This window comes from Aegilops tauschii, chromosome 5 (genome assembly GCF_002575655.3).
Source record: "Aegilops tauschii subsp. strangulata cultivar AL8/78 chromosome 5, Aet v6.0, whole genome shotgun sequence".
NCBI classification, from domain to species: Eukaryota; Viridiplantae; Streptophyta; class Magnoliopsida; order Poales; family Poaceae; genus Aegilops; species Aegilops tauschii.
The window spans coordinates 450127356-450415713 of record NC_053039.3 but is presented as its reverse complement, the minus strand read 5'-3'; the positions used below and the strand labels follow the sequence as shown (position 1 = coordinate 450415713).

Genomic DNA, 288358 nt, shown 5'->3' with positions numbered 1-288358 from the left:
ACTCCAAGTCCACACCAAGCTCGCTGGAGACGTGAAGCTGGTCGAGGAGGCTGACGAGGCGGCTCTCGGGGCAGGCTGTGCCCGCGTCGGACGCAGGCTCGTCGGAGATGTGAGCTTCGCGAAGAAGATCAGCGAGGCAGCTCGCCGCGCAGGCATCGTCGACGCCTTGCAGCGCGTCAGGGCAAGCGCCATCGGGCGTAGCGGGCTGGCTATGCTCGCGGGGGAGGAAAAGGGTTCCCGTCTAGAACAGGTCTCCGGACGACGGTGCACCTGGCCCCATGATGGGCGCCAAATGTCGGGTGGGAGGTGCGACATATGCCAACGGGTGGCTTATCATTGTGGGAGCCAGTAAGACATCGTCGGTGCCTGGAAATGGGATAAGGCGAAGACATGCGCGCCGGCGGATCTTACCCAGGTTCGGGGCTCTCCGTGGAGATAACACCCCTAGTCCTGCTCTGCGGGGTCTCCGCATGATCACTAGATCAACAGAAGTAGCTACAAGTGCTCCTTGAGACGTTTGGCTAGAGGAAGAAGAAAGGCAAGGCTAGCTCTCCTCTTCTCTCTACGTGGTGTCTAAAACTATCTCAGAGATCAACCCTTTGCATGGGTGCCCTGGGGGGTTTATATAGGCCTACCCCCCAGGGATACAATGGTAATCCGGCTGGGCGCGGGTCCCAGCCGTCACTGTCTGTGTTCGCCGGCTTCTCCGCCGGCCGTTGGGGCCCGCCGACTGGTGGGTCCCGCCGGCTACCGGCCTCTCGGTCGACAGGCCGGCCCCACCGCTTGGGGGTCTTGTCGGTGGCTGGTTACTGTTGCCTCGCCCCTGATGACGAGGGCTTTGTCGAGGTAAGCGTGGCTACAGTGCCGCCTGGCGGGCTCTCACTGTAACCTTACCTCGTCTTGTCTCCTTAATGATGCACATACTTCGAGGGAGGGAGGTAGCCGGCTATTGGGAGCCGGCTACGCCCCAGGCCGACTAGGGGAGGCCTGGCCGCCTTCAAGCGTCTCTCTGGCTGAAGGGTCCCACCACCCGCGGGCCGTACTGGCGCCTGTCGTGGGTGGCGTCACGGTCAACATGGCAACAGTGCCGCGCCGGACGGGGGATGGCTGGCCCGTACGGCGCACTGTGGCCATGCACGCTCCGGGATTCGGGGGTGGCAGGCTACACTGTGGCCACGCCCCGTCTCATCACCGTTATGTGGGAGTAGCCCTGGTGGGTGCAGTCTTGGCCGGCTTCCGGGAGTCAGTCTTCTTGTGGCCGGCTTCTGGGAGTCGGTCTTCTTATGGCCGGCTTCTGGGAGTCGGCCAGCTTATGGTTATCTTCGGGAAGGTTTTTTTAGGTCGGGTCGCCTTCCGGTAGTCGGCCTGTGAGATAGCCGACCAGGGGAAGGAGGCCCTGTGTTTTGGATGCTTGAAGGCCCAATCGGCCTGATAATTTTTCAAAGAGCCAGGGGAAGTCGGTTAGGCTACCCGCGGCCATTTACTCCGACAGAGAGAGAGAGAGAGCGAAATCTCAAAACAAAAGGTGCTCTGCTAGAATCCCATTGTATGTATTCATATGGTTCCGGAACTCGAGTTAACCTTAGGCATATTTGTGAGAGACATAATTATACTTTGAGACATTAGTGGCTGTGGGTGGGCGGAATTAAAGGTGTGGACGTGTTCGACAGAGAGAGCATGTGTGGTTCTGTGTGAGAGACTTGTAGGACGGGGTAGAAAGACGAATTCTAACCTTGACGGAGGGAGATAAATACACGAAGTGCGCGTGTGTGATTCCGATGCTCACGGGGAAATGAGATATGTATGCGTGTGAGAGAGATTGCACAATTCATTCACGTATCACTATCTAGCGATCGTGGACGTGCATCGCTTGAACATAAATCAATATCTGCTTCGTATCATGGCCAAAGGTACAATATTGATTCAACGCTATAAAGATTGGACACTCACATATCACATTTTTCTATCTAAATAAACCTTTTCAATTGTGCATGCCAAAGTTACAGTGATGTTTCTTCAAACAACCAATGTAGCTATCATGTACATGCACCATTGTTACTCTTGCATTCAAATTCATTAGTCTTGGATGATTTCAGGTTCTATTATGAAGTAATATATGTAATATTCATATATGAATTCAACGGGTACGCAATTGATGAAATGGAGGCTATGTAATCATATGAGGTAACACTTTTAAGTAGCGGACTACAATATCCATTTCTTTTGTGGGACTACAATATACATTTCTTTTTGTGCGCCTCTACACTAACACGTCAATGCATTATGTTTAAAGTAAATAACCAATGGCACTAAATTATCTATTTACATGAGAAATACATAGGCTGAGCGTTTTATCCCTTTTTGTGAATGCGCCTCTACACCCGTACGATTGGCCGCGCCCGTGTGAACGTCCAAGTTATCGGCGCATCATCCCGAGTTATTGTCTTTTTTTGGGGTGGACTTCACACCAGTTATTAACTGCTGACGCGTGCCCCGTGTACACAGTCTCGCATGACCTTCCCGCTAGCACGGTCCAAAATTCGTTGAAACTGGATACGAACGATCCCGCGAGCGGCAAAATCTCCCGCCTCCTTCTAAAATTTTCGCCACCTAGTCTTTAGCATGCGAGATTCCCCTTTTGTCCTTGGTGCACGGAGAACAACAGTTACAATACCGCCCTCATCTACATAATAGGTCGGGGCTGCTTTGGTAACTTCCGGTTCCCCCCACCACACGGCACCCCCATTTCCTCTCCCCCTCCCGCAAAAACGACTAACTCCACAGCACTAGAGCATCTTACATTACGTCGTCCGTACTTCATTGGCATTTCTACCCCTCCCCTCTCAAAAGCCTAGATTGCTCATCCACCGGCGTACCAGAGCCCATTCACTGCCAGCGGCGTCCACCTCGCCGGATCTGCTTCTACGGCTGCATGTACCCCTCCCACCTTCACTAGAAACAAGTAGACTGCTCATCCACCACTGTACCACAGCCCATTCTGTGTCGGCCTTGTCCACGGCGCCGGATCTGCTTCGTCGGTACTCTCGTCAACCGCAGCGCATCTGCAGCGGCTCATTCGTACTCCCCACCGGAGACGCTTCGTCCACACCCCCCGGAGTCACCCCACTGACGGCCCCGTCGACGGCCTCTGATCCTCTTCGCCGACACCTTCCTCGACCCTATCGGAGCCGCTTCGCCGACACCATCGTCAACCCTACCGGAGTAGCTTCGCCTATACCATTCTCAACCCTACCGAGGCAGCTTTGCCAACTCACAAGTCCACGGCCTCAGATCCGCTTCGTCGCACCCTCATCCAACCTACCCGAGTAGCTTCTGACGCCCCGTCCATGGCCACAGATCCGTATCGTCGACACCATCCTTAACCCAACCACCGGAGCAGCTTCACTGACGCCCTCGTCCACGGCCACAGATCTGCTTCACCCACACCGTAGTCCACCCTACCGGAGCCGCTCCACAAACACCCTACTCGACGGTTCTAGATCTCCTGACCGGACCCCGACAGCCTGCGCAGTGTCATCACCCTTGACATTTCTAACATGATTCCCACCATCTGGCAAGATGCCAAGCACCCGCCACGGCCTAGGTACTTGTCACCTTTAAACCAGTCCAGCATCACCTGCCTGATGTACTTCAAATATACTAACAGGTCGCTGTTACCTGTTATGCAGCTGCAAAAACTACAAGGACGATGTTTGACTGAGGCATTGTTATGATCTTGTAAGTGTGTCTCTCTCACTTGTATTGTTGTGTGCCTGCCAGCGTGCTTTGCTAGGATTTTTGACCAGTAATCCCTTTGTGTAGACAATGATTTCTACTACTGGCTGCTAAATTAGATATGTAGATGTCATAAATGATACTACCTCATACCTCCGTTCCTAAATATAAGTCTTTCTAGAGATTCCACTATAGGCTACATACGGAGCAAAATGAGTGAATCTACACTCGAGAATGCATCTATATACATCTGTATGTGGTCCATACTGGAATCTCTACAAAGACATATATTTAAGAACAGAGGTAGTACATTACACAAAATCATAGGTGGCATGTAGGAATTCCAGTGCACTACATTAGGCTCCCTTAGAGTGCCTGCTAGTCCAGCACACAGAGTCATGGCTAGTTTATGCTACGCACACAATCCTTCATTGGTGGTTTAAATATGTGCAAGGGATATGCAATGTATTATCATGTAGAGATGTCTAAAATTAGCCGTGTCAACTTGCAGATAGGGTTACACGAAGAAAAAGTACAAGATGTATGTGGCAATTTCATGGAACATCGCGAAAAAGGAGAGGCAGCGGTGAGCCTATACAGTGTGCTATGGTAGGTCACTCCTCCATTGCAATCATCATGAAATGTTATTTGTATGTTAGTTCTATTGGCCAAGGTTCTTAGGGAAAGTTATTACGAGTTATCCTAAGAAAATAAGCACATGTGAATATAAGCTCCAGGTAATAAGCCAACCAGTTCTTTTCATTGCCTTCCTTTTCAGCTTATCTTTGGTATGATCGGTGAAAAGTCTAGATTGCATTATATTTTGTCATTTTGCTGCCCATATGAAAATTAATTTGACTTGCAAACATCACAAATTGAACCCAATGCAGTAATTAATATGATAGGAAAACAGACCATCACTATTTGTTAAAAATGCAAATACAAAGATACCATCTACTTGGCACAATCTACTTTGGTAAATGTCTTCCATAGAGATCTCATTGCCTAATTTAAACGAAGAATGCATGACCCACATTTAAATGAAGAACAATTATTTATTTAAATTCGATGGTCCAAGTGGCTGGTTATTATCATATAGCAGCACCACCTAAAAGCATCATATAGCAGCAGCTCATAGCAACTCATCATACAGTAGAAGCAGCAGTGTGCAATTCATCATATACCAGCAGCAGCTCATAGCAATTCATCATATAGCAGCAGCAGGAGCAGCTCATAGCAATCCATCATATAGCAGCAGCAGGAGCAGCTTATAGCAACTCATCATATAGCAGCAGGAGCAGCTTATAGAAACTCATCATATAGCAGCAGCAGCGGCTTATAGCAATTCATCATATAGCAGCAGTAGCTCATAGAAATTCATCATATAGCAGCAGCAGGAGCAGCTCATAGCAATGCATCATATAGCAGCAGCAGAAGCAGCTCATAGCAATTCATCGTATAGTGGATCAGAATGAAAATTTGGCAAACAATCAGAGGAGATCCTCACCTTGTTGGATGAGCTCATCCTTCAACAGCACCTCAAGGCCACAGCCTGGGAGGAGGGGAGGGGGAATAAGGTGCCTTCTGCCGTAGTGTGGCATCAGCTGTAGTTGTGCGGCGCCTGCCGGAGTAGTGTGTTGGATGAACCACAGTGGAGTAGCTGCTGGAGACCATGAGAATGAGGGGCGGCGCCAGAGGGAGGAGCCACCGGGGAGATTTGGCCCTACCCACCGGCCATGTAGCCAAGCTGGACAGAGCATCGTCGAGGACCAGGCAAGATGAGACCAGTGGCGACGGCTCGCTGGAGGAACCCTAGCGCTGCAGGTAGGGGATCGAGGTAGAGGGAAAGGGGAGAGGAGATGCAAGCGGGCAGGGCAATTGCATTTTGAGTGTAATATAGGAAGACAACGGAGTCATTTCACTATTCCCCTTCCCTTCAATTTTTAGTGAGCTTCTACCCGAAACACCCCCCCTCCAAAGAGAAATAATTTAAGCCCAAGCCCATAACTCAAAAATGACTTCTTTACATCTTTTATGGCTTATTTTGACAATAAGCTCTGAAAAGGCGGAATAGCACTGGCCCTTAACCTGCAATTCAATTGTGCGTGCAATGATGAATCACTCATGCCTGCTATAGTGTACATTTAGGCATCATCATACATGGCATAACCTAATACATGTGCATTCCGTTGTAGAATCTGGAATATGCAATGTTTATGTTAGTTCATACGTCGCACATGTTGTTTAAATGCCCCTTAAATCTGGTCAGTCAAGTGATGGTCTTTAAGCCTCTTTCTTTGCTTCTTTTCTTGATACTCCCTCCTTCCATCTATATAGGGCCTAATGTTTTTTCCAAGACCGCCTTTGACTATAGATAAGACTAATAATACATGAGATGTATAATGTGAAAATTATATCATTGGAAGATCCTTTCACGTACGAAATTGACGGTATGCTTTCTGTAACTTGCATGTCACATATTATTGCTATAACACTTGGTCAAAGTTAGCCTCGAAAAACAATTAGGCCCTATATAGATGGAAGGAGGGAGTATGTAAGATTTGCTCACACATCTGTTCAATTGTTGTTTGCATCAGCCAGCCATACCAGGACTGTTTTCTTTGATTACTTGTTGTTCTTGACCTAACATTCTAACAGAGCTTGTCAGCGATTTAAATACTAAGGACTGCTGTAGTGGGGGCTTGTCTAACTCATAGGTGACATCATGGTTTGGCTGTACACTAAAGTAGGCTCTCCAAGAGTACCTGGAGATCCAGTTCGAAGGTATACCTAGTTTTTACATAGTGCACACATAGTAAATGCTCATTTCATTGTGTGCAAGTGCAAGAGATGTGGCATGTTTCATTATGTGGTGTTGTTTTGTTATAATCTTATCCTTTTGTGTTGTTCATAGACTGGAAAGTATGCATATTTATCTTCCAAGGAGACAAGTAACTAGTTTGTGTCACCTTGCAGAGGGGGTGCAATGAAGATAAGATTGAGGATTTCCAAGTACAAGATATTAGGAAGGAGCCTTGCAAGAGAAGTAGGAGCAGCGCTGAGCCTGTTCAACCAGTTAAGGCAAGTCACAGTATCCAACTCAACAGTTCAATTCCTTGTTTGTTTCAGGCATAGTTAATTTGCTCTTTTCAATTGCTTTATTTGTCCTCAGTTAATGAGATGCCCAAACAATGATGCATGATGTTGGGTACTTGTATAACTATTAGTTGACATAATTAAAGGCCTTACCATTTAATTACTCTGGCGAAGTGTGCCTGAAGCTTTGAAGTCTATTAACCAACTATTACTGCATGAGGCTCACAATCTAGTTTATACTAGGCTAACGATTGAATAGCTTTGCTTGATGTAGGTTTGTATGAATCCCTCTGTTGTTCATTATGCTCCCCAAGACTTTAATTGAGCTACAGAATGGCCAACTGCTTGCTTACTTATACGCAACATGCTGTCTAAATTTGTAACTTGTCTGTGTTTTGGATTTGGCCCCAACATCATGCTCCTCTGGTGAGCCAAGAGAGATTTCTGTATGCAGGCTGCACAAACTACCATTTTTATAATTTTTAAAATATCACCTGCTTATGCTTCATGACGTGTAACATTATTGTTAGTCCTGTTTTGCCATGTACAAAAGTCTATCTTGCTCGCTTCACTGTTGTAACTATATTTTTTCCCTAGTCATGTGTAATTACAGAAACATTTTAGGATGAAGTGACATCAACACAAAGATCTACGAGCAGTGTGGCATGGCCGTTACCGAATGATTATGGATTGGAATTGGAATGTGCTGATGTTCTCGAGCATCAACTAGAGGTGGCAAGACAACGTGTACATGATACTCAATGTACAATCAACAAGTTGAGACTGGACATGCAGGTATTAGATGCAGGTGTCAAAAAATGAAGCAAGACACTGAGATAACCACGAAGGAATTGGAGATTTTTCAGACTGAAATTTGTGCAATCTGCATCCTGCCAATCCTATTTTCTGAAGAGATTATAGTTCAAATGGTAAGTTCTGTTGATGCGTGTCCATGATGTATGAGCTTTATTTGTCCAGTGTATGTAATTTGTTGTTTGTGTATGCTTTATTATCACTGGTGCCGAACTATAATGCCCAGTGGGTATATTCGGCTGTAATTTCTTTATTGTATAGTGTAGGATTATTCTACGTTTCTATGCCTTAGTCTTTTTATTGTATAGTGTATGTTTTTTAGAGGCGATAGTATAGAGTAGGATAATTCTTGAATATGCTATATCGTTGAAACAGGGGCCAACACGCCCAAACATTTCCTGGACGCCGTACAAACGATGAAACATGTGTAGTCAAAGCGGGCCTTAATTGGGCTGGTCAAAATAATATTAAGTGGACCCCAAATGATGTGGCCCACTGTAACAACGGCTCTTAGTAGGCCGTTAACAGGCCAAAAGCTCGATAGGGCCGTATAAATGGAAATGGCCCGCGGGCCTCTAGCAGGCCGAAATAGATGTCAATTTTGTCTCGGCCCTTTTATTTTACGGGCCGGTAAGAGGCCGAAAGTGTTATGGGGCAGAGGAGGCCCAATTTGCAAACTAGGCTTTTAACAGGCCGAAAGTCGCATTGGGCTGAAATGATGCCCTGCGGAACATGGGCCCCTAATGGACCTAAAGTCCAAGGCCCAACTGTTGTGCGGGCCGTTAACAGGCCGAGAGACAAAATGGGCTAGGAGTTGGCCCATTTACCGAATGGGCCGAGGACAGGCCTAAGAGAGAATTCCTTATTTGACACTACTTCAAAATGTGATCCCCTATTTGACCCTGAAAACTTTTTTCTCCCCTATTTGACACTTGTTTTAAATTTCTTTCCTTATTTGACATTGTCGTCCATCCCGTTACACTTTGCCGTCAAATTGTTTTTCTGTGGACCATAGTACCCCTCCGTTAGTCTGTATGCAACACTGGAAAAAACCTAACCCAATAATCCCGTCAAGTTCAGAGAAATCCCTCTCGTCCCTGTCCCTGAGCCCTATAGCGGCGGCAATAGCTATGTGAGGCCACGGGGTGGCTACGGAGGACGGGCAAGGCGCGAACGCGGAGTACCCGCCGGCGAGCTCATATGTGGGCTAGGGCCATGTCAGGGTTGCGGAGCGCCCTTTGGCAAGCTGAGCTGCGATCAAGGGCCATGGCACGGCTGTGGCTGCAGGGTTGGGTGCTGACCCATCTTCCATCGATGAGCTTGGTTGTTGGGGGCAGACCCATCTTCCATCGATGAGCTACGATCAAGGGCCATGGCGCGGCTGCGAGCATGAAGGAACTGGTGCGGGTGGTGTTGTTGTGCGTTAATCCGATGAGCGAGCACCGTCCATCGACTGCGCACGGACGCGGTGGGGGTGCAAAATGCCACGACGCGGCCCAAGGTCGCAGCCTTCGTGCAGAGTCGGGAGAGCTTCTTTGCCAGGCTCACCAGCCTCGGCGTCAAGATCGGCTCCTAGGGCGAGATCCGACAGCTCTTCTCCAGCGTCATTGCGTCAACGGCTGGTCACGGTCGAGTTGTACATGATCGGCTCCTAGGGCGAGGCGGGCATGTGTAACAGATAGAGAGGGGTCTCGAACGTGTCAGTGAGCTGGCATGCGTTTTACGTGCGTCCGGAATACCAAATCATACACAATGAAATGATACTCCGTTCAACATCTGAAATTTGCATGAGTGTCATGTCGGTCACCAATGTCACAGTAGCAATACTATCAAACTTACCTTCTCAATTCACTTGGCAGTGCAATTCAAAGACACATGTTTGAGGTTTCTGCTCATATTTTGTTTTTATTTCAATTAAAGTCTGGTGACTATGTTCATAAATTAAAGTCGTTCCGTGACCAAATGCATGGGTCTCACTTGGCCATTAACATTTGAACAGATATGTCACAGTACTGTTGATTTAGTCTTGTACATAATTTTAGTCACATAATGCACTAGGGCCATTTGCGTCTTTCCATATCCCTATTTAACATTGTTAGTGTACCGAACGAACTAGAGTGTCAAATAAGTAAACAAATTTAAACGGAGTGTCAAATAGGGAAGAAAAACTTTCTCGGGGCCAAATAGGGAATCACATTTTGAAGTAGTGTCAAATAAGGAATTCTCTCCAGGCCTAAAGTCACAGAGGGCTAGAATTGGCCCAACTGCAGAATGGGCCGAGAAAAGGACGAAAGACGTTCGACGATGGGCTGCTAAAAGGCCGAAAGAAGCTCGGGCCGCAATTAGGACCAAAGACGTAGCGGGCTGTTAACGGGCTAAAACTGACGATAGGCTGGAAATTGTCAAATCTATAATGGGCCTTTGATGGGCCAGTTCTGTGTAACTTGTATGGGCTGTGCTTGTAAATGGGCCTGACTCAAGTAGGCCGCTAATGGGCCGGCCCGCTTATTTTGACAGGCCCGGCCTTTTTACCTGAATGGGCCACTGTTGGGCCGGTCCACGTGTCGACATATCATAGGCGCATCTGGCCCATTGGATGAGTGACACCTATGCCAACGCGGAGCTGACACGTGGTTCCGTCGGCTAATGAGAATTTTACATGTGGAAAATCGGCATTGGTCGTGGCTGTTAGCGGGTTATCGTATCCAAAACCGGACCCGATAGCTTAACGGCGACCCATTACGATGGATGCCACGTGTCAGTCACCCTTGAAGAAATCACTTCCATGATGCGGCATTTATCATCATGGAAGTGAACACTTCTGTGATGATAATTTTGGTAATGTCATGGAGCACTTCTACGACAGCACAGGTATGACTATCTCGATTCTGTCATAAAATCGTCATGGATGTACATGCATGACAGTAAACGTGACCTACTGTGACAAACATGTATCATCACGAAAGTGTATTTTTTTGTAGTGATTTGGGGCAGTTCCGTTTCCAGTGACCATTTCCTTTGTAGTAGAAGCACTCAGTTTCAGGCTTGGGTCCAGCTTTGGGCTTCTTCACAGGAGCGGCAACTTGCTTGCCATTCTTCTTGAAGTTCCATTCCTTTCCCTTGCCCTTTTTCTTATAACTAGTGGTCTTGTTAACCATCAACACTTGATGCTCTGTCTTGATTTCTACCTTCGCCATTTCAGCATCGCAAAGAGCTCGGGAATCGTTTTCATCATCCCTTGCATATTATAGTTCATCATGAAGCCTTTATAGCTTGCTGGCAGTGACTGAAGAACTCTGTCAATAACACTCTCAACTGGAAGATCAATTCCCAGCTGAGTCAAGTGGTTATGATACCCAGACATTTTGAGTATGTGTTCATTGACAGAACTGTTCTCCTCCATATTACAACTAAAGAACTTGTTGGAGACTTCATACCCCTCAACCCGGGCATTTGCTTGCAATATTAACTTCCGCTCTTGGAACATCTCATATGCTCCGTGGCATTCAAAATGCTTTTGAAGTCCCGGTTCTAAGCCGTAGAGCATGGCACACTGAACTATCGAGTAGTCATCAGTTCGAGCTTGCCAGACATTCATAACATCTGCTTTAGCTCCTGCAGCAGGCCTGTCACCTAGCGGTGCATCAAGGACATAGTTACAGACCTAGTCCGTGTAGTTGCTACCATCATCTTTCAACTTAGCTTTCTCTAGGAACGCATTAAATTCAAGGGAACAGTAGCACGGGCCATTGATCTACAACATAGATATGCAAAAACTATTAAGACTAAGTTCATGATAAATTTTAGTTCAAATAATCAAATTACGAATAAACTCACACTTAAATCAACATCCCTCAAGTTGTCTATGTGATACGTGATCCAAATCAACTAACCCAAGTCCAATCATCACGTGAGATGGGGTAGTTTTCAATGGTGAACATATCTATGTTAATCATATCTACTATATGACTCACGTTCAACCTTTCGGTCTCCGGTGTTCCGAGACCATGTTTGTACATTCCAGGCTCGTCAAGTTTAACCCAAGTATTCTGCATGTGCAAAACTGGCTTACACCCGTTGTATGGGAACGTAGAGTCTATCACACCCGATCATCATGAGGTGCTTCGAAATGAAGAATTTGGCAACGGTGCATACTCAGGAGAACACTTTTATCTTGAAAAAGTAAAGGGGTCATCTTATAATGCTACCATCGTTCTAAGAGAAATAAGATGCATAAAGGATAAACATCACATGAAATCAAAATATGTGACATGAAATGTCCATCAGCATCTTGTGCTTTTGATCTCCATCTCCAAAGCATCGGCATGATCTCCATCGTCACCGGCGCGACACCTTGATCTCCATCGTAGCGTTGGGGTCATCTTGCCAACTATTGCTAACGCATAGCGATAAAGTAAAGCAATTACATGGCGCTTAAGTGATTGACACGCATGTCATACAATAATTAAATACAACCCTAAGGCTCCTGCCGGTTGTCGTACTCATCGACATGCAAGTCGTGAACTTATTACAAAACATGATCATCTCATACATCAACATATATCACATCATATCTTGACCATATCACATCACAACATGCCCTGCAAAAACAAGTTAGACGTCCTCTACTTTGTTGTTGCAAGTTTTATGTGGCTGCTCGGACAACTAGCAAGAACCGTTCTTACCTACGCAAAACCACAATGGTGATTATCTAGTTGCTATTTAACCTTCTGCAAGGACCGCCATAGTCAAATCCGATTCAACTAAAGTATGAGAAATAGACACCCGCCAGCGACCTTTATGCGACACAAGTTGCATGTCAGTCGGTCGAACCGGTCTCATGTGCGTGGACATGTAAGGTAGGTCCGGGCCGCTTCATCCCACAATACCGCCGAATCAAAATAAGACATTGGTGGGAAGCAATATGAATCTCACCACCCACAACTCCTTTGCGTTCTACTCATGCATATCATCTACACATAGACCTGGCTCATGATGCCACTGTTGGGGAACGTTGCATGGAAAACAAAAAAAATCTACGCACATGCAAGATCTATCCATGGAGATGCATAGCTACGAGAGGGGGAGAGCATCTACATACCCATGTAGATCGCTAAGCAGAAGCATTTATCAATGCGGTTGATGTAGTCGTACACCTTCACGATCCGTCCCGATCAAGTACCGAACGTACGACACCTCCGCGTTCAGCACACGTTCAGCTCGATGACGTCCTCGCCGTCTCGATCCAGCAAGAGAGGCAAAGTAGTAGATGAGTTCCGGCAGCACAATAGCGTGGTGACAGTGGTGGTGAAACTATCCGTAGGGCTTCGCCAAGCACAACGGACATGGACGGAGGAGGAACTAGAACTAGAGGGAGAGGGGGCGCCGCACAAGGGTTGGGGGTCGAGGTGTGTGCTGCCCCTCTCCCTCCTCACATATATATAGGTGGAGGGGGAGGGAGGCAGCCTAGGGAGCCCCCAAGGGGGTCGGCGGCCTGCCCTAGGCATCCCCTTTCCTTCCTAGGGGGGTGGGGTGGAGGAGATGGCAGGAGGGGGGCCCTGCCTTAGGCGCCCCCTGATAACCCACGAGTATAGGGGATCACAATAGTTTTCGAGGGCAGAGTATTCAACCCAAATTTATAGATTTGACACAAAGGGAGCCAAAGAATATTTGTAAGTATTAGCAGCTGAGTTGTCAATTCAACCACACCTGGAGATTAATTATCTGCAGCAAAGTGATTAGTAGCAAAGTAGTATGATAGTTTTGATAATAGTAGCAGCAGCGATAGTAACGGTAATAGTGATAGCAGTGATATTATAGCAAGTGCAATAGTGACAACAATAGTAGTAACTTAGCAGAAACAATATCAGAGGAATTCGTAGGCATTGGATTGGCGATTTGTTGGATCATATTCACCAAGTGGCAGTTATAACCTAGGGCGATACAGCACTAGCTCCTATTCATAAATGTAATGTAGGCATTTATTCCGTAAATAGTCATACGTGCTTATGGAAAGAACTTGCATGACATGTTTTGTCCTACCCTCCCATGGCAGCGGGGTCCTATTGGAAACTAAGGGATATTAAGGCCTCCTTTTAATAGAGAACCGGAACAAAGCATTAACACACGGTGAATACATGAACTCCTCAAACTACGGTCATCACTGAAAAGTGTCCCGACTATTTTCACTCTGGGATGCCGGACCGTAACACGTAGTAGGTGACTATAACTTGCAAGATCGGATCTAGAACATAGATATAATGGTGATAACATAAACGGTTCAGATCTGAAATCATGGCACCCGGGCCCAAAGTGACAAGCATTAAGCATGGCAAAGTCATAGCAACATAAATCTCAGAACATAATGGATACTAGGGATCAAGCCGTAACAAAACTAACTCGATTACATGATGAATCTCATCCAGCTCCTCATTGACCAGCGAGCCTACGAAGGAATTACTGACACCCGGTGGGGAGCATCATGGAATTGGCGATGGAGAAGGGTTGGTGATGACAAAGATCGAAGACCTCCCCCTCCCCGGAGCCCCAAACGGACTCCAGATCTGGCCTCCCGATGAAGAACAGGAGACGGCGGCGGCTCTGTCTCGTGGAACGCGATAATTCTTTCTCCTTGATTTTTTCTGGCAAAATAGGATTTTATAGCGTCGGTTTTAGGGTCTGCGGGGCCATCAGGCACCAGGTGGGGACAACCCACCTGGGCGCGCTTGGAGGGGGGCACCCTGGAGGGTTGTGCCCACCCAGGTGCCCCCCTCCGGTGGTTCTTGGCTCCAGAAATTCTCTTTTATTGTATAAAATATCCTCGCAAAGTTTCTTTCCATTCCGAGAACTTTTATTTCTGCACAAAAAACAACACCATGGTAGTTCTGTTGAAAACAGTGTCAGTCCGGGTTAGTTTCATTCAAATCATGCAAATTAGAGTCCAAAACAAGAGTAAAAGTGTTAGGAAAAGTAGATACATCGGAGACGTATCAACTCCGCCAAGCTTAAACCTTTGCTTGTCCTCAAGCAATTCACTTGATAAACTGAAAGTGAAAAAGAAAAACTTCTACGAACTCTTTTGCTCTTGTTTGCATAAATAAGCTTAAACAACACCGAGGTTTTCAGCCAGTATTATAAGTAACCATGTCGATAATAACTCTTAAAAAATATATTAACTCATATCGATGACATAATCAGCTAGCGAGCAATAATAAGATATCTCAAACAGAACCACATTATCAAAATAACCATGATATAATATGACAATAGTGGTATCTCGCTAGCCCTTTTTGAGACCGCAAAACATAAATGCAGAGCACCTCCAAAGTTCAAGCAGCGACTAAACATTGTAATTCATGGTAAAAAAGATCCAGTCATGATGCACCCAACATTAGCTACACACAATGCATAAGCATGACAGCAGTGCTCTCAGGTTCTGGCGCTTATTTTAGAAGGTGACGACACAACATAAAAGTAAATAGATGGTCCCTTCGCAGAGGGAAGCAGTGATTTGGAGAGGTGCTAGAGCTCAAGTTTTTAAAAAAGTGGTAAATGATATTTTGAGAAATGCACCCTTCTTGTTTTCTTCGCGACCATCAGTTATCAATATCTTCCATGCTAAACACATTAGTGGCGGTTCCCAAGCGATAAAGTAAATGTTATTACTCCGTAGGAGTTTTTGTTTGATTATTTGTAAGCTCAATTCTTTTTGCAGTTTGGGACTGGGCATCCCTATTACCGCCCCTTTCTCATGCAATGGCGAGTGAATAAACACTCAACCTGGGAATAACCTGCTTAGCATGGAAGATACCGACTACCTCCTGTCGCTCTATGAACACTCCAGGCACACAAAAATGATATTTATTTGAAGTTTTTAGAGGTAGCAGATGCAAATTTACTTAGGACGGCAGGGTAATACCGCATATAGGTAGGTATGGTGGACTCATCTGGAATTACTTGGGTTTCAGGTTTTGGATGTACAAGCAGAATTCCCACTTAGTACAGGCAAAGGCTAGCAAATAGGTTGGGAAGCGGCCAGCTAGAGAGCAACAACGGTCATGAACATGCATTATGCATAAGTAACATTGGACACTAGCATGAGTAGGATAGGAACACCATGAACATAAATATCATAGAGGCTATGTTGGTTTTGATTCAACTACATGCATGAACATGTGCCAAGTCAAGCCACTCGAACATTCAGAGGAGGATACCATATCATCATACTACATCATAATCATTTTAACGCAATGTTGACATCCTAGAAAATCATTATCCACTCCTAGCTACTTATGCATGGCATGAGAAACTATAATCTCTAGTTGTCATTGCAAACATGTTTAATCATAATGGGCTGGATCATGGATACTATATTAAACATATTTACCAAAACAGAACAAGTCGAGTTCATACCCGTTTCTCTCTGCCACGGCCAGTTCATCAAATATCATCATTATTGCCTTTCACTTGCACGACCGAACGATATGAAAATAATAATAGTGCAAGAGTGCCATGGACTAAGCTGGAATCTGCAAACATTTTATTCAATAGGAGAAGACAAGGTAAAATGGGCTCTTTGTTAGATCAACAATAATGCATATGAGAGCCACTCAACATTTTTATCATGGTCTTCTCCTCGATACGACTCAATAAAAAGAAAAGAAATTCAGAGAAACACACTGAAGTATTTTTTTAGTTTTTGGTTTTTTCTTGAACAAGCAAATAAAAGGGAAAAACAAAAACAAGAAAAACTATTTACACGGGAAAGCTCCCAACAAGCAAAAGAAGAACAAGGAAATCTTTTTGGGTTTTCTTTTTAGATACTACAGCTAACTACACTAGAAAGAAAATAAAAAAGGAGCAGGGAATATATTTTGATTTTCTCAAAGTTTTTCAAACACACAAGAAGAAAGCGAGAAATAAATTTAACATGGATAATACAATGAAAAAGTGTGAACACCGACCAATGAAATGTGTGAACATGAATGTAATTTTGGTGAGAGATACGTACTCCCCCAAGCTTAGGCTTTTGGCCTAACTTGGTAATCAGTCGGTAGCCTGCATAGTGATCGGGGGTGATAGCTCACGGAGGCTCTCGGTGCGGATGTCTCAGCCTGCCGTGCGGCCACATCCGCCGCGTTATGAGCTCGGGCCTCGCTCTCAAGAACAAAATATCTTCCCCCACTGTGAACATGAAAGAGAGCAGGCGCAGGCAAATATGTGTGCACAATGGAACTTTGATTAAACAACAATTTATAGGTGAAATTATGGGGATCACCTCTAAGGATCTTATGATGTTTCATAGCATCAAAGTCTAAATACTGCGTGGGTAAAATAGGATCATAGGGCAAAGGTGAAACACCCGGCTCTCTTGCTAAGGGTGTGGCATAAATTCCACCATAGAAATAATCACTATTATCGTTGTGTTGCAACCTGCGTGCAATAATCGCTCCAAGATTATAGCTTCTGTCACTGGTGAGAGCGGTGTGTATGAGGCTCAAATATGGAGCACAAAGTGTACTACATTCTTGTTTGCCTACAATACATTTTCCATTGAATAATGCAAAGTACTGAATTGCGGGAAAATGAATGCTCTTTATTCTACCCTGCGTCACTTCCCTAGTCTCGCCATAGCAAAGACTAGTCAAAAATGTCTGAAACTCAGATCTTGGTTGTTCGTCAAGCGATCCCCGGAATGGGATTTTGCAGTAGTGAGCAAATCTCTCTAAAGATATGGTAAATGGATTTTCATACAGTTTAAATGACACCCTAGACAAACGGGGATGGAATTTAAATTATTTGACAAATGATTCAGTGAGAGTGTGGTGTTGGTTGCAATTATCTAAAATGTAGGGACCGGGATCGGCATTGTGAACATATTGCTCAAATTCCTCCTTAATGCCCACACTCGCCATATAACCGTTGCATGGCCACAAGCATGTTTTGGTGGCGTCATCTCGTATGGAATTCTCACTTGGTTCAACATAAGACCGATGAACGGAGCTGTCACTAGAAGATGCCTCCGAGGATCTCCTCCTCGAAGAACTCCTTCCAAAGAGGTTCATCATATTCGCGTACAATTTTCTGAAAAAATTTGGGTCACAAAAATTTACCAACAAAACTTTACAAGATAGATAGCAACTAGTCATAGGTATGCATGGAGGCCATAGCAAGCATTCAAACTACTTAGAACTCTAATAATTCAACATGCAAGCTCATCTACAGCAGCGCCAAGAGTAGCTAATTATTCAAAATATAAACCACTAAAGCAAAAACTAATTGAACACACGGAGGAGTCACAAACCAAGCAACAATCCCCCGAAACAGTTTCAGAAACGGAGCTTCGAGCAAAGAGATCAAAACTCGCGGGTTTGGGAGCAAAACAAGAGAGAGAGAGAGAGAGAGAGCAATGGTGATTTTTTCTGGAGGTAGTTGGTGATGTGGGATGAAGAGATAAGTGATGGGGCCCACGTGGGGACCACAACCCACTAGGGCGCGCCTGGGGGTCCTGGCGCGCCCAGGTGGGTTGTGCCCACCTGGTGCACCTCCCTCTGATATTATTTGCACCAAAAATTCTTAAATATTCAGAAAGAAAAGCGTATTAAATTTTCAGAGCATTCCGACAACTTTTATTTTTGGGTCATTTTTTATTCCACAGGAAATTCAGAAAACAGACAAAACATGGCATTTTATTTTATTTAACTAATAAAAACAGAAAACAAAAGGTAGGGACAGAAGGTAGTGCTCACTAAATTCATCAACTTCATACTTCTAAAAAATGGTCCATTAATAAGGTTGATCAAGTCTTATTAACAACCACTTTTGATGAGCATGAAACCGAAGAACTTTCGTAAATCACTAAGTTACCTCAACGAGGATATGAATGTCTCCAACAATAAGCATCTCATATTTCTTTTTGAAAGTAGGTAGAGGTAGTTGAAAACTTCCAATAGTAATTGTCGGAGATTTTTCAATAACATTAATACCATTCACTTGGAATTGTTTCTTTGGAAAGTGCACCGTATGCTCATTACCATTGATATGAAAAGTGACCTTACTTTTACTGCAATCAATAACAGCCCCTGCAGTATTCAAGAAGGGTCTAACAAGGATAATCAACATGTTGTCGTCCTCGGGCATCTCAAGTATAACAAAGTGAGTCAAAATAGTAACATTAGCAACAACAACGGGCACATGCTCACAAATACCGATAGGTATGGCAGTTGATTTGTCAGCCATTTGCAAAGATACTTCAATAGGTGTGAGTTTATTCAAATCAAGTCTTTTATATAAAGATAAAGGCATAACACTAACACCAGCTCCCAAATCACATAGAGTAGTTTTCACATAATTTCTTTTGATGGAGCAAGGTATAGTGGGAATTCCCAGATCTCCAAGTTTTGTAGGTACTCCAACTTTAAAAGTATAAATAGCAAGCATGGTGGAGATTTCAGCTTCCGGTATTTTTCTCTTATTGGTGATGATGTCTTTCATGTACTTTGCATAAGGAGGCATTTTTAACATATCAGTCAAGCGAGTACGCAAAAAGACTGGCCTCAGCATTTCAGCAAAGCGGTCAAACTCTTCATCATCTTTCTTTTTAGTTGACTTAGGTGGAAAGGGCATAGGTTTTTGAACCCATGGTTCTCTTTCCTTACCGTGTTTTCTAGCAACAAAGTCTCTTTTATCATATCTTTTATTCTTGGGTTGTGGGTTATCAAGATCAACTGCAGGTTCTATCTCAACATCATTGTCTGGTTCTTTATTATTTGTTTGAGTGTCTTCATGAACCTCATCATTATCTTTTTCATTATCAGAAGGTGAGTGTTCACTACCAGATTGAGTTTTAGCATCAGAGATAGAAACTTCATTATCAAGAGATTTTTCTACTTCAGGTTCACCAGAGGCATGCAAAGTCCTATCATTTTTCTTCTTCTTTTTCTTTTTAGATGGACTATGTGCATCAGTCTTAACCCTTTGAGAGACTTGTTCAATTCTTTTTGGGTGTCCCTCAGGATAAAGTGGTTCCTGAGTCATTCTACCTCGTCTAGTCATTACTCTAACAGCATGATCATTAATATTATTATTCATTTCATCTATCAACTCTCTTTGAGATTTAGCAACTTGTTCTAACTGAGTTTGAACCATAGAAGCATTCTTGCCCACACCTCTAACATCATTTGAGATTCTAAATAACAAGTCACTCAAGCGAGCAATCATATCAAAATTGTATTTCGATTGTTTCATAACATTTGCTTTGAAGTGATCTTGTTTTCTAATGTAATTTTCAAACTCATAAAGGCATTGGCTAGGGTGCATATTTTGAGGATTATCATTATCATTGAATTTCATTAGAGAATATACCTCTACCACCTTAGGTGGTGGTGGTGTATCAAGCCCATGCATTTCTTCAATAGGAGGTAATTTTTTTACATCCTTAGCTTTAATACCTTTTTCTATCATTGATTTCTTTGCCTCTTGCATATCTTCAGGACTGAGATATAAGATACCCCTCTTCTTCGGAGTGGGTTTAAGCGGTGGTTCAGGAGGAGTCCAATCATCATAATTTTTCAATATGTTATTCAATAATTCTTCAGCTTGCCCAATAGTTCGTTCCCTGAAAACACAAGCAACATAACTATCTAGGAAATCCATAGAAGCATCAGTTAGTCCATTATAGAAGATATCAAGTATTTCATTTTTCTTAAGAGGATGATCAGGCAAAGCATTAATTGGAGAAGCCTCCCCCAATCTTGTGGGAGACTCTCTTCTTCAATTTGCACAAAGTTAAATATTTCCTATAAGGCAACTTGTTTCTTATGAGCAGGGAAATATTTTTCAGAGAAGTAATAAATCATATCCTGGGGACTACGCACACAACCAGGAGCAAGAGTATTGTACCAAGCTTTAGCATCACCCTTTAATGAGAACGGAGATAATTTGAGAATATAGTAATAGCGAATATTCTCATCATGAGCAAAAAGGGTGGCTATGTCATTCAACTTAGTAAGATGTGCCACAACAATTTCAGTTTCATAACCATGGAAAGGATCAGATTCAACCAAAGTAATTAACTCAGGGTCAACAAATCATTCATAATCCTTATCATCAATAAGGATACGTGAAGTAGCAAACTTAGGATCACATTTCATTTTAGCATTCAAAGATTTTTCCTTATACTTGCATAATAATCTCTCTAGATCATCTCTATCCTTACAAGCAAGAATATATCTAGTTACCTCACCCATAACATAACCTTCTGATACCTTTGGAAATTCATATCTAGGAGGGCTAGCTCTAATAGGTGTTTCAAGATTTTCAGTTTCAAGCTCATCATCAGTTTCAACAATATCATGATGTCTTACTCTAGCAATTTGTTCATCAAGAAATTCACCTAGTGGCACATTATCATCAAGCAAGGTACTAGCATCATCATAAGCATCATTCATAGCGGAAGTAACATCATCAATAACTTGCGACATGTCAGGATTAATAGCATGTAGTGGTGTTGCAAGTTTACTTATAACAGAAGGTGAATCCAATGCGGAGTTGGATGGCAGTTCTTTACCTCCCCTCGTTTTAGAGGGAAAAATCTTGGTCTTAGCATCCTTCAGATTCTTCATAGTGATAAATTGATAATAATCCCAAGTGACTCAACAAATATAGCTATGCTCCCCGGCAACAGCGCTAGAAAAAGGTATTGATAACCCACAACTATAGGGGATCGCAACAGTTTTCGAGGGTAGAGTATTCAACCCAAATTTATAGATTCGACACAAGGGGAGCCAAACAATATTTGTAAGTATTAGCAGCTGAGTTTTCAATTCAACCACACCTGGAGATTAATTATATGTAGCAAAGTGATCAGTAGCAAAGTAGTATGATAGTTTTGATAATAGTAGCAACAGCGATAGTGACGGTAACAGTGATAGCAGTGATATTATAGCAAGTGCAATGGTGACAGCAGGAGTAGTAACTTAGCAGAAACAATATAAGAGAATTCGTAGGCATTGGATCGGCGATTTGTTGGATGATATTCATCATGTGACAGTTATAACCTCGGGCGATACGACACTAGCTCCACTTCATAAATATAGTGTAGGCATGTATTTCGTAAATAGTCATACGTGCTTATGGAAAGAACTTGCATGACATCTTTTGTCCTACCCTCCCGTGGCAGCGGGGTCCTGTTGGAAACTAAGGGATATTAAGGCCTCCTTTTAATAGAGAACCGGAACAAAGCATTAACACACGGTGAATACATGAACTCCTCAAACTACGGTCATCACCGGGAAGTGTCCCGACTATTGTCACTCCAGGATTGCCGGATCATAACACGTACTAGGTGACTATAACTTGCAAGATCGGATCTAGAACATAGATATAATGGTGATAACATAAACGGTTCAGATCTGAAATCATGGCACTCGGGCCCAAAGTGACAAGCATTAATCATGGCAAAGTCATAGCAACATAAATCTCAGAACATAATGGATACTAGGGATCAAGCCCTAACAAAACTAACTCGATTACATGATGAATCTCATCCAACTCCTCACCGACCAGCGAGCCTACGAACGAATTACTCACTCCCGGTGGGGAGCATCATGGAATTGGCGATGGAGAAGGGTTGGCGATGACGAACATTGAAGATCCTCCTCTCCGGAGCCCCAAAACGGGAGCGGCGGCAGCTCAGTCTCGTGGAACGCGATAATTCTTTCTCCCTGATTTTTTTTCTGGAAAAATAGGATTTTATAGCATCGGTTTCAGGGTCTGCAGGACCACCAGGTGGGGACAACCCACCTGGGCACTCCTGGAGGGGGGACGCCCTGGTGGGTTGTGCCCACCCAGGTGCCCCCCTCCGGTGGTTCTTGGCTCCAAAAATTCTCTTTTATTGTATAAAAAATCCTCGCAAAGTTTCGTTCCATTCTGAAAACATTTATTTCTGCACAAAAAACAACACCATGGTAGTTCTGCTGAAAAGAGCGCTAGTCCGGGTTAGTTTCATTCAAATCATGCAAATTAGAGTCCAAAACAAGAGGAAAAGCGTTAGGAAAAGTAGATACGTCGGAGACGTATCACCCACCTTTCCTTCCCTAGAGGGCCACCGGCCAGGAGGTGGGTGCGCCATCCCCTTGTGGGCTAGTGTGCTCCCTCCCTTGGCCCGTTTGGCCCAATAACTCCCCGTAGGTCTCCTGAAACCCCTTCCGGTGATCCAATAAATACCTGATACTTTCTGAAACCTTTCCGGAGACCAAATAGTATCGTCCTATATATCAATCTTTACCTTCGGACCATTCCGGAGCTCCTCGCCATGTCCGTGATCTCATCCGGGACTCCGAACAACATTCGGTCACCAATTCACATAACTCATATAGTACTATATCGTCAATGAACGTTAAGCGTGCGGACCCTACGAGTTCGAGAATGATGTAGACAAGACCGAGACGCTTCTCCTGTCAATAACCAATAGCGGGACCTGGATGCCCATATTGGTTCCTACACATTCTACGAAGATCTTTATTGGTCGAACCTTTATGACAACATACGTATTTCCCTTTGTCTGTCGGTATGTTACTTGCCCGAGATTCGATCGTCGATATCTGCATACCTTGTTCAATCTCATTACCGGCAAGTCTCTTTACTTGTTCCGTAATACATTATATTGCAACTAACTCCTTAGTCACTTTGATTGCAAGCTTCTTGTGATGTTTTATTACCAAGAGGGCCCAGAGATACCTCTTCGTCACATGGAGTGACAAATCTCAATCTCGATCCATGCCAACTCAACAGACACCTTCGGAGATACCTCTAGAGCATATTTATGATCACCCGGTTACATTGTGACGTTTGATAGCACACAAGGTATTCCTCCGGTATCCGGGAGTTGCATGATCTCATGGTCGAAGGAATATGTATTTGATATTAAGAAAGCAGTAGCAATAAACTGAACGATCATATGCTAAGCTAACGGGTGGGTCTTGTCCATCGCATCATTCTCCTAATGATGTGATCCCGTTATCAAGTGACAACACATGTCTATGGTTAGGAAACCTTAACCATCTTTTGATCAACGAGCTACTCTAGTAGAGGCATACTAGGGACACGGTATTTGTTCATGTATCCACACATGTATTTAAGTTTTTGGTCAATACAATTCTAGCATGAATAATAAACCTTTGTCATGATTAAGGAAATATAATAATAATCACTTTATTATTGCCTCTAGTGCATCTTTCCAATAGACCTATGGGTCCATAGCTAGTAGTTAGATCGCTTCTTCTCTCTCTTTGATCTTGAATACAATGTTCCTCGATGTTCTTGGAGATCTATTCGATGTAATATTCTTTTGCGGTGTGTTTGTTGGGATCCGATGAATTATGGGTTTATGATCAGATTATTCATGAATATTAATTGAGTCTTCTCTGAATTCTTTTATGCATGATTTTTATTGCTTTGTATTTCTCTCCATCTATCAGTTTAGTTTGACCAACTAGATTGATTTATCTTGCAATGGGAGAGGTGCTTTGTCATGGGTTCAATCTTGTGGTGCTCAATCCCAGTGACAGAAGAGGACATGATACGTATTTGTATTGTTGCCACTAAGGAGAAAACGACGGGGTTGCTAGAAATGCACAACCTAGCTCTGGGTGTACCTGTCAATACTCGAGTTCACTGTGGACACATTTTGTATTTCCAGAGAGTTCTTTCACCATGTGTCAGTTAGATCTCTTCACTCTCCCCAAGCATCCCTTCTATGTAGAGGAGATACATAGGGGAGAGGTTACGCATAGCAGAACACACACGAGCCGTAAAGGCACACACCTATCGAGTTCCTCTGTGCCCAGCTGCTTCTCAAGTGACCCTATCCAGGCGAATGCATGCACGGCCATCCAGGGAGAGCAGACCTCCAAATCCGCGTCACTTGAAAACCTACACCTGGTAAGGGGTGATAGGATTTTTGAGGAGCGTCTCGGCGCGACTCCTGGTTCAAGTTCGACTACATCCTGGACACCCGTTTGCCCACTTCAACAAATTCCTCTATGGAGGACAGCCACCTTGTCTTCGCCATCGTCTGTCTAACCCCCTCTCTCTCTTGACATGTGTCATTGGTACATCTGCCTATGTGCTCGATGTTCCTATTCAGTCATATGCAATTTGCCATGTCACTAATCTTGAGGTAGTGCTAATCTGGATGAAAAAACTTGGTTTTTACCACTCTAATTCTCACCCACTTTACTTATGCCACTCTAAAAAGAACCGGAGGGAGTACATACTGTTAGAATATAATATAGGTTTAAAGATAGAGATAAGGAGTAGAGATCAAATATGTTTAACCATGTATAGCTTGTCTTGTACTTCAAGTCTCTACCCCTCATGTATTCTATATATACCTCATACGAGGGTCAGATCAATACAACAACAAAACACAAATATTGAACCACCCTATATTTTTCACATAGTATTAGAACGGTTAGTCTCACGACGCCGATCCTAGGATTCTCCACCACTTCCGAAGCGCGCCGCCCCCTGGGAGATTAATCTCCACCCCTTGGGGGCGCGGCACCCGATCAATCAAAGATTAGACTGGGCTCGCAGTTTAGATCCAATTTTCAAATTCCCTAGATTAGATCAATTTAGTTTCCAAAGTTTCTAAGATTGCTTTATTTTAGCCAACAAATCTGACGACCCTCAAATCTGGTGAGAAATTCTACATATCGGTGCAACTCGATCCACCACCAGGTACATCTTCCTCGGCTCGGTGACCGCCTCAGGCCGACACCTCCCCGGCGCGATCTACATCAACACCACGCGCCATCAGCAGGAGGCCACGCGTACGAGTGCGTCAACACCAGCCGGCGACATAAGTGCGATGTAATCTACATCGACCCGCGCCGCCGGGACTCTGTCTCCACCTACCGGCTTCATCAACCCAGCAAACAAGGACTCCCTCCTGCGGACGACGCAGTCACCGCGCTCGCGTCCTGCTGCATCGACCTGCAAGGATCGCGCACATGGGCGCATGGCAGGATCGAGGCGCTACACATCGAGTCCCCATCGGCTCAAGGACAGCCCAGCATGATGACTTCTCCAATGCCACGAGCCTGCAGCAGCATCAACTCCATGCACGCACGCGCATTCGTGCCTGGGTTGGCCATGTTAGACTGTATATACGTAGCCTCTGCAATATACTGTAACATTGTATCGTACCCCTTGGGATACCCTCTATATAATGAGATAGCCACACCTCAGTTTAGGGTGTCAAGCAGTTCCCAACATATTACGTTTTACATGGTATCAGTTTAGGTTAAGATGGCTTCCGCTGCCTCTACCGCCGCCGCCGCCGTCGTTGGGCCGACCTCTGTCGCCGCCCCCGCCGTCGCTGCGCCGGCCCTTGGGTCGCCGTTTCTGGCCTCGCGCCCCCTTGCGATGGCCCATGGCGCTCCTCCATCGCCTGTTCCTAGATCGGATCGGGCCTCCCTGGCGATCATGTCGCCCCGCCCAACGTCGCGGCGGGCGATCTGTACTCATGCGGCGCTCCTGCAACGGCTCATGGTGGGCCGCCGCCGCCGTCCTGGATGGCGCCGCCGTCAGGTGCGCCTCCTGTTCCGCCCCACTACGGCCTCCAGTCGTCCCATCCCTACGGCGCGCCGCCACACCAACCCTACCCGGCGCCACACCAACCCTACCCGGTGCCGTCGCCGTCGTCTCCTGGGGCTGCCGCTGCTATGCAGCCCTACTCGGTGCCCCCGACGCATCTCTACCCTGCGCCGCCTCAAGCCTACCTGGCTCCGTCGCCGCCGCCCCATGTGGCTGCGGCTGCCTTGCAGTATGGGGCGCCAGCTGCGGCGTCCTACGGCGCCCCGACGGCTGCTTCTGTCGGGCCCTATCCGTCCTACTCGGGACCGGCGGCACATTCGTCGATGGGCTTCTACGCACCGCCGCATGCTCACGGTGATCAGGCCGTAGTGCCGTCGCCGTTTTACTTCTCACACCTGCTACCAGTGAAACTCACGCCAGACAACTACTTGTCCTGGCGTGCCCAGGTGTTGCCTCTTCTGCGGAGTCGCTACCTGGAGGGCTACGTCGACGGGTCCATCCCGTGTCCGCCCCCTCAGCACCCGGCGTATCATGCATGGATGGCCCAGGATCAAGCCATCCTCTCCGCCATCCAGTCCTCGCTCGCTCCGAGCGTCTCGTCGCTGGTCATCTTCGCCGCTACGTCACGAGAGGCGTGGGCGGCTCTTCACACCAGCTTCGCCTCTCAGTCTCAGGCGCGTGCCCACTCTATCCGCACCGAGCTAGGTGAGACCAAGCTTGGTGACCTCAGCATTACGGACTACTTCAACAAGATGAGGGGCCTCGCCGACACACTGGCTTCGATTGGCCAGTCTCTGCAGGACGAGGAGTTCACCACCTTCGTGCTTAATGGGCTTGATGATGATTATGACAATCTCGTTGAGAACGTTCATGGCCGTGATGATCCACTTCCACCTCGCGAGCTTTACGCCCGACTCCTTGGCCGCGAACAGCGCATCAAGGCGCGTCGTGTCTCACCAGGTTTTGCCTCCGCCAATGCCGCGACTCGCGGCAAACCTCCGCGGTCATCATCCTCCGGTGGCAAGCCGGCACCGTCTTCACAGCCGGCCCCGCGTGGCAATGCGCCATCCATCACGGGGGGCAACCGGCCGGTTGCTTGCTGCTCCTCCTGCGGTGCCCCGCAGGCCTGCCAGCTGTGTGGCCTTGAGCGCCACATCGCCTCTCGCTGCCATCGTCGCTACAAGCAAGATTTCCTGGGCCTCGGCAACAATGGTAAAGGGAATGACAAGCAGGCCGTCGCCGCCGTGACGAGTCATGATCATGGTCGCACTCCGTCCTACTCCATTGATCCGACATGGTATATGGACACCGGAGCTACTAACCACCTCACCGGCGAGATGGGCAAGCTCTCTACTCAGGAGCCATATCGTGGTCATGATCAGGTGCACACCGCCAGTGGAGCAGGTATGCGCATCTCTCATGTTGGTCAGGCTTCTCTCCTTGCACACAGTTTTCGCAAACTACATCTTTCCAATGTCCTTCGTGTTCCCTCTGCTACGCGTAGTTTGTTGTCTATTCCTCAACTTACACGTGATAATAATGTCCTTGCTGAGTTTCACCCTTTTCGTTTCTTTATCAAGGATCGGGACACGAGGGCCGTTCTGCTTAGCGGTCGTCTTCGCCATGGCTTGTACGCACTTGATGCGTCACGCACGCCCTCCATGCAGTCTTCTCCTCAGGCGTTCAGTGGTGTCCGTGTGTCGCCCACTCACTGGCATGCGCGCCTTGGTCATCCTGCAGCTCCCATAGTTCGTCATGTGTTGCATCGTTATGAGCTACCAGTTGTGTCCAATAAAACTGCTGAAACTGTCGGTGATGCCTGTCAGCAGGGCAAGAGTCACCAACTTCCGTTTTCAGAGTCTAGTCGTGTTGTGAAACATCCTCTTGAGCTTGTGTTTTCTGATGTCTGGGGTCATGCCCAGACATCCGTTAGTGGTCACAATTATTATGTCATTTTTATTGATGCTTATAGTCGGTTTACCTGGTTATATCTTATTAAGCGCAAGTCTGATGTGTTCGATGTTTTTATTCAGTTTCAAGCACACGTTGAGCGTCTCCTTAAACAGAAAATCATCCATGTCCAATCCGACTGGGGTGGTGAATACCACAACCTCAACTCGTTTTTTAACAAACTTGGGATTTCGCATCGCGTGTCATGTCCTCATACACATCAGCAGAATGGAACTGCCGAACGTAAGCATCGTCACCTTGTTGAAACTGGCCTAACCTTACTAGCTCATGCATCCGTTCCGTTTCGGTTCTGGAGTGATGCTTTCTCCACAGCCTGTTTTCTTATTAATAGGCTTCCCTCACGACTTCTGAAAATGCAAACCCCGCTTGAACTCTTACTCAATGAAATCCCAGACTACACGTTCTTCAAAGTGTTTGGGTGTGCATGTTGGCCTCACCTTCGTCCATATAACAAGCGTAAGCTAGAGTTTCGGTCTAAGAAGTGTGTCTTTCTCGGGTATAGTTCCCTCCACAAAGGGTACAAGTGCCTACATGTTCCAACCAACCGCGTCTACATTTCTCGTGACGTTGTGTTTGATGAAAATGTGTTCCCCTTTCGTGCACTTCCGACTCACTCTACCACTCCTATGTCATTAGTGCCTGTGTCTATACCTTCGCCTGATCAATTTGTGGATGTTGCATATGCCCCTGCGTTACTTCCCAATCATGCTACAGGTATTGGACGCGGCGCCCGTCTCGAGCTTCTTGATGAACAGGTCGTGGATGTGACACGCGCTCCGGACGTGCATGCGCCATGCATGACGGGTGGCGCCCGTCAACCCGCTACCGCCTCACCTGTGGAGGCTGCCTCGCGGGTGCCCGGCTCGCCCGACACACATGCGCCCGTGCCTGGCTCGCAGGTCGTCGTCTCGACTGGGCCGGCGCTGGCCTCGCCCGACGCACGTGCACCCACCTCGCCTGGCTCGCCTGGGCCGGCTTTGGCCTCGCCCGGGTCGCGGGTCTCTGTCTTGCCTGGGTCGGTGCTGGGCTCGCCGGCCGCCGCCTCACCTGGACTAGTGATGGGCTCGCCGGCCGCCGGCTCGACTGGCCCGGCAGTGCTGTCACCTGCCCCGACCAGCCCTGCTTCGGTCTCCAGTTCGCCGACAGGCTCTGTCTCGGCCTCCTCCGAGTCGGACTCGCCTGGTCCCACGCCGGCCTCGTCGCCGCAGCCTGCGGTTGCTCTTCGTCCTCGAACACGGAGCCAGCACGGCATTTTTCGTCTGAAGGAGCGCATAGATGGTACGGTTGCATGGCTTGCTGCGTGCATGGCCCATACTACTGCCGATCCCACTGCAGAGCCTCGTCACTTTCAGGATGCACTGAGCATCCCTCACTGGCGTGCCGCCATGGAACAGGAAGTTCAGGCTCTTCACAAGAATGACACCTGGCATCTTGTTCCTCCAGTACCTGGTGTCAATGTCATTGACTCTAAGTGGGTATTTAAAGTCAAGAGACATGCTAATGGTTCCATCGAACGATACAAGGCACGACTGGTCGCCAAGGGTTTCAAACAGAGGTATGGTCTTGATTATGAAGACACATTCAGTCCAGTCATCAAGCCTACTACCATTCGATTATTGCTGTCCCTTGCTGTTACTCGTGGGTGGTTCCTTCGTCAGCTTGATGTGCAGAACGCTTTTCTCCATGGCATTCTAGAGGAGGAGGTTTATATGCGTCAGCCGCCTGGTTTCGTTGATCCGGCACGTCCTCACCATCTCTGTCGACTGGTTAAGGCGCTATATGGACTCAAGCACGCCCCTCGAGCATGGCATGCTCGCCTTGGATCTGTTCTTCGGGCTCTTGGGTTTACTCCCTCCACTGCTGATACGTCATTGTTTCTCCTACAGCGTCCCGAGGTTACGATGTATCTCTTGGTTTATGTTGATGACATCATTCTCATCAGTTCCTCTGACGCTGCTGCTGATCGCCTTGTGACTGCTCTCAGTGATAACTTTGCTGTCAAGGATTTAGGTGCACTACATTTCTTCCTTGGTCTGGAGGTTTCCCGCTCTTCTGCTGGGCTGACTCTTACTCAGAAAAAGTACTCCCTGGACTTGTTGCGGCATGCTGGAATGCTTCAGTGCAAACATGCTGTCACTCCGATGTCTGCCACTGATCGGTTGTCTGCCCTTGATGGAGACTCTCTCTCGTCTGATGATGCTACTGAGTATCGCAGTCTTGTTGGTGGTCTGCAATACCTTACTATTACCAGGCCTGATATCTCTTATGCAGTCAATCGTGTGTGTCAATTCCTGCATGCCCCCAGGACATCTCATTGGTCAGCTGTGAAGCGTATTTTGCGCTATGTCTGTCTTACTGCCTCCTATGGTTTGCTTCTTCAGCCTGCACCTCGTGTGAGCTCTCAGCTTTCTCTGATGCAGACTGGGCTGGTAGTCCTGATGACAGGCGATCCACGGGGGGATATGCGGTATTCCTTGGTTCCAACTTGATTGCCTGGAATGCTCGTAAGCAGGCCACAGTCTCTCGCAGTAGTACTGAAGCTGAGTACAAAGCTGTTGCTGATGCAACTGCTGAGATCATATGGGTACAGTCTCTATTGAGAGAGTTGCGTGTCTCTCCGGCTCAGCCTCCAGTTTTGTGGTGTGACAACATCGGTGCTACATATCTCTCTTCTAACCCGGTGTTTCATGCTCGGACAAAACACATTGAGGTTGACTATCATTTTGTTCGGGAACGCGTTGCACAGAAGCTACTCTGTATCAAGTTTATCTCATCCAAGGATCAACTTGCTGACATCTTCACGAAGCCTCTTCCACAACCACAGTTTGTAGGCTGTAGACGCAATCTTAACTTGCTTTGTACTTCAGGCCATAGTTAAGATTGAGGGAGGGTGTTAGACTGTATATACGTAGCCTCTGTAATATACTGTAACATTGTATCGTACCCCTTGGGGTACCCTCTATATAATGAGATAGCCACACCCCGGTTTAGGGTGTCGAGCAGTTCCCAACATATTACGTTTTACAGGCCATCCGCTACAGATTCAACATCCGATCCACACGACGAAGTGCATGCTGATGGAATCAACTGCCATACATGCATGTGGCGGGTCCATGAGCATGCTACGATCGAGCTCCAAGCAGATAGCATCGGCATCGAGCTTCATCGGGACCCGGCTCCACGCGTCTCCAGCTTCGTCGACCCGCAAGATCTCCAGCATATCACGGACGCGCCGTCAAGCAGCAGTCTACATCGAGTCGGCCTGCTGCAACTGCATCGACATCTACATCGATTCGACCTTCTACACCGACACACTACACCAAACGATCGACTCCTCCATCGACCCGAGCTGCATCATCAAGCTGTAAGACTACGTTAGGCTACAAACCAACATACTTCGTCGAGCACATCTACGAGAAGCGACCATGACATGCATCATCCACACGTCAGGAAGCGATGCAATTCTTCATCGACTTCTTCGGCACGACACGGCATCGACACTTGGTCGCCGCGAGGGACGCCTTCAAGCGATACATTATCGTCGACACGCCGCTGCGATGCCATCATCGACACTTCATCGCCAAGGTCTTCATCAATGCGGTCTTCATCACCATCATCGTCAACACAACGCCGCCACCTCGTCCACAAGATGGACACCTAGCGTCCTCTGACAGATTTTTCTGCAAGACGCGACTTCTACAACGGCAATGACCGCGTCATGACGACGGCATCGACCGCGTCATCCACGACGGCACGACTGCATCGACACGGCGTTACTACAGTGATGACCCTACACGGCCACACGGTTCTGACAAAACCAATGTGTGCTCGATGGGCTTCCTCCGGTCTTGGCAAAACCGGTGGACTCGTCGCCGGCGGCACCCTCTGACATCCGCAAGGTGCATCGCCCACGTCTACAGCTCCGTCATAGCACGTTTTGTTTGCGCCTCCGGCTTTCTGCGGCTTCATCATCCACGACGACCACTCCATCGACCATGACTACTACGACATCGGCTACACACGATCAGTGACCTCGACATCAACCACACGACTACGTCTACAACAACACATCGGCAACAACTCTAGTCAATAGTGTCTACGTCGTCACCAGCGTCCATGCCACTCCCGCTGTGATTGCGGGAGGGAATTGAGGAGGGACAGGAAGGCACCAGAAGGAGGCGCGGTCACCGCCCTATGTGCCGACCCATCAGAGACGTAGTTGATGATGACGCAACGAGACTTCAAACAGTCGCAATCATCCGCTTCACTCCCGCTACGACTGAGAGGAAATGTTAGAATATAATATGGGTTTAAAGATAGAGATAAGGAGTAGAGATCGAATAGGTTTAAACCATGTATAACTTGTCTTGTACTCCAAGTCTCTATCTCTCATGTATTCTATATATACTCCATCCGAGGGTCAGATCAGTTAAACGACCAAACACAAATATCGAACCATCTTATATTTTTCACACGTACGACTCAAACAGTAATCGAAACAGCAGGCACTGGGCACCCAGTTCGGCCAAAGGCCAGGGTCGTGTCCCCGGACAGGATTCTCTGTAGCACTTTTGTTAGTGTTCAACGTGTTTGGTCCGAGCGCGCCCACCCCATCATGGCTTCGCTCCTGACACAACACAGAAGGAGATATTTACAAGTTTTCCTACAAAATGGATACTTACGAGTAGCATGCAAAACGAGCGGGGGCAGTTCCGCCCACGCACGTACTACTGTGCATGCATGCACTGCAGTACGTATGCGTTGCGATAATGCGTTTTGGAACCTGTTCTCCACGCAGCTCTTTATTTTGTTAGACGGAAACTTGATTTTATACCCGTCAAAAAATTCTGAAGATACTTTACATATACATATAAATGTGTAGTCTTTTTGTAAAATTGGATATAAATGTGTAGTCTGTATGTATAAATGTTCAACATATGTTCTCATACATTTTTTGAGAGAGTACACCAAAGCCATATCATATTTTTATAGAAGAGCAGAGGCGGAGCCACTTGAGGACATGGATTTACATATGTACACATACACCCATTATTTTGCTAAAAAAATCTAACTTGACCTTATAATTATTTAGTAAAACATTAAGCTGCTGCGTACTTTGTACACCCAATTCGCGAATCCTACCTCTGCCAATGTAGAAGAGAGCAAACGCAGTTACAAGAACCCTGCTAACGAATGCGAGCATCCTTACGAGAACACCCACACCACCCGGACTAAGAGCATCTCCACTCGTTCGGCCCCCCAACACACCCGCCGGCGCTATTTTGGTCTTTCGGCCGGCGCTTTTCTGGCCCTGAGGGCGATCTAGTTCCCAGCTACGCTCCCAGGTGCCGCCCCCAAAACGTTATAAATTCAAACATGACATTTTCCATTACCAAAAAAAGCCACAAGTCCGGCGATCAGCGCCACAAGTCCGGCGATCAGTTCAGCGATCACCATGCCACAGTTCGGCGATCAATAACTCGAAAGTCCGGTGTTCAAAAGGAAGGACACGTAGGCACTGCATCAAACGGCAGCGTTGTCCTCCGGCGTCGGACTGGCGGAAGTCGGCGTGCGCAGGCTGGTCGGCGTCGGCGCGGCATCTGTGTTGGGCGTCGTGGAGGCATCATCGCCCGGGCTTGGCGGCGGCGTTGGGGTCCGCGTGGGAGTTGGCCCGGCCGTCAGCGGCATCTGGTTCAAGATGAGGCCACGCTCCGTCAGGTACCACGCCTTGACCTGCTCGTCCATCGTCGACATGTCCACCCCCAACAGGAATGCCAGGTCGGTGGTCCTCTTCTTCGCGGCGACGTTGGTCCGGAGCAGGTCGAGCATGACGGCGCTGTTCGTCTTCAACAGCGACCACCGCGCCTCGGATTTCTCTTCCCTCTGGGCGGCGTGGTTCTTGGCGTCGGCGATGCACTACTCGATGGACGCTTGCAGCCGCGCGGCAGCCGGCGCGGCATCCTTCGCCAACTTGGCTCGTTTGTTGCCGTCTTGGCGCCCATCAGCCGCGCCCGGCGTCGGCGCGTCCGGGTTGTACGTCTCCTTGGCCTTGGCGAGGGTGCGCCGGACGTTCGCCCATTTCTCGCACTTCTCGATCCGGGAGAACACGTGGAGGTACTTGAACTCTTGGTCGGTGCTACTGTCCTGGCGGTACATGGCGAACATCCGAACCATCTGCGCCGAGAAACAAGTGTCGGCGATGCACAAGGCGAAAAGGAACAAGAACCGGCATCTGTGCATACCTGAGCCTCGATGTTGGCGCCACTTTCTGGGCGAGCCGCGACCTCCTCGATGATTCCATGACACTTGTTGTAGGCCGTTTGGATGAGCGCCCAATGGTTCGCCATGCCCAATGGCGCTGCATGTGGATGCCGGCGAAGTAGGAGTCGACCAACTTGCGCTCATCGAACTCCGACTTGATCCGCTCCCAGTACGTGTCGGCGTTCTGGTTCGTGCTGATGTTTGGGTCGACGCAGACGGTCTTCCACGCTTCGGCGAGGCACTCGTCTTCTTTGGATGCCCACTTGACGCGCAGCTCGCTACTCCTGGCCGCCCGCTTCTTCTTCTTCCCTTTCCTCGCCGGAGCAGGCATCGGCTCCTCCTCCTCCTCCTCCTCCTCGCCGTCGAGCTCGTCGCCCATGTCGTCGGTGAGGTCCATGTATCGTCTTGCGCATGGAACCCGGGGGAAGCGGCGGCGGCATGATGTCGTCCATGTCGACTTCCTCGCGTCGGGGTTGCCGAGATGCGACGACGAGGCTTGCGAGAAGTGCAGTGCGCCACGGCGCAAAGGCGGCGTAAGCCGTCGGCGAGTAGGTGTACGGGGGATACTGGACATCGGTGAACGCGGGTGAGGGCGTGCGCTGGGCGGGGTGGCCATGCGGAAAGGTGATGTTGGGGTTGAACCCGTTGTGCACGTCGTCGTCGGCGTAGCAAGGCGAGGGCACGCACCCCCAGGGGTGTGGCGAGGGCGAGAAGCTGGCCGGCGACCCGACGCTCTGCTGGCTCCAAGCAGCTTGTGGGTCGTGGCCGCCGGGTGGATTCATCATCCCTGCGCGAGACGCCTCTGCTTCTTCCGCCGCACGAGACGCCTCTGCCTGCTCCACCGCCACCTTGTCTCGGGCCCTCTTGGCGTTAAGCCTGTTCCGCCGGTCGGTGGTAACAGCCTCCCGGTGCTGAACCTCCGCCTTCCAGTCGGTGTTCGACATGCCCGGTGGTTTTGCCGGCGGTGCCCTCGGCTTCCTCTGCTTCGGCTGGGTGGCATCGGCATCGGCAGCGGCGCGAGGGGTCGTATACTTCTTCGCGGCATGGCGGCCGACTAGAGGGGAGAGGGAGGAGAATGGCGGGAGAAGAGGGGCATAAGGGAGGAATGGAGGGAAACGGTGGGGGCAAAGCGGGGGGAACGGCGGGAAAAAGGGTCGTCTCTCGCTAACAGAGCGGACCCACGCGCATTTTCGCTTCGGCCGGCGACCCCTGGGGTCTTGGGTTCGGCTCGGGTTCTCCGGCAGTTATTTCGGCCCAAACCGGCCATAAACAAGGCCCTGGGGGTGCGACTGGGCCGATTTTTTGGCGCCGACGCTAAAAAAAAGCCCTGGGGGCATGTTGGGGGCGCGAGTGGAGATGCTCTAACTAGCTAAAACTACGGATATTCAATTTGATGACCGGGCTCATCTGCGCCCGTTGAACAGTAAATTAGAAAAAGCAACTCAAAAAATTCTGAATTTTTTAGGTGAAAGATGTTCTAGTGTGTGATGTTGCTGCCAAATTTTAGCTTGTTCGGGCATTTGAGCAGCTCATAGCAAAAAGGACTAAATCGGTCAAAACAGTGCATGAAAAGTAAACTTTCTTACAACCCCAAATTTTTTTACTGAGAGCTACTAAAATTTCCAAACATTACGAGATTTTACACGGACTTCACGCACATGAGCATCTAGCATCACAAGAAACTCCGAATATTTTGAATTTTGTACGCTTTTAAACAAATTTACTGTTCATCTCGGGTGCAGATGCACCCAAGAGCCAAAACACTGCGTCCTCTAAAACTACTCTTTCACAAAACGATGTAAACCACCAGCTCGAGCTTGTCTTCTTCTTTAGAAAAAACTTGATAGTCCAACTATATCTTTACCTAATAATAAAGCAAATTGGGTTTCTGGTTGTCCGTCATGGCATTTTTCAGAAAAGTCCTTCTATTACAGAGAATTCAACGCGCAGTCCTGTTTTAAGTTAAAACGAATCGTTTTTTTCATATTTTACACAAAAAAACCCCTGTTTTTTCTTGAAATCAACCCGCAGTCCGGATTTAAGTCACACCCGAACCGTTATTTTACATTTTTCGAAACCCCCCGATGTTTTAGGTAATTCATCCGCGGATCATATTTAAGTCAAACAAATGCTTTTTTAAATCATCCATATCTTTTAAACCTTAACTCCGATTTGAACATGTTATATATGAAATTTGATTTAAAAAATATGTAGAATATGAATATGAGATTATTTTTACCTGTTAAGTATTTTTAAATATTATTTTGGAATATATTTATGTCAAACAAATGATTTTCTAAATTATCTGTATCTTTTAAACCGTAACTTCGATTTTAACATATTATATATGAAATTTTATTAGAAAAATGTGTGGAATCTAAATATGATGTTAAGTTTACCTATTAAATATTTTTAAAATATTGCTTTGGAAGGAAACTTATAATTTATAGCGCAAGATCCGTTTTTATTTCGTACCGGCGGCGATCCGAATTGCAAATAAACACCCACTATAACCATATAGGGAAAAGAAAACATCGATAACTACACATACATACCTCTGAAAAATGTCGCAGGGGAAAATAACAGATTTCTCATCTCGAGAGTGAGAGAAAGCGAGAGAGAGAGAGCGAGCGAGAGAGAGAGAGGGAGAGAGAGGGAGAGAGAGTCGTCGTAGGATTAACCATATTCAAACATGTTTTTTTGTTTTGTGGCAACACAAATATGATGCCACATAAAAATAAAGGAGATGGACCTATTGTGGTCTTGAGTGATGGTTGTTGGGTTAAGAGTCGTGTGTTATGTTTTCTCTCCCGTTGCAACGCACGGACTTTTTTGCTAATATAAATAATAAAGCCAACCAACAGGTTCACAATGCCGAAAGTTTAAGACAAGCACCACCAACAATACGGGGCGCGCAACCACCAAAGCAACATAAGTTTAAGCACGCTCGCCAACAACCTACAACCTACAGAAGCGAAACCAACATCATCGATGACACGCCAGCTACGTCACAGGAACGTGCACTCTTTGGGACCGTTCGGTGTCCCTCCGCTCCGCACCTCCGCTCGCGGAGCAGACGGAGCTGCTGTTAGAAATTTCAGAGCGGGCGAAACGGTGCTTCCCAGCTCCGCGTATTTTGAGGAGCTGGTAGATTGCCGAACGGGCCCTTAGGGTAAGTAAACTTGCAGAGCAGCAGCTCCGGCCGTGGCGTCCAATCGGCCATATCCTTGGCAATCTGCACCAAAAGCTGACTAGGCGTCCTTTGCTAATCAAGCCTGTTGATTACCCTTCCATTCCGCTGCTTCCCCAAAGCCCAATCCCAATGACCGAGTCAAAGCCCTTTTTGTCCGATGATAAGAAATTCAGCCGCTGCAGGAGCCAGCATGGAACAAGAGTCCCCTGCCGTGTGTAGGGCACTAAACTACACATTGATCTGAATAGAGTCGAAGCACAAATGCCATACCCCCGCGCATACACGCATTACATCAGGATATGATCCACATTGTATTTGTCCTGCAGGCATGAGAAACACGGTGAGGGCAGCTCTTGCAGACCATGACGAGCTCGACGATCCGATTCCAGGCCGATATTGAACCGCGAGCCAAGCAAAAAAATTGCATTTTACGGGAACCCAACTTAACTAAATACAGCTCGCCTTGGGGGGTCGTTGTGGTCCATGACAGAGGGCCGAGTAAACACTGGACGCGGTCAGCCAGGAAACGTGTCTGGGGCCTCAAGATTCCGCTGCACTGAAGCAATAGCTTGACGCAAGTGGAAAAACTGGATAATGGCAGTGTTAGAGAGGTCCTCCTCTATATCGGACTCCCAACTCTCGTTGATCAGTGCTTGCTGCACCGTGCGCCTATTCTGAATTCGAGTAGCAACCTTTGCAATAATCAGGGGAGCGATGTCCGCGACAGAGGACCCAAAGATGCAGCGATGTCTCTAGAACAACGTCTATGCATCCCCAGCTCAATTTGTTTCAAGTTGTCGAAAACCTCTCCCGCAGCCTAGTCCATCATCATCGGGATACCCTGCAAAGGCCTATCAGTGTCCGCCCTTCTCAACCATTCCCAGTGAACACGCAGCGTCAGCGCCTGAAGGCGCAGGTTTTTGACCCCGAGGCCACCATAGCATGTCGGTCTACATATCATGATGTCCCAAGCCACCAAAAACTGACCGCCATGGCTCTTGTCCTTGCCAGCCCAGAAGAAAGGTCTCATCTACTTATTCATATCCTCAAACACCCAATTGGGTGCATCAACAACCATAAGATGATGGATGAGTTTGGATGATATAAAGAACAAATACGTATGTAAAAATGAGCATTCCTTTTATTATTTTTGGGCCAAGATTTTGTCTTTTCTGTAGGCTAAAATTATCTACTCACTGGTTCCTGATTTCGGTATCTGAATCTTCCTGAATTCAAGTAGAGAATACCCCATACTACTCCCTCCATCCGAAAAAGCTTGTCTGAAGTTTGTTCCTTAAATGAAAGCACTAACTTGATGCTAGACACATCCATTTGAGTGAAAAGCTTTTTCGGACGGAGGGAGTGTAATATAAGATCTTTTTTTAAGCTATATGAGACGGAGGGGTATTTTTTAAATGAAAAAAATATCTAACGTATCCGCCCAGAAAAATTACTACTAGAATTTTTTGAAACTTACCAGTAGCATTTTTTATCTTTTAAAGTACCGGACTTTCTGGAGGACTTTCTGGAGCCCTGTCTCTAAAACGCCGCTCTCGTGTGTGCTGCCCGATCCAAGGCCCGATTAGTTCCCGGCATGGATCCAACAGGACACGCTCGGGCAGCCTGGCAGTGTACATACTTACATGAGTGCGCTGTGATGTACTTGGCACTGTGCACTAGTGGAGCGTAGGAGTGCCCCTCCCTGTTTTGCTGCCCCTAGATAGGAAAACCAGCAAGTACCTGTGCCAGCACAGCACAGTGCACGGCTGCCTTGCATTGCCCTAGCTTTTCTTCTGCATGCTCCATGGGTGGGGTGCACCTACGTTCACTTTGCATAAGCGCGCGCTCGATCTGGAAATGCGCGCATTTGCATAAGCGACCGGTCGATTTGGAGCTCTAGGTGTCCAGTCCATCATCACGTCTCTCGCTGCCGGCCGGTGCAGCCTGGTTATAGATCTCCTGTGCGTGCCCACGTACGATAAAGTGGTCACTTGTGCCCACGTACGCTCCAGTGATGTGTGCGCATGCATGCAACCTGTACTGGGCACGTGGGTGTACTGGACTGAAAAATGTGGGGGTAATCTGGATTGAAAAACTGTTACCAGGACGGCGAGAGGGATGAGCAGTAAATTACTCATCTCGTCCTTGGTGATTAGCACAGGCTTTGCGAATCGTGATCGACCTTGGTGAGGAGAAAGGAGATTCTACCGTAGCAACCTCTCTCCGAGTAAATTACGCATCTCGTCCTTCAACTTGCTGGCGCGTAACACAATTAGCCCAAAACTTGTTTAATGCTTCAATACAGTTTTCGAATACACAGATACGTAACACATATGGTACCATATACGGTCAAGACGCTGGTGCCATGCGGTGCTGCCACGTACCCCCTCGCGTCCGGTGCACTTTTGGCAAAACAGTCCCTCCCTTTGTCCATAATCCCGTCGCACCCCAGGACAGCCGAGAGGGGAGAGCGTATACTGTGCCTCGGAGTTTTTGTGCCACCGGTGCACCGAACATCAAAAGCTTGTACTATTACTTTTAAAAAATCCTGAAAATTAATTGACTATAAAGAAATAGCATACATCGAACCTGTTACAAAATTTGAGTCCTAAATTCAACTCACAACCAGAGATTTGTTTTTTACAAAATCAGTTGTGGTAGTGCAAACGGGCCCAATTCATGGCCCGGTTTAAATTAACAACATTCATGTCATGAGTGTAAGTTGAATTTTTACCTAAAATTCTATGACATGATAGACATATATTGTGTTTATGTACTCATTTATTTTCAGAAATTTTGGAAAGCTTTTGCATGAGTTTTTGACATCGGTGTGAAGTGGTAGCACAGGAACCAATGTTGCACCAGATACGTCCTCGCTGGACGGCCCATACTCAGATCCCTAATTCATTCGAGGCTCTGCCATCCGAAACAGATCTCCTATTTATCTTCCTAGGGGATGACGACGTCGCATGGCGGTGCCACCTGATCATTGTTGTGGCGTCCACCGAAGAGGCTCCAGCATGTCTGGCAACGACATTGTCGTCGCCTACACTCAGCTTTAGCGATGGGCATACGATTGCCGGAGGGTGCCCCCCTCCCACGGTATGGAAGAAAGCCTCAACATCACTCCATTTGCTTGTTTGCTACTCAATTGCGAGCATTTTAACTGCGTTCATATGTTCTATAGTGAATCATGGTTAATTCGAGCTCTTTTGCGTAGATTTAATTGGAATCATAGGGTTTCAGTCGACTACGTTAAAGCTTTCCTTTTTCTTGTTTGACATATGAAGGCAGTGACTTCTCAAACCGTAGAGTTAGTGCATACATGACTTTTCTTTGGGAATGGTGCGAATAGGTCATATAATTGTGCATATAATTGGAGAGGGATGATGTGGTTGCCAACCCAAGTGCAAATCTACCTTTTGTTATGAGTCCAATTAAAAGCAATAAAGAGGTCATAGAGGATAGTGACTTATAGAGAGCATGAGCCTTGTTTGTGTTGAGAATAGCATAGACAATTTATATGCATGTGCAGAATTACCAAACAATAGTGCCATGGCAATTAGCTGATCAAGATAACAAGAAGAAGAAGGAGTAACTAGTGAGTCTGAGTCAGAGGACTCAAATTATGTTCTAGAAGATTGTTCATAATGAGTATGATCCGGAATATGGAGAGGAAAACTTGGTGCAGGAAGATTTGAATGTCGACGAAAAGAAAGGAAGAATGGAAGGGAAAGGGAAGCAGGTAGTAGAAGAACAAAATTCATATGATGAATTATGTGGTTTCTCTGATTGAGATGATGAGGATATGAATTATGTGGTTTCTCTGATTGAGGTGATGAATTATGAGGTTTCTCTGTATTGGTGCAGGAAGATTTGAATGTCGACGAAAAGAAAGGAAGAATGGAAGGGAAAGGAAAGCAGGTAGTAGAAGAACAAAATTCATATGATGAATTATGTGGTTTCTCTGATTGAGATGATGAGGATATGAAGTTCAATCTGCCACATTTCATTGACTCAGATCTGAAGGAGCCAAAGTTTCATGTTGGGAAGCCTTAGTTGAGTTGTGCAAGATGCCGTTAAGGAGTACAACTGCAAGAGAGATTGGGAATTACATTTCTAGAAAAAAGATAGGGCAAGGCTAGGAGCTAAGTGTTGTGATGGATGTCCTTGGTATCTTTATTCATCATATGATAAAGGACAAAGGCAACAATCGTAAAGACATTCAGGGATGAGCATACATGTTAAAGAAGTGGTCAGTGAGATCATTTACTACCAGATACATAGTTGAGAAGTATATGGAGAAGATTAGAGAAGATGAGAAAATATCATCAAAAAATTTAGGAGCACTTGTGAAGGAAGAACGGAACTTGATAATTGGAAGGCAAAAACTTTGGAGAGCAAGGAACCATGCATTCAATACTATTTATAGAGGTGAAATTGCATATGAACATAATCATTTGCAGACAATTAAGAAAAAAATATTTCAAATACTTCGCTTAACTTACAGGTTGTAGTTGGTCTTTGCGCCAATTGGTGCAATGAGTCATCTAGTAGTATGAAATGAGGAAAGAGATGATGGTAGTAATATAATATGTTACCATCCATAGAGCTTCCCAAAAGAATATGAGTCTACAAGCTAATAAGTGTAACCTTCTATGATACTACCTCTATGATACTTTTCACTATGAAGGTAGTAACATAGACAAGTGTCATATGCACGACACTAGTCTAAGTTACTCACGACTGTGACTAGCCATATTGATGGACGTAAAAAGCCGCCATACGCACTAGGTATTGGTCTTTGCTTTCGCGATGCATACGTAGGCCCGCACATACTTCTGTCGTCCTCACGCAACAACGCCGGCAGATCTGGGCCACCAGAGATCAGGAGGGTCATGCATGAATTTCGTTTTTCTAGCGGTTCATCGGTGAAGCATCCGCTACTCATTGCCACAACGAAATTTATGCCAACTTTATAGGTATATAGTTCAAGATTTTTTTTTGAAAGGAGGAATTCAAAAGCTTCACTTATTTCAACAGTTTTACTATTTCAAATAAATGATTACAATTTTTTTGCTCTTTAGAAAAAAGTGATTTCAGTTGAGTCAGTATTTTAAAATGAAACCAAAATTGATAAAATATGATACGTTTTCACTAATTAGAAAAGTAATGTCAACAATTTCACTATTTCCAAAAAGTGATTTCTACAATTTCACTATTTCAGAAAAGTGATTTCAATTATTTCACAATTTGAAATAGGTGATTTGAATTTTTCACTACTTGAAAAAACTTATTTCACTCAATTAAAAATACATATTTCACTCATTAAAAAAAACGATCCACCTCACTTTAACAAACATATTTCATTCATTTCAAAAAACTAATTTCGCTCATTCTGGAACACATATTTCACTCATTTCAAAAGACTGATTTCACTAATTTTAAAAAAAGTTTATTTCGTTCGTAAAAAATACAGATTTCCCTTATTTAAAAAAAATATCACTTATAAAATAGATTTCATTCAATTTAGAAAAGTAGTTTGAATCATTAAAAATTTATTACACCCGTTTCAAAAGAGTATTTTTCTCAATTAGAAAAATGATTTCACTTATTTCAAAATAATTGACTCATTTAAAAAAATAATTTCAATCATTTCAAAACATTTATTTCACTTAGCTCACTTCAAAACCTAATTTCACTCGTTGAAATAAGCAGCTTCAGTCAGCTTGACACACTAAAATAAGCAGCTTCACAAAATATTATATTTCAATTTAAGCTATATTTCACAAATATCAGCTTCACACATCATTTTGTTTCATATATGTATGAAAAATACCTGTTTAATATATTTGAAATAATCAATTTCACACGCTGAACTAAAATTGTGAAATTTAAACTAGTTTGAAATATATCTGAGAGCGGTCTTGTTCTAAAGATCTCATCTCTAGGAATTCAAATGAAAATTTTCACAAACAAAATGTTGGTTTAAAAGATATGAGCCATCTAAATCATCAAAAGGAAATAAAAGTGATGGATTTTGATAGGGAGAGAGGAGATATATTGTTATAGACATGCATGCGTCCTAGTGTGTACTAGAGTTAGAAAAAGTGAGAGATGGAGCCCATGCATGCATCCCTTTTTTTAAGGCCCAGCCATATATTAAGTAACACCCCGAATCACATTACAATCAGCGTGGAGGATAGCTCTTAGCATGGGGTGTATATGAGCAATCAACGCTTGATCTCCAAATTTCCTGGCATGTGCCGCCAACTGATGAGCTATCTCGTTCCTTTCTCTCCTCGCCACACTGATTGAAACATCTTGGAATGCACCCATCAACTCTCTCTCTCTCTCTCTCTCTCACATCAGCAATAATAGAGAAACGACGCTTACAGGTTCTTCACTTTTGGGTCCAGCAAAGCAGCAACAGAGGTACAATCAGTCTCGATACATAGGGGGGCAGCATAGAATTTGAGGGTCTGCCAAGCTGCAACGGACCAGAGGAGTCTGTCCCATCGTCCCCGTCCGCCTGCCCGGCTGCCTGAATTCGATTCGACAGGCCACCCAGAGCTTCCCTAGCTATGCTAGGTCTAGCTCGCAGTGCTCGCACCATGACGAACGTACGTAGCTACTGGCTACGTACGAGTATGTGCGTGGTGGAGTAAGTAATGTGGCGACGGCGCGGCGCTGCTGGCTGCTGCCGCCGCAGCAGGATGCAGTGAAGAACAAAGGGCCAGCTAATTAAGCTGAACTGGAGGCAGACAGGGGCAGCGAGCTGGCTGGCACCAGCCGGCCGGAACAAGTAAAAGGCGGAGGGGAAATGCATCCCGAAACAAACAAGCACGATGGCCGTCCCGTCGGTAGGTACTTGCTGCCAGGTACCCACGTTGCAGCGTCTGCACTTGGAGGGAGCGATCCTTCGAGTACTCGGTCAGTTAATTAATGCATAGGCCACGTGTACAGATAAACGGAGCCAGATCGAGAAAATAATACTCCTTCCGTCAAGGTGCAAGGCTGGTCATAGCGGGAGTAACTTATACTGGTGTCACCCATATGACACTAATCTAAATTACTATCTTCATAGTGCAAAGTAACATAGTAGTAGTATCATAGATGACTTCATATATGTTAATGTACCGCGCTTAAGTGTTTTGAGATTATTTGATTTTGACTTAGTGTTTTGGAATTGTTTGGTTTCATAAGATGACTTATACGCCCCCACTTCCAGTACATACACGCACACACACAATTAGCCAACGAGAAATTGGCTGTTTGGTAGACTGCAATCCAGCCAGACTGCATTATATATGCAAATGAGCCGGGCTGACCGGAGCGTGGTTGAGAACAAACGATGCAAAAAATGGCCTACGCATTTTGTTTGGTCATCTACATGGTGGTTAGTGGGATTTGGTGACATGCATGGTTCTTATTTGGTAGTGGTGCTTCGCAAAATTTTTAAATATTATTAATTTTTTATGAGATTTCAAAACTATTGTTCCAATTCAATAAATTTCAAATCTATGCCCTGGTTGTCCTTTGCAGGGCCGAAGATTGACTCTTCGTCCTCGCGTGGGCCGAAGAAGCCCTTTTCATCCTTATTTGGGCTGAACATCACTCTTCCCAACAAGGAGGAACGGGTCTTCATTCTAACGCACCAAGAGTGGACATCCACACACCGTTAGTGGTAGATTAACGAGTTGCTCGGCTCGATAAGCTTGTGCTCATTATGGCTCGGCTGGTTAAGTTTAACATTCTTGCAAAAAAAGGTTAACCTTAACAAGCAGGAAACCCTGGTCGGCTCTATTCGTTTGAGGCTCGTTAAGCTCATGAGTGCTCAAAAGCACTCGTTAATAGACTATGAAGTGTTACAGTCCACGAAAAAAGAGTGTAGTGTGGCTTTTACAAAGGAAGATGGTGACTACAGAAGAAGGTGCAGTAGTTTGTTTGCTCATATGGGCTAGATTGGGTCGATTAAATTGAATAGATAGGCCGTGGTGTTACGAAAGTGTTGTCACGTAAAATAAAAATATGTGGCGTGTTGTACGAACGAGCTACTCATGAAGCTCGTTAGCGCATTCATTAAGCTTAACGAGCTTGAATTACTGATGTGCTTTGTTTATTAAGAAGCAAGCTACGAGCTTAATAAGCCGAGCTATCGAGCGCTCATTAGGCTCACAAGCTACCAGCTTTTGTTCCAGCTCTACACACTGTCCTATACACCACAGCTCCTACCGGTCAAACCTTTGTCGTCACCACAGGATCGCATCGATGAGTAGAATCTACTCAGATGAAGAGCAACGTTGAATCGTCGATTTGTGCAAGATGAATTTCGCCTTTCAATGTACATTGACCACTGCAAGCCTACATCGCGCTCGGTGAGAAAATTTCGAATTAATTGCATACATGTACTCATCTGGATGCAATCAACATCCTAGATATTACCCCTAGTTATATTGTTATTATTGTCGGTGTTGACAACATCTGGTTCACGTCCGAGGATGGCAATGGTCATGGTGTGCGTGCCCGGTGACGAAACACGATAAGGCACTATGAGGTCGGCAACATCTAGATGTGTAGATGTGTGAGTGTAATTGGAATATTTCTCAAGGAGCGCGATGTAGGCTTGCGACAGTCGGTGTATACTAATCGGCGGAATTCATTCTCCACGATGTACATTTTAAGTTATTCTTCATCTGAATTGATTTTTGTCATCGATACAATCGAGTTGGCGCGAGGGTTCAGCAAGGAGAGCTCCAGGTCGAAGGGAATGTTATTTTGTGTCTGGTAATGTAGGTAGTAACCTTTTCGCTCATGTGGTGAAGGAAGACTGACTCTTCAACCATTGTTGGAAGGAAGAGCAATCTTTGACCCAAATAGGCCTCTTCGCCCACGTGAGGACGAACAATAGAGGACCATGATGGCGCATATTTGAAATTAATTAAATCAAAACTGTAGTTTCAAAATTTAATAAAAAGGTACTACTTTTTAAAATATTCCATCATGTGTTGTGAGAGGAGAATGTAGCCAGGCACAAAGAATGAGGGAATATTTTTCACCTCATGGTTCATGCGAGGCTGCATGAGTGGAAATGCCGATTTGGCCGTTGCTCCTCAACTAGATGGCGGTGCTTTAAAAACCATGCGATGCAGGAATCTGATGCAACCCAAACAAACAAACACCACGCGAAGCAAAAGATTCATTTCACATTCAGCCTACCTACCACCATACAGGCCGCCAAACAGCCCAAAAGGGCTCGAAAGTTGGAACATGAAGGTCAAACTAACTAACACAAATTCACCTGCAAATACCCCGTCAATCGAAAAGAAAGAAAATAACTCATTGCGTAAATTAAGCTAGACAAATATTTAAGGATTACTCCCTCCGTAAAAAATATAAGAGTGTTTATAGATCACTAAAGTAGTGATCTAAATGCTTTTATATTTTTTTTACAGAGAGAGTATTATTATTATGGCGTGCACAATACACACCACCGTTCCAGCCAGGTATACATCATCAAAGTAGACACAAAACACACTTCCGTACGCCAGCCATAAAATTGACTTACCCAAGTTGCAAATTCAGTCAACTTATGTTGTCGCGCCGATTATTAGCAAGCACAAACTGGAACCTGATCGTACTTACACACACGCATGGCCCAAGTTTCACACGCGATCGCGATGCGTGCATGTACCTGTGGTTCGATGATTAGAGACACAGTGGTATCTCCAGCCCACCAGGATTCAAGTCCTGGTGCTCGCATTATTTCTGAATTTTTTTCAGGATTTTCGACGATGCCTTTTAATGGGAGGAGACGTTCCCGTCGACGACAAAGCACCTACAGTGACTTCCCAAATCTTAAGATGATATGCCGGCTCAGTCTCTCGAAGGTGCTTATAGGGATAGGATGTGCGTGCGTGCGTTTATAAGGGTGAGTGTATGCATGTATGTATAAGCGCTTGCGTCTTTACGCATGCATGCGTGCCGTACGTGTGATAGTAATACTAATAAATTAACGCAAATGATAAGTGAAGTACAAAAAATTATTAAGTACTTCCTATTTTTCGGTTTATTAGGCCACACGTGTCCTATAGACAATTTGATGAACATTACACGAAAAAATATATTACAATAGTGATACCATTAATTAGAAATTTAAAATGTTCTATTTTACAATGGAATAGCTTTTGGGATATATAATTCATCCTCACATTGGTAAAACTCTAACGAGCTAGAGATACGCACCGGAGCTAAAGCGCGGTACAATGAGAGAGTAGGTGACTAGCGTAATTAATCAAGTGTCGATCGATCAGCGGGCGATCCCTGCGTGGAGTGTGGCCTTGTAGCCGACCTGCTCGATCTCCCACCGCAGCTTGGGCGCCGCCGGGTCGTCCTCCTCCACCGCCACGTACTCCTGCGACCCAAACGAATTAGCGTCAACTGTTACGTACTGAACAGTCGTGGAAACTTTTCAGCTCGACGCTAGCTAGCTCGCTAGGACGACTACTAATCAAAGAGTAGAAGCAGCTATCTAGCTCGCTGGGAAGAAGCTCGCTGATGCCGTTGTGCATACGGAAAACGAACGGACGCCCAGCTAGCTAGTCATGCATGCAGTAGATTAACAGTACGTACCTCGAGCTTGCGTACGAGGTCCCGGGCGTCGGGGGCGCTGACGAAGATGTGGCGGTGGGCGGGCCGGATGAAGCCGTCGTCCACCGCCTTGTCAATGAAGGCCAGCAGGAAGTCGTAGTACCCCTCCACGTTCAGCAGCCCCACCTGCACCCATCCATCCGCCATCAGCAAAGCCAACTTGTAACTAACTACAGCAGCTAAGGCCAGTTATTTGATGAGTAACTTAACTGGCTTGGTGTGGATGCCGAGCTGCGCCCAGGCGATGACCTCGAGCAGCTCGTCCAGGGTGCCGTAGCCGCCGGGCAGCGCGATGAAGGCGTCGGCGTTGCGCCCCATGGCCGCCTTCCGCTCGTGCATCCCCGACACCGCCACCACCTCCCCCACCGTCACCCCGGTGATCTGCAACATCAGTCCATTTTGCATGCATGCATGCAAGGATTACTTAACTAGAGCAGTACATGAGTAATACAAGCTCGTGGGATAGTGCAAACTATTGTAATTAGCATATATGCATCGTCGACCCATGTGGTTGTGGTTGGGTGTCGAGACGTCGATCGTACCTCCTTGCCCATGAGAGTGGTGGGTATGACGCTGCACATCAAAGAAAAGCAGAACGCGACCGTCGTGAGCAACTTAATTGGACATGGATACTGTTAATTAGGCCGGCCGGAGAAACTTCAGTGTCGACAGAAAGGTAGCTACAGTACTACTACTAGTAGATGAAGCGAAAGAGAGAAAAGAAACCAGGCGATCGACAATAATGCAAGTGTCGACTCACCCGATGACGTGGCCGCCGGCCTTGTGGACGGACTCGGAGACCTCCCCCATGAGCCCCAGGCTGCCACCGCCGTACACCAGATCCATCCCACGAGCAACCTGCCACCACACAAGCATGCCCGACATGCTTATAACTAACTAACTAACTAACTAAACATCATGCACAAAACGTGTGCAATTAACTTGAGGGATTACGTACCAGCTCCTTGCCCAGCTCGACGGCGGCGTCGCGGTAGCTGCTGCGCTTCCCGGAGCTGCTTCCGCAGAACACGCACACTCGCCGAAACCGAGGCCCCTCCACCTCCACGATGGCGCCCTCACCAACACCGCCCCTGCGGTTCTTGGCCGCCGCTGTCTCCTCCATCCCTCCGCCGCCGCCCTGCATGCCTCCTAGCTAGCTTGGTTGCCGACTGCCGTACGTACCGGGCGGTGCCTTGTGCTCTCGCGTGTGGACTGTGGACTGCTGGTGGCGGGTGTCGATGGGTATATATCATGGCATGGGAGCGCAAGGGAACGGGAGTTCGTGATGAATGGTAGTACATATATCACTTTCATTTTAAGTCTCATTTTGATAATTGGGATGTTGCAGTGCATGACGACGAGCGTCCAGGATAGGTCCATGGGTGGTATGCAAGGTCAACAACATTACGTGCGTTGCTTTTCAAGATGTATGCATTTTTTATGTTTCATAGCAACGCACGAGCATTATACTAGTACTTCTAAAATATAGTGTATATAGATTTCGCGAAACGTTATAATCATTGATCAAGCTTATAAAAAGCATAAGCACCAATGAAAATTAGTATCATTCCATTCATGGTGATATATATCGTATTGTATTTACTAGCAAACATGTTTCTGTGTTGCAATGGGAGAAAAATAAATACATCAGCAAATCCCTTAAAATCGCTCAGGATGTTGTACTTGAAACAACATCATAACTAGTGTTGTGCAAAAACATAAAGGTGGGACGATTTTTTATATGTACTAAAATTGTGTCCAATTTACTAGACAACAAAATAACTACCTAGTTGTAGGAAACATATATAATAGACATTTTTTAAATACCCCATATAAAGGAAAGTATTAATTAAGGGTGCATCATAAACATAATTTTAGAAATGGCGGACATGCAAGATAATATTGTATTTGGAATATGCATATTTTTCCAAGCAATTTCCGTATATAACATGTTAAAATTGGTGTTAGGGTTTGGAAGATCTGAATATTTCAAAAAGTACTTGAATCTGCCAAAAAAAAGAGAAATGTTAAATTGGGCAGATATTGCAACACCGTACAGCCCATCTGCTAAGATGTCGCTTGGGCGAGGAATCTCTATCTTACGCCAACCGGAATTCAAATAAAAAGGCAGAAAAGGGGGCGTGTTACACGTTGCCGGGTGATGTTTAGAAAAGATTTGCCGCCTTGGTAACCGTTGGATGGCGAGCTCAGTAGCCGTCTGATCATCTCCGCGTGAGTGTGCACCAGCCTTTGCAACAAGGCCCATGTTGCGCTCGGCACTTTACAACACAAGACTTGTTGCGCTCCCACCGTGCCATTTTTTCTTTGAAACAAGGCCTATGAGAAACTAGACCCATGTTATAGAAACTCCACTGGTGCCCCCTTTGCAACAATCACAATGTTGCGCTCAGCCCTTTGCAACAAGATGCTTCTTGTAGAAAACTAAATCCCCTTTATCGTTCCCCGACTCAATTTGCAACAGTGTCGTTATTGCAGAAACTCGTCTCTGACCTCTTGATGGACGCGACGGTGGTGCTGGAGGCCGGGACATGGAGGCGTAAAGGAGGATTCAAACATTGCTGGTGGCCGGCCTAGAGTATGTAGGTTACCGACATGGGGCTAGTAGGGGCGGCATGATTACCATCGGGCGTGAAGGAGGGTGGTCGAGGTCACGCTGAGGCAGAGGCCTCGATTCGTGGCGGCCTGGCAGGAAGGTGCTGAAGGCCGACGTGATTGTGGTGTACCGAATGCGTTGAAAAAGGGAGGAAGAAGAAAAGGATGAAGAATACAAGTGGCTCACATTTGTTGGGTACGACATAGTAAAGGAAGGGACCCATGAGGGACGCGTGGCACGCGTACAAGGTTGGTTGCGTGATGGGCGTGGCAAGCAACCTTTGCAACAAGCACTCTATTGCACTTCTTGCTTTGCAAGAGTTGCAAAGGTTGAAGATGGCAGCATTGCCGTTCGATCAAAATCGGATCTGACGGCCCCAAAGGCGGTTGACACGCACTGCTTCAGTCGTCGGGTGAACGGTAGCGTTTCTCAACAAAAAGGAGAACTGGGACTCGAACTCACACTAGTAGAAAAGGGGGCTTTTGTCCCGGTTGGTAAGGGCCTTTAGTCCCGGTTTTTGAACCGGGACTAAAGGGTCGTTACTAATGCCTCCCCCCTTTAGTCCCGGTTCTTACACGAACCGGGACTAAAGGAAATTTTATGATTTTTTTTTGAAACTTTTTTTTGCAAATTTTTTTATTTTTTATTTTTATTTTCAAATTTCTGAATTATTTTAACCTCTAATCTCTAATCACCACCCCTCATCACTGCTCAATTTATCCTCTAATCTCTAATCACCCCTCATCATTCCAAATCATCTAACTTCCCGGTCTGCACTTGTTGTTTTCCTGACAATATTAGATGTCAATTCTATTAACCCTCAGGAATTTAGCTTGAGCATGAAGTGACACATTTCACTGTTTGAGTTTGAAACTATTGTTTTAAAAAACAATAATTATTTAGTAACACTAATATTTCTGGAATAATTAGTTTGACCATTGTTTGACCACTGTTTGACCAGATTTGACCAAAATTCAAAAAACTGAAATAATTATTTAGTAACACTAATATTCTAGAATAATTAGTTTGACCATTGTTTGACCACAGTTTGACCACAATTTAAAATTTTTTGAATTTTTTTGCCTCTCCAGATCTTAAAAGCCCCGTATCTTTTTTTCTGTTAGGTTTTTGAGGATTTTGAATATATTAGTGTTAATTTTCCCAACAACTTTTCGAGTAGATGATTTTTCATATAAAAAACTTTTTCATCCGAGTTTGTATGCAAAAGTTATGCCCATTTTAAGAAATTCCAGAGAGATTTTGCAAATAAAGTCGAAATTCATATTTGTTAATTTTCCCAACAACTAGACCACATATCACATGGGAAACTTATTTTATTTTATTTTTTTGATATTTCCATCATTTTCTTTTGTTTTTTCTAAAACTGAAAAGGCGGTCCACGGGGGGGTAGTGTTTGATAGGCCCTTTAATAGCAAAAAGAATTTTCATAAAGAATGTTTTTGTTAGACATTTTAATAGCAAAAAGCATTATCATAAAGATTTTTTTGTTAGAAACTAAAATAACAAAATCTGTTTTTGAATAGAATCATAAAACACAGTAATAACAAAATCAAAGAATTCAAATTTGAAAACTAATGGCACTAACAGAAAGTTTATAATTTTTGTGACCTAAAAGCAAAAAGAATTAAAAAATAAAATAAATAAAAATAGCAACAGTAACTATTTTGTTGTAAGTAGAAACAAAATAAAATAAATAAAGCAACAAAGAAAAAAAAGTGCCATCTAGTGGGCCACCACGGCATGAATACGACTAGAAACCCAACCATGGGCCAGGATTCAGGCCCGCAGATGGCCCAGTAGGCCCACAGGCACACAGTGTACGGTTAGGCCCGAAAGCCTGCAATTGAGAGGAGCTCGAGAGGGTGGGCGCAGCAGCGCTTATAAACCACTCTTAAGCTCTCTCAACTAGCGAGGTGGGACTAAACTTTGGCCGCGACGCGGGCAGCACATTTCCTTTGGTCCCGGTTGGTGCCACAAACCGGGACTAAAGGATGTCCTTTAGTCCCGGTTGGTGCCACCAACCGGGACTAAAGGGCCCAGGTGAACCGGGACTAATGCCTTAACCGCACGAATCGGGACCAATGCTCACATTAGTCCCGGTTCGTGACTGAACCGGGACTAATGTGAATATTGCGCTGTGACGAAAGCCCTGTTTTGTACTAGTGTCAGGTTCCCCAAGTGGAAGAGCAAGGCTGTACCAGTCAGGCTCTAGTTTGCTTGTGAGGCATGCCATGATAGTTGTACATGAATCAAATGCGGCGGCAACGATTTCAAAGAAAAAAAGAATTGTTTGTTGCCACTTACCGGTGGCATTGGTGAGTAATTTGATGACGGATGGGTAGGTGCACTAATCCCTTTATTAGTATAGGTAGGTATAGAAAGATGTAGTTTTGTAAATTTTGATGAACATATGTTAAAAAAAATTGATGAACATCCCTTGTTTGGGGAGATTAATATCATTTTTTATGGAGAATTAATATCATTCGTTAACTAACCGTGTCCCGAAGACGTGTACTCGTTGATCTACGACCTGCCAGGCGTTCACGTACTACTAGTTGAACTTGCACCACGTCGAACGACAGCCAGTACTCCTAGGTCCTAGCCTACTGTAGTAAGCTAGTACAGAGGGTACGTACAAACGTACGCAGACACATGCCCACACAGGATGACGAACACACAGTTTGACAGAAAAATTCACGAACAGTTCCGACCATTCCGCGGCACACCGTACACGCACTGACGACGTACCGGTACCTAAAGAACCACCACGCACCGGTACGCACTTTTCCGATGGATACGTAGGCGTGCAGTGCAGGTACGTTCACCGTCCTCGCGCTACAGCGGCGAGCACAGCGGCCGGCCGGCGGAGATTAGGGGGCGTTTGGTTCAAAAGTCCTAGGACTTTTTCTAGTCTCACGGACTAATTAAAAAAGACTCTTCAGTAAAGCCTTTTTTAGTCCGTGAACCAAACACCCCTAGAAGGGTCATGCATGCATGCACGCACTACGCAGTTGGCCGTACGTACGTGTGCCGCGGTGTTGTGGATCGATCGAGTGGTCCGTGATCAGAGACAGAGTAAAATGGCAGGAATAGTTGTTCTCATTGACGACTGTAGCTACAATATATTTATTATTTAAAGAAGGATTGCCCCTCTGCATCCAAAAGATGCATGGGACCATATTATTAAAAAGGTTCCCGAGAAAAAACAGTGCTATCCGAGTACAACTCGCAAAAAGAGCAAAGATAAATAAAAACTAACAAAGTAAAATAGTCACAACCGGCTGGACAGTAGGACAAAGTGACTAAACACTTGGAAATGGACTAGGAGTACTCGGCGACGCAGCACACTGAAATCATGTCCGCTCCCATGCTCGCTTGGGATTCGTGCATCTTTTGACGAAATGATTTCTTATAAGTGAATACTTAACCGATGTGTACACTGAAACAGTTTGCACCTATCCATTGTCATTCAATATATGGCAGCGTGGTGGGTCCACAGTGTTAATTGGTCTGTAAAGTTCCCAAAACAAAGACTTCATGGACGACTTTTTGACATCGCATTGATTGTAGGATGTGGAACACTGTCAGATTTAACGTTGGTGTGTGAAAAAAATAGGTGATGCAGAAAGTGGTTGTGGTGGTTACACAAATAAATTTTTATGGTGCATTATGACTTTACATAATTTCCCAAGAATTAATATAGTTGAATTTTGATTTTCCTAGAAAGGCATAGTTTTGTGGAATTTGAACCATGACTTTTCAAGGAATTAAAATCTTATAACCATGAAATCCACCATTTACTTCTATTTTCTCGGGATGAGATTCTCAGTTTTTATAGAAGACACATAATTTCATAGAACTTGGTTCCACATTTCCTAAATCTTGGAAATGATTTAAATCCATTAAACATATTTTTCAAAATTTAAAATGATATTTAAAAACTTGGTAAAAACATACTTGTTAAAGAACTTATTAATTAGTCACTAGTCAGACAACATGAATATTACTAGATGTGTTGTAAACATGAGGCTCAATCAAATCTCCATGCATGTGGGGCCACTATTACATCTCATTCAAGCCGTCCACAATAACACATTTATTATGCTCAGAGATCATTAAGAGTGTGCAGAAAGATACAACTATATACTACTTCTCTAAAAAAGTAAATCGACCTAAACTAAAGAATACACGTGAACTAATATAACGACACCGATCCCTATGCTTCTTTAATGGTGAGATATAGTAGGGGTGCGTCGCCGAGTGCTCCTATGCATTTTCGCTAAACACTTATCCTATTATGCGACCGCCATTCAAAGCGATTGAAGATAGTCCGTGCTATCATCTCTTATGCTCCTTGGAGTCCATAGGAGTGAGTAACAACCACGTACAGATCATGCCGTAGCTCTGAAAATAACCTGCAAGAAGTTTAAAATATTTTGTCTGTTAAAAATCATATCTTTCCTGCAGTTCCATATAGCCCAAAGTAGTGTGCATATTACAATCCGAATACGTGTCGCAATAGCAGGTTGCACTCCAAGTAGCCACGTCCCAAACAATGCATCTATGCTAGCTGGAGGAGTAATGTTAACGGCCATATGAATGGTCCGCCAAAGTAACTTCGCGAGAGGGCAATATATGAATATGTGTTGTATTGTTTCATCTTGATCACAAAAACAACATCATGCACTACCTACTAATCGTCGCTCTAGTAAATTATCTTTAGTAAGAATCACCCGCTTGTGGACAAACCACATGAAAATTTTGATTCGCAAGGGGACCTTTACTTTACAAATATGTACCGATCCTGAGATTGGGCCAGAATTAATTAAATCCGAGTACATCGATTTAACCAAAAACACTCCATTGCCCGTTAACTTCCAGTGAAAAAAGTCTGGTTGGTCTGAGAGTTGAACATCCATCAACCTCCGCACCAAGTGTAGCCAGGAATTCCAACGTTCCCCTACTAAAGACCTCCTGAACTGGATATTCAAAGGCACCGTATGTAATGTTGTTGTCACGTAATCTTCCTTATGTTGCACAATATTATATAAAGAGGGATACTGAAGGGTTAGAGGCGTCTCTCCTAACCATGTATCCTCCCAAAACCTTGTTGGTGTTCCGTCACCAACAACGGATTTCACCCTAAGAAAGAAGGTCTCTTTTGTTCCCATGAGCCCCTTCCAAAACGGCGAATCATTAGGTCTTATGGCAACCTGAGCCAGAGTTTTAGAGTGTAAGTAGTTGTTCTTTAAGATTTGTGCGCACATACCATCTGTTTCTATGGATAACCTATAGAGCCGTTTGCTTAGCAGGCATTTATTTTTAATCTCGAGGTTCTCAATCCCATGACCCCCCCTGGTCTTTGGGTCGACAAATAATATCCCATCTTGCTAAGCGGTATTTTTCCTTAACCTCATCTGCCTGCTAGAAAAAACGAGATCGATAGAAGTCTAGTCTCTTCCGTACCCCTTGTTGGGGAACGCAGCAGAAATTCAAAATTTTCTACGCATCACCAAGATCAATCTATGGAGTACTCTAGCAATGAGGGGAAGGGGAGTGCATCTACATACCCTTGTAGATCGCGATGCGGAAGCGTTGCAAGAACGCGGATGAGGGAGTCGTACTCGTAGTGATTCAGATCGCGGTTGATTCCGATCTGAGCACCGAAGAACGGTGCCTCCGCGTTCAACACACTTGCAGCCCGGTGACGTCTCCCACGCCTTGATCCAGCAAGGAGAGAGGGAGAGGTTGGGGAAGACTCCATCCAGCAGCAGCACGACGGCGTGGTGGTGATGGAGGAGCGTGGCAATCCCGCAGGGCTTCGCCAAGCACCGCGGGAGAGGAGGAGGAGGAGGTAGGGCTGCGCCAGGGAGAGGAAAACTCATCTGTTTGCAGCCCCCAATACCTCAACTATATATAGGGAGAGGGAGGGGGCTGCGCCCCCTCTAGGGTTTCCACCCCAAGGGGTGCGGCAGCCCCAAAACCCATCTAGGGTGGCGGCCAAGTGGGGGGGAGAGGGAGGCGCACCAGGCATGGGCCTTTAGGGCCCATCTGCCCTAGGGTTTGCCCCCTTTCTCTCCAGGCGCATGGGCCTTGGTGGGGAGGCGCCCCAGCCCACCTAGGGGCTGGTCCCTTCTCACACTTGGCCCATGTATGCCTCCGGGGCCCCGTGGCCCCTCCCGGTGGACCCCCGGACCCCTCCGGTGGTCCCGGTACACTACCGGTGATGCCCGGAACACTTCCGGTGGCCAAAACCATACTTCCTATATATAAATCTTTACCTCCGGACCATTCCGGAACTCCTCGGGACGTCCGGGATCTCATCCGGGACTCCGAACAACATTCAGTAACCACGTACATGCTTTCCCTATAACCCTAGCGTCATCGAACCTTAAGCGTGTAGACCCTACGGGTTCGGGAACCATGCAGACATGACCGAGACGTTCTCCGGTCAATAACCAACAGCGGGATCTGGATACCCATGTTGGCTCCCACATGTTGCACGATGATCTCATCGGATGAACCACGATGTCGGGGATTCAATCAATCCCGTATGCAATTCCCTTTGTCTATCGGTATGTTACTTGCCCGAGATTCGATCGTCGGTATCCCGATAGCTTGTTCAATCTCGTTACCGGCAAGTCTCTTTACTCGTTCCGTAACTCACATCATCACGTGATCAACTCCTTGGTCACACTGTGCACATTATGATGATGTCCTACCGAGTGGGCCAAGAGATACCTCTCCGTTTACACGGAGTGACAAATCCCAGTCTCGATTCGTGCCAACCCAACAGACACCTTCGGAGATACCTGTAGTGCACCTTTATAGCCACCCAGTTACATTGTGATGTTTGGTACACCCAAAGTATTCCTACGGTATCCGGGAGTTGCACAATCTCATGGTCTAAGGAAATGATACTTGACATTAGAAAAGCTCTGAGCAAACGAACTACACGATCTTGTGCTAGGCTTAGGATTGGGTCTTGTCCATCACATCATTCTCCTAATGATGTGATCTCGTTATCAACGACATCCAATGTCCATGGTCAGGAAACCGTAACCATCTATTGATCAACGAGCCAGTCAACTAGAGGCTTACTAGGGACATGGTGTTGTCTATGTATCCACACATGTATCTGAGTTTCCTATCAATACAATTCTAGCATGGATAATAAACGATTATCATGAACAAGGAAATATAATAATAACCTATTTATTATTGCCTCTAGGGCATATTTCCAACAGTCTCCCACTTGCACCAGAGTCAATAATCTAGTCCACATCACCATGTGATTAACACTCATAGGTCACATCACCATGTGACCAACATCCAAAGAGTTTACTAGAGTCAACAATCTAGTTCACATCACTATGTGATTAACACTCAATGAGTTCTGGTTTGATCATGTTATGCTTGTGAGAGAGGTTATTAGTCAACGGGTCTGAACCTTTCAGATCCGTGTGTGCTTTACGAATATCTATGTCATCTTGTGGATGCTACCACGCGCTACTTGGAGCCATTTCAAATAACTGCTCTACTATACGAATCCGTTTTACTACTCAGAGTCATCCGGATTAGTGTCAAAGTTCGCATCGACGTAACCCTTGACGACGAACTCCTTTTCACCTCCATAATCGAGAAAATTCCTTAGTCCACTAGATACTAAGGATAAGTTCGACCGTTGTCATGTGATCCATTCCCGGATCACTATTGTACCCCTTGACCAACTCATGGCAAGGCACACTTCATGTGCGGTACACAGCATAGCATACTGTAGAGCCTACGTGTAAGGCATAGGGGATGACCTTCGTCCTTTCTCTCTCTTCTACTGTGGTCAGGTCTTGAGTCTTACTCAATACTCACACCTTGTAACACAGCCAAGAACTCCTTCTTTGCTGATCTATTTTTGAACTCTTTCAAAATCATGTCAAGGTGTGCATTCTTTGAAAGTATCATCAGGCGTCTTGATCTATCTCTATAGATCTTGATGCCCAATATGTAAGCAGCTTTATCCAGGTCTTCCTTTGAAAAACTCCTTTCAAACAACCCTTTATGCTTTCCAGAAATTTTACATCATTTCGGATCAACAATATGTCATTCACATATACTTATCAGAAATGTTGTAGCGCTCCCACTCACTTTATTGTAAATACAAGTTTCTAACAAACTTTGTATAAACCCAAAAACTTTGATCACTCCATCAAAGCGTATATTCTGACTCCGAGATGCTTGCTCTAGTCCATGGAAGGATCGCTGGAGCTAGCATACCTTTTAGCATCCTTAGGATCGACAAAACCTTTCTGATTGTATCACATACAACCTTTCCTTACGAAAACTGGTAAGGAAACTTGTTTTGACATCCATCTGCCAGATTTCATAAATGCAGCTAATGCTAACATGATTCCGACGGACTTAAGCATCGTTACGGATGAGAAAATCTCATCGTAGTCAACTCCTTGAACTTGTGGAAATACTCTTTGCCACAAGTCGAGCTTCATAGACGGTAACATTACCGTCCACGTCCGTCTTCTTCTCAAAGATCCATTTATCTCGGATTTCATGGCTTCTAACCATTTGTCGGAATATGGGCCCACCATCGCTTCTCCATAGCTCATAGATTCATCGTTGTCCAACAACATGACTTCCAAGACAGGATCACGTACTACTCTGAAGTATTACGCATCCTCGTCGTCCTACGAGGTTTGGTAGTGACTTGATCCGAAGTTTCATGATCACTATCATAAGCTTCCACTTCAATTGGTGTAGGTGCCACAGGAACAACTTCGTGTGCCCTGCTACACACTAGTTGAAGTGATGGTTCAATAACCTTCTCAAGTCTCCACCATCCTTCCACTCAATTCTTTCGAGAGAAACTTTTCCTCGAGAAAGGACTCGTTTCTAGAAGCAATTACTTTTGCTTCCAGATCTGAAATAGGAGGTATACCCAACTGTTCTGGGTATTCTATGAAGATGCATTTATCCGCTTTGGGTTCGAGCTTATCAGCCTGAAACTTTTTCACATAAGCATCGCAGCCCCAAACTTTTAAGAAACGACAACTTAGGTTTCTCTAAATGGTGTCGTCTCAACGGAATTGCGTGGTGCCCCTTTTAAAGTGAATGCGGTTATCTCTAATGCCTAACCCATAAACGATAGTGGTAATTCGATAAGAGACATCATGGTATGCACCATATCCAATAGGGTGCAGTTATGATGTTCGGACACACCATCACATTGTGGTGTTCCAGGCGGTATTAATTGTGAAATACTTTCCACAATGTCTTAATTGTGTGCCAAACTCGTAACTCAGATATCTCAATGATCATATCATAGACATTTTATCCTCTTGTCACGACGATCTTCAACTTCACTCTGAAATTACGTGAACCTTTAAATAATTCAGACTTTTGTTTCATCAAGTAAATATTCTCAGCATCTACTCAAATCATCTGTGAAGTAAGAACATATCGATATCCACTGCGTGCCTCAGCACTCATTGGACTGCACACATCAAAATGTATTACTTCCAACAAGTTGCTTTCTTGTTCCATCTTACTGAAAACGAGGCCTTTCAGTCATCTTGCCCATGTGGTATGATCTGCATGTCTCAAGTGATTCAAAATCAAGTGAGTCCAAACGATCCATCTGCATGGAGTTTCTTCATGCATATATACCAATAGACATGGTTCGCATGTCTCAATCTTTTCAAAAACGAGTGAGTCCAAAGATCCATCTACATGGAGCTTCTTCATGCGTTCTATACCAATATGACTCAAATGGCAGTGCCACAAGTATGTGGTACTATCATTACTATTTTATATCTTTTGGCATGAACATGTGTATCACTGCGATCGAGATTCATTTTAGGTGCAAGACCATTGAAGGTATTATTCAAATAAACAGAGTAACCATTATTCTCCTTAAATGCATAACCGTATTGCGATAAACATAATCCAATCACGTTTATGCTCAACGCAAACACCAATCTCGATGGTAGAGGGAGCATGCGATGCTTGATCACATCAACCTTGGAAACACTTCCAACACACATCGTCATCTCACCTTTAGCTAGTCTCCATTTATTCCGCAGCTTTTATTTCGAGTTACTAACACTTAGCAACCGAACCGGTATCTAATACCCTGGTGCTGCTAGGAGTACTAGTAAAGTACACATTCATATAATGTATATCCAATATACTTCTGTCGACTTGCCTGCCTTCTCATCTACCAAGTATATAGGGTAGTTCTGCTTCAGTGACCGTTCCCCTCATTACAGAAGCACTTAGTCTCGGGTTTGGGTTCAACCTTGGGTTTCTTTACTAGAGCAGCAACTGATTTGCCGTTTCATGAAGTATCCCTTCTTGCCCTTGCCCTTCTAGAAACTAGTGGTTTTACTAACCATCAACAATTGATGCTCCTTCTTGATTTCTACTTTCGCGGTGTCAAACATTGCGAGTTGCTCAAGGATCATCATCTATCCCTGATATGTTATAGTTCATCACGAAGCTCTAATAGCTTGGTGGCAGTGACTTATGGAGAACCATCACTATCTCATCTGGAAGATTAACTCCCACTCGATTCAAGTGATTGTAGTACTCAGACAATCTGAGCACATGCTCAACGATTGAGCTTTTCTCCCTTAGTTTGCAGGCTTAAGAAACTTGTCACAGGTCTCATACCTCTTGACGTGGGCACTAGTCTGAAATCCCAATTTCAGTCTTCGGAATATCTCATATGTTCTGTGACGTTTCAAAAACGTCTTTGGTGCCTCAATTCTAAACCGTTAGCATTACGCACTGAACTATCACGTAGTCATCAAAACGTGTATGTCAGATGTTCCGCAACATCTACGGACGACGCTGAGGTTCAGCACACTGAGCGGTGCATTAAGGACATAAGCCTTCTGTGCAGCAATGAGGACAATCCTCAGTTTACGGACCCAGTCCGCATAATTGCTACTATCAACTTTCAACTAAATTTTCTCTAGGAACATATCTTAAACAGTAGAGCTAAAGCGTAAGCTATGACATAATTTGCAAAGACCTTTTGACTATGTTCATGATAATGAAGTTCATCTGATTATTTAATGAACTCCCACTCAGATAGACATCCCTCTAGTCATCTAAGTGATACATGATCCGAGTCAAACTAGGCCGTGTCCGATCATCACGTGAGACAGACTAGTCATCATCGGTGAACATCTCCATGTTGATCGCATCTACTATACGACTCATGTTCGACCTTTCGATCTCTTGTGTTCCGAGGCCATGTCTGTACATGCTAGGCTCGTCAAGTCAACCTAAGTGTTTCGCATGTGTTCTGAGGCCATGTCTGTACATGCTAGGCTCGTCAACACCCGTTGTATTCGAACGTTAGAATCTATCACACCCGATCATCACGTGGTGCTTCGAAACAACGAACCTTCACAACGGTGCACAGTTAGGGGGAACACGTCTCTTGAAATTTTAGTGAGGGATCATCTTATTTATGCTACCGTCGTTCTAAGCAAATAAGATGTAAACATGATAAACATCACATGCAAATCATAAAGTGACGTGATATGGCCAATATCATCCTGCGCCTTTGATCTCCATCTTCGAGGCACGGCATGATCACCTTCGTCACCGGCATGACACCATGATCTCCATCATCATGATCTCCATCATCGTGTCTTCATGAAGTTGTCTCGCCAACTATTACTTCTACTACTATGGCTAACGGTTAGCAATAAAGTAAAGTAATTACATGGCGTTTTTCATTGACACGGAGGTCATACAATAAATTAAGACAACTCCTATGGCTCCTGCCGGTTGTCATACTCATCGACATGCAAGTCGTGATTCCTATTACAAGAACATGATCAATCTCATACATCACATATATCATTCATCACATCCTTTTGGCCATATCACATCACATAGCATACCCTGCAAAAACAAGTTAGACGTCCTCTAATTGTTGTTGCATGTTTTACGTGGCTGCTATGGGTTTCTAGCAAGAACGTTTCTTACCTACGCAAAAACCACAACGTGATATGCCAATTTCTATTTACCCTTCATAAGGACCCTTTTCATCGAATCCGATCCGACTAAAGTGGGAGAAACAGACACCCGCTAGCCACCTTATGCAACTAGTGCATGTCAGTCGGTGGAACCTGTCTCACGTAAGTGTACGTGTAAGGTCGGTCCGGGCCGCTTCATCCCACAATGCCGCCGAATCAAGATAAGACTAGTAACGGCAAGTAAATTGACAACATCGACGCCCACAACTACTTTGTGTTCTACTCGTGCATAGAAACTACGCATAGACCTAGCTCTGATACCACTGTTGGGGAACGCAGCAGAAATTCAAAATTTTCTACGCATCACCAAGATCAATCTATGGAGTACTCTAGCAACGAGGGGAAGGGGAGTGCATCTACATACCCTTGTAGATCGCGATGCAGAAGCGTTGCAAGAACGTGGATGAGGGAGTCATACTCGTAGCGATTCAGATCGCGGTTGATTCCGATCTGAGCACCGAAGAACGGTGCCTCCGCGTTCAACACACGTGCAGCCCGGTGACGTCTCCCACGCCTTGATCCAGCAAGGAGAGAGGGAGAGGTTGGGGAAGACTCCATCCAGCAGCAGCACGACGGCGTGGTGGTGATGGAGGAGCGTGGCAATCCCGCAGGGCTTCGCCAAGCACCGCGGGAGAGGAGGAGGAGGAGGTAGGGCTGCGCCAGGGAGAGGAAAACTCATCTGTTTGCAGCCCCCAATACCTCAACTATATATAGGGGAGAGGGAGGGGGCTGCGCCCCCTCTAGGGTTTCCACCCCAAGGGCTGCGGCAGCCCCAAAACCCATCTAGGGTGGCGGCCAAGTGGGGGGGAGAGGGAGGCGCACCAGTCATGGGCCTTTAGGGCCCATCTGCCCTAGGGTTTGCCCCCTTTCTCTCCAGGCGCATGGGCCTTGGTGGGGAGGCGCCCCAGCCCACCTAGGGGCTGGTCCCTTCTCACACTTGGCCCATGTATGCCTCCGGGGCCCCGTGGCCCCTCCCGGTGGACCCCCGGACCCCTCCGGTGATCCCGGTACACTACCGGTGATGCCCGGAACACTTCCGGTGGCCAAAACCATACTTCCTATTATAAATCTTTACCTCCGGACCATTCCGGAACTCCTCGTGACGTCCGGGATCTCATCCGGGACTCCGAACAACATTCGGTAACCACGTACATGCTTTCCCTATAACCCTAGCGTCATCGAACCTTAAGCGTGTAGACCCTACGGGTTCGGGAACCATGCAGACATGACCGAGACGTTCTCCGGTCAATAACCAACAGCGGGATCTGGATACCCATGTTGGCTCCCACATGTTCCACGATGATCTCATCGGATGAACCACGATGTCGGGGATTCAATCAATCCCGTATACAATTCCCTTTGTCTATCGGTATGTTACTTGCCCGAGATTCGATCGTCGGTATCCCGATACCTTGTTCAATCTCGTTACCAGCAAGTTTCTTTACTCATTCCGTAACTCACATCATCACGTGATCAACTCCTTGGTCACACTGTGCACATTATGATGATGTCCTACCAAGTGGGCCCAGAGATACCTCTCCGTTTACACAGAGTGACAAATCCCAGTCTCGATTCGTGCCAACCCAACAGACACCTTCGGAGATACCTGTAGTGCACCTTTATAGCCACCCAGTTACGTTGTGACGTTTGGTACACCCAAAGTATTCCTATGGTATCCGGGAGTTGCACAATCTCATGGTCTAAGAAAATGATACTTGACATTAGAAAAGCTCTGAGCAAACGAACTACACGATCTTGTGCTAGGCTTAGGATTGGGTCTTGTCCATCACATCATTCTCCTAATGATGTGATCCCGTTATCAACGACATCCAATGTCCATGGTCAGGAAACCGTAACCATCTATTGATCAACGAGCCAGTCAACTAGAGGCTAACTAGGGACATGGTGTTGTCTATGTATCCACACATGTATCTGAGTTTCCTATCAATACAATTCTAGCATGGATAATAAACGATTATCATGAACAAGGAAATATAATAATAACCTATTTATTATTGCCTCTAGGGCATATTTCCAACACCCCTTTAGGTACCTCAAAGAAAGATAACATGAACATCGACATACTAGTTAGTACTAAATTGATTAGCACCAGCAGACCTGCATATGACATAAGCTTACCCTTCCAATAGCCTAGTTTTTTTTCAAATCGATCTTCGATGCATTTCCATTCTTTATTAGTTAATTTTTGATGATGAATTGGAATACCCAGGTAGCTGAACGGTAGGGATCCCAATTCACATCCGAATAATTGTCGATAAGTATCTTGTTCCTCTTTGGCCCTATCAAAGCAAAACAATTCACTCTTGTGAAAGCTAATCCTATGTCTCGACAATTGTTCAAAGATGCACAAAACTAGTTTCATATTCCTAGCCTTTTTAAGATCATGCTCCATGAGAATAATAGTGTCATCGGCATATTGTAGGATAGAGACTCCCCCATCTACCAAATGTTGAACAAGAACACCTACTTGGCCTTTCTCCTTGGCCCGACCTATAAGCACAGTCAACATGTCTGCCACAATGTTGAATAGGATAGGAGACATCGGGTCTCCTTGTCTTAGGCCCTTATGCGTCTGGAAATAATGACTGATGTCATCATTCACCTTAATCCCGACACTACCTTTTTGGATGAAGGAATCCACTTGATTCCTCCGTGCCTCATTAAAACCCTTCATGTGCATGGCCTGTTGTAGGAACGACCACTTGACCTTATCATATGCCTTCTCAAAATCCAGCTTGAAGATCACCCCATCTAGTTTCTTCGAATGCATTCCATGTATAGTTTCATGCAAGACAACAACCCCTTCTAGGATTTGTCTTCCAGGCATGAAAGCAGTCTGACTTGGTTGCACCATCAAATGGGCAATCCGTGTCAATCTATTGGTAGCTACGTTCGTGAATATTTTGAAACTCGCATTCAAAAGACATATTGGCCTAAATTGCTCTATTCGAACTGCTTCTTCTTTCTTTGGCAACAACGTTATCTTACCAAAGTTAAGATGGAATAGTTGCAGATGGCCATTAAAAAAGTCATGAAACATAGGCATAAGGTCATCCTACACAATATGCCAATATTTCCTATAGAATTCCGCCGGGAACTCATCTGGTCCCGGTGCTTTATTCAGCTTCATCTAAGAAAATCGCATCAAAAACCTCTTTCTCAGTAAAAGGTGCCGACAAAATCTCATTTTCATCTGACCGAAGCTGAGGTATGTCCCCAACTACAAGCTCATCCAGGGACACCGCATTGTCTACCGGAGGCTCAAAGAGTTTTTTGTAATAATTGGAAATGTATAACTTGAGATTCTCTTGTCCCACCACCATTCCTTCATTTTGCTCGAGATGAATGCTTTACTTTTTCCTATGTTTGCCATTTGCAATCATATGAAAAAAAAAATGAGTATTATCATCCCCTTGGTCAACTTTAAGAACCTTAGCATGCAAGCCCCATTTCATTTCTTCTTATCTAAGAAGAGTGCGCAGTTTCAGCTCAGCTTGGGAACTTTGCGGCCTGCTTTGTCACATCAAGCAGGTTTGTTTCCGCTTTCAAATCCAACGCTTCAATTAAATGGATAAGTCTTCTTTTTCATGTTTATATATCCCGTGTTCATTTCTGGCCCAACCCCTCAAAAATTGTCGTAGATGTCTAATTTTGTTTTGCCAGCGTTCAACGCTAGATTAACCAGCAACATGCTTAGCCCATTCTCTTGCGACAATATCTAAGAAATTCTCCTTTTCGAACCAGAGCTTAGTTCGAAAGAGAAAAAAAATATTGCCCAAATGCGTTGCTTCGCCCTCCACCAACAAGGGTATATGGTATGAGATTGCCCTATGCATCGCATGCACCGATACAAGTGGGTATTTCTGCTCCCATTCCACACTAGCAAGCACTCTCTCCAACTTCTCATATGTTGGATTAGGTAACGTGTTCGCCCAAGTGAACTGCATACTGCCTACCCGTTAGTTCAATCTCCCTCAGATTAAGAGTCTCAATGATCGTATTGAATATAAAGGACCACCATCCATCAAAATTATTATTATTCTCTTCTTTCCTTCTCATGATGTTGAAATCTCCTCCAAGTAATATCGGCAACCTTTCATCCCTGCAGATCCTAACCAGATCAGCCAAGAACTCATATTTAAATTCGGGTTGGGCTGCGCCATACACAACCACTAGATCCCATCGGAATCCATCCAATTTTGACCTCACCCGAAACTTAGCTGCATATTCCCCTCGAATTACGTTTAACACATCTAGTGTTTCGCACTTAACCCCCAAAAGAATGTCACCGGATCGTCCTATAGGAGGCAGACAGTGCCAGTCAAAATCAATTGCACCAGACAAAGTTTTGAGGAACTGTGAGGTGAAGTTATCTCTACTTGTTTCAAGAAGTGCAACAAAATCGAGTCCATGAAGGGACGCTTCGTTCCCGAAGGGACGCCTACTACATCGGTTGTATCCCTCCGGATGGTAATTAGAGATAGGAGAGATTAACCCTTAATTAACACATGGGATATTTAAATCTCAACACTCCTCCTAATCTCTACTATCTTTGTAAACATCATCATCAGCCGGACGCGGGACGAACGCGCGTGAGTGACGCTGGGTGATCAGTAGCTAGGAAAATACAACTTAGCTGATCTGAGTACGTTCGATCGACCGGTCGGCTGGGAGGGCGGCCGATTTAGAGCTATATCATCAATCACATCGTCTGGAGTGGGAGATAGAGACTTGTTTTGGAGAGATCAGTTGATTCATGGCTTCACAGTGCTAGACATTGCACCATTATTACATGTTGTGGTACAGAGTAGGGTGATCAACTCTCGGACAGTGCAACAAGCACTGCTAAATGACCGTTGGTTGGAGGACTGCCAGTCCGAGTCTTCTTTCATGGCTCACATATAGTGCATGCACCTTTGCCATGCGATAGCCACGGTGAGCCGAGACCTGGCCGCTCAGGATAGCTTCACCTGGAATTGCTCGATATCAGGAGGGTACTCAGCTAGATCTGTGTATAACAGTCAATGCTCTAGGTTGCCCTGATCACCCATGGCAGCGTGCGTTTGGAGGAGTTGGGCACCACTCAAGTGTAAGATCTTTGCATGGCTGGCGATGCAATATAGAATTTGGACTCCGCACAGAAGAGCATGACATGCACTGCAGGATGAGCCCTCGGGGCGCTACACTTGCTTGCAGGAGGAGGACAGCGCTGATAATATTATTTTGCAATGTCACTACGCCCGTGAGGTATGGTTCACCACTTGGAGTACGCTACGGATCCATGTACATGATGCCCTACCTACAGACTCGACCCTGGACTAGTGGCTGAGGGAATGAAAGCACTTTCATAAGGCCAACAAGAGGGGGTTTCGACACTCTAGTTATAGCGGTCATTTGGGCCATGTGGAAGCAAAGAAATGAGAGTCTTTAACAGGGTGGAGCAACAGAAGAGATCCACGGAGCTTGTCCTGGATATCCTAGGTGAGGTAGCAGACTGGCGACAAGCGGCTGGCGGTGTTGGTGGTTTGCAACGTTTTGTGAGAAGTTGGCCTAGGTTTTAGGGTAGGTGTTGGTGTTGGTGTTCTGTAGACGCCCCGAATGTACGCATTTGGGCTACACTTCTTGTAAATATGATCTCTCTTCTATAAAAATATGGTCCCGCGTCGCCTTGGCCATGGGCGACTCAGACACCGCCATCAACCCTAGCCCCGTCGGTCCTTCCCCCGACCCTTCCGCCGCCGCCGCCGCCGGAGGACGCCGTCGGGCAAAGCCTGCGCGACTGGCGGTGGCGGCGTCTGCTTCCTCTCATGACGGCCTCTTCGTTATGTTGGGCAGCGGATTCGGAGGCGTGTCGACGTGCATTGGAACCATGGGTCTCCACCGACCGACAGCTGAGCACGACGTCTGCTCGAAGGGCGTGCGCGGCGGCTACCGGCGGTGTGGCATCCGCTGCATCGGGGGTGTGCGGTTGGAGCTGCGGCGTTGGCTGGATTTGGGCACAACCCAGATTGGATGGCGTTGTGGTTCTCCAGCTTGGCACAACCTGGAAACGTAGCATGCAATTTCAAAAAAATTCCTACGCTCACGCAAGATCTATCTAGGAGATGCATATCAACGAGAATGGGAGAGTGTGTCCAAGTACCCTCGTAGACCGAAAGCGGAAGCGTTAGGTTAACGCGGTTGATGTAGTCGAACGTCTTCACGATCCAACCAATCCAAGTACCGAACGTACGACACCTCCGTGTTCAGCACACGTTCAGCTCGATGACGTCCCTCGAACTCTTGATCCAGCAGAGGGTCGAGGGAGAGTTCCGTCGGCACGACGGCGTGGTGACGGTGATGGTGATGTGATCCGCGCAGGGCTTCGCCTAAGCACTACAACGTTATGACCGGAGGAGTAAACTGTGGAGGGGGGCACCACACACGGCTAAGAGAACAATTGATGTTTCATTGGGGTGCCCGCCACCCTATAAAGGAGGGGAGGAGGAGGAGGCCGGCCAAGGGGCGCGCGCCATGGTGGGGGGAGTCCTACTAGGAGTAGGATTCGGCCCCCCTTTTTCCTTTCTTTCTTCGGAGGGAAAAGGAAGGAGAGGGAGAGGGAGAGGAAAGGGGGGCCGCACCCCTTCCTCCTGGTCCTATTCGGACTCCCTAGGAGGGGGGCGCGTGCCACCCCTCCGCGGGCTTCCCTCTCTCTCCCTTAGGCCCATGTAGGCCCAACACTTCCCCGGGGGGTTCCGGTAACCCCTCGGTACTCCGGAAAAATACCCGAATCACTCGGAACCATTTCGATGTCCGAATACTACCTTCTAATATATGAATCTTTACCTCTCGACCATTTCGAGACTCCTCATCATGTCCGTGATCTTATCCGGGACTCCGAACAAACTTCGGTCACCAAAAGACATAACTTAGAATACAAATCGTCATTGAATGTTAAGCGTGCGGACCCTACGGGTTCGAGAACTATGTAGACATGACCGAGACACATCTCCGGTCAATAACCAATAGCGGAACCTGGATGATCATATTGGTTCCTACATATTCTACGAAGATCTTTGTCGGTCAAACCGCATAACAACATACGTCATTCCCTTTGTCATCGGTATGTTACTTGCCCGAGATTTGATCGTCGGTATCATCATACCTAGTTCAATCTCGTTACCGCCAAGTCTCTTTACTCGTTCCGTAATGCATCATCCCGCAACTAACTCATTAGTTATATCGCTTGCAAGGCTTATAGCGATGTGCATTACCGAGAGGGTCCAGAGATACCTCTCCGATACTCGGAGTGACAAATCCTAATCTTGATCTATGCCAACCCAACAAACACCTTCAGAGACACCTGTAGAGCATCTTTATAATCACCCAGTTATGTTGTGACGTTTGATAGCACACAAGGTGTTCCTCCGGTATTCGGGAGTTGCATAATCTCATAGTCAGAGGAATATGTATAAGTCATGAAGAAAGCAATAGCAATAAAACTTAACGATCATTATGCTAAGCTAATGGATGGGTCTTGTCCATCACATAATTCTCCTAATGATGTGATCCCGTTTATCAAATGACAACACATGTCTATGGTTAGGAAACTTAACCATCTTTGATTAACGAGCTAGTCTAGTTGAGGCTTACTAGGGACACGGTGTTTTGTCTATGTATCCACACATGTATCAAGTTTCCAGTTAATACAATTCTAGCATGAATAATAAATATTTATCATGATATAAGGAAATATAAATAACAACTTTATTATTGCCTCTAGGGCATATTTCCTTCACTTCGGCTGTTGCGGCTGCAACTGTTACTGTGGTGGTTTGGCCCTAGCAATCTTCGCCCGTCACGGAGTCCTTCTTTTCGAACGTCGACCTCTTCGATCTAGCTGCTGACGCGTTCCGGTCTTCCTCGTCAGAGATCTATACGGATTGGAAAATGTCGCCCTGGATATCTAGATCGAAAAGGCTCCGGTCGCGCGCGCTTATATTATCAGCCAACACGGCTTCAGAAGGGCGCGACGCAAAGCTTCGCTTTATTATCGAAGCCGTGGGACATGTCTAAGTCAAGATTCCCAAGGCATTGATAGAGGTGAAAAAAATCATGGCGGCTGCGACTGGAGGTCTTGAAGCGTTGGCGAAAAGGTGTACTGAATGCGACGAAGACCGTGTGCTAGGTGTTGTTGGATTGCAACAACAGCCTTGGCAAGCGGGGGCGGCAGCATTGAAGGTCTGCAATTTTGGTGGTGCTGCTCGAGTACCGAGTCTCGATTCCCAGGGTGAAAACCCCATATCTGGCCTTCATTGCTTGTACCTGGCAGTGACCTTATCGAAGGCATTATTTTTTCGGTGAACTCGGACTTTCTCCAGGGTGAAAACTCTAGATCTTCCATCGGGCAACGACAACGCTTATTCATTGTTTTCTTTTTAGAGGCGTTGCTTTTGGAGAACTTTTTTGTAAGCCGCATGTTGTCTTTGATGGTGGTTAGAGGGTTGTTGTTGTTAGTGACTGATCATCATAGCGGGGCTTGTTTCTTCTTCTTTTTTTCTTTTTTGGACGTGTGTGTATACTTCATCTATTTGGACATCTTGTTGGTAGAGAGCCTGGGTGTAATTGATATCTTCGCGATATTAATATATTTTTTTCTTGAAAAAAATAAAAATATGGTAAGCATTGACGTAATCTCGAAAGAAATATCAATCACATCGTCCCCGGCCATCCCGCTACGTTCCGTCTGTCCGTCCGGCTGCTTGAATTCGATGGGACAGGGTCTGGGGCGCCACGATTGCCACCCAGAGCTTCGCTAGCTAGGCCTAGCTAGCAGTGATCGCACCATGGCGAATCGAACGTACAGGAGCTATTATGTGCGTGGTGAAGTAATGCGGCGACGGCACGGCATGATGCAGTGAAGGAAGAACGAAGGGGAGCTGCAGCCAGCTAGGAAATTAAGACACTGTGGTAGGGCTAGCTGCTGGCCGCCTGGACCGGAGGGGAGCGCACGCATGCTGCGACAGCGAACTAAAGAGCTCTGGAGGCATGCACAGAAGGAGCAGCCCGGCCGGAAGAAATAAAGGGCGGCGGCCGGAGGGGAAACAAAGAAGCACGCCGGCCGTCGCGTCGGTACTTGCAGCTACTCACCATCGCTGCGTCTGGAGTCTGGACTTGCACTGAACCATCCGTCGAGAAGTCGGTCAGTTAGTTAGAGCAACTCTAATGGGGTGACCCATTTCGTCCGTGGCCGTTTGTTTGGGTCGGCGCGACAAAAAATTCGGCACAACGCGCCGACCCAAACGGACGCGCGCTTGCTTTTGTCCGCTTGTTGACCCATTCCCGGCCCATTTTTTAGCCGGATTTGCGTCGGCGCAGACACAAGACGGACGCGCGCGCGCTCGCCCTCTTTCCTCACCGGGCTTGCTGGTCGGTGGCACATTGGCCTCTCCACATCAAACAGCACACCCTCGCCCGCCTGCTTCGTCGCCGACCGCGCCGGTCATTTTTTCGATAAAAATGGATACATAGATAGTTCTAGCGTACACAGATAAAAAAAAGACCAACTACTCGTCGCTTTCCGACTCCGACTCGGTAATGTCCTCCTCCGACGTTTGAATGTAGGTGTCAGCATGCTGCTCGTCTTCGAAGTCCCAACCCGACGTTTCTCGTAGCTTCAGTTTCAATTGAGCGGCCTGCTTCCGCGAACGCTTGTCCTCCCGATAGGCGGCTCGCTCCGTCCTCCTCGCGTTCCTCTCCATCCTCCTTTTCTTGTAGAACTGGCGCTCGTCGACGATGTCCTGCGGCAAGCGTTCGCGCCACACCACCATGGCTTCCACGTCCATCTCGGCGATGGCGAGGCAACGCTGTCGCCTCCGGTGGACACGACGATCCTCGTCGGTGAAAAGCCGCGGGAGAGGCGCGAGATCCTGCGCCCGCTGGCTCGACACGCCGGGAAAATTCATATCCCGACGAGGCCTCAGGAGGCGCCACGCCGCCGCGTCGTGCGCGCGGGCCGCCTCCTCTGCGGTGTCGAAGGTGCCGAGGATGAGGCGTTTCTCGCCAAACCAGATCTCGGAAGAGAAGGCGCCGGAGCGGCGCTCGCGGACTCTGCGAAAATCCGAAGCGCCCAGGCGGCGCATCGAGATGGTGGTGCTGAGGCGGTGAGGCTAGTGAGAGGGGGCGAGACGAGTGGGCGGCGGACAGAGTGTGGAGGGAGCGCCTTCTTATAACGAGCGCCGGTCGTGGCGCGCGCGAACCTTTCCCGCGCCCTGGAGCGCCAAAATCAGCGCGCGCTAGGCCGCTTTTCCCCCGCGCGCGAACCTTTCCCGCGCCCTGGAGCGCCAAAATCAGCGCGCGCTAGGCCGCTTTTTCCCCGCGCGCTGGAGGGCCAAAACCAGGGCGACGGCATGGCCGCTGGCATGATCTAAAGCGCGCGCGGTCATGAAATGGGTCCGCCCGTTGGGCGCACTGCCGATCCAAATCTAAAAGAGGGCGGACGGCGGGTGGGTGGCCGATCCAAACGGACAAAAAACGGACAAAAACGTCGTCCGTTTGGATCGGCCCGTTGGAGTTGCTCTTAATATACAGACGACACTTGTACAGAAACACAAAGCCATAACGACTCCCTTGTTCGAGTTCATCAAGCACACAGACAGCCAACAAGGTTCAACTAATCTTTACTATTTTATTTTTTTGCGGGTGGTCCAACTAATTAACGAACCAACTAGAACTAGCACTAACCGGATCGATGGATCGATTGACTATAAGAAAAAGGGTTTCCCCGCTTTGTATTACAAAGCAACCATCCGATATAATCAACGATAGGAGTTGGGGCGGAATGAGATATTTTAAATTCACCAATCTCTTCGTTGGAGTTATCTTGTGTCATGTTTCACCTAAAGCCTTCCGTAAGGAATGTTGCTATTATGGTGCTTATCAATGACCCAAGTTCTTCATTTATCCTCCGGAGAAATAAGTTTCTCGTCTCCTTGTTCATATCAATCCAATCTATTGTTTCCGTTAGTGGCAGAATTTCACCTCATAGTTTTGAGAAGTTTTTCCATAAGTCCACTACAAGCTTATTCTTTTCGTTGTTGGTTTTCCAACAACTCCGTTCAATCCTACTTCGTAAGGATGCTCTTTAAAATTCATTTATGGTAGGAGATGTTGGTTTCATTCTTTGTTCTATTCACTCCAACTATCTAACTATCATGCATTGTTTCCGGAGGCTTTGTGATGTTGCTCTCTTCGACCAATCATCTTGTTTTGTCAAGATCATGCAATTTTTCCTTTCTTATCCGTTTAGCCGGAGTGTCGTGTTTTCATTTGAGTTCTCTCATCTTATCAAGTTTTGTCTCCTTCCTCAACCGGAGGGCTGTCTGAAATCTTTCTGACCCATTGTGCCATTCTTTCAATAGTTCCGGAGGCAGTGTGCTGTTGATTTCATTAAGTATCCTCTCATCTTGTAAAGTTCATGTTCAATTCCTTCCATTTACAGTCGGAGTGCTATCCAAATTATATCATTCTTATTCCTTCTTTATCTTGTTTTAACCGGAGTGTTGTGTCTATCATTCCTTTTCTAACCGGAGTCTCATCCAAGTGCTTTCTTTTTGCCAAGTTCACATTCTATGCCTTTCATTTCCAACCGGAGTGTTGTCGTAATTGATCCTCATCGTTCCTTGTACATCTCATTTCAACCGGAGTGCTTGCATGTACTTCTTGTCCATTGTAACCCTTTTCTTATGTCTTTCAACCACAAGGTTCTCATAATGTTCCTTGTTCCCCTTTTCTAACGGAGTGTTTGTAATCTCGTTCATCTCCGTTGTATTCTTTTCTCAAAATTGTTCAACCTCTCAAAGTTCTTTGGTTCCACTCGTTTGTCAAAGAAGCAATTTGTTTTACCTCTTCCCCTTCCGTTTCTCTCCGGTGCCATCTTAGATCTCGGGACGAGATCCTCTTGTAGTGGTCGAGTGTTGTAACGCCCCAAGACCGACGCTCCAGAAGACTTCCATATATTTCGTGTTCGCCGTGTGTTTTATTTGTTGGTTGCATTTCATCATGGCATCATCCGCATTGCATCGGCACTCGTTGCCGTCATTGTTTTTAAAACTTGCATCCGCTCGTAGTTGCCGTGTCCCCCCTTGCTTTCGTTGACCGTTCTGAGACCAACCTTGTTATTCGTTTGCCCTCTTGCCTAAACCGGAGTCTCTATATACAGTGCACAAACCCCCTTGTGTGCGCGTCCGAAGCTGTCCCGAAGCCGAACCGCCCAGTCATGACCATTGGGTCCGGATCATCCCCCAACATCTATAAAACATCCCCGTTCTCTTAATTGGTCTTCATAACCTGTATTTTCTCAGCCGTCCGATTACGATCGGAGGGATCCGATAGCCCCTTACCTAACCCACTTGCTATATAACCAGTTAAACCCTAGACCCTAGCCAGACAAACTCCCTCCAATCCCGAGCGCGCCGCCGCCACTCTCTCCCTTAGGATCCTCCCAGATCCCCCTCCTCGCCAACCCACGCACAGCCAGCCACCTCAACAGATCCACCAACCATCCACCCATCTAGAGCCGCCAGATCGACATCCAATGGCTCCCGTGCCCCCAGTTCGTCTGATCGAGAAGCCCCGATCCAGCCTCCTAGAACAGTCGCGCTCGATCCAGCCTCGTGGAGCGTTCCTGAGGCCCGAGCTCCTCGCGACCCCGCTGCCCCGGCGAACCTCGCCACCGGCAACCACCACCAGCAGATAAGCCATGCGCCGCCCCTTCCTTTCCTGTTTCTCTCTTCTCCCTCTCACATCTCTGTCTTGTTTTCTTTTTTCGTCAGAGAACCATCAGCCGCCGTCCCTGTCGCCCAAGCTCCTCCCCGCACAGCGCGCGCCCGCGCGACCCCGTCGCTGGCGACCCGTCTCCGGCCAGATCCACGTCACCTGCCTTGGGAACTGCTTCCAGCCGCGCCATCGCCCGTCTTCTTCGTCCACGGCGAGTACTGCTGCTGTTCTGCTCGCCCGCGCCAAGTCCATCTTCAAATCAAGCTGCCGCCCTCCGCCTCGCCAAGTCCCGCGCCAAGCCTCCACGTCGCCGGAGCCCTGTGCAGCTGCGCCACTGCCTGCCTGCACCTCCTCTGCTCCGAGGCGCTCGCCCAAGTCCCTCGCCTCGCGCCAAGTTTCTGTCGTCGGCGCTGCTTCTACATCGTCCGCCTGCATTGACCGCGTCGGCGCCACGTCAGCCTGTGGGCCCCACCTCCTGCCGCGTCCGCAGCCTGCCTCCTCTCCAGCGTCGCGCCCAAGTCCCACGTCGCCGGCAGCCGTTCCCGCCGTCCGTCGTCCTCTGCTCGGGATCGAGCTCTTCTTCCTCTGCAACGAGCAGAGCGCAGGCGCTCGCCCTGTTGACCGCGCCTCGCTCAAGCGCGCGCCTGGGCTGCCTTCCCTCCAGCGCCCCAAGGCCCAGCCTTCTCCAGCTCCTCACCGGCCCAACTCCAGATCCGGCCTCTGGCCCGATGTGAGCAGCTCCCCCCGCGCCCTGGGCCAGATCTCACATCCGGCCCGTAGTTGTTTTTTTTACCTGGACGCATTGCTATTTATCCAGGAGTTTGCTGTTTTACAGAAAAGTCCTTGCACATCATGCATCTAATAACTAATTAACCATGCCTCATATGTAAATAATCTATATATGTATAATGCTTAGAATTTTGTCTAGTATCATAATATGCTACTTTCATCCATGTTTGTAATGTTTAAATTGTTGTTTGATTAAATTTGCTCAAATACCATGCTAAAATGCTTTAATTCATAACTAAATAACCGTAGCTCCAAATTTAATAAAATTTATATGTAAATGGGGCAGAAAAATGCATAGATTAACTTGGTGCACTTTATTTTGCTGTTTAACAACATTAAAATTGTGTTTATGGCAGAACAGTACCAAATCTAAAATATGCACATGAGGATTTTCCGGAATTGTTGTTTGTTGTCCCGGCCTCATTTAAACTTGCCTAGATAGGTAGTTTTCTTATGCCTCACCTCTTGCCATGTTAATCAACATTTAGTATTGTTGGGTACATAACCGAGAGAGAACTAAAAATCGTATGTGGCGAGTTGCATATTGAGCTCCACTTAGTTTGTAGTATTGTTTGTTGCACTTTGCCATGCCATGCCTCATTAAACCAGACATGCATCATACTTGATTGTGCATCATGCCATGTTTATGTGATGGTTGTTTACTATGTTGTTTGTTTGTTTCCGGGTTGCTTCTCTTGTTAGCTTCGGTTTCGTTCCGGAGTGGTGAGGATTCGTTCGACTACATCCGTTTGTCTTCTTCATGGACTCGTTCTTCTTCCTTGCGGGATCTCGGGCAAGATGACCATATCCTCGAAATCACTTCTATCTTTGCTTGCTAGTTGTTTCGCTCTATTGCTATGCCGCGCTACCTACCACTTACTATAGCATGCCTCCCATATTGCCATGTCAAGCCTCTAACCATCCTTCCTAGCATACCGTTGCTTGGCTATGATACCGCTTTGCTCAGCCCCTCTTATAGCATTGCTAGTTGCAGGTGAAGATTAAGTTTGGTCCTTGTTGGAACATGGATATCATGAACTTTGTTGGGATATCACAATATCTCTTATTTAATTAATGCATCTATATACTTGGTAAAGGGTGGAAGGCTCGGCCTTATGCCTGGTGTTTTGTTCCACTCTTGCCGCCCTAGTTTCCGTCATACCGGTGTTATGTTCCTTGATTTTGCGTTCCTTACGCGGTTGGGCGATTTATGGGACCGCCTTGACAGTTCGCTTTGAATAAAACTCTTCCAGCAAGGCCCAACCTTGGTTTTACATTTGCCTCACCTAGCCTTTTTCCCTTGGAAGTCGCGCATCCTGAGGGTCATCTTTATTTTACCCCCCCCCCCCGGGCCAGTGCTTGTCTAAGTGTTGGTCCAAACTAGAGCACCGTGCGGGACCATCCCTTGGCAACTTGGGTTACGTCGGTACCTGTACGCTTCGCTTATCCGGTGTGTCCTGAGGACGAGATACGTGCGACTCCTATTGGGATTGTCGACACATCGGGCGACTTTGCTGGTTTTGTTTTACCATTGTCGAAATGTCTTGTAAATCGGGATTCCGAGACTGATCGGGTCTTCCCGGGAGAAGGAATATCCTTCGTTGACCGTGAGAGCTTATAATGGGCTAAGTTGGGACACCCCTGCAGGGTATTATCTTTCGAAAGCCGTGCCCGCGGTTATGTGGCAGATGAGAATTTGTTAATGTCCGGTTGTAGAGAACTTGACACTTGACTTAATTAAAATACATCAACCGCGTGTGTAGCCGTGATGGTCTCTTCTCGGCGGAGTCCGGGAAGTGAACACGGTTCTTGTGTTATGGTTGTGCGTAAGTAGTTTCAGGATCACTTCTTGATCACTTCTAGCTTCACGACCGTTGCGTTGCTTCTCTTCTCGCTCTTATTTGCGTATGTTAGCCACCATACATGCTAGTGCTTGCTGCAGCTCCACCTCACTACCCTTTCCTACCCATAAGCTTAAATAGTCTTGATCTCGCGGGTGTGAGATTGCTGAGTCCTCCTGACTCACCAGATACTTCCAAACAGTTGCAGGTGCCGATGATACCAGGGCAGGTGACGCAACTGAGCTCAAGTGGGAGTTCGATGAGGACCTTGGTCGTTACTATGTTTCGTTTCCTGTTGATCAGTAGTGGAGCCCAGTTGGGACGATCGGGGATCTAGCAGTTGGGTTATCTTCTTTTCTTTTGGCTTTGACCATAGTCGGTCTATGTGTGTACTCTGATTGATGTATGATTTATTTAAGTATTGTGTGAAGTGGCGATTGTAAGCCAACTCTCTTTATCCCATTCTTGTTCATTACATGGGATTGTGTGAAGATGACCCTTCTTGCGACAAAACCACAATGCGGTTATGCCTCTAAGTCGTGCCTCGACACGTGGGAGATATAGCCGCATCGTGGGCGTTACAGCCGGCACCAAACAACACCTCCAAGAAGGGACGCGACGATGACGACGCTGCTGCCAAGGGTTTTCCCCGGTACGCGGCGAGGAGAGAGGAAGGGTAGCCCCGACGCCCTCCAGGAAGGTCCGGCGGCACCCTCAGGCGCCACCGCGTCGGTGTCGGCCAAGCCAATAGGGATTTCTCCCGATCCCAGCCTCTACCTCAGGCACTTCGGAGCTCGCCACCAGACCGACCACCTCCCTGCGCCAACACAGACACGAAGCTTCCAACGCTGTCTCACTACGGCACCGCGAAGATGGCCTGCACAACGAAGAAGAGGAGCCGGGACTAGGGCAGCAGCACCGTTGGCATACGGGAGGGCCCCACCTCCACCGTCCACGATGGTAGCCGACCGGACGCCATAACATGAGCCTACCGGGCCCGTGGCCCCACAGGCCCAGTCGGGCCCTCAAAGGCCCGGACAGCTCCCGCCTCCGCGCAGCAGCTGGCACGCCGTCGGCGTCGCTGTCCCAGTCCAAGCCGCTCACCTGCCTCCCCATACAGAGAGCGTCGCGGTCGCGCTGGAGCCGACCCGCAAGGACCCAGAAGGGACCCTACGGGCCCAAATCTGGGCCGGGGACGCGCCACCGGCCGGCCAGCACCACTGGACCGCCCCGCCGCCAAGAGGCGGCACCACCATGGCGAGCGCCGCCGGCCTCCGCACCAGGACGCCGGACCGCCACCGGCCGAGGCGCACCGCCGCCTGCCATCACGCCCGAGCAGGGGAAGGCCGCGCACGGGGAAGGGCATGCCCACCGCCGCCAGCACCACGCGGCCGAGGACCGGCGGCGCACGCTGACAGCGGCGGGAGGCGGGAGGGACACGGGTAGGGGTAGACGCGGGGGAGGGCTGGAGGCCCGCGGTGGAAGGGCCCCCGGCCGCCTCCCCGAGCGGCGCGCGGTGGAAGGGCCCCCGGCCGCCTCCCCGAGCGGCGCGCGGTGGAAGGGCCCCCGGCCGCCTCCCCGAGCGAGGCGGCGGGGGGTACGAGGGCGTGGAGGGGGGTGGGGGAGGAGAAGGGGAACGGGAGGGGGAAGGGGCTGGCGGCTCCGGCGGGCTCCGGCCGGCGCGGCGGTGGCTCCGCGCGGGGGAGCCGGTGGCGGCGGCGGGGGAACCCTAGGGACGGGGGAGCGGGAGCTAGTTCGGGTTCGAGGGAGGTTCTAAGACGCGTTGATCGATCGACTATGTGTGCATGGAGGTCAAACTAGTCAGCCAACAAGTAGTGAGCACAAACTTACTACTGCGCAAATATCCGGTCAAAAGGAAAGAATAGCTCACTGCACGAATAATTTAGACAAATATTTAGGGATGATTAATTATGGCATGCACCATCACCATACACACCACTGTTCCAGATACGGACAGTACATCAGCAAAATAGATAGTACTTACCAACCAACTGCAGTAGTAATTAGCAGGCACAAACTGGAACGTGTTGGAAGTTTAACACGCGCGAATGCATACATGCATGCATGCACCAAAGTGGAATATCCCGTTCCTCCGTTCGTACTACATGCATGAATGCATGGCGTACGTGTGATGGTACCAGATTAATCTGTTAACCCCTAGCGGGCCAGTAATCAATTGGTCTCATACAGTAGTACTAGTAGGGTGAGTAGCGTGATTGAGCAAGTGTCGATGGATCAGCGGGCGATCTCTGCCTGGAGCGTGGCGTTGTAGTCGACCTGCTCGATCTCCCACCATAGCTTGGGCGTCGCCGGGTCGTCCACCACCGCCACGTACTCCTGCACGTACGCACGCATGAATTAGTTAATTAATCATATTAGAGAATCTGGTACAATGTCAGCTCATCTGAGCCAAAATTAGAGAAGGGTGCCTGCTGAGTGCTGACTCAACCTATTTTCTACCTAAGCAAAACGAAGACCAACTCTGCCAGAGTACATATACACACTGATCAATCATGGCAACTTTTGGTGTACACAGCTGATGGAGAAAGAGAGTTGAACTCTCAACTCGATACGCAAAAAAGAGAGTAGAAGTACTCGTAGTAGCTAGTGCTAGGACGGAAGAAGCGCGCAGACGACAAGTCAAGCTCTTTTTTGGGTGGGTGCATGGACCGGACGGACCAAGCTAGTCATGCGTTCAAGAAGTTTTTTTTTTTTACGAAGGAAGGTGCGTGATTACTTAGGACATGTATAATAATTGATAAGATAGTCTTATCTTAGATTTTGCATGTAATTTAGAGATGATAAAAAAATATGTCTATAATGGGTCATCCCTTAGTATTATCTTTAATAACTGACTATTCCTAAAAATATGATGAGACATGAGATCAGAGAAGACACGCCTTTTCTTATGTTTCTCTTTCCTCCACCTCATCATTATCCTACGTAACATTCCTAAGAAAAACCATTATACATGCCCCTATTTACCTCGAGCTTGAGGACGAGGTCTCTGTCGTCGGGCGCGCCACACGAAGATGTGGCGCTGGGATAGCCTGATGAAGCCATCGTCCACGGCCTTGTCGATGAAGGCCAACAGGAAGTCGTAGTACCCCTCCACGTTTAGCAGCCCCACCTACACCATTCCGCCATTAGCAGAGCTAACTAAGTGTTGAGTATTATGTTTAGTTAGGAAATATGAGATGGACTAGGATATGTTCCGGCTTATCTTGTACTTCAAGTTGATCATGTACTTCTATATATATACCCACGAGGCTCAAGCAATACAATGAACGATTTCATCAAATTCCTCTCTTTCTTCTAATATGGTGTCAGACTAATCGATCCAACTCTAGCCGTTGTCCGCCGCTTCCGCTCCGCGTCGTCCCCGGGGCGGTCGGCCTTCATGACCACCGCCGGGGGCCGCGCCGCCCGTGTCTAGAGTTCGTCCGCCAGTCCCGTTGACCGGCTGCCCTAAAGAGTCTTTTTCTCGATTCATTGATTAGGGTTTTCTCTCTTGCCGATTGATTGATCAGTGTTATTCTTTGGTTTTTCGATCCTGGTCGGATTGAGTCGCCCGTCGTTTGTCCTCTACTATGCATATCTACCATCATCTCCGACTGGATAGGTAGCCGCATAACGCCCGGGCTCTGCCGCGCGCCAACGCGCTGGTAAGCGGCCGATAGCACGGTCATGCGTTGGCCTGCCGTCGCGCGCCTGCGCGGGCGTGCTGCATGGGCGTGGTGCATGGGCGCGTGCCTCCGGTCACCATTGCCCCGTGTTGGAGTTGCTCCTTGCATGCACGTATGTGCATGGGTCTTCTTCTTTGCACAACGCTTGACACGGATCAGCTTGCATGCCCGACGTATGTTCCAATCTGGTGCTCCTACCCCATCGGTCGCGTTTGCGATCTAATCAGCTGACTGCACGTCGTAGGATTTCGTGAAAATTACGATCAAGTATATGCACATCTCGTCCAGTCGAGCAACGGGCTGCCGCTGCGTCGCCTCATCGAGCCGCAGCGCCGCCGCCCCATGGTTCTCCATGTGACTGCACCAATCCACGCCACTGCTACGTCGCCCCTTTGTGCCGTAGCGCCGCGGATGTGGTCCCTGCCATCACCGTGAGGCCGTTCCCGTGGTTGCACAAATCCGCGCGCTGCCGTTGCGTCGCCTTCGGGCCGTAGTGTCGCGGCCCGCGGTCAACCGCCGCCCCAAGGCCGTCCGCTCCAGGCCATCCCTGGGGTTGCACCGACCCTCGGGCTGCCGCTGCGTCGCCCCGTCGGGCCGTAGCGAGCGTGGCACGCGGTCCCTGCAACCGTCCTGAGGTCTTCCCTGCCGTCGCCCTGACCCGCGCGCTGCCGCTGCGTCGCCCCTCCGGGCCATAGCGTCGCGGCGCACGGTCCACTCCGCCGTCCTTGCGCGTCGACTTCTACGTGGTATGCGTCGCGCCGCCTCCCTAAACGCGGGAACACCATCGTCCGCGCTGGTCTTCGTCACGCTGTCGGGTTCATTATCGCCTACTACGAGCACCGCCGCCTCGCTCCTTCTCTAGCCGCTGCCGCCTTCTTAGGCCTCCCGCCGCCGCGGCTCCACGGCGACTACCTCGACATCGGCGACCCCCGACCCGACACCGACCACGGCGTTCTTCGCACGGCTACCTCGACTACAGTTACACCACCCACGCTCTTGGCAACATCGACAAACGGCACAAAGGGCTACCACCTTACTTGAGCAACCTCGTCGGTTTCCACTTCAGCCACGACTCCGCGATGCATCGACCGTTACGACCGGGGGGGGGGGGGGGGGTGGTGTCCGTCGGTTTTCCTTCGGATTCTTCTCCAGTCTCACCGTCTGCTTCGCTACCATTGTGACTGCGGGGGATGTTGAGTATTATGTTTAGTTAGGAAATATGAGATAGATTAGGATATGTTTCTGCTTGTCTTGTACTTCAAGTTGACCATGTACTCTTATATATATGTCCACGAGGCTCAATCAATACAATGAACGATTTCACCAAATCTCTTTCTTCCTTCTAACACTAAGTACGTAAGCAACTAGAGCAGCTAAGACCAGTTGTTTGATGAGCTTAACTGGCTTGGTGTGGATGCCGAGCTGCGCCCAGGCGATGACCTCGAGCAGCTCGTCCAGGGTGACGTAGCCGCCGGGCAGCGCGATGAAGGCATCGGCGTTGCGCGCCATGGCCGCCTTCCGCTCGTGCATCCCCGACACTGCCACCACCTCCCCCACCGTCACCCCGGCCGGTGATCTGTTCCATTTTGCATGAATGAATTAGTAGTTTGTTAGTATACAGTACATCATTACTACAAGCTACGGCTACTCCGCAACTAGATGCATGCACGGATGGTCTCCTCCTGTCCGTGGTTTCGGGCATGGTGTCGATCGTGGTAGGTATGACACTGCACATCAAAGAGAAAGCAGTCGCAAACAACATACTGTTAGGCCAGTTGGAGAAACTTTAGTGTCAACAGAAAGGTATCTACAGACTTCATAATACGTAGGTCCTCGGGCATCCACATATCTAAAATCCGGACTCTCAAATTCATGCAAATCCATGCACGTTGATTATACAAGCCAATGTCGCACATAAATAGTAAATGTTGATACGAAACATATATAGTGTTTGTATAAAATTTATTTTAAGTGTCAAACTCAAACATTGCCTCCTTGGTTGCCATTGTGGGTCCACACGTGCTCCACAAAATCATTGAGTAGTTGCGTGTGCACCTGCTGATTTCGAAGATTCTGGTGTATCTGCAGAAAGTTCATCAGTTGAGCCGCATCTTGATCTTCCGGGATTTCAACTTGTTTTCCGGGTGCTTCGAAATCATGGGTTTGGGCTACACCATCAATCTCGTCCTCGACAATCATATTTTGCAGAATAAGACAACATGTCATTAGCTGCCACAAAGTTTCTGATTCCCGCATCAATGCAACGCTCCGCACAATTCCCCAACGAGCATGAAGCACACCAAATGCCCTCTCCACATCCTTCCAAGCTGCTTCCTGCATTGTTACAAAGTGGCTCTGTTTATTGCCATGCGGTTCGGATATGGTCTTCACAAACGCCGCCCACTGAAAATATATACCATCAGCAAGATAGTATCCCATGTTGTACTCTCGGTCATTGACGGTGTAGTTGCACGGCAGTGATTTCTCATTACAAAGCCTCCTAACCACCGGATATCGTTGAAGCACGTTGATGTCGTTATGAGAACCCGACATTCCAAAGAAAGCATGCCAAATCCATAAGTCATGTGATGCCACCGCTTCTAGTATGATGGTGGCCTATCTGGTGTGACCTTAATACATTCCCCGCAAACCTTTGGGGCAGTTCTTCAATTGCCAATGCATGCAATCAATTGATTCGAGCATTTCTGGAAATATCCTTGCCTCTCCAATAGCCAACAACTTCTCCATGTCCTACGCATTTGGTTTTGTGATATACTCAGGTCCAAACACCTACACCACGGCGTGGGCAAACTTGACAGTAGTCTTCATGCACGTGCTCCACCATCCTGACCATCTCACCAACGCCATCTGCAGCAGTACCAAGTGCAAGCATCCTGAGAGCAGCTGTGCACTTCTGCTTGCTCGAGAAAGAGAGTTGGCCGTAGCAATCCCTTGTGAGCTTGAAGTAGTCGTCGTGTGCCTCCACTTCCTCCACAATTCACAAAAACAACGGTTTCCGCATGCGAAAACGGCAAAAAAAAATCATGGATCATCCGGGAAAGTTGGTTTGGGAGCAAAGTAGTCCTTGTGCAGTATCTTTGCTTCGGACACCCTATCCCGGTTGATCACTCTTCTCCCTTTGATTGAGCCCTTGAAGTTGAGAATATGCTCCACTTGCCGATCCATTTACTCTTGCATGCTCATGAGTATAATCATGTCCACTTCTTCGTCCGAATCTGATGAGTCGAAGAACTCATCTTGAATCATTTTGTCAAGCTCCCTCGGTTCATACTCCTCGTCCGATGAAGCATCGGAATCCATCGTTTTCCCTAGCAAAATCATAAAAAATCCGATCGGGCAATGTGTCGAACACATCAAGCGCAAGGCAGAGCCAGAGAGTTTCCGGACGTACCACGGTGGCGTCCGAGCCGGCGAGAACGGGAGGGCTCTTTCTGAGGTGACGGCGGAGAGCCTGGGAATGGCTGCGGAGCAAGCGCGCGGCGGAGCGCGAGACGGACGGCGCGGAGGAGGAAAAAGAGAGGAGATAGCAAATGGATCCGACTAGTCTTGGGGATGAATTTCGTGCGATTTGGGGTGGGATTGGCCTGTCGGGGCCGATGTGGCGGGCGTGCCAGGGCACACCCGGACGCCCCATATCCGTCCTATATTTGGGTACATATAGGGGGTGCCTGTCAGCCCGGGCATTTGAGGGACGTTTGAGAGGCCGTATGGGTCAAAATATCGTAAACGGACAGTGACCTGACGGCCCGCCCGGACGCATAAGGCAGTATTGAGGCACCCTGTTGTAGATGCTCTAAGTAGCTAACACTGACCATCATGCATAAAACGTGCATAATTAACTTGATTGGTCACGTACCAGCTCCTTGCCGAGTTGGACAGGGGCGTCAGGAGTCCTCCTATATGGCGCGTGGGGCGCTCGCTATGGCGGCAGCGCGCACCCCTACACACCCCGCGCGCCCCTGTTTTTTTTTCTTTTTTATGGTCTGTTTTTACTTTATTCTATATTAATATAATTCGGGGTTGGTTCTAAAATTCAAAACATTATAAATTTTCATAAAACAGTTCTTGAATACAAAAATGTTTGTGATTCAAAAGAATGAACATTTTCCTAATTTTGATGAACAATTTTTATCAGCAGTTTTAAATAATGATGAAAAAAATTGTATTTCATGAACAAATATTGAATTCGATGAACAATTTTAGAACTTGATGAACAAATTTTTTATTCAAGATCATTTTTTTCTGAATAATGTCTGAACAAATTTTGAAATCAAGGAATAAATTTTGAGTTTGGTGAACATTTTGGAAAATGATGAACAGAATTTGAATTTAATGAACTTTTTTTAGGCCGGTATAAAAATTTTGAATTTTGGTGAACAACTTTTATATCTGATGAACAAAAACAGTTGATTTCGATGACATTTTTTTTGATTTGTTGATATTTGTTTTGAATTTTTCTGAACATTTTTTTTCAAAATGATGATCATTTTTTACATTTCATGAACAAATTTTGAATTCAATGAACAATTTTGAACTTGATGATCAACATTTGCATTCAAGACCATTTTTTTGGAAAAATGGATGAAGACATTTTGAGTTTGATGAACATTTTTTGAAAATGATCAAGAAAATATGAATTTAATGAACAATTTTTTAGGTCGGTTAACAAATTCCAAATTTTGGTGCACAGTTTTTTAAATCCGATGAACAAAAAAGTTGAATTCAGTGAACATTTTTTTTAGTTTTTCTGAACATTTTCTTAATCTGATGAAAAAAAAAGTTGAATTCGATGAACATTTTCTGAATTGTTGAACATTGTTTTACACTGATGAACATTTTTTGATTTCGAAAAAGAGGAAAGCAAAAGGAAACCAGAAAAGAAAAGAAAAAAAATTAAGATGGGCCGTCCGGTTTTGGGAACCTTCTGGAGGGTTCCTGAACGGTTTTGGAAACCTTCTAGAAGGTTCTTGAACTGGGTCCTGGTTTTTTCTGTTTGCTTTTTCTTTGTTGTTACTTTTTTTTTCTTTGTTTTTCTGTTTCTTTATTTCATCTTTCAATTCCTTTTTCTTCTCTTTTTATTTTCTTTTTGTTCACGTTTCAAATTATGTTTGGGAGTTTCAAAACATCTTCCCATTTCAAAATTTGTTCACCAAATTCACAAAATGTTCATGTTTTCAAATTTTGTTGCGAGTTTCCATTTAAAGAATTGTTCATAAATAGCAAAAAATGTTCATGTTTCAAATTTTGTTCGGGAGTTTCAAAAAATGTACGCAAGTTTTAAAAATTCTTCATGTGTTCAAGTTTTGTTCAGGAGTTTCAAAAAATGTTCCCAGTTTTCAAAAATGTTCGAGTCCCCAAAATTTGTTTTCGAATTTGAAAAATGTTCGGGTATTCAAAAAAACTTTCATGTTTTATAATTTTGGGAGATTTTACAAAAATGTTCTCATTTCCAAAAATTGTTTGCTCTTTTCGAGTGGTTGAGTTTTTACAAATTTTATTCACAATTTCTAAAAGTGTTCGCTGTTTCATACAACCTTCACGTTTTTTTTCTTCTCAAAAATAGCGTTTCTCAAAAATGTTGCACTTCCAAATTTGTTCGGAATTTTTCAAAATTGTTCTCCATTTCGAAATATGTTCTCGAGTATCAACAAAAGGTTCGTTCTTAAAAAAATTGTTCGCGCTTCCAAATTTGTTTAGGAGTTTTCAAAATTGTTCTTCGTTTCAAAATTTGTTCTCAAGATTCAAAAAATGTTCGTGCTTCAAAAAATAGTCCGCGTTTCCAAACTTGTTCTCAAGATTCAAAATCCTTCGTGCCTTAAAAAATTGTTCACAAATTCACAAAATGTTCAAATTTCCGAAAAATGTTTGGGAAATTCAAAATTTGTTCGTTTTCGTAAATTTTTTCACATATTCAAAAAATGTTCATGTTTCAAAATATTTCACAAATTTAATTTTTTTCCATATATTTGTTTTATTTCACATATTCAAAAAATTGTTCCTGTTTCTGAAATTTGTTCACATATTCCAAAAAATACAGCAGTTTGGAAATTTGTTCATGGTTTTTTTAAATCATGTTTTTGAATTCCAGTTTGCAAATTCGAAAAATGCTCAATATTTGTGAAAATAGTTTAATTTTTAAAAATGTTCAGTTTTCCAAAAAATTTATTGTTTACAAAATATGTTTTGCGTTTAAGAAAAGTAGTTCATAATTTATATATATTCACGTATTCAGTTTTTTGTTCCTGTTTGTTTTTGAAAAATTTGAGTCTCCAAATAATGTTTGCGTTTCAAAAAGAGTTTCTTTTTAATAAATTATGCTACAAATTTTAAAAAAAATAATTAATTTGCCGTGGATTATAGTTCATATACTCCGGGCTGCAATTGTACATACTAAGGCTCAGTTACTACAGTGGTTACGTACTTGCTTCTCTGGTGGGAGGAGTTGAGTAGGATCCCTTTCCCGCAAATTTTATTTTTTGGAATTTGGCGGACTGGTTTTTATTTTTCCTCGCTGCTGGCCGTTTCTTTAAGTGTGGTGTTGCCAATGCTTCATATTAACTCACCTGACGTGGTAGTTAGCCCGTATCGTATATATGTAGCAGGTCGCCGGTTCGAGTCCCATCGGTAGCGTGATACTTTTTTGCAGAATTTTACATTCTGCGCGAGACAGCGAATGGGCCGACCCAGTGGCACGCCTCCTGTGCGAGAATTTTACATTCTGTGCGAGACAGCGAATGGGCCGACCCAGTCGCACGCCTCCTGTGCGTCGCGTGAGCTATTCGCCGCAAAATGCGGTTTATTGGAGCTCTTCTAGGGGGACGAGACTTGCCTGCTCCCCGCGCGTGCTCCCATCCATGCTCCCGCGTACGTGGCTTCATTTGATTGGAACAATATAAGGTCCGGCCCCACCCCCTTAAAATCAGTGGCGGAGATGATGAGATTAGAAAGAAAAAAAAAAGAAAAAAAGACAGCCGTAGAATGAAGTGGGAACACGGATAGGAGCATGGGGAGCGAGCAGGCAAGCCGGATCCCTCCTAGGGGCGCCCTATGCGCTATATAGGGCCGACCCAGTGGCACGCCTCCTGTGCGAGAATTTTACATTCTGTGCGAGACAGCGAATGGGCCGACCCAGTCGCACGCCTCCTGTGCGTCACGTGAGCTATTCGCCGCAAAATGCGGTTTATTGGAGCTCTTCTAGGGGGACGAGACTTGCCTGCTCCCCGCGCGTGCTCCCATCCATGCTCCCGTGTACGTGGCTTCATTTGATTGGAACAATATAAGGTCCGGCCCCACCCCCTTAAAATCAGTGGCGGAGATGATGAGATTAGAAAGAAAAAAAAAGAAAAAAAGACAGCCGTAGAATGAAGTGGGAACACGGATAGGAGCATGGGGAGCGAGCAGGCAAGCCGGATCCCTCCTAGGGGCGCCCTATGCGCTATATAGGGCCGACCCAGTGGCACGCCTCCTGTGCGAGAATTTTACATTCTGTGCGAGACAGCGAATGGGCCGACCCAGTCGCACGCCTCCTGTGCGTCACGTGAGCTATTCGCCGCAAAATGCGGTTTATTGGAGCTCTTCTAGGGGGGACGAGACTTGCCTGCTCCCCGCGCGTGCTCCCATCCATGCTCCCGCGTACGTGGCTTCATTTGATTGGAACAATATAAGGTCCGGCCCCACCCCCTTAAAATCAGTGGCGGAGATGATGAGATTAGAAAGAAAAAAAAAGAAAAAAAGACAGCCGTAGAATGAAGTGGGAACACGGATAGGAGCATGGGGAGCGAGCAGGCAAGCCGGATCCCTCCTAGGGGCGCCCTATGCGCTATATAGGATCCACCGTACGTCAGAAACAACGAAATCACTAGTTGATGAGTACTCGTTGCAAAGATCACTCCAACTCCCCTGGTTGCAACATGTGGCGCATATGCAGCGCGCCACTTGTCGCAACCTGGGAGTTTTCCCTTTCGTAGATCCGTTTATTCAAAATGTTTTATTTCTCAAGGCGTGCATCCAAATCTCGAACCGCTTTCATCGTTTGGATTCCTCGCGTCGAGATCTTCAAAACTAGATCCCCTGTTAGGTTTTGATGAACTTTTTTTTTCACGAAAAAACCGGACGAAAAAACGAACCGGGAGCACGGGTTTTTTGCCTTTCCAAAAGAGGCACGCTCGTGCCTCTCACGAAATCACAACCGTGCCTCTCGCGGAAGCAAAACCGTGACTCTCGCGAAAGAAAAAAAGTCTTGGGAAACGAAAAAACAGAAAACGCGTTTTTTTCGTTTCCGAGAGGCACGTCCGTGCCTCTCGCGAAAGCACAACCGCGACTCTCGTGAAAGAAAAAGAAACAGAAAACACGTTTTTTTCGTTTTCGAGATGCACGGCCGTGACTCTCGCTAAAGCACAACCGTGTGTCTCGCGGAAGCAAAACCGTGACTCTCGGGAAAGGAAAAAAAACATAAAACGTGTTTTTTTTCATTTCCGAGAGGCACGCCCGTGACTCTCGCGAAAGGACACTCGTGCCTCTCGAGGAAGCAAAACCGTGGCTCTCGCGAAAGGAAAAAAAACAGAAAACGCGTTTTTTTCGTTTCCAAGAGGCACGTCCGTAACTCTTGCGAAAGCACAACCGTGCCTCTCGCGGAAGCAAAACCGTAACTCTCGCGAAAGGGGAAAAAAAGAAAACACGTTTTTTCGCGCAATTTTTTTTTTAAAACTTTTTTTGTCGAAAAGCTAAGAAAGACCGGTGGAAAACCAAAACGTCGAAAAAGCCTGTTTAAAAAGCCGAAAACACGTGCAAAAAAAAAGAAAAACAAAATTCCAAGGGATGGCGAATGGTTGAGAGCGCGCTAAATGATGCTGATCGTTGCGAGGCTCCCGAAAAAGCGCTCGTTAACTAGTTGCTCTCCAGAAACAAACAGTGGCGGAGACAGACCCCGGGACCCGGGCCTAGACGGGGCCAGGTGGAGGCCCAGAATCCGTCCACGCATGTCTAAGTTAGGACGCACGTACTACTCCTGTGCTGTGTGCATGCATGTAGGAGTATAAAGTAGTGAGTGCTGCCCAGCCCGATCCATGGACCGATTAATTTCCAACCCGACACGCGCTGACACGTCGTCTGTGTAGGTACGTACATGAGCGCGCTGTGATGTACCTGCCACTTGTGCACTAGTGGAACGTAGGAGCGCCCCTCTCTAGCTAGCGCAGTGCATGGGCGGCTGCCTTGCCTCGTTAAATGGGTGGTGGGGTGCACTGACGAATCGATTCAGAACGCTAAACTTTAATTTTTGGCCCTTCGAGATTCAGAACGCTAAACGAGTACGGAGGACGCACACAGCACACTCGTATCCACATGTGTAAAGCCAACAATCGTGCTTTGCTTCAATGCATATATACGTCTGTTTACCCTACTAGGTTGTTAGGGCAACTCCAACGGAATCACCGAAGGATGACACCAAATGACAAATGACGGGTCCGCGGACAGGAAGCCAGATGTTCGTCATCTAACTGTAATCGTTAAATTTTTTTTTTAAAAAAAGACCAGCCAGGACTAGCCCTTCTCGGCATATTTTTGTAGGAGAAAATCTCTAATCACCCCCTCGACCGAACTGGGACTCGAACCAGGGCGGGCAGCCTGCGCTCCCGCAGATCTACCCAACAAACCGACGGCCTATTCTCTAATCATCAAATTTAGACAGCCAAGGACGGAGAGGAAAATGAGGCGAATGGGAAACATAGACTGCGGGGAGTTGGGGCCCAACTAAGATGGCCGAGAGCGAACGGGAGATGGCGGCGTTCCCAGTGGGAACGAAATGGCGGAGGAGGAAGATGGGTCGGCTGAAAGAATCAATTCACGCCAATTATTTAAGGCAATTCACAAATAGCCAGCCCTACTATTATTTTTAGACAGTACATACGTACACGTTCATACATACGCAGATATGCTCATCCCTAGGAACACAACTACGCACATCCTACTCTATGAGCATCTTCGAGAGAATGAGCCAATGCATTATGTTGAGATTGACGAAGTCGTCACATAAGCCTTCATGGTCGACGGAAATGACTTCTTTCACTGGACGCACATCGTCGAAAGGCCTGAAATAAATTTAGAAAAACGCGAGCATTAGAGCATCTCCAGCCGCGCCCCAGAAAGGCCTCCTAGTCGATTTTTTCGCGCCGGCGCCAAAAAACGGCCCAGTCGCGCCCCAGGAGCCTGATTTTCGCCGGCCTGGACCGAAATCAGCGCCGGCGGACACAGGCCAAACCCGGCGCGCTGGGGGGCGCCCGGGGGCGCCGGGGCGAGTTGTTTTTGCGCGAAGCAGTCGCGGGCCCGCCGAGTCAGCGAGACTGGCGCTTCGTCGCCCTCATCGCCTCGGTTCCCGCGGGAATCAATGCCAAGGCTGCCGCGCTGCCGCCGCCGGTCAGCCTTGCCATTGATTCCTCACGGGCGGCGTGTCACGGGGCGGCGGGGCGACACCTCCCCTCCCGCCACGCGTACACACGGGCGCGGCTATATAAGCCGGTGGCCTCCCTCGTCTCTGGCCACACCAGCCCTAGCCGCCGAGCCCTCCCTCTCCCTCTCCCTCTCCCGTGCACCGCCTCCGAGCCCTCCCCCTCCCTCACTCCGACAGCCCCGATGGCCGAACGTTTCCCCGGTGACGAGGCGGCGGCCAACGGCTTCGGCCGCCGCTCGCTCCGCGAACAGGAGTCGTGGCTCCTGTTCGAGGCCAACATCCCGGCGCCGCCGGACATGCGCGCCGGGCCGACGGGGTGGAGGCACAACAACGAGGGAGTGCCCATTCCCCCGTTGCCCGACGCCGTGGCGCGCGCCCCTACTTCGCCGCCGAGGTAGAGATCGTGCGTGCCTCCCTCATCGACGAGCAGCTCGCCCTCCCCCAGTACGCCGCGACAACCACGCGGCGTGGGCGTCGTACTTCGAGCGCCGTCAGCAGCAGAGGCTGGCGTCCACCAACGGAGCACCGGTTGTGGGCGGCACGAAGAACAGCGAGGGGCGCCACCTGTGGTGGGGCGTCCCCGGCCGCACGCTCGAGGGCGTGCTGACGCACCTTGAGGGCGGCAACAACCCGCCGCTGGCATACCCTCCCCCAGCGAGGGCGGCCGGCGCGCCTCCTCGTCGGCTCCTCCACGCTTCGTCAAGCCAAAGACAGAGCCGGGGCTCGCGCCAGTGAAAACGGAGCCGGGTCTCCCCGCCGTGAAGACGGAACACGGCGACGTGGAGCTCGACGACGATGCGGCCCTGGAATGGGCGCGCAAGGACTCCCTGAAGATGGCGAGGGAGCGCCAGTGCGCTGCCCTGCGGCGCTTCGAGCAGCGCCGCCAGGGCCGCGACGAAGGAGGAGCCGTCGTCCTCGAAGACAGCGACGACGACGACGCGCCGCCGCCGCCACCAGTCCGCCATGGCGACGCCAGTCAAGGGTCCACCAGGGACGGCCGTGTCAAGGAGGAGAAGGCCGATGATGACGACGGCGGCGACGACGGCGACTACTCCGTGTTCAGCAAGTTCTTTTTTTAGATATATTTGCTATGTAAAAAGCCGCGAACATGTCTAATATATGCCCAAGTTTGTCGGAATTTAGACGTGTTTAGCCGAACTTTGCCGAACGTTTTCTTTTTTGAAAAAATTTAAACGCGTCTAGGGGCGGCCCTGGGCCAGCGGCTGAGGACCAACTCGCCCCCAGGCCTTTTTTTGCGCCGGCTCACTCTAGGCGGCGATTTTAGGCGCCCCCTGAAAGGCCAACGACTGGAGATGCTCGTAGTGTCAAGTCTAGCACTTAAACTCTGATAGACATAAGATATCACGAACCATTAAGGTCGGTTCACGTCAGTCCTATAAACTTGTACCGCTCATATTCCAGAATTGCTTGATGTATAAGTGTATTCATTCATGACGTCATGCATGCATGGTAGAGTACAAAAGTTGGCCGTACCAAAAAGAGGCCATGCATGCCACGCGCTATACTTTTAGAGACTGGAATACACCGGCCGGTGCAGTTTGGTTATTTGATATCCTGTGCGTGCCCATGTACGATAAAGTGATCAGTGTGCTGCACGAGTTTAGAGCATCTAAAGTCACATGTGGCAAATCCGGACCCTCAAACGTCCGCGAACGCGCCTGGACACGTCCGTGGACAGTGACCGGGCATGCCTCGAATTTCCGCAGTTACAGCCGGACATCTTATACTAGATTCTCAAATCCATACAAAAGACACGCAAACTAAAATAAATCTACGTACTACGTCGACCATCTAGCTACTCGTTGTCAGAGATGTCGACGATCTTTGTGTCCGGCTCCGGGAGCATGGGCGGCAGCATGGACGCGTCCGGACACGTCCACGGGCATTGACCGGTCATATCTCCAATTTCCACAGTTGCAGCCGGACATCTTGTACTAGATTCTCAAATCCACACAAAGACACGCAAACTAAAATAAACCTACGTACTACGTCGATCACCTAGCTACTCGTCGTCAAAGATGTCGACGATCTCCGTGTCCGGCTCCGGCAGCATGGGCGGCAGTTGCAGCTCCGGCTGCTCCGCTCCGGCCTCCTCCGCCTCTATCTCCGCGTCGAGCTCGTCGGTCTCCGCATGCTGCCGCCGGAGGAACATCCGGTTGGCCTCCACATAGGCCTCATCCTGGATGGACTCCACGATGGCCTGCTGCTTGGCCATCTCGTCGGACTGGGCGACGGCGAACTCTGCCTCCGCCTGCTCCATGTTGAAGGCCGGCACCTGCTGGACCACCTCCTCCGCCTCGTCCACCTGCATCGGAGCCATCTCCTCCTCCTCCTCCTCTTCCCCTGGCTACTCCTCCTCCTCTTCCCCCGGCTGCTCCTCCTCCTCCGGCTCCGGCGAGTCCGGAGGCAGCCCGGCAGCGATCTGTGCGGCGCGCGCGGCTTCCCTTGCCCGGATCTGCTGTTAGATCTCGTAGCGGCGCTCCGGCGTCAGCATGGCATAGTAGGTGATCTTGCTTCGGACCATGGCGGAGTGCCGAAGCGTGGACAGAGTGCCAGAGCGGGAGAGGGAGGAGGTGGATGGGCTTGGACAGGCGGTGCGGAGAGGGAAGAGGGGGTTGGGTTAGGGTTCCAGGGCGCCGGCCGGCTTAAATAGCCCGCTACAGCCTCGGGCAGCGAGCCGGAGTGGCGCCACGCGGCGTTCCAACCGCAGCGACGGTCGAGGCGCCCGTCGGACCGTTAGGTTTCCCGGCGAGTCCGTGTGGGGCGACGCCGTCAGTCCGACGTGGCGAGCGTGCCCGGGCGCGTTTGGTCGCCCCCACATCCGCCCATATTTGGGCTGGATATGGGAGTGCTGGTCAGCCCAGGCGTTTGAGGGTCGTTTGAGGGGCCCGTCTGGGTTTAGAAAATCGTTACCGGGCAGCCTGCCGGGGCGTATGAGATAGGGTTGAGGGGTCCGGTTGTAGATGCTCTTACTACACGTACGATCTAGTGATGTGCATGCATGCAAATGGTACTGGGCATGTCTGGGTGTACTGGACTAGAAAAGAGTGGGCGAAGGTCATCTCCAACGGCAAACCGTAAATTTTCTCCTACATCTGTCTGTGGATGGGGGATCAATCTGCAGACACGGATGCGAGAGCCCGCCAACGAACCATTGCCGCATACATTTCAAACTCATTTTCAATAAACCAGATGAAAATATAAACATGACGGATTTCATACAAACCAGACAAAATTAGTTACATTTTGGACATATTTTAACTAAAAAGGTAAAATTATGTGCATGTACGGTCGCACAGAGCTCCACTCCCACAACACGCATAGGCTACACTAGTCTACAACCGGCCGCGGTGGACCCGTTTGTCTTCCTCATGTTAGGCGGCCCTCTAACTAGACAACTGGGAGTCCCGGAGGCATATTCTTCGCCCGTATCTTCCCTATGTCCGGCTGCACCACTCATCGGAGTGGCAAAGAGCATGCTTCAGCCAGAGGGGAATGGTGCTTCCGTGAGCCCAGACGGGTGCCCAGGGATGTCTGAGAGAAAGAACCGGACACGGACACCGACGATGGCCTTCTTGGGACCCAAGCGACGACGGCCTCCCATTGTACCTTCCCTCGATGTTGGCAGCGGATGCGGACGCGCTGGCCACCGACTCATCGATATCCATGCACACGGCTCCTTTCTCTGCCGATAACGCACGGCTACGCGTGCGTTGACGGAGGACGGCGCGGGATGACCCAGCGTCGTTCGTGGCAGCGATGATGCACGTGTTGCCGTACTCCCCCCGTGCCGGGCTGGCGCAACTCGAACCTCCGCGAGCTGGCCTGCAGCGGCGGGTTGGTGAAGCACATGCTGGGGGCAGCAACTTACTCTGCCGGGCTTCACGAGGGAGGTGGAGCAGTAGGCTGCCTTGTTCGTATCCAGCGGGCTCAGTGGGCACCCAACCGGCTTTTATGTCGGAGAACTGCTCTTTTTGCTTGTGGGATGCCATCGAAAGGGTGGAAAAATAGTGGAAGGAGGAGATGGGGAGTGGCGGAGTGGTGCGATTCTTGCCCGGCGTCTGGCCTTGTTTAAATATAGGGAAGATGGGAAGAGCTTGCCTGGCGTTGCGTTTAGTATAGGCCAGTCCCTGTACGACGTGCGGACGAAGTAGATTTCTCAGCTTCCACGTGGATTTAATGGAGGTGTTTGAATAAGGAGAGGAGGCGTGTTTAGCCAGGTGTGCAGCGGACGGCGTCCTCGGCCGGCGCACCGCTTCAGTGGCGGAGGCAGTGAGAGGTCACGTTCGCCTTGAGCCGCCTTCAATGTGGAGCGGCGTGCTCTACAGCGGCATGAATGCCGGCTGTTGTCAACGGGAAGGAAGCATGCGCGGGAGGGAGGAGGGGTTTTTGGTGGGTCATGGCGGTCAGAAGTAGGCGTTACAACAGTCCGGACTACCGCAAACCTCCCACACGTTTCTCTCCGGTTTGCAGGAGATAACGCGTCCGGACCATGCCTAAGACTGATACAGGACTATGTTGGATGACTTCAGTGATCCGAACAGATGCGAAAGAACTGCGCGTCGGCGTTGGAGATTCCCTAATCGGAGTGAAACATTGTTACTAGGAGTGCGAGAGAGATGAGCACTAAATTAACACGTGCTTTGTGATCCACCTCGGTGCGTTCATACTTCCTTTCGCTCCAGGTTGCCATGCTTGTCCGTGCGAGATTTAAATCGGTTCCTTCCACTCTATCTACCCGGTTACTTCCTCCATTTAAAATATTTAAAGTTTTTAGTTTGCCATAAGTTAAACTTTCTTAAGTCCGAGCAAGTTTATAGAAAAGTTTACTATTATCCATGACATCAAATAAGTTTGACTATGTTTTTAGAAAACTTTACAGATATCCACGCATCAAATATACATGTATGGTGTAGAAATATACTCTATCATGAATTTAATGAAACTAATTTGGTGTGGTACTTGTTGGTATATTTTAAATATACCAGGTCAAAGCTAAAGAGGTTTGATTAGGATAAAATGTCGAACTTCATATATTTTGGAACAATGAAAGTATGGGTTGATTTGATTCATCCGGATGTCGACTGTCTCCTCGACAACTGCCTCACGCGAGCGACACGCGTCCATGGGCCCCGAGCATGTGTCCCTATTTTTCTTCCTCGTTCCCCACCGCTCAAATCTTATCCCCACATAATCTTCCTCCTCCGACCCAATCCTCCCCCGTACTCTCTTCTCCGTACCTCGTCCTCCTCCATTCACCTCCACGAACACCACATGCGCGACCACCGCCCGGTCATGAACCCCTCGAGCGAGGGATGCATGTGCTACTGCCTCAAACCTGCAACCCATGGGGAACTGATACGTCTCCAACATATCTATAATTTTTGATTGTTCCATGCTATTATAGTATCAATCTTGATGTCTTATATATATATATATATATATATATATATATATATATATATATATATATATATATATATATATATATATATATATATCATTTTTTGGGACTAACCTATTAACCTAGTGCCAAGTGCCAGTTGTGGCCCCTTGTGGCACCTCTTGACCTAATTCCACCTCTATAAATTCTCAAGTATTCCCATTATATCAGAGAGCCACCCAAAATACTTTTTCCGCTGCCGCAAGTTTCTGTTCTTCCGTGATCCCATCTGGAGGCCTTTTCCGGCACCGTGTCGGAGGGGGAATCGATCACAGAGGGCTTCTACATCAACTTTGTTGCCCTTCTGATGATATGTGAGTAGTTTGCCACAGACCTACGGGTCCATAGCTAGTAGCTTCATGGCTTCTTCTCTCTCTTTGATTTTTAATACAATGTTCTCCACGATGTTCTTGGATATCTATCCATTGCAATCTTTTTTTGCGGTGTGTTTGTTGGGATCCAATGAATTGTGGGTTTATGATTATTCATGAATATTAATTGATTCTTCTCTGAATTCTTTTATCCATGATTATTATAGCTTTGTATTTCTCTTCGATCTATTCGTTTGGTTTGACCAACTAGATTGATTTATCTTGTAATGGGAGAGGTGCTTTGTAATGGGTTCGATATTGCGGTGCTCAATCCCAGTGACAGAAGGGGACATGACACGTATTTGTATTATTGCCATTAAGGGGAAAATGATGGGGTTTATTCATATTGTTCGATTTTACTTTGTCTACATCATGTCATTTTACTTAGGGTGTTACTCTGTTTTTCATGAACTTAATACCCTAGATACATGTTGGATAGCGGTCGATGGGTGGAGTAATAGTAGTAGATGCAGGCAAGAGTCCGTCTACTTGTCTCGTACGTGATGCATATATAAATGATCATTGCCTTGAATATCTTCATAATTACGTGCTTTTCTATCAATTGCCCAACAGTAATTTGTTTACCCACTGTACTTTATGTGCTCAAGAGAGAAGCCTCTAGTGAAAACTATGGCCCCCAGGTCTACTTTTATCATATATAAAATCCAAAAACACCTCGCTGCTATTTATTCATCATTATTTTATTTTGTCTTTTTATTTATCTATCTATCACTATCAGATTGGATCCTTGCAAATAACTGCCAAGGGGATTGACAACCCCCTTGATCGCGTTGGGTGCAAGTATTTGCTCTTTTGTGTGTAGGTGCTCTAACGAGGTTTCATGTGGTTCTCCTACTAGATTGATAACCTTGGTTCTTAACTCATGGAAATACTTATCTCTACTATACTGCATCATCCTCTCCTCTTCGAGGAAATCCCAACGCAACTCACAAGTACCAGAAACCTCTCCATTCCTGCAAGTAGTGGAGAGCTCCTCGCCAGAGAGATGCTATGAGGCGATGTTGCCATGGCATGCTGCGACAACGTTGTTGTGACGACATCTCGGCTATGCCGACATTGCTGTGACGGTGGCTCGGGAGGGTCCAGTGTTGTTGTGACGACGCCACTGTGCCACACACAAGTGTTACGACAGTAGCTCAACTATGCAACGGATGCTGTAACAGCGGCGCTAGCAGCCGCGACGATGTTGTGACGGTGTCGCCATGCTACGAGCTAGTGCTGCAATGGCGGCTCGGGCTACTCCGGCAATGCTACGACAACGCCGCCGTGTTGCGAACCAGTGCTGCGAGGCGGCTCGGGCTACTCCGGCGATGTTGCGACGACGAGCCGTGCTGCGAGCTAGTGCTGCAACGGTGGCTCGGGTTGCTTCGGCGATGTTAAGACGGCGATGTGCTGCGAGCAGTGCTGCAAAAACCGGCTATGTGCCGTGAGGCAGTGGACGGCGTCGTCGTGCTTAAAGACGATGCTACGAGGACCGGTGGTGCTACAATGACATCGCCGTGCTACGAGGCCGATGCTACAAACCGTTCGGCGGCACTCTGCCGACGCTCCGCCAGAGCCATGTCATTGAGGAAGCTGTCGTGCTGTGTGAGAGCTACATGTGGCGGCTGTTGTTTGTTGTGAACAAACACAGCTAGCGGAAGACGATGACTGATTCATGGGTGTGGGAGCTCAAACGGATAGCTGCGATTGCGTTCATCCAACGGCTGACCGGGGGGGGGGGGGGTGCTTTTTCGCTGCATGCAGCCGGATGGCGCCTAGCAGCCGCCGAAAAGTATGTATAAACCGAGAAATTGGCACAAACCTCATATATAACTTTGATCACTAATTCTAATATACTATTTTCTTGACAACAACGTGCGGCAATTTCCTTTCCTCGCTGAGGATGATTCAAGAAACTTCAAAAACTTCATAGAGGATTCAACACTGATGAGTCTGTTCTATGGCACCGGTGGACCTCATCGGCGGTTACTCGTCGGTGATGGGACATTCTGTTTTTGTGTCTTGTTGTGTATTTACTGTGAAATTATCGTTGTTACGACATCTCCTAGGCTGACCGGCAAATCTCTCTGGTATATGTCCGTATTTATGTCCGGACATGATCCGCGGACATGATGGAGGATGAAGCCATTAAATGCTAATCACAAAGTATCCGGTTGGGAGGAGAAAAAGTAGGTGGGTGATGACCCCCAAATATAGGGGATCAATCGTAGTCCTTTCGATAAGTAAGAGTGTCGAACCCAACGAGGAGCAGAAGGAAATGACAAGCAGTTTTTAGCAAGGTATTTTCTGCAAGCACTGGAATTATCGGTAATGAATAGTTTGATAGCAAGATAATTTGTAACAAGTGACAAGTAACAATAGTAACTAAAGTGCAGGAAGGTAGCCCAATCCTTTTTGTGGCAAAGTACAGGCCGGAACAGTCTCTTACAATAAGCAAAGTGTTCTTGAGGACACATGGAAATTTCATCTAGTCACTTTCATCATGTTTGTTTGATTCGCGTTTGCTACTTTGATAATTTGATATGTGGGTGGACCGGTGCTTGGGCGTTCTTACTTGAACAAGCCCCACACTTATGATTAACCCCTCTCGCTAGCATCCGCAACTACGAAATAATAATTAGGGCAAATCTAACCATAGCATTAAACATATGGATCCAAATCAGCCCCTTACGGAATAGCGCATAAACTAGGGCTTAAGTTTCGTCACTCTAGTAACCCATCATCTAATAACTACTCCACAATGCATTCCCTTAGGCCCAAAGATGGTGAAGTGTCATGTAGTCGACGTTCACATAACACAATTAAGGGAAACAACAACATACATATCATCAAAATATCGAACGAATACCAAATTCACATGATTACTTATGACAAGACTTCTCCCATGTCCACAAGAACAAAAGCAACTACTCACACGTCATACTCATGTCCAAGATCATAGGGGTATTGAATACCAAAATAGATCTAAACATATAATCTTCCACCAAATAAACCAACTAGCATCAACTACAAGATGTAACCAACACTACTAGCAACCAACATGTACCAATCTGAGATTCTGATACAAAGATTGAATACAAGAGATGAATTAGGGTTTGAGATGAGATGGTGCTGGTGAAGATGTTGATGAATATTGGTCCTCCCATGATTAGAGGGTTGTTGGCGATGACGATGGCTTCGATTTCCCCCTCCGGAGAGAAGTATCCCCGACGGAATCTCTCCGCCGGAGAGCAAAAGTCCTCCTGCCCAACTTTCGCCTCGAGACGGTGGCGCTGAATCCTCAAAGTCTTCTCTTTATTTTTTCTAGGGAAAATGGTCTTATATACCAGAAGATGGGCTCCGGAGGCTGGCCAGCGGCCCCAGAAGCCACCAGGGCGCGCCCAGGGGGTGGGCGCACCCCCTGCCTCGTGGCACCTAGGTGGCCCCCTTTGGTATTTCTTTTCTCCAATATTTTTTATTTATTCCAAAATAAATCTCCGTGAAATTTCAGCTCATTTGGAGATGTGTAGAATAGGTATATCTGACATAGCTTTTTCAGGTCCAAAATTTCAGCTACCGGCAATCTCTCTCTTCATGTAAATCTTGCATATTAAGAGAGAAAAGGCATTAGAATTGCTCCACAAAGTGTTATATTGATTAAAACACTATAAATAACAGTAGGAAAACATGATACAAAATGGATGTATCAGTGGGGACCATGCATGCGGTGGGATATTCGTGGTTTAGTGTCTGATTGGAAGGAGAGAGTGGAAAGGAGGACCATGCATGTGCGGTTGGGATGGGAGAGAGAATGTGGGGACCATGCATGTTATTGGTCAAGTGCATGTCCGGACTTCGCAAAGCCCCCCATATTTGTCTCTTATATACCGGAATTCATAAGTCCAGACTGCTAAGCGGACATATACAGGTCCCTGTAGGATGGTAAAAGTGTTTGATACGTCCATTTTGCATCATATTTTTATGTTGATATTTATTGCATTATGGACTATTATTACACTTTATGATGCAATTATCATGCCTTTTCTCTCTTATTTTGCAAGATTCACATGAAGAGGGAGAATGCCGGCAGCTGGAACTCTGGACAGGAAAGGAGCAAATCTGAGATCCCTATTCTGCACAACTCCAAATGTCCTAAAATTTTACGGAGAATTATTTAGAAATATATATAAAATATTGGGCGAAGAAACACCAGGAGGGACCCACTAGGTGGCCATAAGTCTGGGGGTCGTGCCCCCAGAGCTTGTGGCCCCCTGGCCAGCCTCCGGTGCCCATCTTATGCTATATGAAGGGTTTTGACATAGAAAAAATAGAGAGAAGACTTGCGGTACGAAGCGCCGCCGTCTCAAGGCGGAACCTGGGCATAAGCAATCTAGGTCTCCGACGGAGCGATTCCGCTGGGGAAAGTTCCCTCCGAGAAGGGGAAATCGAAGCCATCGTCATCACCAATGATCCTCTCATCGTGGGAGGACCAATCTTCAGCAACATCTTCACTAGCACCATCTCATCTCAAACCCTAGTTCATCTCTTGTATCCAATCTTTGCCTCAAAACCTCAGATTGATACATGTGGGTTGCTAGTAGTGTTGATTACTCCTTGTAGTTTATGCTAGTTGGTTTATTTGGTGGAAGATTATATGTTCAGATCCTTAATGATATTCAATACTCCTCTGATCATGAACATGAACATGAACATGCTTTGTGAGTAGTTACTTTTGTTCCCGAGGACATGGGAGAGGTCTTATTATAAATAATCATGTGAATTTGGTATTCGTTCGATATTTTGATGAGATGTATGTTATCTTTCCTCTAGTGGTGTTATGTGAATGTCGACTACATGACACTTCACCATGATTTGGGCCTAGGGGAAGGCATTGGGAAGTAGCAAGTAGATGATGGGTTACTAGAGTGACGGAAGCTTAAACTGCGTTGCTTCGTAAGGGGCTGATTTGGATCCACATGTTTAATTCTATGGTTAGATTTATCTTAATTCTTCTTCCGTAGTTGTGGATGCTTGTGAGAGGGGTTAATCATAAGTGGGAGGCTTGTCCAAGCAAGGACAGCACCCAAGCACCAGTCCACCCACATATCAAATTATCAATGTAACGAAGTGAGCATGATGAAAAATAACTTCATGATAATTCCCATGTGTCCTCAGGAGTGATTTGATTTATATAAGAGTTTGTCCAGGCTTGTTACACTTGTTAGTCATTACGAATTATCTTGCTATCAAACTATTTGTTACCAACAATTTCAGTGCTTGCAGACAATAACTTGCTGAAAACCGCTTGTCTTTTCCTTCTTCTCCTCGTTGGATTCGACACTCTTACTTATCGAAAGGACTACGATTGATCCCCTATACTTGTGGGCCATCAAGACTCTTTTCTGGTGCCGTTCCCGGAGAGTGAAGCGCCTTTGGTGAGGGGCTTGTTCGGGGTATCTTCACCTCAACCGGAAGCACAAAGAGTTGTCCCTCAACCTACTCGACCTACTGAAAATATTTATTATGAAATTCATTCGGGTATAATAGAGGAACTACTAGCTAATCCTTATGCAGGAGATGGAACGGTGCATCCTAATATGCACTTGATATATGTGGATGAAATTTGTGGATTGTTTAAGCTTGCAGATTTTATTCGAAGGTGGAGCCAGGAAGAAGGCTTTCCCTTTATCTTTAGGGGGGGGGGATGCTATGTGACGACATTGGAACCAATTGAATTCATGCCCCAATCATGAGCTCTCAAGAGAAATTTTTATGCAGAATTTTTATGCTCGGCTTTCTCGTAATAATCGATCCATGATCGATACTTCTTGTACTGGTTCTTTTATGAAGAAGACTATTGAATTCAGATGGGATCTTTTGGAAAAGAATTAAATGCAACTCTGAAGATTGGGAACTCGACAAAGGTAACGACTCAGAGCATGAAGAAAAGAGATTATTGAAAACTCTGAGAAAGCATCATGCCGCTATTGGATATACTCTTGATGATCTTAAGGGCATTAGGCCCACTCAATGTCAACACAAGATCAATGTGGAGCCTGATGCTAAGCCAGTTGTTGATCACCAACGATGATTAAATCCTAAGATGAAATAAGTGGTAAGAAATGAAATATTAAAGCTTCTGGAAGCAGGTATAATCTATACCTAATATTAAAGGATGAATTCTTTCATAGTTCTTCATACGTCGTCTATTTATATCCATTGATTTTATGTTAACCATGAAGATTTGACAGCTGAGATTTAAAAATAGATCTATACACATAAAGGAAAAAAACATTGCACAAAAAAGGCCGAGGCCCAAAACACGGCTTCACCTTTTTGAGTTGTGTAAGTATTTGGATCAGATTCTATGCAATCAGTATGCTATAAATAAAGTCCTCGCCTATAAAAAAATTAATCTACAAATAAAGAAGAAAAGATGTACCGAGAAAACAAAAGAACGATCCGATCGCTGTGGATACGTGCATATGTGTGTGATGAAATTAATCGCAACATCAACTAGCTTTTTAGGCCGTACTACAAGGCGCCGTAGCAGAGGCATGGGCAGCCACCGCCAGCGCTGCTGCCGCCGACAAGCCACGGTACTGGTACAGGCACATCCTGGGAGAGCATAGGACGAGGTTCCCGGGGCCAATCCCGGCGCCGCGGATGGGCCAGCGCCTGACCGGCAACGGTGGTTTCAGGACGAACACCACCAGAGTCAAGCGCGTCACCACGATCAAGTCAGATGAAGGCGGCACGCCTTACCAAGTGGCCGCGCCGGTATCGGGCAACAGGAGCCGCAGCAGCACCAGCACCATGAGTCCATGATCACCAGGGGTCACCGTCGTAAATGCCGCCAGGACATCCCGATGGACGTCGGGGAGGAGGACGCCGGAAAGGCTCCCCGGGCTTCCTCTCGCTGGAGGCAAAGCACAGGCAGCTGCCGACCTTCCGTTTCACCCTTGCGGCATCGTGTTCTGGCTGGCGGTGGTCGTCATCGGTGTGACCGTGCTCACCGTGTACCTCGTCTACCGCCCGCAGCTGTGTTTTGATTTTCAGTTTGAGCTTTTTTTCGCCCTAGGCCGAGATGGCCGAATTTCGGCCATTTTCAAAAATTTCGGCTGAAATTTAATCAAATTTTGACTGCAATTTGATTTAAATTTGACCAAAATTTAAGCAATTTCGGCCTAAATATACTTGTCGTCCCAGGCCGAGATGGCTGAAATCCACTTTTTTTGGCCGAAAATCAAAACACAGGCCTGCAGCCGCCGAAGCTCCGGGTTACGGATGCGTCCCTGAACGCCGGATACGTGGACAAGCTGAATGTCCCCAGCGGCCCGGCCCACGGCCTCTCGGTCAACGCCGACCTCGCCGCGCTGGTCGCCATCACGCAACCAGTATCGATCAACGATTCGTTGGTCTATCCTGGTTGCGAAAGTTTGATCAGCCCTTCCACGATCGTGCATCCGTAGAATAGTCCCATCTCGCTTCATTAGATCGAAGTAGACCAGTTTATATACATGTTGCTTAGGAAATCAAAAACCAAGCTTGGAAATCAAACAAGTAGAGGGCAGAAAGAGGGATTGGTATCCAGATGGAGAGGAAGGCATGAGGGAGAGAGAAGTTGAGCAGCGGGGGCGGCTCGACGGACGGAGCAAGATGGAGAGGGAGGCGTGAGGGAGAGAGAAGCCGAGCAGCGGGGGTGGCTCGACGGACGGCAGTGCTAACCGACCACATGAAGGAGAGCAAAGTGGCGTCGGAGGGATTTTTGCAGCCTCTGGCTAGCGCTCTCCTTAAAATGAGCTCTACATGCTGCTGCTGACTCGTGTGATTTTTGCTCCTAATTAAACCTCGACGCACACCTGCATTGCCTATGGCCGATCCAAACATCACATACATGTATGTCATGGCTGATCTGAAACAGAAAAAATCTGGTTGTCATTCCAATAATCAATGCATAATCAATCAGGCATATATGAGCACGCATCAAATTAGCCTCATCACGTCTCGCAAGTTGGTAGTTCACCTGAAACGGTGTCCAAAAAAGGTTTACCACAGACGAACCCTTAATTGCATTGGAATTCTTTCTTAAATATTGGTTTGTTCTTATCTATTTTGTTCCAAACAGTGATTTCACTTTTTTGACTCATCATTTTGTATTGTTCGACTGTCTTGGATCGGCTTGCTTCTAATCGATCCATTAATAAACATCACCGGCTACAACGCTTTCTCATATGTGAGACCAATTAATTTTACTTTTTTCAATTGTTGGAGACGTACTTTAAGGCTAGAGGGACATCAAGCTTGGAGACAACGACTCTGATGCTTGAAGTGTATGGAGGCCGCCTTTATAGGACCAAAACTATCGTGGATGCTTTTGTGAAATTAGGCCATGTTGACATCGTAGCCCTTTTAGTTTCAATTGCGTTTTAAAAGTCCTTATCTCATTTTAGTATATAATTTCAAAGCATTTTTTATCTCTATCACATCTCTATAGCTATTCTTGAGTCTTGACAATGTGTTCATTTAGTAGGAGGATACAACCATGCGGGGATAATAGTTTTTCACCCGTTGCAACGCACGAGCATATTTTAATTGTAAAATTTTGAACAAAAGATTGTAACTTCCACAATTTTCTTCCTCGGTTCCTGATTTTAGCTTATTTACATTTTTTCCCTTTTAGTGAAACTCTTGTAGACAGGACAACAATTACATTATGTTTACACAATCACAAGAACAATCATTAGAGAGTAAAGTAGCCTTTTTTTGCGGGGTGAGTAACCATATTTGTGACTATTTAAGATATGGAGTGCACTAGATTTTTCTTTCAAAATTATTACCTTCCTCTATCCATATGCATATAGAATTTGTCAAAGTTGGACAAAAGAAGGGCGCTTTGTCAAAGTTGACTAGAAGAAGGTGTGCGCGTACCAAGTTGGTGAAATGAATAAGATTTAACAATTCTCACTAAATTTGAATCTACGTCGAAAGTTTCTCCCGTTGCAATGCACGGGCATCTGTGCTAGTCTATCCTATAGCTAATAGTAGATGGGTAAGTCTTGTTCATTGTGTCCCTAAGAAGGGAGGTATTACTGTTGTCCCTAATGATAAGAATGAACTTATCTCACAAAGAATTATAACAGGTTATAGGATGGTAAATGATTTTAGAAAACTAGACAAAGCCACTAGGAAGGATCATTACCCCTATCATTTATTGATTAAATGCTAGAAAGGTTATCAAAACATACACATTTATGTTTTCTATATGGATACTCTGGTTTTTCCCAGATACCTGTGTCACGAGAGGATCAAGAAAAAAACTACTTTTACATGCCCTTTTGGTACTTTTGCTTATAGACGTATGCCTTTTGGTTTATGAAATGCATTTGCTACCTTTCAAAGATGTATGACTGCTATATTCTCTGACTTTTGTGAAAAGATTGTTGAGGTTTTCATGGATGATTTTTCCGTGTACTAAACTTATTTTGATGATTGCTTAAGCAAACTTGATCGAGTTTTGTAGAGATTTGGAGAAGCTAATCTTGTTTTGAATTGGGAGAAGTGCCACTTTATGGTGAATGAAGGTATTGTCTTGGGGCATAAAATTTCTGAAAGAGGTATTGAAGTTGATAAAGCTAAAGTTGATGCAATTGAGAAAATGTCATGTCCTAAAGATATCAAAGGAACAAATCCTACGGAAGTATCACTCTGAGGCTTACGGAGGACACAATGCGGGAGACAGAATTGCACACAAGGTATTACAATCTGGTTTTTATTGGCCTACTCATTTAAAAGATGCATGTAAGTTTGTTCTATCTTGCGATGAATGTCAAAGGAATTGGTAATATCGGTAGATGTCAGGAAATGCCTATGAACTATTCACTTGTTATTGAACCATCTAATGTTTGAGGATTTGATTATATGGGACATTTTCCTTCCTCCAATGGGTATACTCATATTTTAGTTGTTGTTGATTACTTTACTAAGTGGGTAGAAACTATTCCAACAAATAGGGTTGATCACAACACTTTTATTAAAATGCTTAAAGAAGTTATTTTCCCGAGGATTGGAGTTCCTAGATATTTAATGACAGACGGTGGTTCACACTTATAGGTAAATGATAAAACAAATAATTTATGAAGTGTGAATGCTAGCATAGTGCATAAGTTTGATCAATGATAATTTCACTCACTTTTCCTAGCATCATAACAACAACTCTTTCTCATAAAACTCATCATGATAAAGTAGCAATCAATTCACATGTTATGGTTCAAACAATGCCTTCTCTTGAAACTTAACAACCTATGTTCTTAGTCACCAAACAATTACAATTCAACTTATTCTCAACAAAGTCTAAGTAAGAGTTCTACATACTCAATCATCATATAGTCTTTTGATTGCTAGTACTCAAAGCATATTTTTAGAACAAATGGCATCCATCAAACACAGAGAAAGATAGGGGCTTAATGTTTCTCCTCCCAACTCATTTATCATAGAGATAATTGTCAACAATAATAATTCATGATCAAATATATTTGACAGGCCATATGTGCCTAGATTTTCCCCCACCACATGATGCTTGCCAACTAGAGAATAATTGAGTTGAAATGAGAATGCATACTATTGACTCTTGCATAAAAGTAAATACTTAAAAGTAAAAGATAGGCCCTTCGCAGAGGGAAACAGAGGTTGTCATGCACTTTTTATTTTTGGATGCGCAAGCTCTTAATGCAAAGGGACGTCACCTTATATTGCCCCTTATGATAGCAACATTTATTATGCAGTCTGTCGCTTTTATTTCTTTGCCATCACAAGTTCGTACAACGCTTATTTTCCCTTGTAATAAAAGATCACTTATATTTTAGGAGCAATTTTTATTGCTTTTTTCACCGATGACAACTTAATTATTTGAAGGATCTTATTCAATCCATAGGTAGATATGGTGGACACTCATGGCAAGAAACTGGGTTTAAGGGTTTTTGGATGCACAAGTAGTATCTCTACTTAGTATGAATTTTTGGCTAGCAAAAGATCCTAAGAAAACACAACATGTTGGAGGATCCATTACAATATACCTTCTATGCAAATGTACACAACCATAACTCATTATGTTGTCTTCCTTGTCCAACTTCAACTAATTGCCTCAAGATTTAAAATAATTAATGGGTATTCACAATCATAAAAGATGTCCAAGATAATATATTTGCATGTGAAAGTTCTTTTCCTTATACTAATCATTCATAAATTGCTTGTATGACCAATATTGTGATTGTCAAGCTTCAATAGATTTCACTTTCTAATCCCAATGTGAAGCTATTACTAGGCATGATATGAGCCTATAATTTCAATTTCATGATATTCAATTCATTCAACAATTTACTCATAGGAGATAAGTGAAGCACAAGAGTAAATGACAAACTACTCCAAAAAGATATAAGTGAAGATCAAGCGAGTAGTTAAGTAAATGGGTAACTATTTGATGACTCTCTCTCATTTAAAAACTTTCAGATCTAAGAATTTTATTAAATCAGCAAGCAAAACAAAATGAAATGAAATTCCAAGAATAGCACACATCATGTGAAGAAGCAAAAACTTAGGCTCAACCGAAACTAACCGATAATTGTTGATGAAGAAATGTGGGATGCCTACCGGGACATCACCAAACATAGATGCATGATACTTCTTGAAATATTATCTTGGGATGCCTTAGGCATCCCCAAGCTTGAGCTTTTGTGTCTCCTTAATTCCTCTCATATCACGGTTTCCCTAAATCTCAACAAACTTCATCCACACAAAACTCGACAAGAACTCGTGAGATAAGTTAGTATAAATCAATGCAAAATACTATCATTCTCTACTGTAGCAAATCACTAAAATTATAATTTAACATTGCATACTAAATGCCTCTTCATATTTGATACTCCTATCCTCAAATAGAATCATTAAACAAGCAAACAATGCAAACATAACAACAATCTGTCTAAACATGACAGTCTGCAAAGAATGCAAGAAGATTCATACTTCTCTAACTCCAAAAACTATGAAAAAATACCACACTGTAGAAAATTTGTTTTAGCTTATTGTGTAAAAAGTTCAAGATTTTATCACGTTCTGGATTTCTAGAAGAATTCACATAATGATAGAAAACTTTCTGTTTTCAAACAGCAACATGTAGACTTGCAAAATAAGCATGGTAAAGGTTATACTTGACATTTTTATTGAACTAAAAGATACAAAAAATTATTTTAAATAACATCAAGAAAATAAAATGACGCTCCAAGCAAAACTCATATCATGTGATGAATAAAAATATAGCTTCAAGTAAGGTTACCGATAATGTTGAAGGCGGAAGAGGGGATGCCTTCTGGGGCATCCCCAAGCTTAGTTGCTTGGGTCTTCCTTGAATATTGCCTTGGGGTGTCTTGGGCATCCCCAAGCCTAGGGTCTTGTCACTCCGTATTCTTCTTATATCGATATCCCACCCAAAACTTGAAAACTTCAATCACACAAAACTTAACGGAACTTTGTGAGATAGATTAGTATGATACAACAAATCATTTACTTTGGTACTGTCAAGATAAGATTCATAATTGTTCTCACACAATTCCTACTATACCCTACAATTTCTACAATTTGTATTGACACATATAAGCCATAGAAACTATAAAACAAGCAAACTATGCATTAAAAACAGAATCTGCCAAAAACAGAACATACTATAATGATCTGAACAATGACCATATTTCCGTTACTCCAAAAATTCTGAAAATTTAGGAAAACGTAATAAGTTTGTATATCAATCATCTGTGAAAAATTCAGAATTTTTAGATGCCCCAGGTATCTTTAACAATTCTATTACTGGGTGCATTCTGTTTTTGCACAAAATCAAGTCAACTATCATCCAGACTATCCCAAAGGCTTTACTTGGTACTTTATTGAAACAAAACCTATAAAACATGATTACTACAGTCGCCTAATCATGTGAGCACACAAATACAGTAGGGGTAAATGTTGGGTTGTCTCCCAACAAGCGATTTCCTTTAATGCCTTTTTAGCTAAGCATAATTATTTCAATGATGCTCACATAATTCTAGAGGATTGAAACATAACGGGAGCATCTGGAAGCATATAACTATCACATTTAATCCTAACCCACTTCCTATGCATAGGGATTTTGTGAGCAAACAATTCATGGGAACAAGAATCAACTAGCATAGGAAGGCAGAACAAGCAAAACTTCAAAACTTTCAACATAAAGAGAGGAAACTTGACATTATTGACATATGTAAAAACATATGTTCCTCTCTCATAATAATTTTCAGTAGCATCATTAATGAATTCAACAATATAACTATCAATAAAGCATTCTTTTCAAGTTCATCAGCTGCTTGGGATCTGGTCTGTAGGCCTAAGAGGTTGGGAGGTCTTGGTGTTCTCAATCTAGGTATACAAAATGAAGCCTTGTTGCTCAAGCATCTATTCAAGTTCTTTAACAAGATGGATGTGCCCCGGGGTCACCCTAATTTGGGATACATATTATGCCTCGTTGCTACCACAAGTCACTCAGAGCTGTGGTTCTTTTTGGTGGCGGGACGTCATGCGATTATATGATAATTTTTGTAAGTTGTCGGTGCCGCAAGTGCATGCTGGTGATACGGTGGTCTTCTGGCTTGACCGCTGGCAACTAGGGAATAGTGTTTTCCTCATGCAAGATTGGTTTCCACGTCTTCATTCCTTTGTGGTTGATGATACGATCACAATTAAGGAATTTATGGAGCTGCCTGATTTAACCGATAACTTCCATCTGCCTCTGTCGTCTGAAGCTTTCCAAGAATACACCCAACTTCAATCATTGCTGCCGCTGACCAACCTTGATGAGGAAAGTAAAGACATATGTAAATGGCCATCGAAATCTGGAGAGTTTCAGTCAAGGATCTACTATGGTTCTTGCTTCTCACATATTGTGGTTGACCCCATATTTAACGGTGGTTTCAGGACGAACACCACCAGAGTCGAGCGCGTCACCACGATCAAGCCAGATGAAGGCGGCGCGCCTTACCAAGTGGTCGCGCCGGTATCGGGCAACAGGAGCCGCAGCAGCACCAACACCATGAGTCCATGATCACCAGGGGTCACCGTCGTAAATGCCGCCAGGACATCCCGATGGACGTTGGGGAGGAGGACGCCGGAAAGGCTCCCCGGGCTTCCTCTCGCTGGAGGCAAAGCACAGGCAGCTACCGGCCTTCCGTTTCACCCTTGCGGCATCGTGTTCTGGCTGGCGGTGGTCGTCATCGGTATGACCGTGCTCACCGTGTACCTCGTCTACCGTCAAGGCCGGTGGGTGGCTTCTTCTGTCACAGAGGAGGATATCGCGAAGCTTCGGGCGGCAAGATATCTGACTGCAGAAATCCTCCATCGGCTTCCCGCGGAGGGGCAGGTTATCCCTACCCCCAGATCCAGCGAGAGGGTCGTGTTCGTTTCCCACTTCCTCCGAGCATTAGGGTTCGCCCTTAATCCCTTCGTCCGGGGGCTCATGTTCTATTATGGACTAGACTTTTACGATCTCGCCCCGAACTCTGTTCTTCTCATCTCGGCGTTTATCGTCGCGTGCGAGGCCTTCCTCCGAACTCCTCCACACTTCGGCTTGTGGCTTAAGACCTTCAATGTGAAACCGCAAATGATAGAGGGGAGCAGGCGGAGTGCGGTGGTGCCTCAGTGAGCAAGCTTACCAGCGCTATCTGGCTAAAAGGATCTTTCAAGGAATCTTCCGACTTATGGCAACAGGAGTGGTTTTATATCCCGAGCCCCGTGGTTCCAAGTGGGCAGCTGCGCCTGCGTTTCGATCCAGCCCCCCAATTCAGCTTGCATCATGGATTAATAAGGGGCTGGACTGGGGATCAGTTGACGAGGTGCGGACTCTGCAAAGTCGCCTCCGAAGACTCATTGAGAAGGATATCAATATTGTCAATGTTATTCAGGTAATGCTAGTCCGCCGAACCCTGCCATGTCAGTGACGGCCTCTCCGCTTGTGGGAGTTTAACCCAGAAGGGCTACGGACTCTTCAGCACTTCTTCGGCACTACGCACGAAGGAATGTGGAATTTATTCTTCGGGAAATGAAAACAATGGCCAGGCACCACCGAAGATACCGGCCTAGACTGCAACCATCCGGACACCCTGGTAAGTATTCGTCCGCCGAACACCTCATAATCAGGTATCCAATGGCAAGGCACCGTTCAAACCATCCTTTTTCAGGGCTGGATAAAGAAAGCGGAACGGATTAGGTGTTCGGCCCCTCTTCCCGAAGACTCAGCTAACTCCGTGTTAACAAGGATGCTGGCGCTGGCACCGTACCAGGCACCGGCAAAGGAGGGCAAAGAGGAGAGTGAGAAGACCCAGGATGACCTTCGTTCTGGAGGTAAGTCGGATACTGAGTCCGAAGAAATTGATATTTCCTCGCCTAAGGACAAAGGCGAAAGAGAAGCCAGTATCCCTTCTCCATTCAGGAGGAAAAGGGCCGCCTCTGAAGGTTGGGAGGGGCGGTCTCCTAAGAGGGGCAAGATGCCACCGTTGAGCGGCTTGGGATTGGAGGGCGACGCCGTTGAACAGCTCCATCACGAGGACAAGCCCTCAACCAAACCGTAAGTGAATCCGGGGTGCTTTGATAGCGTCCCGCTCCTTTCCTGTTTCCAAAGAGATACATAACGTGCCTTTGTATTTTTACAGTTCGGCACAGAGTTTTTCTGGGCCATCCTCTTCTTCGGGATATCTCCTCCCAGAGATGATGGAAAGCGAGACGCCTCCCCCGACCTCCTCGCCTAATAAGGCGGACAACTCCGAAGTGTCATCTCAGATGGTTTTTCTTGATCAACAAGCTATGCAGGGGATGAAAGAGGTAGTATCCGAGGGTGGACCTCCGATCGTTCGGGACTCGGGGGCCAATAATGAAGGCCCCAGACTGTCCAGTTTTCAGCCAACGATGATTCTGTAGACGGGTGAACGAGTTCCTTCAAAGGATGATCGTGCTCCTACAGCGGCTTCCGGAGACCCGGCAGTGCCGGATATATTGAGGGATATGCTGCGAAAAGCATCTGTCTCAGGGGAACAACGTACCTTGATGGGTACGGTGGTCGAGAAGATTCTGTCCGCAAAGGGAGGATTGAATGAAGCCTTCATGAGCCTTCTAAAAGGCTTCGTGGTTTGTGATGTAATATTTTCAACTATATTTTATTTGCAAAGATGCACCTGAGTATAGGTAGTAGCCGCTGAGACTCGGGATGGCTTCCCATGGGAGGCGAACGGAGGATCAATAAGAAATATTCAAGGACTAATCTGATTAACTTGAACACAGGTTGCTTCCCCCCTGGCTACTTCCCAGACTACGGATATTGCCGAGCTGCAGCGGAAGCTTGATGTGGCAGGGGATGACATTGCGTTAATCAATATGCGTCTTGATGAGTCGCAAGGTATGTATTCGGAGCAGTCCTTTCACATACATTTTTGTAGTAGGAGCATGACGCTGAAAGTTATATACTGGGATATGCATGACTGCACATGGTGCTGCCGCCGTTGAAATTCTTCAGGCGGAGCTGGCCCGGGCCAAGGAGCAGGCCCGGTTTAGTAATGCGGTTGCCGAAAAGGCATCGACTGAGTTAAAAGCCGAACAAGCGGCTCGGCGCCAAGACGGGGAGAAGATATCCACGATGGCGCTTGAATTGAAAAATGCTACTAGCCGCTGTGAACTTCTTGAGAAGGAGAATGAAGCCAAAACGGCCAAACTTGACAAGGCCTTACAAGAGGCGAGAGAAGTGCGGTCTGAATCCAGAGCAGCCCATGAGAAGATCCGGCAAGCTGGGGATATTGCGGCTGGTAAGCCCTTTTTGCTACAGACTAAGTTCGGGGATCCGAACTATGCTCAGCTGAACCAAGTGTGGAGTTCTCCGGACGAGTTTTTAGACTTGCCGAAGAGTTCTTCCGATGCAACGCAGTTTTACCAGGAGCGAGAGGGGTATGCAACGGAGAAGCTTTTCTGGTCACAATTTGGCGCGTCGAAGCGCCCTCTGTTGCTGAATGAACAGATGTCCCAATGGGCCGAGCTTCATAGGATATCCGGCGCTGCCATGAAGAACGTCATAATCCGATTATGGCCAACTGAGCCTGTTCCAAATAGCTACTTTGGCTTGGTGCAGCGGCTTGTTGATGCAGTGCCATGCATCGATGCTGTTAAGCGGTCGGTGTGCATTGAGGGTGCACGGATGGCCTTTGCCCGAGTCAAAACATTCTGGGGGAAGATGAAGGCCATCGATGTCGCGGCGAAGAGTCCACCCAAAGGCAAGGATCGTCACACACCGGAGCATTATTTCGAAGACGTCTTAGAGGCCGCTCGCTTGATAGAGGGTCAGTGCTCGAAAGACATAATGTTCGAGTGAGGTGTATGAGAATTGTAAAAGACAATTTTATAGTTAATCTATTTTTATGTTTTGCTCAAAAGCTTGTGTTCCTCCTGTGCGGCCGTTTTTATATAATCTGAAAGTTTTCCAGTCGTCGGCTTCAGCCCCCTCGTAGGAAGTACGGGGGTGTTCGGAAAAGCATTTGATCACTCTTGACCCACCGTCTTGGTCCATGAAGGAGGTGACAATGCGGCGAACCAGGCAATCAGACTATAGGGCGTTAACACTTTCACTTAGCCATAGGAGTTTTATAGGGGGGACTACGACATAGCCCCTGGTATGTGTACGGCTTATTCCAATATGGTGCGTTACATATATGACCTGAAAAAAAGGTCCTTCGTGTGACACGGAGGGAATCGCGGCAGATTCCGATAAGTCATCGAGTGGTTGACCAGCTCTCGCAGCATCATGACAGTCGGTTTTCGGCTTTCTCTACTGAGGTGCTTGACCAGATGAACCGGAAGCACAATCGCGGTAGTTCTCCCTTTACTACCCTAGCCGATAGAGCGGAACATAAGGTAGCAAGCACAGGAGCCGGGCAACCCAACCATTGACCCAACACATGATTCGGAGCTGATGCATATAAGGCCAAACTCGCGACGCCGAAGTACGCTTATAAAGTTGTTCGGACTTTTGTTGGCAACTCATTTGTTCCCATACCGAGCCCCTGGCAGGTTGTGCCGAGGTATGGCTGTAAAACAGCTATAGGGGCCAAATTCATTTGTGAAAAATAAATAAATGCTTAATGCGGATTATATTTACTGGGACCTGAGCGATATACCAATGATTACTTTATATATATAAAGACCACGACCCCGGCTATTTGACATGCCCGAGGTCGAAGGCGGAGGAAAAGGCATATTACAGGCTCGAAATAAGCGGTCTACAAAAAGTTATTTTGGACCTCCTGTCGCACGTCTGCGCCGCCTGTCCTCGGCGAGGGGAATCCTTGAAGGAAGTAGCCCTTAGGTGAGTGTGCGGATCCGAACTCCGATAGAGTCAGTTTTAGATGTTGGTCCTTTGTGTCACCTATTTTCAAGAGATAATGAAGAAAGAAAAAGGAAAGTAGATAAAAAATGTTATGGGAGTGCTTGCAGGCTTGTCCGTATTGTGCTTCCGCCAATGCCCATGGTTTCTTAAGTGCGTAGTGATGCATGCCTGGTACAAATTTTGTGGGTATACGAGGCGGGCGGCGGAAGCCGAACTGCTATTTCTGCTCCGGGATTGGTCGATCTTCGGGGGGAAAGTGCTTCTGACCCCCGGTATTTGGTTGGTGAACGTGTCCGTCGTCCCTGTCGCCTGGCGGCCTCCTCCCCTTGTGTTCGGTGTTGAGCTTGCCGGCCTGCTTGAAGACCCAACAGCTTCTGTTGGTATGATTAGCTGGTTTATCGGGGTGGCCGTGAATCTGGCAAGGTCGGTCCAATGTTCTGTCTAGGTTGGATGGTTCATCTCGCTTCGCCTTGAATGGCTTTTTCCGTTCACCGGGTTTGTGATTGCTGAATCCGGCGTTGACCGCTGTGTCGCGTGATCTTTCATTATCATTGCGACTGTTGTGTTTGCTTCGTCGTGGCTTGCCATTGCCGTCTCGGATTTCGGAAGTGCCCGAGTCGCTGGCGTTGTTGTTTCTACGAGCGAGCCATTTGTCTTCTCCCGTGCAAAAGTGGGTCATTAGAGTGGTAAGGGCTGTCATGGATTTAGGTCCCTCTTGACCGAGGTGGCGTGCAAGCCATTCATCCCGGACGCTCTGTTTAAAGGCCGCGAGGGCTTCCGCATCCGGACAGTCGATGATTTGGTTCTTTTTAATTAAGAAACTAGTCCAGAGCTTCCTGGCTAACTCTCCGGGCTGCTGAACAATGTGACTTAAGTCATCGGCATCCGGTGGCCGGACATATGTTCCTTGGAAGTTGTCGCGAAAGGAGTCTTCCAAATCTTCCCAGCTGCCAATAGAATTTTCTGGCAGACTGTTTAACCAGTACCGAGCTGGTCCTTTGAGTTTTAGTGGTAGGTATTTGATGGCATGAAGGTCATCTCCGCGGGCCATGTGGATATGGAGGAGGAAGTCCTCGATCCATACCGTGGGATCCATTGTTCCGTCGTATGATTCGATATTCATGGGTTTGAACCCGTCTGGGAATTCATGCTCCATTACTTCGTCTGTGAAGCAAATAGGGTGTGCGGCGCCTCTATGTTGGGCCACACTGCGACGTACCTTCGATGGAGTCCAGTTGCGGTTTTCGGCCCGGGTGTGGCTAGGTTTGTCATGTCCGAATAGGTAGCCGTCGTCACGTATCGAGGCACGTCCTCGCGATCCGTAGATCGATCCAGTGTGTCCTACTCTACTGTCCCAGTCCTGTCGAAGGTCGTATGTACAACCCCGAGCTGTTTTGTTCTTGCCTTTACGGCGAGGTGGGGCGAACTAGTGTTCGGCTTGAGTTACCCCTTTATCCGGACCAAGTTGTGGTCGGCCTGCCGCATTGTGCGATGATGGTATGGGCTCCAGCGCCTTGTCATCGAACTGGGGTAGCAATCTATGCTTCGGGTAGCTTTTGGCTGGGCCACTAAGGCCGTATTCTTCAGCGGCCAGAACTTTGGTCCATCTATCATTGAGCAGATCTTGGTCCGTTTGAAGCTGCAATTACTTCTTTTTCAGGCTTCTTGCAGTGGCTATTAGCCGACGTTTGAAGCGCTCCTGCTCGAGAGGTTCCCCAGGCACGATGAAATCCTCGTTGCCAAGGCTCTCCTCTTCCTCGGAGAGCGGAAGATAATTACTATCCTCCGAGTCTCCGTGTATGGCCTGTTCATCAGGGCTAACTTGCCCATTTTCCCGTTCCTCCTGTTCGGAGGTTACCTTGCCGGGGTCTTCATTGTTTGCGGCATTGTCCGGAATATTATTTTTTCCGGTGCCCGTATTGCAGTCCTTGGAACGACGTGACTTAGAGCGACATCGAGGAAGCTGGCGTTGGGCTGTCTCTCAGGAGGTTTATCCTAAACTGGATCCTCTTTGTCATCATCGTTAGTTTTTTCAGGCGTGTCCACCATGTATACGTCGTAGGAAGGAGTGGCCGTCCGTCGTCCAGTAAATGGCGGGTTTCTGCCTTGCTCCTTGTTGGCGTCATCGTCCGTACTGACGATGTCTTCGGAGCCGTAGCCAAGTGTGTCGGTTGAGTCCACGACAGTGGCTATGAAGTGGGTGGCGGGTGGGAAGCAAAATTCCACATCATTAGCCTCTAGTTTGAACCGTACATAGTTCGGCTGTGACTCCCCCGCCAAGGACAAGTTTTTAATGAGTTCAGCACATCGCCTAAGGGCGAGTGCTGGAAGATGTCTGCGACGCTGAACTCGAAGATCGATAAGCGATCAAGCTCGGTATCCGCGGACTCACATGGTTCGGGACCTATGCCCGGAGAAGAGTCCGGAGTTCCTGTGACACGAATATTGCATGAGGTTAAGTCCATGTGCGGCTCCAACGCCGGGGAATCTGTGGCCTCCGTGGTGGGGTTGAGCCTCTGATCCTTGGATGCCGTAGTGTGCTCTGGATCTAAGGCCAGAGCGGTCACATGAGCTATCTCCGGGGTGCGGTCTGACGACAGATTTTGTTCATGTTCGTCAAGGTGACCAGGAGCGATCGCTGCGGTCTTGAATCTGGTGAAGATTAAATCTCCACGGATGTCCGCAACGTAATTCAAACTCCCAAATCTGACCTGATGGCCCGGGGTATAGCTATCGATCTGTTCCATGTGGCCAAGCGAGTTGGCCCGCAGCGCGAAGCCGCCGAACACAAAGATCTTTCCGGGGAGGAAGGTTTCTCCTTGGACAGCGTCACTATCTAAGATTGAAGGGGCCATCAAACCTTTCGTCGACGGCACAGTGGAACTCTCAATAAAAGCACCAATGTCGGTGTCAAAACCGGCGGATCTCGGGTAGGGGGTCCCGAACTGTGCGTCTAAGGTCGATGGTAACAGGAGACAAGGGACACGATGTTTACCCAGGTTCGAGCCCTCTCTATGGAGGTAATACCCTACTTCCTGCTTGATTGATCTTCATGAATATGAGTATTACAAGAGTTGATCTACCACGAGATTGTAGTGGCTAAACCCTAGAAGTCTAGCCTGTATGACTATGGTAATGAGTATCTGTTTCCGGACTAAGTCCTCCGGTTTATATAGACACCGGGAGGATCTAGGGTTACACAAGGTCGGTTACAAAGGAAAAGAATCTACATATTCGGTCGCCAAGCTTGCCTTCCACGCCAAGGAGAGTCCCATCCGGACACGAGTGCAGTTTTCGTGTCTTCACAGCCCATCAGTCCGGCCCATGGCTAACAGGCCAGACGCCCGAGGACCCCTTAGTCCAGGACTCCCTCAGTGTGCTTCTTGCAATGGTGGGGCGTGATCGAAAGGTTGAAGAGACACAAGGGTAGGTTAAATGGCCGTTGTAATAAATGGGGGCCGGCCGGCCTATAATCGTCACGTCTTGTCACGGCGTTCATAGTGGAGGATTCTAGAATCCAGTGCACGCTTGACAACTCCGCACCCCAGGCGTGGGCTCGAAGAGGCTGTTCCCGCGCTACCGTGCTACTTACCGCGCAAGCTTCCCCCCGGCTAGTTTGGCCACGCATCGGCTAGAAGAGGGGCAAATCGTGGGCATTTATTGGCAAAAAGCTTTGTAAAAACGAAGTGTGTGGAATGACTTCGGTTATAAGTTTACCCTTGGGTGATGAGGTCAAAGTTACACAGAAGGGTGATGATGGACACTCGAGTGCGATAATTAATTCTGCGCTCTACAGTGCACACGGTGGAAGAAACCAACTGTGTGCAATATTGTCAAAGATCGCTGTCGAGTTAGCTATACAGATCGTGTGTTGTGAGATCGACAAGGTAAACTGATTCGAGAATGGTTAATAAAATCTAAGACCATTGCATATTAAGGTCAAAATAGTGCTAGGAATATACGAGTCTCATACGATGCCATTTCAACGATTGTACCACAAAAGCTCGAAATGTTACAAGGTTCAAATTCCAGAGTTATATGGCTCAAATTCGAAGATTACAAGGTTCAAACTGATATTAGAAATGAAATTTAGCTCACCAGCTGCAAACGATCGCGTTGATGCGCTGAACATGGATATCAGAGAGGCTCAAACTAATATCACCGCTTCTAAGTCTGGCTTTGAAACCTCACAATTTTTGCAAAGGGGTCAGCCACTGAGAAGTCATGTATGGGGTTGACCTAATGACTCCCAATTACTCTGTCATCTGAAGTTCCAAAATGAAATTCAGCATTTTTGGAGCCTACTCCATTCTGCCGTAGGCGCGGGCACTGATCAACAGACCATTCATTTTTGCGAAATAAATGTAGGGCAAACCTCATTTCCTTCAGCACCCTTGCTCTAAGAACAAAGAACCTGGCGAATATAATCTCCGGTAAGGTCCCTCGATAGGAGTTCAAAGTAATTTCTGAGAGATGCAGATCTAGGCATTCGACATGATTGTTATATTGTATCACATTATCCACCACTGGGCCTAATCTTATCTACAAAAGAAGAAAACGTGTTAGTGCCTACATGCAGTTTTGAACATTACTACATGCCTAGCTATTTGGTTTGCAGGATTTGTAAAATGCACTAACATGCCATCTTCGATCTGACATGATTAACATGGGCATTTGATTACATTCTAGAAAAATGTAGCCTTCTTCACAAGAGGTTGGAATGGAAGAAAAGTTCCCTAAGAAAACTAGTACAAATGAATCCAAAGGAGAAATGCTGATTGAATGTAACCATATGGATCAAGCAACCAATATGGGGGGCATGTATGTACTGAAATCCTCCAAAAGAACCTTCAGAAATTGTAGTACATTGTCATTGTAAACTTGGAAAAAGGTGTCACAAATTGAACTCCCTTATGGTTAACATTTAACAAGAAAGGAACATCACCTCGATATATAGCTTCTCCAGGCATGAAAGCATCTCAGGAAACTGACAACTTGCTCCAGGTCAGGCCCGATAGATTCTAGCGCCAAGACCTTCATTGTGCGCAGTTTCGGGGTCAAGCTTGTCGGAATCATTTTCTGAATGACAGACGAAAAAATATCTTCAAAATTAGAAATAATGTTAATTTGTAGAAGGAGAGGTAGAAGGCAGCTGTTGTACCTGAACGGGTGTGGATCCAATAACAAGTTCGGAGTATTTGTCAGACGAGTAGCCCACCACTGTCAATTTCGGCGCAGAAATGACATTGATTCTTGTTGGACCTTCTTGATCAACTACAAGTAATCTCTCAAGTGCAGGTGTGTCCTGGATGACCATACCGTGGTACACTTTTTGTGATGTCTTCCTGCCGCACCAGCAACACACATAAATAGTCCAGAGAGTCATGGAGGTGATGTGGAAGGTACTCAACCCATTGATCGCCTGAAGACGAAGGTACTCGAGTGCAGTACAACCACGGAGCAGGCGCTCCATGTCACCCTTTGAGAGGAAGACGGCGATGATCTCGAGGTGCTTCAGTCGTGGTAGAATAAGAGCGGGCGCGTCATTAAGGGGCGGGAAATGGCAGTTCCTGAACTTGGCGACGCGTAGCGTGGGCGCGAGGCGGAGTGCGGACGTTGGCAGCGACTGCATATGCCCATCATCAAAAGTGAGCTCCTCGAACTGATCTAGGGCGGGGGATCGGAACCAGTCGTCAAGCTTAGCTCGGTCCTTGCCCATTCTAAGGCCTTTGGTTGGGCCAACGTGACTGCCAAGGATCTTGGAGAACGCATCCATGCTTTTGCAATAGCCATGGCAGAGCTCGTGGGTGTCGATGAGCTCGAGAGGGCTGGAGTTCCATAGGGGGCGCCACCGCCGGGAAAGGAGGGTTGTTCGCGCCCCATATTTGATTGGGAGGAGGGAGATGATGACTCTCAACATATCATCGGGGAGGCTGCTGATTAAGTCTAGGCCTGCTGGAGTCGCTTGCGGTTCTAGCTTGCCCCGCCTCCGGTTGTTGGCAGACCCGTTCTCCACCTCCGAAGTCTCCTTGTCAGCAGCGCTTTCTAGTAGAAATGGGAGTACATGGAATATTTAGTTAAAACAGGGCAATAGAAAAGTGTATTGGTAACTAGAAGTTATTAGGTAGGGATATAGTAAGAAAAGGGAATAACAATTGGTTGCTTAAATACTACACAATTCATTTGACATTGCTGGGTAAGTCAACATATGCAGATAGTTGAAAACAAAACTTACTTCGAACAAAGTCTAGACGGATGATTTTGTCGGGGAAGTTAGCATATATCTCATGACCGGGCCCTTCTATGTGCAGTGCAATTTTAGTGCCAGCTTTCAGTACATAAAACTTTGCAATTTCATTCCAAAGCCAGTGCCAAAATAGGAGTCACCATGTTCATCAAGTCTTATAGTAGCGACGATTGTAAATCCATGGTTTGTGTGCAGTATGACATTCGTGGAGCCTTGATGTATGTAAAGGGAAAAATTGTGCACTACATAATCTGTTGCATAGCGAGGGATGTCCTGCAGAAAATGGTAGGATTGTTAAAGAAAATATGGTAACATGCAAATATGGGCCCAAATTGAAAGAACTGTACAACAGTTGAAATCGAAGGACAAAAGTCTATAATTAAACAGATAGGGTAAACATGATATCATGGAAATATGAGAGTAATCGAAAGAACAATACATCATTAATTTGCCTAATATAGAAAGAAGAGGGGGGGGGGGAATCCCCTTTGACGTATATGGTGCATGTGGCACCTTTTATCCAAATGTAGCAATATTTAGAATATGTTCAGGAAAGTAGGCCATGCCAACAAATTTAGGGTGAGATTGAACATACCGCGCGCGTCCTCAAGTTATCTGGTACGATGAAATGGAATCTCTGGCGGCGGTCACCAAGTCCTGAAGTGTCGGCGCAATGTACATTCTATGAATGAAAGAAAACCCTCAAATAAGCTCGAATAAAAATGAATTCACGGCGATTTCCGCTGGGTGATTAAAGGAGGGAAGATGAACTGGGATAAGAGATGAGACAATATCTCATTAAATTAGTTACCTTGTTGTCCATGATAAAGAACCCTCAGTACGACAGATTCCCCAACCGAGCGGAGCTTGGTCGACCGCGAGCAGCGTCGAGAAAGTCGATGGCGATAGGCGGTGGCAAGCGGAAGTGGCGAAATGCGGTGGGCTTTGCCAGCAGCCTGGCGGCGGCAGCAGGCGGCGAGCTAAGTATTTACCGCCGCTATAGGCGGTGCCATGGCATAGACGCGGAGGAGCTTGTGCAGGTGTGAATGGGGAACGTACCGGAGGGGCCGAGGGGGGTGGCGGGCGGGGTAAGGGTTTTTGTGACGTGGGGATGGTGAGGGTTTTCTTTTTTCTTTTTTGAATTGGGTGGTGAGGGTTTTCTGTCCCACAAACAATTTTGGGGGCAACGGTTTGCTAGAGCCAACCGTGTGTGATTGACGTAGCAGGCAAAATGAAAGTCATTGCACACGGTTCCAATTTTGGGAACTGTGTGTGATTGACATACTACCTCCGTCCTGGTTTATTGGTCTCCCGTTGTAATTTTTACCAAAATTTGGCGAAATATTTAACATACTCAGACATAGATAATAAGCGTACACGTACATAAGCATAGTTCAACCATAAGTACATAGTTCAACCGTCATTAAGCATACTTAAGCGCACATAGTTCGATCCATTCCACATCTCATCTCACATGCGGCCGGCACGATCCTGAAGCTTCTCCAGGTACTTGGCGTACGCGCCATGCGCCACCCTACGAGAATACTTCTGCTTGAAGGAGCCAACGACCCGTCCTCTTGCATGCGCCAGAACACTTAGATACGCATCATGAATCTTGTGGTTGCAAAGTGGGCATCCATAGCCGTCGTTCCAGGTCCTAATACACTTGTTATGCATTTCCGCATAAAGCTCCCTCAGGATTAGCCTCTTGTACCTCCTCTGGGCATCTTCATCCTCACTGTCCACATCATCAAACAATACCTATACAAATAGTAAAACAAATTTGGCATCAAATTACTGATTACATGCCGTGAAGTAGGATTAGGAATTTATGTCTATTTATTTATACATATCCAGAGATTATGGTTCGATTTTTAAGCACAGTCGTCTATGTACAGACCAATCTTGAAGAAAATAATGGCACAAACATAGGTAGGTCATTCAAAATCAATTGTCAATTCCTGGCTAGGAATTATTAGCACGAACACTAACCCTAGTCGGATTACTAGCAGAAATCATTTGCACAGATGAAACAACTAATCACTTATCACCTGTACCATTCAAACAATCAATACACTACATGGATCTAAGGAAACTTACTCAGATTTCATGGATTGGGAGAACATAATCACAGGATTTCTATTCCAAAAAGGGGGAGGCAGGAGTAACCAGAGAAACCCTATGATCTATTTGACACATAAATGGGTATAGATGACTAACCAGCTGTCCGTCGTCGTCAGAGTCGTCGCCGGAGTGGTCGTCAGAGTCGTCGCCAGAGTGGTCGTCGGAGTCGGTGTGGAACTCCGCCTCCGGTTGTGGAAGCTCGACGCCGTCGACGACGTCAGGGTGCAGCGATAACTCGCCGGCGGTGACGGCAACCTCTATCTTCATCTCCACGCCGTGCTCCGGCGCTTTAGCAGCCCCGGCGTCGCCACTCCCTCCGATGGGGCGCTTCGGCGGCATCCTCATACACTGACGGCTTTGACGACTGAGAGTGGCGTCGAGGATGCAAGCGGAGAGAGAGGATTGTGTGTGCGTTGCGAGGATGGGGGGTGCGGCCGCTCGGGCGCACCATTAATATGGAGTAGTGGGAGTTGTGGGAGAGAGGCGGGCGGCGGTCAAACCGATGGCTCGCCTCCCGGTGAGCCTGCGCACCGGACTGCTGGCATGCCTACCAAAGTTTCACACAGCTACTCGCACGCCTCCCGATGACACTTCGCAGTGACCACGCCTCCGTCAATTCACACACCTGCAGGCACGCCTCCCCGTCTGCCTGCGCGGCGGACTACTCGCGTGCGTCCCGTCAACTCACGCCTGCTCGCACGCCACACGGGTCGCGCGGCGGCACGTCTATTGTTTTTCTATTTGGATGATAAATGCTGCCGCTTTATTGCTTAACCGAAGCATGGCACATATCCATTGTTAGTCTAACGCTCACGGTTCGAATAAATAATCCGTTTGGGATATTGGTTCCCAATTATTAATAATCTCCCATCTGTAATTAGATAAAAATTACATCAAAACTGGTCTCAAATTTGACAAAAACCACCTCAAGAACACGAGAGAGAGAGATCAAACAGATAGCTACTGGTACATACCCTCAGCCCCGAGGGTGAACTACTCCCTCCTCGTCATGGAGATCGCCGGGATGATGAAGATGGCTACCGGTGAGGGATCCCCCCTCCGGCAGGGTGCCGGAACAGGGTCCCGATTGGTTTTTGGTGGCTACAGAGGCTTCCGGCGGCGGAACTCTCGATCTATTATGCTCCCCGATGTTTTTAGGGTATATGGATATATATATGCGAAAGAAGTCGGTGAGGTAAGCCACGAGGGGCCCACGAGGGTAGGGGCGCACCCAGGGGGCAGGCGCACCTCCGTGCCTCGTGGCTTCCTCGAAGCTTCCCTGACGTCTACTCCAAGTCTCCTGGATTGCTTCCGTTCCAAAAATAACTCTCCCGAAGGTTTCATTCCGTTTGGACTCCGTTTTATATTCCTTTTCTTCGAAACACTGAAATAGGCAAGAAAACAACATTTTGGGCTGGGCCTCCGGTTAATAGGTTAGTCCCAAAAATAATATAAAAGTGTATAATAAAGCCCATTAAACATCCAAAACAGAATATATAATAGCATGGAACAATCAAAAATTATAGATACGTTGCAGACGTATCAAGCATCCCCAAGCTTAATTCCTGCTCGTCCTCGAGTAGGTAAATGATGAAAACAGAATTTTTGATGTGGAATGCTACCTAACATATCTATCAATGTAATCTTCTCTATTGTGGCAAGAATATTAGATCCATAAGATTCAAAACAAAAGTTTAATATTGACATGAAAACAAAAATACTTCAAGGATACTAAGAAAGCAATCATGTCTTCTCAAAATAACATGGCCAAAGAAAGCTATCCGTACAAAATCATATAGTCTGGCTATGCTCTATCTTCATCACACAAAATATTTAAATCATGCACAACCCCGATGACAAGCCAAGCAATTGTTTCGTACTTTTGATGTTCTCAAACTTTTTCAATCTTCACGCAATAAATGAGCGTGAGCCATGGACATAGCACTATAGGTGGAATAGAATTGTGGTTGTGGAGAAGACAAAAAGGAGAAGATAGTCTCACATCAACTATGCGTATCAACGGGCTATGGACATGCCCATCAATAGATATCAATGTGAGTGAGTAGGGATTGCCATGCAACGGATGCACTAGAGCTATAATTGTATGAAAGCTCAACAAAAGAAACTAAGTGGGTGTGCATCCAACTCGCTTGCTCACGAAGACCTAGGGCATTTTGAGGAAGCCCATCATTGGAATATACAAGCCAAGTTCTATAATGTAAAGTTCCCACTTAGTATATGAAAATGACAACATAGGAGACTCTCTATCATGAAGATCATGGTGCTACTTTGAAGCACAAGTGTGGAAAAAGGATAGTAGCATTGTCCCTTCTCTCTTTTTCTCTCATTTTTTTGTTGGGCCTTCTCTCTTTTTTATGGCCTCTTTTTTTAGTCCGGAATCTCATCCCGACTTGTGGGGGAATCATAGTCTCCATCGTCCTTTCCTCACATGGGACAATGCTCTAATAATGATGGTCATCACACTTTTATTACTTACAACTCAATACTTGGAACAAATTATGACTCTATGTGAATGCCTCCGGCGGTGTACCGGGATATGCAATGAATCAAGAGTGACATGTATGAAAGAATGATGAAGGTGGCTTTGCCACAAATACAATTTCAACTACATGATCATGCAAAGCAATATGACAATGATGAAGCGTGTCATAATAAATGGAACGGTGGTAAGTTGCATGGCAATACATCTCGGAATGGCTATGGAAATGCCATAATAGGTAGGTATGGTGGCTGTTTTGAGGAAGGTATATGGTGGGTATATGATACCGGCGAAGAGGTGCACGGTATTAGAGAGGCTAGCAATGGTGGAAGGATGAGAGTGCGTATAATCCATGGACTCAACATTAGTGATAAAGAACTCACATACTTATTGCAAAAATCTATTAGTTATCGAAACAAAGTACTACGCGCATGCTCCTAGGGGGATAGATTGGTAGGAAAAGACCATCGCTCGTCCCCGACCGTCACTCATAAGGAAGACAATCAATAAATAAATCATGCTCCGACTTCATCACATAACGGTTCACCATACGTGCATGCTATGGGAATCACATACTTTAACAAAATTATCTCTCAAATTCACAATTACTCAACTAGCACGACTCTAATATTACCATCTTCATATCTCAAAACAATCCTAAGGAATCAAACTTCTCATATTATTCAATGCACTTTATATGATAGTTTTTATTATATCCCTCTTGGATGCCCATCATATTAGGACTAAATTTATAACCAAAGAAAATTACCATGATGTTTTAAAGACTCTCAAAATAATATAAGTGAAGCATGAGAGTTCATATATTTCTTCAAAATAAATCCACCGCCGTGCTCTAAAAGATATAAGTGAAGCACTAGAGCAAACAACAAACTACTCCGAAAGATATAATTGAAGATCAATGAGTAGTCGAATAATTATGCAACTATGTGAAAACTCTCTAAAATTTAAGAATTTCAGATCTTGGGATTTTACAAGCAAAATAAAATAAAATAAAATGACGCTCCAAGCAAAACACATATCATGTGGTGAATAAAAATATAGCTCCAATTAAAGTTACCGATGAACGAAGACGAAAGAGGGGATGCCTTCCGGGGCATCCCCAAGCTTAGGCTCTTGGTTGTCCTTGAATATTACCTTGGGGTGCCTTGGGAATCCCCAAGCTTAGGCTCTTGCCACTCCTTATTCCATAGTCCATCGAATCTTTACCCAAAACTTGAAAACTTCACAACACAAAACTCAACAGAAAACTCGTAAGCTCCGTTAGTATAAGAAAATAAATCACCACTTAGGTACTGTAATGAACTCATTCTTTATTTATATTGGTGTTAAAACTAATGTATTCCAACTTCTCTATGGTTCATAACCTCCGATACTGGCCATAGATTCATCAAAATAAGCAAACAACACGCGGAAAACAGAATTTGTCAAAAACCAGAACAGTCTGTAGTAATCTGTATCAAACGCAAACTTTATCTAACTCAAAAATTCTACGAAAATTGGAGGACCTAGATAATTTGTTTAAAGATCTACTTCAATTGGAATCAGTATTTTATCACTTTGCGGTGATTTTTAACAATTATTTTCGTGAGCAGAAAGATCCTGTCTTTTTCAGCAAGATCAAATAATTATCATCCAAGAAGATCCTATAGGTCTTACTTGGCACAAACACTAATTAAAATATAAAACCACATCTAACCAGAGGATATATGATTTATTTATTACTAAACAGGAACAAAAAGCAAGGAACAAAAATAAAATTGGGTTGCCTCCCAACAAGCACTAACGTTTAACGCCCCTAGCTAGGCATGATGATTTGAATGATGCTCACATAAAAGATAAGAATTGAAACATAAAGAGAGAATCATGAAGAATATTACTAGCACATTTAAGTCTAACCCACTTCCTATGCATAGGTATTTTGTGAGCAAACAACTTATGGGAACAATAATCAACTAGCATAGGAAGGCAAAACAAGCATAACTTCAAGATTTTCAACACATAGAGAGGAAACTTGATATTATTGCAATTCCTACAAGCATATATTTCCCCCTCATAATAATTTTCAGTAGCATCATGAATGAATTCAACAATATAACTATCACATAAAGCACTATTTTCATGATGCACAAGCATAGAATTTGTATCACTCTCCTCATAAGCAAACTTCTTCTCATGAATAGTAGTGGGAGCAAACTCAACAAAATAACTATCATGTGAGGCATAATCCAATTGAAAATTAAAATCATGATGAAAAGTTTCATGGTTATCATTATTCTTTATAGCATACATGTCATCACAATAATCATCATAGATAGGAGGCATGCTTTCATCATAATAAATTTGCTCAACAAAACTTGGGGGACAAAAAATATCATCTTCATCAAACATAGCTTCCCCAAGCTTGTGGCTTTGCATATCATTAGCATCATGGATATTCAAGGAATTCATACTAACAACAAGTTGGTCACAAACTATGCATAAGTTCACAAACGGAACCCGCAAGTTGGTCACCAAAACACATCAAGTGGATCACGTGAATATCCCATTGTCACCACAGATAAGCACATGCAAGACATACATAAAGTGTTCTCAAATCCTTAAAGACTCAATCCGATAAGATAACTTCAAAGGGAAAACTCAATCCATTACAAGAGAGTAGAGGGGGAGAAACATCATAAGATCCAACTATGATAGCAAAGCTCGCGATACATCAAGATTGTACCACCTCAAGAACACGAGAGAGAGAGAGAGAGATCAAACACATAGCTACTGGTACATACCCTCAGCCCCGAGGGTGAACTACTCCCTCCTTGTCATGGAGATCGCCGGGATGATGAAGATGGCTACCGGTGAGGGATCCCCCCTCCGGCAGGGTGCCGGAACAGGGCCCCGATTGGTTTTTGGTGGCTACAGAGCTTCCGGCGGAACTCTCGATCTATTGTGCTCCCCGATGTTTTTAGGGTATATAGATATATATAGGCGAAAGAAGTCGCTCATGGGAGCCACGAGGGGCCCACGAGGGTGGGGGCACGCCCAGGGGGGCAGGCGCGCCTCCCTGCCTCGTGGCTTCCTTGAAGCTTCCCTGACGTCTACTCCAAGTCTCCTGGATTGCTTCCGTTCCAAAAATAACTCTCCCGAAGGTTTCATTCCGTTTGGACTCCGTTTGATATTCCTTTTCTTCGAAACACTGAAATAGGCAAGAAAACAACATTTTGGGCTGGGCCTCCGGTTAATAGGTTAGTCCCAAAAATAATATAAAAGTGTATAATAAGCCCATTAAACATCCAAAATAGAATATATAATAGCATGGAACAATCAAAAATTATAGATACGTTGGAGACGTATCAACGTGCCAGATCAATGTTGTGTATTCAAACATGCATGCACGCATCACCTCCATACATATGCATGTAGTGGTTGCCTTCGAACGATACACTCCCTCGCGTGGTTATCGGCGACAAGCCTATATATTCGTGGGCCCGCGTGGACATCCATGATCACCTTGACCAACAAAAAGATAGGTTACCATGGCAGATTCTTCATTTGGTTCGTGTTATCGTAGTATAGGTCATGGTGAGATTCAGACCTAACTAAGTTTGAGCGCATATACTATGCACGCATGCATGCATATATGAATCCCCGTCGTTGGCTTGAAGTGTGGTGTAACATACATATGCATCGTCAACCTAACCCTCACTCAGTGTGGGGATTTCTAGTTCGAAAGCAGGGTGCCACATCAAAGTTGTTCCATTGTTACTCAAAAACACACTTCTCCATACATATGTTTGGGCCACACGCATGCAGTGGTTGTCTTCGGGGACTAGCCACTTGCGTGATTATTGGCGAACTAGCCCATCTCTGGGGTCGCATTGACGGCCATCACTTTGACCAACAAAAAGAGAGAGGTTGTAGGACCAAGGTGGATTATTCTTGGTCCATTTTATGATCCATCTTGGTGAGATATATGCCTCTCTGGCCCGCCGACTGAAAGTGTGTGTGTGGGGGGGGGGGGTTGCTACATCGCACTTTGCTAGGTGAACCTCGGTTGGGGGGCATGCATTCATAGCTTAATTAGGATTCCCTTTGTGGCGACACGAGGGGGGTGGGGGGCTGCTAGCTACTTCGCACTTTGCTAGGTGAACCTCGGTTGGGGGGGCACTACTAGGAAAATGCCTGCTAGTGGCGCACCTATTTTGCCTACTAATGGCGCACTACAAGTGCGCCACTAGCATCACGCCATTAGAATTTTTTACTAAAGGCACACCACATGTGTGCCATTAGTATCTGGTATACTAATGGCGCACCAGGCAGTGCGCCATTAGTACATCACACGGTGCGCCATTACTATCTGACTTAGTAATGGCGCACCGCGGCGCACCTATTTTGCCTACTAATGGCGCACTACAAGTGCGCCACTAGCATCACGCCATTAGAATTTTTTACTAAAGGCACACCACATGTGTGCCATTAGTATCTGGTATACTAATGGCGCACCAGGCAGTGCGCCATTAGTACATCACACGGTGCGCCATTACTATCTGACTTAGTAATGGCGCACCGACATTACTAACATTTGTTTTTAAAAAAAAATTCAAAAATATTTTTTTCAATTTTTTCTTAATCTCAGGTCACTATGGCTTAATCTCAGGTCAATATGCTTAATCTCAAGTCAAATTGCACTCCATGGTCAAACTTCCCGAAAGGTCACCCATCCTCACACTACTCCAGCCCGAGCACGCTTAACTTCAAAGTTCTATCCAACCCCAGCACCAGCTCACTTCACACGTACTTGTTGATATATCTATCATATCAATCCTATTAAACCTTGTTGATGTCTAGGACTTTGTCCATGTTCATGTTCATGAGTGTGATGAAATTTTGAAAAAATATTTCAAACTTCCCGGTCATATTACGTATCATATTTTGAAAAAAAAATCCAAAAAAAAAGATTTTTTGAAACCAATTTTTTTTCTGTTACTAGTGGCGCACCTAGCAAATGGTGCGCCACTAGTAAGTTTGAATTTTTTTCATTCCCCCCCTCTAGATCATAAAAGCCCCGTATCTTTCGTTCTGTTAGGTTTTTGGGGATTTTGAAGATGTTGAACGGGGTTCCCCCAGTTCAATTCGTATGTAACTTTTCGAGTAGATGATTTTTCATATATAAAACTTTTTAATCCGAGTTCGTATGCAAAAGTTATGCCCATTTTACAAATTCCAGAGAGATTTTGCAAATAAAGTCGAAATTCATATTTGTAAATTTTCCCAACAACTAGACCACATATCACATGGGAAACTTATTTTATTTTATTTTTTTTGACATTTCCATCATTTTCTTTTATTTTTTTTAAACTGAAAAGGCGGTCCACATGGGGGGGGGGGTGCATTCGGTGGAATTTTTGGGCAAAGTTAGTAATGGTGCACCATGGGTGTGGCGCGCCATTACTAGTCACGGTGCGCCATTACTAACTTTGAAAAAAAATTATTAGTAGTGGCGCACCGAGGGTGTGGTGCGCCATTACTAGTTAAAACTAGTAATGGCGCACTGTCCCCTGGTGCGCCATTACTAGTTTTGAAAAAAATAAAAAAAATTGTTAGTAGTGGCGCACCGAGGGTGTGGTGCGCCATTACTAGTTAAACTAGTAATGGCGCACTATCCCCTGGTGCGACATTACTAGTTTTGAAAAAAAAGAAGAAAAAAAATTTGTTAGTAGTGGCGCACCGTGGATGTGGTGCGCCATTAGTATTTGGACACTAATGGCGTACCAACACATGGTGCGCCATTAGTATATAGTAGTGGCGCACCACATGTGTGGTGCGCCATTAGTGTCCATATTATCTATAGCCCTTTCCCTAGTAGTGGGGCATGCTCATAGCTTAGGATTCCCTTCGTGCCGACACGAGGGGGGGCTGCTAGCTACTTCACACTTTGCTAGGTGAACCTCGGTTGGGGGGGCATGTGCATTCATAGCTTAGGAATCCCTTCGTGCCGACACGAGGGAGGGATGGCTGCTAGCTACTTCGCACTTTGCTAGGGTGAACCTCGGTTGGGGGGGAGGGCATGCATTCATAGCTTAGGATTCCCTTCGTGCTGACACGAGGGAGGGGGTCTGCTAACTACTTCGCACTTTGTTAGGTGAACCTCGGATGGGGGGGCATGTGCATTCATAGCTTAGGATTCCCTTCGTGCCGACACGAGGGAGGGGTGTCTCCTAGCTACTTCGCACTTTGCTAGGGTGAACCTCGGTTGGGGGGAGGGAGGGCATGCATTCATAGCTTAGCTAGGATTCCCTTCGTGCCGACACGAGGGAGGGGGGCTGCTAGCTACTTCGCACTTTGCTAGGTGAACCTTGGTTTGGGGGGGGCATGCATTCATAGCTTAGGAATCCCTTCGTGCCGACACGAGGGAGGGGGCTGCTAGCTCTACTTCACACTTTGCTAGGTGAACCTCGGTTGTGGGGCATGCATTCATAGCTTAGGATTCCCTTCGTGCCGACACGAGGGAGGGGGGCTGCTAGCTACTTCGCACTTTGCTACGGTGAACCTCGGTTGGGGGGCATGCACTCATAGCTTAGGATTCCCTTTGTGTCGACACGAGGGAGGGCGGGGCTGCTAGCTACTTCGCACTTTGATAGGTGAACCTCGGTTGAGGGGGAGGGGGCATGCATTCATAGCTTAGGATTCCCTTTGTGCCAACACGAGGGGGGGGGTGGGGGCAAGCAATACTGTGCGCTTTGCGAGAGAGGTGCCACATCGAAGTTGCATTTGGTATTTGAAAATCAAACCACCCTTTTGATACATAAATTTGGTCCACATGCAAGTGTGTTCGTGTTCTGACCCTCTCCCGCGTCATTTTTCGCCAAATTTATGAACATTAGACAAGTCGGATGACGCAACAGACAGGGTTCACTCAAACTAACTGTGTGCCACGCCGGTGCACCTGTCACGCACACATCTGCACAGTACATTGGGCTCCACGAGGCTCCCCCTGTCAAAAATATCTGCCCGCCTCGAGGGTTTTTTTGTTTCATAATACACGGTTGTTATCTCCGGACCATGTGCAATGTTTCTTGTTCCCAGTCCCGCCTTGAAAGGATCGAGAAGAGGTGTCTCGAGGGGGGTGAATAGACTCTTAGTAAGAAAAGTTGCAGTTTTATTAATTTAAGTTGAAGTGGAGTTTTAGCGTTTAAACATTCACCATACATATCAAGCAAGCATGACAAGAGTATATGAGCAGCAGAAAGTAAATCATGCAAGTTGCAAGAATGTAAAGGGATGGGATTGGAGTGTGCAAACGCAATTGGAGACACGGAGATTTTTATCCGTGGTTCCGATAGGTGGTGCTATCGTACATCCACGTTGATGGAGACTTCAACCCACGAAGGGTAACGGTTGCGCGAGTCCACGGAGGGCTCCACCCACGAAGGGTCCACGAAGAAGCAACCTTGTCTATCCCACCATGGCCATCGCCCACGAAGGACTTGCCTCACTAGGGTAGATCTTCACGAAGTAGGCGATCTCCTTGCCCGTACAAACTCCTTGGTTCAACTCCACAATCTTGACGGAGGCTCCCAAGTGACACCTAGCCAATCTAGGAGACACCACTCTCCAAAAGGTAATAGATGGTGTGTTGATGATGGAGTCCTTGCTCTTGTGCTTCAAATGATAGTCTCCCCAACGCTCAGCTCTCTCTCATAGGATTGGATTTGGTGGAAACAGGGTTTGAGTGGAAAGCAACTTGGGGAAGGCTAGAGATCAAGATTTATGTGGTTGGAATGGAATATCTTGGCCACAACACAAGTGTAGGTGGTTCTCTCTCAGAAAATGTGTGTTGGAAGTGTAGGCATGTTCTGATGGCTCTCCTCACGAATGAAGAGTGGGTGGAGGTGTATATATACCCTCCACACAAAATCTAACCGTTACACACAAATCACCAAACTTGGTGGGACCAAATCAGAAAACTCGGTCAGACCAATTTAGTTCAAAATGTGAACGTTAGGATTTTCGGTGGGACCGACATGATCAACTCGGTAGGACCGATGTGGTAGGGTTAGGGTAAAGCCTCATCTCGGTTGGACCGATTACACAAACTCGGTGGGACCGATTTGGGTAATAAGCAAAACAGAGAGTTGTCCAAGCAAACTCGGTGAGACCGATTGCATATTTTGGTGAGACCGAAATTACTGCACTAGGCAACAGAGAGTTGGCAAGCCCATCTCGGTGAGACCGAGATCCCATCGGTGAGACCGAATTGACTAGGGTTTCTGGCAGTGGCTATGTCAAGTGAACTCGGAGGCGCCGGATAGGAAATTTTGGTGGGGCCGAGTTTGACTTTTGGTTTGGGACATATGTGGATGTGAGAAAGTGGTTGAGGGCTTTGGAGCATATCACTAAGCACTTTGAGCAAGCAAGCCATTAAGCAACACCTCATCCCCTTTAATAGTATTGGCTTTCCTATGGACTCAATGTGATCATGGATCACTAAAATAGAAAATGTAGAGTCCTGAGCTTTGAGCTTGAGCCAATCCTTTGTCCTTATCATCTTGAAGGGGTTCCACATCCTCTAGTCCACACCACTCCATTGTTGAACTTATCTGAAACATACTAGATGAAAACATTAGTCCAACAAGAGATATGTTGATATTAATTACCAAAATCACCCAGGGAGCACTTGTGCTTTCAATCTCCCCCCTTTTGGTAATTGATGACAACATACATCAAAGCTTTAGATGAAGATATAAAGAATAACCAGTAAAGCTTTGGAAAGACATGTAACATGCATAGGCTCCCCCTATATGTATGCAATCATGCAAATATGGAGTATAGGAGCATGTGAATGCATAATCATGACAGAGTAAGCAATGTGTTACATGTATCTTGGCTATATGCATCAGAGCAAAAGATGTGAATATAGGAAATGTACCTTCATGCTCATGAGTCCTTCTTGCGAACAGTATGTACATTAGCAAGAAATCCTCATGCACATGAGTGTGATGCATATATTTACCTTGTGGTCTTGAGTTGGCTTAGGAAGGAATGAACCTGAGTAAACAAGGTTAGATAACACAGATACATCTACAAGCCAGAGCAAACAAAAGAAACCACAAGAGTACTAAGACTGGGATGACATGTAGAGAGTGAGTACTGAGTACTCTATTGGATGTAGACATGTCCCCAAAGGTAAAAGATATGCGATGAATTCAAAGATTTCCTTCCCTTAGATGTCTTGCCCCCCCTGAATTTTGTATGGGAGATGCTGGGAGAAGATAGGGAACTGAAAAGAAAATCAGAGCAAAGAAAATTAGCAAACATGAACATGTATTTTTCCCTCTAAAGACATGTGACTTCTCTCCTCTTTGAATACCAAGCATCTGGGGTTTTTGATGTGATTACTATCTTCCCCTTTTGAAGAATTAAGCTTTGATGTGATCTCTCTCTCCCCCTTTGACATCAATTTCCAAGAAGGGTTCTTCTAGAGTGTGAGTCAAAATAGGTTTGGTCCTTGAGTCACAGAGCAAAGCAGCATATAGTGTGTGATGCTGGTAGAGGATAAGAATCATCGAGTGGAGCTGGAACAGAACAAATGCAGGAACAAGTGGCAAATGGTCTTTTCTGCATGGAAATCGGTAACGCCGAGTTATCTACTTCGGTGGCACCGAATTTGTTCGGTTTGACCGAACTTGACAAACCGGTGTGACCGAGCTCAACACAGAGAGAACACTTCTCACCTCGACTCACTAGGCAAATAAGATCTCACAAAGATTTGCAAGGAGTTAACTAAAAGATTTGCAATTAATTGGATGCAAGAAATGCAGAACAAAACAGAGAAGAGAAAATCTAGATGAAGTTATTTTTGATAAAGGAAAGGGAATAACTATGCAAAGGACAAATGCAAGAACTCAGGGAAACACTAGAGAACTTCATCTAGAATTGGGCGGTGACAAAGTCACCTATGTTAGAGTATATTGACTAAGGAGTCAAGTGAGAACACTTGATCATAAGTCATACTCATCGTTTAAGCTCAAAATGGGGTTACCATTTTTCGTTTAAGCATTTGATGTATTCACATCTTGTTGAGTTGCTTTGATCTATGACTTGAGGTAAAGTTCTCTAAGATGGAATGACATACCTTGGGTGGTGGTGTTGATCTTAGTCATGTAGTTGAACTTGTGTGGGTTGCTCGAGGTTGATGTAGCTCATCAAGAGTTGGGAGCACCACTTGGAAGTGAGTTCATCTACCTACATGGGTTAGTTTTGCAAGGAAGAGCACTTGCGTATCCAAAGTGACAATCATGAAATTTAATACCAAATGAAATTTGATATATAGAATTTGTCAAAGGATATGTTAAAGGGTTCCAAGCTTCCTTCTCTTCAACCACCATTGTGTAGAGACTTGGTGATGTAGAGATTGCTCAAGTTGTAAGTGAGTTGCAATCTCATAGATTTAGATTCATCCAAGTACCTACAAGGGTTAGATAGCATGCAAGGGTGCAAGTATATCCAAGACATATGATCATCATCATGAGAGAAGTATCAAGGATTAGTCATAGGCTCATGCCTTGCATGTACCCAAATGGAGTTCGTACTCCAAGTTTGAAGCATCAATGATGTTCAATTCACCTCTCAAACAGCGAAAGACTTTCTCATCAAGCGGTTTGGTGAATATATCCGCCAATTGCTTATCGGTACGAACATGCTTAAGATCAATGTCCCCTTTAGCAACATGATCTCGAATGAAATGATGACGAACTTCAATATGCTTAGTTCGAGAATGTTGCACGGGATTGTGAGCAATCTTAATAGCACTCTCATTGTCACAAAGCAATGGAACATGTTTCACATTGATCCCATAATCTTTAAGAGTTTGGGTCATCCAAAGTAATTGTGCACAACATGAACCGGCGGCAATGTATTCCGCTATGGCGGTGGATAAGGATACCGAGTTTTGTTTCTTGGAGGACCAAGACACAAGAGATCTACCAAGAAATTAACAAGTACCAAAAGTGGACTTTCTATCAACCTTGTCTCCGGCATAGTCCGAGTCGGAATAGCCAACAAGATCAAAAGAGGACAACTTAGGATACCAAATGCCAAAATTTGGTGTATGTATTAAGTATCTCACTATCCTTTTCATAGCCTTAAGATGACATTCTTTGGGGGCCGCTTGATATTGCGCACACATGCACACACTTAGCATAATATCGGGACGGGAGGCACATAGATATAACAATGATCCAATCATAGAGCGGTAAACCTTTTGGTCAACCATTTGCCGTCCTTGGTCAAATCAAGATGTCCACTAGTTGGCATGGGAGTTTTCATACCTTTGCTTTCTTGCATGTTGAACTTCTTGAATAAGTCCTTGGTGTACTTTGTTTGAGAAACAAAGGTGCCTTCCTTAGTTTGCTTGATTTGCAACCCAAGAAAGAACTTGAGTTCACTCATCATAGACATCTCAAACTTCTTTGACATTAGCTTTCCAAACTTCTCACTAAAATGAGGGTTAGTCGAACCAAATATGCTATCATCAACATAAATTTGGCATACAAATAATTCACCATTAACCCTTTTAGTGAAAAGAGTAGAATCTATCTTTCCAATCTCAAAGCCTTTCTCAATAAGGAACTTGGTCAAGCATTTATACCACGCTCTAGGAGCTTGTTTAAGAGCATAAAGAGATTTGTGAAGTTTGTAAACATGATCGGGTTTCTTAGGATTGACAAATCCGGGAGGTTGTTTAACATAAACTTCCTCCTCAATTTCACCATTAAAAAAAGTACTTTTAATGTCCATTTGGTATAAAGTGATATCATGGTGATTAGCATAGGCAAGTAAGATGCGGATGGACTCAAGTCTAGCAACGGGGGCATATGTCTCACCGTAGTCCATACCTTCGACTTGAGTGTAGCCTTGGGCAATGAGATGAGCTTTGTTGCGGACAACTTGATCATCTTCGTCTTGCTTGTTGCGAAACACCCATTTGGCACCAATGATGTTGTGGTTGTTGTCGGGCTTCTCGACCAATGTCCACACTTGATTTCTCTCAAAGTTGTGTAGCTCTTCGTGCATGGCATTTATCCAATCTGAATCTTCCAATGCTTCTTCAACCTTCATAGGTTCAATGCTCGAGATGAATGAATAATGTTCACAAAAATTAGCCAAACGAGTTTTAGAGCGAGTGATTCTCCCGTTTTGAATATCACTGAAGATTTGTTCGACGGGATGATCTCTTGAGACTCTTGCTCGAACTCGTGAGAGCTTTTGCTTGGGTCAGAGTGGAACATCCTCTTCATCATCTTGTCCTTCTTCGTGGCCTTCTTCATCGTTGACGTTGTCGTTCTCTTGTCGTGGTGGAGAAGGAGGTTGATGAGGTTCATCTTGGTGTACTTCCTCATTTTCTTCATCTTTATGTGTCCCACTCGTGGATGCTTCCATGTCAACTCTTGGTTCACCTTGTCGTGAGGTAGAAGCTTCCACTTGGACGGATGAGGTACTCTCCTTCACCTCCGTTGGTCGAATCTTTCCAATAGACAAGTCTTGGATTGCTTCCGAAGGGTCTTTATCTCCAACATCAATTGGCAATTGATCTACTTGCGAGCCGTTAGATTCATCAAACTTCACATCTACCGTCTCTTTAACCTTTCGGGTGAAATTGTTGTAGACACGGTAAGTGTGAGAGTTTGAGCCATAACCAAGTAGGAATCCTTCATGAGATTTAGGAGCAAATTTGACGATGATGCTTATCAAGAATGTAGCACTTTGAGCCGAATACTCGAAAGTATCCAACTTGGGGTTTGTTACAGGTGAGGAGCTCGTATGCCGTCTTGCCGAGTAGCTTGTGAAGATACAAGCGATTTGTTGCATGACAAGCTGTCTCAACCGCTTCCGCCCAAAAGTGTTTCAGAGTCTTGTACTCATGAAGCATTGTTCTTGCCATCTCAATAGGAGTTCGGTTCTTCCTCCCAACAACTCCATTTTGTTGAGGTGTGTACGTAGCCGAGAACTCGTGTGAAATCCCTTCTTAGTCAAGAAAGGTGTCCACATTTGCGTTCTTGAACTCCGTTCCATTGTCGCTATGAACCTTCTTGATCTTCACTTCAAATTGATTTTGGGCCTTCCTAGCGAAGCTCTTGAAGATCTTTTGGACCTGTGATTTATCATCAAGAAAGAACACCCACGTAAATCTTGAAAAATCATCAACTATGACTAGACCAAATGAGTTACCACCGAGACTCTTGTAGGCATTGGGACCAAAGAGATCCATATGAAGTAGCTCGAGCGGTCTTCTCGTGGTCATAATGTTCTTCACGGGGTGACTTCCTCCAACTTATTTTCATGCTTGACAAGCACTACAAAGTCTATCCTTGTCAAATATAACATCTTTTACTCCAAGGATATGACCACCTTTAATAAGCTTATCAAGATTTCGCATGTCCACATGGCCTAACCTTCTATGCCACAACCAACCTTTCAAAGATTGAGCAATAAAGCAAGTTCTAGGTTGAGCCTTTTTAGTGAAATCAACAATGTAAAGATCACCTCTACGGATACCGGTAAAGACCATTTTATGATTATCTCTACGAAACACTTGGCAATCTACTTCAGTAAATAGGACATTGAAACCAAAGTCAGCAAGCCTAGATACGGAGAGTAAATTGTAGCCAAGAGAGTCAACGAGCATAACATTTTGTATGGAGCTATCATGTGAGATGGCCACCTTACCAAGGCCAACCACCTTACCCTTTGAGTTATCACCGAAAGTGACATACTTTCGAGGGCCATCGTTTTCAGCAAGCTCACGGAACATATCTTTGTCTCCGGTCATATGATCAGTACATCCACTATCAAGGACCCATTCCTTTCCTCCAGCCATGTAGCCGCGAAGATTAGCCATAAGACCGAAGTGTCTCATCGCATCATCAAGATCATAGTCACTATCATCATTCTCATCATAGTATCCATGTTCAACATCGTCATGTGATGGATCAATTCCTAGAGAGAGTGATTCATTAGAAGTATGACCGTAACAATGTTCATCTCTATGAATCCTAATGACTTCGGAAATGATATTGCTAATAATTCCAACATCTCCTTTGGCACGCATGAGATCACGAAGCTCACATAGGCACTCATCAAACTTAGGATCACCAGTACTCATCCTATTCAAGGCAATAGACTTATGGAGAATCTCATCTAGATTTTTCAAGGAATAATTTGGGAATCGTTCCTCTAGGAATCTCCATATGGTGTAAGCACAATCTAGAGCAGGTAAGCTAGCAATCAAATTTTTAGGCAATCCTTTTACAATAAGATTGATAGTTCTAAGATTGTGAATCATGTCAAGATCCTCATCGGGTGTGGGATGCAAAGGATCAACAAAGCGAGCACAAGGAGTAGTAATGTACTTGGTTACATGATATTCATTGAAAATCTCAAGCATCTCATTTTTCCACTCATGAAAGTACTCTCCATCAAGTATAGGCACTTTATGTCTAAGACTCCCCAATGTAGACTCATCCATCTTCCTCCAAAGGTGTTTAAACCAAAGCAATGGATACCAAAGCTCTGATACCAATTGAAAGGATCGAGAAGAGGTGTCTAGAGGGGGGTGAATAGACTCTTAGTAAGAAAAGTTGCAGTTTTTATTAATTTAAGTTGAAATGGAGTTTTAGCACAAGTTTAAACATTCACAATACATATCAAGCAAGCATAGCAAGAGTATATGAGCAGCGGAAAGTAAATCATGCAAGTTGCAAGAATGTAAAGGGATGGGATTGGAGTGTGCAAACGCAATTGGAGACACAGAGATTTTTATCAGTGGTTCCGATAGGTGGTGCTATCGTACATCCACGTTGATGGAGACTTCAAACCACGAAGGGTAACGGTTGCGCGAGTCCACAGAGGGCTCCATACACGAAGGGTCCACGAAGAAGCAACCTTCTCTATCCCACCATGGCCATCGCCCACAAAGGACTTGCCTCACTAGGGTAGATCTTCACGAAGTAGGCGATCTCCTTTGATACGTCTCCAACATATCTATAATTTTTGATTGTTCCATGCTATTATATATTCTATTTTGGATGTTAATGGGCTTATTTATACAATTTTATATTATTTTTGGGACTAACCTATTAACCCAAGGCCCAGTGCAAATTGCTGTTTTTTTGCCTATTCAGTGTTTCGCAGAAAAGGAATATCAAACGGAATGAAACCTTAGGGAGCGTGATTTTTGGAAAAAACGTGATCCAGAGGACTTGGAGTGGATGTCAAGAAATCAACGAGGAGGCCACGAGGCAGGGAGGCGCGCCTGCCCCCCTGGGCGCCCCCCCACCCTCATGGGCCCCTCGTGGCTCCACCGACCTACTTCTTCCTCCTATATATACCTACGTACCCCGAAACCATCCAGGAGCACCACGAAACCCTATTTCCACCGCCGCAACCTTCTGTACCCGCGATATCCCATCTTGGGGCCTTTTCCGGCGCTCCGCCGGAGGGGGCATCGATCACGGAGGGCTTCTACATCAACACTATAGCCTCTCCGATGATGTGAGTAGTTTACCACAGACATTCGGGTCCATAGATATTAGCTAGATGGCTTCTTCTCTCTCTTTGGATCTCGATACAAAGTTCTCCTCGATCTTCTTGGAGATCTATTCGATGTAACTCTTTTTGCGGTGTGTTTGTCGAGATCCGATGAATTGTGGGTTTATGATCAAGATTATCTGTGAACAATATTTGAATCTTCTCTGAATTCTTTTATGTATGATTGGTTATCTTTGCAAGTCTCTTCGAATTATCAGTTTTGTTTGGCCTACTAGATTGATCTTTCTTGCAATGGGAGAAGTGCTTAGCTTTGGGTTCAATCTTGCGTTGCTCGATCACAGTGACTGTAGGGGAAACAACACATATTGTATTGTTGCCATCGAGGACAAAAAGATGGGGTTTATATCATATTGCTTGAGTTTATCCCTCTATATCATGTCATCTTACCTAATGCGTTACTCTGTTCTTATGAACTTAATATTCTAGATGCATGCTGGATAGCGGTCGATGTGTGGAGTAATAGTAGTAGATGCAGGCAGGAGTTGGTCTACTTGTCACGGACGTGATACCTATATACATGATCATGCCTAGATATTCTCATAATTATGCACTTTTCTATCAATTGCTCGACAGTAATTTGTTCACCCACCGTAATACTTATGCTATCTTGAGAGAAGCCACTAGTGAAACCTATGGCCCCCGGGTCTATTTTCCATCATATAAGTTTCCAATCTATTTTAATTTGCAATCTTTACTTTAATCTTTATCATAAAAATACAAAAAATATTATCTTATCATATCTATCAGATCTCACTTTTCCAAGTGGCCGTGAAGGGATTGACAACCCCTTTATCGCGTTGGTTGCAAGGTTCTTATTTGTTTGTGTAGGTACGAGGGACTTGCGTGTGGCCTCCTACTGGATTGATACCTTGGTTCTCAAAGACTGAGGGAAATACTTACGCTACTTTGCTGCATCACTCTTTCCTCTTCAAGGGAAAACCAACGCATGCTCAAGAGGTAGCAAGAAGGATTTCTGGCGCCGTTGCCGGGGAGTCTACGCACAAGTCAAGACATACCAAGTACCCATCAGAAACTTTTATCCCTCGCATTACATTATTTGCCATTTGCCTCTCGTTTTGCTCTCCCCCACTTCACCCTTGCCGTTTTATTCGCCCTCTCTTTCCGTCCGCCTCTTTTTCGCTTGCCTCTTGTGTTCCGTGTGCCATCATGGCCAGTCCCTTATCTGCTCCCTTGTCTCCCGAGTTTGAAGTTCTTCACTTCAAACAAAGATAAGGAGAAAATTTAAAAGATGCTTGGTATATGATGATGGAATCTTATTGTAATTGCACCTTAGAGGTGAGTTTTACAATTTTGCTTCGCAATTTTTACATTGGACTAAATATGTTCCATAGACAACTCTTGGATTGTGTTGCCATAGGAAATTTTATAGAAATTGATCCCAGTATTGCACATGAAATCATAGAGGGGGTAGTGGGAACACTACCTCAACAAAAGGGGCCACAACATACCCAGGACGAGACACAAGTTTTTGAAAAGATTTGCGAAGTAACTAATAATTTACAAAAGTCTCTTGAACCTCTTAAGAGTGTTAGCGAAAATCTTCACCGCATGAATATGTTGATTGCCCTTTGCAATAAGCGGTTGGATTCTTCAGATCTAAAAATTTCCGAATATGAAGGGAAACGTAAAGAACTTCCCGGATTCGAGCATGACTCCACTAAAAAATTAAAAGCCAAAGATGGCAATACCTAGATCTATCTTTGCTTTTATGCCTAGCTAGGGGCGTTAAACGATAGCGCTTATTGGGAGGCAACCCAATTTTATTTTAGTTTCTTGCTTTTTGGTTCTGTTTGGTAATAAATAATCCATCTAGCTTCTGTCTAGATGTGGTTTTATGTTTTAATTAGTGTTTGTGCCAAGTAGAACCTTTCGGAAGACTTGGGTGAAGTCTTTTTGATCTTGCTGTAAAAAACAAAAACTTTAGCGCTCACGAGATTAGCTACAACTTTTTACTGGAGAGTGCTATTTAGTTGATTCTTTTTGCAGATGATTAATAGATAAATTCTTCACGCCCAGCAATTTATTTTAGAATTTTTTGGAGTTCCAGAAGTATGTGTTTGCTTATTTTGATGAATCTATGGCTAGTAATGGAGTTTATGAACCATAGAGAAGTTGGAATACAGTAGGTTTAACACCAATTTAAATAAGTAATGAGTTCATTACAGTACCTTGAAGTGGTGTTTTGTTTTCTTTCGCTAACGGAGCTCACGAGATTTTCTGTTAAGTTTTGTGTTGTGAAGTTTTCTAGTTTTGGGTAAAGATTTGATGGATTATGGAACAAGGAGTGGCAAGAGCCTAAGCTTGGGGATGCCCAAGGCACCCCAAGGTAAAATCCAAGGACAACCAAAAATCCTAAGCTTGGGGATGCACCGGAAGGCATCCCCTCTTTTGTCTTCGTCCATCGGTAACTTTACTTGGAGCTATATTTTTATTCACCACATGATATGTGTTTTGCTTGGAGCGTCTTGTATGATTTGAGTCTTTGCTTTTTAGTTCACCACAATCATCCTTGCTATACACACCTTTTGGGAGAGACACACATCAATCGGAATTTATTAAAATACTCTATGTGATTCACTTAGATCTTTTGAGCTAAACAATTTTGCTCTAGTGCTTCACTTATATCTTTTAGAGCACGGTGGTGGTTTTATTTTATAGAAATTCTTGATCTCTCATGCTTCACTTATATTATTTTAACAGCATGGTAATTTGCTTTGGTTATAAAATTAGCCCTAATATGATAGGCATCCAAGATGGATATTATAAAAACTTCCATATAAGTGCATTGAATACTAGGAGAAGTTTGATACTTGATGATTGTTTTGAGATATGGAGATAGTGATATTAAAGTTGTGCTAGTTAAGTAGTTGTGAATTTGAGAAATACTTGTGTTGAAGTTTGCAAGTCCCGTAGCATGCACGTATGGTAAACGTTGTGTAACAAATTTGAAACATGAGGTGTTCTTTGATTGTCATCCTTATGGGTGGCGGTTGGGGATGAGCGATGGTCTTTTCCTACTAATCTATCCCCCTAGGAGCATGCACGTAGTGCTTGGTTTTTGATGACTTGTAGATTTTTGCAATAAGTATGTGAGTTCTTTATGACTAATGTTGAGTCCATGGATTATACACACTCTCAACATTCCATCATTGCTAGCCTCTTCGGTACCGTGCATTGCCCTTTCTCACCTTGAGAGTTGGTGCAAACTTCGCCGGTGCATCCAAACCCCGTGATACGATACGCTCTATCAAACATAAACCTCCTTATATCTTCCTCAAAACAGCCACCATACCTACCTATTATGGCATTTCCATAGCCATTCCGAGATATATTGCCATGCAACTTTCTACCGTTCCGTTTATTATGACACGCTTCATCACTTTGTCATATTGCCTTGCATGATCATGTAGTTGACATCATATTTGTGGCAAAGCCACCATGCATATTATATCATACATGTCACTCTTGATTCATTGCCCATCCCGGTACACCGCCGGAGGCATTCATATAGTCATACTTTGTTCTAGTATCGAGTTGTAATCATTGAGTTGTAAATAAATAGAAGTGTGATGATCATCATTAATAGAGCATTGTCCCAAAAAAGAGAGAGAAAGGCCAAATAAAAAAAAGAAAGGCCCAAAAAAGGAATAAAAAGAGAGAGAAAAAAGTGACAATGCTACTATCCTTTTTCCACACTTGTGCTTCGAAGTAGCACCATGATCTTTATGATAGAGAGTCTCTTGTTTTTTCACTTTCATATACTAGTGGGAATTTTTCATTATAGAACTTGGCTTGTATATTCCAACGATGGGCTTCCTCAAATGCCCTAGGTCTTCGTGAGCAAGCAAGTTGGATGCACACCCACTTAGTTTATTTTGTTGATCTTTCATACATTTATAGCTCTAGTGCATCCGTTGCATGGCAATCCCTACTCCTTGCATTGACATCAATTGATGGGCATCTCCCTAGCCCGTTGATTAGTCGCGTCAATGTGAGACTTTCTCTTTTTTGTCTTCTCCACACAACCCCCATCATTATATTCTATTCCACCCATAGTGCTATATCCATGGCTCATTCTCATGTATTGCGTGAAAGTTGAAACAAGTTTGAGATTACTAAAGTATGAAACAATTGCTTGGCTTGTCATCGGGGTTGTGCAAGATGAGAGCATCTTATGTGACGAAAATGAAGCATGGCCAAACTATATGATTTTGTAGGGATGAGCTTTCTTTGGCTATGTTATTTTGAGAAGACATAATTGCTTGGTTAGTATGCTTGAAGTATTATTATTTTTATGTCAATATTAAACTTTTATCTTGAATCTTTCGGATCTGAACATTCATGCCACAATAAAGAAAATTACATTGTGAATTATGCTAGGTAGCATTCCACATTAAAAATTCTGTTTTTATCATTTACCTACTCGAGGACGAGCAGGAATTAAGCTTTGGGATGCTTGATACGTCTCCAATGTATCTATAATTTTTGATTGTTACATGCTATTATATATTCTGTTTTGGATGTTAATGGGCTTATTTATACACTTATATATTATTTTTGGGACTAACCTATTAACCCAAGGCCCAGTGCAAATTGCTGTTTTTTTGCCTATTTCAGTGTTTCGCAGAAAAGGAATATCAAACGGATTCCAAATGGAATGAAACCTTCGGGAGCGTGATTTTTGGAACAAACGTGATCCGGAGGACATGGAGTGGACGTCAAGAAATCAACGAGGAGGCCACGAGGCAGGGAGGCGCGCCTGCCCCCCTGGCCGCGCCCCCACCCTCGTGGGCCCCTCGTGGCTCCACCGACCTACTTCTTCCTCCTATATATACCTATGTACCCTGAAACCATCCAGGAGCACCACGAAACCCTATTTCCACCGCCGCAACCTTCTGTACGCGTGAGATCCCATCTTGGGGCCTTTTTTGGCGCTCCGCCGGAGGGGGCATCGATCACGGAGGGCTTCTACATCAACACCATAGCCTCTCCGATGATGTGTGAGTAGTTTACCACAGGCCTTCGAGTCCATAGTTATTAGCTAGATGGCTTCTTCTTTCTCTTTGGATCTCAATACAAAATTCTTCTCGATCTTCTTGGATATCTATTCGATGTAACTCTTTTTGCGGTGTGTTTGTCGAGATCCGATGAATTGTGGGTTTATGATCAAGATTGTCTATGAACAATATTTGAATCTTCTCTGAATTCTTTTATGTACGATTGGTTATATTTGCAAGTTTCTTCAACTTATCAGTTTTGTTTGTCCTACTAGATTGATCTTTCTTGCAATGGGAGAAGTGCTTAGCTTTGGGTTCAATCTTGCGTTGCTCGATCCCAGTGACAGTAGGGGAAATGATACGTATTGTATTGTTGCCATCGAGGATAAAAAGATGGGGTTTATATCATATTGCTTGAGTTTATCCCTCTACATCATGTCATCTTACCTAATGCGTTACTCTGTTCTTATGAACTTAATACTCTAAATGCATGCTGGATAGCGGTCGATGTGTGGAGTAATAGTAGTAGATGCTGGCAGGAGTTGGTCTACTTGTCACGGACATGATGCCTATATACATGATCATGCCTAGATATTCTCATAATTATGCACTTTTCTATCAATTGCTCGACAGTAATTTGTTCACCCACCGTAATACTTATGCTATCTTGAGAGAAGCCACTAGTGAAACCTATGGCCCCCGGGTCTATTTTCCATCATATAAGTTTCCAATCTATTTTTACTTTGCAATATTTACTTTAATCTTTATCATAAAAATACCAAAAATATTATCTTACCATATCTATCAGATCTCACTTTTGCAAGTGGCCGCGAAGGGATTGACAACCCCTTTATCGCGTTGGTTGCAAGGTTCTTATTTGTTTGTGTAGGTACGAGGGACTTGCGTGTGGCCTCCTACTGGATTGATACCTTGGTTCTCAAAAACTGAGGGAATTACTTACGCTACTTTGCTGCATCACCCTCTCCTCTTCAAGGGAAAACCAACGCATGCTCAAGAGGTAGCATCCTTGCCCGTACAAACTCCTTGGTTCAACTCCACAATCTTGATGGAGGCTCCCAAGTGACACCTAGCCAATCTAGGAGACACCACTCTCCAAAAGGTAATAGATGGTGTTTTGATGATGAACTCCTTGCTCTTGTGCTTCAAATGATAGTCTCCCCAACACTCAGCTCTCTCTCATAGGATTGGATTTGGTGGAAACAGGGTTTGAGTGGAAAGCAACTTGGGGAAGGCTAGAGATCAAGATTTATGTGGTTGGAATGGAATATCTTGACCTCAACACAAGTGTAGGTGGTTCTCTCTCAGAAAATGTGTGTTGGAAGTGTAGGCATGTTCTGATGGCTCTCCTCACGAATGAAGAGTGGGTGGAGGGGTATATATAGCCTCCACACAAAATCTAACCATTACACACAAATCACCAAACTCGGCGGGACCGAATCAGAAAAATCAGTCAGACCGATTTAGTTCAAAATGCGTACGTTAGGATTTTCGATGGGACCGACATGATCAACTCGGTAGGACCGATGTGGTAGGGTTAGGGTAAAGCCTCATCTCGGTTGGACCGATTACACAAACTCGGTGGGACCGATTTGGGTAATAAGCAAAATAGAGAGTTGTCCAAGCAAACTCGGTGAGACCGATTGCATATTTCGGTGAGACCGAAATTACTGCAATAGGCAACAGAGAGTTGGCAATACCATCTCGGTGAGACCGAGATCCCATCGGTGAGACTGAATTGACTAGGGTTTCTGGCAGTTGCTATGTCAAGTGAACTCGGTGGCGCCAGATAGGAAATTTTGGTGGGGCCGAGTTTGACTTTTGGTTTGGGACATATGTGGATGTGAGCTTTGGAGCATATCACTAAGCACTTTGAGCAAGCAAGCCATTAAGCAACACCTCATCCCCCTTTAATAGTATTGGCTTTCCTATGGACTCAATGTGATTTTGGATCACTAAAATAGAAAATGTAGAGTCCTGAGCTTCGAGCTTGAGCCAATCCTTTGTCCTTATCATCTTGAAGGGGTTCCACATCCTCTAGTCCACGCCACTCCATTGTTGAACTTATCTGAAACATACTAGATGAAAACATTAGTCCAACAAGAGATATGTTGACATTAATTACAAAAATCACCCAGGGAGCACTTGTGCTTTCACGCCTGCATCCCTAGAAAATATCTGCCCGCCTTGAGGGTTTTTCTGTTTCGTAACTCATGGTTGTTATCTCCGGACCGTGTGTAATGCACTATCATCGAAATTTTCAATAGCCCGGCATTTCACTCCCGCCTTTGACTCCCGCGTAGTAAAATTTTCAGTACCCGCGTCATTTCCTTAAACACCCCGCGCCCCCTCCACACACACACACACACCAAAACCTCCTCGGGCGTGCGCACACACACACACTCCCTCGCTCGAAACCCTAGCAAAGTCCCCGCCACCGCTGTCGTCGCCGCCGCCGGAAGGCCTCCATTGTCAACATATGCTGGTTTGCCCGTGCAGCTTACCCACCGATCTCCATACCCAGGCCGCCCTGAGTTTCTTAGATGACGCTTGCCAAATGCCCCCTTTCCCACAGATTCCCATTCCCATACCCCACTCCAGAGCGTCGCAGCCTAAGCCCGGCTACGCTTCCCGAGGAGCTCGAGGAGCGACTGGTCCAAAAGAGGTGTATAGCCATCTCTTCGTCCGACGTCGCCGAGGAAGCTGACGACCATTACTTGCGGTAGGCACTCAAGCAACGGGCTAGATTATGCGGGCATGTCTCGTCCCCCGGCTACGACATCGAGGTCATCGACAGTGACGCCCTGAGGCGGGCTGTGTCACAGGTTAAGTGGCCCACGCCCAACCCCTCGGGTTCAACTACCGTCGATCTCATCCATGGCCCCGCCGCTGATCTCCTCTGGCTCGCTGTCAACAATTTGCCATTCTACATTGCCATCGAGCCCCTTTTGTCATTTCTGAAGGACATGTTCTGCGACGCTGGCTTGGGATCCATAGCTTCCAAGTCAGACCTCATCGACGGTGACCACGAGGAGGGCACCCCCTCCGGCTCTTCCAAGGGGAAAGAGCCCATCTGCTCTTCCAAGGGGAAAGCGTCCGTCCGCGACATCAGGGAGGGCACCCTATAGTCGTGCTCTTCCAAGGGGAAGGAGCCCATCTGCGACAACATGGAGCGCATCCAGGGTCCGTGCTCTTCCCACGGGAACGATCCCATCCGTGACAAGTGAGGAAACCCATGATTTGTTTTGCCGTGCCTCTTCACAGGGGGAAACCCATGATTTCTTTTGTCGAGTCCCTTTTGTACTGTAGTGAGAATATGTCCAGTTTTAATTGCTATATCTGGTTGTTTGTAGTATGCCTTGTTTATTTCAGTTGTTCACAATGTGATGCTATATATGTGCAATTTTTTATTGTGCAGTACATTTCACCAATCCAGTTGTATTGTAGTGAGAATATGTCCAGTTTTAATTGCTATATCTGGTTGTTTGAAGTATGCCTTGTTTATTTCAGTTGTTCACAATGTGATGCTATATATGTGCAATTATTTACTGTGCAGTACATTTCATCAATCCAGTTTTAAACATACCGATAGGAATGCATATATTTGCTTGCTGTTAAGCCTGTTATAGCTAGCATATGCATCTTTTAAAGTTTTTTGATTGTTCGGTTGTTTGTAGTTAGCATATGTTCAGTTTCAAACGCTATCTTTGGTTGTTCGTAGTATGCCTTGTTTCAGTTATTCACCACGTGATGTTCTATATGTGCAAGTATGAACTGTGCAGTTCAATTTCATCAGTACCAGTTTCAACAATACCACTATGAATGACTACATTTGGTTGCTGCATCTTGTAGTTAACACGCCTTTCCATTTTTATTTAACCATAACCAGTGTACTTAGACCGGCACAATACCAGTTTGAATGACCATGTTTGCTTGTTGTTAAATGTTAGGCCTGTTGCAGTTAGCACACCTTTCCACTTATTTTGCTTTACTAGCGTGCTTAAACCTGCACACTGAAGCTATCTTTTGGAGATTATTTTGTCTGCCATGTGTAATTCTGGTTGATGTTTAGCCCGTTGTGCTTAACATGCTTCTTGATGTACCTACACAGGACAATTTTGGGAATGACTGCTGTTTTCCATCGAGGTTAGTTTCATCCCATGGCTTATATCTGCTCACTGTTCAGGATATCCGTAGCTGGTACCATATAGGCCGGCGACTGATAAGGGACTAATCGGTGAATCGAACTTTTAACTGAATATATCTGCAACCCATTTCTCCTTAGGCTAACTAGGGCCATATGTAATATATCTGAGGCTACATAGCAACATGCACTGTACTTAATGTCTAAATATGCAATCCTAGGCTGCATAGCAACAAGGAAGAGTGTTACATTAATGTTCTAATGATGTCTAGATATACGTAGAAGAGCAGCAGCAACAACAGCAACAACACAGCCCTGTTTGGATACTCAACTTAGCTAGAGGTTAGAGTTAGTTTCTAGCTCATTACTAACCCAGAACTAACTCCATCCAAAGAGTTGTTTGGATGGCAGGGTTAGATTGACAATAAATGCACTAGGAGAACTAGCTCCAATTAGCACATCTTGGGTTGGATACTAGTTTTTTTGGGTGGGTTATAGATGCAACTAGCTCAAACTAGCCCTCTTGTTTAGATATACTTTAGGGCTATTTGAGCCCGAACTAGCTCAAACTAACTATAACCCGTGGATACAACAGCAGATAATTTGTAAGAATGAACTAAACTCCTTCCGGCCCATAATATAAGATGTTAATTCATCTAATATGTGAGTATATTGGATGTTATAAGATACTCCCTCCGTTCCTAAATATTTGTCTTTTTAGAGATTTCAAATGGACTACCACATACGGATGTATATAGACATATTATAAAAGAGTGTTGTACTACATCATTGTGCAATTGCTGTTTAGCTTCTAATATTAACTTGGTGCTTTTAGGTACATATGTCATTGGTAAAGATCCACGTTTCGACCCTTTCTGCGTATGGGGCAATGAGATATCGATGAACCAGCATCAAGTGAGGAAGCTGATAAAGATTGTTAGTAAAATGGGTCCAAAGATGGGAATTAAACTATTTGTTTACACTTTATCCAAGACAACAGTGAACTGCAGGATGGTAAGTAAGAACTCTGCAGCCTTCTTTTTACTGCCCATAATGAGTTGTGTTAGATGACAATGTCTGAATCTTTTTCCTTTACAGTGGTTGCCAAAGCAGTTTACTCAAGATTACCTCTCAAACTACATGATTGGTGGGCATGCAAAGGTTAAAGTATTTCTACCAGAAAATGATGATTATCTAGATGTTTTCATGAAGACCGTGAAGGATGGGCGGTCGAGCATCACAAGGGGTTGGACTAGAATCGTGCGTGCCTTCTGCATGGAGGAGGTCACAATATGGGCATTCCGCTTCACCTTGTTCAGCAACCAGAATATATTTCGCCTCTTTCTTTACCGTCTTTAATAGTACAAGTATACAATTGTGGTTCATCATTCTTTATTTGGTTCTTATGAATTCTTGAACATATGTACCTATGAATCGAATAATGCATTGGTTGTTTGAACCTGATGGATATGAATAAAGCTGTAGCATACATTCAAATTCAAATCCAAATCTAGTACAATTTGGAAAAGCAGCAATTAAATTACGGTGAAATTACGCTCTCCAGGTTGTTACGGCACAGACTGTTGGTAAAACACAAACGTTTGCGATATGCACCATAATCGGAGATGGTTCACATAGAGGAAACGTGTGCAAGCATGCACACAGTTGCCGTCTGCAAAGCATGTGCGATGTCAGACAATATCACAAACGGTGCGGGCAAACAAAACGTTTGTGTTAGTTGCCTTATCGTACATGATTTGCAACCATGAACTGTTTCTGGTGAAGTATGCATCGTAAATGTTGCACCACAGAATAGCGTGTGCGATAGTTGTCGTGTACGACGATGTTACGACGGTCCGACGTTTCGTAATCCTGTCCGACACTCGTACAACGATTAGCTAATCTTCTTAACGGTGAACCATTTTTGATGGGCCGCTCATCATACACGTTTAAGGACCCCCCTATCGCCCACACTCACTCGGCGATGGTTCCAAATGCCGTCGCAGAAAGGGGTTTTAAACCGTTTGTTTACGACTGACGCGTACGAGTGTTATCAAAGTAACGAACGCGAATCATATGAGCATGATGAAAACTAACTTGATGATAATTCCCATGTGTCCTTGGGAGTGCTTTGCTTTATATAAGAGTTCGTCCAGGCTTGTCCTTTGCTATAAAAAGGATTGTCCCCCCTTGCTGCACCTTTGTTACACTTGTTACTTGTTACCCGTTACGAATTATCTTGCTACCAAACTATTTGTTACAGACAATTTCAGTGCTTGCAGAGAATACCTACTGAAAACCGCTTGTCCTTTTCTTTTGCTCCTCATTGGGTTCGACACTCTTACTTATCGAAAGGAGTACGGTTGATCCCCTATACATGTGGGCCATCAGTGGTACGGACACATAGTGGAGCTTTGAGGGTCCGCCTCGGAGATGCCTTTACACTGAGCAAATTAGCCCCGTCATTTTTCCGCGGACACCGATGCCGGAAGCCACTATCCAATGCTGCCCGCATACATTTCAAACAACTTTTTCAATTAAATAGAAGAAATTCATGCAAACTTGGCGAATTTTCATATAAATCGGACGAGATTCATGTAAACACGGCAGATTTCATATAAATGATACGTCTTCAATGTATATTTTTTTTATTGTTTCATGCTATTATAGTATCAATCTTGAATGTTTATTATGCAGTTATATATCATTTTTTGGGACTAACCTATTAACTTAGTGCCTAGTGCCAGTTGCTGTTTTTTGGCTGTTCTTTGGCTTTTTGGGATATCAATATTAAACAGAGTCCAAACGGAAAAAAAAACTTTGGGTTAATTTTTTCTGGACCAGAATCGACCCTAGAAGGTTCGGGAGAAGACCTGACGAGCCACGAGGGAGCGACAAGCTCGGGAGGCGTTGCCCCAGGGGGGGCGCCCCCTAGGCTTGTGGGCCCCTCGTGGCACCTCTTGACCTAATTCCACCTCTATAAATTCCTAAATATTCCCCTGACATCAGAGAGCCACCCGAAATACATTTTCCGCAGCCGCAAGTTTCTATTCTTGTGAGATGCCATTTGGAGGCCTTCTCCAGTACTTTGTCGAAGGGGGAATCGACCATGGAGGGGCTCTAAATCGACCTTGCCGCCCTTTCGAGGATGTGTGAGTAGTTTACCATAGACATACGGGTCCATAGCTACTATCTAGAGGGCTTCTTCTATCTCTCTTTGATCTTCAACACAATGTTCTCCTCGATGTTCTTGGAGATCTATTCGACGTAATCACTTTTTGCGGTGTGTTTGTCGGGATCCTGTGAATTGTGAGTTAAAGATCAGATTAACGATGAATATTATTTGAGTCTTCTCTGAACACTTTTATGCATGATTATTATAGCTTTATATTTCTCTTCGATCAATTGATTTGGTTTGGCCAACTAGATTGGTTTTTCTTGCAATGGGAGAGGTGCTTTGTGATGGGTTCAATCCTGCATTGATCTATATCCTAGTGACAGAAAGGGACAAGACACGTATTTGTATTGTTGCCATTAAGGATAAAAAAGATGAGGTTTATTCATGTGTGAGTTTAGTTTGTCTACATCATGTCATCTTGCTTAAGGCGTTACTCCGTTCTTTATGAACTTAATACTCTAGATGCATGCTGGATAGCGATTGATGTGTGGAGTAATAGTTGTAGATGCAGGAAGGAGTCGGTCTACTAGTCTCGTACGTGATGCCTATATACATGATCATTGTCTTGGATATCGTCATGATTATTCGCTTTTCTATCAATTGCACAACAGTAATTTGTTTACCCACCATATGCTTTTTTTTCAGAGAGAAACCTCTAGTGAAAACTATGGCCCCTGGGTCTTATTTTTATCATATATTAAAATTCAAAAATACCTTGTTGCAATATTCTTTACTTTATTCTATTTTGTGTTTTATTTATCTATCTATCACTATGAGATTTGATCCTTCCAACTACCCGCTGAGGGATTGACAACCCCTTATTCGCGTTGGGTGCAAGTATTTGTTGTGTGTAGGTACTGCTAACAAGGTGTTGCGTGGTTCTCCTACTGAATTGATAACCCTGGTTCTTAACTGAGGGCAATACTTATCTTTACTGTACTGCATCATCTTCTCCTCTTCGAGGAAATCCCAACACAACTCACAAGTTGCAATAAACTGGACAAAATTCATTACATTTTGGACATACTTCAACTAAAAACGAAGCTCGTCTGACTCTCGAGATATAATATTGGACATACTTCTATTCTACATCGAATCTAAATGATCCTCGGCGCTCATTCCTCATGTCCGGCCATGAGCCCTGAGAAACTGAAGCTCCAACATTTGCCTTCACCTTTTCCAGTTCCGCCATGATGCTCTCCAGCTCTACTTCCACAGCCTCTCCCACCGCAACTTGAGCTACTAGTAGGCCGACGGTTATCAGCCCACTAAGTTTGGCTTCACATGGAGGGTAGGAGTAGTGGCCTTCTTGGGACCCTAACGGTGGGCACCTACCATTCACTACTCTTCCTCACTATCGGCGTCACCCGCGGATGTGCCGACTTTCTGGTCGTGGCGGCGGGGCGCGGCTTTGGCGGAGTCGGCACTGCTCATCGTCGGTCTTGTCCCACATCACGTATGCCGTATCGTCGAACTCCTTGTAGGCGGCCTCTAGTTCCGCCTGATGTTGGTGGTAGCCCCAGCGATCGAGGCGGATCCCGCGGGCGGAGCGGTAGGACTCGAGCACTGCGCCTACTCCATCATGTCTGCGTCGGGTGCAATCACATTGCCGGCAGCGAGTTGCTCCTCTATCTGCTTGTGCTCCTAGAAGAGCTGGAGGTTGTAGTTCACGTCGGCATGCGCCTCCCGGAACTGCTCCTGCCACACCATGTCCATGTAATGGGCACGACCCTCGCCGATGGTCATGGTGCAATGGCACTACTAGGGAAAACCCTAGTAGTAGCGCTTGTTTTGTAGCTAGCAGTAGCGCTTGTACAAGCGCTACCACTAAGGCGCTATAGCTAACTGTTAGCAGTAGCGCTGGAATGACAACGCTACTGCTATTCCTAGTGAGTAGTAGCACTTGTGGTGGAAAGCGCTACTGATAATAGTAAGTAGCAGTAGCGTTTCTTTTTGGAAAGCGATGCTGCTAACTTTCCCTGTATTTTTAAAAATACACCTTATTTTTGTTGTGGTTTTATATACAGTACTTTCATCATATGATTTTATGACCATGATTAGTTATTATATATAACAGTGGGTGAAATGAACGTGGAGTAGATTCAAGTGGAGGCAACATGTGGTGCATGTCGAAAGTACTACTAATCCAAACTTGATCTAGTTTGGATTAGTAGTACTTTTGATGTGCACCACATGTTGCCTCCACTTGAATCTAATCCATGTTCATTTCACCTACTAATATATATAATAACTCATCATGCTCATATAACAACTTAGCATCATGCATCATCGATCATAATAATAAATAACTGATCATTGGTATCATAATAACAAGTCCTACTCATCATCATCGATCATATAACTTCTACTCGATACCATAATAACAAGTCATACTCATCATCATCACAGTCATCTAACCAATCCTACTTAGTTGTTCTTAGCACATGATCATGAGTATTAGCTAGGACCTAAATACCCTCTCTAAGGTGAAATAGCATAAAACAAGATAGGCCCTGACTCTCCATTATGGAGAATGGAGATTATCTTGTCTCCAATTCTGGCCCTTCGCACAATGTTGCTTCCAAGTAGCTCCCTACGATTGACCATACATTTTTTCCAATCTTTGATTGTCATGTCTTCATCCCTTTTAGAAATCTGGTATGTACAGGAGTGATTCGTAGGATGACCTGGCCGTAAGTTCAAAACATCAAGGTGACCTTTCCGGAACATCGGATGAGGCCCACAATCCTTCGGGATTTTCTGTTGAAAAACATAGTAATGACTTCGTAGTTAGCAATGTAGTTGAGTTTTAGAAGAATTTATGCAAAAGATGCACGGATGTTGTAACAGTAAAAAAATCTTACCATGACATCTCCATGGATGTTACCGTAGTTCAACACGTGCACTAGTGACACATATTGACCATAATGTGGAGGAGTTTGATAATAGATATTGTAATTCTCAAGATCAGTAATAAATGAGATCAGATGATTTTTCTCCTGATAAGTCAATTCTGAGCCATCGGTGTAGTAGGTTCTGTCTACCATCTTCCGCACATTCTTTGAAGAATGAAAATAAGGTATCAATTGAAATAAGCTGTCAACTATTTTGAAATAAACAATATAAATTACTTAATAACTATGTTTGATAAACTCACATAGCGGTAGAATTGGAAGCGTATCAACAAGGACCCAAATGTCCAAATTGTCTTCGGCGATGTCAGGATCACCAAGATCCATGGTGACTAGAATCAGGATTCTTCTTCTCTCATATACGGTGCATACTTTCTCCCATACTCATTTGTTGACTGTCATGTATGGAGCCTCGACAGACTTAAAGTCAACCCAAAATGTCGTTTAATTATTTTTCTAGAAAATCCAGGCCACTTGATATTTCCTACATATTCTAGCACAAGTCATGCCAGAATTCACGAAAAAATCCGGCATGACCTTTGCTAAAAAAGGACATATCGAGCACCTGAAATTTGCCGGAACGTAAATTAATCAACACTCCGGCAAAACATAGGCCACTCGGAGGTGTAACCTGCAAACATGTCCGGCCACTTGGGCAAGCACATATCCTATTTGAGCAACACAAGATATACATGTTTATAGCTACACCATATGAGCATTCAAACTTGATGGTCATTGCATTTCAATGGTTGAAAATATGAAAAAAAAACATTTCAAAATGTCTTATAGCACTCATATTGACATGGAGATTTGGCTGGTCTCCTCGAGGTCGGAGGGGGTTGGTAACGGGGACGACGACGGGGATGAAGGAGGGCTCCTTGGTTTCTGCAAAAACAGAAACCCTATAAGCTATCAACTAATCAAATGCATACGCCTTGCATAGTGGGGTCCAATTTGAGCATTCAAAGTAGGAGTACTTCTCTAATTTGAGCATTCAATAAGCAAAACCAAATTTTAAAATAAATAAGTATTCAAATTAGCATGCATTCAATAAGCAAAACTAAATCATCTCTTGCGTCTGTACATCGTCGAATATTATCACTAATACATCTCGAATAGTATCATACATATAACATCACTAATACAGCTAAAACCCTAGCGAACGACGGGTAACGGCGCGGGCGGTGGACACCCAAAGAGAAGGAACCATCACAGGATCATAGCTCTAGTGAGATCCCTGAAGAACCACTACAGGAAACAGCTATTTTGCCGTCTGCCACGGCGGACGGCAAAGGCACGAACGCTGGATGGCAAAGGCCTTTGCCGTCAGCCGCGGACGGAAAAAGGCTCCGGCAATGTAGGCTACGGTAAACAGCTGCTTTGCCGTCTGCTTCCTGGCGGCTGACGGCAAAGGCCCTTTGCCGTCTGCCGCGGACGGCAAAGAGGGCGGACGGCAATAATTGTGCTCTCAGTCCGTTAAGTGGCTAACGGCAGGCCTTTGCCGTCCGCCGCGGACGGCAAACTTTCTAGTGCCTTTGCCGTCTGCCATATGATGTCATCTACACGTCACTACATGGCAGGCCTTTGCCGTCCGCCGCTGACGGCAAACTCTTTTACTCTTTGCCGTCTGCCACTGTAGGCAAATTGACCAAATGGGTTAGCTCCCAGGAAGCACAACTGGATGCCATGTGGCCTCTTTGCCGTCCGCTGCAGACGGCAAAGAGCCCGTTGCCGTCGGTGGCAGACGGCAAAGAGCCTGCATATTGGCTCTTTTTTCTGTTTTTTATTAAATCCAACAATTTTCATCACAAATATATATGACATATATAGATATATTTCACAGCAAACATATAAGATATATATGATATATATGACAACAATTTTCACAGCAAACATATAAGATATCTATCCAACATGCAGAGTTCCATCATACATAGTTCCATCACATATGTTCCATCCAACTACCAAGTTCCATCATACATAGCATAGTTCATCCAACTACCAAGATACATGCATAGTTCAACGATACAAAAGAAACAGAGAAAGGGATAAGGAGCACTCCATCTATGCAAGCTTTCGTCAAGTGAATGAAATCTGCAAAATGAAAAATAAGAAAGTTAGAAATAGGTGACTAGAACAAGAAGAAGACTAGAACAAGAAGAGTATGTCATTTATGGGCTAACTTACGTGAAATGGATCATATATGAGCTAACTAAGTTGAAATGGGTCGTTTATGAGCTAACTAAGGTCAAATGGATCGTTTTTGAGGTAACTAAGGTGAAATGGATCGTTTTTTAGCCCACTTTGGTCAAATGGATCATTTATGAGCTAACTTAGTTGAAATGGATCGTTTTTGAGCTAACTTTGTTGAAATGGATCATTTATGAGCTAATTTAGTTGAAATGGATCTTTTTGAGCTAACTTTGTTGAAATGGATCATTTATGAGCTAATTTAGTTGAAATGGATCTTTTTGAGCTAACTTAGGTGAAATGGATCATTTAAGAGCTAATTTAGGTGAAATGGATCGTTTTTAGGTCACTTAGGTCAAATGGATCATTTATGAGCTAAATTAGTTGAAATGGATCGTTTATAAGATAACCTAGGTAAGATGGGTCATTTTGGAGTTAACCTAGGTGAAATGGGCCATTTTAAAGCTAACGCAGGTAAAATGGATCATTTAGGAGCTAATCTAGGTAAAATGGGTCATTTTTGAGCTAACTTGGATGAACTGCATCATTTATAAGCTAACCTAGGTAAAATGGGTCATTTTGGAGGAAAAGAAGCTAACTCTAGGTCATTATGGTAAGCATATTGGAGGAAATAAAGCTAAGTCTAGGTCTTTATGCATTTGTTAAGCAAAACACTAGAGAAACTTACCGTGATCAGGGAGGTGTAGGAGCGGGGTGGCTACTACCGCTACCTGGAGAAGGATCGTGCGATGCGTTTCTGGAGTTAAGCTGCACCAAAGATCATTTCCAATGTCTCGTTAGCATTATGACACTCAAATGTTAAGACTAGCAAGTAATGTCCATTCAAATTAAACTCACCGTGCTCCCAGGAGCAATCACTGGCATCGGCGGAGCGGGCTGACCGGACTTCTCACACACAGACTGCACATTTGGTTTTCACAACAGAGTCATACTAGTTAGTAATGAGACTCAAATGTTAAGACTAGCAAGTAATCTGCAGAAGAAACTTACCACAAGGAGCTCGTACATGGCCCTTGCCTGCATGTCATTCCGTGCCCTCTCCTCCTCCATCATCTTTCTCGTCCTCTCCTCCATCTCCCGCTGCCTCTCCGCCGCCTCCGCCAGAAGTTTCTCCGTTCTATCTCTCTCAGTCTGTATAGCAGCCTGCAACACCACTCACATGACCATTTGTAATCATTGATGGAAGCGCACACAATGTAATGGAGAAAGATAACTGAGTACGTATCACTAACCTTGATGGTGAGTTGCACTGGCCGTTCACGAGGCCTTATCTCAGGAGCGGAGCTCGACTGGCGCGCCTTGATCTCCGGGAGAGTGCTAGGACAACGGATAAGTCCATCTCCAATGGCTATGGAGCCATGGGACCTCCCGCCACCAGATATCATCACCAGCTCTGGATCAATGGGACCCTGGCTCGGGTTAAAGTCCTCCCCTTTCCTCACCTTCCCCTCATCTCTATATCTCACGAGCTTGTTGTGGGAGGAGATGTTGGTGAAGTTGTTTGCATCATCAAGGTCAGACTGAGAGAAAGCCTTGACTTTCTTGAAAGAGGCAGTGTGGGCCATGGCATACAGGTCGTACACCTCTAGCACCTTATCCGCCTTATTGTAGCGTGCCTGAAAGAGAGAAACAATGAAAATTAGTAATTAAAGGGCTCAAGCTAGCATGATGAATGAATTGGATGAATCATGAAGCAAACCACATACCCAGTTGTGCCCGAACTGATATAAGTTGGAGCTGCCTTGATGGTGTGGCACACCTTCCATTTGGGCACGTTTGTCCTTGGCCTCGTTGTGGAGGGCTAGCCATTATTTTGAGCACCACTCATCGACCAACACCTCCCAACAATCCATCCGATCCGCACACCATCTCGGAGGCGCCTAAGTTAGCAAATAGAAACTTGAGCGCTACGGCTAAGAATTACTAAATGAAGGAACTTAAGTAGAAGGCCTTAAGAATTACCTTCATGTACTGCTCCTTACTCAGGAACTTATCGCGGCACGCCGGCTTGGTCTTCTTGATACCACGCAAGGCGTAGTAGTCTCGAACAGCCTGCACCCGAGCCTCGTGCCGTAAGTTCTGGAGTAGGCGCTTGCAGACGTTCTGGATAACATGTGACGCGTCCTCCTCGTATCCCTCCTCACACCTGTAGAATGTCTGCAATCAAATGAGACAATATTGATTAGTACAATTAATAACTAGCTAGTTGAAGATTTTTAAATGTGTAAAGGAGAAATTACCCAGAACGTCCTGATCACCATGTCTACCCTCGTGTCGCACACGACACCGTCGATAATGACATCCGGCGGGGCCGGGGCAGCCACTAGTGCTCCCAGCTCAATCCAAGCTCTGGAAGCCGACCCTCACCAGGCAACGTCACAAACCCCGGGAAGTTTTGCCGGCAAAGAACTCCAAGGACGGAGTTGGGTCGGCGGACACTATGATGGTGGTCCCAACCCCTGCAGCATGACAAGGCCAACGCATTAGTTATTTGAAGAAACGTGAATGCAGAAGGTACAAAAATATTAAATGCACTTACGTACCTCTCCCCATCAGGGAAAATCAACCACCTCTGCTCGCGGGTCGCCGGCACGGACGGGAGCCGTGTAGCACCACGCTGGTAGACGGTGCCACCCTCCTCCTCAAGATCAGTCGGCTCCCTGCCATCATCAGCATGGCCACTCGGCTCCTCGGGCTGATCCGGCCAGGTACCCCATCCGGACGTGTGCTCCTCCGGGGTCTCGTGGGCCGAAGGCCGGTCGACCCGAGGTTCGTGGGCCCAAAACCCGTGGACCGGAGGCTCCTGGACCGGAGTCCGTGTAGCCTCCTCCTCGGACGAGTCCACCCTAGCAATCACGTGCTCGGGTGAAACAGCTGGGGGTGGCGGCGAGGAAGGCGCCGTAGCAGTCACCCTACCTCCTCTCCCGCGACCACGTGCCCCACTCCTCTCTTCTTACCTCGTCCCCTGCTGGGCACCGCGGTCGACGAAGAAGGGCCCGGCGGTGTGGACATACTGTCCAGCAACGATCGGCGGAGAGGTGCGTCTGGAATCGAAGACCTCAGACCACGCGCCGACGAAGAAGGGGCCTTGGCGCGCTCCCGACCAGCGCCCACCATCTTTCAACACCTGCCATGACAAACAGTAAACGAAATTAGTACAACATAAAAAAAGACCGACATGAATAATAATATGTGTATCACTTAAGTGTATCATCATCAAGTACAACATTAAAAAATTTAATACCTGACACTACTAATAATCTCGATCAGTATCATCAATAAATGCATAATCATCATCACTATAATCAATGACGGGCTCATAGGGTTCAGTGGCATCAACATGTGGAAGGCCACCTTGACGTAATCGGTCAAGCAATGACAGGTCATCCGCAACAGTAACCTCTTCTTGTTCCGGCTCTTCTTGTTCCTCCTCTGGGGTGATGTCGGATTCACTGTCGCTGTCTACTTCAATGTTTTGGGGTGAAGTATAGCGGTTCTTGAAACGCTTTTTGGAAAGACGTGTCTCTTGGAAGAATTCTCCTTCATATGTGTCTGGGTTAATGTGAGGTTCATAATCCTCTTCCTTTGGGGGAGATAGTCTAGCACGTGGCGGCACTTCATAAACGACATCCCAACCTTTCAGATTTGGATTAGTTTGGCAGGCCCATGGTAGATAGAATACTTGGGTCGCCTGTTGAGCCGTAATATAGACATCAGGAACATCTAAATGGGTGCTTTGGTTGATTTCAACTAGCCATATATGTTCATGAGTGCTTCTAGTCTCCTTCGGCTGAAACCAATAACATTTGAAGACTACGACATTCGGTGGGTTTTCACCATAGAATAGAAGTTCATAAATTGCTTCAACTCTCCCATAATACTCGGTACCTCCTTCGCCGATAGCAGATACACAACAATTTGTAGACTTTCGGTCGGCCATAGATAGCACTTTGCCATAGGTACGAAAGCGATACCCGTTGATGTCGTATTTGTCAAATGAACGGACCTTATAGTCAAAACCATTAGCGACTTGTCTCAATTCGGCGTCCATAGACTCTGAATTAGCCTACAAGTTTAATATGAAAGGATTGTTGCATTACGCACAAATTAGCGAATGAAACCGGGATAGCCGCCTACAAATTAGCCTACAAGTCTAATAGAAATTACCGTTTGTTTGAACCAAGAGATGAAACCGGGATAGCCACCTCCTTGCTTTGCAAGAAGCTCATACTCTTCGACAGAATCCTTTTGGATCACCGCTCCATACGAGAATAAGGCAACGTATCGACTGTATGAAATATCCAGGAATAAGAGCAGTTCAAGGGAAATAGAAGTTGCGAAACTATGTACCGAGAACTTACTCGATGTACGGCCGCACTTCTATCAGGTTGTTGAAGATATACAACGAAATGGTCCGCCATTGTTCGTTATCCAAAGATACTGGATTTGAAACACTGGCTGGTGCGAGATTCCCTTTGAATAGGCTGATGTTGGATCCACCCTTTTTAGGGTCGTCAGCATTGTACCGAGGCTTCGGATTAAGCAAATGACGATTTTTGGCTTCGTAGTGTGCTGTCATGAAGTTTGCCGCCTCCTCGGTGATGAATGCCTCAGCCATCGATGCTTCAATTCTACGTTTATTTTTACACTTTTGTCGAAGCGTCTTCTGCATCCTCTCAGTTGGGTAGCACCAACGATTTTGCACGGGCCCCCCCAATCTTGCCTCGGTCGGGAGATGCAAAATCAAATGTTGCATTGGATTAAAGAAGCCCGGTGGAAAGATCTTCTCTAACTTGCAGATCAACTCCGGCGCCAACTCTTCCATTTCTTCTAGCACGCCAGGCGATAGTTCTTTCGCACAAAGAACACGGAAGAAATAGCTGAGTTCTGCCAGTACTAGCCATTCATCCTCAGGGATGAAGCCACGCAACATCACCGGCATTACCCGCTCAATCCATATGTGCCAATCATGACTCTTGAGACCAAATATCTTCAATTTATCAAGACTGGCTCCCCTCTGTAGATTTGCTGCATACCCATCGGGGAACATCAACTGCATTTTCACCCACAAGATAATTTCCCTCATAGCTGGCCTTCCAAGATTGAACCATGCCTTTGGTTTCGTCCAGTTCTGCTTTCCTTTCGGTTCTTTCATGTTTTGTAACGGCCTATCACATAGCGCCTCCAGATCGACTCTAGCCTTAGTATTATCCTTTGACTTCCCATCTATGCCGAACAATGTACCAAAAAGTGCCTCGGCGATATTCTTCTCAGTGTGCATCACGTCGATGTTGTGTGGGCAAAGGAGGTCTTTGAAGTAAGGCAGATCCCATAAGCATGTTTTGTGAGTCCAGGCGTGCTCAGAATTATACCCCTTGAAGTACCCTCGACGCTCTGGATCTGGCTCGAGAGCGTTTAACTGATCCAGGGTCTGTTGGCCTGTCAATGCAGGTGCTGCAGAGTTTTTGACAACTCTACCTCTGATGAAGTTCTTCTTGTCTTTCCTGAACTTATGGCGAGGATTCAGGAACTGTCTATGCATGTCGAAGCAAGAAAACTTGCGACCGGTCTGAAGCCAACGAAACTCAAGAGCTCCCTTGCATGTGGGGCACGGGAACCTTCCATGCACACACCAGCCAACGAATAGCGCATACGCCGGCAAGTCATGCGTCGAGTACATGTACCAGACACGCATTATGAAGTTCCGTTTGCTATAGGCATCGTATGTCTTGAACCCATTATCCCAGGCTTCTTGCAATTCGTCCTTAAGCGGTTGCGTGTACACATTCATATTTTTCCCCGGATAGTTGGGCCCTGGAATTATCAACGTCAGGAAAATGTTCTTTCTTTGCATAATCTGTCCGGGGGGGAGATTGAGTGGAAAGAAAAATACGGGCCAACAACTGTATTGGGCTGCCGTCATACCAAACACACTGAACCCATCCGTGCTGATGCCGACTCGAGGATGCCTCGGATCTGCCGCTTTGTCACCATGTAATTCATCAAACTTTTTCCACGCAACACCATCCGATGTGTGTACAATCATCAGAGTCCCATCCGCATCTAGTTCGGTTCTTTTGCCCGTTTTGTGCCATGTCATCTGTCTGGCCGTCTCTTCGACCATGAAAAGACGTTGAAGTCTTGGTACGATTGGCATATACCGAAGAACACTAACGGGGATTTTGGTCTGTGTCTTCTCACCCATACCGTTGTCTAACACAACATACCTAGAAGACTTGCAAATGGGACAATAGTTCAAGTCCGCATAGTCAAGCCTAAACAAGACACATCCTTTCTCACAGGCATGTATCTTATCATAGGGCATCTTCAGTGCACGGAGGATTTTGTCCGACTGGTACAGGTTTGCAGGCATTACATGGCCTTTGGGTAGAAAGCGTCCAAATACTGTCATCATTGCATCGTAGCATTCTCTGCCCAAGTTGAACTGAGCCTTCAGAGCCATTACTTGTGAGATGGCATCCAACTGACAAAGTTCAGTGTGCTCATGGAGCGGACGTTTTGAAGACTCCAACATTTCATTGAAGGCCTTTGCAGATTCCTCCATCTCCTCGTCCGAATCCCGAGCATCATCAAAGTCTTGCACCATGTTTTCCATCCCGGTACCATGCTCGTCGGTGCGACGACGATCCACCTCAGCTCGGTCACGTTGAGCAGACTCACCATGAAATGTCCACACCGTATAATCGGGCGTAAAACCACTCTTCTGCAGGTGTTTGCCCATTTCAGCCTCTGTCCTCTTTTCCCAATTGCCGCACCGTAAACAGGGGCACCAGGTTTTCCTCTGGCCATTTGCAAATGCGGCTCGCACAAACCCCTTGGTTTTTGTGAACCATTCAGTGCTCCATTTGTTCTGACCAGTGTGACCGGTGTACATCCACGCACGATCACTCATCTTGACTTTCAGAGCTACTAGACACACAACAAATATATATATATATAATTCACCATGTATATATTCATCAGTTGATCTACTTTGTCAATTTTATTACGTCCATGCAACCTACACTCTAATAGGTAATGATAGGTCCTAATCCCACCCGAGTATGTTTAGATTGGGTTCATTTTCCCATGCTATGCTCCGGATCCTACGCAAAATTTCGGCAGCACCTCCCCGCTGTTCTCCTAATACACGTCTCTGCAATAAACAGAGACGATGTGTACCCGGAGAACAACAGGGGAGGCACTGACGAAATTTATGCGTCGGATCCGGAGCAAAGCATATGGGAAAACGAACCCAATCTAAACATACTCGGGCTGTCCATGGATAGCGTTGGACAATTCGAAAGAATCAAGGTTATAAATATGCAAATGCATGCATATTTATAACTATGACGCTTTCGAACGGGAGACACATATTGGTTACGCATACTGATGATTCAACACACATATATAGCTAGCTATCAAGTTTCATCGGAATAGATCAAATAATTAATGGGGGAGGAGGACATGTCATTTGTGCTCACCCACGAACGAAGGGGCAGAGCTCGTCAAACGCACGGGGAGGTCGTCGAACACCAAACAACGGCACATTTAAAACTACCCGATCAACACAATTATATATGATGTTTTTCATAACAAAATCGAAAGATATATGACCTAACTAATAATTCACAAATATATGACCCCGTCGGCTTCTGGAAGGCCAAAGAACACCTTTTCGGGAGGTGTCGGGGGTCGGTGTGTCGTGTCGGTCTCGGGGTGCCGTGTCGGGGTCGGGGTCGGGGTCGGGGTCTCGGGGTCGGGGTGTCGGGTCGGGGTGCCGTGTCGGTGTCGGGGTCAGGGTGTCGGGTCAGGCTCGGGGTCGGGGTGTCGGGTTCGGGGTCGGGGTCGGGGTCTCGGGGTCGGGATGTCGGGTCGGGGTGCCGTGTCGGTGTCGGGATCGGGGTGTCGGGTCAGGCTCGGGGTCGGGGTCTCGAGGTCGGGGTGCCGGGTCGGGGTGTCGAATCGGGGTGCCGTCTCGGGGTCGGGGTGTCGGGTCGGGGTGCCGGGTCGGGGTCGGGGTGCCGTGTCGGTGTCGGGGTAAGGGTGGGTGTGGTGTCAGGGTGTCGGTGTCGGGGTGTCGTATCGGTGTCGGGGTCGGGGTCTCGGGGTCGGGGTGTCGGGTCGGGGTGCCGGGTCGGGGTCGGGGTGCCGTGTCGGTGTCGGGGTCGGGGTGTCGGGTCAGGCTCGGGGTCGGGGTGTCGGGGTCGGGGTCGGGGTGCCGTGTCGGTGTTGGGGTCGGGGTGTCGAGTCAGGCTCGGGGTCGGGGTGTCGGGGTCGGGGTCTAGGGGTCGGGGTGTCGTGTCGGGGTGCCGGGTCGGGGTCGGGGTGCCGGGTCAGGGTCGGGGTGCCGTGTCGGGTCGGGGTTTTTTCCTCTTTTTTCCTTTTCTTCTTCTTCCTATTCTTCCTTTTCTTCCTCTTCTTCTTTTTTCTTCTCCTCCTCCTCTTCTTCTTCTTCCTTTCCTTTTTCCTCTTCTTCTTCTCCTCCTCTCCTCTTTTTTCTTCTTCTTCTTCTTCCTCTTCTTCTTTTTTCTTCTCCTCCTCCTCCTCTTCTTCTTCCTTTCCTTTTTCCTCTTCTTCTTCTCCTCCTCTCCTCTTTTTTCTTCTTCTTCTTCCTCTTCTTCTTTTTTCTTCTCCTCCTCCTCTTCTTCTTCTTCCTCTCCTCTTTTTCTCTTCTTCTTCTTCTTTCCTCAAACTAAACTAAACCTAAAACTAAAACTAAACTAAAACTAAACCTAAAACTACAACTAAAACTAAATGTAAACTAAAACTAAAACTAAAAAGGAAAAAAACAGAAAAAACAGAAAAAAAGGGGGGCTCACCTGGGGCAGGGCCGGTGGAGGAGGCCGGTGGAGGGGGGGGCGGGGCGGTGGAGGAGGCGGCCTGGGGCGGCGGGGGGCCGGGCCCGGGGCGGTGGGGCGCGGGGCGGCGGGGGGGCGACGGGGCGGTGGGGCGGCGGGGAGCCGGGGCGGCGGGGGCGACGGGGCGGCGGGGCGACGGGTGGTGGGGCGACGGCGGGCGACGGGCGGCGGGGGCGACGGGCGGTGGGGCGGCGGGGCCCCGGGGCGGCTGCGACTGGTGGGGGCGGCGGCGGCGGCGGGGGGTGGGAGGAGAGAACGGCGTGGAGAAACTGAGTAACGGGCGGGGGGGTACGGGCCGTTAGGTAGTGCCCTCTTTGCCGTCCGCCTCTCTTTGCCGTCCGCCTTTTTGCCTCTTTGCCGTCTGCTAGCAGACGGCAAAGAGGTGGGCCGTTAAGTTTTTCCCAAACGGGCGGGGGGTGGGGGCCACCTCACTCTTTGCCGTCTGCCAGCGGACGGCAAAGATTCTTTGCCGTCTGCTGGCAGACGGTAAAGAGCTCGCAGATGGCAAAGAGCTTCTTTGCCGTCTGCCGTTTCTTTGCCGTCTGCTTTTGGGTAGCTGATGGCAAAGAGCTTCTTTGCCGTCAGCTAGCAGACGGCAAAGAGCTGGCAGATGGCAAATTAGCTGATTCCAGTAGTGAACCTGCCAGGTATTGGAGAACCTGCCCTCCAACGCAACCATGTAGCGACGGACGTGCTCGTCCTCCTCGCTGACACAATGACGTACCACCTCCGTGGGGGACGGAAGCCTCCGCACCGTCACTGGCCCACGCCACCGCCACCAAAGAAGGTTCAGGTCAATGACGGGCTGGCTCCTCACCAAGTTGCGCCCCTCAGAAGGTAGCACCTCCCAGTACCAGACAAGTGGAGCCCAGTCTCGGACATGGCCCCTCTGATCAAGTAGGTGTCCTCCGCCGAGTTGACGGCAAGGATGCGGGATAGGCATCGTCGACGTCGATGCGGGAATAATTGCTTTAACTAAAAAAATAAACTAGTTTTATTAATTTTCTTACTAAAAATAAATTAGTTCTATAGTAAAAATTTAATTAGATCATCAAATCTCATATACCTAAATTCTCTTACTAAAAATAAACTAGTTCTATTAATTCAACTAGTTCAACTAAGCACTTACTATAAATAAAAATAAACTAGTTCAACTAGTTCTATTAATTTTCTAACTAATTATATTAAACACTTACTAAAAACAGTAAAAAACTACATTGAATTTTTTTTCTCTAAACTAAACACTACCGCCCTAAATTAATATCTACTTAGTTACCTAACCTAATTAACATCTACTTAGTTAACCAAATTAGTTAACCAAACATCTAAAAACATCTAATTAACCTAGTTAGTAAACCAAATTAACCTATCTAGTTCACTTAGTTCAACTTAGTTAACCTAATGAACTAAATTCACCTAAGTTAATTAACCTAGAGGTAGGAGGAGGCAGGAGGGAGGAGGAGTACCTATCGGTGGAGGACGGCCGGCGCGGGGGGGGGGGGAGGCGGCCGGCGGGGGAGGAGGGCCGGCGTGGGAGGTCGGCCGGCGGGGGAGGGTGGCCCGGCGTGGAGGAGAGCCGGCGCGGGCGAGGGCGGTCGGCGGGAGAAGACCGGCGGGGGACGGCGACAGCGACAGCGCGCGGTGGAGGCGCGCGAGTGAGAGTGTGTGAGGGGTAGTGAGGTCGAGCGCGGGCCGTGGGTGTGGATAAGGTGCCCGTAGTAATAGCGCTTTTATGTAGAAAGCGCTACTGCTACGTTCAATAGCAGTAGCGCTTCCTACATAAAAGCGCTACTACTATGCCTGGCCTGCCGGCAATGGTCTGGCAGTTGTAGTAGTAGCATGTTTTATGAACACATCGCTACTGGTAAGTGTATAGTAGCAACGCTTACCATGTGCAAGCGCTACTGATAAGTAGTAGCAGCGTTTTCTTATAAAAAGCGCTACTACTAAGCTCCTGTGTATAGGCATTTCCCTAGTAGTGTGCACTGGCGACGGTGGCGTCAGCTCGTCCTCGGCCACGTCCTCCATTGGGACGTCCTCGGCCTCCCGCTGCCTGCCTGCCAGTCAGCCAGTAGCAAAAGTGGCCATGTCCTGCTTCTGCTCCGGCGATAGTCTTTCCAGAGAGCTTTGGAGCGCGAGGAGGCCATGGAGGGAATGGTGCGGAGAGGAGAAAGGGACCAGAGGAGGATGATTGCGGCTATGACCAAGGTTGGAATATATATAGCGGGCGAATGGCAATGGTGGGTGGCAAACGGATGGATGAGTGACGCTAGAGTAGGTTCCTCGGCAAACGTGTGTCATTAATGTGGCGGTAGACGGATGTACGGACAGCCATGGTGTCGTTAGAAAGTGAACCAATCGCGTGCACCGGGAAGCGGCGCGGTCGACGATCTCTCAGCCGACGCGCCGTTTCAATGCCGGCACTAGCGAGAGGCTGCATCTGCTCTGGCCGGGCATGAATCCGACATTGACACTTTGGAGCGGCGCTCACCATTTCAGGAGGGAAGTGTGTGCGGGTAAGGGAGGGGGTTTGGGTGGGCCAGGTCGGTCAGACGCAGGCATGAGAGCGGTACGGGCGCCCGCAAGCCCCCTCCCCCCCCCCACTGACTCTCCGGTTTGTGGGAAAAACACATCCTTGCTTCTTGCTACTTCTTGAGCTTGCGTTGGTTTTTTCCTTGAAGTGGAAAGGGTGATGCAGCAAAGTAGAGTAAGTATTTCCCTCAGTTTGAGAACCAAGGTATCAAACCAGTAGGAGACAATGAACAAGTCACTGAATACCTACACAAACAATCAAACAACTTGCACCCAACGCCATAAAGGGGTTGTCAATCCCTTCACGGTTACTTGCAAAAGTGAGATCTGATAGAGATAGATAAACGGTAAAGTAAATATTTTTGGTATTTTTAGTTTATAGATCGAAAAGTAAAAGATTGCAAAGGAAGTAAATCGGAAACTAAAAGTGCAGATCGGAAACTTATATGATGAAAAATAGACCCGAGGGCCATAGGTTTCACTAGAGGCTTCTCTCAAGATAGAAAATATTACGGTGGGTGAACAAATTACTGCCGAGCAATTGATAGAAAAGCGCAAAGTCATGACGATATCAAAGGCAATGATCATGAATATAGGTATCACGTCCACGTCAAATAGACCGAAACGATTCTGCATCTACTACTATTACTCCATACGTCGACCACTATCCGGCATGCATCTAGAGTATTAAGTTCATAAAGAACGGAGTAACGCATTAAGCAAGATGACATGATGTAGAGGAATTAACTCAAGCAATATGATGAAAACCCCATCTTTTTATCCTCGATGGCAACAATACAATACGTGCCTTGCTGCCCCTACTGTCACTGGGAAAGGACACCGCAAGATTGAACCCAAAGCTAAGCGCTTCTCCCATTGCAAGAAAAACCAATCTAGTTGGCCAAACCAAATCGATAGTTCGAAGAGACTTGCAAAGATATCAAATCATGCATATAAGAATTCAGAGAAGATTCAAATAATATTTATAGATAAGCTGATCATAAATCCACAATTCATAGGATCTCGGCAAACGCACCGCAAAAAAGTATTGCATCGAATAGATCTCCAAGAACATCGAGGAGAACATGGTATTGAGAATCAAAGAGAGAGAACAAGTCATCTAGCTACTAGCTATGGACCCGTAGGTCTGTGGTAAACTACTCACGCTTCATCGGAAGGGCAATGGTGTTGATGTAGAAGCCCTCCATGATCGAATCCCCCTCTGGCAGGACGCCGGAAAAGGCCCCTAGATGGGATCTCACGGGTACAGAAGGTTGTGGCGGTGGAAAAGTGTTTTCGTGGCTCTCTCTCTCTCTCTCTCTCTCTCTCTCTCTTTGTTTTGGGATATATGAGAATATATAGGCGAAGAAACTAGGTCGGTTGAGTCACGAGGGGCCCACAAGGGTGGGGGGCGCGCCCTACCACCCTGGGCGCGCCCTCCGTCTTTGTGGCCGCCTCGTGGCTTCTCTGACTTGCACTCCAAGTCCTCTGGATGTCTTCTGGTCCAAGAAAAGCCATCGCAAAAGTTTTATTCCGTTTGGTATTCCTTTTCTGCGAAACTCTAAAATAAGGAAAAAAAACATAAACTGGCACTAGGCTCTAGTTTAATAGGTTAGTCCCAAAAATAATATAAAATAACATATTAATGCATATAAAACATCCAAAATAGATAATATAATAGCATGGAACAATAAAAAATTATAGATACGTTGGTGACATATCACTTCTCGGCGGAACGATACAGGTCCGTGTTGGATGGCACAACACGTTCGGAGAGTGCGGTCCGAACGTATGCGAGCGATTTGAGGGTCTACGTTGGAGATGTCCTTATGCCCTTAGGTCATCTCCAAGGGAGACCCGCAAAACTTTGGTATATCTTCGACTGGACAAATTTGTTGATGTTTGCATCCAATGGGACCTGTATCGGTCCGCGAAGCAGTGCAGATGTCCGTTTTCTGGCAAAATGAAGACAAAAGTGGGGGAGATATACCGTAGTACGGGCATCTACTTGAGCAACCAAAATCCTATGCGTGCTCCTCCTCTCTTTAATCTCTCTTCACATGCATGGTCCCTCTTTACTCTCTCCTTCCAACCGGACACCACATCTCAAATAACCACCACATGCATGGTCCCCACCTACCTTTTTTCCTCACAGCCAGATACTTTATAATTAGTGTTGGATGGCTCCCTCCTGTATCATGTCCGCTGACCACGTCCGGACACAAAAACGGACATATAATGAAGGAATTTGCGGGTGGGCGTTGGAGATGCCCTTATCTGGACAGAATTGTTTTGGTTCTTGAAAGTATGTAATCAGAAGGAAGTATATTATTTCAAAATACTCTCTAGACAAATAAGTACGTTGGTTCTCAATTATTCAATCAAATATTTGAGACGATATCGGTGGTTGGAGTTTAAAATGTTTGACTTACGTATGTTCAATTAGTTGTGACCTGGAGGGAGTAGCACACAATCCATCATTAGTACAATAGATATGGCAGACGATTTTGCTAATAGAAAATGGTCCTTGTCGAAATATCTGCTTCATTCCGGGCTATATGGAATTACAGAAATGGAGTGATATTTGATTAAGAAAACTATAATAATCCTATGACTTTGATTGTTCTAATGTGTCGTTGGATTTGTGATAGGGCTATGCTGCAGATAAAGAAACAAAATAGAGAGGTGTTCGTGCTGGGAACAGAACTTTTCGAGCGGGCAGCAAATGATGTCTACCGGAGATTCAATGTGATGCGCTTGGAGAAAAGTTGAGTGTGGTGAAGCTGCGTGGACGTCTTCTCCCCTGCTTTATAGTGTGCTCTGTCTCCAATAGTCTTCGTCTGCTTGGTGTCATTTGGCATTTCTTATTTTTAGTCTTGGTTTGGTCATTTGGAACTTGTGGTATTTTGCCTGGTCTGGTCTGTAACGCTAAATTTCAGCGAATGTTAGAGCATCTACAACCGGATCTTTTAAACTCGCCTCTTATGCCCGGGCGGGCTGCCCGGTCGCTGACAGGTCACGTTTTTTCGACCCAAACGGACGCCTCAAATGAGCCTCAAACGCTCTGGCTGACCGGCACCCCATATCCAGCCCAAATATGGGATGGATATGAAGGCGCCCGGGCACGCTCGCCACGTCGAACCTGACCCATGCTGGCCCACCCTACCCCACTTATATTCGTCCTCATTCTCTCGCCGGAGCAAACCCTAGCCACTTCACTCCACTCCCCTCCACTCCTCCCCGCCACCCGAGCTCACCTCCGGCGGTTCGCGGCCTTCTCCGCCATAGCAGGCAGTGGATCGGACTCCGACCAGTCCGGATCCATCGACTGGGATGTCGTTTCGTGTGGGTTGGAGGAGGCAATAGCAGTTCGCATTGTTAGAGTATATAGGCATATCTTTGTATATGGTAGACTATAATTTGTAATCATCTCCTGCCTTATCTTTAGGAGATGCTTCTTGTCCTTCAAGCCTTGCACTCTATATAAACTGCCCCAAACGCTCAAAAGTCAAAACAACATCGATCGTACTCCGCTAATCCCTTCCCTTCTAACATGGTATCAGCCTAATCTCGATCCAAACTCTAGCCGTCGTCGCTTCCGCACCGCGCCGCCCGGGGCGATCGATCTCAATGACCGCCGCCGGGGGCCGCGCAGCCCGTACCTACGGTTCGTCCGCCAATCGCGTTGATCGGCTGTCCTAGAGAGTCTTTTTTACTATCCGTTGATTGGGATTCTCTCACCAATCAATTGATTGGTGTTCTTTTTTTTTTGATTTTTTGATCTATGATCGGTTTGCGTCGCCCGTCACCGTTCTTTATCTGCATCGCGTCTCTACTTCGACATCAGATGTAAGATCAGTTGCTGCACGGAACTCCGGCTTGACACATGCAGCAGCGTCCATGCGTACTGATGCGGCGGCTCCTCGCACCGTCCTAGGCGCGGGTGTGGGACTGCTGCGCGGTGTGGTGATCTGCGTGCGCCTGACCATAGGGCTACGTCCATCCACATCATGCATCATGTATCCCGTGCGTGGGGCTTGCCCCTTGTGCATCACGGGTGTGCTTTGGTCCATGCATGCATCGCATCATGCCAGTTGTTGTCCGGTTTCATACTACTCCGCCAAGCAGCAACTTCATCGACCCGCGAGTAATCGACTTGATCACTCCAAAGCGCGCGATTCACTCCGTCTTCGTTGTGCGTTCGGTCTGATCAACCGCACGTGCGCCTATCGTTGTCGAGTACAACGCCGTTTCACCGATTGAGCATTGGGCTGCCGTTGTATCGCCTTGTCGGGCCGCAGCGCCGCCGCCTTGTGGTTTTATCCGCGGCGGCATCGACCCACGTGCTACGGCTGCGTCGCCTTCTTGGGCCGTAGTGCCGCGGCCCGCAGTCTACCACTGTCCCGAGGACGTCCGTTCCAGGCCGTCTCTGTGGTTGCACTGACCTTCGCGCTGCCGCTGCGTCGCCCCATCGGGCCGTAGCGAACGTGGCACTAGGTCTCCGCCGCCGCCCGAGGCCGTCCCCATGGTTGCACCGACCCGCGCTACACCGCTGCGCCGCCCCTTCGGGTTGAAGCGTCGCGGCCCGCAGTTCCTCCCCCCCCCCCCCCCCCCGGCGCCCTGAGGTCTTCCCGCCGTCGCCCCGACCCGCTTGCTGCCGCCGTGTCGCCCCTTCGGGCCGTGACGCCACGGCCCGCGGTCCATCGCCATCCCCACGCGTCGACCTCTCGAGTTATGCGCCACGCCGCCTCCTTTGGCGCGGGAACGCCACCGCCCGCGCCGGTCTTCGTCACGCTGTCGGGTTCCTCGCTTACTTCGAGCACCGCCGCCGTGCTCCTAACCTAGCCGCCGCCGGCGCCGTCGGCGCTCTTCTTCGGCCGCCGGCCGCCGCTACCCCCGTAGCCGCCGCCGCCTGTCCACCCCCTTCGTCTTCGTCCATCACCAGCCCGTCGCCAGCATCGCAGTCATCTACCCCGGCCACTTCGTCTACTCCGACCATCGTTGGTGACATCGGCCCCCATGCCGATTGGCGCCACAATCGTCGTCGAGTCTTCTTCTCTGGTTGCCCTCCGACTCCTCAACATGGCGTACAGCTCGTGCAAGTCCCTCGTCCCCACATGCCCGGTGCTGGCAACAACGATACGTGCCTTCATCCACGATGTGTCCCCGGGCCTGGCAAGTCTGGTCGGCGCTTCGTCAACTTCGTCTTCGTCCGTCTAAGCATGCCCGGTGCTGGCAACACGACGCGTGCCTTCGTCTATGATGTGTCCCCGGGCTTGGCAAACTCTGCGTGACCCGTCATCAACACCGTCTTCTTCCCCACGCATCACTACTTTGACACCACTGCGCCTATGACTAACACGGCGCCTCTTTGTGCCCGCGACTCCACGGTGACCACCTCGACACCGGCTACCCCGACTCGACATCGACCACGGTGTTCTTCGCACGGCTACAACACCCTACGCTCTCGGCTATCTCGACATCGGCACAAAGGGCTATCATCCGCTTGAGCAACTCGTCGGCTTCCTCTACAGTCAACGCGACACTGTCCATGACGCTACCGCTAGGACTGCGCGCCGGGGGGGGGGGATGTCAGCTTGTTGGCTGCTATTCTCTCCAGCCTGACCATCCGCGACGCTCCTGTTGTCTGCGCCGCTACCGCTACGACTGCGGGGATGTTAGAGTATATAGGCATATCTTTGTATATGGTAGACTAGGCTCCTTGCCCTCCAAGCCTTGTACTCTATATAAACCACCCGAGAGGCTCAATACAACATCCATCGTATTTCGCCAATCCCTTCCCTCTAACACGCATTGCACTCCACCGCTGGCAAGAGGACAGCGCCCGGCCAACGGACGGATCCATCCGCTGCGACGTCATAGCGTCGGGTCACCGGGCGCTCAGGTACTCTGCTGCTGGATCCTCGCGGTCCCGTCCGGAACACCTCTCCTTCCCCATCACCGGTCGGGCGGCGTATGAGTCCCACTGGGAACGGGCGGCCCGCCGTGGGAAGGAGAGGATAAGGGCCGCCGAGGCCCGTATCGCGACGGAAATGGCGGCGACGGAGGCGGCTGATGCGACGGCGCGGGCAGCCGCAGAGAAGGAAGCCATCTGCATCCGCATTGTGAAGAAACGGCAGCGGAGGAACACACCGCCCTCACCCGAGAGCAGAATCGGGTCGTCTGTGCCATGGCCGGACTGCCACCGAAGGAGGAGAAGGAGGAAAGCGACGACGAGGAAAGCTCTGGCGATGAGCAGACCCGGCTCAATTCGTATTGCGTTTTCGACCGGTACTTCCGCGAGAAGGACGGCAAGGGCGCCGGGGTAGCCATGGATGAACTCCACCATAGCCAAACATGCCAAATTTTGGTAGTCCGATGGCATGTTTACTATAGTGTGACGGAGTAGCCGGACCATGCGTGTGCGTCGACGTAGTTGCATGAGTTTGTATGGATTTGAGATATGATAATTGAGGTGTCCGGATGTGGATTGCATTTTTTTAGAAGTGCCCGGCGAGTGCCCGCGGAGGCGCGCCCACGGGCATTTGAGGTGCCGGATTTGTCACGTCCGGCTGTAGATGCTCTTATGACTGTTGTGGGAGCAAGACCTTGGTAACATTTCTTTTGGTACGCCAAAAGAGATGCGCTCTGGTTGTTAGTCCCTGGTAGGGGTCCGGTTTCAATAGATGTCTGAACGTTAGTTTCTATTAATGGAAAAAGAGGCGATTTTGCTAAGGCCTTTTGCTAATGCACATACATCCGGGATGTTCTTGGAACTATTAGAAAATGTGCAACAACTGGATTCTTTGTGTTTCTTCTCCCCGTCCGGCGGTGCTCAACCTCGTTGTTATGGTTAGAGTTGCGAGGAGGAGCCACGGATGACACATGAACATTGATGAACTCGGTACACCCAATAGAAGAGACGCCATGAATAAAGCACTGGCAACGGCGGAACCAAGGAATGAGACATGGTTGGGTTTCAAAGATTCATGGCTCTCACCAATGCCGGAAAAAAGAGATTTGATGTGATGTGTTCGCCACGGAAAAAAAATCTTATAGGACCAGGTCATAGGCCTCGCTAGGTTAGACCCACTTCTATTCACGACACGTGTTAATACCAATCTCAAAGGGATTGCCACCTAGCCGAGCCTTAGAGCATTACTACTGCCCCCTCCCCTCCAACAAGCCCTCTCAGGCCCCTTTTTTATTGCCGACTTAAAAAAAATGGCCCAGTCATGCTCCCAAGAGCCCAAATTTCGCCGGTTAGGATCGGAATTGGTGCCGGCAGACCCAGGCAGAACCCAGCGCGCTGGGGCGATCGTGGGCGTCGGGGAAAGAAAAATGGCGCCAAAACTCGTCAGATTCCATCCGTGGGCATGCCGAGTCAGCGACTAGCATTGTCGTCCTCATCTCATCGTCTCGGCTGCCGCGCAAATCAATGCCAAGGCTGCCGCCGGCCAGCCTTCCATTGATCACGGGCGGCGCAGTGAAGGCGAGCCGCCGCGCGTCCCGCCCCTTCCTGCCACGCGTCCACACGGCTACCGCCCCCTTGCCGCTATAAAAGTCGCCTTCGTCGCTGTTGTCCGCACACTCGCCTCGCCACAACCATCTCTCTCTCTCTCGTCGGCGACCACCTTCTTTCCTTCTCCGCCCTTGTTCTCGCCCTCTCTCCTTCACCGTCAAGCCTGGCCGATGGCGGAGAGGTTCCTCGGCGACAGAGCGGCGGCCAACGTCTTCGGCCGCCGCCGTCTGAACGAGTGGGAGGCGCACGTTCTCCACGAGGCCAACTAGTCGGCGTCGCCCGACATGCGCGTGCCGGGCTCTTGGAGGCTCAGCACCGAAGGCGTCCCCGTGCCCCCACCGCACTCCGACGCGGTACGCCGCGGCGAGATCGCGCAGCTCCGAGCGTCCTTGCCGGAGGAAGCGCGGCAGCAGCCGAGGTACTCCCCCGACAACGTACCTCCGTGGAAGGCGTATTTCCAACGCCGCCACGCTCACCAGCTCGCCTCCACCAACGGCGCTCCGACGACAAGGGGGCGCAACAACTTCGATGACCGCCATTAGTGATGGGGCGTCTGCGGGCGCATGCTCCCCGCCGTCCTCGAGCACATTGAGGGCGGCAACGAGTCGCCATTGGAGTACCCGGTGCCTTCGTTCTCGCTCTGGAGCGGGAGCTCGTGGCTGCCAAGGCACATGGTGGCCACGAGTTCCTCGTCCTCCGGCTCCCGCTCCTCCTGCACGAGGCCGCTCGCCCTCGTCAAGCCCGAGCCCCAGGAGATGGCGAAGCGGTGGCGTAGCCGCGGCGGCAACCACGTCATAAACGAGGGCCGCCGCCAACCTTCACCTTCCCGCGGCCATCTTCGCCTAGTCAGGCCGAAGAAGGAGCCGGTGACGCCCATGGTCATCAAGCAGGAGCACGTGGACATGGCCGCCAACCTCAAAACCGGCCTCAAATGGGCGCGCAACGACTACGTGTGGGAGGAGATGGAGCGTCAGCGACGCGCTCTGGAGGAGATCGTCGATCGACGCCGCTGCCACGAGCAGGACGGCGTCATCATGCTCGACAACGACAAGGAAGAAGCGCCAGCTCCGACCAACCCCGTCCGCAGCGGCGATCCAGGGCAGGGCCGCAGCAAGGACGGCGGCATGCAGGATGACGGCGGCAGCGGCAACGACGGTGACAACACCGACTTCTACAAGCTCCTTGGCATGAACTAGGCTCAGGGCGGCGGCGGCGTAGTTTTTTTTCAAGTTTTATGTGTGTCTTTAAATTTGTACAGATATGAATGAAACCGCCTAAATTTCGTCCAAAATCGAGTCGTTTTTTTGAATTTGAGCCAAATTTGTATTTGAAAAAGGCGTCTGGGTGCCAACTTGGGGCAGCGGTTGAGAACCCAAGCGCACCCATGGCGAAAATATCGCCGGTTAACCCGCAGGAGGCGCTATTTCAGGACCTTGGGGGGAGGGGGCGAACGGCTGGAGATGCCCTTAATACTCGATTCCCATCTTTATTTTCTTTCATAACCAGCCATTCTTGATTCCCATTAGGGTTCTCGTAGCCGGCGACAGTGGCCATACGGCACACGACGCGTCCTCCTTGCCCCATCAGCACAGGTTGCCCGTCTAGATGCTCTGTCATGTCGTGTAGTTAGTCATGGTGAGGAAGAAACAAGAAGGAGCTCTTGTTGATGGCAGCGGCGCAGCACGACAGTGCTCATCCTCACAGGAGGCACACCGGCTACTCGTCCAGCCTCTCCATGACACTGCGTAGTCATTTATGGCGATGAACTATAGGCCGCCCATCACACTGTGTGGGGATTGATCCTCCTTAGTGTCAAGAACATGGATCTAAAGATGGATGTGGAGTAAAACACAGACGAGTCAGAGCTACAATCCAGAACAACAGTGAAGAAGTGTGGTTGCGATTGGCTCTCGCGAACTGATACGTCTCCATTGTATCTACTTTTCCAAACACTTTTGCCCTTGTTTTGGACTCTAACGTGCATGATTTGAATGGAACTAACCCGAACTGACACTGTTTTCAGCCATTGTGTTATTTTTGTGTAGAAATAAAAGTTCTGGGAATGACCTGAAACTTCACGAAGAATATTTTTGGAATAAATAAAAAATACTGGCGAAAGAATCAAGACTAGGGCCCACACCCTATCCACGAGGGTGGGGGCGCGCCTACCCCCCAAGGCGCGCCCCTGCCTCATGGGCCCCCTGGAGCTCCACCGACCTCAACTCCAAGTCTATATATTCATGTTCGGGGAGAAAAAATCAGAGAGAAGGATTCATCGCGTTTTACGAAACCGAGCCGCCGCCAAGCCCTAATATCTCTCGGGAGGGCTGATCTGGAGTCCGTTCAGGGCTCCGGAGAGGGGAATCCGTCGCCATCATCATCATCAACCTTCCTCCATCACTAATTTCATGATGCTCACCGCCGTGCGTGAGTAATTCCATCGTAGGCTTGCTGGACGGTGATGAGATGGATGAGATTTACCATGTAATCGAGTTAGTTTTGTGAGGGTTTGATCCCTAGTATCCATTATGTTCTGAGATTGATGTTGCTATGACTTTGCTATGCTTAATGCTTGTCACTACGACCCGAGTGCCATGATTTCAGATCTGAACCTATTATGTTTTCATGAATATATGTGAGTTCTTCATCCTATCTTGGAAGTCTATAGTCACCTATTATGTGTTATAATCCGTTAACCCCGAAGTGACAATAATCGGGATACTTACCAGTGATGACCATAGTTTGAGGAGTTCATGTATTCACTAAGTGCTAATGCTTTGGTCCGGTACTCTATTAAAAGGAGGCCTTAATATCCCTTAGTTTCCAATAGAGGACCCTGCTGCCACGGGAGGGTAGGACAAAATATGTCATGCAAGTTCTTTTCCATAAGCATGTATGACTATATTCGGAATACATGCCTATATTACATTGATGAACTGGAGCTAGTTCTGTGTGACCCTAGGTCATAACTATTGCATGAGGAATCGCATCCGACATAATTATCCATCACTGATTCAATGCCTACGAGCTTTTCACATATTGATCTTTGCTTAGTTACTTTACCGTTGCCACTGTTACAATTACTACAAAACTGCTACTGTTACTTTTGCCACCGTTCCGTTACTTCCATACTTCTTTGCTACTAAATACTTTGCTGCAGATATTAAGTTATCCAGGTGTGGTTGAATTGACAACTCAACTGCTAATACTTGAGAATATTCTTTGGCTCCCCTTGTGTCGAATCAATAAATTTGGGTTGAATACTCTACCCTCAAAAACTGTTGCAATCCCCTATACTTGTGGGTTATCAAGATTATTTTCTAGCACTGTTGCCGGGGAGCATAGCTCTATTCTTTGAGTCACTTGGGATTTATATCTGTTGATCACTATGAGGAACTTGAAAGACGAAAGAACTAAGATTTTTCCCTCAACTACGAGGGGGGGTAAGATTTTTCCATCTAGCTCTGCACTTGATTCTCCTTCTGTTTGAGTAAACTTGCGACACCTAAACCTACTTCTGCCATTAATTCTGATATGTTGCATGTTATTGATGATGCCACTTCTGCTATGCATGATACTTATGATGAAACTACTTCTATGCTTGATACTACCGTGCCATTAGGTGAATTTCTTGATGAACAACTTGCTAGGGCTAGAGAGAATGAAATTATTGAAACTGATAATATTGATGAAAGTGATGATGAAGATTCTCCCCCCAGATATGAATTGCCTGTTGTGCCTGAGGGTTATGTTATGGATGAAGAAACTGCTAGAGATTTTCTTCCTTGCAATGATAGATATGATCTTAAGAAATTATTAGCCAAGCTGAAAGAGAAATCTTTGAATGCTTAAATGAAATATGACCCTGCTTTTGCTACTTCACCTATCTATATTTCCGATAAGGATTATGATTTCTCTGTCGACCCTGATATAATTATTTTGGTTGAATCTAATCCTTTTTATGGCTATGAATCTGAAACTGTTGTGGCACATCTTACTAAATTAAATGATATAGACACCCTATTCACTAATGATGAGAAAACTCGCTACTACTATATCCTTAAATTATTTCTGTTCTCATTAAAGGGTGATGCTAAAACATGGTTTAATTCTCTTGATCCTGGTTGTGTGCGTAGTCCCCAGGATATGATTTATTACTTCTCTGCTAAATATTTCCCCGCTCATAAGAAACAAGCTGCTTTAAGGGAAATATATATATTTTTGTGCAAATTGAAGAAGAGTGTCTCCGACAAGCTTGCGGGAGGCTTCTCCAATTACTTAATGCTTTGCCTGATCATCCTCTCAAGAAAAATGAAATACTTGATATCTTTTATAATGGACTAACCGATGCTTCCAGAGACCTCCTGGATAGTTGTGCTGGTTGTGTTTTCAGGGAAAGAACAGTTGATCAAGCTGAATTGCTATTGAATAATATGTTGACTAATGAAAATAATTGGACACTTCCTGAACCAACTCCTAAGCCAACCTCCAAAGAAAAGGGGTATTCTGTTTCTCAGTCGTGAAGATATGCAAGAGGCAAAGAAATCTATGAAAGAAAAAGGTATTAAAGCTGAAGATGTTAAGAATTTACCACCTATTGAAGAAATTCATGGTCTTGATAACCCGACACAGGTAGTAAAGGTAAATTCTCTCTATAGATTTGATGAAGGTGATATTCTTGTTATAAGTCTGCTAGCCAATGCTTAGATGAGTTTGATAATTTTATAGTTAAACAAGAAAACTTCAATGCTTATGTTGGTAGATAATTGAAACATAATGCTTATATGATTGAACACTTGAGTGATTATATGTCTAGAGTTAAAGGTGAACTTAAACTCATTAGTAAACATGCTTCCATGGTTACCACTCAAGTAGAACAAGTACTTAAGGCTCAGAATGATTTGCTCAATGAATTAAATAATAAGAAAAATGATAATGTTGTTAGAGTTATGACTAGAGGGGGTAAAATGACCCAGGAACCTTTGTATCCTGAGGGCCACCCCAAGAGAATTGAGCAAGATTCTCAGAGAACTAATGTTGATACACCTAGTCCTTCTAAGAAGAAGAAAAAGAAAAATGATAGGACTTTGCATGCTTCTAGTGAACCTGTTGTAGACACACCTGAGAATCCCAATGATAGTTCTATTTTTGATGCTGAAACACAATCTGGTAATGAACATGAACCTAGTGATAATATTAATGATGATGTTCATGATGATGCTCAGCCTAGCAATAACAATGATGTAGAGATTGAACCTGCTCTTGATCTTGATAACCTACAATCAAAGAATCAACGTTATGATAAGAGAGACTTCATTGCTAGGAAGCACGGTAAAGAAAGAGAACCATGGGTTGAGAAACCCATGCCATTTCCTCCGAAACCATCCAAGAAAAAGGATGATGAGGATTTTGAGCGCTTTGCTGAAATGATTAGACCTATCTTTTTACGTATGCGTTTGACTAATATGCTTAAAATGAATCCTTATGCTAAGTATATAAAATATATAGTTACAAATTAAAGAATATCGGAAGCTAAAATTTCCACCATGCTTGCCAATTATACTTTTAAAGGTGGAATACCTAAGAAAACTAGGAGATCCAGGAGTACCAACTATACCATGCTCCATTAAAAGAAACTATGTTAAAATTGCTTTATGTGATCTTGGAGCCGGTGTTAGTGTTATGCCTCTCTCTTTATATCGCAGACTTGATTTGAATAAGTTGACACCTACTGAAATATCTTTGCAAATGGCTGATAAATCAACCGCTATACCTGTCGGTATTTGTGAGGATGTGCCTGTTGTGGTTGCAAACGTTATTATTTTAACGGACTTTGTTATTCTTGATATCCCCGAGGACGATAGTATGTCGATTATCCTTGGTAGACCCTTTTTGAATACTGCAGGGGCTGTTATTGATTGCAACAAAGGCAATGTCACTTTTCATGTTAATGGCAATGAGCACATGGTACACTTTCCGAGGAAACAACCTCAAGTCCACAGTATCAATTCTATTGGAAAAATTCCAACGATTACTATTGGAGGTTTTTAATTTCCTCTTCCTACTGTCAAAAAGAAATATGATATTCTTATTGTTGGGGACGTGCATATCCCCATTGAGGTAACCTAGTGCTATTCGAAGATTCTCCGGTTTCATGCGATTCGGAATGAGTTTGTTAACAAGACTTGATCAACCTTGTTAGTGGATTCCTTTTGATGAGCATGAGATGGATGAAGTTAGAAAGCACAACCTTCTGTACCCTCCTTTTACTTTCTGCTATTTAGATTAAATAAAGCAAAAATAGTATTTTCTATCTGTTTTCTGAATTACCTGCAATAAAAAATACCCCGAAAATAAAAGTTCTTCAAATGCCCTGAAATTGAAATATGATTTTTTTTCTAGAATATTTGAGAATTATTGGCACTGAGAACACATCAGGGGGAGCAGCCACCTGGCCACGAGGGTCCAGGGCGCGCCCACCCCCGGGTGCGCCCCCTGCCTCGTGGGCCCCACGTGGCCCCCACCACTTATTCTTGCACCCACACACTCCTTCCTCCAGAAAAAATCAACCACCAGCTCAACCACGAGTTCTAGCTCATCTTGCTGCCATTTTCGATCTCCTTGCTCAAAGCTCCACTCAAAAAACTGCTTTGGGGGATTGTTCTTCGGTATGTGACTCCTCCAATGGTCCAGTTAGTTTTTGTTCTAGTGCTTTATTTATTGCAAATTTTTGCTGCTAAGGTGACCCTGTTCTTGAGCTTGCATGTCAGATTTATATGGTCCCGAGTAGTTCTAATGCATGATATAGTCTCTAGGCACTTGTGGGAGTAGTTGCTATCAATCTTGTTGAGTTTGGTTCACTTTTATTTTGAGTCACTAAAAATTTCAGAAATTTTCAGAAAATGATGAAGAGATTATTGAGGGGCTCTTCGAGCCGAAGCTCGAAGGATAAGCAAAGTGAGGAGGATAAGAAGCCCAAATATAATCTCCCTCGTACCGCGGAAGTTCGTCCGTGTGAATGGCCTTGTGATGAGTTCTTGAGAGTAGCCGAGATTCATGATGATTTTTATTATTTGGCTGAGAATGCAGGCCTCACCGACTTCCTCCGCGACCAGCGCGAACAGTGTCTCCTACTCACTAATATTTTTGTGCAAAATTTTCATTTCCATGCTAGGACATCACCACCTTCGGTGGATTTTTATTTATATGATGAGTATAGGGAGATGTCCCTTTATGATTTTTGTGCGGTTTGCAAGTTACCCTTTTTGGGCAACATAGAGGAACCACGTCGTAATGATGTGGAAGGGTTTATTGATATGATTGCTGTAGGGGAAACGAGGAAAGTTTCCGATGCAAGAATCACTAGCATACATTTTCCTGTTCTGCGTTACTTCGCAATATTTGCTAGTAGATGCTTAATTGGTCGTGGGAACAGTGGAAACCTTAGTGCCCCTGATATTTCTATATTACACCATGCCTTGTTTCGTGATACAACTTTCAGTTTAGGCGCTATTATTGCTAAACGATTAAGTCTGAACCGTACAAAAGGCTCCATCTTCGGTGGCATCTTTGCTTCGCGCCTTGTTGCACACTTTAATATACCTATTAGGCATTATGAGAAAGAAGAAAAGTTGTTGCCCCTTGTCTTTCTAGATTATAAGAGTATGGTAGCACATGACTTTATTGTTAAAAATAAGAAGAAACTGCTTAAGTATAATTTGATATTTGATAAAAATTATTGTGAGACTATTACTTTGCCTGCGCCCTCTTTGTTTGACATATTTTCAGGCACGTACCTCATTTTGCCGGAGGCCATTCATGCATATTTGAGTGCGACACCTGCTCCAGAGGCTGAGCCGGAGCCACAACTTGACCCTTATCGGCAGTCTGTTTATCAGTGGGATCCGGGGGAGATCGCCAGCCAGTAGCACCCCGAGGATCCTCCTCAGTACACTGGAGAGGACAACTTTGATCCATGGGCATAGACCAACTTAGGCCAAAAGCCTAAGCTTGTGGGAGTACGTATTTCTCACCAACATTACATTCATGTTCACACACTCATGCCAGTTGTCGGTGCTCATACTTTTTCATTGTACTATCCATGCTAGTTTATTTTCTTTTCTAAGCCCTTTTCTTGTGTGTTTGAAAAACCTTAAGAAAAACCCAAAAAAATAGTTGTAGCTTTTAGCTAGTTTACTTTCCATTCTTGTAGTAATAATAATTAAAAGAAAACCCAAAAGGATTTCTCGTTTTCTTTTGCTTGTTGGGAGCTTTCCGTGTAAATAGTTTTTTTTCTTTTTTTTCTTTGGGGTGGAGAGGAGAAGACTATAATGAAAATGTTGAAGTGGCTCTTATATGCATTATTGTTGATTGAACCAAGAGCCCGTATTATCTTGTCTTCTCCTGTGTATTAAGATGCTTGCAGATTCCATCTTAGTCCAATGCACGTGCACTATTATTATTATCCACACCGTTCGGTCGTGCAAGTGACAGGCAATAATGACGATACAAGATGGACTGATTGAGATGAGAGAAGTTGGTATGAGCTCGACCTCTCTTGTTTTTGCAAATATGATTAGTTCATCGTTCCTGATTCAGCATATTATGAATGAAACATGTTTGCAATGACAATTAGAGATTATAGTTGCTTATGCCATGCTTAATTAGCTAGGAATTTATAATGGTTTACCTTGCGTGCCAACATGCTATTAAAATGGTTGTGATGTGGTATGATAGGGTGGTATCATCCTTTGAACGATTCAAGTGGCTTGACTTCACACATGTTCACACATGTAGTTGAAATAAAATCAACATAGCCTCCACGATATTTATGTTCATGGTGAATTATATCCTACTCATCCTTGCATTCAGTGTTGATTAATTTTAATGCATGTTCATGACTGTTGTCGCTCTCTAGCTGGTCGCTTCCCAGTCTCTTTCTAGCCTTCACTTGTACTAAGCGGGAATACTGCTTGTGCATCCACTTCCATAAACCCCAAAGTTATTCCATATGAGTCCACCATACCTACCTATATGCGGTATCTACCTGCCGTTCCAAGTAAATTTGTATGTGCCAAACTCTAAACCTTCAAATGAAATTCTGTTTTGTATGCTCGAATAGCTCATGTATCAACTAGGGTTGTCTGTATCTTCCATGCTAGGCGGGTTATTCTCAAGAGGAGTGGACTCTGCTCCTCACTCACGAGAAAATGGCTGGTCACCGGGATGCCCAGTCCCATGCTCAAATCAAAATAATTGCAAACAAAACTCCCCCAGGACTGTTGTTAGTTGGAGGCACCCGTTGTTTCGGGCAAGCCATGGATTGATGCTTGTTGGTGGTGGGGGAGTATAAACTTTACCATTCTGCTTGGGAACCGCCTATAATGTGTGTAGCATGGAAGATATCGAGATCTCTCGGTTGTTATGTTGACAATGAAAGTATGCCTCTCAAAATATTATTTATCTCTATTTCAAACTTGAGCTCTGGCACCTCTACAAATCCCTGCTTCCCTCCGCGAAGGGCCTATCTATTTACTTTTATGTTGAGTCATCCTCCTCTTATTAAAAAGCACCAGTTGGAGAGCACCGCTGTCATTTGCATGCATTACTATTAATTTATATTGAGTATGACTATGACTGGATCTCTTTTACCATGAATTACAATGTTTAGTCAGTCCTTGATCTTCGACGGTGCTTTGCATTTATGTTTTGCGGCCTCAGAAAGGGCTAGCGAGATACCATCTTGTTATATCATATTATGATTGTTTTGAGGAAGTGTTGTCATCCGAGATTTATTATTATTGTTCGCTAGTTGATTATTCCATTGATATGAGTAAATGTGAGATCTAAATGTTATTGTGAATATGGTTAGTTCATAATCTTTGCTGAAAACTTGAATGCTGGCTTTACATATTTACAACAACAAGAGCAAATAGATTTTGTAAAAGTTTTTCTTTATCACTTTCAGTTTATCAACTGAATTGCTTGAGGACAAGCAAAGGTTTAAGCTTAGGGGAGTTGATACGTCTCCATCGTATCTACTTTTCCAAACACTTTTGCCCTTGTTTTGGACTCTAACTTGCATGATTTGAATGGAACTAACCCGGACTGACGCTGTTTTCAGCAGAATTGCCATGGTGTTATTTTTGTGCAGAAATAAACGTTCTCGGAATGACCTGAAACTTCACGGAGAATATTTTTGGAATAAATAAAAAATACTGGCGAAAGAATCAAGACCAAGGACCCACACCCTGTCCACGAGGGTGGGGGCACGCCTACCCCCTGGGCGCGCCCCCCTGCGTTGTGGGCCTCCTGGAGCTCCACCGACCTCAACTCCAACTCTATATATTCACGTTCGGGGAGAAAAATCAGAGAGAAGGATTCATCGCGTTTTAAGATACGGAGCCGTCGCCAAGCCCTAATCTCTCTCGGGAGGGCTGATCTGGAGTTCGTTCGGGGCTCCGGAGAGGGGAATCCGTCGCCATCATCATCATCAACCTTCCTCCATCACCAATTTCATGATGCTCACCGCCGTGCGTGAGTAATTCCATCATAGGCTTGCTGGACGGTGATGAGTTGGATGAGATTTACCATGTAATCGAGTTAGTTTTGTTAGGGTTTGATCCCTAGTATCCATTATGTTCTGAGATTGATGTTGCTATGACTTTGTTATGCTTAATGCTTGTCACTAGGGCCCGAGTGCCATGATTTCAGATCTGAACCTATTATGTTTTCATGAATATATGTGAGTTCTTGATCCTATCTTGCAAGTCTATAGTCACCTATTATGTGTTATGATCCGTTAACCCCGAAGTGACAATAATCGGGATACTTACCGGTGATGACCGTAGTTTGAGGAGTTCATGTATTCACTAAGTGCTAATGCTTTGGTCCGGTACTCTATTAAAAGGAGGCCTTAATATCCCTTAGTTTCCAATAGGACCCCGCTGCCACAGGAGGGTAGGACAAAAGATGTCATGCAAGTTCTTTTCCATAAGCATGTATGACTATATTCGGAATACATGCCTACACTACATTGATGAACTGGAGCTAGTTCTGTGTCACCCTAGGTTATAACTATTGCATGAGGAATCGCATCCGACATAATTATCCATCACCGATCCAATGCCTACGAGCTTTTCACATATTGATCTTTGCTTAGTTACTTTACCGTTGCCACTGTTACAATTACTACAAAACTGCTACTGTTACTTTTGCCATCGTTACCGTTACTTCCATACTACTTTGCTACTAAATAATTTGCTGCAGATATTAAGTTATCCAGGTGTGGTTGAATTGACAACTCAACTGCTAATACTTGAGAATATTCTTTGGCTCCCCTTGTGTCTAATCAATAAATTTGGGTTGAATACTCTACCCTCGAAAACTGTTGCGATCCCCTATACTTGTGGGTTATCACGAACCCGCCTGCGCCGGCAGCGCCGCCGCCCTAATCTCCCTTCTCCGGCCTCCCCTGCACCTGCCCGGTCCAGATCCAGCATCCGCTCCACGCCCTCTCGCAGACTACGTGCTTCTCCTCGTGGGATGACGCCATGGGTGCCCATCCACGACCTCGACCCGCACCTGCGTCGGCCGTGACGGCGGCTGTCGGTGTCAAAACCGGCGGATCTCGGGTAGGGGGTCCCGAACTGTGCGTCTAAGGTCGATGGTAACAGGATACAGGGGACACAATGTTTACCCAGGTTCAGGCCCTCTCTATGGAGGTAATACCCTACTTCCTGCTTGATTGAACTTGATGAATATGAATATTACAAGAGTTGATCTACCACGAGATCGTAATGGCTAAAACCCTAGAGGTCTAGCCTGTATGACTATGTCCCTTTCCGGACTAAGCTCTCCGGTTTATATAGACACCGGAGGGGACTAGTGTTGTACAAAGTCGGTTACAGAGAAAGGAATCTTCATATGCGGTCGCCAAGCTTGTCTTGCACGCCAAGGTGAGTCCTATCCAGATATGGGAGGAAGTCTTCGGTCTTGTATCTTCACAGCCCATTAGTCTGGCCCATGTCCAACAGCCCGGACGCCCGAGGACCCCTTAGTCCAGGACTCCCTCAGTATCCCCTGAACCAGGCTTCAATGACGAGGTGTCCGGTGCGCAGATTGTCTTCGGCATTGCAAGGCAGGTTCCCCTTTCCGAATACTCCAAGATAGTCTTCGGACAAACGTGTCCGGATCTGCAACACAAGTATCACAACCGTAGAGAATATTATATTTCATGAGTCCAATTTGCAGACAACTTTTCGTAACGTGACATTACGCTTGCCCGGTCTTTATTTTGAACCGTTTCTGTCCTGCCGTTCCACGTTTCGAGGCGAGGTTTTTATTCGCACGTCTTGTCGAGGCAGAGATCGTGTTCCTTTATCGTGGGATTCTCATTAATACAGGTGTGGGTAACCCAACCGTTCCATTGGAAAATTCCTTAGGAATAGGCAGGTTTTCAGGCTTAGGAGGAGGCGCTCGATACCCGTTGCCTTTATAAAGGAGCCAAGGGCCGTCTTTATTTACGCCAAACTTCTCCTCAGCCTCCCCAACCTCGAGTTCTAGCACCCAAGGTTCGACTCCATTTCTTTAAGCTTCCCAGTCATGTCCGGACCCAGCCCGCAGGGCCGATGGGTGGCTTCCTCTATTACAGAGGAGGACATTGTGAAGCTTCGAGCAGCCAGATACCTGACCGCGGAGATCCCCCACAGGCTTCCTGCTCAAGGACAGGCTATCCCGACTCCCAGATCCGACGAGAGGGTCGTATTCATCTCTCACTTCCTCCGTGGGTTAGGGCTTGCTCTCAACCCCTTCGTCCGGGGGCTCATGTTTTATTACGGACTAGACTTTCACGATCTAGCCCTAGATTCTTTCCTTCAAGTTTCGGCATTCATCATTACGTGTGAGGCCTTTCTCCGAACTCCCCCACACTTCGGCTTATGGCTCAAGACCTTTAGTGTGAGGTCGAAGGTGGTCGACGGGAAACAGGCGGAGTGCGGCGGCGCCGTAGTGAGCAAGCTTACCAATGCTCTTTGGACAAAAGGTTCTTTCACCGAAACTTCCAACAAGTGGCAGCGGGAGTGGTTCTACATCATAGAACCCCGTGGTACCAAGTGGGCAGCTATACCTGCGTTCCGTTCGGGCCCTCCGTTATAGCTGGCATCATGGATTAATAAGGGGCTGGACTGGGGATCAGTTGATGAAGTGCAGACTTTACAGAGCCGCATCCGAACCCTCCTTAAGAAGGACCTCGATCTTGTCAACGTGATTCAAGTAATGCTAGTCTGCCGAACCCTGCCATGCCAACGTAGGCCTCTCCGCATGTGGGAGTTTAATCCGGAAGGACCACGAACCCTCCAACACTTCTTCGGTACTACGCACAAAGGGATGTGGAAGTTGTTTTTCGGGAAACGAAAACAGTGGCCGGACACCACCGAGGACATCGGCCTCGACTGCAATCATCCGGATACCTCGGTAAGCGCTCAACTCCCGTACACCTTGTAGTTATGTATGCCGCAATGCAATACTGAGTAAAAATTATCGTTTTCCAAGGCTGGATAAAGAAAGCGGAGCGAATCAGGTGTGCGCCCCCCCTCCCCGAAGACTCGGCGGATCCTGTATTAACAAGGATGCTGGCCCCGGCACCATATCAGACGCCTATGAAGGATGACAAGGCGGAGAGGGGGAGGGCCAGAGGTGGCCTCCATTCAGAAGGTATATCAGACACTATGTCCAGGGGGATCAAAATTCCATCGTCCGAAGAAAAGGGAGAAGTCAACATCTCTTCTCCCCATGGTAAGAAAAGGGTCGCCTCCGAAGATTGGGAGGAAAAGGCTCCTAAGCGAGGCAAGAGGCCCCTGTCGGGCGGCTCGGGCTCAGAGGACGATATCATCGTGCAGTCCCTCAGTGAGGCCAAGCATTTAGCCGAATCGTAAGTGAACAAGGGTATTTTAAACATATCCCGTTCCCTTCCTGTGACCGAGGTAACATCTAGAATATATGTTTTTTTGCAGCTCAGCACACAATCTTCAACAATCCTCTTCCTCAGGGGACCTTCTCCCAGAGATGATGGAGAGCGAGACGCCTCCACCGATCTCCTCGCCCAATAGGGCGGACGACTTAGAGGTGTCGTCGCGGAGGGTCTCTCCTGATCAACAAATGGTGCGAGGGGTGGTGAAGACACAACCCGAAGGTAATACTTGGTAGCCCTGAGGCCGGGGGCCAATGATAAAGGCCCCGGACTGTCCGGTTTACAGCCGGAGACGACTCTAGGGGCGGATAAACGGATCCCTATGAAGGAAGGCCGTACTCCTACCGCAGCTTCCGGAGATCCAGAAGCGCCGGATATATTGACGAACATGCTGCGACAGGGTCCGACTCGGGGGAGCATCGTACCTTGATGGGTAAGGTGGTTGAAAAGGTTCTGTCCGCGAAAAGCGGACTGAACGAAGCCTGCGCGAGCCTGCTAAGAGGCTTCAAGGTTTGTGCTGAGAAAATCTTTCAGTGTGTTTTATTCACGAACTGTGCCTGTGTATAGGTGTAGCCCTTGAGACTCTGATTGGCCTCCCAAGGGGGGCGATCAGAGGATCAATAAGATAAGCCCAAGAAATAATATGATAAATTGAAGCGCAGGCTGTCACTTCCCTGGCGTCCACCCAGACTACAGAAGTTTCCGATCTGGAGCGGAAGCTTGATGTGGCGGAAGATGACCTTACGCTTATCAACAGGCGTCTTGACGAGTCGCAAGGTATGTGTTTGGGGCAGTCCTTACAAGCACATGCCTGGTAATATAAGCATAACGCGAAATATTGTATACTGAAATATGCATGACTGCAGATGGTGCCGCTGCGGTTGAGATCCTTCGGGCTGAGCTTGCCCGGGCCAAGGAGCAGGTCCGGATTGGTAATGCGGCTGCCGAGAGGGCAGCTGCCGAGCTAAAGGCCGAACAGACTGCGCAGCGCCAATGCGAGGAGAGAATATCCATGATGGCATGTGAGTTAAAGGATGCCGCTGGCCACTGTGAGATTCTCGAGAAGGATCATAAAGAGAAAATGACTGATCTTGACAAGGCCTTGCGAGAGGCGAAAGAAGCGTGATCCGAGTCTAGAGCGGCCCGGGAGGAGATCCGATAAGCTGGGGAGATCGCGGCTGGGAATCCCTTTTTATTGCAAACTAAGTTCGGCGACCCGAATTATGCTCCACTTAATAAAGTGTGGAGTTCTCCAGACGAATTGTTGGACTTGCCGAAGAGTGCTTCCAATGCGGCGCAGTTTTACCAAGCGCAAGAAGGGTATGCGACGGAGAAGCATTTCTGGTCGCAGTTCGGTGCGTCAAAACGCCCACTGTTGCTGAACGAACAGATGACCGAATGGGCCGAACTCCATAGACTATCCGGTTCTGCCATGAAGGACGCTGTGGCCGGGCTGTGGCCGAACGAGCCAATTCTGGATAGTTATTTTGGTTTGGTGCGGCGACTTGCTAATGCGGTGCCGCGTACCAACGTCGTTAAGTGGTCATCGTGCATTGAAGGTGCACGGATGGCCTTCGCCCGTGTCAAGACATACTGGGCGAAGATGAAGGCCACAGATGTTGCCACGAAGGGTCCACCCAAAGGCAAGGACCATCACGCACCAGAGCATTATTTCGAGGATGTCCTGGAGGGTGCCCGCTTGATAGAGGGTAAATGCTTGAAAAACATGATATTCGAGTGAAATGTATGAGTAGTCATAAAAGACAATATTATAATAAGGCTATATATGTTAATTTCGCCTAAAAACTTGTGTTCCTCCTGTGCGGCTATTTTTGTATTAATCTGAAAGTTTTCCAGTCGTCGGCTTCAGCCCCCTCGTATAAAGTACGGGGGTGTTCGGGAAAGCATTTGATCACTCTTAACCCAACGTCTTGGTCCATTAAGGAGGTGTCAATGCGGTGAACTAGGCTATCGAACTATAAGGCGTTAATACTTTCACTTAGCCATAGGAGTTTTATGGGGGGACTACGATATAGCCCCCTGGTATGTATACGGCTTATTCCAACATGGTGCGCTGCATGTATGACCTGAAGAAAAAGGTCCTTCGCATGACATGGAGGGAATCGCGAAAGATTCCAATAAGTCATCGAGTGGTTGACCAGCTCTCGCCGCATCATGACAGTCAGTTTTCAGCTTTCTCTACTGAGGTGCTTGACCAGATGAACCGGAAGCACAATCGCAGTAGTTCTCCCTTTACTACCCTAGCCGATAGAGCGGAACGTAAGGTAGCAAGCACAGGAGCCGGGCAACCCAACTATTGATCCAAGACATGATCCGGAGCTGATGCATATAAGGCCAAACTCGCGACGCCGAAGTATGCTATAAAGTTGTTCGGACTTGTCGGCAACTCATTTGTTCCCATACCGAGCCCCTGGCAAGTTATGCCGAGGTATATGTGTGAAACAACCACATGAGCCGGATTCAGTTTTTTTAAACAAACGAATGTTGGATGCGGGTTATGTTTACTGGGACCTGAGTAATACGCCAATATTTATATTATAGATAACAAAGCCGCAACCCCAGCTATTTGACATGCCCGGGGTCGAAGGCGGAGGAAAAAGGCACATTACAGGCTCGAAATAAAGAGTGCGGTCTGCAAAAAGTTATTTTGGACCTCCTGTCGCACGTCTGCGCCGCCTATCCTCGGTGAGGGGATTCCTTGAAGAAAATAGCCCTTAGGTGAGTGTATGAATCCGAACTCCTATGGAGTCCATTGAGATGATTAGCCTTTGCGTCACCTGTGGTAAAGTATAATGAAAAGGAAAGAGTAATTAGAAAAGAAACAAAGGTTATGGGAGTGCTTGCAGGCCCGTCCGTATTGTGCTTCCACCGATGCCCAGGGTATTTTGAGTGCATAGTTATGTATGCGCGGTATGGATTTCGCAGGTATAAGAGGTGGGCGGCGGAAGCCGAACTGCTAGTTCCGCTCCGGAATTGGTCGATCCTGTTGATTGTAGATCAGTGGCTTAAGGGCCGACAAGGTATGCGGTTTGATAAGACCGCCTTGTACTTCGGCTGAGGTCGCCGTAGTATGATCTTCAGTCTGGAGGGAGTGCTTCTCCTGCTCCCTTGTAGCGTTGTGTGTCACGTATACCATGTTCACTGTTTTTACCTCGGGGGGAAATTGCTTCTAAACCCCGGTATTTGGTTGGTGAGTCTCCTCGTCGTCGCTATCACCAGGCGGCCTCCTCCCTTTGTGTTCGGCGTTGTGCCGGCCTGCTTGAAGACCCAACAGCTTCTGCTGGTATGATTAGCTGACTTATCGGGGTGGCCATGAATCTGGCAGGGCCGGTCCAATATCTTCTCTAAATTGGATGGTCCATCTCTGTTTGCCTTGAAAGGGTTTTTCCGTTGACCGGGTTTGGGACCACTGAATCCGGCGTTGACCAATGTGTCACGTGCTCTGTCGTTATCATTGCGACGTTCGTGCCTGTTGCGCCGTAGCTTGCCGTTGCCGTCTCGGACTTCGGAAGTGCCCGGGTCGCTAGTGTTGTTGCTTCTACGAGCGAGCCAGATGTCTTCTCCCGCGCAAAAGCGGGTCATCAGGGCAGTAAGGGCTGACATGGATTTTGGTTTTTCTTGACCGAGGTGGCGGGCAAGCCACTCGTCCCAGACACTGTGTTTGAAGGCCGCTAGGGCTTCCGCGTCCGGACAGTCGACGATTTGGTTCTTTTTAACTAAGAACCTAGTCCAGAGCTCCCTGGCTGACTCTCCGGGCTGCTGGACAATGTGACTTAAGTCATTGGCGTCTGGTGGCCGGACATACGTACCTTGGAAGTTATCGCGGAAGGCATCTTCCAAGTCCTCCCAGCTGCCAATAGAGTTTTCCGGCAGACTGTTTAACCAGTACCGAGCTGGACCTTTGAGTTTTAATGGCAGTTGATGGCGTGAAGGTCATCTCCGCGGGCCATGTGGATATGGAGGAGGAAATCCTTGATCCATACCTCGGGATCAGTTGTTCTGTCGTATGATTCAATATTCATGGGTTTAAACCCATCTGGGAATTCGTGCTCCATTACCTCGTCTATGAAGCAAAGAGGATGTGTGGCGCCTCTATATTGGGCCACACTGCGACGTAGCTCCGATGGAGTCCGTCTGCGGTTTTCGGCCCGGGCGTGTCTAGGCTTGTCGCAACCGAGTAGATAGTCGTTCGTGTGCGTCGCGGCACGTCCTCGTGATCCGTAGATCGATCTAGTATGTCTTCGTCTGCTGTCCAGGCCCTGCCGGAGGACATATGTATAACCCTGAGTTGTTTTACCTCTGCCTTTATGGTGAGGTGGGGCGGGCTAGTGTTCGGCTTGAGTTGTCGTTCTGTCGTGACTGTGTTGTGGTCGATTAGCCGCAGTGTGTGATGATGGTATGGGCACCGGCACCTTATCACCGAACTGAGGAAGCAATCTGCGCTTCGGATAGTTATTAGCAGGGCCACTACGGCCGTATTCCTCGACGGCTAGGACTTTGGTCCATCTATCATTGAGCAGATCTTGGTCAGCTTGAAGTTGCTGCTGCTTCTTTTTCAGGCTCCTTGCAGTGGCTATTAGCCGGCGTTTAAAGCGCTCATGTTCGAGGGGTTCCTCAGGCACGATGAAATCCTCATTGCCGAGGCTCTCCTCATCCTCGGAGAGCGGAAGATAGTTACTGTCCTCCGAGTGTTCGTGTATGGCCTGTTCCCCAGGGCTAACGTGCCCGTCTTCCCGGTCGTCCTGTTCGTCGGGATCTTCTCTGTCTTCGGCACCGTCCGGAGTGTGATCATCTCCTGTGTCGGTGTTGCTGTCCTTGCTGCGGAGGGATTTAGAGCGGCGCCGCTGACGCCGGCGCTTTGGTTGTGTCTTGGGAGGCTCGTCCTCGACTGGCTTTTCTTTGTCCTCGCCGCTATTCTCTTTGGGTGTATCCACCATCTATACGTCGTACGACGAAGTGGCCGTCCAGCGTCCGGTAAACGGCGTGTTTTGGCCATGCTCCTCATCTACATCGTCGTCCATACCGTCGATGTCTTCGGAGCCGTAATCGAGCATGTCGGTCAAATCCTCGAGAGTGGCTATGTAGTGGGTGGCGGGTGGGAAGCGAAATTCCCCGTCGTCAGCCTCCAGTTCGAACCGGATATAGTTCGGCTGTGAGTCCCCTGCTAAGGGCAGATTTCTTAATGAGTTTAACACATTGCTTAAAGGCGAGTGCCGGAAGACATCTGTGGCGCTGAATTCGAAGAACAGTAACTGATCTAGCTCAGCATCGGCGGACGCACACGGTTCGGAATTTATAGCCGGAGACGAGTCCGGAGTTCCGGTGACATAGATATCACATGAGGTTAAGTCTGTGTGCGGCTCCAACGCCGCGGAATCTGTGGCCTCCGTGGCGGGGTTGAGCTTCCCGTCCTCGGATGGCGCGGCCCGCTCTGAATCTAAGGCCGGAGTGGTTACAGGTGCAATTTCCTGAGTATGGTTTGATGACAGATTTAAATCATGTTCATCGTAGGGATAGGGAGCGGCTGCCGTGGTCTCGAATCCGTCGAAGATCAAGTCTCCGCGGATGTCCGCGACATAGTTCAAGCTCCCAAATCTGACCTGATGGCCAGGGGCGTAGCTGTCGATCTGCTCCAGTTGGCCAAGCGAGTTGGCCCGCAGTGCGAAGCCGCCGAACATGAAGATCTGTCCGGGGAGGAAGGTTTCCCTTTGGACAGCATCGTTGTGGACGATTGAGGGAGCCATCGAACCCTTTGGGGACGGCACAGTGGAACTCTCAATGAAAGCACCAATTGAAGGAAATATGCCCTAGAGGCAATAATAAAGTTATTATTTATTTCCTCATATCATGATAAATGTTTATTATTCATGCTAGAATTGTATTAACCGGAAACATAATACATGTGTGAATACATAGACAAACATAGTGTACTAGTATGCCTCTACTTGACTAGCTCGTTAATCGAAGATGGTTGAGTTTCCTAGCCATGGACATGAGTTGTCATTTGATTAACGGGATCACATCATTAGAAGAATGATGTGATTGACTTGACCCATTCCGTTAGCTTAGCACTTGATCGTTTAGTATGTTGCTATTTCTTTCTTCATGACTTATACATGTTCCTATGACTATGAGATTATGCAACTCCCGTTTACCGGAGGAACACTTTGTGTGCTACCAAACGTCACAACGTAACTGGGTGATTATAAAGGTGCTCTACAGGTGTCTCCGTAGGTACTTGTTGAGTTGGCATATTTCGAGATTAGGATTTGTCACTCCGATTGTCGGAGAGGTATCTCTAGGCCCTCTCGGTAATGCACATCACTATAAGCCTTGCAAGCAATGTGTCAAAACCGACGGATCTCGGGTAGGGGGTCCCGAACTGTGCGTCTAAGGTCGTTGGTAACAGGAGACGGGGGACACAATGTTTACCCAGGTTCGGGCCCTCTCTATGCAGGTAATACCCTACATCCTGCTTGATTGATCTTGATGAATATGAATATTACAAGAGTTGATCTACCACGAGATCGTAATGGCTAAAACCCTAGAGGTCTAGCCTGTATGACTATGTCCCTTTCCGGACTAAGCCCTCCGGTTTATATAGACACCGGAGGGGACTAGGGTTGTACAAAGTCGGTTACAGAGAAAGGAATCTTCATATGCGGTCGCCAAGCTTGTCTTCCACGCCAAGGTGAGTCCTATCCGTACACGGGAGGAAGTCTTCGGTCTTGTATCTTCACAACCCATTAGTCCGGCCCATGTCCAACAAACCGGACGCCCGAGGACCCCTTAGTCCAGAACTCCCTCAGCGGCGGCCACTCCGGCCGTGCTGAGCGCCGGCTCCTCGGCGACCACTGCTCCAGTCCCCGCGACCGCCCTTGCCTCTCGCCACCCCGACCCACAACCTCGGCCCGCATCCGCGTCGGTCGCGACGGCGGCGGCCACTCCTGTCGTGCTGAGCGCCGGCTCCCCGCCGCCTCCCACGAAAGCTCATGCGTCCGCTCTCGCCGCGGTCGCCCTCGCCTCCCGCCGCGCCGACCCAGCCATTCAAGGGCGAAGGTGGACCCTACGCTCCTCGGGGAGGAGGCGACGACATCTCCGGCTTCGACAAAGCCCTCCGCTCCCGCTACAGCCGGTGCGGCCTCCGTCCTATCACCGTCGTCTCCAGCAGCGCTCATCATCGACTCGTCCCCGATAGGGCCCGTCGACGCGTCCCCGGCTGCGGCCCGTCTCCATCTAGGGCTCGCCTCACCTATGCTCCATTGGGCGCCTCGTCCTTCCGATACGACAACCGTGGACTTAGGCATGGGGCAGCATGTGTCCTGGGCTTACCTTGGTGACGAGAATGTTGACGATGAGGAAGAGGAGGAGTTGGCCCCGTTGACGCCACCGGCTGCGAAAAGCTCTGTCCCGGCAGCTCAGCCAACTGATCAATGTGTGATGCATGAGACGGAGGCGAGTGGAGGATGGCAAGATGTGCTGCCTCGGCGTGGCCGGTGCCGTCTGGAATCGCCAACTCCGGCATTGCCCCGTCGTTCCATTCCGGCTTGCCTCTTTTGTAGGTCTTGCAGATGTCTTGCTCCTGATCATCGAGCGGCTGATTGCAGAGATCCTTGAGGTGCTCCCGTTGTTTGGAGAACCGCCACTGGGCGCGTGGGTGTCGCAATGCTTGGCGTCCATTCAGCTCACTTACATGCCTTGCCATGCCACCACGGTCTCGCCTCGACACCGAGCATTGCCGAGCTCCAGCTCCTTGTGATGGTCCGATGGATTCCTAGCTCCCCTACAAGGTGCTTCACCGCAGGTCCTGGGCATCGGTCGTTTCCGCTCACGCTAAGTCGGCAACCCCATCTGATGTACTGCTCCAATCCACTCTAGCAGGCCAGGCTGAGCTTTTGGTGCGCGTTGGGAGCTTTCTGGAGCAAGCGGAGGCTGCTCTGGGAAAGCTCTCTCTTGTGCCGGCTGTGTTGCAATCCGCTCCTGCGCCATGTCCTAGTGAGGTGGATGTTTGTGGCTCAATGGAGAATAGGGTTGCGGAGCTCTATGGTTGTTTCTCCCCTAGAGCTATGGACAACTCATCATCGCCGTCTGCCTTGCCCACTGTGATGTCTACCGCTGAGGACGGGACCATTGCTGTGGTTGTGCCTCCGGTGCTGCAGGTGATTCCCGAGCTTCAAGTGTTATGTGCGAGCTCTGATTCGCCTCTATCAGTGGAGCATATGATGGTGGACACGCAGGAAACCACGTGTGAGGGACATGATTCAACCTTGACATGTGAGTTGAGTGAGGTGAACTCGCCTGCGCGCTCACATGTGGCTTCTGCACCCATTCCACCCCCGCCAACGGATAATTCCAATGCTCTCTTTGCAAAAGAGCTTTGTGACTTGCTCACTAGCGTGGAGGATGTTAGCCCTGGAACTGGAAGGGCGATTGCTTGCCTCCTGACGGGAATAACATTCAAGGGCAAATACAAGAAGGCGAGTGATTGCCCTCGGACCGGTATTGGGAAGGAGAAGTCACTAAGATGCAAAGGCAAGAAGAGTGGCGCCATAGGTAAGGCGCCCGCAGCTGCTTAATGGATGATTCCCGGTCCCTCGGCTCATCCTCACAGTCGGCTCTTCCTCACGGTTTGGGTCGTCATTGTGATTTCGGCGTGGTCCACTATCTTTTGTTGGGATGTTCTTGTCGGGTTCATTTGTGGTGAACAAGCGTGAGGAGTTATTATGTGTTAGGGGGGTTTGGCGGGTTGCACGTGTGCTCGTGGGGTCATGATTGGTGAGTAACCCAATTATGGTCTGATTGTATCGGTTTTAGCCTGGTTTCCCGTAGATTAACCGGGCAATTCTCTTCTTCTTAATTAATCGATTAGGCAATTCTTTTGCCTCCGTTTCGAAAAAAAGGAGATGGATGTGTGTGATGGCAGTGCTTGTCACTGTAAATTCAATTGATTGATGTAAGAATTGTGATTTTTCACCATGTAATCAGCCAATTTTAATTTTTGCCCCATTGTAATGGTCGAAGCTTTCTGGAAGTTGTAAGTTTGAACCGAAATTGATCTGATGATCCCCTAGGAAAAATGATCTGATGATCAGTTGTATCTGTTTGTTTCTCTTTATTTTGTTCTATATTTCCCTCAACTTTCTACTGTCACTGTAAGTAATATAAACTGTTGATGCCAGGGGCTTCAATACCAGGAGCATGCAAGTGCAACAATACACATTTCAAATTTTACAGGAGCTTCAAAAGGCTCCTGGCATTTGTCATGACTCTGTTTATCTCTTTATTCAACAAACAAGTAGGCAGCAATACACATTTCATATTATATTATTGGATATTAAAAAAAACCTTTATCACAAGAGCTTCAAATACCAAGAGCTTTTATTCACAAGGAACTTCAAATACCAGGAGCTTTTATTCACAGTGTGCATCAAATTCATTTATACAATACATTAGCAACACAATCTGCATCAACTATCCTATCTTAACTTGAGAAATTTCTGAAGAAAAATGTACAAAGCACTAGATGACAGAGGCATGCACAACAGCATATTAAGTTGGCGATCTGCTGATCTTTTTGCTGGCTCTTCTGTCTTCCTTTTGCCTTTTGATGATCATCTTGAGTGTTGATAGAACAACATGTGCAGTCATCAGCAGAACACAACTTATGTGATCACCATTAATTTTGTACATTCTCATGTGCCAAGATGCAGCCAGGAGCTCCAGCCCCATGTGCCAAGATGCGGACAGCAGGTCAAACGTCAAGTAACCCGGCCACATCCGCCGGAGCCAAGCTGCGGAGGGTGGCCATGGACGAAGCGCCGGTGGGTGGCGATGGACCGAGCAGAGGAGTTGGCGAGCTGCCAGGGCGCCGAGGGACGCGGTCGTGGACGGCAGAGGAGAGCGGCGGGGGCGGACGACCGCCAGTACTGTAGCAAGCTAGTACAAATTGCACGTACAATCGCGCGCACACACACCTGCCCAACAAGATGACGAGCACACAGTCGACAGAAATATTCACCAACCTACAGTTCCGGCCATTCCGCGGTACACCGTACACGTAGCGCCACCACGCCACGCCGCGGTACGCACTTTTCCCGATGCATACGTAGGCGTGCAGGTGCTTTCACCGTCGTCGTCCTCGCGCAACAGCGGCCGGGCGCGCGCAGATCTGGGGCGGACGGCGGAGATCAGGAGGGTCACGCCTGCACGCACGCAGTGCCGTAGACCGACCGAGTGGTCCGGAGTCCGGACGGACGCGCGTGAGTGACGCTGCGTCGATCACGATCAGTAGCTAGCTAGGAAACTACAGCTTCGCCATAGGTAGAGGACGTGCCGGCTGATCTGGTCGAGTACGTAATGGCGCGTACGATCGGCCGGCCGGCCAAGAGCTTAGAGCTAACGGGAGCTATGTCATCATCAATCCCGTCGCCCCCGCCCATCCCGCTACGTTCCGTCTGTCCGGCTGCTTGAATTCGACAGGACAGGGCCTGGGGCGCCATGATTGCCACCATGGCGAAGGCGAACGAGCGTACGTCAGTAGCCGGTGGTGAAGTAATGCGGCGACGGCACGGTGCTGCTAGGCTGCTGCTGCCGCCACGGCAGCATGCAATGCGCGCAGGAGCAGGACAGGTTGCCGTGAAGAGCCAAGGTGGGGGGCTGCACTGCAGCCAGCTCGAAATTAAGACGCTACGGCTAGTGAGCTAGCTAGCCACTGGCCGGCTGGACTGGACCGGAGGGGAGCGCATGCAGCAGCAACAGTGAACTAAAGAGCTCTGAAGGCGGGCACAGAAGGAGAAGGAGCTGAGCTGGCGCCGGCCGGAACAAGTAAAGGGCCGAGGGGAAATCCATACTGAAAGAAACAAGCACGTACGCCGGCCGTCGCGTCGGTACTGTACTCGCGGGCAGCTAGCTGCTCATTGCTGCGTTTTGACTAGAGTGGGCGCTCCACCCCGTAGTCCGTACAGCAACACAAGTTCATCCAGCGCGCGCGCACACGCACACCCAACCACAACAGGGTATCAAACTAAGGCCAACTCCAGCGCACATATTTTAGATTCTGTCCGTTTGGATAGGAAAGCGGACATGCATGTCCGCATGCGGTCGTCTGGCCATCCACACGCGCAACGCGGCCGACCCAACCTAAAATATGTCCGGCTGTGTCCTGCTTTAGACATTTCATCGAACACACGGACGGCCGCCGCCGGCGTCGACGAGGAGCACCGGCGCTGTCCGGATTCATCGCACCCGTGCCCCGTCGCGGCCGCCTCGCCGCAGCCCACGCGCTCGCCCACGCACTGTGTAGCTCGGCGGATGGGCACGCCTTGCGCTCGCACCTAGCTAGCTAGCAAGCACACGAACGCGGCGCCTCGCTAGCTAGCACGCCCGTGCTCACCAGCCGCGCCCAGCCTGCCTAGCAACTCGCCGGCGCGGCATCTTGCCGCGCGCGCTCGCGCACACCTTGCCGCAGGCCCTGCTCCGGCTGCGCAGCGCCCGCAGCCGCGTCCTCGCCTTGCCGCCCCGCAGCGCTGGCCGCCTCCTGCCCGTGCCGGCCTCGTCCTCGTCCTGCCGCACCCGCCCGTGCCGGCCGCGTCCTCGCCCTGCCGCACCCACCACCCGCATGCGCTTGCCCGCGCCAGCTCACGACCGTCCGTGCCCTCGCGCGCTAGCCGGGGCTGCTGTGCCTGGGCGCGCTCGCTGGGCCAGCCCCCCGCGCCCTCGCGCCCGGCCGGTGCCGCGACCACCAGCGCCCGCGCGCGCTCGCCGGGTGCGGCCTCGCCGTTGCCGGGGCCCCGCTCGCCCCGCCCGTGCCGCTCCTAGCTCACCGCCCTCGCCTGCGCCCGCTGCTCCTGCCTTGCCGGAGCTCGTCGTGGAGGCCAGCGACAGCACGAAGCGAGCATCCATGGCCCGGGAAAAAGAGAAAAAGGAGGAAAGAGGGGATGGGTGGGCAGATGGGCCCTTTTTATTTGTATGACAGGCGAGCCACACTGCACATGCAAGCGGACCGAGGCGGACGAGGAGTGGCCAGAAAGCGTCCGTCTCTGTCCGCTTCGGCTCCAAATTAAGACCAACTTTGGTCCAGAGATGGGGTGAAACGGACAAAAGTAAAATGGGGTGAGGGAGTCCTGGACTAAGGGGTCCTCGGGCGGCCGGCCTGTTGGACATGGACCGGACTGATGGGCTGTGAAGATACGAAGATCGAAGACTCCACGCCCGTATCCGGATGTAACTCTCCTTGGCGCGGAAGGCAAGTTTGGCGACCGAATATGTAGATTCGTTTCTGTGTAACCGACTTTGTACAACCCTAGCCCCCTCCGGTGTCTATATAAACCGGAGGGCTTAGTCCGAAAAGGGGATACAGTCATACAGGCTAGACTTCTAGGGTTTTAGCCATTACGATCTCGTGGTAGATCAACTCTTGTAATACTCATATTCATCAAGATCAATCAAGCAGGAAGTAGGGTATTACCTCCATAGAGAGGGCCCGAACCTGGGTAAACATTGTGTCCCTTGCCTCCTGTTACCATCGACCTTAGACGCACAGTTCGGGACCCCCTACACGAGATCCGCCGGTTTTGACACCGACATTGGTGCTTTCATTGAGAGTTCCACTGTGCCGTCCCCAAAAGGTTCGATGGCCCCTTCAATCGTTAGCAACGATACTGTCCAAGAGGAAACCTTCCTCCCCGGACAGATCTTCGTGTTCGGCGGCTTCGCACTGCGGGCCAACTCGCTTGGCCATCTGGAGCAGATCGACAGCTACACCCCTAGCCATCAGGTCAGATTTGGGAACCTGAACTACGTCGCGACATCCGCGGAGACTTGATCTTTGACGGATTCGAGACCACGGCAGCCGCTCCCTATCCCTACGATGAACATGATTTAAATCCGTCATCGGACCATACTCAGGAAATTGCACCTGTAACCGCTCCGGCCTTAGATCCAGAGCAGACCGCGCCATCCGAGGACGGGAGGATCAACCCCACCACAAAGGCCGCAGATTCCACGGCGTTGGAGCCGCACACAGACTTAACCTCATGTGATGTCTATGTCACCGGAACTTCAGACTCGTCTCCGGCTATAAGCTCCGAACCATGTGCGTCCGCGGACGCCGAGCTTGATCAGTTATCGATCCTCGAATTCAGCGCCGCAGATATCTTCCGGCTCTCGCCTTTGGGCGTTGTGTTAAACTCATTAAGAAATCTGTCCTTAGCGGGGGACTCGTAGCCGAACTATATCCGGTTCGAACCGGAGGCTGATGACGGGGAATTTTGCTTCCCACCCGCCACCCACTACATAGCCACTGTCAAGGATTTAACCGACACGCTCGATTACGGCTCCGAAGACATCGACGGTATGGACGATGATGCAGAAGAAGAGCATGGCCAAAACCCGCCGTTTACCAGATGCTGGACGGCCACTTCGTCGTACGACGTATACATGGTGGATACACCCAAAGAAAATAGCGGCGAGGACAAGGAGAACCCAGCGAAGGATGACCCTCCTAAGACACAACCAAAGCGCCGTCGTCAGCGGCGCCGCTCTAAATCGCGCTGCAGTAAGGACAGCAACACCGGCACAGGAGACGATAACACTCCGGATGGTGCCGAAGACACAGAAGACCCCGACGAACAAACTGTCGAACGAGACAATCGGGAAGATGGGCAACTCAGCCCTGATGAACAGCCATAGAAGAAGACTCGGAGGACGGTAGTTATCATCCGCTCTCCGAGGAGGAGGTGAGCCTCGGCAACGAAGACTTCATCGTGCCTGAGGAACCTCTCGAGCAGGAGCGCTTTAAGCTTCAGCTAATAGCCACTGCGAGAAGCCTGAAAAAGAAGCAGCAGCAGCTTCAAGCTGATCAAGACCTGCTCAATGATAGATGGACCGATGTCTTGGCAGCCGAGGAATACGGCCTTAAACTCCCAGCCAAAAGTTACCCGAAGCGCAAATTGCTACCTCAGTTCGATGACGAGGCGCTAGAGCCCGCACCAGCATCGCGCAATGCGGCCGACCGACCGCCACGCGGTCGGGATAAAACGGCAACTCGAGCCGAAAACCAGACTGTCCCACCTCGCCGTAAAGGCAGGGATAAGACAACTCAGGGTTATACATATGACCTTCGTCAAGACCTGGACAGTAGAGCAGGACATACAAGATCGATCTACGGATCGCGAGAACGTGCCTTGACACGCGAGGACGGCTATTTATTCGGACGTAACAAACCTAGTCACGCCCAGGCCGAAAACCGCAGACGGACTCCATCGGAGCTACGTCGCGAGGCGGCCCGATATAGACGCGCCGCACACCCTCTTTGCTTCACTGACGAAGTAATGGGTCATGAATTCCCAGAAGGGTTTAAACCCGTAAACATCGAATCATACGATGGAACAACCGATCCCGCGGTATGGATTGAGGATTTTATTCTCCACATCCACATGGCCCGCGGGGATGACCTTCACGCCATCACATACCTCCCACTAAAACTCAAAGGGCCAGCTCGGCACTGGCTAAATAGTCTGCCTAAAAACTCTATTGGCAGCTCGGAGGACTTGGAAGAAGCTTTCCTCGACAACTTCCAAGGTAGATATGTCCGGCCACCTGATGCCGATGACCTAAGTCACATAATCCAACAGCCTGGAGAGTTAGCCAGGAAATTCTGGACTAGGTTCCTAACTAAAAAGAACCAGATCGTCAACTGTCCGGACGCCGAAGCCCTAGCGGCCTTTAAACATAGCATCCGTGACGAATGGCTCGCCCACCACCTCGGCCAGGAAAAGCCGAAGTCCATGGCAGCCCTCACGGCACTCATGATTCGCTTCTGTGCGGGTGAGGATAGTTGGCTGGCCCGCAACAAAAACACAGCAAGCGAAGTAGGCACCTCTGAGGGCAAAAATAGCAATGGCAAGCTCCGACGCAATAGACACAAACGCCGAAGCAATGGCGACAACACCGATGACACGACAGTCAACGCCGGATTCAGTGGCTCTAAGTCCGGTCAGCAGAAGAAGCCATATAGAAGAAACAGTCAGGGACCATCCAGCCTAGACCGCATACTCGACCGCCCGTGCCAGATCCATGGCACCCCAGACAAACCAGCCAATCATACCAACAGAGATTGTTGGGTTTTTAAACAGGCCGACAAGTTAAATGCCGAAAACAAAGAAAAGGGATCGCAAAGCGAGGACGATGATGAGGAGCCCCGGCAACCAAACATAGGGGGACAAAAGAAGTTTCCTCCCCAGGTCAAAACGGTGAACATGATATATGCTACGCACATCCCCAAGAGGGAGCGCAAGCGCGCGCTCAGGGACGTCTATGCGATAGAGCCAGTCGCCCCAAAATTTAATCCATGGTCGTCATGCCCGATCACTTTTGATCGACGGGATCATCCGACCAGTATCCGTCATGGCGGTTCAGCCGCATTGGTCCTGGACCCAATAATTGACGGATTCCACCTGATGCGAGTTCTTATGGACGGCGGCAGCAGCCTGAACCTGCTCTATCAGGATACAGTCCGCAAAATGGGCATTAACCCATCACGGATCAAGCCCACAAAGACTACCTTTAAAGGAGTCATACCGGGCATAGAGGCCCGTTGTACAGGCTCAATTATGCTAGAGGTTGTTTTCGGATCTCCGGACAACTTCCGAAGTGAAGAATTAATCTTCGATATTGTCCCTTTTCGCAGCGGCTACCACACACTGCTCGGATGAACCGCATTCGCTCGATTCAATGCGGTCCCACATTATGCTTACCTCAAGCTCAAGATGACCGGTCCATGCGACGTCATAACAGTCAATGGAAACACGGAAAGCTCCCTCCGTACAGAAGAGCACACTGCTGCCTTAGCAGTAGAAGTACAGAGCGGCCTTCTCAAGCAGAACCTTAATTCGGCTGCCGAGCCCCCGGACACCATTAAGAGGGTCCGGACTATTCTGCAGCAGGACAGCTCGGCTCGTCAGGAGCTCGACTAGCAATTCGGCCTCCTTCCCAGTCCCGATCAAGTGGTGGCATTGATACCGCGCGTACATAACTACGCACTCAAAATTCCATGGGGAGAGACGGAGGCATACCTACCCTGTGATCCACAATACGGCTTGACCGCTCCCGAACACATTTACTTTCACTGTTTCCTTTTTTCCTTTTCAGGTTCCTTTTCATCGGCCTTCCTTGATGGCTTGATCGCAGTTCCTTTCGAAGGACAAATACACCAAGACGGCAGTCAGTCTGGACGTAGAGGGGAACATCTAGGTGGTCTCTTTACCGACCACTCTACCTGTTTTCAGGGCCCACACAGCTCTCCCTTGGTGACGGCATGTTAAATAGCCTGTTGCTTATCGCACTATTTGTATCAATGAGCTTGGGTGTATTAATCAAATTATAACGAAAATAGTTTGCGGCCCAACTTTCAGGGCCCCTCCCTATAGCATTTACCACTTTTCCGTTTCCCCTTTCTTTTAATAAACTTATCAGATAGCACCCGTACACTGCGGTACGTCTCAATTTGCCAGGGGCTTCATAGCGCCCCGCTCTAAGGCACCAAAAGTCAGAACACTTTTTACGATACAGTTCGGCACCCCGAATTTAGCATTATATGCATTCGCTCCAAATCATGTCTTTGGTCAATAGTTGGGTTGCCCGGCTCCTGTGCTTGCAACCTTACGTTTCGCTACATCGGCTAAGGTAGTAAAGAGAGAACTACTGCGATTTTGCCCTGGTTTACCCAATGGAGCACCTCAGTAGAGAAAGCTGAAAACTGACTGTCATGATGCGGCGAGAGCCGGTCAGCTCTTCGGAGATCTCAAATCGTTGGAGATTTTTTCCGCATTACGCGAGGGATCGGTACTTGCCCGATCAGGTGTCTACAGCATCCTAGTTTGGATACTAGGGGCTGCGCCTATATTTTTATTGTCAAACTCCTATGGCTAAGTGAGGGTGTTCAAGCCGTATAGTCTGATTGCCTGGTTCGTTGTGCTAAACACCTCCTTCAAGGACCAAACAATTGGATCAAGAGTGTTTAGATTCCATCCCGAACACCCCCGTACTACCTACGTGGGGGCAGAAGCCGACGACTGGCCAACCCTCAGATTTTATAACACACGGCCGCACAGGAGGTAAAAATTTTATAAAAACAAAAATTATATTACATAACAGCTTTGTTTCATCTTACAAGGCATGGACAACTTGAATATATTCATTCAAGGATAATGTCTTGTGAACACTGCGCCGCTACAAGGCGGGACCCCTCCAGGACGTCTCAAAAATACCGCTCGGGTGTGCGGTGCTCCTTGCCCTCAAACGGCCCCTCGGTCACAAGCTTGGCATCCATCTTCGCCCACCACGCCTTGACTCGTGGGAAGGCCATCCGCGCTCCCTCGATGCAGTGCGACCGCTTGACGATGTCCAGCCGAGGACAGGCATCCACCTGCCGCTTCACGAGGCCGAAGTAACTGCTGGGTATAGCTTCGGCTGGCCACAGCCGGATTATTAAATCCTTCATGGCCAGTTCAGCCACCCTATGCAGCTCGACCATCTATTTTAGCTGATCGCTGAAGGGCCGGATGTTCTGCGCAAGATATTGCGACCAGAACAGCTTCTCCGTGGAGCTCCCTTCTTCGGCTTGGAAGAACTCCGCGGCGTCGGACACACTGCATGGCAGATCAGCAAAAGCCCCTGGAGAACTCAGAATCCGGGTTAGTAAAAGATACTTCCTCTTCACATATTTGCTTTGCATGCTAAAAGCCTTACCCGCCGCGATCTTCCTGGCCTCCTGGATCTCCTGGAGGGCGCCCTGGGCCTCATTCCGGGCCGTTTCTGCGCTTTGACGAGCCTTGGCAAGTTCGGTCTCTTGAGCCGACGCATCGCGCTCCAAGGTCTCGCACTTCTTCACCGCGTCCTAGAGCTCTTGTTGGACCTCGTTGACCCGGGCCTTGAGCTTCTTACAGGTGTCCTGCTCCTTGACAGCCTTCTCCTCGGCTTCGGCCAGGACCTTTTTTAGGGCCTCGACCTCGGTCGTCGCTCCTACACATATCATGACACTCCGGTCAATATATATCATTTACTCTTTCCGAATATATAGCGGGTTATTACATACCTTGCTTCTCCTGGAGCTGCCTCCTCGCCTGTCCGAGCTCCTCCTCGGCCTGCTCCAGTCTCTGCCTCAGTCCGGAGACTTCGGCAGTATGTGAGGCCGCGGCCAGCAGCGACGCCTACATATTCATTTCAGACATATTTAGTTAGTTTCCTGCAATAATGGATTGATCCTCTGTCCGGCCTTTCTTTCCGAACACCGGACAGTGTCTCAGGGGCTACTGTCTATATTGGGATCTTCTCTTTTTGCGTCGCTTACCTCAAAACCTGTCAGCGGGCTACTGCAGGCTTCGGTTAGTCCGCTCTTGGCGGACTGAACCCTTTTAATTACCGTGCCCATAAGGACACGGTGCTCATCCACAATGGAAGCGCCTCGCAGCGCTTCCAGCTGATTATCCGGTGCCCCTGGTTGGACAGGGGTCACCGGTGGAATGGGCACACCCCCCTCTTTCTAAGGAGGTTGCACACCGGATTCCGGAGCCATATTGGTCTCTGGAATCGTATTCGGCTGAGGACCGAACTGAATACGGCCCTCATCACCTGTCTCCATGGGGATTTGCTCCCCCTCGTGTCCGGCGATGGAGGTTTCGCCTTCCGACGCCTCCTGAACCCCCCTGGCCTAGGAAGGTCCTTCGGGACAGCGCCCCAGCGTCACCCTTGGCCTTGGGAGAGTAAGCGGCCGGCGGTGACTCGCTGGCCATCGCCCTCAAATCCAGCGAACCCCTTGATGAGGATCGCTGGGAACTGTCATGGGTCGGACTGCAATGGCATGATTAACCATATAATACAATAAAAAGAAGAGGCCGGATATATGGACATATAGGGGTTTTGACACTTACGATTCAGCCAGGGGCTTGGGTCGGGAGCGTCGCTCCGGACTGCTGTCGACATCCCACGCGGAGTTATCCGCAAGGGAGCCCTTCCCCTTCTTGGACGTCTCCGCCTCCAGGTTCGTGGAGGCCACCCTTTTCCTCTTTCCCTCAGCAGGGGAAGGGTTGTTCTCCTCCTCCTCCTTGTCGTCGTCGTCCTCAGTGGCGGAGGAAAGGGTGTCTTCGTCTTTGGACGTCACGTCCGAAGAACCCTTGCGATGGGGGGCCACCTTTGGCTCCTTTGGCCTTCTTCTCCGGCAGCTGATAAGGCACCGGAACCAGCATCTTCGCCAGGAGAGGGATGACTGGCTCTTCGGGTAGCGTAGCCGAACACTGGATCCGCTCCGCTCTCTCCGTCCACACCTGAAATAATATGGTAAAGATTAAACACCCTCCTTGGACAAGCAAGTAGAGGGTACGCCTGGGGAAATAAAGAACTTACCACATTAGCGGGATGGGTATGATCGTGCCCGCGGTCTGAGTCAATGACCGACGGCTTCTCGTTGCCCTTGAAGAGCAACTTCCAGGCATCTTCATGAGTAGTTCCGAAGAGCCTCTCCAGGGTCTGGTGCTTCTTTGGATCGAATTCCCACAAGGGGAAGCTTTGGCTTTGGCAGGGGAGGATCAGGCGAACCAGCATCACCTGGATCACGTTGACGAGCTTGATGTGTTTATCCACCATGCTCCGAATGCGCGTTTGCAGCGCTATCAGCTCGTCCGACGAAGACCAGTTGGGGCCCTTCTCCATCCAGGAGGTGAGCCGCATTGGGGCTCCGGCCTTGAATTCGGGAGCCGCCGCCCAAGTGGCGCCGTGTGGCTCTATGATGTAAAACCACTGCTTCTGCCACTCCTTGACGGTCTCCACAAAAGTGCTTGTGGGCCAAGTGACGTTGGGCACCTTGCTCACCATGGCGCCTCCGCACTCCGCGTGCTGACCATCCACCACCTTCGGCTTCACGTTGAAGATATTAAGCCATAGTCCAAAGTGGGGCTGGATGCGGAGGAAAGCCTCACACACGACAATGAATGTCGAGATGTTGAGGAAAGAGTTCGGGGCTAGATCATGGAAATCTAGCCCGTAATAGAACATTAGCCCACGAACGAAAGGGTGGAGTGGAAACCCTAACCCATGGACGAAGTGCGGAAGGAAGACCACCCTCTCAGTAGGCTTCGGGGTGGGGATGACTTGCCCCTTGGTAGGCAGACGGTGGGCGATTCCTTTCGCCAGATACCAGGCCGCCCGAAGCTGGGTGATGTCCTTCTCCTTGACAGAGGAGACCATCCACTTTCCTTGGCCTCCGGATCCGGACATGATTGAGTGGTTCCTTGAGGTGGAGAAGATGGGAACTTGGGCGCTGGAGCTCGAGAATGGAAGGACAGAGAGGGAGAGAAGGCATGGGTGAAGAAAGGGAATCCTTATCTCCCTATAAAGGCGGTGGATATTGAACGCCTCCCCACTCGCCTCTAAACTCGCCCGTTCCCAAGGGTTGTGTAAATGGCACGGTTGGGTTACCCATGCCTATATTGATGAGAACCACGCAATAAGGGGACACGATCTCTGCTTTGACAAGACGTGCTAATGGAAACCGCATCTCTAAACGCGGAACGGCAGAAGAAAACAGTTCGAAATAATGACCGGGTAGGCGTGATGTCATCTCGCCAAAAGTTGTCAGCAGATGGGACTCGTGAAATATTATACACTCTACGGCTGTGTGTGTGGTACTTGTGTTACAGATCCGGGCACGTTCGTTGCGTCCGAAGACTATCTTGGAGTGTTCGGGAAGGAGAACCCGCCTTGCAATGCCGAAGACAATCTGCGCGCCGGACACCTCGTCATTGAAAGCCTGGTTCAGGGGCTACTGAGGGAGTCCTGGACTAAGGGGTCCTCGGGCGACCAACCTGTTGGACATGGGTCGGACTGATGGGCTGTGAAGATACGAAGATCGAAGACTCCACCCGTATTCGGATGGGACTCTCCTTGGTGCGAAAGGCAAGCTTGGCGACCGAATATGTAGATTCCTTTCTCTGTAACCGATTTTGTACAACCCTAGCCCCCTCCGGTGTCTATATAAACCGGAGGGCTTAGTCCTGAAAGGGGATACAGTCATACAGGCTAGACTTATAGGGTTTTAGCCATTACGATGTCGTGGTAGATCAACTCTTGTAATACTCATATTCATCAAGATCAATCAAGCAGGAAGTAGGGTATTACCTCCATAGAGAGGGCCTGAACCTGGGTAAACATTGTGTCCCCCGCCTCCTGTTACCATCCACCTTAGACGCACAGTTCGGGACCCCCTACCCGAGATCCGCCGGTTTTGACACCGACATGGGGTCTGCCGCTGGGTCGTTGCATGTGTCCGCTTTTACCCAAACTGCGTCCGGCAGAAAAAATGGGGTCTAGCGCTGGAGTTGGCCTAACTGAACTAGCACTACCCCCGCAAAAAAGACCCTAAACTAGCACTGAGAGCATCTACAACCACAGTTGCCTAATTTGAACACGTATACGTCCGTGGACAGTGCCAACCATGATGTGCAAATATCCGCCTCTAAATCCCTACAAAAGCATGCAACATGATGAAATTAAGTAGATCAACATGCAACATATAGAACATAGCATACCGAACAAAATAAAACATAGTACAATCCGATCCAAAGGAGCCGCCGGAGTTCATCACTTAACTAAAACAAAAGCTAGATTAAAAGTAAATAAAAAGAGGGGCCGTCTGAGTTCACCACTTCATTGCATGCCACTTCCCCTTGGGTTTTTAGGAGTCGCGGTTGTCCTCGGCGTAAGCCATGGGATCAACGGTGCGGGCACAAGCACCCAACGCTGCCCAAGAGGAGCAGGTGCTAGCAATGTCGGCCTCTGCCGGTAGCCCTACCGCCTGATCGAAGCCGGCACGGACCGTGTCGTGTGTTCGCAAGCCGGAGCGGAGCCACAACTACCCACCTGGGTTGCCTGCAATACCATCGAGGAGGAGCTCCCGCGCCCCCTGTCGGTCCGCGAGCGAAAGAGGGCAACGTGGAGTGAGAGCTCCTCGTCGTCGGACACAGACGAGCTCGAGTCCTCCCTGGTGAGCGGGTGACCGTCGACCAGTCGATGTCGGACTCATTGCCGGATTCGTTCTAGGCCATGGCGGAGGGGGGAGAGGGCAGGGAGAGGAAGGGCAGGAGATGGCGGTGTAGCCGAGAGGTCGAGAGAGTGAGGTTTGACTAGGGTTTGTCATCAAGGTGGGGTATCTGTGGGGAAAGGGGTGAGGATGACGTGGGCCAACCTGGGCCGGTCCAACATGGCAGCGGCGTCCGGGTGCGTCTGGTCCACCCCAATATGGGCTGGGTATGGAGGGTGCCGGCGCGGCTGGACATTTGGGCTAGCTTTGCCAGGTCCGGTGCCTTTTTCATGCCACAAGGATATTTAAGACCGAAATAACTCACTTCCACTACTGGAATTACACCCTACGCCGAGTGCCGGAAACACTTTGGAAAGGGCCAAATAAACTCAGCAAAGTCTTTGCCGAGAATTGTTCTAGGCAAAGAGTATCCGGCGTATACCTCTTGGACAAATAGAATTGTGCCGAGAAGCAACCTTTTGGTACTCGGCAAATACTTTGTCGAGAGCCAAAAAATGCCTCTCGACAAAATAAAGTGACTTCACGGCCGCTGGTTCCGTCATATCTTTGCCAAGGCCATCCACTCGGCAAACTAGTGCACATTGCCGAGAGCCTACACTCGGCAAAGACACATTGTCAGCATTATTTCCGCCTCTTTTCATGTAACCCTACAGGAAAAACTGATATACTAAGAATATCCACTTAAAGATCACATACTTAACAACAAACTCACAAAGGCATTATATATGGTACACACAATCTTCATATGAAGTCAAAAAGTAGTTATTAGCACAAGTTCCTACTCACTAAACAACAAAGCGGTCAATGCATGTCTACATACGATCACATGATAAAAGCAACACCACAACTAGGACGAACTACAAGAGAATTATCAAGTTCTTCAATCCGCTCAACCCGATAAGCTGACTTGCACCATTGCCTTATTCATGATTTCTCTACTGATCGAGCACATACTAACTATAATGATTCTCTGCCTCCTCTCTATTTTTGAACGAATCAAAGGAGCTACCTTCATAACGAAGAACTTATTCATTGCAGGCATAACATGAATCGTAGACTCTTGGACACCTACCTCCGTACACCCATACCACTTCATCTACAAAGAAAGAGAAAAATTTTCTAGAAGGAATGCAAGTTAAAAATAACACATCATACATAATCCATGTAAGCATTCATCACTCATATACCCAAAAGCATCACAAGTGCTAATCCAAGTCCACATCAGCACCTACATAACTATATCACTAAATCAGTGTCAAACTATCTAGGTCGACTACTCTAAGGTGTAGTTCGTGAAACCAGTGATCTTGGAGTCCGAGTGTGGGCACATCGCCCAAAGTGGAGGACCAAGCGTCGTCGGGAATGATGGTCAGTGGACTCAATGACACCCGTCGTCACTCTCCTTACGTGGGAGTCCCTCACTTTGCTTAGTTGGCGGATTCTTCTTGACCAGATCCATAAGATACTTCAGTAGAGTCAGCTATGGGTTCTCCTGAATGAGAGTCGCCAAGGGGTCCTCACTGGCGTGCTTCTTCTAGACCGTTGAGTCGGCCCTAACGAAAGCTGCATCATCAGAGGAAGCCATAACTGCAAGATCGATCGGTGCTAACACCTTGCAACACATGATGAAAAAATAATATAAGAATCAAACATCAAAGAGTACTTCTAATCTACTCCGATGTTGCTCAGATGAAAGAAGATAGCCATGCATAACTTGACGGTTTCCGAGTTCTTTAGTAAAGAACCCAAAAGTCGTCAAGTTATGAACTATTATCTTCTTCCATCCCTGTTATGCGAATACCGGAACTTGCAATTCTTATTCTTCCGAGGTAGCGATTGTGATACTTGTATCTTCACATGGAAAGTGCTTGAGAGCATGATCTTTGCGTATTCCTTACTTAAAAAACTGGACAAAGTAATTATGACATTGTTAAGCTAGTTATGTCCGAGCTTAAGCACTACAGGGTCAAGAAGTTAGCACTGTCACAATATTAACTTCTTGACTCCTTGCTGTTTTAGCTATCATATACAACTAGCTTAACAATATCATAATCACATTTTCCACTTTTTCAATTAGGAAATACCCAAGGATTATGCTCTCAAATACTTCCCATGTGGAAAATACAAATATCACACTCCAACTGCCTAGGAAGAACAAGAATTGCAAGTGCAAATTGCATATCAGACCACTCAGGAAGTCATCGTTAAAGTAGATTTTTTTCCTTTGGGAACATTGCTTACAACCCTCATCTATCTGATGGTTGTATATATGGTGGACACTCTCTCATGGGTATTTCAAATTTTGGTGATGGTTGAGTTGGGCGAGCCCATCATGCGTTATCAAGGTAACATATGACGAACTCACCCAAATCGACTGTCATTGTCAAAAGTCTAAGTTGTTCCTTTGGAAACATCTCTTGCAACCCTCATATCTCAGGGGTTGTATATATGGTGGACACCCTCTCACAGGTATTTCGACTTTTGGTGAAGGTCTAGCTGGGCGAGCCCATCACGCGTTACCATGATATCACAGGAGGAACTCGCCCAGATAGACCATCAACGTCAAACATCAATTCTTTCCTCCAAGAACAACTCTCATCGACTGTCGGTAATGGTTGCTATTTCTCTGCCCCTCCTAGTCTAACAAGATCTCATAGGAGGAGCAGAGGAAGAGCGACCCCCTACTAGACCAGTCGGTAGCATTCCTCTCAAATGATCTCTCATCTGTCAAATATGGTGGACACTCGCTCACTTCTATCAAACTATCGGACTTGAAGTCAAGACACGTGCCACATACACAAAATCCACTACAAAATTTAATAGACTAAGTGAAAGTCTACTACAAAATTAAAACTACTAGATAACTAAAACAACTACAAAAACTACCACATCTAACTAACACTACTACAAAATAAACTAATAAAAACTACAACAAAAAACTCACAATGGAGGGAGGCGGAGGGGGGGCATTCGTGGAGGCCGACCGAAGGAGGAGGCAGCCATGTGGACGGAGGCGCCGGTGGAGGGGGCCAAGGGGGGCGCTGGTGCAGGCCGGCCAGGGGAGGAGGCGGCCGACCGAGCGGGGGCGACGGCAGGGCGGAGGAGATGGCGGCAGTGGGGCCGGCCGAGGGGAGCTCCGGCAGATCGAGGAGGAGGCCAAAGAGCTCCCACATGCGCGAATGAGGAGAGAGCGCACGGGGAATTTCACTTAAGTATGACTACTAGGGAAATGCTTATACACAGGAGCTCACCAGTAGCGCTTTTTAGAAGCAAGCGCTGCTACTAAATAGCAGCAACACTTTTTGACTACAAGCACTACTACTATTCACTTAGCAGTAGCGTTGTGGATGCAAAACACGCTACTATTATAATTGCCAGACCGTTGAAAGGCAGGCTAGGTATACTAGTAGCGCTTATACTTAAAAAGCGCTACTGCTATTGAACTTAGCAGTAGCGCTTTCCTCTACCAAGCGCTACTACTAGAAATGCTACTGCTAATGATAATAGCAGTAGCGCTTTTTCCACAGGAGTGCTACTGCTATGTACCTTAGCAGTAGCGTTGTTTGCGTTCCAGTGCTACTACTACGTGTACCTTATCCACCATGCGCGTCCCTGCCTCTCCACTCGCATTCTCACTCGCCCAACTCCGTCGCGCGCCGTCGCCCACCAGTGCCCCCTCGGTAACTCCCTCCTTCCCTCTCCGCCCTCCTCCTTGATACCTCCATTTTGCATCATGCTTTTATATTGATATTTAATGCATTATGGGCTGTTATTACAAATTATATCACAATACTTATGCATATTCTCTCTTATTTTACAAGGTTTACATGAAGAGGGAGAATGCCGGCAGCTGGAATTCTAGACTGGAAAGGAGCAAATATTAGAGATCTATTCTGCACAACTCCAAAAGTCCTGAAACTTCACAGAGTTTATTTTTGGAATATATAAAAAATATCGGGCTAAGAAAGAACCAGAGGGGGGCCACCTGCCAGCCACAAGGGTGGAGGGCGCGCCCTGGCAGGCCTCCGGTGCCCATCTTTGGCTATATGGTGTCTTTTACCCTGGAAAAAAATAAAGAAGAAGCTTTCGGGACGAAGCGCCGCCCTCTCGAGGCGGAACCTGAGCAGAACCAATCTAGGGCTCCGGCGGAGCTGTTCTATCGGGGAAACTTCCCTCCGGGAGGGGCAAATCATCGCCATCGTCATCACCATCGATCCTCTCATCGAGAGGGGATCAATCTCCATCAACATCTTCACCAGCACCATATCCTCTCAAACCCTAGTTCATCTCTTTTATTCAATCTTGGTCCCAAAACCTCAGATTGGTACCTGTGGGTTGCTAGTAGTGTTGATTACTCCTTGTAGTTGATGCTAGTTGGTTTATTCAACGGAAGATCATATGTTCAGATCCTTAATGATAATTAATATTCCTCTGATTATGATTATGATTATGCTTTGTGAGTAGTTACGTTTGTTCCTGAGGACATGGGAGAAGTCTTGTTATAAGTAATCATGTGAATTTGGTATTCGTTCGATATTTTGATGAGATGTATGTTGTCTCTCCTCTAGTGGTGTTATGTGAACGTCGACTACATGAAACTTCACCATTGTTTGGGCCTAGGGGAAGGCATTGGGAAGTAATAAGTAGATGATGGGTTGCTAGAGTGACATTAGCTTAAACCCTAGTTTATGCGTTGCTTCATAAGGGGCTGATTTGGATCCATATGTTTCATGCTATGGTTATGTTTACCTTAATACTTCTTTCGTAGTTGCGGATGCTTGCAAGAGGGGTTAATCATAAGTGGGAGGCTTGTCCAAGGAAGGGCAGCACCTAAGCACCGGTCCACCCACATATCAAATTATCAAAGTAACGAACGTGAATCATATGAGCATGATGAAAACTAGCTTCACAACAATTCCCATGTGTCCTCGGGAGCGCTTTGCTTTATATAAGAGTTTGCCCAGGCTTGTCCTTTGCTACAAAAAGGATTGGGCCACCTTGCTGCACCTTGTTTACTTTTGTTACTTGTTACTCGTTACAATTTACCCTATCATAAAACTATCTGTTACCGATAATTTCAATGCTTGTAGAGAATACCTTTCTGAAAACCGCTTGTCATTTCCTTCTGCTCCTCGTTGTGTTCGACGCTCTTGCTTATCGAAAGGACTACGATAGATCCCCTATACTTGTGGGTCATCACTCCTCCCCCTCCTCCTCCCTCCGGCGGCCCCCTCCTCCTCCCTCCTCCTCCTCCTCCTGCTCTCTCCTCCCCCTCCCTCATCCTGATCTCTCCTCCTCCCTCCTCCTCCCCCTCCTCCTCCCTCCTCCTCCTCCTGCTTTCTGTAATAGAAAGGTTTTTAGTAATAGGATTTAAGAATAAATTTTTTAGTACTAGGGTTTATGAGGATATATAGATAGACGGATGGAACTAGTTGATCTATCTATATATAGTGAGTGCTTAGTTGAACTAGTTGAATTAATAGAACTAGTTTATTTTTAGTAAGAAAATTTAGGTATATGAGATTCGATGATCTAATTAAAATTTTACTATAGAACTAGTTTATTTTTAGTAAGAAAATTAGTAGAACTAGTTTATTTTTAGTAAGTGCTTAGTTGAACTAGTTAAATTAGTAGAACTAGTTGAATTTATGTCATTATCACTTTGTCATCAAAGAATGCTATATGAGATTTGATGATCTAATTAAAATTTTACTCGATGGAATATGCAGGCTTTGTAGAGCCGTGTCTCCTTGGAGTGATCGTCATCCGAGCTACCTCTAGCTACTTCCTCTACACCCGAGTCGATGAGCTAAAAGTCCACCTCCTCCCTCTCTACTCCTCGGTGTGTTGAATAGAGTAGAACTAGGGTATTTAGTCGGTGAGCTCATGTGCGAATGCTTATGATAATTGATCCGGATGGAATTGCAAGTTTAAGCATCGTTGTATGTGTATGGACATCTTTGTATCGCAGGGAAAATCCGAGTGGCCTATGTTTAGTGTTGATTCATTTCCATTCCGGTAAATTTCAAGCGCTCGATATGTCCTATTTTAGCAAAGGTCGTGCCGGATTTTTTCGTGAATTTAAGCATGACTTGTGCTAGAATATGTAGGAAATATCGAGTGCCCCGGATTTGCTAGAAAGAGAATTAAACGACATTTCGAGTTGACTTTAAGTCTGTCGGGGCTCCATACATGACAGTCAAAAAATCGGTGAGGGAGAGTCTCCACCATATATGAGAGAAGAAGAATGCCGACTGTTGTCTTGGGGGTCGCTTCTCCTTCTTCTCTTTGTGCTAGACCTTTGTTATGCACTAGGGGAAGAAGGAGTAGCGACCATCATCGATGGTCGAAAAATCGGTGATGGAGTGTCCACCATATATGAGAGAAGAAGAATGCCGACTGTTGTCATGGGGGTCACTTCTCCTTCTTTTCTGTGTGCTAGATATTTGTAATGCACTAGGTAAAGGAGGAGTAGCGACCATCACCAACGGTCGCAATATCAGAGAGGGAGTGCCAACCATATACGTGAGATGAGAGTTTAGGAAGGAAGACTCGACAAACCTAAAGTCAACCCGTTGCATATTGAGTAATAGTGATCTGTGTGTTGAGTTTCCTGGTAGTTGCCTTCGATCGATTTTTAATTAATGTTTCAACTATGAACATAGGAAATGTCTGACGATGAAAAGGAATTCGGTGTATGCGAATACTGCGAAGACGAGCGCGGCCTATGCGACAAGCTTCACCTAGTTGGTGGTAGGCGCTTCAGCATCAAGCTGGATGAGACCTTCGAAGTGGATACAGTAAGTCACAATGACAAGTCTTTTTTCGTAATTAAGCATGACTTCTGCTTATTTTGCTTCAACTTATAATTTTAATTTTTGTACTATTATACTAGCGTATCCCCTCTCATGCAAGAATGTATGTCTTGGATAAGGTTGGTTTCAGTACTATGGAGACTATAGAGGTAAAGAGAGTTCACTTGAGGACCGAGCATGGTTATACTTTTGCCGTCAAATTATACAATGCAGACACCTACACCTATTTTGAATGAAAAAATTGGAGAGCACTATGCAAGGCTTATGCATTTGAGCCTGATATGCTTATCACCTTTGATATTCGTCCGGAAGATGAAGTTGAAGGTAATATCGACATCTGGGTCGATGTGCAGACGCCTCCAGTTCTACCATTATGTGAGTTTCTCAACTATATTTATGTCTTGGATATTGTTTATTCAAAAATAGTTGACAACTAATTTCTATCGACAGCTTATTTCCATTCAAGCAAACATGTCCGGCGCTTGGTAGACATGACCTACTACTGTCCCAGGGCTGAACTAAACTGCGAGGAGATAATGTTGGGAATCGTAGCATAATTTAAAATTTTCCTACGCTCACCAAGATGCATCTATGGAGTCTACTAGCAACGAAGGGAAAGGAGTGGATCTACATACCCTTGTAGATCGCGAGCGGAAGCGTTCCAATGAACGTGGATGACGGAGTCGTACTCGCCGTGATCCAAATCACCGATGACCGAGTGCCGAACGGACGGCACCTCCGCGTTCAACACACGTACGGTGCAGCGACGTCTCCTCCTTCTTGATCCAGCAAGGGGGGAGGAGAGGTTGATGGAGATCCAACAGCACGACGGCGTGGTGGTGGATGTAGCGGCTCTCCGGCAGGGCTTCGCAAGCTTCTGCGAGAGAGAGAGAGGTGTTGCAGGGGAGGAGGGAGGCGACCAAGGCTTAGATGTTGCTGCCCTCCCTTCCCCCCACTATATATAGGGCCAAGGGAGAGGGGGGCGCAGCCTTGCCCCTTCCTCCAAGGAAGGGTGCGGCCAGGGGGGAGTCCTTCCCCCCCAAGGCACCTCGGAGGTGCCTTCCCCCTTTAGGACTCTCCCTTTTCCTCTTATCTCTTGCGCATGGGCCTCTTGGGGCTGGTGCCCTTGGCCCATATAGGCCAAGGCGCACCCCTTACAGCCCATGTGGCCCCCCGGGGCTGGTGGACCCCCGGACCCCTTTCGGCACTCCCGGTACAATACCGATAAAGCGCGAAACTTTTCCGGCGACCAAAATAAGACTTCCCATATATAAATCTTTACCTCCGGACCATTCCGGAACCTCTCGTGATGTCCGGGATTTCATCCGGGTCTCCGAACAACTTTCTGGTTTCCGCATACATATATCTCTACAACCCTAGCGTCACCGGACCTTAAGTGTGTAGACCCTACGGGTTCGGGAGACATGCAGACATGACCGAGACGCCTCTCCGGTCAATAACCAACAGCGGGATCTGGATACCCATGTTGGCTCCCACATGTTCCACGATGATATCATCGGATGAACCACGGTGTCGAGGATTCAATCAATCCGTATGCAATTCCCTTTGTCAATCGGTATGTTACTTGCCCGAGATTCGATCGTCGGTATCCCAATACCTTGTTCAATCTCGTTACCGGCAAGTCTCTTTACTCGTACCGCAATGCATGATCCCGTGACTAACGCCTTAGTCACATTGAGCTCATTATGATGATGCATTACCGAGTGGGCCCAGAGATACCTCTCCGTCACACGGAGTGACAAATCCCAGTCTCGATCCGTGCCAACCCAACAGACACTTTCGGAGATACCCGTAATGCACCTTTATAGTCACCCAGTTACGTTGTGACGTTTGGCACACCCAAAGCACTCCTACGGTATCCGGGAGTTGCACGATCTCATGGTCTAAGGAAAAGATACTTGACATTGGAAAAGCTCTAGCAAATGAAACTACACGATCTTTTATGCTATGCTTAAGTTGGGTCTTGTCCATCACATCATTCTCCTAATGATGTGATCCCGTTATCACTGACATCCAATGTCCATAGTCAGGAAACCATGACTATCTGTTGATCAACGAGCTAGTCAACTAGAGGCTTACTAGGGACAGGTTGTGGTCTATGTATTCACACATGTATTACGATTTCCGGACAATACAATTATAGCATGAATAATAGACAATTACCATGAACAAAGAAATATAATAATAACCATTTATTATTGCCTCTAGGGCATATTTCCAACAGTCTCCCACTTGCACTAGAGTCAATAATCTAGTTCACATCACCATGTGATTAACACTCACTGGTCACATCACCATGTGACCAACATCTTAAGAGTTTACTAGAGTCATCAATCTAGTTCACATCACTATGTGATTATCACTCAATGTGTTCTGGTTTGGTCATGTTATGCTTGTGAGAGAGGTTATTAGTCAACGTGTCTGAACCTTTCAGAACCGTGTGTTTTACGAATATCTATGTCATCTTGTGGATGCTACCACGCGCTGTTTGGAGCCATTTCAAATAATTGCTCTACTATACGAATCCGGTTTACTACTCAGAGTCATCCGGATTAGTGTCAAAGTTCGCATCGACGTAACCCTTTACGACGAACTCCTTTCCACCTCCATAATCGAGAAAATTCCTTAATCCACTAGGTGCTAAGGATAAGTTCGACCGCTGTCATGAGATCCTTTCCCGGATCACCATTGTACCCTCTTGACCAACTCATGGCAAGGCACACTACATGTGCGGTACACAGCATAGCATACTATAGAGCCTATGTCTAAAGCATAGGGGACGACCTTCGTCCTTTCTCTATCTTCCGCTGTGGTCAGGTCTTGAGTCTCACTCAATACTCACACCTTGTAACACAGCCAAGAACTCCTTCTTTGCTGATCTATTTTGAACTCTTTCAAAATCATGTCAAGGTGTGCTGTCTTTTGAAAGTATCATCAGGCGTCTTGATCTATCTCTATGGATCTTGATGCCCAATATGTAAGCAGCTTTATCCAGGTCTTCCTTTGAAAAACTCCTTTCAAACAACCCTTTATGCTTTCCAGAAATTTTACATCATTTTGGATCAACAATATGTCATTCACATATACTTATCAGAAATGTTGTAGCGCTCCCACTCACTTTATTGTAAATACAAGTTTCCAACAAACTTTGTATAAACCCAAAAACTTTGATCACTCCATCAAAGCGTATATTCTGACTCCGAGATGCTTGCTCTAATCCATGGAAGGATCGCTGGAGCTAGCATACCTTTTAGCATCCTTAGGATCGACAAAACCTTTCTGATTGTATCACATACAACTTTTCCTTACGAAAACTGGTAAGGAAACTTGTTTTGACATCCATCTGCCAGATTTCATAAATGCAGCTAATGCTAACATGATTCCGACGGACCTAAGCATCGCTACGGATGAGAAAAACTCATCGTAGTCAACTCCTTGAACTTGTGAAAATACTCTTTGCCACAAGTCGAGCTTCATAGACGGTAACATTACCGTCCATGTCCGTCTTCTTCTTAAAGATCCATTTATCTCAATGGCTTGCCGATCATCGGGCAAGTTCACCAAAGTCCATGCTTTGTTCTGATACATGGATTCTATCTCGGATTTCATGGCCTCGAGCCATTCGTCGGAATATGGGCCCACCATCGCTTCTCCATAGCTCGTAGGTTCATTGTTGCCTAGCAACATGACTTCCAAGACAGGATCACGCATTACTCTGAAGTAGTGCGCATCCTCGTCGTCCTACGAGGTTTGGTAGTGACTTGATCCGAAGTTTCATGATCACTATCATAAGCTTCCACTTCAATTGGTGTAGGTGCCACAGAAACAACTTCCTGTGCCCTGCTACACACTAGTTGAAGCGACGGTTCAATAACCTTATCAAGTCTCCACCATCCTCCCACTCAATTCTTTCGAGAGAAACTTTTCCTCGAGAAAGGACTCGTTTCTAGAAGCAATTACTTTTGCTTCCAGATAGGAGGTATACCCAACTGTTTTTGGGTATTCTATGAAGATGCATTTATCCGCTTTGGGTTCGAGCTTATCAGCCTGAAACTTTTTCACATAAGCATCGCAGCCCCAAACTTTTAAGAAACGACAACTTAGGTTTCTATAAACGGTGTCGTCTCAACGGAATTGCGTGGTGCCCCTTTTAAAGTGAATGCGGTTGTCTCTAATGCCTAACCAATAAATGATAGTGGTAATTTGATAAGAAACATCATGGTATGCACCATATCCAATAGGGTGCAGTTATTATGTTCGGACACACCATCACACTATGGTGTTCCAGGCGGTATTAATTGTGAAACACTTTCCACAATGTCTCAATTGTGTGCCAAACTCGTATCTCAGATACTCATCTCTATGATCATATCACAGACATTTTATCCTCTTGTTACGACGATCTTCAACTTCACTCTGAAATTACTTGAACCTTTCAATAATTCAGACTAGTGTTTCATCAAGTAAATACACTCAGCATCTACTCAAATCATCTGTGAAGTAAGAACATAACGATGTCCACTGCATGCCTCAGCACTCATTGGACTGCATACATCAAAATGTATTACTTCCAATAAGTTGCTCTCTTGTTCCATCTTACTGAAAACGAGGCCTTTCAGTCATCTTGCCCATGTGATATGATTTGCATGTCTCAAGTGATTCAAAATCAAGTGAGTCCAAACGATCCATCTGCATGGAGTTTCTTCATGCATATATACCAATAGACATGGTTCGCATGTCTCATTCATTTCAAAAACGAGTGAGTCCAAAGATCCATCTACATGGAGCTTCTTCATGCGTTCTATACCAATATGACTCAAGTGGCAGTGCCACAAGTATGTGGTACTATCATTACTATCTTATATCTTTTTGGCATGAACATGTGTATCACTACGATCGAGATTCATTTTAGGTGCAAGACCATTGAAGGTATTATTCAAATAAACAGAGTAACCATCATTCTTCTTAAATGAATAACCGTTTTGCGATAAACATAATCCAATCATGTTCAACGCAAACACCAAATCTCGATAGTAGAGGGAGCATGCGATGCTTGATCACATCAACCTTGGAAACACTTCCAATACATATCGTCATCTCACCTTTAGCTAGTCTCCATTTATTCCGCAGCTTTTATTTCGAGTTACTAACACTTAGCAACCGAACCAGTATCTAATACCCTGGTGCTGCTAGGAGTACTAGTAAAGTACACATTCATATAACGTATATCCAATATACTTCTGTCGACCTTGCCTGCCTTCTCATCTACCAAATATCTAGGGTATTACTGCTTCAGTGACCGTTCCTCTCATAGAAGCACTTAGTCTCGGGTTTGGGTTCAACCTTGGGATTCTACACTAGAGCAGCAAACGACTTGCTGTTTCATGAAGTATCCCTTTTGCCCTTGCCCTTCTTAAACTAGTGGTTTTACTAACCATCAACAATTGATGCTCCTTCTTGATTTCTACTCTCGCGGTGTCAAACATCGCGAATAGCTCAAGGATCATCATAACTATCCTTGATATGTTATAGTTCATCACGAAGCTCTACTAGCTTGGTGGCAATGACTATGGGGAACTATCACTATCTCATCTGGGAGATTAACTCCCACTCGATTCAAGCGATTGTGGCACTCAGACAATCTGAGCACATGCTCAACGATTGAGCTTTTCTCCCTTAGTTTGCAGGCTTAAGAACTTGTCAGAGGTCTCATACCTCTTGACGTGGGCACTAGTCTGAAATCCCAATTTCAGTCTTCGGAACATCTCACATGTTCTGCGACGTTTCAAGAACGTCTTTGGTGCCACAATTCTAAACCGCACTGAACTATCACGTAGTCATCAAAACGTGTATGTCAGATGTTTCGTAACATCTACAGACGACGCTGAGGTTCAGCACACCGAGCGGTGCATTAAGGACATAAGCCTTCTGTGCAGCAATGAGGACAATCCTCAGTTTACGGACCCAGTCCGCATAATTGCTACTACCAACTTTCAACTAAATTTTCTCTAGGAACATATCTTAATCAGTAGAACTAAAGCGCAAGCTATGACATAATTTGCAAATACCTATTTGACTATGTTCATGATAATGAAGTTCATCTGATTATGAACTCCCACTCAGATAGACATCCCTCTGGTCATCTAAGTGAAACATGATCCGAGTTTAACTAGGCCGTGTCCGATCATCACGTGAGACGGACTAGTCAAGATCGGTGAACATCTCCATGTTGATCGTATCTTCTATACGACTCATGCTCGACCTTTCGGTCCTCCGTGTTCCGAGGCCATGTCTGTACATGCTAGGCTCGTCAAGTCAACCTAAGTGTATTGCGTGTGTTCCGAGGCCATGTCTGTACATGCTAGGCTCGTCAACACCCGTTGTATTCGAACGTTAGAATCTATCACACCCGATCATCACGTGGTGCTTCGAAACAACGAACCTTCGCAACGGTGCACAGTTAGGGTGAACACTTTCTTGAAATTATTATAAGGGATCATCTTACTTACTACCGTCGTTCTAAGCAAATAAGATGCAAAAACATGATAAACATCACATGCAATCAAATAGTGACATGATATGGCCAATATCATCATGCTCCTTTGATCTCCATCTTCGGGGCACCATGATCATCTTCGTCACCGGCATGACACCATGATCTCCATCATCATGATCTCCATCATTGTGTCTTCATGAAGTCGTCACGCCAACGATTACTTCTACTTCTATGGCTAACTCGTTTAGCAACAAAGTAAAGTAATTTACATGGCGTTATTCAATGACACGCAGGTCATACAAAATAATAAAGACAACTCCTATGGCTCCTGCCGGTTGTCATACTCATCGACATGCAAGTCGTGATTCCTATTACAAGAATATGATCAATCTCATACATCACATATACCATTCATCACATCTTCTGGCCATATCACATCACATAGCACTTGCTGCAAAAACAAGTTAGACGTCCTCTAATTGTTGTTGCAAGTTTTTTACGTGGTTTGTAGGTTTCTAGCAAGAACGTTTCTTACCTACGTATGACCACAACGTGATTTGCCAATTTCTATTTACCCTTCATAAGGACCCTTTTCATCGAATCTGTTCCGACTAAAGTAGGAGAGACAGACACCCGCTAGCCACCTTATGCATCTAGTGCATGTCAGTCGGTGGAACCTGTCTCACGTAAGCGTACGTGTAAGGTCGGTCCGGGCCGCTTCATCCTACAATGCCGCCGAAACAAGAAACGACTAGTAGCGGCAAGAAGAATTGGCAAACTCAACGCCCACAACTGCTTTGTGTTCTACTCGTGCATAGTAACTACGCATAGACCTGGCTCTGATACCACTGTTGGGAATCGTAGCATAATTTAAAATTTTCCTACGCTCACCAAGATGCATCTATGGAGTCTACTAGCAACGAAGGGAAAGGAGTGAATCTACATACCCTTGTAGATCGCGAGCGGAAGCGTTCCAATGAACGTGGATGACGGAGTCGTACTCGCCGTGATCCAAATCACCGATGACCGAGTGCCGAACGGACGGCACCTCCGCGTTCAACACACGTACGGTGCAGCGACGTCTCCTCCTTCTTGATCCAGCAAGGGGGGAGGAGAGGTTGATGGAGATCCAACAGCACGACAGCGTGGTGGTGGATGTAGCGGCTCTCCGGCAGGGCTTCGCAAGCTTCTGCGAGAGAGAGAGAGGTGTTGCAGGGGAGGAGGGAGGCGACCAAGGCTTAGATGTTGCTGCCCTCCCTTCCCCCCACTATATATAGGGCCAAGGGAGAGGGGGGGCGCAGCCTTGCCCCTTCCTCCAAGGAAGGGTGCGGCCAGGGGGGAGTCCTTCCCCCCCAAGGCACCTCGGAGGTGCCTTCCCCCTTTAGGACTCTCCCTTTTCCTCTTATCTCTTGCGCATGGGCCTCTTGGGGCTGGTGCCCTTGGCCCATATAGGCCAAGGCGCACCCCTTACAGCCCATGTGGCCCCCCGGGGCTGGTGGACCCCCTTGGTGGACCCCCGGACCCCTTTCGGCACTCCCGGTACAATACCGATAAAGCGCGAAACTTTTCCGGCGACCAAAATAAAACTTCCCATATATAAATCTTTACCTCCGGACCATTCCGGAACCTCTCGTGATGTCCGGGATTTCATCCGGGTCTCCGAACAACTTTCGGGTTTCCGCATACATATATCTCTACAACCCTAGCGTCACCGGACCTTAAGTGTGTAGACCCTACGGGTTCGGGAGACATGCAGACATGACCGAGACGCCTCTCCGGTCAATAACCAACAGCGGGATCTGGATACCCATGTTGGCTCCCACATGTTCCATGATGATATCATCGGATGAACCACGGTGTCGAGGATTCAATCAATCCGTATGCAATTCCCTTTGTCAATCGGTATGTTACTTGCCCGAGATTCGATCGTCGGTATCCCAATACCTTGTTCAATCTCGTTACCGGCAAGTCTCTTTACTCGTACCGCAATGCATGATCCCGTGACTAACGCCTTAGTCACATTGAGCTCATTATGATGATGCATTATCGAGTGGGCCCAGAGATACCTCTCCGTCACACGGAGTGACAAATCCCAGTCTCGATCCGTGCCAACCCAACAGACACTTTCGGAGATACCCGTAATGCACCTTTATAGTCACCCAGTTACGTTGTGACGTTTGGCACACCCAAAGCACTCCTACGGTATCCGGGAGTTGCACGATCTCATGGTCTAAGGAAAAGATACTTGACATTGGAAAAGCTCTAGCAAATGAAACTACACGATCTTTTATGCTATGCTTAAGTTGGGTCTTGTCCATCACATCATTCTCCTAATGATGTGATCCCGTTATCACTGACATCCAATGTCCATAGTCAGGAAACCATGACTATCTGTTGATCAACGAGCTAGTCAACTAGAGGCTTACTAGGGACAGGTTGTGGTCTATGTATTCACACATGTATTACGATTTCCGGACAATACAATTATAGCATGAATAATAGACAATTACCATGAACAAAGAAATATAATAATAACCATTTATTATTGCCTCTAGGGCATATTTCCAACAGATAAGTCATTATGTTTCATGTCTTGCGGATCTTCATACTATCAAGACAGATTATTTTCCTGGACTTAAAAATATTAGTACTCAAAACATGCGACCACTAGCGTGCTTATTGAACTACAGTCACATCTATTTAGAAAAGATGGTAAGTTTTTTACTATTTGTCCTCAGTGCATCTTTTGCATACATTATTTTTTAAGCTAAACTTCATTGCTAAGTATGTTGCTACAATGTTCTTCAATAGGGACTTCCGATGATAGTTGTGCCTCAATGGATCGAGCATAAAGGTCGCATGACAATGGTTAGCTTATGGTCAAGACATCCTACATTGCACTTTAGTGCATTTAAGATTTCTCGAAGCGAGCAAATCTTAATAGTCAAAGACTGGAGCAAAATTGTGAAGGATCGCTGCAGAGAAGTACTAGGGGGCAGCAATCAAAAGCACGGCCCACAATTAGGAGACAGGTTCATCTGCATGGTCCAATATGATGAAGCAGGAGTGCTACACATGTTCTATGCTATTTTACCTGAGAGAGAGCAGATGGAGTGATTAGCTAGCTAGAATGAGTTTGAAGATGATGATGTGCTACACTATGACTATGCTGATTAAATAGCTAGTGTTGGTGGTAATGACTATGATGATTATTATTAGCTAGTGTTGGTGGTGATTAGATAGCTACCGTAGCTAGTGTTGGTGGTGATTAGCTAGCTAGAATGAGTTTGAAGATGATGATGTGCTACACTATGACTATGATGATTAAATAGCTAGTGCTGGTCGTAATGACTATGATGATGCTTAAATAGCTTGTGTAGGCGGATTAGATTCAAGTGGAGGCAACATGTGGTGCACCACATGTTGCCTCCACTTGAACCTAATCCACCTTAATTTCATACACTGTTGTATATACTAACTAATCATGGTCATAATGTTGTATATACTAACTAATCATGGTCATAAAATCATATGATGAAAGTACTGTATACAGCGAAGATAAGCTGCAATTAAAAAATAGGAAAAATAAGCAGTAGCGCTTTCAGAAGAAACGCTACTGCTACTTACCTCTGTCAGCAGTGCTTTTCCAACAAGAGCGCTACTGCTAACTAGGTGTAGCAGTAGCACTGAGAAACCAGCGCTACTGCTACCAATTAGTTGTAGCGCCTTACTGGTAGCGCTTGTACAAGCACTACTAGTAGCTCTAAAACGAGCGCTGCTACTAGGGTTTTGCCCTAGTAGTGTATCTTGTGCTGCCTTTCCCGAGCTCATGTCGGTGGGGCATTCAAAAAAGATCCCCCAAACCTAGATCTAGGTTATAACTTTTGCCGACAATGGCTCTCGGAAAAGGTACCCTTGCCGAGTGGGACTCTCGGCAAAGATTGATAGTCAGCATAATTAATGCCTCTTTTTCATGTATCCCTGTAGCAAAAGGCAGATATAGCCGTAATATAGTTATCTCAAATACTGCACATCAGCACTTTCCGGCGCTAAAACCCTAATAGTGCAATAAATGTCTCAAATATTGCAGGCGGGTCCAAAAAATGCGGGGGGCTGACACGTGTCATGCAATTGCCTCCTTTGAGAGCACGAGAAGTTTCGAGTCCAATGGAACAACAGGACACGTACTTCCTTCACAAACCAGACACGTTCCTCCCGATACCCAGAGACTACCTCGGAGATGGTGCAATTTACAAGCGGCCTCAAGTAAGGCTTCTTCGAAAAATGCCCAAACTTTTACCACACCCTGCAGGAGCCATGCGATGACACCATGCCAACTCCCGAGGATTTCCGGCATCGTACGATTTTTTGAGGATTTAAACGGTTGGATGAGGCATGCCGCCCAGGTAATTTCGCCCTCCCTTGCCCGCACAAGGCACTCATATCATGAAGAGATCATATAGGATTTTACATGCCGCTTCTCGGCACAATTTCATGTGTCTGCCATGCAAATATGTAATTTCCAGCGCTGAAACCCTATCAGTGCAATAAATGTCTCAAATATTGCAGGTGGGTCCGAAAAATGCCGGGGTCTGACACATGTCATGCGATGGCCTCCTTTGAGATCATGAGAAGTTTGGAGTCCAACGGGGCAACATGACCTGCAGTTCCTTCACAAACCGGACACGTTCACTCTCGATACCCAGAGGCCAGAGACTACCTTAGAGATGGTGCGATTTACGAGCAGCCTTAGGTGAGGCTTGTTCGAAACGCGCCCAAACTTTTACCACAACCTACAGGGGCCGATTTCCAGCATCGTATGATTTTCCTGGATTTAAATGGTTGGATCATTGCTCTCACACAGATGAGAAATTCAAAAAAAAACTAAATTAATAAAAAGCATTGGCATCCATTATTACTTCTAGAAATATGGAATGTCACCATTGACCTTCTTTACCCGGAACATGTAAAGATTCATAGTGACAGTCCATATCCTTAACAAAAGTGTAATGAAGATTGAAGCTTACTGGACTAGCTATCCGACTATTAAAACCGGTCCTGCCGCCCGTCCTCATGTGAGGTGGGACTAAACTCGGCTCTCACATATACGAAAAAGTCTAAATTAATAATGCAAGGAAACAACGTTTTGCCGAAAGCCAAGTCATGGGCTCTCGGCAAAGCATTGCCACCATCACCGAGCCGTTAACCACTACCGGAGTTTTCATGTGGCACCACTTTGCCGTGGATCACTGTTTGGTTCTCGGCAAAAAGATGTTCGCCGGGTTTCCTCCTTTTGCCAAGTGTGTTTTGCACATGGTATCGGTAAATGCATGTGTTTGTCGTGCAACATCTATTGCCGAGTATCCCTCTTAGCTTACTTCATTTTGCCGAGCGCCCATGGTTTGGTTCTTGGCGAAGAGCCAAGCGCTCAGCGTACAGTTAATTTCCAGTAGTGTGCACAAATAATCTAGACAAAATATACTTAAGGATGATTAATTATGGCATGCAGCATAGGCACCACTGTTCCAGCCACCTACTACACATAATAATCAAAATAGACACAACACTGTCACACTTCCGTACGTCATCCTACAGGACTAAGTAAGCAGCAGGCACAAACTGGAACGTGTTGGAAGTTTAACACGCCGGGTTGCATGCATGTATGCACCAAAAGTGGAATATCCCGTTCCTCCGTCCGTACTACATGCATGCATGCATGGCGTAGTACGTGTGTTGGTACTAATAAATTAATTAACTAACCACTAGCGGCGCGGGCCAGTAACCAATTCGTCCCATACAGTAGTAGTAGGTGACTAGTGTAAATAATAAATTAAGCAAGCGTCGATGGATCAGCGGGCGATCTCTGCCTGGAGCGTGGCCTTGTAGCCGACCTGCTCGATCTCCCACCGCAGCTTGGGCGTCGCCGGGTTCTCCTCCTCCACCGCCACGTAATCCTGCACGCGCCACGCAAACATGCATGATTAGTTAATCACATCAAAAAATCTATTAAGATGAATCAACTATTCTGAATCCAAATTATGAAAGGATACCCACTAGCTAACTCAACCCATTTTTCTACTACTCTCTCCATCCAGAAATACTTGTCGTAAAAATGGATGTATCTAGATCAGCTCTGCCAGAGTACATACACACTGAGCAATCATAGCAACTTTTGATCAGCACCCAACTGATGGAGAAAGAGAGTTCAACTCTCAACTCGACATGTAGCAAGCAACCTAGCTAGGGCGACTAATCAGAGAGTAGAAGTAGCTAGTAGTAGGCCGGAAGAAGCTCGCAGATGCCGTCGTGCACACGGAGCCGACGGAGAGGCCCGGACAAGTTAAGGTCTTTTTTCTTTCTGGATTGGAGGGTGCATGCATGGACCGGACGGACCAAGCTAGCTAGTCATGCATGCATCGCATGCAAGAAGGTGACAGGACGAAGGAAGGTGCGTGATTAGTCAGTTTTTACAGTAGTACGTACCTCGAGCTTGCGGACGAGGTCCCTGGCGTCGGGCGCGCTGACGAAGATGTGGCGCTGGGATGGCCGGATGAAGCCGTCGTCCACCGCCTTGTCGATGAAGGCCAGCAGGAAGTCGTAGTACCCATCCACGTTCAGCAGCCCCACCTGCGTCCATCCATGCGCCACCGCCATTAGTAAAGCCAGCGAATAACTAAGTACGGCAGCTAGGATCAGCAAAGGAATAGCTTAACTGGCTTGGTGTGGATGCCGAGCTGCGCCCAGGCGATGACCTCGAGCAGCTCGTCCAGGGTGCCGTAGCCGCCGGGCAGCGCGATGAAGGCGTCGGCGTTGCGCGCCATGGCCGCCTTCCGCTCGTGCATCCCCGACACCGCCACCACCTCCCCCACCGTCACCCCGGTGATCTGTTCCATTTTGCATGAATGAATTAGTAGTTTGTTAGTACGTACAGTACATCACTACTACTACTACTACAAGCTACGGCTACTCCGCAATTGCATGCATGCATGGATGGTCTCCTCCTGTCCGTGGTTGGGAGCATGGTGTCGATCGTGTCGTGTCGTACGTACCTCCTTGCCCATGAGAGTGGTAGGTATGACGCTGCACATCAAAGAGAAAGCAGAACGCGACTGCCGTGAGCAACTTGGACATGGATACTCTTAGGCCAGTTGGAGAAACTTCAGTGTCGACAGAAAGGTATCTACAGTAGTAGTGCTAGTAGATGAAGAGGACGAGAGAAAAGAAAGCAAGCGATGAGTCGTCGACGACAATAATGCAAGAGGATACGGTGCATGCACGCACGGATGGACTCACCCGATGACGTGGCCGCCGGCCTTGTGGACGGCCTCCGAGACCTCCCCCATGAGCCCCAGGCTGCCCCCGCCGTACACCAGATCCATCCGACGAGCAACCTGGCACACCACACGCATGCCCGACATGCTTAACTAACTAACTAAGCTGAACATCATGCACAAAACGTGTGTAATTAACTCGAGCGATAAGCGAGCACGTACCAGCTCCTTGCCGAGCTCGACGGCGGCGTCGCGGTAGCTGCTGCGCTTCCCGGAGCTGCTCCCGCAGAACACGCACACCCGCCGGAACCGAGGCCCCTCCTGCACCTCCACGGCGGCGCCCTCACCAACACCGCCGCTGCGGTTCTTGGCCGCCGCCACCGCCGCCGGTGTCTCCTCCATCCCTCCGCCGCCGCCCTGCATGCCTCCTGGCTACTGCCGTACGTACCGGCCGCGGAAAGGAAGGAAAGGAGTTGTGGTGCCGTGCGCTCTCGCGCGTGGACTGTGGACTGCTGGTGGCGACTTGTTCTAGCAAGGAAGCTTCAAGGCGGGTGCCGGCAGGGCAGACGGGTGGATGGGTATATATCATGGCGTGGGAGCTAGCCCAAGGGAACAGGAGTTCGTGATGAATGGCACACTACCAACTGGAGTACGTGTGTTTCTTTTACCGCAGTTAACTAACTCTCTGAACGAGCATGTGTATATACGTGGGGTACATACCGATGCTATGCATGGCCCCGCGGTCGGTCCAAAATGCTGGCCCGGCCGCCCGTCCAATCAGGGAGGGTACGTCGTAGCTAGCTTTAGCTTCCTCGCAGCTACTAGCTGTTATGACCTAGCTGAGCTGCCTGCCTCCCGTACTAGTACTAGTTATCTACCGCAAAGCTATGCGTGCTCTGGTCCAACCATCCAGTTCTTAACTAATCTGTGAAACTGCTCGATATGTACTGTAGATGGGATGGTGCCATGCCCTTGCTATTCTTAGTGACATTTTCGTGTTCCCACTTTTTTTTAAATACATTTGGTTAATAATTACACAAATTTCAATTATTTCAGATATCTCTACTCTTATAAAAAACCGAGTTGGTGATGATGGTGTGCCTGCCATCTTGCAATATAGACCGTCCGATCTATATCTGACGGATAGAAAGCAAACTATAGCAATTTTGCAAAAAGATACCCGCACCTCTCTCCACATTTGCAGATAAGGCCTTCTCTCTTTCATCCCTATCTCCCACAACCTCATTGTTGAGCAATTAAAAAAGGAAGTCTCTGAAACAATCTAGCATGGTGGCCGTTGTCGGCGTCGTCCATCCCCATGCCTCCGCTCACTCCGACCATCAATCACCACCACGCCCAACTCCTCCTCACCTTATCTCTCCTCTTTCTCGAGATATCATTAGTTTTTACACATGGGATTACTCCCGCATGGGTCAATCACAACAGGTGTTTCGTAAAAAAATACATCTTGATGTTCCGTGCAATGCACGGGCATCTTGCTAGTATTTCAATAAACTTCAAAAATATTAAATAGTTTCAAAAAAGTCCATTAGTATAATATGTGAATATTAATAGAAATTTATTTATTCTACTCGTATTAAAACCAATTTAATGAACATTTCTTTTAGTTACCAAACATTTCAATATTTCAGAACAAGGTCGTGAATACCATACATAAATATTCACACAAATTTTTGAACAAGTGCAAGTGGGGTCCACATGCATGTTTTCATATTTGAAGAGTAATAAAAACTATACATGTATGCATTATCCTCTAAATCCAATAAAAGTAGCTCACCAATCTCAAAGCATGTGTGGATAGCAAAAAAAATTGGTTTGACATCTAGTACTAAACAAATATTCTAGCTTGTCCGAGCCACCTAGCCAGCATGGGCCAGATATTCTCCTATCGCAGGAGAGCCAACTCGGATCATCTTTGATGGTGAAACCATATTTTGAGAAAAAACCGAACTACCCACCTAATCTTTTTTTTTGGAAAACACTTAATGTTTTCAAATTAAATGTCCCAAACATACTAGAGTTTTTATTTGACCTATGAAATTTTAAAAGTCATTTCTTAATTCCAAGTTATTTTATTAACATTTCAGTGTTCCAACTTTTGTATAAATATATTGTGTACAAATCACACACATTTCATCATTTCAGTTATATTTCATTTAGTATAAAGAACATTGCTTACAAAATTCTACATGAATGCTCACAGAAATTTTAAATCAATTTAAGAAAAAAAATCATCGTCTTACCAAACATTTCATTGTTTTATAAAAGACTGTAAACATTCGTAAATATTCTCATAGTTTATTAACAAATGTAGGTGGGGTAAATAAGTATGTACTTGCATTAGCAGAGTAATACCAATATATGCATTGTACTGTAAATTTGATAAATGTAGCTCACCATTCTCAAAGCATGTGTGGATGTTAGATAAAATTTAAGCATCTACTACTCAATAAATATTCTAGCTTCTTAGAGCCAGCTAACCAACATGGGCCAAGAATTCTACCAGTCATGGAGAGCTAATTCGCTATATCTTCCCTGGTGAAAAACGTGCCACAAAAAATCCGTCCGACCCCGCCATTTTTTATAAAAATTTAGAAAAGCGAATATTTTATCAAATATTTTTTGCTAATATTTTGGATTTTATTTAAATTCGTTCAGTTAACTAAAAAAAATTAAAAAGACATTATTTCGATTTCGAATAATTTAGTGACATTACAGCCTTCTAATTTTTCGATAAATATTTTTTTAAATAATGACACAAAATTTAAATATTATAGTCATATTTCAATTAGTTTCAAAAGTATTTTATTGTTCAAAGAAACTACCACTAATTTAAATAATTATTACATTTAAACCAATTTATGTAACATATCACTCAGTCACCGAACATTTCATTGTCTCATAAAATGTTTGCAAATATCATTAAAAAATAGTGCATAAATACTCACTCGATTTTGCAGAGTTGCAAAAATAATATATTCATTTTAACGCAACATTGTTCATTTATTTTGATGACATTAAAAAATCATTGTTTTGATTCTAATTTATCCTAGTGACATCTTCGTGTTCCAACTTATAAATATAGATTGACTATTCCTCACCCAGGGTGCAGAATAATTTATTCTTCACCCGAGGTAATCTTACGATCGTTTCATAAATAAATTACATTTGAAATGCAAATAGGTACATTCTTATTGATTGACTACATAAAATATGGCATAAGAAAACAAAATGTATATGTCATAAGACCAGAAAAATTACGTTTTATGTATATTTTACACTATGTTTTTACATTTTTAATATTATGTAACATATGATAAATTTTACAGCAATTATATATTTTCTTATGTTATCTTTTTACGTCTGAAATAAGAAAGAATTTACGAAACATAAAATTACGGTGCATTGATCCTAAAAAGGAGGGGTTGAAGAATAACTACTCCTCACCCAGGTGACAAATAGTCAATCTCTCTCTATATATAAAAGATCTACAAATATAATAAGATAGTAAAGAATCACACAAACTATAAGGATTTTAATCAAATTTTGACCGGTTGAAAAATATTATTTATAAATGATTTACAAATATAATACAGGAATACTCACAAATTCAATTGTATTACTCATATTTAAACAAGTTTGATAAAAAAAATCATATAATTATCAAACATTTCAATGTGAGAGTAAAGTTTGCAAATGTAATTCATAAATATTCATGGAATGTTTGACAAAGTCCAGGTGGGTCCGATATGTGCGTGTATTGTAAAATTAATAGAATTTGATCACCAACCTCGTGGCATGTGCGGATGGCACATACAGATTCTAGGTTCGGCGTTTAATACTGAAGAAATATTCAATTTTCTCATAGCCAACTAGCCATTTGGGCCAGGAATTCTCCTAGAGGAGGGGAGCCAATTCAGATAATCTTTGGTGGTAAAACCAAATCTTGCAAAAAAAAACGGACCTAACTTGACAATTTTTTATTTTGGAAAATTTTAATTTTTGAAATTAATTTTTATACATTTTATAAATTTGAATTCAATTATTTTAGTTATTCAGATGATAATTTATAAATTCATCATTTTGAATGTGAGTTATTTTCGTGACATTTTAGTGTTCCGATCTGTTATAGATCTACTTTGTAACTAATCACACAATATAAATTATTTTAGTCATATTTCAATGATTTTTTTATCCAAATAAGTCAAGAAAAAAATGCATGAATGCTCACACAAATTTAAGATTTGATGAGTTGTAGGGCGGATTCACTTCTACTGATTTCTTGCGGGAAGGTTCTATAAGGGAAGAAGTATTTTTAATCATATTCAAATCAATTCAAGGAGCCTTTTATTTAGTTACCAAACATTTCATTATTTTGGAAAAGTTTGCAAATATCATTCTTAAATATTTCGCACAAAAATTTCAGTGAATTTGGGTGGGGTCATCATGGATGTACTCGATTTTTTAGAGTAATACAAATGATATATGCATTGCATTGTAAACTGCATACAAGTACCTCACCAATCTCAAAGCATGTGTAGAAGGAGATATAAATTCTAGGTTTGGTATTTAGTAGTAAACAAATGTTCTAGCTTTGTAGAGCCAGCGAGACTACATGGGCCAGAGCTTCTCGTATCGGAGGAGAGATAATTCAGATCATGCTCGGATAATCTTCAATGGTCCTAGTAACATTTTAAATTCTTTTAAAAAAGAAGTGTTTTCAAATTATTTTTTGCAAATATTTAGTGGTTTTGATTAACTTTGTTCAATTAAATTAGCGACATTCTATCGTCATTGTTTTGATTTTGAGTTACTGTACTGACATTTCAGTGTTCCAACTTTATTTTATTCATATATCTTCTATTTCTAAATAGCTACAACACACTACCTATTTTTCCTAGCCACGCAACCGTGGCACGTAAGCAAATCATGCATGCAAGTCATGAATTACATTTTGTTTTGCATTACTCTATGTATGCAATCCTACCACATCATCAATTCATGCATGTTAGTCATAAGTTATTTTTTATATTTTATATTAATACTATTCTTGTTGGACGACTGCATCATAACAATGTAGTTCATCCTTCACAATTTTGTCAGAAATGATTTTTTAACTACATTTTTTCTATTTTATATGCTCCATATTTTTTATTGATTTTTAAGCTTAATTACATTCGCTTTCCATTAGTTTTAGATATTTTCTAGCAACTATTTATGCATTTCTTTTAACATGGTTCCCACAGCAACGTACGGGGCATCATCTAGTTTTGTAAATAATCACGCACAATATAATTATTTCAAACATATTGCAATCAGTTCTAAATATTAATTGTATGTGAGAAGTTCGAAAATAGAATACAATAATACCCATAATTGTTTTCTCGTATTTAAATCAATGTAAGATATCTTTATTTAGTGAGCAAACCTTTCATTTATGGAAAAGTTTGCGAATATCATCAATAAATATTCACACACAAAACTGAACAATCGGAGGTGGATGCCACACGCATGTAGGCATGTTTGTAGAGTGATCAAACGATATCAAATACCCGCAAACGCGCCTGGCGCGTCTGCGGGCACTGACCGGACACTCCTCAAATATCTCTCTCTACATTCGAACACCTCAAATATTAAATCTTAAAACCATACAAACCATGCAAATAAAACATCTACGTAGTATGCATATCAACTAAATCCTTGACAATGCTACTTATTGTCGTAGGAGATGTCCACTATCTTTGTTCCGGGCTCTGGGTACATGGGGGGTAGATACAACTCCGGCTCCTCCTAAGCCTCCGCCTACATGTCCGCGTCCACCTCGTCGAAGAGCGCGTCGGTCTTCGCCTATTCTTAACGGAGGAAGCACCGGTTGTGCTTCACGTACGCCTCATCCTGGATGTCCACTATGTTTGTTCTTAACGGATGGTTGTCTGCTCCTCCACCTCCGCCGCTTAGGCGACGGCGAACTCCACCATGACCTCCTCCATGGTGATGCTCGCAACCGGCGTCGGCTCCTCCTACGACTTCGCCGAGTCTGCCTCCTCCGGATCCGCCCCCCTCTATGGGCTCCGGCTCCTCCTCCTCATCGGGCTCCGACTAGTCCTGAGGCAGGCCCGCTGCGATCCCGGTGGCGCGCTTAGCCCGGATCTCCTCCTCGATCTGGATGCGATGCTCCAGGGTTATCATAGTGCATGTGGTCTTCTTCTGTCGGGCCATGTCGGACGGTGAAGGAAGAGAGAGGTGGAGACGAAGAGGAATGTGCTTGGGCTGGTGGCAGGGAGAGGGAGAAAATGGTTGTGGCTAGGGCTGGGGACGTAGACCGACTTAAATAGCCGGACTTTGGCCTCAGGCGGCGAGCCGCAGCGTTGCCATGCGGCGTTCACACCCCCATCGGAGGAGACACCCATCCGACTGTTGGTTTTTCGGGCGACTCCGTGTGGGACCTGTCCGTCAGTTCGACGTGGCGAGGACGTGCCCAGGCGCGCCCCAGCCTCCAAATATCGGCCCCCATATTTGGGTTGGAAAGGGGTGCCGGTCAGCTAGGGCGTTTGAGGCCCGTTTGAGACGTCCGTCTGGTCGGTATTTTTTGACCGGTCACTGACCAGGGTGTCCATGTTGACGGAAAATTTATTACCTAGTCTCTTCTATGAGATCAGTCTTTTGGTTGCATTGGCTAGAGCATGCATTTGTACATGGTATCAGAGCCAAGAGGTCTTGAGTTCAAGACCCGGCTGGCAATTAAATTGCAGTCCACTTTCAGTCCACGTTTAGGCCTAAGGAAGTCACACGCGAGGGGAAGTGTTGACATATAAATGTATTGCCTAGTCTCTTATATGAGATCGGTCTTTTGGTTGCATTGGCTAGAGCATGTCTACAGTCCGTCTTGGCGTTTGAGGCGGGTTTGGGGTGCCCGGCTGTACATGCTCTTAGCTTGTTAGTCAGATAGGAGCCTTTTTTTGTTTTTGTTTTTCTGCGAATAAGATTGGATCTTGATTAACTGCAATTACTCAGGTCCCATGCCGTCCGGTACGTGCATTTGCAACAAACCGTAAGTTCTTAACTCTGTTTCGTTTTTTCTATATATAAATCTTAACTCCGTTTCATTGTTGTTTTCACATTGCGTATGGCATGTTGATCAGGTCCCTTGCGTATGGCATTTTCAAAGTGCAACATGTTACAGTAAAGGAACCGTAAGTTCAAATTAAGCATTGACCAGGTCCCTTGCGTATGGCATGCAGCTATGCTGGACTAACTGATCAATGCTGTTGCTTCCTAGCTTGCTCCTACGTACCACTATACTCTACTCCGTAGGCCATACCATCCTTCATACGCCGGTCCCTACGTACGGTGGCCGTGCCTGTCAGCAATAAAAAAAGCGATAGCATTAAGTGAAATATCGAAGCCACGTCTTAACTTGAAGCTGGGCCAGTTCTGTTTGCTTGATCTGGAGCTGTGGTAGCTAGTACCTACGTAGTACAGCTAGCAGGTACTACTCGGTAGTAAAACGCCCAAAGCTGGGGCTTTTTTCACTGTTTTGACCTTCTCAGCAAATTTTAGCACAAAATAAATTCCTTCAAAAACTATTTCATGATCTGACCCTTCTAGTAACGTCACAAACCGTGACGTTTCTTCTCTATTTGAAAACGCCGATCTAGCCAGCGTTGCACCCTTCATAAATAAATGTCAAATATGAGCAAGCTACTTGAAACGCCAATAGCAATGGCGTTTCATAGTCGGGCACCAACGCCACACCCATTGGCGTTTCCAGCAACGTTAAACACTTTGGCGTTTCTGCCCTACCACATAGGGCATGTTTGGTTGCCGTAGTGAATAGTCGTTGCGTTGCATACACATCTCAACCCAGCCTGGCTCTAAAAAAACAGTCTCATATGCGACATCTGCGAGTTGTTTGGTTGCCTGCATCTAGGGTTCCTGCATTAGGTAATACACAAGTGCATTTTGTTTGGTTGCCTGCATTGGCCCAAGTGTCACATGAACTCGGTGTTTGGTTGCATGCATGAGGTATGATTAAGAACTAGCACTTCACTTAGCAGACAGGGTTAAGAGCTAGCAGAGGGAAGGGGAGAAGAAGTGCAGTGTGCGCCGGACAATGGCGACTACGGTGGATAGTGGCCGTGGCGCCGTGTCCGACATGACAAGCATGGAGTCATGGACGAGCGACCCCGTCGGCGGCACGGCGAGCGACACCGTCGGCGAACTAGTTGTGGTGCTCGCGCAAAGACAGTGGACAGAGGAGAAGAATGCAGTGCTCGCGCCATGGTATCGTCAGTGCAGTGGAGACGAGAGGAGGCCAAGATGATCGATGCCGGAAACGACTCCAGTGTAGTAGGGCGAGAGAGAGGAGGCGAAGATGATCGACCCCGTCAGCGGCGCGGCGAACTGCAGTGTGCACGGAGGCAGAGGACACAAGAAAGCAGTGTGCACGCCATTGCAGCGTCAGTGTAGTAGGAGGACGACAGAGAGTAGGCCGAGATGAGCGACGCCAGAAACGACTCTAGTGTAGTAGCACGCGGGCAAGGAGATCAAGGGGAAGGTCTTCGGCGTCGAGAGGGACGAATAGGAGGGCTCTGAGCAAAGGACAGAGGAGCTCGACATGGCGGCGTCAGTGCAGTAGACTGCTGTTCAAAGAGAGATGAAGCTACGATCGTCGAAACCAAAAACTTACAATACGAATGTTGTGAGGAACTACAAGATTAGGCTGCTGGTCAAAGAAAATTTCAAATGATCGATCGTGCGCGACGAATCTGACAATATTCGTTCAGAATAGCTCCAAACGGGAACACGAGATTAAGAACTTACGGCCAACGAAACTACGAACCGATCGCCTGAATGGAACCATAGCATCGAGGTGCATCTTTTTGTGTAGAGCTTACCTCGAATCGAAGCACCGTTGTATAGATCAGAGGGAGGAGATTAGATAGGAGCTTACTACAGGTTGAAGAAGACCTCAGGTAATCACCTCGCATCCCTCCCGTCTCCACTCGTGCAAGGGCCCACTCGCTTGCGCTCGGCTCGACCTGGCTCGCGAGAAACTGCCGATCTGAGCGTTTCCAGCGAGTCAGGCCCAGAGGTGCTTTAAGTTTCGTGCTATGCAGACCCGACAGGAAAACCAGTCAAACAAACAGCCCGTTTTCTTCCCGCGCGGGTTTGGTTGGGCCTAATGCGAGTAACCAAACACGCCCGTAGCGTCTCGGCCAGGCCAGCAACGCGAGCTGGCTTGACATTTTCATATAGTGCAGCACCGCCATGACCTGTGGCGTTTGTAAAATGGGTCAGATTGTAAAATAGTTTTATGTGAAGTTTATTTTGTGATAAGAATTGCTGAGAAGGTTAAAACAGTGAAAAAGGCCCAAAGCTGCACGCCATTATCTGTTGCATGCATGCAGGCTACGTACTGCTACTGCGGCAGTTGAGTTCGCAGTAATTTCATCAGTTTTAAAAGTTCGTCCGTCCCCCATCTCCCAAGGAGTGGCAAGATCACATCGGTCGGAGACTCGAGTAGTGCGTCGTCGACTGATGGATTGATCGACGAGAGGATGTGGTAAATGCGCTCGTGATGATTGCTGCTACGACCATTTTTTTTTTCAGCTGATCATCGAGAACGTAGCTAGCTAGCTATGAAATGAACGAACTGACGAGACGATGCTCAAGTGCCATGTATACGTGGGCGACTTGATGACGCTGCACCCAGTGGCAATCGTATCAATCTGTGTAGGCGTGTAGAAATTCAAGCTGCAAGGCACGATCGAGTAGAGCGAGCAAGTTGCTTTGTCTCTGCAGGCAAAGCTACTGGAGTACTCCGGTATTTTATTTTAGATCAGTTGGTTTTGTGTGCCGTTGATCTTGCTTGACGATTCGTGTTGTTATTTCTTTTCCTGGTTTATTCTCAGAGGTGTTTGGTTTTTTTCTCTTTTTTTTTTGATTACAGGTGTTTGGGTTTCTTAATGGGCTGAAGCCCATTACCAGGTGCGACCCAACCTTCCGTTTTCTCCCTTTCTTTCATTTTATCAGTTTTTACTTTTATTTTTATTTATTTACTGGTTTCTTTTTTGGGGGTATTTTTTGGGTGTTGGGGGAGTGTAAACATATGCACATACAATATAGGCAGAAATCACATCATTATATGATTAATCTTTGCAGATAAAGAAAATGAAATTCCACTGCAAAAATGGTATGCAAGTGTTTTTTTACATTTTTCCCTTCTCAAAGGGTAACAATATGAGAATTCAATACGTGGTACGGGCTCATCCGCAGGGCCAGGCCGCCAAAATTCGGGGCCCTGTGTGAAACTAAAAAATGGGACCCTATCTCACTAGAAAAAAAATGAACTAACGAGCAATTATTGAAACATAAAATATGCAAGAGATGAATAAAAATTTGAAGTGATACAGAAACATATATTAATTGGAGATTATGCTTCAACGTTGACAGTTAAACGAACCGTCTAACTCACCTAGTCTCGTGTTCTATCCGGTTAAACCGCTATACTGTGATCTTTAACCGAGATGGCAAGAACCGATCTCTAATGATCCCTGCAAAAAGTTAATTAGAAAATTAGTAATTAGAAGTAGGAACCGAAATTAATTAGAAATGAGGACTCGCCAGCGGCAGAATACCTGTTTTGAAGCCGTGAAGCACCCGGAGGATGGAAGCCGAGATACGGTGAGAGCACCCGAAGGATGGAACTATTGCGGTGGCCGATCGACCGGATGATCTTGTTTCAATCGAGGAGCGGCCTGAAGGATTGTCGTCGAATCGCTTGTCGATCTTCCTGTAGGCAGCAGCCAGTAGCCGAAGCGGCGAAGCCGACTAGCTACGGCAGCGACGCAATCGTTGAGTTGCGTTGCGATCAATCTAACTCCCGCCCCGAGGGTCTTTTCTTTCTTTATGGGGTTTGACGATCCCTTGGACAACCGACGAGAAAAGATCGAGCAGTGCTCGTGGGATTGATTGAGTAATCGAGAGCAGCGGCCTGGCGGCTGGCTCGCGTCGCGGATGCCAGCGGGTAGCTGGCCAGCGCCCGGTGGAACAGTATTTAAAAAAAAAATACGTACTAAGCTTATAAAAATTTGCCCCCTCCCCCCAAATTTATGGGCTCTGTACGGGCCGCACACTCGTCTGCACTCGGTTCACGGGTGCCGAAACGCCACTCCGGTAATACCAATGCTACTAATTCATTCTTCATTACAAACTTTTCTATTTAAATTTTGTTTTGTTTTGTTTTATTTTTATTTTTCAAGGGTAATACTAATGCCACTAACTCATTCCTTTGTAGGAAGCATATTTTTTGCGAAAATTCCACCGCCATATAATTATTCTCGCATATTTTAAAAAGCACAACTTTTTGAATATTGTGTGCAAGTTTTGTTATTGTTTATTTTAGTTTTATTTTTCTATTTTCTTAAGGGGTAACACCAATGCCACAAATTTATTCTTTTTTAGGAAAAATTTATTATTTTGACTTAGTTTTTTATTCTTTAAGAGCATGCAATACCAATGCCAATAATTACACTATTATATTCTTGGTCTTGCATATTTTAAAAAGTGCAATTTTTTTGTATGCAATGTGCACATTTTGTCATTGTTTGTTTTGGAGTTTTTTTAGTATTCTTTCTTCTTAAAGAGCAACTCCAATAGTTCCCCTAAAAGAAGTTTTTTGGCATCCCGTAAATTTTAGGGTAAGTTGTCTCGGAGCAACTTTTGTTGGTTCCCATAAACTTCTTCCCTTAAAGCATTTTTTGATTAATATTTCATTAACAAAACTAGCTAAGATTTTTATTCTTTCCCTAGGGCCTGCCAGTCAGTGGTGGCGGCCAGCGAGAGGTTGTACATGGCAGCATGGACGCGAGTGGCGGCATGAGCGGCGAAGTGTTCACCCAGCATGGCGACGCGGTGGTGCGTCGACGTTTCAGCATGGGTGGCAGCGCTCCGGCGAGGTTCCGATGGGGCGTCACTAGTAGAAAACTGGGTTTTGGTCGCAGGGCAATATTCACATTAGTCCCAGTTCAGTCACGAACCGGGACTAATGCGATCATTGGTCCCGGTTCGTGCGGCCAGGGGCCTGCCGGGCCTCGTGGGGGCATTGGTCCCGGTTCGTCCGGCCCCTTTGGTCCCGGTTGGTGGGACAAACCGGGACCAATGGGCCACGCTCCTGGCCCACCACCCTTTAGTCCCGGTTCATACCACAAACCGGGACTAAAGGGCTGGTCCTAGTTGCGGCCAGTGTTTAGTCCCACCTCGCCAACCGAAGGGCGCTCACACCAGTTTATAAGCCCGTCCCTCTCTGCCTTGTTGAGCTCCTCTCAAAGTGAAAATAGATGCCCTTATACAGGGAATTTGACCTAAATTCACGGTAAATTTCTTTGAATTTCATAGAAATTTATTATGAATTTAGGTTGAATTTTCTCTATAGGCGCATCTATGTTCATTTTTTTATAGTAAATAAAATAAATAAACCTTAATAAAATAAATAAAAATAAATAAACCTTAATAAAATAAAATGAAATAAACTATAGTAACTAAAATAAATAAACCTTAATAAATTAAATAAAAATAGCAGCAGTAAAATAAATAAAAATAGCAGCAGTAAAATAAATAAAAATAAAATAATTAAAGTAAAATACATAAGTAATTAGAAATAAAATAAATAAGTTTTTTATTGTAAGTAGAAACAAAACAAAACAAATAAAGCAAAAGAGAAAACAAAAAACAGAGAAAAAAATTATGCCACCTACTGGGCCACCACGGCCTGAATACGACTTGAAACCCATCGATGGGCCAGGATTCAGGCCCGCAGAAGGCCCAATAGGCCCCACAGGCAAAGAGAACGGTTAGGCCCGAAAGCCTGCAGTTGAGAGGAGCTCGAGAGGGTGGGCGCAGCAGCGCTTATAAACCACTCTCGAGCCCTCTCAACTAGCGAGGTGGGACTAAACTTTTGACGCGGGGCAGCACAAGGCCTTTGGTCCCGGTTGGTGCCACCAACCGGGACTAAAGGGGGTCATTGGTCCCGATTCGTGGCACCAACCGGGACCAAAGGCCTTTAGTCCCGGTTGGTGCCACGAACCGGGACCAATGAGTTCCCTATATATACCCCATCGCCACAGGAGAGCATTCCACAGTGCTCTGTTTTTTCTGGCCGGCGAGGGGAGGGCATTTGGGTGCTCTAGCTCACCTCCTATGCACATGAGGTGTTCGATGAAATGTCTGAGCCACACTAGTTAATCTTTCTCCTCTCGAAACTCGACCTCCGAGCTCCATTTCCCCCGAGATTTGTCTAGGTTTAGCGGTCCGTCACGTCCCGTCCCCGTCTTCACCGCCGTCGATCGCCCGCGCCGATCTCGTCGCCAGCACCACCGTGGTGAGCCTCTTGTTCTTATCTTCTTTCTGAAAGGAAAAAAAATTCTTACTTTAGATAGTTACTTGTCTAATTTTGTTACTTTTATTATTCCTTCTTATTACATAGTGCGATGGTTTTGGTATCCACCCCCGTCGGCCCTCGTCCTGTCTATGATTCGGATGTGGTATATATTATCTTTTTATAACTATTTGGTTCATTTATTGTTTATGACAAATATACCGACCAACGTGACATAGATTTTATTTATCTAGGAGGTGGTTGAACCGGAAATTCTAACCGACCCTATTGTCGAGAGGTTAAATTTAGTTGAAGAAGAAAACAATTACTTGAAGGAAAAAATAAAAAATGAGGAGGAGAAGATGATATTGGAGTTGCATGTTGCGGATGTCGTCGATGATCACAAGATCAAGATGGATGCAATGCGCTTGAAGATTAGAAAATATGCCATTCATACCGAGGCTTGGTATCATTATGACGTTGGATCAATTGTTACCTTGCTTGCGATTATGATCGCATTTGTTTTCGCATTGAAATGTTTTACATAGTTTCAATGTATGGTTTAATTAATTAGATGCTCTGGAGAGCTATATATATGTTGTTAGATGAGAACTATGTATGTACTTTGGTTTTTAATGTGATGATGAACTTCTATTAATTTGGTCACTTAATTATCTATTCATGATGTTCTGTAATGGTTTTTGACACACTTAATTATATATAATGCACGCAGATGAACCGGCAATGGATGTACGGTGACAGACACACCTCCGAGTACATTAAGGGCGTGCATGATTTTCTCGAAGTGGCTGAGGCAAACAAGCAGAATGGTTTTATGTGTTGTCCATGCCCTATATGTGGGAATACGAACTCTTACTCTGACCGGAAAATCCTTCACACCCACCTGCTTTACAAGGGTTTCATGCCACACTATAATGTTTGGACGAGGCACGGAGAAATAGGGGTTATGATGGAAGACGGCGAAGAAGAAGAGGACGATGACAACTATGTGCCCCCTGAATACGGTGTAACACCCCGAGAATCATGCTACAGTAACTCTCTGTGATTAAGCTAATCATGTTGCTAAACAGGGCTTGATCACATTGGAATCACATTTCTTTTCAAACTCCTAATTCAAACTTCAATTAAAATTAAAGTGGAAAATAAAAGTTTTCAAAAATTTAAACAAAAATGTTTGGTGGGTGCCAAATAATACACTGGTAATTATTGTGGAGAAAACTCCTTTTTAGAAAATGCCTAAGTATTTTAAAATGGATTAAAAGGTGAAAGAAAATAAATAAAAGAAAATGCAAAACAAAACAGAAAACAAAAAAATAAAAACAAAAGCCCCCCCACTGGACCTGGCCCAACTGGGCCAACCCCAGGCCCAGTCGGCCAGCACCATCCCCCCCCTGGCCGAAAGGCCCAGCTCCACCCCGGCCCACCTCTCCCACTCGCCCTCCCCTTCCCTGTTCCCCCGACCGGGGTCGGAACAGGGGCCGGTCCCCGCCGCACCCCCTCGCCGGCGACGGGGAGGATAAGGACGCCAGCGCCCCCCGCCTCCTCGGGCCCCTCTCCCACTCGCCCCCGCTCACCTCTCGGCCTCTGCGCCTCTCTTCCCCCCAGATCCGCGCCGCTCCTTCCTTCCCCACGCCCGACGCGGTCGCCGCCGTTCTCCGTCGTTCACACGGCCACCGTGCCCACCTCGCCGCCCCACGGTGTCTCCAAGGACCGCCGTCGCCCGCTGCTTCGTCTGGTGCAGCCCGTTGGAGACCGGAGCCCCTACAACGAGCACACCGAGCTCGTCTTCAACTTCGGTCGCCGGCGACCCCTTTCTTCCCCGGCGCCGACCTGCTGCTCCTAAGCCTCTCACCGGCCTCCGTGTGCCGCGCGGTGAGCTTCTCCCCCTCCTCCCCTGTCCTTTCGCTCTCGCGTGCCCCCTAGCTGCTTCCCCACGCGCGCCCGAACGCAGCGCCGCGGAGTTCGTCGCCGGCGGGTCTCCGGTGACCAATTGGTCATGGGCGTATGCCCGTTAGCTTGACCGCATCATGCAGCACCCGCCTAGCTGGTTAGTTTGGCCGCTCGCGCGCTCTAACGCCGCACCCGCTCCAGCCCGAACTCCGGCGCCGCTTTTGCTCGTCGCCGGCGCCGTTTCCGGCAGCTCCAGCTCCGGCCGGTCTCACCACGCGACGCGGCGGGCTCTCCCCGTTCGAACGCACCCACCCGCGCCCGTGTAGGCCCCCTGTAGACGAATCCCGACGGGGCCGAGCGCCCTCCGCCGCGTTTTCGTGCTCGCCGGCGTTCAACCGCCGGCCTGCTGAGCTGGCACACCTGGGGCCACCCCTGGGTCACTGCCAGCGAGCCCCGCAGGCCCCGTTGACTGGGTCAACCCAGTCAACGTGCTGACTGGGCAGGCCCAGCCACTGACATGCGGGTCCCGCCGCATAATTAACAAAAAAAATGTGTTTTATAAATAAAACTAATTAATTAACCTGATCAGTCACTGACAGGTGGGCCCAGTAGTTTTACTAACTAAATTTAGATTAGTTTGAACTCTGTTTAACCCACTGTCTATGATAGGTGGGTCCCCCGTGTCAGTTTTGACCAGTCAACCGGACTGTTGACCGCTGACGTCACTCATACGTCATGCTGACGTCATATCCCTTTTCTGTTAATTAAATAATTCCAGAAATTCAAATAATCTTTGAAAATTCATATCTTTTAAACCGTAACTCGGATGAAAATGTTTTCTATATGAAAGTTGCTCAGAACGACGAGACGAATCCGAATACGCAGTCCGTTCGTCCACCACACCTCCCTAACCTATCGAACTAGCAACTTTCCCCCTCCGGTCCGTCTGTCCGAAAACGCGAAACATCGGGAATACCTCCCGGATGTCCCCCCCCTTCGCCGGTACCACCTACTGTCGCGTTAGGCCACACCTAGCACCGTTCATTGTCATGTCACGCATCGTCATGCTTATGTTTGCATTGTATTTACTGTTTCTTCCCCCTCTTCTCTCCGGTAGACTACGAGACCGACACTGCTGCTGCCCAGTTCGACTACGGAGTTGACGACCCCTCCTACTTGCCAGAGCAACCAGGCAAGCCCCCCCCCCTTGATCACCAGATATCGCCTATTCTTCTCTATACTGCTTGCATTAGAGTAGTGTAGCATGTTACTGCTTTTCGATATCCTATCCTGATGCATAGCCTATCCTTGCTACTACTGTTGATACCTTTACCTGCAATCCTACATGCTTAGTATAGGATGCTAGATTTCCATCAGTGGCCCTACATTCTTGTCCGTCTGCTGTGCTATACTATCAGGCCGTGATCACCTGGGCGGTGATCACGGGTATATACTTATATACTATATACATGACACATGTGATGACTAAAGTCGGGTCGGCTCGTAGGAGTACCCGCAAGTGGATCTTTGTGGCGGAGCGACAGGGCAGGTTGAGACCGCCTAGGTGAGAGGTGGGCCTGGCCCTGGTCGGCGTTCGCGGATACTTAACACGCTTAACGAGATCTTGGTATTTGATCTGAGTCTGGCCATTTGGGCTATACGCACTAACCATCTACGCGGGAGTAGTTATGGGTATCCCGGCGTCGTGGTATCAGCCGAAGCCTTCTTGACGTCAGCGACTGAGTGGCGCACGCCGGATTGGACTGGAACGCCACTAGGCTAGGTCTGCTTCCGGCCGCGTACGCAACGTGCAGGTGTGCATAGGGCGATGGGCCCAGACCCCTGTGCGCTTAGGATTAGACCGGCGTGCTGACCGCTCTGTTGTGCTTAGGTGGGGTTGCGACGCGTTGATCTTACGAGGCCGGGCATGACCCAGAAAAGTGTGTCCGGCCAAATGGGATCGAGCGTGTTGGGTTATGTGGTGCACCCCTGCAGGGAAGTTTATCTATTCGAATAGCCGTGTCCCTCGGTAAAAGGACGACCCGGAGTTGTACCTTGACCTTATGACAACTAGAACTGGATACTGAATAAAATACACCCTTCCAAGTGCCAGATACAACCCGGTGATCGCTCTCTAACAGGGCGACGAGGAGGGGATCGCCGGGTAGGATTATGCTATGCGATGCTACTTGGAGGACTTCAATCTACTCTCTTCTACATGCTGCAAGATGGAGGCTGCCAGAAGCGTAGTCTTCGACAGGACTAGCTATCCCCCTTTTATTCTGGCATTCTGCAGTTCAGTCCACTGATATGCCCCTTTACACATATACCCATGCATATGTAGTATAGCTCCTTGCTTGCGAGTACTTTGGATGAGTACTCACGGTTGCCTTTCTCCCTCTTTTCCCCCTTTCCTTCCTATCTGGATGTCGCAACCAGATGCTGGAGTCCAGGAGCCAGACGCCACCGTCGACGACGACACTTACGACACTGGAGGTGCCTACTACTACGTGCAGCCCGCTGACGACGACCAGGAGTAGTTAGGAGGATCCCAGGCAGGAGGCCTGCGCCTCGTTCGATCTGTATCCCAGTTTGTGCTAGCCTTCTTAAGGCAAACTTGTTTAACTTATGTCTGTACTCAGATATTGTTGCTTCCGCTGACTCGTTTGTGATCGAGCACTTGTATTCGAGCCCTCGAGGCCCCTGGCTTGTATTATGATGCTTGTATGACTTATTTATGTTGTAGAGTTGTGTTGTGATATCTTCCCGTGAGTCCCTGACCTTGATCGTACACATTTGCGTGCATGATTAGTGTACGGTCAAATCGGGGGCGTCACAAGTTGGTATCAGAGCCGACTGCCTGTAGGAATCCCCCTTTCCACACTCCTTGGCCGAAGTCGAGTCTAGACATTACAAAACTTTTACTAACATGGCTGTGTGTCTTACGGGCCCACGTCGCCATTGGGTGGTACTAGGATCTTTTACTCCTCGACCTTTACTCTGGGACTCTGAACTCTCTTCTACTCGGGTTAAACGAATTTACTAACTCTAACACTAGGATCCCGTGACCACATTCACCCCAAAGTTGGATAAGCCATAGTTGTTTCTTAGAGTAGTATTTTGAACAATTCACACACTGTCATTTGATTCCTTTGAAACGTCTTTGCTTTCAGATGGAACCCACGAGGCAGGTCGTTCGCCACACGACGGCCATTGGTGCCTCGGGATCACCTGCGGTGCTAGCTGAGATGATGACCTATCTGGGTTATCGCTGGCACCCTGAGTACACCGTCTACGAGGAGTACCAGGACTTTAACCAGGAGCAGTACCGTGCCATCGTCCACCTCTACTCTCGGGAGTATGACTCCACTACTGTGCTGCACACCGCACATGGTGTTGGTGTGACCATCGATATGGCTGCCCACGATGCTGCCTATGCTGCTCTGACACGTCTTCGTGGAGAGTATCGGGAGTTGGACACCTCCCCTTTCAGGCACATTGCTATCGCATCCGATGTTGGTGCGGAGGGATACTATACTGCTGCCTACTCCACTGTCACCCGAGAGCCCTTCTACCATCAGAACCTGGTTCTGCATGCTGATGGGCTGGATCGAGCTAACCGAGCTCTTCGCCACGAGATGTACACCACCCGTCAGCACCTTTACCGTGCTCTGACGCTGCTGCACCCCTTTGTCCGTTCTGGACAGGTACTGCGTACTGCGATCTACCCAGCCAGGACCGTGATGCCCCACGGTGTCGGTTGGCCAGAGGTGGGAGGCTACTCTCCCGCACTTGGTCCTCTTCTGCCACCTGAGCGTCGGGCTCTACACCTGAGTATCCGCGGCCCCCAGTCCGCTGACGTGGAGGGCTATCCGTTGCCTCATTACCAGCTGTCGGGCTACGATTACCTCCACAGTACCTCTTGGGACTGATGTAGGCTTGCTTGTAGTGTTAGATGCATTCGCCGCGGGCATGTGTGCCGCTTATGATGTTTTAGTCTATGTACTGGACTCTGTGTACTGAACTCTATGCATGACCCCTTTTGTAAGTTATGCCGACTACCTATGTAGTAGCTATCGTGCTCCTCTCGTTATGCATGTTTTCATCATGAATGATTCTTGTCTTTGCAATTATTTCCCAATGCTGAACTACCCCTATTATATATTAGCAGGATGGTTAGACCAGGTGGTCGTGGTCGTGGTGGCGATGCCCCACCACCACCTGAGTACATGGCTGGTATGATCCAACAGTTTGAACTGAACCGCCAATTCATGGAAAATATGATGGCTCAGTTTCCTCGCCCCAATATGAACCAGCAGCAAGCCCAAGTGACTCTTCAAGATTTCATACGCCTCAACCCAACCATCTACCGCAGCTCAACTCAGCCTCTGGATGCTGATGACTGGCTCCGTGACATCACCTATGAGATGGAGTCTGCTGATGTAGCCCCTGCCAGCTATGTCACTTTTGCTTCCTTCTTCTTGAAGGGACCCGCAGCTCAATGGTGGGACAGCCACAGGCGTACTCTGCCAGCTGGAACAATCATCACATGGCCAAACTTCCAAGTAGCTTTCCGTGCCCGCTTCATTCCTCGGGGAGTCATGGACCGGAAGAAGCGAGGGTTCCGCAACCTCACCCAAGGCAACAAAACTGTTGAAGCTTATCAGCGGGAGTTTCTGGACTTGTCTCGCTATGCTGAAGAGGACATTGCAACTGATGCACGCAGACATGAGAAGTTCCGTGATGGCCTTCAAGCTGACATCAAGCTCGCACTTCTAGTGCATGACTTTGCTGATTTCGCCACCTTGGTGAATAAGGCCATCAATGTCGAGACTGGTCTGCACGAATACCAGAGCTCTCACAGGCGCAACCGTGACACGGGCTCATCTTCGGGCTCGCCCGCACAGAAGCGTAAGATATGGATCCCGAACAGCATGTACCGTCCAAATGCATCTGCCCCAAGGCAGACCTATGCTGCACCTCGTCTGCCTCCACCACCATCTAGGCAGTCAAGACTTCCAGCTCCACCATCCCAAGCTCCTGTTCCCACTCCGAATAATGGCTTGTGCTTCAGGTGTGGTCAACCAGGACACCGTGCTAGAGAATGCAACCAGAACCAGAATCAACTGGCCCTTCCAGCAACTGGCCGTGGTAACAATCAGCCCCGCAACAACAATGCTAAGTCTTATGGTCGTGCTCATGCCAACCACGTTGATCTCAACGAAGCTCAAGACCAGCCTGCTACTGTGATGGGTACACTCCTCGTAAATTCAGTACCAGCATCCGTTTTATTTGATACAGGTGCATCGCATTCATTCATGTCAGAAGATTTTGCATACAAGCACGACGTTAAATGTGAGGAGATGAACACCTCTGTATTGGTCAAAACCCCCGTGGGACAGTGTCAAACTTCCTTGATTGGCATCGATGTCCCCGTGGAAATCGAAGGGCTGGAATTCTATGCCTCTCCCATTATCCTGAAGTCGTCTAACATCGACCTCATTTTGGGTATGGATTGGTTGAAAGCGCATACTGCTTCTATAGTTTGCGCCACTAAGACCGTCCATCTGCTACACCCTTCAGATGAGATAGTTACTTACCAAGCCCATCTGGTGCAAAACGCTGAGGCAAGTCTCTATGCATTGAATGCATTGAACGCTGCACCACTCGAGGGCATTGAAAACATTCCCGTCGTGCGTGAATTCCTTGACGTCTTCCCTGAAGAACTTCCAGGGATTCCCCCTGCTAGAGCTGTCGAATTCATCATCGACTTGAAACCAGGCACCACTCCTATAGCCAAGCGACCCTACAAAATGCCACCGCATGAACTCCTTGAGCTTAAGGAGGAAATCGACAAATCTCTTCGCAAAGGATTTATTCGCCCAAGTTGCTCTCCTTGGGGAGCACCTTCTCTCTTTGTCAAGAAGAAGGATGGGACAAACCGGTTAGTTCAAGACTACCGTCCTATAAACCAAGCTACCATTCAGAATAAATACCCTCTTCCTCGGATAAATGATCTATATGATCAACTGGCGGGTTCGTCAGTGTTCTCTAAGCTCGACTTGAGGTTGGGTTACCACCAGATCCGTGTTCGTGAAGAGGATATCCCAAAGACCGCCTTCGTGACTCGCTATGGTTCATACGAGTACACCGTCATGTCTTTCGGTTTAACCAATGCTCCAGCCACATTCTCTCGTCTGATGAACTATATATTCATGGATTACCTCGACAAGTTCGTTGTGGTTTATCTGGATGATATCCTAGTATTTTCCAAGAACGAAGAAGAACATGTTGAACATCTTCGACTTGTGCTGGAAAAGCTACGAGAGCATCAACTATATGCCAAGTTCTCCAAATGTGAATTCTGGCTACCGGAAGTAACCTATCTTGGGCATGTCATCTCTAAGGATGGTATTGCCGTCAACCCCGAGCGAGTTCAGGCTATTCTTGATTGGACTCCCCCAAGAACGTTAAGCAAGTCAGAAGTTTTCTCGGTCTCGCCAGCTATTGCCGTCGATTCGTCGAGAACTTCTCCAAGATCGCCAGGCCTCTGACTAACCTGTTGCATAAGGGCGTCAAGTTCCAATGGACAGACAAATGTCAGGAAAGTTTCCAGGCACTCAAAGACAAGTTGACTTCTGCTCCAGTTCTAGCTCCACCTGATACTAAGAAGGACTTTGTCATTTACTGCGACGCTTCCCGTCAAGGATTAGGCTGTGTCCTAATGCAAGACCGCAAAGTGATTGCTTATGCCTCTCGGCAATTGCGCCCTCACGAAGAGAACTACCCAGTTCACGACCTCGAACTTGCTGCTGTCATTCATGCGCTGAAACAGTGGCGACATTACCTCCTCGGTAATCGTTGCGAGATCTTCACTGACCACCAAAGTCTGAAGTATCTGTTTACTCAGCCAGATCTGAACCTCCGTCAACAGAGATGGATGGAGCTTGTTGCAGACTTTGACTTGGGTATTTCCTATACGCCAGGCAAGGCTAATGTAATGGCTGATGCCTTGAGCCGCAAGTCTTACTGCAACCACCTCCAGGTTCATAAAGTTCAGCCCTCGCTTGTTGAAGAATTCAGGAAGCTGAACCTCCATATTGTTCCTCCGGGTGCACTCGCTCCCCCTCCTAAGGAGTTTGGCAAGGTGAACCTCCACGTTGTTACCCAGGGTTCCCTCAATACCCTAGTTGCTAAACCAGATCTCGAGGACAGCATCAAAAGGCTACAGAAGTATGACTCTGAAGCCCACAAGATTAAGCGCTACCTCGCAGAAGGAAAGCCCTCATTCTTCACCATTGCTGAAGATGGCACCCTATACTTCAAGGGCCGCCTAGTGGTGCCATGTGCAGAGAAAAACCTGGATATGACACAGGAAGTTATGAAAGAAGCTCATGATACGCCTCTATGTATCCATCCTGGTAGTACAAAGATGTACCAAGACATCCGTCAGAGATTCTGGTGGTCTAATATGAAGCAAGACATTGCTCGTTATGTTGCTGAATGTGACGTTTGCCGTCGTATCAAAGCAGAACATCAAAGGCCTGCTGGAACTCTGCAACCTATCTCTATTCCTGAATGGAAATGGGACCATGTTGAGATGGACTTCGTCACTGGATTTCCCAAATCACAGAAAGGTAATGATGCTATTCTTGTCGTCATTGACCGGCTTTCCAAAGTTGCACATTTTCTGGCAGTCAAAGAAACGATCACAGCTAGCCAGTTGGCAACGCTCTATATGTCCAGGATTGTTTCACTCCACGGTATTCCATTGGTTATCAGCTCAGACCGTGGCAGCTTTTCACTTCAAGATTCTGGGCAAGTTTCCAAAAAGCTATGGGAACTCATCTGTCATTCAGTACTGCATTTCATCCTCAATCGCAAGGGCAAGTTGAACGTGTCAATCAAGTTCTCGAAGACATGCTTCGAGCTTGCGTTATTTCCTTCGGCAAGAAATGGGAGGAATCTCTCCCGTATGCTGAGTTCTCTTATAATAATAGCTATCAAGCTAGTCTGAAGATGGCCCCCTTCGAAGTGTTATATGGACGAAAGTGCCGGACCCCTCTGAACTAGTCAGAAACTGGGGAACGTCCACTCTTCGGTCCGGATATTATCCAAGATGCCGAAGAACAAGTCCGCATTATTCGCGAGAATCTCAAGACTGCTCAGTCACGTCAGAAGAGTCAGTATGACCGTCATCATAAAGACATGGTCTATCAACCTGGCGAAAAGGCTTATCTTCGAGTCACACCTATGAAGGGTGCTCACCGCTTCGGGATCAAGGGCAAGCTAGCTCCTCGCTATATTGGCCCATTCACTATTCTCGAAAGGCGTGGAAAAGTGGCATACCAACTGGAGCTACCGCCGAACCTTTCTCAGGTTCACGATGTGTTCCATGTGTCACAGCCCCGCCGTTGCTTCAAGGACCCAATCCGAGCTGTGGATCATGAAGTGCTCGAATTGCAGCAAGACCTCTCCTATAAGGAGCATCCGGTCCGCATTCTCGACCAAGCTGAACGCCGCACAGGTCAGAAGGCGATCAAGTTTCTCAAAGTCCAGTGGTCGCACCATTCTGAAGATGAGGCCACTTGGGAACGAGAGGATCGTCTGCGAGAAGAATACCCCGCACTGTTTCCTTCTACCTCCTAAATCTCGGGACGAGATTTCTTGTAGTGGAGGAGATTTGTAACACCCCGAGAATCATGCTACAGTAACTCTCTGTGATTAAGCTAATCATGTTGCTAAACAGGGCTTGGTCACATTGGAATCACATTTCTTTTCAAACTCCTAATTCAAACTTCAATTAAAATTAAAGTGGAAAATAAAAGTTTTCAAAAATTTAAACAAAAATGTTCGGTGGGTGCCAAATAATACACTGGTAATTATTGTGGAGAAAACTCCTTTTTAGAAAATGCCTAAGTATTTTAAAATGGATTAAAAGGTGAAAGAAAATAAATAAAAGAAAATGCAAAACAAAACAAAAAACAAAAAAATAAAAACAAAAGCCCCCCCACTGGACCTGGTCCAACTGGGCCAACCCCAGGCCCAGCCGGCCAGCACCATCCCCCCCGGCCGAAAGGCCCAGCTCCACCCCGGCCCACCTCTCCCACTCGCCCTCCCCTTCCCTGTTCCCCCGACCGGGGTCGGAACAGGGGCCGGTCCCCGCCGCACCCCCCCGCCGGCGACGGGGGAGGATAAGGACGCCAGCGCCCCCCGCCTCCTCGGGCCCCTCTCCCACTCGCCCCCGCTCACCTCTCGGCCTCTGCGCCTCTCTCTTCCTCCCAGATCCGCGCCGCTCCTTCCTTCCCCACGCCCGACGCGGTCGCCGCCGTTCTCCGTCGTTCACACGGCCACCGTGCCCACCTCGCCGCCCCACGGTGTCTCCAAGGACCGCCGTCGCCCGCTGCTTCGTCTGGTGCAGCCCGTTGGGGACCGGAGCCCCTACAACGAGCACACCGAGCTCGTCTTCAACTTCGGTCGCCGGCGACCCCTTTCTTCCCCGGCGCCGACCTGCTGCTCCTAAGCCTCTCACCGGCCTCCGTGTGCCGCGCGGTGAGCTTCTCCCCCTCCTCCCCTGTCCTTTCGCTCTCGCGTGTCCCCTAGCTGCTTCCCCACGCGCGCCCGAACGCAGCGCCGCGGAGTTCGTCGCCGGCGGGTCTCCGGTGACCAATTGGTCATGGGCGTATGCCCGTTAGCTTGACCGCATCATGCAGCACCCGCCTAGCTGGTTAGTTTGGCCGCTCGCGCGCTCTAACGCCGCACCCGCTCCAGCCCGAACTCCGGCGCCGCTTTTGCTCGTCGCCGGCGCCGTTTCCGGCAGCTCCAGCTCCGGCCGGTCTCACCATGCGACGCGGCGGGCTCTCCCCGTTCGAACGCACCCACCCGCGCCCGTGTAGGCCCCCTGTAGACGAATCCCGATGGGGCCGAGCGCCCTCCGCCGCGTTTTCGTGCTCGCCGGCGTTCAACCGCCGGCCTGCTGAGCTGGCACACCTGGGGCCACCCCTGGGTCACTGCCAGCGAGCCCCGCAGGCCCCGTTGACTGGGTCAACCCAGTCAACATGCTGACTGGGCAGGCCCAGCCACTGACATGCGGGCCCCGCCGCATAATTAACAAAAAAATGTGTTTTATAAATAAAACTAATTAATTAACCTGATCAGTCACTGACAGGTGGGCCCAGTAGTTTTACTAACTAAATTTAGATTAGTTTGAACTCTGTTTAACCCACTGTCTATGACAAGTGGGTCCCCCGTGTCAGTTTTGACCAGTCAACCGGACTGTTGACCGCTGACGTCACTCATACGTCATGCTGACGTCATATCCCTTTTCTGTTAATTAAATAATTCCAGAAATTCAAATAATCTTTGAAAATTCATATCTTTTAAACCGTAACTCGGATGAAAATGTTTTCTATATGAAAGTTGCTCAGAACGACGAGACGAATCCGAATACGCAGTCCGTTCGTCCACCACACCTCCCTAACCTATCGAACTAGCAACTTTCCCCCTCCGGTCCGTTTGTCCGAAAACGCGAAACATCGGGAATACCTCCCGGATGTTCCCCCCCTTCGCCGGTACCACCTACTGTCGCGTTAGGCCACACCTAGCACCGTTCATTGTCATGTCACGCATCGTCATGCTTATGTTTGCATTGTATTTACTGTTTCTTCCCCCTCTTCTCTCCGGTAGACTACGAGACCGACACTGCTGCTGCCCAGTTCGACTACGGAGTTGACGACCCCTCCTACTTGCCAGAGTAACCAGGCAAGCCCCCCCTTGATCACCAGATATCGCCTATTCTTCTCTATACTGCTTGCATTAGAGTAGTGTAGCATGTTACTGCTTTTCGATATCCTATCCTGATGCATAGCCTATCCTTGCTACTACTGTTGATACCTTTACCTGCAATCCTACATGCTTAGTATAGGATGCTAGATTTCCATCAGTGGCCCTACATTCTTGTCCGTCTGCTGTGCTATACTATCGGGCCGTGATCACCTGGGCGGTGATCACGGGTATATACTTATATACTATATACATGACACATGTGATGACTAAAGTCGGGTCGGCTCGTAGGAGTACCCGCAAGTGGATCTTTGTGGCGGAGCGACAGGGCAGGTTGAGACCGCCTAGGTGAGAGGTGGGCCTGGCCCTGGTCGGCGTTCGCGGATACTTAACACGCTTAACGAGATCTTGGTATTTGATCTGAGTCTGGCCATTTGGTCTATACGCACTAACCATCTACGCGGGAGTAGTTATGGGTATCCCGGCGTCGTGGTATCAGCCGAAGCCTTCTTGACGTCAGGGACTGAGTGGCGCGCGCCGGATTGGACTGGAACGCCACTAGGCTAGGTCTGCTTCCGGCCGCGTACGCAACGTGCAGGTGTGCATAGGGCGATGGGCCCAGACCCCTGCGCGCTTAGGATTAGACCGGCGTGCTGACCGCTCTGTTGTGCTTAGGTGGGGCTGCGATGCGTTGATCTTACGAGGCCGGGCATGACCCAGAAAAGTGTGTCCGGCCAAATGGGATCGAGCGTGTTGGGTTATGTGGTGCACCCCTGCAGGGAAGTTTATCTATTCGAATAGCCGTGTCCCTCGGTAAAAGGACGACCCGGAGTTGTACCTTGACCTTATGACAACTAGAACTGGATACTGAATAAAATACACCCTTCCAAGTGCCAGATACAACCCGGTGATCGCTCTCTAACAGGGCGACGAGGAGGGGATCGCCGGGTAGGATTATGCTATGCGATGCTACTTGGAGGACTTCAATCTACTCTCTTCTACATGCTGCAAGATGGAGGCTGCCAGAAGCGTAGTCTTCGACAGGACTAGCTATCCCCCTTTTATTCTGGCATTCTGCAGTTCAGTCCACTGATATGCCCCTTTACACATATACCCATGCATATGTAGTATAGCTCCTTGCTTGCGAGTACTTTGGATGAGTACTCACGGTTGCCTTTCTCCCTCTTTTCCCCCCTTTCCTTCCTATCTGGATGTCGCAACCAGATGCTGGAGTCCAGGAGCCAGACGCCACCGTCGACGACGACACTTACGACACTGGAGGTGCCTACTACTACGTGCAGCCCGCTGACGACGACCAGGAGTAGTTAGGAGGATCCCAGGCAGGAGGCCTGCGCCTCGTTCGATCTGTATCCCAGTTTGTGCTAGCCTTCTTAAGGCAAACTTGTTTAACTTATGTCTGTACTCAGATATTGTTGCTTCCGCTGACTCGTCTGTGATCGAGCACTTGTATTCGAGCCCTCGAGGCCCCTGGCTTGTATTATGATGCTTGTATGACTTATTTATGTTGTAGAGTTGTGTTGTGATATCTTCCCGTGAGTCCCTGACCTTGATCGTACACATTTGCGTGCATGATTAGTGTACGGTCAAATCGGGGGCGTCACATACGGTGATGCTGCAACGGGGGAAGCTGCTGAAGATCAAGAGGAACCAGACGATGTGCCCAATGATGCTGCAAGGGGGGAAGCTGCTGAAGATCAAGAGGAACCAGTGCCCGATGATGATGATCTCCGCCGGGTCATTGTCGATGCAAGGACGCAATGCGAAAGTCAAAAGGAGAAGCTGAAGTTCGATCGCATGTTAGAGGATCACAAAAAGGGTTATACCCCAATTGCGAAGATGGCAACACAAAGCTCGGTACCATACTGGAATTGCTGCAGTGGAAGGCAGAGAATGCTGTGTCTGACAAAGGATTTGAGAAGCTATTGAAAATATTGAAGAAGAAGCTTCCAAAGGATAACGAATTGCCCGACAGTACATACGCAGCAAAGAAGGTCGTATGCCCTCTAGGATTGGAGGTGCAGAAGATACATGCATGCCCTAATGACTGCATCCTCTACCGCGGTGCGTACAAGGATCTGAACGCATGCCCGGTATGCGGTGCATTGCGGTATAAGATCAGACGAGATGACCCTGGTGATGTTGACGGCCAGCCCCCCAGGAAGAGGGTTCCTGCGAAGGTGATGTGGTATGCTCCTATAATACCACGGTTGAAACGTCTGTTCAGAAACGAAGAGCATGCCAAGTTGATGCGATGGCACAGTGAGGACCGTAAGAAAGACGGGAAGTTGAGAGCACCCGCTGCGGGTCGCAGTGGAGAAAAATCGAGAGAAAGTACTGGGCTGAGTTTGCAGCTGACCCAAGGAACTTATGGTTTGGTTTAAGCGCGGATGGCATTAATCCTTTCGGGGAGCAGAGCAGCAATCACAGCACCTGGCCCGTGACTCTATGTATGTATAACCTTCCTCCTTGGATGTGCATGAGCGGAAGTTCATTATGATGCCAGTTCTCATCCAAGGCCCTAAGCAACCCGGCAACGACATTGATGTGTACCTAAGGCCATTAGTTGAAGAACTTTTACAACTGTGGAATGGAAACGGTGTACGTACGTGGGATGAGCACAAACAGGAGGAATTTAACCTGCACGCGTTGCTGTTTGTAACCATCAACGATTGGCCCGCTCTCAGTAACCTTTCAGGACAGACAAACAAGGGATACCACGCATGCACGCACTGTTTAGATGACACTGAAAGTATATACCTGGACAAATGCAGGAAGAATGTGTACCTGGGCCATCGTTGATTTCTTCCGACCAACCATCAATGTCGAAAGAAAGGCAAGCATTTCAAAGGCGAGGCAGATCACCGGAAGAAGCCCGCCATGTGTACCGGTGATCACGTACTTGCTATGGTCAATGATTTACACGTAATCTTTGGAAAGCGTCCCGGCGGACTAGCTGTTCCGAATGACGCTGAGGGACACGTACCCATGTGGAAGAAGAAATCTATATTTTGGGACCTACCCTACTGGAAAGAGCTAGAGGTCCGCTCTTCAATCGACGTGATGCACGTGACGAAGAACCTTTGCGTGAACCTGCTAGGCTTCTTGGGCGTGTATGGGAAGACAAAAGATACACCTGAGGCACGGGAGGACCTGCAACGTTTGCACAAAAAGACGGCATGCCTCCGAAGCAGTATGAAGGTCCTGCCAGCTACGCTCTTACGAAAGAAGAGAAAGAAATCTTCTTTGAATGCCTGCTCAGTATGAAGGTCCCGACTGGCTTCTCGTCGAATATAAAGGAAATAATAAATATGGCAGAGAAAAAGTTCCAGAACCTAAAGTCTCATGACTGCCACGTGATTATGACGCAACTGCTTCCGGTTGCATTGAGGGGGCTTCTACCGGAAAACGTCCGATTAGCCATTGTGAAGCTATGTGCATTCCTCAATGCAATCTCTCAGAAGGTGATCGATCCAGAAATCATACCAAGGCTAAGGAGTGATGTGGCGCAATGTCTTGTCAGTTTCGAGCTGGTGTTCCCACCATCCTTCTTCAATATCATGACGCACGTCCTAGTTCATCTAGTCGACGAGATTGTCATTCTGGGCCCGTATTTCTACACAATATGTTCCCCTTTGAGAGGTTCATGGGAGTCCTAAAGAAATATGTCCGTAACCGCGCTAGGCCAGAAGGAAGCATCTCCATGGGCCATCAAACAGAGGATGTCATTGGGTTTTGTGTTGACTTCATTCCTGGCCTTAAGAAGATAGGTCTCCCTAAATCGCGGTATGAGGGGTGACTGACTGGAAAAGGCACGCTTGGAGGGGACTCAATAATATGCAGGGATGGATATTCTTGGTCTCAAGCACACTACACAGTTCTACAGAACTCTACCTTGGTGACCCCGTATGTCGATGAACACAAGAACAGTCTGCGCTCCAAACACCCGGAGCAGTGTGACGACTGGATTACATGTGAACACATCAGGACTTTCAGCAGTTGGTTGGAAACACGTCTCAGAGGTGACACCACTGTTTGTGATGAGTTGTACTCGTTGTCCAGGGGACCATCTTCGACTGTATTGACTTACAAAGGATACGAGATAAATGGGAATACATTTTACACGATCGCCCAAGATCAAAAGAGCACCAACCAAAACAGCGGTGTCCGCTTTGATGCAGCAACCGAGAGGGGAAATGACACATATTATGGTTACATAATGGACATATGGGAACTTGACTACGGACATGATTTTAAGGTCCCTTTGTTTAAGTGCAAATGGGTCAATCTGTCAGGAGGCGGGGTACAGGTAGACCCACAGTACGGAATGACAATAGTGGATCTGAACAATCTTGGGTACACTGATGAACCGTTCGTCCTAGCCAATGATGTGGCACAGGTTATCTATGTGAAGGACATGTCTACCAGACCGAGAAAAAGAAAAGATAAGGAAGCGAATACATCATACGATGAGCCAAAGCGCCACATAGTTCTTTCAGGAAAAAGGGACATTGTGGGAGTGGAGGGCAAGACAGACATGTCTGAAGATTATGAAAAGTTTCATGAAATTCCTCCCTTCAAAGTCAAGGCTGACCCAAGCATCCTGATAAACGATGAAGATTATCCATGGTTACGGCGCAATAAGCAAATGACACAAGCGAAGAAAAAGTGAAGACTTTCTCCCGCAACTATTATGATGATACCATGCCAACTTTGTAACAGACGAGTATGATACCATTGTCCGTTTTTGTACACGAAGTGCATCTAGTTTTTGCCGTAACCCTCTCAACTTTCTTGCACATGCTATGTGGATGAAATGATGATACCATGCCAACTTTCAACCTTTTCAGAGTTCATTTGAAATGCTTTTCAATTTTAGGGTCTTATAGCTCAAAATAATTAGTAAATGCATGAAAAATAACAGGCCAAAAATTAAAAATTATGCCACCTACTGGGCCACCACGGCCTGAATACGATTAGAAACCCATTCATGGGCCAGGATTCAGGCCCGCAGAAGGCCCAGTAGGCCCACAGGCATGTACAGAGAGGTTAGGCCCGTAAGCCTGCTTTAGAGAGGAGCTCGACAGCTCAGGCGCACCGCACCTTATAAACAGGTGCGGCTCTCTCTCAGCTAGCGAGGTGGGACTAAACTCCCACCACCACGCCGCTGTGCAAGGCCATTGGTCCCGGTTGGTGGCACGAACCGGGACCAATTCCACCCTTTGGTCCCGGTTGGTGCCACGAACCGGTACTAATGAGGCTGTGGCCCCACGAGCACCTTTAGTACCGGTTCGTGGCACGAACCGGTACTAGGGTTTCTTACTAAGCAGTTTTTTAGTCCCACCTCGCTAGCTGAGAGGCACTAGGAGCGGTTTATAAGCCCTGAGTCCAGAGACGATGAAGAAGAGGCGCAATGCTCACCTTCACGTTGCTTAGCTTCAAGCCTTGAGGAATAAGGTAGACTGCATGGAGCTATTTGCAGTGCAGTCTACACTATTCCGAAAGGCTTGAAGCTAATCAACGAGCATTGCGCCTCTTTTTTATTTTTAATAACTTATTACAACTCCGGACTTCTTGCGTTACGACAAAATAAAATAAACTTTAATAAAATTTATGAAACTAAAATTAACAAAGTATTTTCTGTTCAAAACATTATAAGAAACCTCTATTATTATTGAAACTAAAATCATATAAAATTGATGCAACTAAAATTATCGAAGTATTTTCTGTTAAAAATTATTAAAAGCAAAAAGAATTTTCATAAAGAACTTTTTTTGATAGAAACTTTAATAGCAAAAAGAATTATCATAAAGTAAAATAAATAAGTAATTAGAAACAAAATAAAATAAAATAAATAAGTTTTTTGTTATAAGTAGAAACAAAACAAAATAAATAAAGCAAAAAAGAACACAAAAAACTAAATACAGCAAAAAGAATTTTCATAAAGAACTTTTTTTGATAGAAACTTTAATAGCAAAACGAATTATCATAAAGTAAAATAAATAAGTAATTAGAAACAAAATAAAATAAAATAAATAAGTTTTTGTTGTAAGTAGAAACAAAACAAAATAAATAAAGCAAAAAAGAAAACAAAAAAACTAAATACAGCAAAAAAAATTGTTGGGGCACTGCCCGCTGGGCCTTCCAACCCTCGGGTTTGCAAATACAGGCCCAGAAGGGCTAGAGGGCTCAACGGGCAGCGCGCCAAAGTTAGGCCCAGAAGCCTGCTTTAGAGAGGAGTTCGAGACAGCAGCCGCGCCAGGGCTTTTAAACTGGTGCGGGCGCCCCTCGGCTAGCGAGGTGGGCCTAAACTTTTGGCCGCGACGCGGGCAGCAAGAGGCCTTTGATCCCGGTTGGTGCCACCAACCGGGACTAAATGGGTGCATTGGTACCGGTTCGTGGCACCAACCGGGACCAATGCCCCCCTTTAGTCCCGGTTGGTGCCACCAACCGGGACCAAAGGGCGCCGCTTCCCGCCCTTTGGGCTGTTGAAAAGAGGGCTTTGGTCCCGGTTGGTGGCACCAACCGGGACTAGTGCCTACCTTTAGTCCCGGTTGGTGCCACGAACCGGGACTAAAGGCTTTGCTATATAAGCAAACACTTAGGAAATTTTTTAGAGTTCATCTGCAGTTTGCCCCGCCGACGCCGACTCCGCCCGCCGCCCCGACGCCGCCAGGCTACCCCGACGCCGCCCGCCGCCCCCGCCGTCGCCGTCGCCCGTGCCCGTCGTCGCCGTCGCCATTGCCCGCGCCCTCGCCGTCAGCCGCGCCCCTGCCCCGCACGCGCCGCCCCGGCCCGTCCCCGTCGTCGCCGTCGCCCTGCCCCGCCCTTCGCCGCCGTCGCCCCCTACCCCGAGCGCGCGCCCACTGCCCCGTCGCCATCCTCGCCGCCGACCCCGCGGTCCTCCTCACCTTGGTCCGGCCGGCGCCCTTTTTTCATATATATGCTTGTTTTTTTTCATATATATGCTTGTTTTTTATATATATGATGATATGTTCATGTATGAGTATATGTATGTATATATGTTCTCTGTGTATATATATGTTCATGTATATATGCAAAAGATAGATTTTTAGAAAAGTTAAGATTTTTTTCTGTTCATAGATTTTTTTGGTGATATTAATTATTGTAGAATATGCAAATGTTTGTATATTCATATGAACAATGCATTAGGCAAAACCTTTACTTTTTTCGAAATTTTCTATTTGAACATTTTTTTATAAATGAGAGGAAAAAGGAAAATAAGAAGAGGAAGAAAGGAGAAGAAGAGGAGAGGAAGAAGAGGAGAAATAAATAAGAAGAGGAAAAAAGAAGAAAAAGAAGAGGAGAAGAAGAAAGGAATAGAAGAGATTCTATTTTTTCTTCTTCTCTCCTCTATTCCTTTCTCTTCTCCTCTTTTTTTTCTTCTTTTTTTTCTTTGATCTTCTCCTCTATTCCTTTTCTTCTTCTCCTCTTTTTATTTCTTCTTCGTTTTCTTATGTTTTATCGGGTCTGTCGTCGTCGATATACCCCTCTCCCAATAACTTCAACACGAGGGGGGGTCGATATACCCCCTCCCCGATAATATTATTTTCCCATGTACGTATGTCGTCGTTGTCGATATAACCCCCTCCCGATAACTCCAACACGTGGGGGGGGGTCGATATACCCCCTCCCCGATAACATTATTTTCCCATGTATGTATGTCGTCGTTGTCGATATATATAACTCCCTCCCAGATAACTTCGACATGATGGACGGTCGATATTTATACCCCCTCTCGACCGTGATAACTTATACCACGGGAGCACCCCCCGGGCCCTCTCGCTCGACCAAAACTCTCGAGGACACCCAAACCCTAGAAAAAAACGATGTCGGTCTCCTACCCCCTCCCGCCGCGCCCCTACCCTTGAAGCGTTGCCGAGGCCACCCCAAACCCGGAATAAGCTAGGTCTACGTTTGCACTAACCACCTGCTGTCATGTTTGTGTAATAATTGCCATGTTGTAATATTTGCAGAAACAATGGAGCACGGACGAGACGAGCAAGCAGAAGAGGTGTTGGGGGACATAATCTTAGCCGGAGGTGATATCTTGTCGTATCTTAACGACAATGATGGTCTGGAAGAACAGGGTGAAGAAGCAGGCTACGGTGATCGAAGAGTGGAGGAGGAAAGACATGATTATGATGGCCCCGGTGACCCAATGCTGGTGCAAGAAGGAGCCCGTGGTGACGGCTCCGGTGACCGAACAGAGTCCGGCCAGGTAAATATATTAGTTAAGCCTGTGCTGACTAGCTAATTGATGCATTCATTGTTTTGGTATGTACACATATTAATTAACACTCGTCTTTCTTCTTTTTTCTAGCCCTCCGGATCGAGCACAACTGCGGTAAAGAGACGAGGCCCGAAGAGAAAGTTGCGCTCGGATGAAAGGTTTGAGATCACAGCAATCGCGCGCGACGGCCAACCGATTGAACCCATCCGGACAAAGGATGCATTTGCTGCTCAATGCGGGGTTCTAGTTAGGGACAAGATCCCGATCAGCATCCAGCAATGGTATAAGCCTAAGAAGGAAGACCCTGAGGTGTCTTATGTCAATGTTATGCAGAAAGATGATCTTTGGACTGAGCTGAAGGCAAATTTCACCCTACCGCCAGAGGAGGATCCGGAGAAGCCAGTTAAAGAGCAATTAATCAAGTCTCATGCTCTTAAGAAGATGGCAGACCTATTCAGGAGGTGGAAGAATGAGCTGAAAACGTTTGTCGACAAAGAAGAGACACCAGAATTCATCGGCCGGTATGAGAAGATCAGAGATCACTGGCCCGCATTTGTGGCCCACAAGACATCGGAAAAGAGTAAGAAGATGTCAGCGACAAACAAGAAGAATGCTGCGAAGAAGAAGCTTCACCATCGCACGGGGTCAGGTGGCTACCTCAAAGCCCGGCCTAAGTGGGCCAAGGCTGAGAATGATCTGCTTGAAAAAGGGATCGAACCACAGACAATGAACTGGACAGATCGTTGCCGGACTTGGTTCTTCGGGGCTGGCGGAACCTTGGACCCTGTATCAGGGAGGTGCGTTTGGACAAACGAGCTTTTGAGAATACCAGTCAAGAAGATTCAGCAATATATCGATGCAACGCAGGAAGGGACGTTCGTTCCAGACAGAGAGAACGACGAGCTCACAATGGCCCTCGGGAATCCTGAGCACCCTGGACAGACACGAGGCACGCCAGGCTCCGTTCCGTGGAAGGCTGGTTTTCCGGACGCAGGCGGTTACAAAAGCCAGGAGAGGAGGAAAAAAATGGAGCAGACCCAAATTCAGAAGCTGCACGAAAGGGTTCAAGCGCTAGAGGAATGAGACGGCAATCGACATGCCGAAACTACCCCCGAAGCTACCCCGCCATCTCAGCGGAGAAGCAGCATGGCTTCCACCGAGCTGCTTCAGCTGGAGCATGTCTTGACGGCTCCTACTAGCTACCCCGTGGATGCTATCATGGAGTCTCAACATTGCCACCTTATGGCGCAATGGCAGAACTTCGAAGTCAAGGCGGCTGTTGGCTCTGTTTTACCTCCTGAACCCGGCGCAACCTACCACTGCCGGCCGATTCCAGAAGGATATGCTAGGGTGATGGTGGATGAAATAACGGAAAGATTTGAGGACCTCCAGCTTGACCACCCTACCGGTGAAGGGGAGACTCGGCTGGGTTTAGCTCTGAAGACTCCGTGCCTATGGCGGAAGGAGCTGATCAACCTTCCGAACTGGACGGCTCCGGCGAGTAAGGGCACTCCGCCTCCTCCTCCGGCGAGTGATCAGGGCACTCAGCCTCCTTCTCCGTTGCGTGGCGGCACTCCGCCTCCTCCTCCGCCTCCTCCTCCGACGAGTGATCAGGGCACTCAGCCTCCCGGTGCGTGGCGGCACTCCGCCTCCTTCTCCGCCTGTGCTGGCGCGCCAGAGCAGCCAGCCTCCTCCTTCTCCGCCTTGTCAGCAAGGGCGGAAGAGACCCGCCGCCGCTCCGGCTGCTCCGGCGCGTCGTAGTCCTTCTCCTCCGCCTCGTAAGCAAGGAAAGAAGACAGCCGCAGCCGCTCCGTCTGCTCTGCCGGCGTCTAGCAGTACAGCTGCAAGAGGCGGGAGGCAATACAGATTCGGTCCTTCTCTGAAGACTCCAGAGAAGTTACCATACGAGAGGACCGAGGAGGAAACCAGGAAGATCGTCTGAGCCGAAGTGACAAACTTCTTTGAAGGGGTGAAAGCAAAGAAACATCCACCTCCGGAGGAGAAGGTAGATCCGGTGAAAGCAAAGCGTACTCTGGCTGCCCTGACAAAACCACCAAAGTCTCCGTCGAGAGGCAACTATGAGCGCATTCTTGCAAAGACATATGCCGAAGCGGAGCGGTCGGGAAGTACTGTCAGTGATCAAAGATTAAAAGAACGACGAGCTGGGAAAAAAATTGCCCAGCTCGGCGAACAAGCGAACCAATCATGCCCCCCGCTCAAGGTGTCAAAAGACATCGTCGCTAATGATCCGAGGATGGTGGCCGGTTATAGCAATCTTGGAGATTAACTGCCCGACGATGTACATTATGAAATCATGGAGGTGGACGAAGACAAATACCATTACGGGAAGCCTCTCGTCAAAGATGAAAGATCTTTAACAACGATGATGCGAAGATTACATGATTGGTACATGAAAACCTGCAGAGAGTCTGATGGGATGAATACTTTGACGCTGAGAGTTAAACCGGAGCATGACCTCGTTGGAATTGAACTGCTGAATATTCCATTTGAGGATTTCTTCCAGTTTTACAATCAAAAGGCCCTCGATAAAACAACGATCACTTGCTACTGTCTGTAAGTAGTACTACTTTTGTCATTAAGTCTCTCTATATAGGTCAGCTCTTTCATTGCATGTATTTATAATTATCCTCACTATATTATGCAGATTGAAGATCGCCGAATTGAAGAAAAGACAAATCGGTGATATTGGGTTCATTAACACAAATCTCATAGATGCATATACGGTTGAAAAACATGCCAAAGAAGCCGAGGCCAACTTGCTACGATCGTTGGTATTAAATCAAAACAAAGATATAATACTCTTTCCTTACAACTTCAAGTGAGTGTTACTGTCTTGTGCATATTCGGTTTCCCTTATTAGTCCAGGTTATGGTAATGTAATTGATGACTTATGCATGCATGCGCAGCTTCCACTATATTCTCCTAGAGATTAAGCTTGAGCAGGGAGTAGTAACCGTCTTAGACTCGAGACGAAAAGATCCCCATGACTATGCGAACATGACTCAAATGCTCGAGAAGTAATTTAAATCGATCATTATCCACCATATCAGCAACTTTGTTCATTTCCTGATATCAAGTAATTGTTTTCTTTGTCTGGCAGGGTTTGGAGAAAATTCACCACAAAAGCTCCGGGACTGCCAAGAAGCTGCAATTTAAACACCCGAAAGTAAGTACTATAGTAGCATGTTCCGCGCATCTCCTAGTGATTCAAGCGCTAGTTTCATCAATACCATTTAGCATGCTTGCTTCTCAGTTTGATTGACCTCTATTTCTTGTAAAGTGGTTGTGGCAGGAACCCGGGAATAATTACTGTGGATACTACATTTGCGAGTCCATCCGCTACACGACCTGTGAGCGGGGCTACTCTGACGAACAATATGAAGTGCGTAAGCAATAATATTCACAATTTTATTTTATTACCATCATTTGTGTTGAGTTTCATTTATTCATATATATATATATTGACCCCCTTCTTCAAATTAGATGTTTCGGAAGCGGGATGAACTCCTAGCACCAGATCGTATGCGAGCAATTCAAGAGGAACTGGCGGCATTCTTCCTTGACCACGTGATCGCTGAAAACGGAGAATACTATGTGGACCCTGTGTTCTTACAATTTAATTAGGAGATTGTATTGTAAGAGATAATTATTGTATATATGTAGCCGGTAGTGTCGGATAGATATACGAGAACTTGTTGTTCGACCAATCTCTCGGAGAAGGAGAGGTGGTCGATATCACTTCTCTCTGTATGCATATGTTCATGACGATCTTCTGTTTCCTTCATTTGATTACTAGCTAGCGTGTCTAGTCCTCTCCATACGTATATAGTACGTAGCGTCAACCAAGCACGGAGATAAGAGAGGAGACTTCTCTTTATTAATTAGCTAGCTAACACAATATATGAAACACCTAAATTAACCCCCCCACCCCCCCCCTTTCAAAAAAAAAACAAAAACCCCAGCCCCTGAAATGCTGACGCGTGGATGCCTATTGGTCCCGGTTGGTGACACCAACCGGGACAAAAGGCCCTGCCTATTGATCCCGGTTGGTGGCACCAACCGGGACCAAAGGCCCCCCTGCCTGGGCTGGCAGCAGCGGCCACGTGGAAGACCTTCTGTCCCGGTTTGTGTAAGAACCGGGACTAAAAGGTTAGGGCTTTAGTAACAACCCTTTAGTCCCGGTTCGAAAACCGGGACAAAAAGCCCTTACAAACCGGGTGAAAAGCCCCTTTTCCTACTAGTGCGTCGACGTTCCGAATGGTCGTGCATGGAAGTTTCAAGGCTTTTACCACTCCGTCAAAAAGATGCGGGAAGGGAACCTTCCCGTACACCTCTTCTACCTGATCCTCTAAACTTAAGGCTAGTTTACGGAACTGTTGGATATGTTTTTTGCCTCAACTTCTAGTAAATGACGGTTACTTTAGAGATATGGGGCCTTTGGAGTTGCTCTAAAGGGTAGCATCAACGGCACGAGTTTGTCTTTCTTATAAAACATCATTATTTTGATTTATTTTTATTTTATCTTCTTTTCCTTTCTTCTTCAAGGTTAATACCAACGCCACTAATTCATTCCTTCTTAGTAAACTTCTTTTTTCAAAAACTTCCCTATTATATGCTTATTCTTCCATAGAATAAAAAATAACATAATTTTTGTAAAAATTATGGGCAAATGTTGTCATTGCTTGATTTATTTTCTTTCTTGTTAAAGGGTATATCAATGCCAGTAATTCATCTACCTTAGAAAATTTCATTATTTCGATTTTGTTTTAGTTTCTCTATGGGGAAACTTCTTTATTATGAAAAAATTCATTCTTTATTTTTGTGTGTGCAAGTATACACACATGTTATTATAAAATATGTATGTAAATTATACTTGTGTGAAAATTGCACCATTATATGTTTATTCTTTACAAATTACAAAAACTGCAATTTATGACACCAATTTTGTTTTGAAAAACTTTTTTTTGGTAAAAATTCAATGGTTATATTCTTATGTCTTCATGTTATAAAAAATCAAAAATTATGTGTAAACTTTGTGTTTGTTTATTTTAGATATTTTATTTTATTTTTTAAAAGGATAATACCAAAGCCACAATTTCATTCTTTCTTATACAACTTTAGATTTTTTTGTTTTTTTATTCTATTTTCTTTCTTTTTGTATGGGTACTTCCAATACCACTAATTGTACCACTATGTTTTTATTTCTGTATATTTTTAAAAAGCGCAATTGTTATGTATATTGTGTGCAAGTTTTTTATTGTTTGTTTTGTTTTTTCATTTTCTTTCTTCTTAAAGGGTAACACCAATGCCACTAATTCATTTTTTACTAAAAAACTTTCTTATTTTTCACTTTTTAGTTTTATTTCACATTCTTTGTTCGTTAGGGGTAATATCAATGACACTTATTCATTATTTCTTAGAAAAACAAATTGTGTGAAAATTTCACTATTATGTTCTTCCTTGGTCTGTTTCTGTTATGTTTCAGATTAAGGCCAAGTATTTGGCGGGCTTCTGTTCTGTGGCTGCAAAGGTTTGAATGTCTGTTTTATTTTAGTATATGTCTTTGTTCATTGATGCTTACTTGATTTTTTGTCATTCTCTAATATTTTTATGTGCAAGGGGCGTTTTGGTATTGCAACAGTATTACAGTATTTTAGCTTGAGAAACTGCACAATTTTAGATATGATTTCTAGTGTTCGTGTATCTATAGGGTAGACTGTGCCCTATTCATGCTGCTGCCCAGTTACTAACTTACCTCCGTCCTAAAATGTAAGACCATTTTTTATACTATAATATATTTTGGACGGAGGATGCACGTACGTAGAGGGAGGGAGCTGGTTCTAAGCTAGCTAGCTTTAGTACTTTAGCCTACCTGACTGAGAAGCGAAGGATATTGCATGTGATGAAACGAGCGACGGAGCGAGCCAGCGTTGTACTAAGGAAAAAGTCTAAAATATACCTTGAACTCGTAGACGAAAGCTAAATCGAACCCTGAACTTTCAATCCCTGAAATTAGCATACCAAACTCTTTGATCCCGGTCTATTTTGAACCTTGAGAGTGTTTCACTGGTATTCGCTTACGTGGCAAATCAAATCGGGCCGGCCCATTAAAGCAGCCACTCGCGCGCTCGCTGTACTCTCGTCTTGATTGACTTTTTCTGTTTCTTTGTACACATCTATAATTTTTCACTGTACTCTCGGCCCAACATTTTTCAAATACATTATGTAAAAAATTTTCTAAATACATGTTTTCAATTTTTTTAGAAGTGTTCGCTGTTTTCAACATTTTTTTAAAAAGTGTTCGCTTTTCAAATTGATTCTGTTCTCAAAACGTTATTCATTTTTTAAAATTATTCAGCATTTTTCTCACACATTTGTTCCGGTTTCAAAAGTTGCACCCATTTTTTTTAAAATTCAAAAAGTGTTTGGAATTTAAAAATTTGTCCAGATTTCAAAACGTGTTCATTTTTTGTTCAAAAAATATGAACAATTTTAAAATACCGATTGTACCTTTTTAACGCAAATAGTTCAAGAAATTCCATTTTGTTAATTTGAGACCGTAACATTTTTCCAAATAAATGCATTACATTTTCTTAATGACAATAAATATTTTATTAAATTATAAAAACATATTCATACATTGTTTATTTAAAAAATAGGCTTGAAAATCTGTTCTGATGTTTTTTAAAAATATGTTTCAAATAGTCTTCACTTTTCACAAAATTGATTTGTCTTTTTAAAATATGTTCGTTTTTTAAAACATTATTTGGAATTTTCAAAAGGTGTTCGCACTTAAAAAAAGGATATTGGAAAAATTGTTCGGCACCTTTTCAATATTTGTGTGCCCTTCAAAAAATGAGTCAAATCTCGGTGCTGCTCTGTGGTTTAATCTTTCGGGCCTCACATCATAGCAGCAACGGCTAATGATTTTAGTGGCTAGTGGGAGGAAGTCAGCAGCCGTAGGTCGCAAGGTTTGAGTCCTTTTCCTCAGTTTTTGTATTTTTACTTTGGGTGTTTTACGAAATAAAACAAAACCCGCCTTGAAGTTGTTCGTTTATTAAAAAATATTCAGAATTTTCAAACAGTAGTCGCGCTTTAATTATTTCAGAGATTTCACAAATTGATTAGTTTTCCATATTTGTTTGCCCTTATTTTTTTTAATCTCGACTTTGCGGTGTGCGCTAAAAGATTTCGGGCGTCTCATTAAAGCACTAACAACTATTTGTTCTATTTTCTTGCTGGAGGAGATCAGCAACATTAGGTCACAGGTTCGATTCCGGATTCTCTATTTTCTTTGTATTTTTATAGTTGTCTATTTTTCTGTATTTTTACGTCACATATTATGAAAAATAAAAAAACAGACTCAAAAAAGAACGAAAACAAAACACGTTTGGCGCTTATTGGGCCAGCCCAGTCATGTCCGCAGTCAATAGTACCGGATTCAACAAATCCCTGTTTGGGAAGGCTCTCAAGGTTTAAATTAGATCGGGATCAGAGAGTTTGGTGTGCTGATTTCAAGGATTGGAAGTTCAGGGTTCAGTTTAGCTTTCATCTATAAGTTCAAGGTTTATTTTGGACTTTTTCCTTGTACTAATAACAACACGAAAGTTACCTATGTACTCCCTCCGTCCGCCAAAGGGTGAACGTTTAGAGTCCAGCGTTTTTCCCAGAATAAGTGTACGTCTGCGTTGCGCTGGGTACTTCTGCCGTGGTAGTTCATTTTGTAACATAGGAGACTGGGGGTCTTCTTTTTGATCCTCTCCTGCTTGATACATTTTGTTATTTCCGTAGAAAGACGGCAAGGGCGCCGAGAAGGGCAAGAACAAGGTCCGCCATGGATGATCCTTTTTCGTATCTAGTGTTAGGTCAAATATGTCATTTTTTGGTAGTCTCATGGCTTGTCCTATGTAGTAGCCGGACAATTTGTTGTCCATCGATCGTTGCATGTGTTTGTATGAATTTCAGTATGTGTATATGTAGTGTCGGACTGCTCGTATAAACTTTTCCGCATAGGCTAGGCCGGCTGCTTTTTTCCTCGCGTAACTCCGCCCGTGGCTAGCCAGTTGTAAAAAAGGCGAAATTTTAAATTCAGTAAAGTGATCCCTGGTTGCTCCCCCATCCTATATGCATGATTTGATTCGCAGTAAAAAGAACCCTCCATTGATCATCCCATGACAACGTCCGCCGGTCCATATGGGTATACGCTGGTCTTCCGGGCTTGTCAGACAATAAAAGATCTTATCAAGGGTCATATTAAAGGGTTCTCAAACCGTCCGCATTCGTCCGGACCTAGCAGTCTAGACTCATTTTGCCATCCAATGCGGTGCCATATTGATCTGTTGTTGACGGGTGCGGACGTCCGTTTTCTCATAAACCAAAGGCAAACCAGCAGGCTTTGCGAGCATTCGGATCGTTGCCACCCACGTGTGAGACACCCCGGACTAACCCGAAAACATATCCCGCGCTGGCTACTGGTTCCTATTGGCACCGCTTCGACCACGAGGTCGGCCCATCCATGTCCATCTTCGACCTCACCTCCACCGTCGACGATGGCCAGGGCATGAACTTTGACGAGGAGGAGTAGGGCATGTGAGACGGTGGCGCCTCGTGTCCCAAGTGAGCTAGTCCGTGCCTCATATCCTACTCTTTCTTGCTGGTGACCGCACCTTCACCTCCTGGGGATCACTGCCGCCAGGCATGGATACGGAGGGGAACAACAAGGACTTCCAGGCCGGACACTTTCTGTGGCTCACGGCCGCCGGCGAAGATTTAGACTAGATTAACTTACGAACACTTTTGTTTAGTTGAACTTGTCAAATATATAATGAATTTGATCCGGTTTAAATGAAAATCATCCAATTGCATGAAATTTATTTGGTTTGTTCGAATTTGCTTTGAAATGTATGCATGTATAGTTGAATGACCGACTTTCGCATCGGTGTCCGCGGACTGCTCCATATCAGTCCACGGACAAATACCGTGTCTGTTTTGGGTACCAGTGTTGGAGATGCCCTAATGCCGCATCTAGATTTGGAGCTGGCCGTTCTGTTTGATTTTGGACTAGTCGTGGTACACGACAGCCTACGTATCGTAGTCCCTGGTGGTAGTAGAACGACTGAAAGCTTCCGCGCCATGAATCCATCATGCATCTCTACTTCTTTAGCATGAGATGAGCTGCATGCACTTGCAGTAGTAGCACCAGTTGCAGGAGCAATGGTTTCGTCAGAATTTAATCGTCTGTTCGTCCCCTTTTCCCAATGACAGTAGGTAAAATCACATCGGGGAGTCACGCAGGGCAGGGACCGATCGATCGAGCAGGGTAGCTAGCAGCTGCCAACGTAGAAGCTAGCTAGGATGCCGGCGACCGACTTGACCGAGACGACGTGCAAGTGCCTTGCAGCTAGATGTGCACCGGCTCATGCATCATGCATGTGTGTGGATCGACAGGATAGGATATGCCTATGGCGATCTTGAACGATCCCAGTGGAGTGGAGTGGGAATCAATACTCGTAGTAGCTAGCGATCCAAAGCTGTAGGCCAAGCCACGACCGGGTAGTAGTAGTAACTTTCCCTCTGCAGGCAAGCTAAGTACTTGCTGCTAGTTCGAAAGACCAAGGAGTAGGAGTTGTGTACTGGTGGTTCATGTGCGCATTCATGCAGGTTTTAAATTTGAGCCAAAATTCAGTATTACTACTAGTAACTCGGCATTAATGGAACTATCATACTTCCTCCTCGCCTATGATGGATGGGTCTCTATAGCTTCAGAATGGGAAGATCTTTTATTTATTTATTTTTTGAGATTTGAACGGGAAGATCATTGTGCCGATGGATCTCATCCAACTATCCAAGAGGCCGAATCTGTGGCCTACGGATCTGCAAAAGCGAATGGCAACATCGCGGGCAGCCACGAGAGTCAATTGCGCCGCGCACGCGAGCTAAGCCGGGCCCAGTTCTGGGAGCCCGTACCGAAACCGAGATGGACTGGAGTCTTTTCTTCGATGGTCTCCATAGCATTTGGGATATTAATAAACCAAAGTTACCCGGTACGACGGCGGCGGATCTCCCTCTCTGCCTGCGCGACGGTGAACCAGTGAAAGTTGAGGAACGGAGAGAGATCGATCGGCGGCCGGCCGATCCTGTCGGGAACCCGCGCCGCTTCTCAGGACGATGGTGCCCACTATTACCCGTATGTATGCAGCAGCCATCTATACCACTTATTATTCTGCATGCTTGATGTCGCCTTGCTTGGTCAGACTTGGCTACTTGGCCTCAGCGATCGGTTAGATAAACATAATAGAGAGCTCAGATCGATTTACTGCACACTAATGACCGTAGCATACCGTATTGTTCTGTTCAACATATTATAGATAATTCTTGTACCATCTGGTCCGAACAATTGGTCTCCAGTTTGATGGTTCACAGAGGGCAAAGTCGGCAATGAGTCAGCAATATTGTAGCTTTGCCGACTTATTAGCTTCTCAGAGTAAATATCTACTCTAATTCCCAATTGTTGGTTTGAAATATCTAAATATCACGACGGTTGAAGTAGTAGGTTAAAGAGCTGATTTATAAACTCTCAAATCAACTGTCCCTTTGTTGCAACCATACTAGTTTGTCGTTGATCAAAGCTTTAGTACTATGTTATAATTTTCCATCTTCTTATTTCCTTTTGCAGTTACGACACACGATTGGAGACCTGGGAGGATCCCACTCCTGGATCGTCGACGTCAACAAAAACTCTTGAGGAAATGACCGCCGACCGCATTGCAGCCACCAGGCTTAGGAATAGCCTCCGGCCCAAGAGTCCGACCCGTGCAGATCTGTGGAGACGCAAGCAAGAGCGCGAACGCAAGACCTTGGTGTCGGCGCTCAACGCCTACGCCAAGCAAAACAATATGCAGGTTAACACAAATTACATTTTATCTATAGCCACCCAAATTAATAACTCACCACGCCTTAGCTTATTTCGAAGTTACACATGCAATTTAAAAATTTACCATATAGAGCTGCATATATTATACACCGTCTCTTCCTAAATATAAGACCTTTTGACATTTAAGTTTAAATTGCCAAAACGTCTTACATTTAGAAACAGAGGCGGTACTTATTTAAGGCATGCCATTGATATTTCAGCCAGATGAGATGGAGTTTGTCGAAGTGAAAGGGAGGGCTCAAATTCTTGAACGCTCAACAGAATATCTGCACTTTAACTTTTTGGTGAAACAAATGGATGGCACAACTAAGTTATTTTTTGCTGAGATAAATGCCTACTGTAGGGGGGAGAAGGATGTTTATCTATGCACCCCTTTGGAACAGAGTGACTGTGGTATGTATATTTGTATTGTTTTTCCCCTTCCATTTTTTGTTGGCCATCTTGAATGTTAACACACTTTTTGATATCTTTGAAGGCCCTTGTTTCGGGTGTATACCAGATAGAGACCTTAAGCACCCCACTAGTGGTGCGTATTTGGCCGGTCGCACGTATCCACATTACTGCTACGAGGAGATTGACAGTGATGATGATGATTATATGTAAATTATTGTGTCTTGATCAGTCTGAGTGGGAAGTCTATAACGAAGGGCTATGTACTGTTTGGGTTTTGGAAAAAGAGACACAAACTCTCTTGCAAAGGGGTGATATGTTATAATAATGTCTTTTTTTAGAGTTGTGTATGAACTATGAATCATATGTGCTTTTAATATTAAACAAAATTTTGTGTCTCAAAATGCTATAATAACGAAATTATTTTTGACCATTTATTTTCAATAGTTAGAAAACTTAGAATCACCCGGTTCGGTAAAGCCACTTTTATTGTTTGGTTGGGTTGTTGGAATGAGCCAAAATTTTGGGACACGCACAACTAGTTTTGCTTTAGTTAGAAGGATGAGGGATATTCCCATCCATAGATGCCATTTGAGCAACATAAACATTGCACAAGTCCAAAATAAAGATTTCACAAGTCTGAAAAATTGAACAACATAGACATTTCTCACCAGAATGTAATTTTTCTTAACAGGGCATCATTCACTGCACCTAATTTTCATGGTTATTTTATCGACAATATATAGGGGTGTATATGGAGAAGCGTAGTGTGTACCGGAAGGTCATATTATGGGTGTAAATGCAAGAGTTTACCCAGGTTCGGTCTCCTTATAAGAGGGATACCACCTTACTCCTATTGCTAGGTTTTCGTTACTGCATATAAGGATTGCAAAGATGCCAACCCACGACCCGATGCACCTGCATGCCTTATATAGCTCACAACATGACTAGGAAGCACCAATGGCTAGATAGTACTCCGTAAACAAATATAAGAGTGTTTAGATCACTAAAGTAGTGAACTAAACGCTCTTATATTTCTTACAGAGGGAGTATAACTAAATGTTGGTTGCTACTAGTACTACTTATTACATATGTTCATGTCCGAGGTTAATGCATTGTGGGATGTGCAATGACACATGTCTTCAGTGACATGGCTGTTGACATGTCGTTTGATCCGGCTAGAGTCCCTCCACCGACTGGCCGGAGTTAAGCCCAGTCCTGCAACACTTTGAATTGGACCTTAACATTGTCGGGCCTCGGCCTTTAGCTGGGTTGACTATCGCCACGAGCCCACCCCGGTGGGGATTCAATCATTTGTAGCCCCGGACCAGCGGCATCGCCAAGTTTTTCATAAAGATGCCCTGACAGACTCAAGAGAGCATATCTGAAAAGACTAGAGTGAACAAGTAGCAGAAAGACAAGAGGATATCCAATAATCTCCAAGGAAGAGGATGGCTAGTGGCCCGACTGAGGGTGTATCATAAATTCCAAGAGATGAACGAATGTGCGTGTGCCTAGCGGATCCGGAAGACACCAGTCACTATCCTGGAGGAACACCTTTTAGTCCTCTAGCTCAAACCCGAGTATGCGAACTTAAATATTTGGTCACAACAAGAAACCAACCCATTCCATAGAGGATACCAAGCATGGCCCTTGTTCTGGGTGTCGTCGAGTAGTCTGGCAACCTCGATGAGTCAGGCCATCAACACCCATGCGCAGAACTGATATGTTGTGAGTGATGAAGCTTGTGCCACCCAGAAAGTCGCCGTGCAGCCAGCACGACAGAAGTTTGGTCCGGGACTGACCCATCGATCGATCTTGACGCCATCTGATTCAACCAAACTTGGTCAAAACCGACTAGTGAAGGAACGAAACATCGCAGTCATGGATCACATAAAATCTTTTATGAATCGTCATATCAGCTCCCCGAATTGAATGGGTTGATCTGAGTGGTCAGCACATCCATCTGCTCGAGTTATGCGCGTGGTGGGCCTTGATGAACGACTGAACCTTTGCCTAGGGAACTAGACAACGACGATGGCGCTCAGAGTTTCATGTGATTATTGCGCGCGGTTGGTGGTTTGTCTTCTAGACACTACATGTAGGGTGATATTTTAGGGATAGTTGGATCCCCTTTAAATTGAAGAGCGGGCGAGAGAGGAATCACCCCCCTCCCCGGGCGAGCGCATTCTCCTTCTTCCCTCGCCTTCGCTGGGCTGCCATTTCCAACCAGAGTGCTCCGAGCTCATCTCGTGTAGGTTTTCTCCACCAACCCAGATGCGTGGCCAGCAAAATTTGGGAGTTGATTCCACTAAGCCTGGCTTTGTAGTCCTTGTCTGTAGTCAAGCCATGGAAATTGACGACATTCGTCCTCGAGGGGCTACTCCCTGAAGGAAATATGCCCTAGAGGCAATAATGAAGTTGTTATTTATATTTCCTTATATCATGATAAATGTTTATTATTCATGCTAGAATTGTATTAACCGGAAACTTAGTACATGTGTGAATACATAGACAAACAGAGTGTCACTAGTATGCCTCTACTTGACTAGCTCGTTAATCAAAGATGGTTAAGTTTCCTAGCCATGGACAAAGAGTTGTCATTTGATAAACGGGATCACATCATTAGAGAATGATGTGATTGACTTGACCCATCCGTTAGCTTAGCACGATGATCGTTTAGTTTGTTGATATTGCTTTCTTCATAACTTATACATGTTCCTATGACTATGAGATTATGCAACTCCCGAATACCGGAGGAACACTGTGTGCTACCAAACGTCACAACCTAACTGGGTGATTATAAAGGTGCTCTACAGGTGTCTCCGATGGTGTTAGTTGAGTTGGCATAGATCGAGATTAGGATTTGTCACTCCGAGTATGGGAGAGGTATCTCTGGGCCCTCTCGGTAATGCACATCACTATAAGCCTTGCAAGCATTGTGACTAATGAGTTAGTTGCGGGATGATGCATTATGTAACGAGTAAAGAGACTTGCCGGAAACGAGATTGAACTAGGTATTGAGATACCGACGATCGAATCTCGGCCAAGTAACATACCGATGACAAAGGGAACAACGTATGCTGTTATGCGGTTTGACCGATAAAGATCTTCGTACAACATGTAGGAACCAATATGAGCATCCAGGTTCCACTATTGGTAATTGAGCGGAGATGAGTCTCGGTCATGTCTACATAGTTCTCGAACCCGTAGGTTCCGCACCCTTAACGTTCGGTGACGATCGCTATTATGAGTTTATGTGTTTTGATGAACCGAAGGTTGTTCGGAGTCCCGGATGTGAACACGGGCATGACGAGGAGTCTCGAAATGGTCGAGACATAAAGATCGATATATTGGAAGCCTATGTTTGGACATCGGAATGGTTCCGAGTGAGTTCGGGCATATACCGGAGTACCGGGGGGTTACCGGAACCCCCCGGGGAGTATATGAGCCCTAATGGGCTTTAGTGGAGAGAGAGAGAGGCAGCCAGGGCAGCCGCGCGCCCCTCCCCCTCTGGTCTGAATTGGACTAGAAGGGGGGCGCCCCCCTTTCCTTCCTCCCTCTCTCCCCCTTCCTTCTCTCCTAGTCCAACTAGGGAAGGGGGGAATCCTACTCCCGGTGGGAGTAGGACTCCTCCAGGGCGCGCCATAGAGGGCCGGCCCTCCCCCCTCCCCCACTCCTTTATATACGAGGGAGGGAGCACCCCACGGACACACAAGTTGATCATTGATCTCTTAGCCGTGTGCGGTGCCCCCCTCCACCATAATCCACCTTGGTCATATCGTTGCAGTGCTTAGGCGAAGCCCTGCGCCGGTAGCTTCATCATCATCGTCATCACACCATCATGCTGACGAAGCTCTCCCTCGACACTCAGCTGGATCAGGAGTTCATGGGACGTCACCGAGCCGAACGTGTGCAGATCGCGGAGGTGTCATACTTTTGGTACTAGGATCGGTCGGATCGTGAAGACGTACGACTACATCAACCGCGTTGTCATAACGCTTCCGCTTACGGTCTACGAGGGTACGTGGACTACACTCTCCCCTCTCGTTGCTATGCATCACCATGATAGATCTTGCGTGTGCGTAGGAATTTTTTTTAAATTACTGCGTTCCCCAACAGTGGCATCCGAGCCAGGTCTATGCGTAGATATTATATGCACGAGTAGAACACAAAGAGTTGTGGGCAATAATAGTCATACTGCTTACCAGCATGTCATACTTTGATTCGGCGGTATTGTTGGATGAAGCGGCCCGGACCGACATTACGCGTACGCTTACGCGAGACTGGTTCTACCGACGTGCTTCGCACACAGGTGGCTGGCGGGTGTCAGTTTCTCCAACTTTAGTTGAATCGAGTGTAACTACGCCCGATCCTTGTTGAAGATTTAAACAGCACACTTGACGAAAAATCGTTGTGGTTTTGATGCGTAGGTAAGAACGGTTCTTGCTCAGCCCATAGCAGCCACGTAAAACTTGCAACAACAAAGTAGAGGACGTCTAACTTATTTTTGCAAGGCATGTTGTGATGTGATATGGTCAAGACATGATGCTAAATTTTATTGTATGAGATGATCATGTTTTGTAACAGAGTTATCGGCAACTGGCAGGAGCCATATGGTTGTCTCTTTATTGTATGAAATGCGATCGCCATGTAATTGCTTTACTTTATCACTAAGTGGTAGCGATAGTCGTAAAAGCAATAGTTGGCAAGACAACAACGATGCTACGATGGAGATCAAGGTGTCGCGCCGGTGACGATGGTGATCGTGATGGTGCTTTGGAGATGGATATCAAAGGCACAAGATGATGATGGCCATATCATATCACTTATATTGATTGCATATGATGTTTATCCTTTATGCATCTTATTTTGCTTAGTTCGACGGTAGCATTATAAGATGATCTCTCACTAAATTTCAAGGTACAAGTGTTTTCCCTGAGTATGCACCGTTGCGAAAGTTCGTCGTGCCGAGACACCACGTGATGATCGGGTGTGATAAGCTCTACGTTTACATACAACGGGTGCAAGCCAGTTTTGCACACGCAGAATACTCGGGTTAAACTTGACAAGCCTAGCATATGCAGATATGGCCTCAGAACACTGAGACGAAAGGTCGAGCGTGAATCATATAGTAGATATGATCAACATAGTGATGTTCACCATTGAAAACTACTCCATCTCACGTGATGATTGAACATGGTTTAGTTGATATGGATCACGTGATCACTTAGATGATTAGAGGGATGTCTATCTAAGTGGGAGTTCTTAAGTAATTTGATTAATTGAACTTAAATTTATCATGAACTTAGTACCTGATAGTATTTTGCATGTCTATGTTGTTGTAGATAGATGGCCCGTGCTGTTGTTCCGTTGAATTTTAATGCGTTCCTAGAGAAAGCTAAGTTGAAAGATGATGGTAGCAACTACACAGACTGGGTCCGTAACTTGAGGATTATCCTCATTGTTGCACAGAAGAATTACGTCCTGGAAGCACCGCTAGGTGCCAAACCCGCTGCAGGAGGAACGCCAGATGTTATGAACGTCTGGCAGAGCAAAGCTGATGACTACTCGATAGTTTAGTGTGCCATGCTTTACGGCTTAGAACTGGGACTTCAACGACGTTTTGAACATCATGGAGCATATGAGATGTTTCAGGAGTTGAAGTTAATATTTCAAGCAAATGCCCGGATTGAGAGATATGAAGTCTCCAATAAGTTCTACAGCTGCAAAATGGAGGAGAATAGTTCTGTCAGTGAGCATATACTCAAAATGTCTGGGTATAACAATCACTTGATTCAACTGGGAGTTAATCTTCCTGATGATAGTGTCATTGACATAATTCTTCAATCACTGCCACCAAGCTACAAGAGCTTCGTGATGAACTATAATATGCAAGGGATGAATAAGACAATTCTCGAGCTCTTCGCAATACTAAAGGCTGCGGAGGTAGAAATCAAGAAAGAGCATCAAGTGTTGATGGTCAACAAGACCACCAGTTTCAAGAAAAATGGTAAACGGAAGAAGGGGAACTTCAAAAAGAACGGCAAGCAAGTTACTGCTCAAGTGAAGAAGGCCAAGTCTGGACCTAAGCCTGAGACTGAGTGCTTCTACTGCAAAGGGACTGGTCACTGGAAGCGGAACTGCCCCAAATATTTGGCGGAGAAGAAGGATGGAAAAGTGAAAGGTATAATGTGATAT

General features: G+C 46.7%; 1 protein-coding gene and 1 pseudogene across 3 annotated transcripts; both read right to left on the bottom strand.

Annotated features, from left to right (window-relative positions):
- Positions 1–47829: 47829 nt before the first annotated feature.
- LOC109771745 (probable cytokinin riboside 5'-monophosphate phosphoribohydrolase LOGL9) lies at positions 47830–237031 on the bottom strand. 3 transcript variants are annotated; one of them, XM_020330445.3, is made up of 6 exons: positions 49278–49633; positions 49080–49177; positions 48862–48892; positions 48530–48700; positions 48302–48445; positions 47830–48083 (listed from the first exon to the last, which is right to left on the bottom strand). In XM_020330445.3, exons 1-6 carry the CDS (start codon positions 49461–49463, stop codon positions 47979–47981), a joined length of 735 nt encoding a protein of 244 aa, XP_020186034.1. In that variant the 5' UTR covers positions 49464–49633; the 3' UTR covers positions 47830–47978. The 3 variants fall into 3 exon arrangements, with proteins under 3 accessions (XP_020186034.1, XP_073354206.1, XP_020173261.1); XM_073498105.1 differs by lacking the exons at positions 48302–48445; positions 48530–48700; positions 48862–48892; positions 49080–49177; positions 49278–49633 and adding exons at positions 235662–235805; positions 235892–236062; positions 236228–236258; positions 236472–236569; positions 236672–237031 and having other exon boundaries at positions 47859–48083; XM_020317672.4 differs by lacking the exons at positions 47830–48083; positions 48302–48445; positions 48530–48700; ... (1 more) ...; positions 49080–49177; positions 49278–49633 and adding exons at positions 234790–235132; positions 235662–235805; positions 235892–236062; ... (1 more) ...; positions 236472–236569; positions 236672–237015.
- On the bottom strand, positions 80680–83693 carry LOC109758809 (cytokinin riboside 5'-monophosphate phosphoribohydrolase LOG5-like; annotated as a pseudogene).
- Positions 237032–288358: the final 51327 nt, after the last annotated feature.

Excerpts from the sequence above, each read along its gene's own strand:
- LOC109771745 (XM_073498105.1), bottom strand. The coding sequence starts at position 236,872 with ATGCAGGGCGGCGGCGGAGGGATGGAGGAGACACCGGCGGCGGTGGCG. Across the intron at positions 236,259-236,471 it reads GCCGGCGGCCACGTCATCGG|CGTCATACCTACCACTCTCA; the intron begins GTGAGTCCATCC and ends TTTGATGTGCAG. Across the intron at positions 236,063-236,227 it reads CCACTCTCATGGGCAAGGAG|ATCACCGGGGTGACGGTGGG; the intron begins GTACGTACGACA and ends AAAATGGAACAG.